The 251,318-nt window shown below is 33.4% G+C and overlaps 8 protein-coding genes and 1 long non-coding RNA gene across 77 annotated transcripts; 3 read left to right on the top strand and 6 right to left on the bottom strand.

Moving 5' to 3' along the window:
- Window positions 1–20,139: 20,139 nt before the first annotated feature.
- Ctr9 (RNA polymerase-associated protein Ctr9) lies at window positions 20,140–26,463 on the bottom strand. 2 transcript variants are annotated; one of them, XM_072890362.1, is made up of 14 exons: window positions 26,183–26,463; window positions 25,103–25,201; window positions 24,785–25,024; window positions 24,123–24,695; window positions 23,928–24,047; window positions 23,549–23,859; window positions 22,924–23,449; window positions 22,655–22,849; window positions 22,458–22,574; window positions 22,050–22,360; window positions 21,640–21,977; window positions 21,350–21,527; window positions 20,433–21,059; window positions 20,140–20,340 (listed from the first exon to the last, which is right to left on the bottom strand). In XM_072890362.1, exons 1-14 carry the CDS (start codon window positions 26,222–26,224, stop codon window positions 20,280–20,282), a joined length of 3,738 nt encoding a protein of 1,245 aa, XP_072746463.1. In that variant the 5' UTR covers window positions 26,225–26,463; the 3' UTR covers window positions 20,140–20,279. The 2 variants fall into 2 exon arrangements, with proteins under 2 accessions (XP_072746463.1, XP_072746464.1); XM_072890363.1 differs by having other exon boundaries at window positions 21,682–21,977.
- Window positions 26,464–28,605: 2,142 nt separating this feature from the next.
- On the bottom strand, window positions 28,606–34,932 carry LOC140665146 (solute carrier family 35 member F2). 2 transcript variants are annotated; one of them, XM_072890899.1, is made up of 9 exons: window positions 34,764–34,932; window positions 33,785–33,897; window positions 33,462–33,655; window positions 32,543–32,705; window positions 31,288–31,444; window positions 30,989–31,199; window positions 30,690–30,817; window positions 30,365–30,560; window positions 28,606–29,801 (listed from the first exon to the last, which is right to left on the bottom strand). In XM_072890899.1, the coding sequence occupies exons 1-9, from the start codon at window positions 34,880–34,882 to the stop codon at window positions 29,766–29,768; spliced, it is 1,317 nt and encodes a 438-aa protein (XP_072747000.1). In that variant the 5' UTR covers window positions 34,883–34,932; the 3' UTR covers window positions 28,606–29,765. The 2 variants fall into 2 exon arrangements, with proteins under 2 accessions (XP_072747000.1, XP_072746999.1); XM_072890898.1 differs by lacking the exon at window positions 34,764–34,932 and adding an exon at window positions 34,517–34,740.
- A 576-nt stretch (window positions 34,933–35,508) lies between these two features.
- On the bottom strand, window positions 35,509–76,829 carry Ryr (Ryanodine receptor). Of its 25 annotated transcripts, none has more exons than XM_072891075.1 (60): window positions 76,636–76,829; window positions 73,708–74,113; window positions 66,907–67,011; window positions 66,718–66,816; window positions 65,741–65,755; window positions 64,859–64,936; window positions 64,652–64,727; window positions 64,270–64,382; window positions 63,893–64,092; window positions 63,464–63,646; window positions 63,197–63,368; window positions 62,851–63,020; window positions 62,569–62,693; window positions 62,129–62,499; window positions 61,593–61,924; window positions 60,299–61,407; window positions 59,742–59,950; window positions 59,120–59,219; window positions 56,728–56,926; window positions 56,262–56,638; window positions 55,857–56,085; window positions 55,748–55,777; window positions 55,477–55,615; window positions 55,032–55,327; window positions 54,399–54,932; window positions 54,058–54,290; window positions 53,732–53,834; window positions 53,503–53,673; window positions 53,141–53,256; window positions 52,508–53,053; window positions 51,593–52,408; window positions 50,600–50,754; window positions 49,806–49,989; window positions 48,908–49,185; window positions 48,538–48,758; window positions 48,323–48,413; window positions 47,866–48,188; window positions 47,353–47,656; window positions 47,117–47,270; window positions 46,189–46,983; window positions 45,042–46,060; window positions 44,533–44,904; window positions 44,180–44,292; window positions 43,385–43,478; window positions 42,999–43,256; window positions 42,845–42,868; window positions 42,551–42,571; window positions 41,924–42,335; window positions 41,439–41,843; window positions 41,152–41,368; window positions 40,208–41,063; window positions 39,931–40,130; window positions 38,636–38,882; window positions 38,196–38,471; window positions 37,701–37,987; window positions 37,563–37,623; window positions 37,135–37,413; window positions 36,840–36,996; window positions 36,600–36,765; window positions 35,509–36,505 (listed from the first exon to the last, which is right to left on the bottom strand). In XM_072891075.1, exons 2-60 carry the CDS (start codon window positions 73,759–73,761, stop codon window positions 36,343–36,345), a joined length of 15,432 nt encoding a protein of 5,143 aa, XP_072747176.1. In that variant the 5' UTR covers window positions 73,762–74,113; window positions 76,636–76,829; the 3' UTR covers window positions 35,509–36,342. The 25 variants fall into 25 exon arrangements, with proteins under 25 accessions (XP_072747176.1, XP_072747178.1, XP_072747179.1 ...); XM_072891077.1 differs by lacking the exon at window positions 44,180–44,292 and adding an exon at window positions 43,727–43,836; XM_072891078.1 differs by having other exon boundaries at window positions 49,806–49,977.
- Window positions 76,830–78,454: 1,625 nt separating this feature from the next.
- Emc6 (ER membrane protein complex subunit 6) lies at window positions 78,455–79,810 on the top strand. 2 transcript variants are annotated; one of them, XM_072890428.1, is made up of 5 exons: window positions 78,455–78,601; window positions 78,927–79,087; window positions 79,148–79,240; window positions 79,325–79,344; window positions 79,450–79,810. In XM_072890428.1, the coding sequence occupies exons 1-5, from the start codon at window positions 78,562–78,564 to the stop codon at window positions 79,478–79,480; spliced, it is 345 nt and encodes a 114-aa protein (XP_072746529.1). In that variant the 5' UTR covers window positions 78,455–78,561; the 3' UTR covers window positions 79,481–79,810. The 2 variants fall into 2 exon arrangements, with proteins under 2 accessions (XP_072746529.1, XP_072746528.1); XM_072890427.1 differs by having other exon boundaries at window positions 79,148–79,259.
- LOC140664852 (excitatory amino acid transporter 2) lies at window positions 79,744–86,679 on the bottom strand. 5 transcript variants are annotated; one of them, XM_072890418.1, is made up of 10 exons: window positions 86,438–86,679; window positions 84,005–84,261; window positions 83,839–83,935; window positions 83,399–83,597; window positions 82,951–83,164; window positions 82,602–82,880; window positions 82,083–82,316; window positions 81,421–81,615; window positions 81,086–81,220; window positions 79,744–81,024 (listed from the first exon to the last, which is right to left on the bottom strand). In XM_072890418.1, the coding sequence occupies exons 2-10, from the start codon at window positions 84,082–84,084 to the stop codon at window positions 80,820–80,822; spliced, it is 1,638 nt and encodes a 545-aa protein (XP_072746519.1). In that variant the 5' UTR covers window positions 84,085–84,261; window positions 86,438–86,679; the 3' UTR covers window positions 79,744–80,819. The 5 variants fall into 5 exon arrangements, with proteins under 5 accessions (XP_072746519.1, XP_072746518.1, XP_072746523.1 ...); XM_072890417.1 differs by having other exon boundaries at window positions 86,462–86,679; XM_072890422.1 differs by having other exon boundaries at window positions 86,504–86,679.
- Window positions 86,680–88,345: 1,666 nt separating this feature from the next.
- Window positions 88,346–91,594, top strand: Nt5a (5' nucleotidase A). 2 transcript variants are annotated; one of them, XM_072890425.1, is made up of 3 exons: window positions 88,346–88,503; window positions 88,731–88,848; window positions 90,996–91,594. In XM_072890425.1, the coding sequence occupies exons 1-3, from the start codon at window positions 88,364–88,366 to the stop codon at window positions 91,176–91,178; spliced, it is 441 nt and encodes a 146-aa protein (XP_072746526.1). In that variant the 5' UTR covers window positions 88,346–88,363; the 3' UTR covers window positions 91,179–91,594. The 2 variants fall into 2 exon arrangements, with proteins under 2 accessions (XP_072746526.1, XP_072746525.1); XM_072890424.1 differs by lacking the exons at window positions 88,346–88,503; window positions 88,731–88,848 and adding an exon at window positions 88,881–90,714 and having other exon boundaries at window positions 90,996–91,167.
- Window positions 91,595–91,680: 86 nt separating this feature from the next.
- Acat2 (Acetyl-CoA acetyltransferase 2) lies at window positions 91,681–94,361 on the bottom strand. Its single transcript, XM_072890426.1, has 8 exons — window positions 93,922–94,361; window positions 93,474–93,595; window positions 93,239–93,351; window positions 92,939–93,138; window positions 92,594–92,823; window positions 92,325–92,513; window positions 92,058–92,220; window positions 91,681–91,856 (listed from the first exon to the last, which is right to left on the bottom strand). Exons 1-8 carry the CDS (start codon window positions 93,968–93,970, stop codon window positions 91,738–91,740), a joined length of 1,185 nt encoding a protein of 394 aa, XP_072746527.1. The 5' UTR covers window positions 93,971–94,361; the 3' UTR covers window positions 91,681–91,737.
- A 756-nt stretch (window positions 94,362–95,117) lies between these two features.
- On the top strand, window positions 95,118–244,650 carry LOC140664850 (uncharacterized). Of its 37 annotated transcripts, none has more exons than XM_072890387.1 (19): window positions 181,388–181,992; window positions 183,087–183,568; window positions 186,876–186,929; window positions 221,776–221,844; window positions 227,042–227,101; window positions 229,129–229,197; window positions 230,078–230,267; window positions 230,481–230,827; window positions 233,394–233,576; window positions 235,223–235,675; window positions 237,295–237,474; window positions 238,118–238,434; window positions 238,628–238,853; window positions 238,960–239,081; window positions 239,169–239,410; window positions 239,501–239,621; window positions 239,784–240,121; window positions 243,315–243,571; window positions 243,823–244,650. In XM_072890387.1, exons 2-19 carry the CDS (start codon window positions 183,415–183,417, stop codon window positions 243,834–243,836), a joined length of 3,396 nt encoding a protein of 1,131 aa, XP_072746488.1. In that variant the 5' UTR covers window positions 181,388–181,992; window positions 183,087–183,414; the 3' UTR covers window positions 243,837–244,650. The 37 variants fall into 37 exon arrangements, with proteins under 37 accessions (XP_072746498.1, XP_072746506.1, XP_072746510.1 ...); XM_072890386.1 differs by having other exon boundaries at window positions 182,689–183,568; XM_072890391.1 differs by lacking the exons at window positions 181,388–181,992; window positions 183,087–183,568 and adding an exon at window positions 95,203–95,263.
- Window positions 118,430–120,148, bottom strand: LOC140664858 (uncharacterized). The gene is made up of 3 exons (XR_012046504.1): window positions 119,950–120,148; window positions 119,370–119,608; window positions 118,430–118,864 (listed from the first exon to the last, which is right to left on the bottom strand). It is a non-coding gene; the product is annotated as an uncharacterized lncRNA (long non-coding RNA).
- Window positions 244,651–251,318: the final 6,668 nt, after the last annotated feature.

The following is a 251,318-nucleotide window of genomic DNA, read 5'->3' as shown; positions in this document are numbered from 1 at the left end:
ACGATATTTTCAGAGATCTAATATTTCCTGGTATTTTCTGATTCTAGCAACATTTCGTTGGTTTAACGAGATGCGTTACATTTGGCATAGATTCAAAGGGATAAATTAATAGCTTTCCAAGATCCGACGCACCAACGTTTTTCTGATTTTGACAAAAAGAATTATTTATTTTCCCGCACGTATTCGTGCTCTTGCACGACTGCAAATTTTATTCTTTTGGCACGGGAAATGTTTCCCTCCGTGTTTACATGCCAAAAGTTCAATCTCGGAAAAATATTTGTATATCTATATTTGTTTATGAAAAATTCTATTCAAGCTTACAAACCGAAAATGTAATGTGCTTTAAAGAAATACCTTTCACGAGTCGGATTTGCGACTGTATATTGTGTCCGAATGCCATCTTGGATTCGTCATGCGTTCCAAAGAAAAACTATACAGAGTTACAAGCGCAGAAATAACGCCGCGGATAAAAATCCTCTTATGTTGCGTAAGCTTGAATCCTCTCTCCGTACTTGCCGTCGTGAAACAATCAAATATACGTACTTAGCACCCAGAGTGCATGAAAGTATGCCATCCAAAGTTTCGTGCTCGTCGAGTTCAATCTCATTATGTGCCTTGCTTCTCACCGCGAAGAAATAGCGACACTATATCCGCTTCTATGCAGCATTAATGCGACTTGACTACTTCTACGTTACCAGCTCTCTATATTCATAAAAGAATATGTTTTACGTAACCATATTTTTTTCCGACTGCGACTGTAGTCTGTTCGTCTCTATGAAAAGAATTTTCTCGTCTTCCGTATTCTTTCGATTCTTTCGGCATATTTCTTTCTGCGTAGCTTTTGCACACAGATGCTCTAAAATTCTCACATATAAATCTACGCATTCTAAATTGATTGCACATCAAAGTTGTCGGATAATGTCGACGTTATCAGAGCGCGTTTATAGACAAATCAGTCAGCATTTGTAAAAAAAACGCTACTATTATCAAAAGGTTCTATTTAATCCTTTATTGAAACAAAAGTAAATTCTACGTTTGTTTAATATACGATACATTTTATTGATATCATATCATATGTGTTTCATTCTAGTTTTATTGTCGACACATGCGTCAATACATGCGTCATATTTTATGGACATGCAGACATTCACTCTCGATGGACAAGCGCATCGTGCATAAAATAATAAAATAATAGAAATAATAAAAATAAATAATAGAATAATAGAGAATAATAGATAACAGATTATAAAATAAAGATAGATGGAAAAAGTAGAATAATATATAAATAATAATATAATGGACAGATTAATACTAGTGTGAATGCAGATATCTTTTTTTTAACGCGAGAAAACAATACACAACTTTCGCACGCGATAATATTATCACGCACAAGGGGCGATATTTCACGTATCTTATCACGCGAGTAACACCGAGAGAGCGGATTTATAGTGCATGTGAAATGTTTAATATCGTGGAATCTATCAAATCTATCCGTAATACGCTCCTTCGGAAGATAAAAACAGGTCGAAGTAGTCGATTTGTCTGGTACTCTCTGGGTGAGATTAATAGCGACGTGATAGAAGAGGAGCTCTTAGCTCCGAGACAGCTAAAGAAAAAGAATGACCTATTCTTACCGGAAGACTTATAACATTTTGTGTAAAACGTGCTCTTGTAACGTGAGAAAATTAAAACATTAAAGAAAAGGTTGCAATGAGAAATAAAATAATCAATATGTACACATATACAGGGTGTAAAGATTGTGAAGCTGGCGTATCATTTCGTGGAAACTCACAAATAATTAAGAGTTCTGACTTTATTTTCAATAGTTCTAGAGTTCTTAATGGTTTAAACAAATAGTTCTGGCGATTAAAGCAAAAAAATGCCTTCGGACAAACTGAGATGCCAAACTTCACGCAGCATCTCACTTTGTCCCACGACATTTTCGCTATCAGTAATTGTAGAAAATTGAAAGATCTATAGTTCTAGATGAGTTCTAAAAAGAGTTCTGCCACCCAAAAGCAGAAAAATGTTAATTAAGATAAAATAAAAAACAACGAATCCCATAGATACAGATCGAGGTGAAATGCCGGTCGATTATCGATAGTTCTGCTCAATATAAAACAGTTCTCATATAGTTCTGGGCTTGTGCAATGCCTTTCCAAAGAGTTCTGCCATTTAAAATAATTAGATAATTTTTTAATTAATTATTATACCCGAAAATCGTATAATTTCATACATAAAGGTGAGATGCCGGTCGATTATCGAAAGTTCTGTTCAATATAAAACAGTTCTCATATAGTTCTGGGCTTGTACAATGCCTTTCCAAAGAGTTCTGCCATTTAAAATGTTTAGATAATTTTTTAATTAATTATTATACCCGAAAATCTCACCTTTATGTATAAAATTACACGATTTTCGAGTATAATAATTAATTAAAAAATTATCTAAACATTTTAAATGGCAGAAATCTTTGGAAAGGCATTGCACAAGCCCAGAACTATATGAGAACTGTTTTATATTGAGCAGAACTATCGATAATCGACCGGCATCTCACCTTTATGTATGAAATTACGCGTTTTTCGGGTATAATAATTAATTAAAAAATTATCTAAACATTTTAAATGGCAGAACTCTTTGGAAAGGCATTGCACAAGCCCAGAACTATATGAGAACTGTTTTATATTGAGCAGAACTATCGATAATCGACCGGCATTTCACCTCGATATGTATCTATGGGATTCGTTGTTTTTTATTTTATCTTAATTAACATTTTTTCTGCTTTTGGGTGGCAGAACTCTTTTTAGAACTCATCTAGAACTATAGATCTTTCAATTTTCTACAATTACTGATAGCGAAAATGTCGTGGCACAAAGTGAGATGCTGCGTGAAGTTGGCATCTCAGTTTGTCCAAAGGCATTTTTTTGTTTTAATCGCCAGAACTATTTGTTTGAACCTAGAACTCTAGAACTATTGAAAATAAAGTCAGAACTCTTAATTATTTGTGAGTTTCCACGAAATGATACGCCAGCTTCACACACACCGCATAGTAACCGTGTAACAGTGGGCTCTTTCTTCTCGCTGTGCTCCTAGCAACCGCGTGACAGCGGGCTGTCTTTTCGCTAATATATTGGCGCGAATTGGTCGATATTTTTAAATTAATTTCTCAATAATTATTGCAAAATGGACTTTTCTGTTCAGTTTAATGCGCTCTACCTATTCACGAACGTTGATTCAATTTTTACCGGACACCCTGTATATACAGGTATACGCAAAGAATACTTGATACTTTGAGGACGATAAATATGGACGATTTAAAAAGAGACCATTAAAAATTAATAGAGGAGAGAGAAAGAGAGAGAGAGAGAGAGAGAGAGAGAGAGAGAGAGAGAGAGAGAGAGAGAGAGCGGAAGATTAAAGAAAATAACTTTACTAGATATATTTTCTTTGACGTTATAATTAGTTGACTCTTTTCATATCTTCGCGCGCGCGCGCGCGCGCATTGCTTAAGGTCTTAATTAGCGTGAAGATACTAATTTTAATAGAGCTTACACGGTAATCTCGTTTCCCTCGTTGCTCTTTTATCAAGTCGTAGCTTATCCCTTTTCGAAAATTACGACGCGATGTCGCACTGACGAGAAACATACCTCGGAAGATCGGAAGAGACTTCCCCCACAGTTATGGCGTCCGTATTTATTGGCAAGATTAACCTTCAGGTAGGACATACGGCGCACTTTTGCGGCGACGAGATGATACTTTAAGGGAGATTTGCCTCGTCTAAAAACTGCTTCTTTTTTATCCTTATCTTCAGCGATATAGGTTAAAGTGCATCATTTCCCAGTCGACGTGACTTTAAACGGCCCCTCGTCGATTTCAAACCTTTGTTAATCCGCCAATACGATACCGAAGAAGTCTTCAACAACGTTCAAACGAAATCTACATCATTACTTTAAAATTGAAATTTTCAATTCAGTATTACAGAGTTGAAGTACGAAATCATATGTAAAGTGGATCTTGTCAAATTACAATCTTAACTTTCCATTCTTTTTCTCTTACTTTCAATTTTAAAATAAAGGACACTGTATAATGAAATAACTTTTTTTTACATTAGATTTTCACAAATTTATTTACTCAAATAAAAATACGATAAAATACGTCCTTTTTTTATTTTATTTTATTTTATTCACTCAGCGTCAGACCCTCCCACGTATAAATTTTTTCTATGTTAGACGCACACCGACGTAAGCAATTCGATCGCAGGGATCTATGTATGATCCAATTATGTGATGACTGACCAAATGATACCCAGATCCATCACTTCAGATTAGGGTCGCCCACGAGAAGATCCATATTTGACGACACATTCTTGTTGGAATTAGCTAGATTGAATCTCATCCGGAGAACGCCTAATGAAAACCATAGCTTTGATATTACGTGACATTAATCAGCAATGATTTCATCAATGTCAATTAATATTAATGAACAATTCTGACCATTTCACAAGACATGACGGAAATTGCGGAACAGAAATTTTCAATGATAAAGTGCATTTATAATTATAACGTCAACTATTTTTTGTTATATTTTTTGTGATATTCCTACATATAAAATAGATCTCATACCCATCGTATATTGCATCTTTATATGATATTATATAAATTTTAATGTAATTTTTATAAGAACGAATATACTTTTCGTATAACATTACGAAATATTGATTCTTAAACCGAATTATTTACAGGCTACGTTTTTTCATGCCTGAATGTTTTAGTTTGTATTTTACACATGTGCGCGACGCACGATATGTTCGTGCATGTTGACGGAACCATCGCGCGGAACTTATTCAGGCCATGCAAACAATCCGACTTACGTGCGTCTTTGCTATCTGCACACGAGCGACCCGATCTCGCTAGACTAAATGCCGCCTAATGATTACCTGACTTCGCGTTAATTGAAGGCGTTCACAGCTTTGTGAACTTTAACCGGAACACGTGGGAGTTAACGAGTTTACCTTCGATTATCTAGGATAATCGACGCACGATCGCCATTTAATATCTGCAAATAAAATTGACTATTTTTGTCGTTAGATCTATTTAGATCTTTCCAATGAGCGTAAATTAAAAATGATCATATTTTGAAACTTTAAAAATAGTCGAATCGTTGAAGTGATTCTCATTTTTCAATTTATTATATGAGTTATCTGCGTACAAATATTATTTTTATTATCTGGCAAAAGGCATAAAACAGACCGCGAAAGAAAAATGCAGACGAAATGCGTCTATTTATTAGGGTTATAAAGAATACGGTTGTGTCTCGTATATTTAGACACTGACAAATGAAAGTACTCGATTTCTGTTCGTACGCTTAGACTTTTTTTTTCATAATATAAAATATAAAGCAATCATCTTCTAGCAGTCATTTCTGACTTCTTAATTGAATTCGCAAGGCAGACTTTTCGATGCAAGCTTTGATTGCTCGCTTGTTCGTATCTCCGCTGCTGATATTTAATTAAAATTGAGGAATCTTTTTTTAAATAAATTTAGGAAATCAATCTGGGAATTTTTATCTGAAAAAAAAAGATATAAAAACGGTGCTAAAAACGGAATGATTTTCATGCACTGGCGATAGGGATTAACATACAGAGCCATTCAGTAACTGTATAAAAGAATATTATATTTTTTATATTAACTTTTTATAATCTCTCCATTAGATTAAGTTAATCAAAATTGTTATAAAAGTTTAATTTGAAACAATAAAGTTATATGATATAGAATAATACTATAAATAGCATATCTCAACGGTTTAACGAAATCATATTTTAATTGCCCACTGTGATATTACATTATAAGTATATTATAAATAACTAAAAAAACGTCATTAATATTGCAACTAACGTATAGCATTAAGAACATGTCACTTTAAATCAAAACTATTAAAAAATTATCATAATTTTAAAACATACAAATATATTACTAAATCGTTCGTTTTCAACATGATCAGCCATTTTCTTGACATTACTAGAAAGTCGCAATATCCTTTTAAGAGTCTTCTCCTTTCTTTATCAATTTCTGTTAAAGCAATTTTGAAAGCTTTTATTGAACGAGAACAAGTTGTCGTCACACAGCAAGAAACGTAAAGGGCAACTCTCATTGATTCTATATATCAAAACTTATCTCCGAAAGCTCTCTAAATATAACTGATACCAAACTTAGAAGCTCAATCTTCTATTTTTAGAATTCCAAGTGTATCACCCGTGAGTACATTTCCGTGTTCTTCATTATTTCAACGATTACTCAGGAAGTCGATGAATCTTGCTAAAAGCACGAGAAAAGTTGCTTTGTTCTTTATTCAAAGGTCATAGGCACAGGTCGAAGTGAACGACTTCCGTCGATCAAGCTGTCGATCTCTTTTTATACTTTCCAATGTCGCTACTTAATTCGAAGTTATATCTCTCAATCGCTAGCCGAGCTCCTTTGAATTACCATAGATATTGCTAATGTTTAATGCAGTTATCATTACGGATCAAGAAAAGGAGATTTACGGTAAATATAGAGAGTAAGAATAATTTTAATCAGTCATAGACACGGATTTTGCTTAAATCACTTTCTTCTCACCGTCTGTTCTGTTTGATTGAACTATTTCGGTGTAGAAAAGAATTCTCGACTCGGAAATGTCTAGACTCCGAAAGGAATAGAAAATAGAGGTAACATTTTTTTAAAATGTTTACACGTCGTGTATATACAAATAAAAAAGATAGAAATTCCCGCAAAGGTCTATTATTTTTTTTTTTTTTTCTTTTCTTGCCACTTTCTACTAATAATGAGACACCAAAACAACGCAACAGTTTCGTGTTGAAAGTTTAATGGTGCGACAAGCGCGAGATTAAATTTGATATAAAGCACGCGATGAGAATAGGGTAGAGAGACAGGGTAAACCGAAAAGACACGAAAGAGAAACACGGCGAGAAACATCAGCGCGATTGTAACAACACAGCGTTGTCTAAATTCCCCGTCGCTGAGATTGCTTTTCTCGGGGCACGATTATTCAACATTTGTTTTCGAGAAAATGGCACGGATCATTCTACGCGTGATGACGAAGGCTGCTGCCAGTAATATGTACACGTGAATTTCTTCTCGCGTGCTGCGTCACAACTGGCAAAATTGATGACCCCACGACGTGTAAAAAGGAGATCTCATGTGCCCTTTGTGGCAGCTGCGCGTGTATATTGCGCGGCATGCGATAACATGATTAAAAGATATCGAGTTCGACGAAGTTTGCGGAAAATCTGTTAGGGTCTTTTATTTAATTATTTTGACGTGAAAATTGCGAAACGATAAAACTGAAAGAATAAATCACTCCTATCTCTCTTTCTTTCTTTATCTGTTCTCCTTTCTCTCTCATTCGTAGACATTTTTTCGTTTTGGTTTGCCATCTGAAATTCTCAAAGAGAATTCTCGTAACGTGACTTTTGAAATTAAATTCCCGACTGAACAAGATCGTAATCGTATTACAGACTGCTTGAGGCAGATGTATCAATGACGTCATTAATACGTCTGATGGTATCGAGAACGCTCGACATGTTCTTTTTTTCATTTTCTCAGCAGAAGCTGAGGTATAGAACGAATATTGAATCTTATCGCGACACGAATAAAAGAAATCCCATTAATCGTATATTTCACTCTTATATATTTAATTTTAGAAACTTTTTAATTATCCGATATCAAAGGTGTCCCGTCGCTAAGATCATTTATCTTATAAAGTAATCTTTGAAAGATTGCAATGGAAAATTAAACGGAAAATGTAAATTGTACATTACGATTTTAAAGGTGTCGACCCGTATATCGTTTCTTTTTCATGAAAGATAAAGGCTGAATAATGCGTTAGAATTAAAAAATCGTTTTATGCAAAGTACGTTACGATTAGTGCCTCGACAAAGAGGATTCCTGGTATATGAGAATTAAATTAAGCCAATTTTACTTTACGCTTGGATGCACAGAGCTTTATTCATCAGCATTCAAGCGCTCTCCCTTCGGAGAATCTTCAACTACGTAACACAAGCTTCCGTAAGACAATCAGCTTCGAACTGTTTGCGACTGCATATTCCTGCATCGATTTCACGTAACAATCCGGGCTCCGCGGCATTATTTCGATGCATCGCCGAGACCACTTGTGGGATCGTATGTGTGTGCACTGTGCGTGTGTTGTCGATGTTGCTCTCAGAATTTTCCCGATAATCATGTCACGCGTGAATGACCCTTACTACAATATCTCGATCACGTCACGGTTCAAGTAAACTCGGAAAGAATTCCATATTGTCGCGAAAACGAGATTTCCACTCGATCATTTGAAAACTACACGTGTACAATAGTGCACAGGCAGGAGGATTTCTATAAACGCGTAAACTACAAATATTATACATGCATATAAACAATATAAATGTCGAGAAAATAGTTTTGAATAATCTACAAAAAGAACTTTTCATGTAGTTATAATGCGTTTTGCGTTTATTATGCACTTGCAGTTTTCCTCTGGTATCTTCGAATAAATCGGTTGAACAAATATTCTCCAATTTGTTTCCTTGTCAAGAGAACAAATATCGACATTATTTCGTGTATACTATCAATAAACGATACGTTAAAGCCATATCACACGTGACATAATGTAACAAGAAATATCACGACTTTGGCGAATCAATAAATATCACTTGATAGACGTGCCCGTATCGAATAAGCGTATCTTCTTCTTATAACGAGCGGCTTACACCTATCTGTTCGATATTCTACACTCGCAAGAAAATATATTCCCTTGGCATGTACACTCGATACGTACATTTTATCCGATACTTTCTTCTCACGCGCGATTGAGTCGAATCAACCAGAACGCACTTGTTTCGCGTTTTATCTCTGATTCGGTTCAAACGATTTGTTTAGAAACTTTCGGAGCGGTCTTCCGTATAAAACAGCGTATAAAAGATTGTTTTATACTGAGTGATTAACTGCAACTCACGTTTCCCGTTACACTACACAGTAATGTTACGGTAAAAATATGTCGAAACGTTTCATTAAATTTTTAACGCATCAAGTAATCGAAAGAGAACCACCTGTATTGCGGAATAATTTTCATTATCGATTTCTGAAATCAAATTAAATTCAACTAATATAGAAGAAGACTAAACTTATCATTAATTAACCGCTTATTAAAGTTATTGTTAATAAAATTTATTATTTATTATCTTAAGATTAAACCGATTAAAACTCGATTAATACGATTAAAACTAGAGGAGCAAACTATATTGAATTATTTATTATATTAGGAGACGAATACAATTTTACTTATGTATTATAAAATGTTTATGCCTTATTCTTTTTTTCATCAGAAATACAACTCTACAGTCCCATAACTTTTCTCGATTCTAATACGCTATGGTTTTTCTCTGATGTATGTACGTATATCTAGAAGTATAGCTTACTCGGTTCCTTACTTTTCAAAAGTTGAAGGCATTTACTTGGCAATCATCTCACATGAGATTTCCGAGATCTCATGCTTCAAGTATATTTTCTGATTTTTCTTCGGAATCGGCTATCGCGAGATTGACGGAAATAATTTTACGCAAACGCACGGCTCGAGGATATATTATGTCCCTTGAGTCTTTGTACGGAATAATTTCTGTAGGTTTTCTCTATCCTCGACGGTCTGCCAATTGATTTCAAAATCCACTATTTCAAGTTTCAACATCATGCGCAACGTCTCGACACGACGTTGCGTCACATTGAATATCAAAGAGCGAAGAATAAAAAGAACAAAATCAACATAAATATCAAGATTCACTGTACTCTGACGTCTCGAGAAGTCGTTACACGCGAGTTTGTTTCCTCAGTATTCCGTTCGTCTTCCTTTTGCATTTTCCGCGTGATGCTTACCTGTCCTTATTTAAAATCCTTACATTTTTGTTGCCACGAGTGAAAGAATAATCGTGAGATTTATTTTGTTTGTCTTATATATATAACACAATTGCAATTTTACATTAAAAAAATGTTTACATAATATATATAATATATTACATATATATAATAAGAAATTGCACGTGCTAAGAAATCGTGAAGGGTATTGCTACTGAAATACATATATTTCAAATTGAAATTGAAATATAGTAATAAAAGAAGAGTGAAAGATTAAGATGAAAACATTTTATACACTTTTGTGATATACGAGAACAAGCTCAAAGGGAAGGATTATCTCGCTGACGATCATAAATTTTGCGAAAGAATTCGATCGCTTTTTTGTTGCAAAAAAGATTCGCGGAAGCAGTTGAATTTCTATAGAAACGATCGATGTAAGTTGGAATGATTAATATGTCAGATAAATTTGATGAAAAGTCGGAATTTATCAGAGATTTTTGCTTATATGTATACTATAAGCAAAAATATATAATATAACGCGTATATATATTCTGTTACAGAATATTTTCTATTAAATGAGCATTGAGACTACAGGAATTTTTATTCTAATATTTTTTAGATAATTTTCTTTTATATCTATAAAAATCGAAATGTAATAATATATTGAATCTAACAATATATATAAATAAAGATTATGTAAATTATGTTATTAAATATTAAAATAATACTGATTGTGAGTTGAAGTTATCAATATTAAAGCTGACAGCTGTGTATATGCTATATACCTAACAATATAGATGTATATACAGGTTATATAGGAATACAGTTTACAATTCAAACTTCGATCGATAAAAATGAAATAGCGAACGATACACAGGGGTCTTCCTGGAAAAATATCTGTTTCGCTGGCGAAGCATGTCTCTTTTATTAACACTTGCAACCGCAAGCTAACCACCGATAAAATGAAACACTGCCAAACAGGTTTCATCTGGTACATGATATTCGCCTGTATAATATTGTATAATATCATATTATTTTACGACCTAATTTTTTTTAATTGCTTTATTATCTTTTATGAACAGATTATTTTGTCATCCGACTCCATTACATATTGTATAATTTCTCATGCATCTACATAATCTAAATATTTGCCTAAAGGTGATTATACAGTAATCATTATAGAGAAATGTAATATCAAATTCTCTGCGAGTTCAATTTATTTTACTCTACGTACGAAGAAAAGTGATTCGCCACCCATATACCGCGAGTAGAATGAAGAAAAATGTTTCTCGGATAGTCATTAAACCTCGCTGCTCCACCGGGAAAAAAAAAATGTGCACAGATATGATGTTGCGAAATGAGGTGTTTTATGAAAAAATATGCATTTAGTAAAATGGAAACATTGCAACAACTACTTTATTTCACATATTAAATAAACATTTTTACATTTTTACATTGACATTATACATCATGTCATAATTGTAAAACCGAATTAACTATTATAATTTTAAAAAGCATCGCGATAAAATATTTCACAGCGTCTGTTATTTATGAGATTTTTAAATCTTTAACATCTGTCATATTTACATTTTTATTGCGTTTTATGTGTTTTAAAATTCATGTTCAGTAAATTGAAACAAAAAATTTTGTTACATACATATGCACGCACATATATGTTATTTAAAATTATTATCACTAGAAATTATCAAAAAAATAACATATATACTTGTGTGAATTTTTTAAAAATCATAACATAGGTTTTTAATGTCAATATAAAAAAAGTTATCATCACGTGTGCGCGCGCGAAAAATGTGTTAAAGCGAGAATTACTGTATTTACGGTCATTATCGCGCAAAATAAAAATCTTGTGCAAAATCATGTAACATTTATAAAGTTCTAATTAACAGTACAGAAAAACTTTAGTAAAATTTTATAGATGAAAGGATTCCATTTGCATACAGATTTTCTTTGCTTTTATAAAAATATTTCCATGTTTCCATGTTTCACTATATCAACACATACAAATATCAGTAATCTAATAATTTATTATTCTTTTAAAATAAATATTTATTATTTTTTTTAAATAAATATTTATCACAATTACAAGTAGGAAGGATAAGATAGAATTTATACGTGAAAATAAAATGTTAAAAAAAAAAAAAGGAAGAGTATGGTCTTACCCTGAGTTTCAAGATAAACACGAATTTTCAAAGAGATTTTAGATAAACAAAATAGCTACTTAGCTGTGAAAATAACTTGTAACTATTGGTAATCTTATTTAAAATATTCTGGAGATTATCTGGTTTTTCCATAGAAAAAAATTACGTTAATTGTAAGTTTAATATACATATATTATATCATGCGAAATAGAATTAAGTTAATAGCTTGGAGTATGTACTAAGCATAGAAAAATGTAGACTTTAATTAAACTCTGCACACATACACGCGTTGTGTGTGAAAAATTTCAACTTTAATTCTAACGATAAAATTTTCGTGGAATTTTGAATCAATTTTATTTCAGGCAAATTTTTAGTATTGCAACTTTTTAATTAATATTTAACGAAAGACTAAGGGAACGGACGTGATCTGTAATCCAATATCTGTAAATCGCTTTAACCAATGGATTCGTGGCGATGAAGATCTCAGAATTGCAGATCCGTTCGCACTATTCTCACGGAAAATGTCAACGGCGATACGCAAATATTTGCTAGAGCTTCCATCTTGTTTTGCATATGATACGCATACATGAATATGTATGCCGTTTAAGAAATTGATAACGACCTTTCTGTAACCCGAGGATGCGTCTCATCCAGACCAAGAGATCTCATGCGGTAAGGAAGAATGGGGTAAAGGGGAGGTGTGCAGCAGCCGTGACATTAAAAAACTGCAGTTAGCAAAAATTGCTGTACCCAACGGGAAAACGGAATTGTCACCTTCTGAAAACCTTCTGTAATGTCGATACGCCAGATTTTCATTCGAATGCAACTGCAGCGAGAGAACAGAAGTACCGTAGTAATATCATTTTCCTCTATTTCTCAATGCGCATACTAAACATTATGTGCATCTTACAATTAGATAAGCTTCCTTTTTTTCTATTATTCTCTTTGAATAAAGAAATCTCTTTTAGTTTTATATATTTTTTTAAATATTTTACAATTTATATTTTTTATAATTTTTATAATTCTTTGACAATATAACAAAACTAAAGATAAAAACTGATGATATCGCCAGCGATGAAATAATTCAGAAGGTATATTGGTTAGCCGACCAAACTGGCAGAATTAAGCTTTTATTCATTTATTCGATGTTAAACAAGCTTCTCATGACAACGACGACGTTTTGACCTTTGGTTTAGATCCTTATCAAGTCTAGAATTTAAGAATTGAAAATTTGCGTAAGAATTTGACGTCATACAGTATTAACAAACTTAAATACTTATCGAGTTATTTGTTGTAATTAATTAAAATATAAAACGAAAGATCGTAACTGCCCATACCTTTTCAGACGATGAGCAGTAATTCTTACATAGTTGTCTATTACACATCACAAGCACACGTCAAAAATTCTTACGCAAATTATCAATTCTTAAATTCTAGACTTGATAAGGACCTAAACCAAAGGTCGAAACGTCGTCGTTGTCATGAGAAGCTTGTTTAACATCGAATAAATGAATAAAAGCTTAATTGTGCCAGTTTGATCGCCTAACAAAACTAAAGATATTCTCAGTTCGATTTAATTTGGATTCCATTGTTTATAAACTCTCTTTATTCAAATGCGATGTTAAGCATTTTCATAGTGATGCACATAATACAACTCCGCTTTAATTTAGTCGGAATTTCGTCGCGTCGCGATGAAAAGGTTCCTCGGCATTTTCTGCATTGCATATTTATTTATTTATTTTTTTTTAAAGCTAATGCGGGATTACATTTCGGATTGACTGGCCAGTCGTCGGCCGTTGCTAAACGATAAGGCGAACATCGTCGAATTGGGTCATGATAAAAGCTCGACAGTTTTGATGAGCGAAATGAGAACGAAAAAAAGCAGAAACACCGCAAAATCTCTACTTCCTCTCTGTTCCCTTTCTTCTCGGAATGAGAAGAGCAGGGAGGGTTAAGTGTTGTGGTAACCTTAGACCTTATCTGCTGAAAACATAACGATGGCCATCCTCGAACCCTTGGATCAACTTTCCCTTTTATTCTGCGAACATCAGCAGAATACGACCGCTGGGGGATTTTTGAGAACGTCTCTTTAAGTCAAGGGCGTTGGCCTGTAGCTTAAAGCTTAAACATACTGCGTCTTTATGTAAATAAATGATTGCTGTAGTAATAATACAGTAAATTTCATTCCTAGAAATTTGCATTGAGATAATATGTCCAAACTCATTTAGCAAAATTAAAATAATTATTTGATGTTAAAGTCATTTTCGGTTAAAAAAGATAATGATTCGATAACAATAATGAAACATTGGCCTATAATATTCAGCAATTAATATTACGATGGAATTTTTAAACGAAAGGATTATATATTAGCTATATAAATCTTATAGTGAAATCTAGAACGTCTCATATAAGCGATATTTTATTTGCCATCAATTTTATGTGATGTCGTGCAAGCTCTGATGGCGTCGTAATACATCCCATACTTCCATATTTTCTGATTATATATTTTGAAGAACAATATATATTTGTCGTTTAGTTGTGTTTTTACTGCTGTAGCAACATGGTTTCATCGTTTCGAATATATCGCAATAAAAGATCCTGAATATAAACCTTTCTCTCTCTTTCTCTCTCTCTCTCTCTACCTCTCTCGACGAATGGAGATAACCAGACCGTGATCGATTTCGATTAGGAATCGCCAATATAAATTTACATCAAGGTTTATATTAGGATTAGATAAATTAAAAATAGAAGAAGGTATAAGAGGGTATAAGAGTAATAAGATTTGAGGAAAAAATAAGGGAAAAAGAAGAGGATAGACTAGTTAAATTGTATTGGATAGAAAAGGAAAACATGAAGGAGAAAGAGTTATATAGTCAGGAAAGAGAAAGATATTATAATAATTTAGAGTGGGGTTTAATGGCTATAGAAAATATGAGAATTAATGGGATAAACATAGATGAAATGATTAAAGAGAGGGAAAAGGATATCCAATTGCAAATAAAAGAAATAAAGATATTATACATCCAAGGTTTATGAAAAACTGTTTCGATACACCCAGAAGATTTCGTGCCTTTTATAAAATTTACGAACTATGCCGAGACATGTGCTACGAGTCGTGTATTGCCTTGTACTTATTGTATAAAATCATAACTTGATATTATCTATAAAATATTAATATATTTAATATATTTAATTCGTTATAAATTATATATATTATAACTATTTATAATATTATATATATTATAACTAACGCAGACATAACACACTTTAGAAATACATCGGTTTTCTTTAATCTTTTTGAAAGTAAATTAATTTGTTAGAAATACAAGAAATACATTAGCTATCTATTTATTATTACTACGTGAAAATAAATTACTAAATTAATTTATTGTAGGTAATTGACATATTGAGTATTGCTCTTAATATTTCAAAAAGCCCTAGACTTAAGTGTCATTTCCTTAATCGATGAAAGGCAATAATTCGATAACGACGACGCGATAACAATTCATAATCCTCGACGTAATGAGCGTTCGACATGATGAGTAGCATAAACGATGGATAACGTCAACAATTAATGTCGTTGAAACGATTCAAACGAAAATGCTCGAGTCTCGAGTGCTAATATTCGCAATAACATTTGCAATAACATCCGCGATTTTTGCTGTCCCAAAAGACGTCTTGTAATCCCAAGTCATTAATCAGCAATTACTAGCCTTTATTAAAACGATTTTATTTGTTTCTTTCTTACGCAATCTTGTGTTTGCGAAAATTAAATTCTCAGAGAAGCGGAAACTCGATCCAAAGATCTATATTTCTTCAAATGTAATCGTTTGTATTCTCTCTCGTTCCATAAGATAATTTAAACGAATTATGAAGAATGATCGTTTCTTGCAAGAAAAATTTTATTTCTTGAATACATTGAATCTTCTTTAGTTTCACTGTAATAATATAATAGTGAATATAAAAGAAAGAAGAACGTTTTTATATATTATATAAATTAAAAACTAAATATATATTCTCTTGCTTTAGCTTCTCAATTTTTAAAAAGTACAGATTTTCTTACGAATTTTCTTACTAAAATATAATTTGAGATCTAAAAAAATTTAAGAAATTATAGAAACTGAAAAATTTAGAAAGAGCAAGTATAGAAATTGCGCGTTTGTGAAATATATTAAACTCTAATATTAAGTAAAAATATGAACAAGAATATAAAAAGAAAAAGAAAATAAAAAAGGATTTACAGTAAATTCAGAAACAATTCTGTAGACTACACGCATGCGACACAAATAATAATGAATTAGATTCTATGACTGTGCATATTTCCGTAATACTAAGTTGTAGAACTAATTAAACTCCAGTTTCTACCGAGGGTAAAGTTGGGCAGTTCACTTATTTCAATGATTGGTTTTGTGAAATTCCGTATATATAATTACTGTAGGAAACAAAAGTAGTTCAAACTGAAAATGCAACTCTAGAGCTTTTCCTTTTTAAAATAATTTACTTATTTTGTTATATATTAAAAAACAAATGTACTGGAAAAAAGTAGAAAATATACTAAAGCAGCAAAAACAAGATTACGCAAACTTGTTCCTATCATAAAGTTATTTTAGAATTTCTTACGATTTTTTGTTTTGGTAATTTATTTCAACTCAACGATAGATACCAATTAAACCCACACACAATTAATTATTATTAGATCAGACGTAATAATCTTTAACCAACAACCTCTGGCAAAGAGATATCTTGTTTCGCAGCAGCGGCGAATTAACTTAATTAGAAGGCCCGGAAGGACGGAAAAAGCAGAATAAACTGAAACAACAAACGCGCTGAAGTAAGTCGGGACCAATTCAACTGGATTGGCAAATGGTAAAAAGAGGGAGCGGACGTAGACAGAAGCGAGAAAATAAATCCCCAGTGCGCGCCGGTAGATCGAAATAGTAAATATTTGGAGCTCTTGGTATGCCCTAGTATAGGGGCTGGAGAGTCGCACCCTCTTTCCTTTAATATATCCATCCTCTTCGTCGACCTGGATCCTCTTGTATATCAGACTGAAGATTTCCCTCTAGATGTATAGAGTATATGTATACTTCAACGAAGATTGTGCTTGTGAATTTAAGCGGTCGTAACGCTAAGGAACGGAAATTCTGGCGCACGTATCTCTGGAAGGTCAAATCTACTCATTTCCCAATTATTATCATAGGATCTTTATGGTCTTTCTTATAAGATCTCATGTAATTGAGATATAAATAAAAAATTTGTGAAAAACATACAATTTATTTAATACTATACATACATGAATATATATATATGAGTGCGAGTTAAAAATCTCTGTAAAAATATAATTGTTGCATAAATATGCCAAATCTTTCAACAATATATGAAAATTTAGAATTTTCTTATGCGATATTTAAAAGATAATTACATGAATAATACTAATTTAATATTGATGCATACAACCGAATTTGTTAATTTTAATCTTTACTTTGCTAATGATTATCATATATAATTAAGACTAAGTGGAAGATAATTATCGTAAAAAACCTTCATCTAGAAATAAAGAAATTCTGGCCAAGGGACTAAACAATCGATCAAATAAAGCTCGGAAAATATAAAAAGATCATAGTAAAATTCCATTCTTAAACAGAAAAAGGTTTATAAAAAAATCAGATAGAAATAATCTTAGTTCTTTTATAAAAAAAAAATATACATGTATATATATATTTTATGGATATATGTATATATATATATATATATATATATATATATATATATATATATACATTTATAATGGTCTTTTTTAAAATTATTTCTATATGCATATATATCGAATATATCGAAATTCAAGTCATATTTTCGATCAAAAATTAAAATTTATCACTAGCTAATATTAAAAAAATATGTGGAGATTGTCTTTACGTTATCTTAAAAATGACAAGTATATTGTCGAGAGTATGTCAGAAGACGTATGATATCACCTGCACATGACAGGAAGTTATCAGACTTTATAAACACGATGGAACTAGGCTGCCTTCTATGATAAAGTTCGATCGAGTGGATGTTAGAGTTAAAGACGGGCGATAACAGGGGTAACACGATGTGGATAGGATGAATCGTTTATGAGAGAAAATCGAGGAGAATCGGAGGAACGTCTCGATAATAGGAACGACGCTGTAATTTCATCGAATACGCTCATTAATTAAAATACGATAAGGCGATTAAATGCGCGGACAACAGAAACGTACTGAAGAATACTGAACTGGAAATGCGATTACAATTAAACTATAATTATATACGAACGCTGATGCGCGCCGAAACCGGTTAATCCATTTTCTACAAAGACCATATTCGTGTGTAACATTCATAATGAAATTACCACGTGGCTGGTGTGCTTTCCCACGTGAAACTGTTGTATAGACACGATTTTGCTTTTACACCTAAAGCATACCGTTTACACGTAAAAGTCATTAACACATTAATAGAAATTTATTAAACGTCGCTTGCGAGTTTTCAACAGACGTACATATGACTTATTTATCGTTTATTTTCTCTCTCTCTCTCTCTCTCTCTCTCTCTCTCTCTCTCTCTCTCTTTCTCTCATTCAGCTTAATTAATTTATTATATAACTCACAATGTAATAGTACAATATATACAGATTTCGCTTGAATTTTGTTGTATAATTGCATATAATTATACGTGAAATTACTATATTTCTCCTTCAGAAAATAGCATCTCATAGCACGTTACGTAGCTCATTAGAACTTTCGAGAAAATACACAAGGATTGATGTAATGTAGAATGAAGCAAAACAAATATCGTATAATTGAAGGTCAGAAAATAAGATGTGAATACGAGGGAAATCGGAAATTGTCACTGACAACTTGTACGCAAAATGCCATCGCAAGTGATATGAACATGTCAGTCACCTCACGAATGGATATTAATAATTCATTTCACATAGCTTGTAAGATCGATATGTATACTACATCGTATACTCAACAATGGTCTGATCATATATTTGCATACTTACATATACATAGATTCGACTGTGGGAGTGCCTGTCCGACCAAACGGACTGTACATTTAACAATTCATATGAGTCATTAGTTATTTTGTAAAGTAGAAGAGAAAGTGGGTAGGGTGAAAGAAATAAAATTTCTATTCATCTAACAATAAGAAAAGAAAGTTATCCAAAAAGTACGATTTTATTGTTTTATTAGCATTGTTGATATTATAATATAAAACAGTTTATTTATAATTATAGAACCTTTCATTTCGTATATAACTTTTTGTTTTATATTTCGTCCATATTTTTTTCCGTCGCAACGGTATAAAATATTGACACGCAAAAAAATTTACTACATTTTATTATTACAAAAAATAGAAGAAAAATAGATGAATGAAAAGAATTGTTTATAATACATAATATAAAGAAAACCGAATAAAAGTCGATATAATGATGTATATATTATATACAGGGTGTCCCAGAATTGCTAGTTTCCAAATTTTGCTATTATATAATATATCTCTGTAACTAAGTCTTAAATAAAAATTTCAGTAAAGTTAACTCCACCTAAAATTAATTGCAGAATATAATTGCGTTAATCTTTTAATTCTACAAAGTTTGATTTGTGACAAAATCCGTCTTTTTCAATTGCTTATAACTGGAAAGTTATTAATGCCTCGACATTTTTGCTGAAGAAAAAGTTGCGTCTTTTGACACGAACAATCACGCTGTGTATTCCGTGTCCGCGAATTCTGGGGCACCCTGTATAATATTATATATTTTTAATAAATTGCGCGCAAGCCGCAATTAACTTGGAAGTATATGAATTTATCTTCCAATATTCTTATATATAGATATATATTTTAGTTAAAATATTTGAATAATTGAAAAAGAACAAATAATAGTTAAAAATATTATATTCAAAAAAAAGAATAAAAATATGCGTACAAAAAAAAATAATGATTTTTTAAAAATAATTGATTTTATAATATAAAAGACACAAAGAAAAAATCAGTTTGCAATTAGCTTACATCAGAACTTCTTAAAAATCACAAGAAAAATTAATCTAATAGGAATTGCTAATCATATTTGCATCTTTATAATAAAAGAACTTTAATAAAGTAATCTTTTTTTATAATAAAAATGTATATATATGTATACATAAACATGTACGCGTATATTTTTTTTCTTTTCTTCAGCATGGTAGCTATAGCTGCCAGTTTATTCGCTATCACTACCACCGCTACCCGATACTGATTTCCTAGATACGGGGGATGCAGACCTACGAAGAAAAATAACACGTCATCTCCAGAGAGCATTAAAAATATATAGCATATAAATTTATTAATAATGTTATGTCAAAAGAGTTTTTACCGCGCCGATCCACTCGGACTCCGGCTTCGAGAACCGCTCTTTGATCTGGAACGCGATCGCGATTTACTGTCGCTTCTCGATCTTGATTTGGATCTTGATTTGGATCTTGAAACAGACTTTGATTTAGATCGCGATCGACTCTTGCTTCTTGATTGGCGTTCCTCCGAGCCCGAGCGAGAACCGCTTTTGGATCTGGACCTTGAACGAGACGTGCCTTTCCTTGAACCATTTGGTGACCTCGACCTGGAATCGCTCTTCCTCGAACTTGACCTTGATCTTGCCTTCGATCCGCTTCTTCGCGAGCCACTATTAGACCTTGATCGTGAACCGCTTTTACGCGAGCCCGACCTCGATCTTGACCTGCTTTTAGCCGAACCTGATCTTGACCCAGATACCGAACGACTTCTTGATCTCGAAACGCTTCTAGATCTTGATCCAGAGGCAGATCGAGATCGAGAACGCGATCGTGATTGCGAACGAGAAGCGGAACGTGAACGTGAGCTGCTTCTCGAACGACTTCCTGATTTTGATCTTGAACGAGATCGTGATCGCGAAGCGCGAGAATTTTCCGAGTCAGATGCAATTCGTCTGCTGCCATGTGGTTGATTCTCATTGCCACTTTCACCTCTGTTGTAACGATAAAAATTATTCCAAATCTTAATATAAAAAACTTCTATAAGTAAATGAATTTTATATTGAAAATTTTATATTGAATTTAATATTGAAAAAACTAAATTATTATGTTTAAAAACATTCTAATTATTATCATATTCCTAAAATAATTTAAAAACGCAAAATGGAAACGACATTGCACGTGAAATTCTTAGGAAGAATCCTTAAATCTTTAAATCCGATTTTTGAAAGTTATAAAATTAAAGACAACTGTAATATTAAGATACATTATTAAATGTATTTACCCGCTAGCAATCTTAAGTCCACCAGTATCACTATCCGATTCGCTCGTCGAGATAGTTTCCTTCGATTTAATTTTACCCTTGAAAGTACTCTCGATTGCACCCTTGCGTGTAGATTTTTCTTTCCTACTCCCGGTATTCTTTTTGCCACGTTTACGTTTCGGTTGATCGCTTTCCGATCCTATAAAATAGACATTAATATCAATGATGTTAAAGTATAAAACGAAATAGTTAAAGAAAAACTCTTCAGGATGCGTCATAAAGAAAAATAAAATAAAAATGAATTTTTTTACCGCTATTGCCACTTCCAGCTTCTTTCCTACGTTTGCCTTTACCTCTGCTCTTCCTTTCTTTAATTTCACTGCTCGGTTTCCTCTTACGTCTTCTTTCTTTCGGCGCTTCTTCCCTGCCTTCGTCTCTATCAGATCCTCCGCTGTCACTGATATACTGATCAGTTCGGACTCTTTTGCCTTTTCTTCCAGGTTTTTCCGATGGCATTTCTCCGAATACCAGAGCATTTTTAGTTTTCTCCACATATTCTTGTCGCTTTTGTAACATTTCTTCTTCTTTCTGACGACGCATCTCTTCCAGTTTACGTTGTTCTTCCGTCTGACGCATTTTGAAAGCTTGCCTGTGAATTTCAGAGAAATTAGTGAAAATTAAAAAAAAAAAAAAAATTTTCTTTCCAAAGAAAGCGACGCACCTTTCTTCTTCTTGTTTTCGCCTCAACATTTTCTCTTCTTCGTCTAGTCTTCTAGCTCGAGCCACATGATATTGCGCTTGTGATAATAAATCTTGGCATCTCCTAGCTTCACCCTCAGCTAATTGTTCCATCCTGTCGCCATGTGCTGATAAATATTGGAAATATTTATGCGAAAGACCCAGTTCATGAACTGCCTGAAGTACAGTTGTCAACGTCGATTTTTCATCTTTAAGAATTTGCGTGGCCAATCGTTGGAGTACAAGGGCAATGTTATACAATAAGACGGTATCTTGTGGAGCTACTCGACGTGCCTAGAAATATATTTGTAAACTCGTATTAAATATTGAAATGTGAGATTGGAGGAGAAAGGATAATATTGGAAAAGAATTTATATATATAGTTAATTACTTTTAATAATGTCAGCTTTGCTTCTTTTAGTTTGCCAGCTTTGAAATAAGCTCTTCCAAGATATTGCAAGACTTCAACATGATGATATCTATAGAATTTACGCAAGCAATTTTCGTACTGCAATATATAAAATGTTAAATTAATTATATCAAAATTAATCAAATATTTTTGTTATATTAACTATTATTATTATTTACCATTTGAATAGCGCTAACAAATTGCTTCTGTTCCACATAAATATGTGCAATGTTCAGCCAAACATCACAAAATTCTGCTGTTGCTTCGCGCACTTGAGCAAATATATCTCTAGCTTCGTTTACACAACCCTTATGCGCAAGTACTGCACCAATGCCATTCGCAGCCCAAATGTTCTTCGGATCATTTCTCAAAACCTGACAAATTATTTTAATCAAAATCATTAATTATGAGTATTTTAATTAATTTAATCTAGATAACACTGTTTTACCTGCTTATACATGGCTAATGCACGATCTTGATGTCGTTTTTCTCTTTCTTTGTCCTTTCCACTCTGATGTAATGTTTGCAGCCAGATATTTCCTAGAGCTATCAAAGAATAAGCATCTGTACTTGTTGTTGGATTTTTCAGAATTCTCTCAAATTTCTTTTGACCAGGACCCCATTCCATCTTGGCCAAGTGCAGATTGCCCAGCAACGACCATGCATCTGGATGTTCATTATTGATTCTCAAAGCATCCTTGAACCAATCGGACGCCTCGTATATCTGTCCTTTGTCTCTGGCCATGCAACCGAGTCTTAAATAACAGTCAACATAATTTGGATGCTCCTTCAAAATGTCTTTGTATAGTTTTTCTGCTCGGTCGAATATACACAATGCCTCATTAAGACGCGCTAAATTATACGTAGTTGTCACTGCTATCGAATTGTAATATATGGAATCATGCAGAGCATCTGCTTTTGAACGCGCCAGAGATTCTTCCAAGTTTTTTCTGGCTTCTTCCAAATTACCGAGTCTAAAAGATAATAGATATACAAAATAGATATATTATATATTTAAAAATAGATATATATTTAATGAAACAAATGCAATATGTATATATATATATATGTACCTGTAATGTAATGCTCCTACATTATTCAAGATCTCTGGTGGGATATCTGCTTGAACTTTTTCCTTCAAGATTCTGGTTGCAGTTCCATAAGCATTTAAGGCTGCATTTAGATCACTTTGTTCCAATATTTGTGCTAATTCGATCCAAGCTTCGACATCATCAGGAAACTGTTCTGTTACCTTTCGCAAATGATTTTTTGCGATGTCGCGTTTTGATTGGGAACTCGAGTTAGCATAAAGTGAGCCAAGGATTTTCATAGTCTCATAATTTCCTGGTTGTGCTTTCAAAACTTTCTCGAAGCATTGAGCAGCCTTATAGTAAAATAAATAATTATTTTATGTCTTTATACGCGATTAGAGTTAGTATATTGTGTTCTTACATTTTCGGCATCGCCACGATAAACGTACATCTGTCCTAAACCAAAATGCGGTAATACAAATACAGGTGGAGCGAATTGCGTTGCCTGATAATAATATTGAAACGCTTGATCGTAATCACCCTGAAATATTTTTACTTAGTTATTAAACATAACAATGATAAAAATTCAACCACATTTTAATACTTTACGACTTACTTGAACGTGGAATGCTCTGGCTAATTGATAACAACTTTCTGCTCGCATGGCTTCATTTTCCGTATTATGAAACGCGTGTAATGCTAAATGTTGAACTTTATTGTAATCTTTCTTGAAAAAGAAGTGGTTTGCCAAGTGATTTAACACCATCGGATTTGTCGAATCGATCGTATAAGCCTTTGATAACATCTGCACACCAGTTCGTATGCTGTCGGGCTGTTGCTGATTTAATTTTAAAACTGAAAGTCCGACAAGTGCACCAACGCATTGCCCGTCCAACTGCAAAGCTCTTTCGAACGCGAGTCGCGCTTTTTCTTGATTATTCAATTTCATAAAACAATGTCCCATTCCCAATCTAACAGCGGCTGGACATTGTGGATTAGTCCTGAGAGCTTTTTTATAAAATGCTAGAGCACCTCTATAGTCTTTTTTGTTAAAAGCAATGCAGGCTTTGCCAAGTAAAGAAGGTATATTATTTTGTGACTGATTCAACACAAAATTGAATTGTGCATCTGCCTGCTCCATTTTATCACCTTCGAGCAGACAGAAATAAGCTCGGCCGAGCAAATGATTCTATAACAATAATCATAATAATAATAATAAATAACAAATATAAACACTTATGAATGTTGCTATTCTAATAGAATAGAACCAATATATACCTGGTCATACATGATGATCTTGTCAGCTGTTGTATACAATAATGTAGCTTTTGTAAAAAGATCTCTTTTTTTATCTTTATTTTTTTCTTTATTGGCTTCCTGGACATAATAGGCAGCCAACATGTCAAGGGCTCGCATCTGATCTTTTTCATAGTCACGATAGTCAATATTTGCATCAATACGAGAAGATTCAAGGATTTTAATAAAATCTTCAATTTTCTGCAGCTTATAATACTCGAGCTGAAAAGAAAAACAAACTTATTACATGGATACTATTGTACTTATTTTATTTCAATTAAAATTATCTGTTCTACATACGGCCAAATTGACCCAGATATTAAGCTGGCCATGTTCTTGCCGCAGAATCCCCAGAACTTCATCTCCATCTGGTAACTGATCTAAATAAAGTTCTATAACCTAAAAAATTTTAAAAGAAACAATTAAAATCTTTGACAAATTATGTATGCTACACAAATATTACTAGCTTGAATTTCTATCATTTTTTAATTAACATTCCTATTAATAATAAGAAATAGTAACATTGTTTATTAATATTTCTAAACTTTTTTCGACAATCAGTAGTATATTTCTTTGTAAGTTTAACCTCAATGAATTGTGAGTTTCTTGATCAAAGAAAATAATCAGAAAACTTATGTATATCTACAATAAGATTAAATATCTTACTCTATAATATTGATTTAATACATTGGCAACAAGTAATATTCTTATTAATAAACAGTTAAAAATATATTATTATATTTTATTCATAGCTTATATATTTTCATATTATTTCATTACATATATATATATATATTATTATAATGTATACACATAGTATCTAAAAAAATGTTACTATAACATATGAGAGAAATAACAAAGTAACTTTTATATTAAATTATATTTTTCCAATAGTAATTCATGAGCATAATTTATAATACGGACACACAAGATATAAATCATAAATATAATAAATATCATAAGTATGAAAATCCAAATAAGATAAAATTAAAATCAGCACAATGATTGTTGTACAAACAGTACAAATCATTTTTTAAGTACACAAATGCATAATCTTTTCAGATGAATGACAAATAAAACAATAAGTAAAATAGTTACTTTTTTTTTATAGAGATTCCATAAGAATGGTTGATTAATCCCAAATTATTGGAACAATAACATTTCGGAGCAAGATATAATGCTCTTGTATGTATATATAAATTCTCTGATTATTATGTTCAATCCAGAAACACTCTACGTTGAGGTTAAGTTTACAGTGACATTGTCGATTATCGAAAACAATTTGTGTTACGTAATTCACATTTTTATTTTTATTATTATCGGGATCTCATTACGATACTTGCACATCAACAATATTATCAATAAAAGAGGAGTACTCACCTCATCTGTATCGCGAAGTGGTATCTCTATAGAACCCGCCATTGCAACATGGTATCACGTTGGAAGTTGGAACTTTTGTATGTATAAAGGCACCGCATGCAGCAGGCACCACTACTCGACTCTCGATTCAAAGAGAATCTAACTCTCTTTGACTCGACTGATGATTAATTACTAATTCAGGAATTCAGTATAGTATATATGTACTGATATACACATACATAACTTCAAAACACATCCGCACAACGGTCTATCAACTTTAAGCTTCTCCGAACTAAAGCTGATATTACACTTGTCGTACGACAAATTTTTTTCTAGCGCGTTGATTGGCTTCAGGATAAAAAATTTCTAGAGATCCGAGAACTTTTCTATCCTGCAGCCAATCAATGCGCTCGAAAAATTTGTCGTACGACAAATTTAATATCGGCCTAACATGATCTAACATGACGAATAGTGATTGGTTCATCGGTTTTACATACTATCTAGGGATATTTAGAGACCTTCTAGGGCCCTAGGCAGATTCAGTTTACACACATCTAGATATGTATTCGTACATCATGTCTGTTATTGCTGAGTTTGAGACGTTATTAGCGCGAAATGTGTCGTTTTGTTTTTATTACTAATAATTAACAAATTGAACAAGAATGGAGCATGCTATGTAAGTAAAAGATATTCTGATCTAATTGATAACTTCGCATTTACGTAACATACGTGTATACATCAGCTTTAAAGGTAATATATAATATATATATATATATATATACTTAATTGCATACCAATATCATCGACAAAAAATAACACAAGCTGACATGTTCAAAATCATGATTATAAAAATTCTTAAAATTTTTAATCTCTTAAGATTTGATATATAAAATTTAAATTACATAATATAAAATTTTTTAAATCTACAAATATAAAATTTAACTAACGATAATTTAAATTACCAGAGACAATTTAGGAGAATAATTTCATAAATTAAATGTCCAGAAATTTAATTTCAAAAACTCCAACTTTATTATTTTTTTCTTTTGTCTACATTATGGGTAAGATTATAATAAGGGATGAGAGATATAAGTTCACTATATTGCTACAAACTCATTGTCAGTCTCAGTCTTTACAAATAATAATAATACTATATGTATAATTTACAAAGCTCATAAAATAAGAATTTTTAAAGATACCTTTTATATAATACTTTATATGTGTGTTAATATAAATTAATTAATGTGTATTTAAAAAATATATAATGTACTACAAATATTGTTTATATTTTATACATACATATATATATATATATATATATATATATATATATATATATATATATATAATCAATATCTTTAATATAAAACAATATTTTGTTATTAAAGAAATTTAAATAATTTCTATTTGCAATAATATAACGGATATAATAAACATTGTTGTAAATTCTTTGAGCATTATTTGCAATCTATTAGAATTATCTAAGGTTATAAATATATAATGAAAATGTTAGTTTAAAACTTTCCTATAGAAACAACAATAGTTAATAAGCTATTAATAATCTTAATTCCATTTTAATTTTAAAAAGATACGTTAGAAAATACTACATTAATTATTTGTCTTGTAATTGAAAAATGTTTCTGAAAAATAAGAATATACAAAAATATTTTTTAAATATACACACGCATAATCAGTTTGAGATAAATAATAAAAATAATAGCGTGCAGCGATAAGTAAAATATATGTACAAATATTAATAATAATAAGCTAACCATTAAACCTAACAAGTAAACAATACATATATATATATATATATATATATATATATATATATATATATAATAATCATACATCTATCCATTGTTTTCATTTTACAATCGATACGTTTTACATGACTTGGATGAATATAATGTCAAAACGAAATTATTGTTGCCTTGCATACATAATGATAATAGTGTTCGAAATGAGATTTTTTTTGCATAAGAGAGTATTGTATGTATAATTATAATAAGTGTGTAATTAATATCATTAATTAATTTTTCATTTCCATACCATAAAATCTATGAATAAAATATTGTGAACACATTTCATATAGTTAAAATGGACAATCAACTATATATAATATAGGAAACTTTTATTTTAAATTAGCACCTCATTTTCCGGCATTCTAATTTGTATGTTAGCTACTTATTATAAGATTGATTTATTGAATAATTGTGATAATATATGTATATGAGTAACGTGTAACAACCAGATTAGAATTTTATCGAGTTTAGATTTTCTGCTCACCCTGTGTAAATCCCTCGGGATTCATTACGATCTCAACAAAAAAGTAGATTATCGACGAGAGTATTAGTTTTTCCATCAGTAGATTTGATTATTATTATTATGAATTTTTTTTATGTTATGAATGAGATAGCGGAATTGAAATAAATATAATAGTATTTTAATTGTTATTTATATTGGTAATAATGTTCATTAAAACTGCAAATCGTACTATTGTAATGAAAGAATGTAACAGTATCGGGCACAGTTACGAAGTCGTCTTACATTGACCGTATTAATTATATTTGTATTAATTATCAAGTTATCGCATTAGATTATCTAAAATTTTCTTTCTTGATTAACCCGTGTTATTATATTGTAACTTATAAATATCTCTATATACTATAATATATCGATTGTAATAGTCGTAACAAATATCCACGAAGGAAACTCGTGTTAATATAAAAAATTCAAGTGAAAATGAGTATACATGTATGTAAAACAAATACATGTTTGCATTCACATTTTTCTAGATCTATAATCTAAGTGCTATTAGATTAGATTATTTTGATATTTGGCACCTTTCGTTTTTACAGAACTAGCTCACATTAATATATAAACAGTGCTAAGAATGTTTTTGATTAAAAGGAATATTAATATTATCTAATTGAATACATTTTAATTCTATGGCCGTTTTTTAATTTACTTTGATATTTCAATTAAATTAATAAAAGCAATTAATACAACTTCATTAATTTTAAATATTAATTAAAAATTATTTTTAATTTTTTATTTTATTTGAAATCTAACTAATGGCTTGTGTGTTATCAAATTTTAAACTATAATTATTGAGAATCTGACTAATTATTGAGATCTGACTATATAAATTTAAAATTTTTAAAAATGATTAAAAATGTTATAAAATTATTACATTATACATTAAATAATGTAGCAACTTATATATGACATATAAAATAAAAAACTCTAAATTTATTTAAATAATAGCTAATTATATACTATTGTATTAATATATACAGCTGTTAAATAATATTTATACCAAATGATGAAATAATACCATATATCAAGTATTAAATTAATGCCATTTAAAGACGGTCTTTCTTTAACTATCGTCTTGTCTGTTAAATACAATTAATATTATATAATAATTTTATATCGCTATCAAAAGAGTTTCTGGACTGTGTGCTAGCATTCGTAATCATCGTGTCGATATATAAACATGTTTTCGTTTTTTTAAGGGCCCCCTTTTTTGAGAAATGTTGCATTTTGAATGAAGGAATTGTGCGATATTCTATTCTAGGCAGTCGTTTTCTTCCACTTATTAATTACAGGCAGAATCGCTCTTCCCGTTCGCAGCCTGAAACCGTCACAGATTTCATTTACATTTCTCTAAGTTTAAATAAAGAAATCACGCTATCAGAGGCAAATAAATTACCGCGCGAGTTAAAAAATTATTTTGTGATTTACAGGACAATATAATCATCATTGCATACTATAATATGCAATCATATCAAGTTTACCACCATATATAATGACAAATATATAATGACATTTAAAAATTATATGTCTATGCTGATTTTATGTATCATTCGATTTTTTGCTGTCCTTATGCGAGTCAGTAATATTATGTAATTTCTGTATATATTCCAATACTGCTTTTAGAAAATAAACTTTCAACTTAACAATTTCTGTTATTTATTGTAAACTGTAAGGTTTTACAACATAATGTAAAATCATATTATTGAAAATGGACAGATCTCGGGAAATCGTTTAATTACGCGGATTCCATCTGCCTCGGATATCCGTGAGATCACCCGAACCTTGAACTCGTGTTAAGTTTGTTCCTGACAGATATCAGGACGAGTTTTTCGTATCGAAATACGAATTGGAGGATACGCGTGGCATCGATCTCGATGCTACCTTCAAGTTCGCCTGACTGCCATAGAAGGAGGTGAAGGCCGTGTCGGAGCTAACGCTTAAAGGTAGACTCGTTGCATCCATTGTCTCTCTTTCGCTGCCGAGGGTGGATGCTCTGATATCGAGGGTACCGCTCACTCCGGACATTCCAGAGCTCGTGGCCATTTCCACCTCGCCGACGTCGGGATGGGACATGTGTCTTAAATTATTTTAAATTATTAAAATATTTAGAATATCTAAAAATTGATGTTATCATCACTTTGATGCTCGACCATTCATTTCGAAGATATCGATAATTAATTCATGCGCTGTTTAACGCAAATCTTACCTGTAATCTGGGATAGGCGGTTCAATATGCTGCCTCCGTGAATTCGATGAAATCGGTGTTCGCTTTATTGCGTATATGTATATGCCGGTCATCGTGAGTGTGTACGAAACAAAGTATAATGCGTGAAACTAGAACAATCGATGCAAAAAATGTCAATATTTATTATGTACACTATGTATGTTAGAAAATTAATTGTGAATGTTATCTTAGACTTCCATTTTTTTTATGCATAAAGTATTGACTGAATGAGAGCACGATGGATCAAATGACGATATTTGCAATTCAAATTGATGGCCTACCTTGTAGTGGTGATTAAGCATTCCAGCTAAAATATTAAAGGAATCCGAAGTGAGTAGTGCCAGTTGCAATGCTGTAGCACCAGACTCAAACAATATTACCGGCACTAAAGAAAAGAACATGAATTGCGTGATGCAATAGAGAATCAGGATCGTTATTACCGGTGCGTTGTCCCAGTGGAAATTTTCTATCTGAAATCTCTCGAGCACGGCACTATATTGAAAGGATTTGAGAAAAAAAAAATAACGCTTATTCGAGGCATTCATTAGGGAGCTTTCAATCTCAATTATAACGTACTCACGTTTGCATGCAGCTTAATATTGTGCCAAAGAAACCTATCATGCCCAGGTATTCAATAATATCGACTGTTTTAACTGCCAGCTCTTGTAGGACTGTCGTCACCGAAAACAATACCGCGCCGCCGAGACAAAGCATATCGCCGACGAGTTGATTCTTCCCTGGTACGATAAATAATAATAGTGACAATAATTTCATTGAGAATTTCCAATAAAAATATATATAGTTATACAGAAAAAAAGCAAAAAGTATAAATAGAAACTACAGCACGTCAAATATGAAGCATTAGGTGTCTGTGAAGTTGGCACGACGTTTTATTAATTTCTAAAAAAATAATGGCAGTTCCAGTAGCACTTTTTACAGTTCTACAGTTCCTGATAAACATTAAAAAAAGTTCCGCATTTTTAATATCAAAAACATCAAAAATAAAAAATGACGTGCTAACTTCACGTTCCAGTACGGCACATCCTCCTCTAAAGTACAAGAAAACATTGAAAATCAAGATGTTCATTAAGAGTTCTCGTTAGTTCTATACCAATTCTATAATTATATATCATTTCAAGGCAAAATTCCAACAAATTACCAAAAAAATAAAAAATAAAAAATGACGCGCTAACTTCGCGAATTTAGCACGACACTCTCCTCTCTAAAGTACCAAAACGAATTGAAAATTCTTATTTTTTACAAGAGTTCCCGATAGTTCTATTAAGAGTCGCATATATATATATATATATATATATATATATATACAATTTCAGATCGATGATCTACCAATTAACTTTTAAACAATTTTTGTTTTAATTGCGTACTACGACACTTATTGTTAATATAAATGTGTCGTGTTGATGATTTTCGGCAGTTCTAACGATAGTTCTCGACAGTTCTGCAAGAGTTCTATGCATTAGAATTGGTATAGAACTAACGAGAACTCTTAATAAACATCTTGATTTTCGATGTTTTCTTGTACTTTAGAGGAAAATGTGCCGTGCTGAAACGTGAAGTTAGCACGTCATTTTTTATTTTTGATGTTTTTGATATTAAAAATGCAGAATTTTTTTTAATGTTTATCAGAAACTATAGAACTATGAAAAGTGCATTGGAACTGCCATTATTTTTTAAAAATTAAGAAAACATTGTGCCAATTTCACAGACACAAGCATTGGCAATGATGATAAAGTATGTAATAATAATTTTTCGTTGCTCTCTTCTATCATGTAGTAGCCATCTGTTTATTTCATTTCATAATCGTTAGTAATTACCGGTAGCCGTAGGATCGTTATTGTCATCTATACCGGCCCAAACCAGGCAGCCGACGCCCATCAAACAAACGGACACACCAACAATGTGTACCATTCTGTATCTGACACCCAAGACTAGAAACGAGAGCACCAAGGCAACCGGTATTGCCACGCAGTCAAGAAGCTAAAAAAAATATATAAATATATATATATATTGAAATAAAAAATATATATATATATTATTGAAAAAATATATATATATTATTGAAAAAAAATATATATATATTCTATATATGTACTATTTCTCTTATAATTTATTTATTAATAATTTTCATAATAGTAGCTATACATATATTATTTTGTAAAAAGTGCCCAATATATGTGAATAACGCAATAATAGTTCATAATGTTTGCAACGCATTTGATTAAGACTGAATGACTCGGACAAGGAGAAAACGAGCATTGTTAGGTCGAAGACCTAACGTCCTCCTTTTTACTATAGCCGCGCGACACAATACTTGTTCTGCACGCCATTCACAGCTGACGCGAGTATTACGCTCATTAGATAACGCGAGTATAAAACTACATATGTACAGATGGACAAAGTTATATGCATGAGTAGGAAATTCTATATTAAATGACAAAAGCCACATCTCAATAGAGTTTATTTTAGACATGAGTGAAAATAATCGCGAAACTAACAAATTTTCATAAATTATTCAACGTAATATAAAAATTGTAGATGTAATAAATGAAAAAAAATTATGAACGTACGGATAGATAAATATTAAAAAGAGCGATATCGATAAAAAAGTTAAATTATTCGAATTAATAATCTGTTATAAAATTTCTATAAAAAATAAGAAACGTAATTATCATATAATATTTGAATATCTATATCGTTTTTGCTCTTGAATTAAAATTTATGTATTACACATACCTGTATGCTAGCGAGGCTGGTAAATTGATGCGACGATGTAATAAGTGTGCATGCCTCAACGTCAATCAATGCTAACAGCAAGTATCTCCAGCCGCGAGCTCTTATCACGGAAATTAGGCCATTTCCCACACCTCTGCAGGACATCCACGTCGTATAAACTAAGCACATCATCACGTAATGGGGAAGATTTTGTCCTGTCTCGCAAAAATGATAATGATGATTAATAACGGAGAGAAAAGTTTTGAGCAAAGATTGATATTGCTTTCAGTGAATTCAAATTTTGACGCATAAATGCAAAATTAGTTCTTAAATAAATAAATTACCTGTTGGAAGCGAAAGCTTGTACGAGGCGGTGTTTATATGATGATTTACGAGCGTCATGAAGCATAGCACCAGCGAGAGAAATTGGCCCATTATTATCGCCCTCCATACTGCCCTATTTAATATTTTGCATTAACAAACGGTTGTTGCTTATCTCAAAGATGTAAAAATGTAAATGTGTATATATATTGTGTGTATATGTATCATAAATTATATATTATATTTATATATATTACAAATTTAAATAGGCATTGAGAAAAAGTTAATAATTTTATATGTTTTAATATAAAAATTAATATTTAAAAATTTATTTACTCTAATACAAGAAATGTATATATTTCATATGAAAAAAAATTTGCAATTAATTTTTTAAAATTGAAAATTACTTTTTATTATATCTTATCGTATTACTTTAAGTAGAGTAACATCCGGAAATGGTTAGACAAATTGAATTTTCGAGTTGACCATGCGGTAAACAAAGCACACAAGTCACACAAAAATAAACAAATTAATTTATATAATAAGAGATATTTGTAAATTTCTAAATTAAAACAGTCAAAGATTATTCGGATAAAAACGTCAATTAAAAAAAGAATACTGAAATATAGATATTTTAATAAAGGGATAGATTTCTTGAATTTATGAATTCTACACATATAAAACTACACTAACACTATATAATCTAAATTTCCGGGTTTGTATTGTCACTGTATCGATTTGTTATCAATCCTTACCATGATTAACGTTTTTAAGATATTTACAACCAACACTAACAATAAGATTATTGCAATTACATCACAATTAAACATCGTTATATCAGTCACGAGGAACTATACGATGTAGCTGAACACACCCGCCACTTTCATGCCCGGGTCGTTCGCTCCCCTCCCATCTATCCCACCATTCCAACGAAATGGTACAGGGCGGAAAACACACGTAGTAGCTTTTATGAGCGTTTGTGCCCCGCAATTACTCACGTACCATCGGCCTAGCTCGGATATGTAATTTTCAATTTTGTCGCACACCCCATTCCTGGCCTGCATCGCCGGATTTTGAACGCCGTGACGATCGCCCACCGGTCCACCCATGCCATGGTGCATTTTCACCCTGAAGGCTTCTCGCCGGCGAGCGGCTGCTGGACCGAGGCGCTTGCGCGACCTCCTTCCGCCCTCGACGCGGAGGGACCCGCCGTTACTCTTGTTGCTTTTCTCTCTTTCTCTTTCCCTTTCTCTCTCTCTCTCTCTTTCTCGTGTCCTTCGGATATGTATCGTGATGGGAAATATATGAGATTTTACTATGTCACACGGTAGACAACATCGATGCAACGCATCGTGGCGTCGTGATGTCGCGCAAAATTCTGGCCTCGGAATTACCGGAGATCGATCGTATCGATCGTGAAAACCTGATTTTTACCTCATTTCCCGATATTTAAGTTTGAAAAAATTTTAATGCAATTTTTAAGATTCAAAATCGATAGTCTTTAAAATCCTCTTTTATGAAAATCTAAAAATATATCATAAATATAAAAAAAAACATTAATATAAATTATACAAAAATGTAATAATAATTTGCGATTTGTAGATTTTAATGTATTTTTAATTTTAGTAGATAATATATAGTTTTACTTAAAGTTCTGAAATTTGATAGTACACGCAATTTATATATAAAATTAAAGAGAGATCCTATGGAATAACGAAATAAATAAGTGTCTTTATTAATTACTAGATAGTCTTGCCGTAAAGTTTTATTTACAATATATTGACATTTTTTTCGGATATATATACTGTGAGCTCAGTCATAAATAATGTCCAAAAAGTTTTCATTCTTATAGCAATCAAAGAGAGATTTGCACATTATATAAACTTTGAATATCGTCAACTTACTTATACTATATCATATACTTCAAACTTGTTATCGTTCCGATACAGCGTACCAATTATGCACAAGTATAGATCATAGATTCGACGTATGAAAAGAAGGCAATTGTAGCGCTAGGAATATGTAAATTTGTGCAGTCGGTTCCGCCGATTCAACAATAATATATGTACGTCGGTCGAAGAAAGTCGAGCTTTTGTCAACTTTCGATTGATTGATTATCTAAAAGAGAAGATGATCGGTGGTACCGCGTTCGAGTTATTTTTTATAAAGTTGAAAAAATATTTTCAATTTTATACACGCGCGATGCGACGTCAGGTGCAAAATTCTTCGTATCCAGACATTTTTATTACACACGCAGTACATAATTAATGCACTAGACTCACACGCGAGAGACTCAATCTACTAATTAGGTGTAACAATAAATTGTCAAATGGAAAACAGAGGGGAGACATAAGTTTTGTTTTACGACGTAAAATCTCTCCTTGAGCGTCGATATGAGGTAAGACGTAGAGTTTTAAAAATTTGATTTTTTTAACGGACGTCGACTTTATACTCCCGTCCGATGAGCAAAAATTGACGCTAAAAATGATCGAAGACGTTATTCGAGGAGAGAAGTCCTATTTGATTAGTAAGATCGATTGGTCGATCAATTGATCACTTCTTCTAATTAGAAATATTAATTTTATTTCTTCTTGGCCTCCTCTTCTACGGTCTCGTTCTGCTTGCGGAAGCAATCGCCCACCGGGAAGAAGTCCCAACACCTTTGTTGATACATATTCCACACATAGGTCTCCTGACCGGTATATTCGGTGTCCGGTTTGTTAATCAAGTGCATGAGGAAGAACCTGTTGATTAAAGATTATATTAAAATTATTATATTAAAGATTACATTAAGTATGAGACATTATTCTCATAAAATTAAAAATATAAAATATTTACATATAATTCGCTAAATTATGCTCCTGTTGAACGTGAGTATCAAATCCGTGCGGCACCGCGTCGAAATATTCCTTGCCTAAACCACATATGAAGCAATTGCTCTCCATATTTGTCTTCACGTTTTCGAGTTGGTCTCGAAGTTCGCCGAATGCGTCAATAATTAAACCTGGAAATCCACAGCGATATTACATCGGGCTCTCTTTCTGTTGCGAATTAAAAAAATCAATCATTCACGCTTACCTTGAATGATAGCTAATAGAATTACGATCACAAAGAAGAAGAACGTGATGTCGAACATTATACGATAAACTTCGTAATCGTCGCCGTCGGGTTCACCGATTTCATCACCTATGCCACCGCCAGCCCTTACGCCTTTGTATAAATGGAAAACAAAGCACTGCCACGAAAAAAAAATAAAAGAGTTATATCAGCTTAAAATTAAAATAACTTATGTAAAGTTTATGCAACTTGCAGAGAGACAAATATATTATAATTAGATAAAGATTTTTTTATAGAGCACATTTTTCTAACATACCGTTAACATATGGTGACACTTTTTATTCTCTTCATCATCTTCCTCTTGTATATAGAATTTTCTAAAGAAATTGAAAGCTATCACGGTATAGATATATACTATGATTGTCAGTAGCATCACTGTCAAAACCAGCTGCTTGCCGTTATGCGTTACCGACTGTAAAATCGTTCTCAGAGTTTTGAAACCGACTGCGACGTCCAATAAATGAGCGGCGAAAAAGAAATTATTGTAATTTCCGAGAATCGAAAATGTGAAGTACCACAAACTATACAAAAACGCCTAGAAATAAAATAATACGTTTAAATATATAGATATTTTTAGTATAAAAGTGTATTTTTATACCAAAGTGTATTTATTTTTAATTAATTTATAAGATTATATAAATTAATTAAAATTTTTTTCTTTAGAATTTATTTGAAAACACGTACGTTGTCTGTAATGGTAACACCGGCCTTCCAAATTTGATATCTCCAGTCGATATTTATAATGCTGCAAAACATCAGTTTTTGTATCACAAAAAAAGTCTCGTCAAAAGATATAAAATTTTATCAAGAAAATTCACTTACAAATGTATTAAACCAGATCCTTCCTCTTCCTGTTGGCTGAAAGAAGTCTTTTCCATTCCGAGCAAATTACTAATATAATCGAAATCGTATGTTTCGCTATATTTTTGCCGGACCTTCTTTTTCACAAACTTGTCCCAATAATTCACAGGGAAAGTTTTCGCTGATATTACCATTTTGTCCCAATGTGCTTTAATGTCATCTTCTTCCGGCGTCTCAGCTATATACAATCCATCGAATTCTACTCGTCGTGCAATTTCTTTCTCTCGTTTGAAGATGGCTAATGGAACCTGAAAAATACATACATACATATATATATTTCCTGATGCAAATCATGAAATGATTATCGTATTTATAAAAATATTACTAGAGGAAATATATAATATTGAAATATTAATTATAAAATTAATTATAAATATTAATTATAAATACAATACATAATTTACGTTAAATATAATTATATGTAATTATTATAAATTATTTGGGTTTTAAATATACCTTCAAGTGATAATATGCAACTAGCATGGCGAGGGAAACAAGAGAATGAAAAGCTGCAAATAGTCTCATGATGTGAGCCATGTAGTAGTAATCCACTTCCACAAATTCCTGAGCGTCTTCATCTTCTTCTTCTTCACCCTCACCATCACCGCTACCACTGCCCATTTCAACGCCGCTCCCTGCTAAACCCGATGGACCCTCGCCCGACATTTCCGCTAATATATCCGCTATTCTACCACTACCTTCTTCATCCGAGTCGCCAGCCAAAGACGTAACCTAAATTAAAATCAACATATGAAAAAAAACATGAAACACATGTTTCTTTCTCAGAACTATAAATATACGTAACATGAATTTATGAAATTTAATAAAAAGACTTTAATATTTTCTTTATAGAAATTACAAAATATGTGAGCTTCTATTACGAAACTTTCACGAACCTTGTAAAAGAGCAGCATAAAATTGATACAGAAGGCGAGAGCCAGTGCAACATATTTCAAATTGTAGAAATTCCTGGCCAAGAAAGACACCACGCGATGGCTGTACTGGGACAAATCAATACTCGATCCTGAAGAAGGTTCAGCTGTAGGTTCTTGCTTTGCTTCGGCTTCAACCGCTGCCATGGCTGCTTGTTGAGCCGCCGCTGCTTCAGCCGCTGCAGCAGCTTGGGCCCTGGCCTGTTCGCCACTATATAAATATTGTAACAAACCATTTAACTAATTGTAAGAGAAAAGAATCATACACAACAATACATTAAAAATTAATTCCATACATCATTTAAATTCTATTTGCAGCTATAAAATTTAAAAAAAAACGGATATTATATTTTTTAATGAAAAGATAATAATTCTCTCTTGTGTGTGTGATTTTGTTATTAAAAACAAAGAAATATATTATATTTTAATATAATTTAATTTCAACTGCGTGTGTGAGAAAGAAAGAGAGAAACTTCTCTCGTCGAAATATAATTTAAATATATTATTTGTTGCTTTAAAAGAAGGCGATAAATTCTTAGAACAAAATTAATTTCATTTTTATAATCAACTGAAAAGTGTCTCGCATATTTATTTAAAATAAATAATTTTGCACTTATCAAAAACGTTAATCGCTAGAGTCTCAGTTTTCAAGTGATGATACAATTTTAGTTGCTGCAAATTTTTTGTACAAAGAAAAATATAAATGATTATAAATGATTATATCAATCTATAATCTCAATCTAAAAGAATAGAATCGGTACAAAAAATAATTAATTGATAGCCGATCAGCTGATTGTAGCGTAGCAGTGTCGTATATCTCACACGCGTACACGTATGCATAATATCGCATTCATTCATATATACAGTGCGTGCGCGAATTTTCGAGATACTATAACTCGAAAAAAATTGATATAGTAACATACATCTAAAACGGTTTCTGTATTTCATTAATGTGTCTAAAGGCGTAAATTCTTATTATGATATATATATGAACGTGCGTATATAACGAAACAAAACATTTAATTATAAAATAATAATTTTATGCGCGTGAGCGTGTATGTATAATAATATAATAAGCTTAAAAATTATTATTGACAGTTGATTATAAAAATGAAATTTAATTACTACATATGAAAGAATTTATAATCTATGCTTGTTGTTTTTTATATGTCTAATTTATCTGTTTTATCATACTCTATGAACCGGATATAAAAATGCTTATGTATTGTTTTTTAGTGTGTATATTGTTGCATACTGACCCAAGCAAGTCGGCTAAAGTGACAGGTGCTTCGCTCTCTCCTCCTTCAGCTGTCGCTCCCTCTTCACCAGCCCCTTCGTCGGGTGTGCTTTCACCCGTCTCTTCGATACTAGATTGCGGCGTAGAAGTGCTCGATTCATGGGGTGCTATTTTTATTTGTCCTCCTTCCTCTTTTGTTATATCCATTCCGAAGGCTTGCACCTGCATAAATATTTGACATTTTTTTAAACGTCGTATTATATTTTTAGCATTCTTAGATTACATCGAAAAAATCTTACCTGTAGATTTGATTCATCTGGTGTAGGTGGCAAAGCGGGTAAATGTCTCGACGGTTTCTCCTCTTCTTCTTTAACAACAACAGGCTCCTCTAATCGTGGTCCTCTCATTAGCGTCAATAAAAGGCTCATGAAGTATTTGATTACACAGCCGACGCCGAAGCCGGAGTAATAGAACGCGTAGAAAATCATTTTGAAAAAGCCGATAAAGAGCTCGGGAATCGTCATCTGCTGCATCTCGGCAATCTTGTTTTTGATATTAGTTGGCGAGAACAGATAAAAGAAGTAATAGATGCCGTCTTTGAAGGCTTGTATACCTCGTCTGATCGGATCTTTATTTCTTTCCTCATCATCGTCGGTCAAGTACGTGTACGAGGACTCTCTTGCTTTACCAATACCACCGCTCTCTTCGACAGTCATTAACGCACTCGCGTGTTGCATCTCGAAAATGGCGTCCTCGCAGAAATTAATGAACGTTTCAAGCTTCTCTTTTTCACCGGCCTCGACCACTGTATTGTAGAAATAAATTCTCTTTGACTCTTTGATCTGCGGTTTTTCCCATTGTTCGATGTTCGATTCTTTGATCTCGAAGTACACACGTTCGATCTTTTTATTGCTACCGAGGATCTCGATTCTGCCTAAGAACGGTTCAAAGTAATTCAAGACGGAACCAGCAGTCTCGAGAAATCTGGCTAATCTCGGCTCGTTAGGCATATGTTCGGATAAATTGGTGAGCAATACCGCAAGATTAAAACCGATCTCTTTTGCCGGTTCATGGAAGCGATCCATAAAAGCTACGTAATCGATCTTGCCGTCGTGATTCGTCTCGCAACAGGCCAGAAGAAATTCGATCTCTTCACTGAAAATTTATTTTGAATTAAAATTTATAATCCTGTTGTTAAACAAAGTTATATGATCCGCAGAAATACTGATATTTTTAAGCATACCTTGTATAACTCTTTTGCTGCTCCATTTTCTCCTTGAAATCCTTAGGATATACCCAACCATCATTGTTAAGATCAACTTCCAAGAAACTTGGCGATGATACCAGATCTTTGAGCTTTAAGAACATGTCGAAGTATTTCAAGATTAATTCCACATTACTTGCCGATTCGACCAAGGTATCTACCATCTGTTTTCCGATTGTTCCGTTCACCACGTTGCCTTTAAATCACATGATTATTAATTACTTTATTTATTTCTTCAAATAAAATTTAAAAAAAAAGATACATACCTTCAAGCATAGAAAGCATCATGGTAATCATGTCCTTCTGTAAATTCAATAATTCCTTGAGAAGATCTACTTGACTAGAATGTTTTGACAGCTTATCCTGCATATGCGAGAATAAGAAAAGAAAACCTCCAACTGCATCCCATAATCTAGAATGCGCTAAAGCTTGTTGATTTTGCGCGCATGGACCTTGAATAACTTCTGTGAGTGTGTTGAATACTTGACTGGCGACACCAATAGCCTTGAAGAAATTTGCTTTGCCGGCAGGATCGATAAGTTCTTTGCTCGAATAATGCCAATAGAAATCCATGATTGATTCCTGTAGCCGCAGCAAGTAATCGACGGTACAAATAACTACATTCACTGTCGTTGTATTACCAGCCTGTGTTCTAAGATAGTTTTGCCAATCTATTACAGATACGATAAAATGATGAATGCCATTCGATTAAATTTATATTATTTTTTAATAATGGTAACGTAACGCTTACCGAGATTATGACCCTCGCAAGTGAGTTGGATAAACCGGAATAGGGCGCAAGTAAATTCAGCATCGTGCATATTCTTTTCGCCGGCTGCACCCTCAGAACCGACACCGAGTCCTTCAGCCTTCGTATTTCTCTCGAAAGCGTCCAAATCCAATACGCTGCAAGAATTCATTAGACCCGCAATGGACGTGAAGAAACCGACATCCTTCTTCTCTTTAAGATGATTCAGCATTCCTCGCTGAATTTCAATATTGCCGCCACGCAGAATTGAAATTCCAAGTTCCAAAGTTTTGATTACCATCTCACTGGGAATACCCTTACACGCTGATATGTGTAAAAGAACCATCTCTGCGACGCCGCGATTCGCCAGGCGGGCTTGATGAAACAGGAGCTTCTGTTTTTCCATTTCTTGTTCCTATAATTATACAGCACATAATAGATATGAATAAAATGAAATGTTTAAACTTTATAAATGTATATAATACAATGTTTAAACGAAACATATAGTAATTTATAATTTTTATACAATTTTTAATTATTTTCTATTTAAAATATTTTTTACGTGTATTATTTAATGTGTATACATACATTTTTATTTAATGTATACATAAATACAAATCAGTATCTTACCATTAGTTTATGCATGGGCCTCTTGAGAGTTACGTTAAAATAGAGAATATACAATTTAATAATATTGTTAGTAAAATAAATTTCGAAATAAAGAAAGAAAAAATATTCGCAACAGCCTACAATATTTTGCTTGCTCATGAATGATATTTTACATCGTTTGACGTTTCAATGAATAAGACAGTGTATAATCAAATGGGTTCAGATGTCGAAATGCGGAGAACATATATGATTAACACTTTGGATTGCGAGCATACATTAAGCGGATAAATTCTCGCACTAACTACTTATTCTTACCATACGTAGTTTATATGCCGGCTTCTAGTGAGTTAGAAAAAGATAGGGAATACGTTAATGCGGCAGATTCCGAGAAATTGTCAAATTGATTCGATTATTTCTCATTCAAAATTATCTATCTACAAACGAAAACTTAATAATCAAAGATACCTACATGGATAGAAGCTCCACCTTCTTCTTCGCCGCCGCCACCGCCATCGCCTCCTTCTTCTTCACCTTCTTCCTCTTCCTCTCCACACGATTTGGAAATAATGTGTGCGTAACTCATATAAAGAGGATCTTCTTGAAGTGCACCTGATCGTTCAGTCATTGCACCACGACAGAATGTTGTCACCAATTGTGTTAATGGATCTGGCTTGCCTTCGTCTTCAGACTTATCCATTTTGTTTAATTCAGCATCTTCGAATGATTGCTAAAAAAAGAAAACATAGATATGTACATATTTAAATTGTAATATAAATTATATATGTATATATGTATATACATATGTACATATGTTAAATATTATATTTTGAATGAATCAAATAATAAAATAATTACCGTAAGATCCTCGATCATTACTTCTTGACCTACATTTTCTTCTTGTAGCCACGTCTCATAATATGTTCGCACAAAAATATTTATTGCACGGTGCCTAGGAAAAAACATTTGTAAATTTATATATAATATAGATTTTATATAATTATAATTGTATGTATAAACACGTATAATTATAATTATATGTGTGTGTGTGTGTGTGTGTGTGTGTGTATTATATTTTAATTATTATATGTATTTTTTATATTTAAAAAAAAAAAACGATTTATATTTATGTGTGTCTGTTAATATAAAGAAATTGTTTTGTATTCATATATACTAGATATTAATTTTTGTTAATCATACCTTCTCAATTTATATAGAGGCTCACTACGTAAGCATGCAATCGCCGCTCTTTTTCTGGCAGCGCATAACACGCGTTTCCATCCATCTCGCGATGGCGGTGGCTTTGTCGCCTGTTAATGTGCGCACAAACAGCACAAGTGCACTCTCATTAAATTATTAATTCTCATTAACATTCTCATTAAGTTATATTTATTAATCATTGCGATCAGTATTGTATAAGATTGAACACTAAAAATTGATTAATCTTATTGTCTCATAATGTCTCTCTTTGATTAACAAACGGCAAAATATCTAATTAGTTCTACGTAAAATAATGCAAAACGTATCAACATTTGATATAACTCAAAATAAAGATGATTCTAATGATGTTAAAAAAATTCATAACGACATTGCAACTGAAAGACTAATTAAAGCAACTAAAGCAAAAACATAACCAAATAGCAAGAAGGATACCTGGGCAAGGAATGTAGGGAAGTTTGGCGGAAGCAAGCGATTACCGCTCGTTTACGTTGGATTGACACCACGGATCGGTGTTGACTCTTGCTCTGCTGTTGTGGATGATCAATCTACTCGAGAACATAAAAGCACGGAATAAACATGATGAATATTTTAATTACTTAAAGAAAAAGAAAAATGATGATGATCCTCAGGAGACATTAAAACTTTTAATTTTCTAGTGATTACAAAAATATTAATATTTAGCAAATTAAAAAAATCTCAATCTTGAAAATTATTCTAAGTATTTAAAAATCCAAAAAATCTTGAAAATTATTTCAGCATCAAATAGAAATATTCCTCTAACTAACCATATGTAAACCATATAAAACTTTCGCCATATCGGTGATTCTAGCAACGACATCCTCTAATTGTTGAGCCTTAACACATTCCGTCGCATCTTTCTTCTGACCCAATTTAGAATACAAATAATGTTGCCAGGACATCTCGTCGGCAGGATCGATTTTATCCGGCAATGTCAGTTGAGTTTTGGCGAATTCTAAGATCTCGTCATCCTGCATTTTCTTCAAGAATCTATCTTTACAATGCTGTACCAACTCTTGTTCACGACCAGCAAACAGATTTAAGCCGACAGGTAGCAATCGCTTTAGACACGCAACCATCAAAGATGCTTGCACTTCCTTGTCCTTGTCCCTCTTTTTATCACGATGTTTCTTCTTTTTCTGAAAGTCAAATATTTAATCATTTAATCTTACGTTTTCCTCGAGATAAATGCATACTAACTGACACGACTAAGTTATTATTATTAAATGTATTATTATTTATATCAAGTTATTATTACTGAATAAATTATACGAACCTTGCCTCCTCCGGAGGGCGCGCTGCCATCGGATACTGCAGCAGGTCTTCTGGTTGCAGTAGGCATGATGAGCACCATATTATCGATCTCGTTCGCAGATATAAAATTTTGTTCTTCACGCAAGAAATATTGCGACTTGGACCAGATGTTAAATATGGCTGCTACGTGATTATATAGATCCTCGGCTTCAGGAATATTGTTCCTCAACCAATGATTTCTCTGAAGATCGACGTATTTTATCAAAAGAGGATAGAATGAGTAAATATCGCGAACCAGTAACTGCCAATCCTCCTGTATTTGCGCCTCAACTTGTGATGTATCGTCAGCCGAGGATTTGATGAAACCACGAAGAGATTCTTCTTTATGAAACATAGTATCCGTTCGCTTTCTGACACGTTCGGCGAGAGGTAAGAACGGATCCTTCAGTAATTCTTCAGACGAATTGATGATAATTTGCTGTGTATAGGCGGCGATGCGTGTCATCCATGGTGCATTTTCGTTGCCGATATTCTTTTTGATTAGTTTCAATACATTCTTCAACAACTGATTCATATGGTCGCTAGTAACCATACTAACGTAGGTACCTTCGGTTGGATTCACATTGTCGGGCCCTTGAGCCCACCAGAAGGGCAAGTAGGAGCATAATAAAGGTAAAATCACGTCGACGATGTGAGGAGCGTCGTTGTAAGTCTTGTCAGATTCGACAAACTGATCCACTTCGTTGAGAATTGTTTCCAAGGTCGGCATACTTGATTCCATCTTCGTCATGATGTCTTGAGCTTCTAGAGAATGATCTGCGATTCGATTCAGGAGAGAATACTGATTGTGCTTGTTTAAGTGCGGTTCGAAGAAGGCTACCGGGAAGCAACTCGAAAAGGCACCCAAACAAGAACCTAGATTCGGTTTGTGTCGCTCGATCTCAGTTTTTAGGTACTTTCGGTCGTGTGTCAGACTAGCGTCTACTCCAAGAGTATATAGAGACGCCAACATTTTATACGACGCTACTTGAATTTCGTCGACTATTAAATAAAAATAAAATTATGATTAAATTATATATGTATATACATAATAATTTAATATATATTTTAATATATGTACAATTTAATATATATATAATTATTTTGATCGTGCAAAATTTTATACTTACGTAACAAATCGCTACCATACTCGCACGCGGCAAGATGATCGAACATTGCAGTAAGCACTGGTAGAATGACGCTATTGATGTACGATAATGATGTAGAGGTTTTCAAATGAGTACCTCTGAGATAACTATACTTCCCCTCTTGAAGATTCAGAATCGTATGACCCAAATCGTCGGCGGTGTTGTTGAAGAAAGTCAACATGGACGTTCTAATAAACTCGGGACAGTTTTTCACAAGACTCTTGGCATCTATGCCTTTCACGAGTACTTGAAGACAACGAACTGTTATCCTCACGTCCGCACCGAAGGCGGCGAGTCTCGATCTCAACAGACTAGCTAACTTGCAGAAGAGAGCAGCTACCATCTCTTTCTCTTTCAAGGACGCCGCGCCAACGTTGTTTGTAGCGGTAGCTACTGCGATGAAATAATTTCTATGCGTGCTAAAATACTTCTCCATCAGCGGAAGAACTACTTTGCTAAAGAATTTGATGTCTCTTGTGGAGGTTTTGAAACTATTTCTTCGGCTAAATGTGTCAGAGGGTCTCAGGAGCTTCATATTGATCGTTGCTTTGTCCAGATAAGCTATTAGTTTCTCCAATAGTGAATAAGCAAATCTTAATTCTACTGCAGCAGCGGCGCCAGCCACTTCGGTTTCGGTACCGCCACGATTAGGTTTATGAAGCTTGTAACCTTGATACTGCAAATATTTAAGAAATTCTTGCGATCGCTCGCGATCTTTTCGTTTCTCTTTATCAGTCAGTAGATCGTAAGGTACCAACTGAGGATGAATGCCGCCTCCTATAATTATAAAATATATTATCAGAAAATTATTCAATAAATTTAATTTGAATAAATTTTAATTTTAATTTTAATAAATTTAATTTGAATAAAATTAAAGAGTTATAATAGATATGAGTCAAAAAATTCTAACCGCAAGTATTGAGTTCTTCTTTTTTCTTCTTTGCCCAAATATCGTGAGCATTATCTGCCAAACGTTCGGCCATATTTTGCATTTCTCTGCTTAGAGTTAAATTAGTCATGTCCACCGGATGAGGATTGTAATTAAACGGATTCGCCGAATCACCCTATATATGTATATAAACATGTGAAAATATATAAACACATGTCTCTTTTCTACAAATAAATTTTATGGATAATTTTTCTTACTTGACTTTTGGAAGATCTTCTCATAGAACTGCGATTAGTCGACGGCACGTCGACCTCCGCGTGTTCTACGCTCCAACCAATCGCCAGAAGAGCTTTCAAACTCTCTCTAACAGGTTCTTTATATCGTTCTCGTTCGTAATCGCTCAACATATTATACGGTTTTAATCTTGGATGAGTTTTATTTATATCTGACCATTGCTCGCCGTAAGTCCAACCATTTTCTAATTTACGACTAGCCCAAGCATCGTGATAATGCTCGGAGAACTTTTGTACTATTTGATTAAGATCGTTATTGAGCACCACGCTAAAAAAATATATCAAAATAATAGACTTTCAAAATTTTACTTTGTAATTATTATTTTTTAATCATTAATTTTATTATTTATAATTATAAAAGAATTTTTATATAATTAAATATATACTAATTTAATATACTTAATATATTAACTATATTAATTAAAAATATTAATTTAATATAATAGAGAATTGTGATAATAACAAATTAATAATAACCTGGACGTATTAATTGGTTGCGGATTGTAAGGTCCATCAGGTGATTGAGCTGAGGCCGATTTGCTACCATACCACTCGTCGTCATAATTTTTCGACAAAGAATAATCTGGCGACAAAGCGCAACCGATAGCCGTCAAGCATGGCAAAGCTTTCCCGAAAAGTTCTGGATCGTAATCCATCTTGGATAAAGAATCGAAAATATTGCTGAAGAGAACCATAGTGAGGCGTTTTTCTTCGTCGCTTGATGTGCCATATGTGCCTTGACCGCCAGAGCCGGTGGAGCCGTAATATTTCGCGCAACGGTCATAATGTAACGTTAATAACTAAAAAAAGATAACAATACAATAGTAAAAATACTGACAGATATGACAAAGTTTTACTACTATTATTAATTTTTAATATACGAAATGAAAGAATAAATAATTCGACAAATAAAACGATGAAATAATCAACATACTCTGAGAGCAACGGTAGTATATTCCGACAAGTTTGATACGTCGACGGTCAATTTTCGCAATAATTTCAATAACATGCTCGGCTGCATTTGGCTGCAAAAGAGATTAAAGTTAATTTTTTTTAAATAAAAATAATTAATATGAAGATTTCTCTTAAAGAATAACAAAAGTATTCGATTAATTGATTTAGATAATATTCAAGAAGTTTTTCGCTTACCTAGTCAACGCAACGAGAAAGTCCGAAACAGCTTCTCTCTGTCCTTTCGTCAGCATCCGATTCTTACTGAGTCGATAGACCGTGTGCAACGTAGCATCGAGTAAACTCGCGTAGTTGTCCGCCTCATTGTAAAATTTCGAATGTTTAATCAGCAGCGGCAGAATGCTGTTTCCTATATAGCGATTCATAGCGAGTGCCATGTCGGATTCATATCCGTCATTCTATGAAAAAAATTAAATTAGTATAGATTCTTAAATAATTTTTAATTCAAAATTCTTCTTCTTACTTTTGTTATTTTAGAATAATGAATAAGTGATTGTGAGGATAATAATGAATAAATAATATATTATGTTTCAGATGGAATCCTTACTCTGTCGAGCATAGTAGCGGCGCGAAGATCTGGTAAGAAAGCTTCTTCCAATATTTTATAGAATAATTCCTGCGTTTCGATACCGTAAACACGTTCCAAGAATAATACAATACTTTGTTTGTGTCCTGGTATTAAACCAGACGGCGTATCGCTTTTCGGTCGTTCCTCGCCGGCAGCGGGGTTCAATAACGTGAATCGCAAAGACAGCACACCCTGAAGATCGTCCAAGGGTACTAACGATCTCAAAATTGCCCGTGCTCGTAAAGATTCGTTTTTTCCTGAAATAATTGCGCTATTTAAAATAAAAATACATTGTTTCGATATTAATTATATCAAAGCAAAGTTTTGTTTCATATATTACCAACTGACTTTGTCGAGACCTCTGTTGCTCATTAAGAAAAAAATAAATTGCTATTATTAAATAATTCATTGCACTTTGCATGTAATAAAAAATTTTTAATGATTTTATGAAAAATATATGCAATATGTGCAATGAAAATGCAAAATATGAATTTACTCAAAACACAATCTTAAAAAAAAATTTCTATAATTCTTATATATACACGTTATATATACACAAACATAAATATAAAGAAGCATTTTATCTGTCTATATCATGTGTGCACTTCGCAAATTAAATAAGAAAATTATAAAGAAAAATTATCTATTTTGAAATATTATGTAATCCTAATTAATTAATATTTATTTTTCTCTCTTTTTCCTTCTCTCTGTTTTATTACATATTTTACATACATTGATTATTTTAAATAACTAAAATGAGATTTAGATACTAGTTTAATATATATTTTTTAAACACAAATAAGATATAATTATTGTTTGTGATTTTGTATTAATGTGAAAATGTGAAGATTTGAACTTCTTTGGATTATAATATCACCTTGCTCTATGACAGAAGAATCTGGAGCACAGCGGCCTAATAGGTCGACGAGGGTGCAATAGAAATTTAAGATCGCCGCGCCTGTGTCTATATAATCTTCGTCGTCATCTGACTCCGGAAGTGGATGTTCAAATTGTAGTATTGCAGCTGTGCCTTCAGCTTCATCGTGTAGCTGTGCGAGATACTAAGTTGATATCGTATTAATCGAAAATCAAACACGTAAAAACGGTGTGTAAATAATTCAATCTAAGTTGCATAGTTGCATAGTCAATTTATGCTACATTTAGTTTAGTAAACTTGATTTGTCTCTTTCAAAAAAACACAATCATATGAATTGTTAATTTTGAGGAACTAAGCTCAAATTAATTTTAAAGGAGAGATTTTTATGCAATAAAACAATTATAATACGTGTAATAAAATCAATTAAACTATATGAATTTTGAGAGATAAACAGATAAAGGTAATTGTTGAAATATAAAAAATTAAATTATACAGATCTAGATACTAGATACTAGATACACAAACATATATGTATATATTCATCATACATATATAAAGGTATAAAAGTATATAAAAATTGATCAAAATTTGAAAAGTTATTTTGGGGGAATCACTTGATAAGAACATGTAAGTTTAAGAACATGTTCACAAACTTTTAGGGACACACAAAATTGAAAATACACACAGACTTTTTTAAACAGCAAAACGAAATGATTTCTTACTTACGAAATAATTTGATATCTTATAATCCTTAGTTTTGTAATAATTAACTAAGTAAAAAAACGAGATCTTACTTTTCGTCTATCGGCAATGCGTTCGGACATCTTGTTAGCATCTATGATGGCTCTTAACAGACCTTCACCTTCGCCTCGAAGAGCAGGGCCTAAACATTCTGGTCTTCTAATTAACAGACGGATTACCAAGTTTGCATTCTCCTCTACACTTTCATCTAAAATGTTAAACAAAAAAATTATATTATTAATTTATTTTTATAAATGTTTAATATAAAAGCTATCTCAACAATTTTTTAAAAACTCATATATTTTACGTATGTACTTTGAGATATAGAAACGAAATCTGTTTCAAAAATTGTCGCTCTCGTATAATCATATTTGAACACGATAATTATATATACATAATGTACGTGAGCTACCCTGTATTACATCTTTATAAATTTATAGCAGAGCACAATTTATAAAACAATTTGTTTTCTATATATGATAAGCAACAAATTTTTCTTTCTCTTTAAGTATTATTAAAGTATTACATTAAAGTAGTAATGTAATACTTTAATATAATATTTAAAGAGTACATAATGTATTACAATAGGAATATTATAATAGTTCTTACATTTGTGTTTATTGTATTTTTAGAAACATGAATAACGATTCTTGATTTTTCTCTAAAATTCTCTAATAAAAAATGCAACAATAATTTATTATAATATTATACACTTTAATATTTAAAATAAAATATTATTTGATAAGAAAATATTAAAGCTTAAAATCGTTTTTTTTTTTTTTTTTTATTAACAAATAATAATTTTGAATATTAACATTCTTTACAAATAAAAAAATTAATACGTGCAGTAAATTACGATTATATAATAATAGAATAAAAATAGTAAGAGTTTTTAGGTAGATTTAGTTTTGGCAGTTTAAAATACAAAAAGTATCCAAGTTTTAAAAAACTTGATGAGAGGACTTTTTTATATTGCACATTTATATCTTATTTTTATAAATACATTTTTTTAAAGTAAATGAATAAATATGAAATATGAAATTTACCATTAACCCATACACAGAATCTTAAGAAATCAAGGTAACGTTCACCCTCGACAGGATCCCAGCCCAAATCGGGATAACCTTTTTCCACTAATTCCGAATTAGATTGCAGGCCGCATCGTGACAAATAAATAGCGATCTTCTCTAGATAATGTTCTCTTAAAGCCAGAGCTAACTCGGTGTTTTCCATTAACGATGAATAAGCCACATCCAAAGGCGTCGATCCTCGCAGCGAAGGTCTAGCCAACAAGATATTGCTATTCTCTAGCAGAAAATCGAAGTGATCGAACATGGCTTTTTGATTCTGTCTGGATGTACGACAGAAGTAACATAAGAATCTGCAGCAGGCGACCACCATTTCGTGAGAAGTATCTTTCTCTTTCGATTGTTCTCCCTCGGTTGCTTGAGCCTGCGTTTGAGCATCGGACTGGGCCTGAGCGCGTCTTCCCAGGGTGTTCATCATAATAGCCATTACATTCTCGTGAATTCTCAGCACTCTGATGAGATCGGGATGCTGGAAGAATGTGTGATTATTCACCAACTTCCATAGTCTCTCTCGTACTAAAGCCTCCTCTTCTTGGGACATTTGCACCGGCAACAAGGCGCGAATCTGGCTCAAGCCGACCCACATTAGCGCAACATCGTCCTTAGTCTTGTTATTAACGATGTAAGTCTTCTCCAAGGCCCTGATTAATTCGCCGACTGTATCGTACTGTCTGACTAATAAGCTAAACATTTCTCGCACAAGTTTCGGCATCTCGATTTGCGATTCCTCGGCCCAGCTCACGATGGTCGATATCAACACTTTGCGAAATACCTCTGCGAATAACAAGAAAAAAATATATAATTCTTCATTAATATATTTTACAATACTTTTTTGTCAAAATCTTAGAATGTAAAATCAATCAAAGAGCTTACCTTCGGGAGTCTTTTTCTTCGGTTCAGGTTCATCTTTCGGTTCTTCCTCGAGCTCTTTGACGGCGTTGATAAAGTTGAAGAGGCGTTTCATGGCACCAGGTTTTTGAATTTCTTCGGCCGGCTCCTCGGCAGCATTAGCTGCTTCTTGAAGAGCAGTCAAAGACACGTAGGACATCAATTCACCGTGGAACTCATTCATTTTCACAATGAGATCCTCGCCGCAAGGGATATTATCCGGATCTTCCTCAAAATCTAAATTCTTAAAGCTCAAAATGGCATTCATCTGTTCACGTGGAGGACACCTATATTCTCTGGTCTTCTTGGCAGCGACAGCTGATGGTAAATCTGACTGCTTGATATCGATGTAACGTCGTAACTGATCCGCCTGCAATTCTCCGACAAAGTCATAGGCGAAGGAGATAATAGATTCGACACGATGACGCAACTGAATATCATTTAAATGATGAAGCAGGTAGCACATTTGTAGTTTTGCTCCCTCAGCCATTTTCATATGCAATAAGCCTTTCTTGTGCTCATCTTTACCTTCTACAACAGTTTAATAATGTTGTATCAAATTAGCATTTTTATCTATTAATATTTAATAATTGAACGTTACTTTTTTAATCGGCTTGCCTTTATCGAAAGTCGGGTCCCAAGTTTCAGGATTTATCATGATGAGTAGCTTGGATATATCCTCGTTCCTCAGCATGCCTACCAAGAGTAATCTATCTACCAGCTTCAGAAGAGGTCTGTAATGTCGAAATCATATCAAATAACATTTATAATTAGTAAAACGCCGTAAGCGATAAGCAGAAAATTAAAAATTCCTGTTTGAAAGAGAAGTAGATAAATTTGCATATTTTGTTTTCCATCTTAAATATTTATATCGTTGTTTTTATATCGTCGGTAATATTGACGAAGAGCATTCAGCAAGAAGAAGAGTAATAGTTGCAGCAGTTGCAGCACAGAGCGGCCAGACTTATTATCGTACATACAAAAAGAGATTTTCGTTGCTGCCTCCGATCGGATCTCGGTTGTGCACTTGATTAACTTCGACAGCCTCGTTAAGCGCCATCATCACGTAATCTCGCACGACATCGAGCGGAAAATACGGGCTGTACAGGTTCTTTATGTTCTCAATTGCTTGGTCACTAGAAGGAATATTCCTTGATGGCGATTGATTAGTAAGGGTTTCACATCTATTTAGAAGAAAGGTTAACTTACCTGATCTCTGTCATCTTCATTTGTGGTCGAATGGATTCGGTCTCTAGATATCTGAGACTATGTCTCATCTCAGAGTTCTCGTATAAATCCTTCAGTTCTTGACCTGCAATGGACAAAGAATTTATAACATAATAACAAACATAGATCTCTTGAATCAGGAATAATATAAAATTGTTTAATTAAGTTTTTAATCAACGAAGTCAAGAATACGGATGATATAAATTCTTGAAACTATAGAAATTAAAAATAAGATTACAAAGATTATTCTAAGTCGACTTTAATTTGTAACTTTATACGATTTTTTCAATTTAATAATAAGTTTTTACCAAGCGGAATTATGTATTCGTTCTTCCCCACTTCCATCGTTGTTGCGTGTGATTCGAGATGCAAAGCGATAAGTAAATCGTAAAATCCTTGTCGCAGGGGTCCAGACATATATTCGGCTCGTATCGCGTATAATAATTGTTTCTGATCGACATGTTGGCACAAAACATGGGCTGCTCGATAATTAGATTGATAGCACAGCGCTGCATACAAAGTCAATGTATGTGCGTGGAAACTATGCAAGAAAAAAAAAAAAAAAAGAGAGAAAAAATTATTTTATCCAATTAAAAAATTTAGATAAAAAGAAATTAATTATTTTCAAACTTTTCTATCAAAATTTTACCTGAGCAGTTTATCCATTTCGATAAGCTCCAGAATATCGATGCATCTATCCTCTTCGGGTATATGAAGAGCTAACATCGAAATAGCGTCCTCACACAGCATCGACCAGCCTCTGATGTCGGACAGCTTTAGGGCGTGTACTTGAAGTGATTGATTCGGCACTCTGGCCCATTGATGTGGTTTCAAACATTGCACTTTCAATCTGGGCGGGAATTGTGGTATCACGTGTCGTTCGGAATTTTGCAACACCGCGGCCGAGAGCGGAAGTGTCGTCGAGGTCCTGCCGAGCTCAATCTGCAGGATTTCTTTGCTGGTAGCCTCGACGAAGATCGCCGGAAACAGCTTCGTGTCTGGCTCCATTTTGAATTTGTGACTCGTTTCCTTGCCTTCGCAGGTGAAGGACACGTAGCCTGTGGCGGTGTCGACGAAACAGCCGACGAACATACCCTGAGATGCGCCCTTGCCAGATGCATCCTGTGTGACTTCGTTGTACAATTCGTCCGCTCGGACCATGTAACAGCTTTGTCTGTCAACTCTACCACGTTTTCAATATTATTTTTTAGCCGATATCTCTTTTAAAATTGGTTTTTTTATACATATAAAAATTATACAATAAAAAGATATTGAAACGTACTGGTCTACGAGACGGTCGTACTCATCCATGATGGCAACGGAAGCTTTTCTCACGCGAGATAGATTGAAGTCCTTTGTATGCAAATGATACTGTGAAGTAACCCAGCCAATGTAAACATGAGTCGGATCCTGACCAGGGAATATTCTAACGCCGTAAAAATACTCGTTCATTAATTTCATGCATTCAGCATCGAAAATTTCATTGCCGATCGCTTCGACACCGCTTCCGGTTAACACAGACATCGCCTTGGGAACGTTACGTTCTGGGATTTGAGGCGGCACGACTTTCAAATCCGTCTACGAAAATAGATTTTTATTACAATTCTTAATATTTTTAAAATTTATATATGTAAGTATATTCTTGACATTTTCATAAAATTTGTCTACCGTAGAAAATATTTTTAAACGTTTTTATTCACGGTTAGCTATAATAAAATAATACTCACGGTTGAAACACGAATTTGAGGAGTTTTGAGATTTTTACTTCCGACTGTTTTTGTACTTTTATCAGAGACATCCGAGCGAACTTGTGGCTCAGGCGTTTTCGATTTTGCTTCCGGAGATTTCGCTTTACGCGAGAAAAACCTGCACGTAATAAAAATCAATTATTAAACAAAAATTAATAATCCATAATTATCGAGATACTTGTAATTTTAAGTCAAATGCTATTTTCTGAATAATAATTTTATAAACGCTGAAAAAAGTATTTCAACTTACGGTACATCCTCCATCTCTTTGCTAAGCTTGCTAACAAAGTCAAGTACCGAAGTCAATTTGTCTTTTGCAACATCTCTTAAAGATATAGCCATTAATAATTCATGTTTACCGAAAAGGCGAACGACCGCGCTTCTTCTTCTCCGTGTCTTCTTTTATGTCACCGTTCATCTCGCCATATCCATTCATTTCAGCTTCGCTAACTGCGTTGTCTAAACGCGATCCATAAAGAGATCCTTTCCTAGGTGGCCTGAGAGGTTTTCCTCTTTGCATAGGAAGCGGCGATTCCTTCAGCATCTCATCCGCCTCGGCTGCATCTTCCGAATAATTTCTGTGCAAACCTATTCAACATTATACATACAATTACATATATTCTAGTTAAATTAAATAATTTTTTATACACAAATTAAATAATATTTTACCTTTTTTATTATCAACATTATTACTAACTTATCTGTCACTTATCACAAAACGTGACAAACCTTATATTTTAAATTGACATTTTTTAGATCATTACCTTTGATGTCGCTCATACTGAAGCCAGATTTCATGATTTGCTCCAAGTGAGCCGATGGCTGAGCAGCTTGTTGTCCTTGTTCGACTTGTTCGGCTAAAAGTTTATTCTGTCGCATTTTGATCTCCTGCCACCTTCGTAATTTCTCCCCCTCTGTTATGAAGTCGCATTGACAAATCACAGGCAGCGATAATCTGAGAAATTCCCAATTAGCCTTCTCCATGGTCTCGAATGTGTTGTGTGAGATTTTTAGGCATGGTGGCGTGTCAGAACCAGCTGGTATCCTAGCCACGTCAATTCGCGTATCAGCCATGTCGTCGGTGTTCTCGAAGATAGGTTGATCTTTCGTATACCAATATGTAACTAGACGATTCATGTTTCTGCGATATAAAAATGGACATATTTATTTTTTCTATTATTTTCCGTATATAATATTTTTCAAAAATAATGATAAATTAATATTACTTACACGCAGAATGGTTCGTAGCCCTCTTGTAAACCGCAGGTAGTGAAAAACTTTAAAGTATTCACATCTTGGCCAAATGTTAATCTTGCTTTTTGTCCAACGCCAAGAGTGAACGCAGGTACAAAAGAATCGCCTTGCACGTCAGCGAAAGAAGTTTCGCCGCCGAGTGCATCCATCAGCAGTTCTCCATTTAAGGAGAAGCCTGAATAATTTGCAAATTTGTACCACGATGCATTTGTATTAAGTAATAAAAAGTCGAAGCGAACGGACAAAATATATAACATAATATAGTAAAAGTACAAAAATATTTAAAATAAATTACTAACAAATAATTCTTTATAATAATTTACTTATCTTATTAAAGTATCAAAGATTCTTATTGAAATGTCATACATTCGTTTCGACTTATTGGAAAACAACATAAATTCAATCCCAAGCAACTAAATAATAAATAATCGTTATAATTATTTGTAAATATCAAATGTTATGGACATTTAAATAAAACGCAAATTTACGGTTTTGCTAAATAAAAAATTTTTAAGGACTACGAATTAGAAATTTTTATAAAATTTGTTATATACGATTATGGCAAAGCAGATGCTAAAATAGATCATATGAATGAAATTCAACAAAAATTTCTGCTTTCATATCTATTGCTTTGCGTGAAAAGATAAATACAAATATTAAAATGTTTATTTTATATTCGTATATGTTCGGAATTAAAAGATTTATCTTATTTATATTCACATGATCCATTAGCATTAATTCAGACAGAATATGCATGCAAGCGACGTTACTTGAAGGGGTGAAATGAAAACCACAAATATGTGTAATATTATTACACAGACGATGCACTATTATAAGATAATTATAAGATAATTATAAGATAAATCTCACAATTAAAAAAAGTAAAATATAAATATAGAGCCGAGATAAAAAAATAAAAATTAAAATATTCCATATAATATAACAGGGAAACATGTACCGATTTAATCAGGGATATTTTCTTCTTTTTTTGTCTTCAATACTGATTCAATGTGTGTGACATTTTGCAAACATTGTATTTATATTGCATTCGAAAATTTCTGTTTAGAATGCGTGTGATATGGTTGATATAATATTTGGGGTCACACCCTGGTGTTAGTGATTAGTAGATATGAGTTATGAAAGCACTGTTGTGTCTCGCTGACAGTATAAACACTGAGTGTAGAATACTGGATACCGAATAAGACATTGAGCTAGATATGATTTTCGATCAATCGAGAGCATAGTATTATTAATGATGATAGAAACGAGGATTATCTTTGATTCTGCGGTTAACTCCAACATGTTAAAATGACGATGTGGCGAAATGAAATAATTTCCATGCAAAAAATGCACGATCGCTCCTTTTGTTTGTTACAGTGGAGTTTTTATTTTGTGAAAGCTTAAGCGAAATTAAAGCTTTCCTTCAAAGTGCGCGACGCGAAATTTTACTTGATGTTTAATGCTAAATGTTTATGTAGATATTGAATAATTTTTAAAGTGTAATATATATATATATATATATAGTCATGTGTTCTACGTTAAATATTATTTTAATTTAATACACCATAGAAAAATTAGAGATAAAACTGTCCAGTTTATTTTTGCATTGTATGTATGTTATATTTCATACAATATTTATATCATCAGCTTCTATTTGGTCTATATTAAAAATAAAATCATTAAAAATAATTATGCAAAGAACCAGTGTTGAAAATCACAATGTCTGTATCCAGTAATCTATTACTAAATATCAAATTATATGTATATAGCTTGAAATGGCAGCTGAAGCGTTCGCTTAAAAATTCCGTCTTACTAATCGTTCGGTCAATTAGATCCAGGAAAACACCGACAACGTCTCCGACCTGCCATTGTTTGCCGAACGTTTCGGCCGTGCCCGAGTATACTTTTTCCTCCTTTAAAACAAAATGTTCACCAGTTCAACATTTCCGTTCGTAGAGATCGGGATATAGACCGGTAAACGAGATGTTCTATTTTGCGCGTGATGGGTCTGGAATACTTTGTATACATATTTGTTTTTTATCGTTTTATACTCATCTCGTTGTCGTATAAATTTGTGCGAAAAATTTCGATATTGTGCAAAATTAAAGAGAGATATCGCGAGGAAATTTCGTGGATTCCCTCGATATCAATAAAGGTCAAGCCACACTTCGCCGAATGAAATTTCACCAGCGATTAACATTCGTCTTGGGACAAGGATGCAAGATATATAAAACCAAATCAACATGAAAGAAACATATAGAGCGAGACAAAGACAATAGTAGTGACGAAAAACTCAGGAACAAAAAAGAAATATGTGTATAATGGGGCCTTTAAAGATTGGCTATAATTTGGAAGATGGGACTCTTACTGATCGTTCGGTCTGCCACGTCAATGAAACATCCGACTATGTCGCCCACTTGATATTTGTGACCAAATGACTCGTGGGTGCCAGCGTGTACTTTAGTCACCTGACATTCATGTTTTTATGGATTATTCATGTTTCATATATCACGAACAAGAACCACGTAACGCTTATATAATATTATATTCGCCTTGCAGCAGAACGCTACTCTACAGATTGCGCACAGCGCTGTTCAATATTTCCGTTTGTTAAAGAAAAGTTCAACGAATACGAGCTTTAAAATTCTCACCTTTCGTGGCTATAATAACTCAAATATTATATAAAAGATTGTCACTACAATATAATAACATAGCATATAATAAATTACTGATATATCTTTGAATTTCAGATGCAAAAATATCTTCAATAAATGTCTATATTAAATATTATCTACATCTAATTCTATGTCTAATGTTATTTATTTATTATTTATAATTCGAATTGAAGATATATTTGGTAAAAATATATAGCTAATTATATTTTGTAGCTAAATATTATTTTTAAAATTATTTTTTTAAGTTTTATAAATTATATATATAATGTCATTCTAATCGTTAAAATATAAAAAGAGAAAAAATTCAATACTTACGTTGTAACCATCAAATGCCCAAGTACTTTCGTCACTGCCGAGCATATTTCCCGGCATACAATCGGCCTTTGCCCAACCGACGCGCATCGGTCCGGCTGTGAGAACTTCGAACTCGAAATACCATTTTCCGCTGCTAACGGCATAATGCTTCTCGACTCTGTAAGTCCTGAAATATAGTTGTCGTAGTCTGCTAGCCTCCAAAAGCAATGCTATAAATACCATAAAATAAATTAGATTAATATGCGTAATTAATAGTAGAATTTAAAAAAATATATTAGGAAAAGTTAGTAAAATGATTGATTTAATTTAATATGCAACTGACTCTCTCTATAATTGAATACAAAAATTAAAGAAAATTATAAAATAATTTAATGTATATTACATTATTGTACATATAAAAATATATGATTAATTATTAGAAATAATAATTAATATCATTGTCAATAATATTTTATTAAACATCTGTTTTAAAAGTGTATAATTGAAAAGCTATAAAGTTATTTTTTTATAAAGTGCAAAAGTAAGAGCGTGCATATTTAACAAGAATTAAATCTTACCCTCATGCTGTTCTCCAGTGGGTGGATCAAGCATGTATCCATAAACTAATAAAGTCCTGACGGTTTCGCTGGCCGTATCTCGATTGGCTTTCTTAATCGCTTCATCGACCTTCTGATATGGTACTAAGTGAGGACTTCTCCTCATCTCCGAGTCTTCGTTTAATCCATACGTCCACCCTTGGCTGATTCTCTCTTTTGCCCAGAGATTATGAGTGTTCTCGGCGAGTTGGTCAACGAGCTCTTCCATCTTGGGAGTCAACGTGATCGCTGACAGATCAAGTGGTGCCGGTTTATATCCGCTACTTTGCAGAAACGGTTCGTTTGGCAGTCTCAAAGTTTTGATTCGAGACGGTGGTTTATCCATTGTGATGTAATAGCCCAAAGCCAAGATAGTCTTCAGGGTCTGTACGGCCAACTGAGTATCATAGCGTTTTTCCGCGGCTGGCAGTCGCTCGAATTGAACTATGCAGGGATGTATTTTTCTTAAGTCGTCCCTGACCTCACCATAAATCCAGCCGGCTTCGATTTTATTCATCGCCCACATCTCGTGGATATTCTCTGCGAGTTTATCTCTAATCTGCTCGACGTAGGCGGGCAAGTTCACCATGGAGGTATCGACCGGGGCCGGGACGAAGGCAGTGTCGTCTTCGACCAGCCATGGACCTGCTAGAGTCACCTTGTTCATGTTGCCGAAATAAAAGCATGGATCTAACGATAGGATCTGCTGCGGCAACAGGCTCTCTACAAGTGGCGAGAATTCTTCCATGGGCTGGAACTTTAATCGACCGTGATCGCCACCCAACAGAAACCTGCAGGAGAGTTTAGACGAGCAACTAATGGCGGGGAAGAACATGCCGTCTAAATTAAAATTACGGAAGGAGCCCATGATACGATTGCCATTGAAAGTGAATGTTATCACCGGCACTGTTAAATCTAAGGCACAACCGATTACGTCGCTTTTCCTGATGTAAGGTTCCGTAGCGTTCTGAACGATCTGTGTCTTCCTGCCACCGGTCCAGAGATAAGCGCCGTCGAATCCGAACGAGTACAAGTCATCGCCAACGCCATTTCCACCCCACTTCTCGCCGCCACCAGGGTACGGCATATAGCTATTTGAAAAAAATTATATTTATATTATTAATCTTCTCGATCTCGAAAAATTTCGTTAAAAAAATGAATGAATAATATGTTTATTAACATAGTATATTTAATATATTAATTTAATATATATTTATTAATTTTAACATTCCAAATATAAATAGATGTCTGAAGGTTGTATTCTAAATTAATTTACCCAGCGGTATTTGCCCATCCAATTCTCAAGTGCGGCATCATATGCGTCGTCTGTTCAATATGATCCACAGTTACTTCGAAATACCACTTTTGATAAAGAGCCGAACCCTCCACTCTGCCGACAAATATATTCGGTCTAACACTGGCCACATGATCCACCAATTGCGTCTGGAGAAGCAGATTTTTTCCAGGCAACAAAAAGTCACAAATATTATTCTGCGAAGAACGCACTGCAACGCCATTACCGACGCATAGTGAGCATAAAACATCCAAAACCTTGGGATCTCTTCCGTGTTTTTCTAGTAAAGAAATAATTACTTTTATGTGCTCGTCCTGAAAAAAAATATTTTTAAATCAAGATTAAAAAATTCACAAATAGAATAAACTAAATTAATTTATATAATTAATATTTACATAAAGTTATTTATATTTATACAAATTTACAAATTTAATTCATTCTATAAAATTATTTTATAGAGAAATTATTTATACTATTATTAGTCCAATAATCTACATTATAAAAAAATGACACGTTACCCTCATCATGTTCAAAGCCTCCGGCGAATCAATCAGCACACAATGAAGTACGTCTAACATTCCAGTTCCTTCGCTGGAAGCTTGTGAGCCCAGTCGACTGAACAACCAGTTGAGACGATTGCTATTAGCGAACTGAGCGCAATTGGTGTGATTACCCTTGATAATGGCCGCTAGTAATTGGTAAAGATATCCGGATATCTGATCCCAAGCTTGGCCACTCTCATCACCGGAAAGAGCGACGAGAAATCCTTGTGAAGTGATCACGTTAATTTTGTCGATAGCTTCGAGAATTAAATTCAGTATGCCTTCCTCTTGAAAGAGATCTTGACGGTTTCTAAGAGCTCGGAATTTGTTCTGTTTTTCTTCGTGTTCTGGAAAAATCTATTATTAAATTGATCTGTTTCAAAGAAATGTTTAAAGAAAAAAGTATATTTTCTTACCCATGTCATCCTCGGGTTGAGCAAAGTAATTGATCAAGTCTTCAAGACACATTACCATCTCATTCAGATTCACGTTTTGAAAAAACATGGACGCTCTTCTGTCCACTTGCAATGTTTCTAGGCCTCTAAAGCATGTTTGATATTTTTAACAAAATTTTTTTATTTTTTGATATATGGTCGATATATTATAATTTTTTGTTCATTTTAATCTAATATTATATATTTATCTCTTTTTTTTTATATCTTTAAGAATATTTTATTATATTAATTTTGAATACTCACGTGATAAATTGAGTAAACAAGCTGCTGCACTTTCTGATGACGCGGGCAGTGCGAGATTCTTCTTCTTGAGATCTAGAGAAATCTAAACCATCGTCCATTTTACCCTCTTCGTGAAGTACCGCCTGCTTTTCTTCAACTTTTCCGACTCCCTTTTTTTTCGTCTCATATGACTAAAGAAATGTCATGTAATCGTAAGAATCGTGAAAATTTGTTACTACTTTTGTTAAACTTTTAAATATATTTTACAGAAATCAGAGAAGCCATTAGCTAATTATTAATCGGAATTTGTGTGATTGTTTTAAAATTATTTATATTCTATATTGTATTTAACAATTTATTTTCTTACCTTATAAGACACCCAGAGGCACGTGGTGGCATGTTGCATAATAACAGTAGAGTCACCGTATTTAATGATCGGCATTCCGATGACTTCCAGATCTTTGTCCTCAAGAACAATCTTTTGATCATCCTTTTCCTGCCGTAGCCAGAATGTCGAAGTTTCGATCGTTGCCTCATTCCTTCAGAAAAAAATAATCGTAGATTTAGGAAACATTGTCGTAAGCCTATAAGAATTGCCATGACCCTTGAACTTTTTCTAAAAATAAGTATTAACCTATCGACCAGATAGAGCTCGTTGTTCTCCTTCACGCCGAGATAACGACCGGTCGTCAAGTGCCTGATCCTCATAGGATGTAGCCAGTTGATAAAACCACCCGCCCATTTTGTCCTGGCAAGCTCTAATCTCCATAGCGATCTCGCTTGACTCATTACGCTACCGCCTTCATAGATTACGAGACTGTAAAGTGATAAAACAATTTTATTTTCATCCTCTTTTTCATTTTTAAGTAATAATAATTATTTTAGTTTTTTACAAGTTTTACAAGACTCTATAATCATATATAAGACAATTACAATTTTATTACATTATTTAATTTTATTAATTAATTCATCAATTATATCTAATTAATTAATTAATTAATAATTAAATTGTATGCATGAATTATTATTAGTCTTATCAAGGCATATGCAATAGATATAATACTTTTGACTGGGTGCTGGACTCCAAGTCGAAGGAATTGTCAAACACTCATCACCGCCGTGAAAGAATCGCAATACATCGCCGCCAAAAACAAAACCAACATATTTCATTCTACTAATACCGGTACCATAAGGTTGTACCGACCAATGGGTTACGTGAAAAGATGCATTAACCACCGATAAATCGTTTTCTTTCGTCGTATGCTGAAACAAAAAAATGATATTTATTAAAATATATATATTTTTTTTATTCGTACAAAAAAATTATCCTCAAGATATTATTATTGCTTTTCATAATTAAAATTATATTCTTACTTTATTTTTATTTCTACTTTATTTTATTTTATTTTAATATGTATATATTAAATGTCGAACTCTTACCAAGTATCGTTCAGTAGCGACAGATACCAAAATAAGATCGTCACCCACACGCACTTTCTCACCCTCAGATCTTTGTTTAGAGGCAGGGTGTACGGTCCACCAACACGCTTCACCTGCACAAATAAAACTTGATAAAGTTCAGCAGAAAAGCAAAGTATGATGTTTAATTCATGTTCTCTGACCTACCACAAATTTGCTACAACAAGTTTGAACTTAACTTTAACTTAATTTTGTTGAAAGTTATAATTGCATTTGTAATTATTCAACCAAGCAATGAGTTATATGTACTGAAGAATAAAAAGAAATAATATTAACTACAGTAAAGTAATTAAATATTTATTAAAAATTAAATAAAAAGTTAAAACGATAGCATTGCACTAACCGTGCGAATGTTCTTGTAAACCGACATCAAAGGCTAGTTTATCATTCGATGAACTTGTAGATAGACACGCCAGATACTATAAACACAAACACAGATATTTATGTAATCATTAAAAATTAACGTGTGTATATATATATATATATATATATATATATATATATATATATATATATATGTTGTATATATATATAAGGAAAATTAATTTACCATGTCACTGTTTAGATGTCGCAACAATATTGCATTACCATATAACAAGGTCCTGTGCCCTGACCCGGTGCCCTTTCCCTGGAAACATCAAAGGATTGGTCAAAGCCCTTGCAACCCCTTTTCATACTCGATATAATATTATATTTCTCTCTACGTATATATGATACGAGATTTTAATACTTCGCAAAATGACAGAGTTTCTTAAACAATTTCTACAAGCTTATACTGATAAGAGGAGGCCATAAATGCTGATATTAACCACGATGCAAAGCTCGAGGCATATATCGAAGAGGCATAGATTGCTAAATATGATTTTAACATAGACGATTAATTATATTAGACAAATGAAAGCAAGCAATCTCTTATTAATTTCAACGTAATATTAATGTTAATTGAAGCTTTCAGAATGAATGCTTAGTCAATCGAATGAGTGAAACAACATCTTGATATATATGTATGCAATAAGAAGTTTGAAAAAAAATTAATTAAGATATTACTATATTACAATTAAATTATATTAAACAATGCCACATTTTTTACAAAGTTTTAATTAAATACAAAAATAGAATTTATTTATTTTAAAAGTGGCATATAAGTTAAATTTTGTAATTATTTATTTTTAATTTAAATTTACATTGAATACAATCTTTATGTTAGATAAATGCAATTCAGAATCATACGCTTTATGACTCTTTATAACGCTTTATTAAATGCGATGTTAAATAAAGACTATTGAATATTTCAAAAATTGACCGTTTTATGAAATAAATTATTCATATTTTCACTCATGCTCGATCGGGCGTTATGATGTTTTAACACACAAACAAATGATATTTTACCCAAGAGCGGACACGGCGCCCCGCAGATGTAAATTATACTTACTAAACTGTCTTGTTGCTGTAAAGAGAAAAAAAAACATAAGAGGCAATGAATCTCCTTGATTAATGTCGATAATGTCATTAAATGTCGATTTGGATTGATTGTAAAGAAAAAAGGGGGAATATAAAGGAAAAAAATGACAAATTAAGAAATAAAAAAAAAATGAAATAATATATGCGTATGATGTTTCATGGTCGATGACGGTGGGTCTCGATTAAATTTTCAGATGATTTGTTTTTCACAACGCTAGCATATTTCGAATGATAAAATGGAAATAAAAATGCTTTAAAAAAAACGAAATTGTAAATTCGAAATTGTTTTACACGGCTACATGGACACATGCCACAATCATACGGACACAGGGGGGTGCAGTGGCGAAGGAGGTGCGTGCTAATGCATCAAAAAGAAGCTATTCCGATGTATCAGGAACTCTTCCAAAATTATCGGCAGAAAAGTTGAGCAAGTTTCAAGATCTAAAAGACATTAAAAAAATGTCTATAAAATATCTTTATATTCTTTAGACATTTTTTAAACATCTCTTAGATCATAGTTTTTCGAGTAGTAGTTTGAGGATTACGTTCTTAACATTTTACACATAATTGCAATTAAAAGGACACGTTTTATGGCCCATTCTTATGCAGGCGTAATAAAATAAATTTATATTTAACGATTAATTTAGAATGCAATAAGTTTATAATTATGAGACAGATTAAGTTTATAATTGTGAGACAGATGATGACGCACACTATTCGCGGAATCAATGAATTACATGAATTGAATTCAATGAATTACGAGCCTTATCGTTCGATGTACTTGTACTTGTTTGAAAAGTCCTCCTTTTTAAAATAATAAATAGGGAATATTTCTTTTTTTACGGCACGCGTCAAATAGAAGCTACGAACTATTTCCTGGAATTTTACTGCCAAAGCTGAAGTCATACGAGTGTACGAGATATTAGAGAAAGAACATGTATACATTACCGTCTCGGAACCAGCAGCTGTGACTAACTCCTGTAAGGCTCTCACCGAGAGAGCCTGCTCTATCACGAACACGCATTGCGACAGATCTGGCGGTATATTCTAGAAATAAAAAAAAATTAATGATCAACAATAATGATAAAAAAAATGACATAATGAGAGCGAAGCAATAAAAATTGCAGTTATTTTTACCTTGTCCGCGATATTCTCGAGGAAGCAATGTCGATTGCCGAAACCCTCGGCTGCCAGACAGACCCTTTCTCCTGTCGCCGTACAGGACAGACATACCATATCTTCCTGTAAATTTTAAACGATGTCTTTATATATTTCCTATGTAATTTGTTTTAAAAACTCGAAAAAGCCGAATATCATCAAACTGAGAACATTAATTAAATTAATTTTTTGATATAATTTATAATCATAATATATTAGTTAATTCTTCTGTTTTGTAATATTTATATAACTTCAAAGTTTCTTGGAATTTACATTGATTCGCGCATGTAGATTGACAGCGCGGAGAACTTTCTCGAAAAAGCCTCGTCGTGTATTATATCGTACTGAGATGTTTGCTGTGCTGCAATAGTGCGCAATAGCACTAAAGATTTTGCAATCTGCTATAGTCGAAAGCAGCTACCCGCATTTAATTTTCATGGGTATGAAAACGAGCCCTGATGAAAATGCCGGTTAGAGGGAAATGCTCCTCGATCTGTCGATTGTTTTGAGAAAAAAAAAAATCTTCTCATTACAATGTTAATGACGTGCTTTGGCGAAATCGTGCGAAATATGGTACAGACTAAATGACAGAATACCGGCCAAAACTGTGCCAAAACCAATTTGGACGACCTCAAGAATGCATGAGAGCGAGCATACAAATATATGCCTCCGGCTTCGGAGGCACTTCGTAATCTTTGGACACGTCGCATCGCTGAGCGGAAAACATGCATTTCTCACAACGACATTATTAACGCACGCTCGCAATAACGTCGCGCTACAAGAAACTCATCGAGTGAGTCATTCGATTTGCGTCGCTCGATTTTAACCCTTGATGCGTGCAAATTTTTCTCTCGATCTATACCAGCTGGGTTTTCATGCACTTGATTTTTTTGTTGCAATTTAAAAAATTTTAATCTTTTATCACGCTACAGTTTTATTTTTTTTTTTAATCCACCTACACCTAGCAAGAAAAGCATTATGCTACATGTTCATATGTGCCCTTCAACTCTAAATAGAAATGTGAAAGAAAAAGAGAAAGAACAAGTGATGTCAACTACGTGCATCCTTTGAAAATTTTATGAGCAACTTAGAGAAACTAGGTCGAAAGTCACGGAAATATTGTTTATCTCTCTATTTCTATTATATCATGTAGATTAAACAATTCGTTTCTTCATTGGTATGTATCTATATATTATACATATACATATATATAATATATAAACTACATGCAATGCGAATTGCTCCGATAAGATTGTATTATATCATGATTAACATTCCCAAGCTCAGTCTTAATGGTATACAAAGAAAATTAATACAATGATTATCTAAGTATTTTTTTTAACTTTTCCTAAACGATACGATAATCTAATTAAAAATATTATATATTTTTAACTGTATTGTAAATATATATAAAAAAATTGTATGTTTCTTAGAAATAAATTCAAATCTTTTAAAACAAATAAAATAGATAATATATCTAGTATTATTCGCGCTTCAAATAATGTTTAATCGTGATGGTAATCAGCACGGTTTATTGGCGGGAATGTAACTAAGGCAATCATATAATTATAAAGTTTAATTGAAATCGATGGGATAGTCCTGGTTGCATCGTGATGAAACTGTCTATGTAAATGAAATTATTTTGCAGGATCATATTAATCGTATTTCGCCTGTGCTACTAACTATGCTAAAACCACACCTACTCTCTTTCTCTCTCTATCTCTATCTCTATCTCTATCTCTATCTCTATCTCTCTCTCTCTCTCTATCCCCTCGAGTGAAATATTACTGAGATATTGTCGATCGTTATGATATACACTTGACATTGTGCGATAGGGTGCGCAATCGTAAACGCGCACGCATATTTTTTTTGATATGTATCTGGCTGTTTGAAAAAAATTAATATGTAACGGAAAAAGATGCATAAATAATGTTTTACCTAAAGGACACATTAACATAACTTCCTATCGGATTAAATCCGAATTGAATCCATGCTGGAATGGCACGCGATTCGCCATATATGTGCTCGTATATTTGCGTCTGAGACACGCGAGACGCCGAAAGTTTCCGCTGGAAATTTGGCAAGGAGACTTAATCTTATTTATCAAGATATTAATAAAGCGTAATCTCAATCACTCTGCGCTTGGCGCGATTCACAAACTGCTAATGTGCACAATTGCTTTTTAATCAATACATTATATAGAAAATTTTCAATTATTAAAAATTTCCAGCTTGTGATTATAATTTACGAGAAATTTGCGAGAAACCAATAGAAAAGAAATTCTTATATAATTGCAAATTGTCATTAAAAGTATCAGCATCTTTTGTATGCCATTTTCATAATTATGTATTTTTTTTTAAGTATTATTTTAACGTATTAATTTTTGTTGTTCTATATATAAATTGTTTATCAATAAAAAAAATATAATATAATTATAATATAATTAATTTTATTCTGCGATGGTTTTTCGACTGAATCTGATAATCGAAATGTTAAAAACTTACGGAAACTTAATTGAACGTTTGATAGGAGAATACGTGACATGTGCATTGATAATCAACCGAATACATTGATAAACTTCCGTCATCTAGTTACGATCGAAGTTACAATATGTCAGGTATAGGTCAAGGGTACACCTTCATTTCACAAGTAAATAATCCATATAATTCTATCAAACTGGAAAATAATTATAAATCATTGTTACTTTTACACGTGTACATTACAAGTTTCAGATCTTTTATTTAGATAGAAAAACAGAAAGGTTATACAACGCGATGAATTCATTATATTCACAGTTGAAAATATATTTGACAGAATTAAAATGTGTTATAAATCATATAAATTTAATAAAAATAATTTTATAAACTTGACTTAATTGATCTATCTAACTTCTAATTCTAACAAAATTAAATTAAATTAATATTTATTCACTTCCTTCATTTAATAGAAATATCAACTATGCATCTAAAGTGATATTTAATAAATATATCGCTAAAAAAAATAAGCTTCATGACGCTTCACAGCATCATTGAGCTGGAAGAGGGTTAGAAAGGTGGGATATTGCAGCGTGATATCGTGTGTATACTATATCGTTTGTTGTTCGATACTCGGCGCATCCAACGCACGTTGCACACCGCGGTATATTAATTATAAATTCATCACTTTTCAATGCAGTAACACTAATGAAACAGCTACGTGAGACGTATTGATCAGACAGAAGCCGCTGCATCAAATTCTAAAATTAACTAAAAGCGATTAGCTTTAAATAAAAACTTTGCAAACATATTGTTTAAAGTTTTGTTAGATTTCTATACACATAACATCTATTATGTGCACATGTTATAAAATTCCATCATCGAAATTGTACAATAAATTAATCATAAACTTGTTTGAAAAATGTATCAAGCAAAATTAATTAATTCAGCATGATATTAAATTTATTTGAGAAAGGCTTTCGAGAGACATCGTTATAAGAATTTCTTTATTTCTTTATTACGTAGGTAAAAATATTGGAATGATTTATCTTTCGATTTATCATAGTCTGAAAGTTACATTGTAAATGTTCATTATTCAAGTTTTTTGTATATAAATTACTAAATCATATCCATTAGTAGGTAAAATTGACAATAATTTTTTAATTTCACTGAGAAGTAATTTCAACAATATTGGAACGTTTGTAATCACAAAGTTTTAAACATAATTTTATACAACGCAACTTTATTTCAACAACAATAAAAACTACAATCCTATTATAAATGATATCGCAACATCGATAATCGATAGGATCATCGATTATTCTCGAGCGTGCAAAATGAGAGAAGCTCGTAAAACTTCAGATGTTTTCACCGCGAGGGACATTTTTCTTTCTCTCTCTTTTTTTTGACACAAATTAAATTACCAAGTGAAAATTGCAAACGGCAGAAGATGGACGAATCTAACAATTACGAAAGCACATCCTATGAAGGCAGGTGAGCGATATTCCTCGCTTTCGATCTTCCGTCGAATTAGCTTACATAATTCATTCACAGAAAAAGTAGTCTGTCGAACGGCGCAGATATGATTTCTCACGTAAGAATGCGAACGACCCTCTTCTTGGCATCGAGCCCGGCTGATTTTATATGGCATGTTGTCGCGACGCGACTCTAGCAGAGATGTATTTCGCACGCGATTTTGCCACATTGATTTAACAAGAACACGAAAGCCGGTTTAATTCTGCGAAGACAACCACGACCGCGATCGAACGATCGGAATCGTTCTCATAGGGAATAATCAACTTTGCGTTCAATGTTCTATCATGCGTTTCATACATCCCGTTAATTACAAATTTTTTGTCGTAAATCGAGTTGAACGCTAATCAATCAATCGCGAACTTCAAAGAAGAATCAGAATTTTTGCGGAAATCCAAAATGTTCCGTTCGATTGCCGACAATAGCATATTATATTAAATACGTAGATGCATACAGCGCATTTTCTAAGAAGTTTAAATATTAATTTCATTAATTCATAGTATTTATTTATTTATAATTTATAATAAAAATTATAATAGAACATACAATGAATAAACCGGCCCTTTACAGACGCATTATTGAAAAATCAAATAAAGAGATGGGCGAACCCATGGAGAAGAACAACGATAACGAGACGGCATGCACAAACCGTCGCAGACGAAAGAATAGAAGAAAAGCGGCCGAACCTGGCGTATCATGTACCTGCCGACGAAGAAGGAACCCGAAAGTCGTCTCGCAGAATCCTTTTATTATCTTCTTTCTCGAGATGTATTTTAATAAAATGCCCGACAAACACGTGACAGAAGTCGCTCGGCAGGCTGGTAAAGAATGGTGTGCCTTACCCGAGCAAGAGAGACAGAAGTATGTACTTTTGGCAGAGAGAGAACGAAAAAGACGGCGCAAGTTAGGAATCACGCGAAGAAGGAGACGTAGATCCACTAATAACGAAACATAACTTTTGGTTATCATTAAATACGTCAGAAAAAATCCATTAATAGTACGTGAAACGAATATGAGAAATTAGAAGATAAACTGCATTTGATAAAACGATAAAGAGATATATTGTAAACTTCTACTGTCAAAATCGATAGAATACGTTTGGAATTTAGATTTTTATTTTATTTCAAGGTCTTAGCAAAAAAAAAAAAAAAAAAATATAATTTGCAACATATTATATGTATTTACAATATATATAGCTTTAAAATTTTAAAGCACTGAGTTAGCATCGTGTTTTGGGTGGGAATGTAAAAGAATGGTAAAAAATGGTAACGAACACGAAGGTCATAAAATACAGAACACGCGATTCAATTTAATTTATGAATAGTTTTATGTGATAAATTCAATATTTTTTAAACTATAATTTGTAACTAATTTTTTATTTTATATATATATATATTATTTTAATAAATATATAAATAAATATATACAATTTAAAACATATTAAAACTAAAATATGAGAATTAATAATCAATTTATATTAGAGAGGAGAATATTTACATTTCTGATTGACTAACGTTTCTGATATTTGTATGTAAATTTTATGGTACAGTAAATTGTATTATTGTAATTAATACAATATCGAATGTATAATATAAATATAACATAACAGATTAAATACACAAACGTCATACGTGATGATAAAAGGTTGTCTCTTGACTACTACAGTCAGCCCTGTAGGTCGAATGAGGTCAAGGTTGTGGCTAGAAGGAACTTCAAGTGCTTCCACATTTTGTTAAAATCTCACACAGTTCTTTCCTGCCACAACTTTTTATATAAGAAATTAAATTTATATGTAAAATGAAGCGAATTTTAGTGTCTTTAAATAATATTTAAAGCCATTTAAAGCTGTCATCAACAATTTAAATTGTCAAACACTTTTTAAATTCGTTCAATTTTTAGACTTATTAAAAATTGATTATATATTACAATTTAATTTGATTTGGAAACATAATATGATAATACATTAAGCACTAGATTTCACGATTAAATATTTTTTAAAGAAATTATATACAAAAATTTTTGAAATTTTTTCCATTATGTTTTTGAAAAAAAGCATGGATTAAAGTTATACATTATATACAATGCAATGTATGCGTAATACAACAGTTCGTGCAGAGTTTATAGTTTATTCGCTTCTTGTGTAAGCAAAGTTTCAACTCTCTATCGGCATTCATTCATTTTCACACAAACACTACTGCATCATTGAAGGCGAACCACCTCTCTGTTTCTGCGTGCTTTTCGCGAGCACGCTTGCGGATACATTTACACTCGGCTCTTTTCAAACTTATTGATAACTATTGTGCACCTTGCATATATCGTACTTATTACCTACAAAATTATCAACATCAATAGATATTTAATCTTCATCGATATTAAAGTTATTTCTCTTATTAAAATAAAAAACCATCGACACGCTAATCATACATATTAGCGATTTAAATAGGTTCATCTAATAGAAAATAAGCTGCTTTAAAGAAAACAAATTATAAGCGAACTGTCAATGAAAAATGCATGTTGCCAATGATTTCTTTTCACATAAAATCGACTATCTCTTCGCTCTCAATGACTACGAAACATTCTTTTCAGTATTTGTTAGTATAATCTTTCGAACTTTATTTCCTTTATCCATCTCAAAAAGTAGCAAGGTAACTTATATCGTCTACTGATTTATACAAACTTCCTGATCTCTCTGAGCGTTTTGCTTAAACTTTGAAGCTATTGACTTCTTTTCGTGGCGCAATCATAAGCTCGCCCATAGTAAAGTGGAACTTACCGTACGAAGGAATGATACGTCGTCCTGCTCGGAACCACCCTCGCTATCGGCCATTCCTTCGGCGCGCTTCCACGCGACGAGACTCCTCTGACTGTCTCACTTCTGCGCTCACGTATGTGCGTGCGCGTACGCGAGTGTGCGTGCTCGTAACTCGCGTGTCACTCGGTGTCCAAGGCACCCTTGTCAATGTTGAAGCGGTCGGTCATGCACGGTCTCGCATGGTCGGCATGTTTCTGTCACTACACACCGGGACTCTTGACTTCTTCGTCTCGCCGACGAAGATGATGACCACGACGATAATGGTGATGGTCGCGCTTGAACTGTCGTGAAACACCGACAATCACCCACTGCTGGTCGGAGGGCACCCAGACCGCTCGCCGACGTTCCTCGCGCACGCGCCCGACACCTTTAATCAAATTCCGCATGCTCGAGATTCCGTTAACGCAAAATCCCCCCTTTATGCGACTGTATTACACGATTTTCGCGTTATGTAGCTGTCTATTTTATCATGAAATATTGTTGCGATATAATTGTATTTCTTTAGGAAGATAAATTATTTTAATGATGATGCGATAGACAGGAAAGTTGATGTCGAGAATTTCAAGGATGAAGACATTGCCAATATATTGTGCGATAATAAATCAAATTGATTGAGCTTTGTATAGATTGAAATGGTCTTTTAAATAAATGTCTAGGGGAGATTCATATTTTTAGATTTTCTTATGGTATATATTTATTATTTCTGACATATATTTTATTTTTAAAAGATCCGAAAGAGAGAAAGATATGTATTATTTCACTTATATTATACTGAAAGCTCGAGATAGTAGACCATATATATAGGGAACTTTGATATACTATAACAAAGTTACTCTCACTCCCGTTAAGTTCAGGGCCGAGAAGGTATCGTTTTGCACGACAATTACTCGTAAAACTTGCATGTTCTTTTTACGCCATCGGGAGAGAATGCAACTCTGTACATTGCCATGTAGTTGGGTCATTACCCCTACTCTTGTTACCTGGGGGATGGCTTAGCGCAGGGATGCAATATACTCTTTTGCGGTATACTGTTATTTAATCTATATAGCATTTGTAAATCTCTAAACTTTATCAATTTTCATGTGTGTTAATTATAATTTTGGATTAAGTTGCAAAAAAATATTTTTCAGCATGAGGTTGGAAAGTATAAAAAAATATATAATATCTTAAAAGCACCTATAATTCGTGATTAATATAATTCATTAATACTGTAAGCAAAAAAGATACAAATTTACTAACTTGATATTTTTACTTCTATGTACGATGGCTGAAGAAAAATATCATTATCGATTGAAAATTACCAATATTGAACGCGAACGTGATGAATAGACTGTGAAGTGTTATGACACAAAGTTAAATCATACTGAACACAAAGCTGAATTAATACAGTTATCATGGCTTTAAATCTATACCTTAATCCAAGGTAATGTAGCATTTATTTAACATGTGACATTGCAATGATAATGCAATTCAAACAATGCGAACAAGAAACGTTGGAAAATACAAAGAGAAATTACATATTTCACAATACATATCTTATATCTTATCTGTCGAGAGTGCATATGAAATCTGTTGAAATCTTTTCAGTAGGTATACAGTAAAATTATATATTTACAATTTAATATTGTGATTTATCGACACAGAAATGCGCCTGGTTGAATTTACCTTGTCTGAGAATCTATTTCCAACAACGAGGCAAAAATAGATGCATCCGTGATGACTTACCGAAATATCCATACGCTTATCGAGAGACTAAACTCTCAATTACCGCTTAATGCGTTAATCGAAGGTTAAGGATAGTTGTCCTCGAAAAGCGTGATCTATTTTTGTAAGAAATTTTCAAATAAATTTTCAGTTGTAGGAATATATTATTTACATCGCATTAAAATCAATAAAATTATTTCTTGATGAATTAAATAAAAATTTCATAGAACGTCAATAAAATCTCTCGATACATGTTCTAAAAATATTTCTTGTATCTTTATCCTTTGTCGTGATATTGAACGTATTATATTATGGTCGATTCACTGTTACTTCTACAAGTATTTTTTAATCATGATATACATATCAACTCCACCGAAATAAAATAATAATAAAATTATAATTTTCATTTATGTAAATAATGAAACATTTTATACTAGAGACGACGATATTACTGTTACTTTTACATTTTTTAGCTATAGTGTCAAATATGCATCAAGATTAAATAATCTAAATAAATAAGATAAATTTTCATGGGATAAAAAAAATGTAACAATAAGTAATTGATCGAAATAATTCAATTTTAAATTAATTTTAAATGAGAATTTCAATCACAATCAGAATATTAAAATGTCATCTAGACATTTTTACGATGAGTTTTCGTCGTCTGGCAAAGCTACTCCAGAGAGCGATATTGCATAAGAATACAAAAGCAAATTTCTAATTTTAGGATAAGAATAATACACAGTTGTCTACTGGATTGAGAACCACGTGAAGATTTAATTCGAAATGTGAGATGTATTAAGCATTTTTAACAATTAATTCATTTAATTAAGCTTGTCTTTAAAATTAATGATAGCGTGCATTAAAGTTATACTATCATACATGCATGGTATATTTTCAATGATATTACAAGTACACTAAATAACAGTGTACATGATTTATATATCCATGACGACATCCCCAGGGATTTGCTTTACAAAATTAGCTAATTAGTTAAAAAAGGAAAATTATATTACGCGAGAAAAGACCACAATTTTCCCTCACTATTCAAAGCATCACACACGCACATATACGCATACACACATATTTCACGGAACATACGCGAATTTTCGAGGCCGTAATCCATAAGCGCATGTCTAAGAAAAGAAAGAAATTAATCACGACATTCACTCTGAGAAGACTCACCTCAAAATAACACTTATTCACTTCGTCACTTTTCTTAATTCGCGAGCTTGTCTCACAATCTCGCGAAAGAATTCGCACTTCGAAACAATCGATCGTTCGCGTTTGGCCGAAAGCCCCTTTAGGGTGCCGAGCTTCTCGTTTTTCTAACCACAGGAGATCGGGCCCCCGCGACGAAATTTCTGTCGAAGCTCGAGGAGCTATGTCGAGCTGAGCGAAGCGGGGCGGAGCGAAAACGAGCGGTTCTCCGACGGTTATTTTCAGCCTCGAGCCGAGCGAGCCGCGCGCTTTGCGTCGTACTTGAAAGAAATCGCGACAGCGATGTCGAAGTTCACCTAAGTCAATTGTCAGTGTCTATAATAAATAAATAATGAATTGTAACCCATCTACTGAAAAGTCTCTTTTGTAACGTAAAGAATTTATATTATTTAGAACTTAATCTTTAGTCCATACTGTTAGTTTTACCACTCTCAAACCGTACATGTGGGTTAATATGTTTTCGACGCATTTCGACGTATTTATCAATAGGTAGCAATGTTTAAAAAATCTGGAAAAATTTATAGACTTTCTTTGATCTTTTTAAATAAAGACTAGAATAATAAATTTGAAAAATAATTTAGTTAGGTATATTATTATTCTACAACATTCGTTTCATTACTTGTTTCGTTAGTCGATCATTTGTTCAGTATTATTTCGAAGAATTGATACTGTTCAAAATTGCACAGACCAAAAATGATCTACCAGTACGAAAATAAGGGCTATAATATTATATATTTATCTGTTATTTCTTGAGCTGAAACTTATTACTGTGCATGTTTGTGTCCCAAGTCTCAAAAAACTTTCAAAGATTAACCCTTACTCCGTATTGTTATTTTTGGCACCTTCTAACTGTACAGGTGGGTCAGCGTATTTTTGATAAGTTTTTTAATATGTTAAAAGTTTATTAATATTTTAAAAGTGGTTTAAAAAATCTGAAAAAATGTATATACCTTCTTTGAACATTCTAAATAAATATTAAAATAATAAACTTGAAAAATAATTTACTTAAATAATTATTTTATAATTATTTGTTTTCGAGAAATTGACGTTGTTAGAAAAATCACGGACAAAAATGATCCACCAATACGGAATAAGGATTAACTTAGATGCTGACACAACATTCTCAATAATCATAAATCTGCAAAAATCTGTTAATATAGCTAATTATTCTGTTACGAATTTATATTGATAATTTTAATAAATTTGCAATATCAGCAATGGCTTTCGAATTTAATTTTGCTATTTTGATTTAATATATTTAAATTATTTATAGATTTGCTTAAATTATCGATAAATTTTTAATAGATTATTAACTAAACTCGATATTATGTCAAACAATCTATTTGCGATGGGATCGTCAATAAATCGTTTAACAATAGCGAGTTCATAACATTCTCAAATTACAGCAAATAACTATTATAATCTTGTGGCCCGCTTTTGTTGCCACTAATCTTTGCCAAGATTTTCAACATGAAACAGGGAATAAATTCTTCGAGAAATAAATAAAGTGTCCCCTATATATTATTATCTCTCTTTATCTTTTTGATGCGATAATATTAATAATTACTGATTTAAATTTGCATATATCACAGTGATAGTAATATAATTGACAGATATAATTGGTATTAACGATTAATAGACAATTTATAACTACAAGTTTTTAACAATATCACCGACGAGATATTCTTCATCGGTAACAGTATGTATTTTATTTAAATTTGGCGCCTCATATCAGTTCTTTAAAATGCGCAGAAGCTGACGTGTCTTGACAGTAGCACTAGTAGCAGCTGATCACAGCAGACGCAACTATTGTGCATATCATTCGTATTCCGTATACTTATTCATTTATTTTCGCTCTCTTAGGTTAACGTTTCTATAAGTCACAAAGTAATGTTGGGAAAAATAAAAACAAAGCAGGAGAAAAGTGGCGGTAAGTAAGAAAATTATCTTAAAAATAAACTCAAGTAGTAAACGATAGAAAGTTAAGAAATATTACAGACTCTTCTAAGAGGTTATGTTCGTTATTTATTTGATATTTAGGAACATTGAATATGAATAAAAATTAATAGATGGTAAATAAATTAGTTATTCAATAACAATTGATAAGCAATATGAATGAGCAGTTTAAATTAAAGATATGATACATAAATTATATCATAAGTTAAATTTCATATTGCCAAACAAATCCATATTCAAGCAAATACTGCTATATACTATGAAATATGAACTACAAGAGGTTCTAAATATGATTGCAGAGATCATTGCGTATAGTGAAGCAGCAGTTGTAAACAATGCTGCGGTTGTAGAATATTGTAAAATATCAATGGCAGCTTTATCAGGTGGTACAGCTGGCTTACTAGGATTGACCGGGTTATATGGATTTGGATTTTATATCTTTGCAGTTTTCGGGCTATGGGTAAGATTACTTTAATAGCATTAACAATAACTATGTGTAATGTTGCACACATCTTTATAGGCAATGCTATTAATGAAAGCTGGTGGCCAATGGAAAAAGTATTTTATTAGCAGAAGGCATTTATTAACGAGTGGTTTCTTTGGGGGACTTTGTGTATCCTTTGAAACAATAGGTAAAAATAAATTTTATTTTCAGACATTTATTTTCCTCAACAGCTGATTATAAAACTTTCTGCAGACATACGTATTATTCTGGACGTATCCTTTCTTACACAAATATATATACTTAACATAATGCAATATACACTTCTGCACATACATGTCTAAAATCGATATGCCATAATTTTCTTAATAATGAATTAGATTTTTATATGGAATGGTCCACGTTTATTAAAAACAACACCGACGTTTCCCAACGTTTATGATAACACAATTATAAATATATAAGTATCATAAAGTTGCATACTTAGATATAAGCCAGTCATAAGAATTGTATTTTTTTTCACTTAAGTATTTTGAATATTGAGCAAATAATAATAAAACATGTGAGGTTGTATAATGTTCATATGTACATATTATATGATAAAACGATCACGGCATTTATCCAATATTTAAATATAAGGATAGAAAGATATATAAAAGCCAATACAATAGAAATATGAGTAGCTATTCTTTATTGAATGTATAATATATTTGCATAATAAATTATTAATCACTGTCTTAATTAATTAAGATTACCGATAACCTTATCTATATTTATACATGCAACACTTATGAACACATTTGTATAAATAATCGATCACTATTATCTTTAAAGTTCTTGGGTTTATATTGAATTACGACATTTAGAATGAAGAAATTACGTAAATTTTTTTCTTGCAGCGCGCACTATATTTTAAAATAAATTAATCAAATTTTTATGTGAAATTGTTTACACGTGTCTTTTGAAGAAAAGGACAACGAATAAAACGCAGCGATTATGATAATGCAATTATACGTAATATGACGCAATTGTGTAATATATAAGTTATTCATTAATATAGACTTGACTCAGGTATCCGTGTTCATTAAAAATTGCTTTCACGTGTTAAGAAGACATTTGTAATTATTATGTGCAATGCAAGGAAAATATTTACATAATTTTTTGTTTTTAATGTCAATCACTGTCATAGCTAATCATTATCATTAAAAAAATGGTTAAATTATATATTCACATTATATAATATTTCTTTTTTAATTACTGGTTGATGAATATTTAAAGCGCTTTAAGAATTATTTGCTTACGTTGATGATTGCTAATAATTTACTATATCTTATATTTCTATTTTACTGTACATTTTATTATGCTGATATATTAATATTCTTTAATATTCCAAAGTAGAAGAGTTTTCACACACTAGAAAAAAGAAATAATAAATACATTTTTTGTTAATTTTGTACTTAACATGCTCACATTTTCTATTTCAACATTTAACACTTTTAATTCATTCGCTCTCTACTGTTAACTGTCAGCACTTGCTAAAAAACAAAGTCATATTAATATATATTAATAGATAAGATTCATACCTATAATATTATTCTTAATAATCATATTTTAAATAATACAATTATATTCTGAAATATGTTAATTTAATTTAATTTATGGGAAAAACTCGATTTCGGCAGTGAAAATCAATCGTATTAGCATAGTACCACAAAATAGCATCGTGACTTCGCTGAAGAAGTTCAAGGGTTCAAATTTTCGTCTCGGAAATTTGTTCGTGTGCTGTCTCTTCTCGTTGACGACTTTCGGTGGCAATTTCGAGGGGACTTCCGATTTGCAAGCCTTCTAATCTTCGTTCCTCGTCCATCTTATCTAGCTCTGCTTTGCTTAAGTGATAAACAATTCCAGCCCCATAACCATCGCCCAGAACGTTGATCGAAGTCCTGATCCGATCACTTGAAACGAAACGTTTGCTGTAGTTTATAGAGAAACGATAAAAATGTGTGCATAACTTACAGCATCCAGTCGATAGCGAACAATAGAGAAACATCATTCGTAGGAAGACCCAAGGCGGTTAGCACCAAGAGCATAGTGACCAATGCAGCGCTGGGGATGCTTGCAGCCCCGACGCTTGCCAGGGTAGCTGTAAGGCTATAAAAAATCAAGGCTATAAATCTTTGACACACACACACACACACACACACAGAAATAAATTTTTTTTAATTTAGATATAAATTACTAAACAGATATATTGAAATCCTTTTATAAATAATAATTTTAAATTAATTAGCGTAAAACATATTAATATAATAAAAAAACTTATCCTTAATACTGTTACAAATTATGTATACCTGACCGTAATAACTTCAACGAATCCTAGTGAGATTCCATTTAATTGCGCGATAAAGATCGCAGCCACAGCTTCGTAAAGAGCCGTGCCGTCCATATTCACGGTAGCACCAACCGCCACGACGAAACGTGTTACTCGTGGATCAATCTTGTTGTTTTCTTCCAGACAACGAAAAGTTAAAGGCAAAGTTGCTGCACTATAATCATAAATTTATAACATTCGAACCAACATCTTACTTCATTACCTTAGAAAATAAAACTTGAAATTATTCAGTCATAAAGAGATAAGATAAAAGATTAAAAAATTTCTAAAATCTAACAGGTTGCCTCAAAATCAGTATAGACGGTTTGCTTGTGGCTTACAAAGCTGTAAATCTGTATTTATATTATTCAGTTATGCTAAATTTCTATATTTAATATAATCAACATGACACACACACACACACACACACACATATATATATATATATATATATATATATATACATATATATATATATATATATGAATGTTATGTCATAATATTTAAATTAACTCTAAAGTTATCTTTCAACAGACTTGAGAATTAATCTTGAAATAATAAAGTAGAGAATTAAATCTGATTAAATATGTCTTGAAAATATTGATATTATAATATGCATGTATAAAATAAATCAACTATTACCTTGAAGCTGTACCCAACGCAGTCACCCAGGCTTGCATCATGCCTCTAAAGAATACAGCTGGATTCTTTCGAGTCATAAACCAGTAAATTAACGGCAATGTGATGATCGCGTGAATCATCAAGCCCAATATAACTGTCACCATGTATAAACCTAACATTTGAGCAGTTGCCGCCAGATTTGTAATAGACATAATTTTTCCAGCTATCAGACACATGATTCCGAATGGAGAATACCTGCAGCATTGTTGATTATATTGTCCATTGGAAAACAATTAAAAGCCAAGAGAAAAGAAGTCGTTAGTCATATTCTAAATTAAAGTAACAAATACAAAATTAACTTTTGTATTTTTGTCATTAAAATTTATATAATATTTTTTCTTCTTCTACTTTCTTAAAAAAAAGTTAAAAATATAAAAATAAAATTATTTATAAATGAATAATATAATAGGTTATACATATTTCTTGATCGTGATATCTGTTCGTGATGAAAATATAAGTTATTTTAATATTATTTCATACCAGACCACGACGATCGTGACGAGTTTCATAATAATCTCGTTTAGCACCACAAAAAAATCCACCATTAGTTTGCCACGAGGTCCTATCTGGCCCGCAAGCACGCCAAAGATAATACAGAACACAATCATGCCCATCACGTTCGTGCCATCTTTATAAACCAAGGTCGGCTCTAGTATATATTCGCTCTGATTTGAGCCGATTACAACCACCTTCTTTTTCACATAGGAAGTCTGAACCTGCTGGAAACATGCTTGTACCAGGTTCTCCGGCACCATGTTTCTGAGAACAAAAGATTGCGAGTTTTGGACATGAATTGCGATCGTGAAATTAACAAGTTATTTTCCCATACCGAATTATATCGAGGATCGCGTCTACAGTGGAGACTTTTGTCTCTTCAGCTTTCACCACCGCCGCGACCGTAGTTTTGATCTGTGGATCACCTGGATGGATCATCAGTACCATCGCGATACCCACTATGGCGGCGAGAATGGTTGTTATCGAGTAGTATGTTAATGCTCTGACTCCTATCCTTCCTGATCTTTGAACGTCTAATTGTGCCATTCCTGAAATTAATATATTGCTCGAGTATCAAGTTCCAACGGAAACAAGGAAATAGAGAAGATTTAAAAATAAACTTCAAGTATATAATATTTCTGCTACATCGATATAAAATTTTAATGTTTGAAATAAAATTCTTTGTTTTTAATATTTATATACATAATTATATATTCATGAAATTAAATTTTGTTTCTCTTTTTCATTGATCATTTCTTCAAAATGAAATGGATTATAATTACCCGAAATTAACGACGAGATAATAAGTGGCAAGATAAACATTTTCAGCATCCGCATAAGAATCTCTCCCGGAAAACTAACGAGAGTTATAGATTCCGGTGTGAGATCGGCCAATCGCCCCAGAAACCCGAGAGCTATACCTACCAAAACTCCAGCGATGGTCAATGTCAGAAGCAAGTTAATTTTCATCCATTCCATCATCTATATTCACACAGTAAAATTTAATAAATTTTTTTCTCCTCCTCGGATACTCATTTTTCTTTCTGTATTTTACAGATTCCAAGAAAATAATTTTAATCTGTTCTTTTCATAAAACGATATGTGTACTCTTTCATTTCCATCGCAAAAACAATCAAATTAAATGGAATAAAATTGAAGAATAGCATCATAAAATACTATGCATAAGCATTAAATACTATGTACGTGATTTTAAAAACCTTACCATCTGTAATCTGTCGAGCGCCATTACTTTACGCTGCGCTTTTGCCTCGACCTCTTCTTCGGATGTCATTTTTTCGATATCCTCCTCCGTACTCGACCTAGAAGACATCTCAAGTGAGAAGCAGTGCGGATAAAAATTTCCGATAAAAATATAAGAAATCTTTTACGTGTGGCCACTCTCCTTGGTCTCTGTCGAGACTCCGCGGAGAACCGCAACAGCACCAGAAATACGTTGTCCTAAAGACATCCTTCAAGTTTCAAAAGCACGTAGCTTCGAGATTTCGTGAGATGTCTTCCTCCGTAATGTAACGGATATCGGGATAGATCTTGCGAATCTTCATCCCGCGGTCTTGATGGCTGTGTTGCATCTTTCCATGATTTGAATCATCTTGATTTATTCAGATATGAACGACGTCCAATTTTTCTGCATTATCGAGTATGAAAGAAATATGTGTTTATCTTTCTCGAATATATATAAAATTATTAAAAAATAAAGTTACTTTTATCATTCTCTTTAATTCAATTATATCTATAATACTTAAAGCTCTAAAGCATTAAATAAATAATTTCTATGCATTCTTTAATTTTATAGCAGCAAAAGAAAATGAAGATAATCGCACTCGCAAAATTTTAATTTGAAAAATTTACACCGCGTCGTAAGAGTGAGCATAAAAATCCTTGATCCTCCACTTTTATTATTTTCTGCTTTGCTTCCTTTTGTTTACGTTCTCCGGAATTAAATCGACACTTCTCGCGGACGATTATCGAAGCACGTGCAAACCGTTTGATAGCGCATCGCGACACACGACAATGCTTTCGCGCGGACTATCGGGAACTATCACGAGTGCGCGAGAGCCAACACTGGTTCCGAGGATACGATGACGGGGTAAGACCCCAAACGAGGTCACACCCGATCTGTTACATTCAGGATCATTGCACCGTTACGTCGATTGCGGGCGCAAGTGACATCCGCAAGGCTTTTCGCGCGTATGATCGGCTGCCGAGATCGAATAGATATGTCGGTGGGCTTTAGGTATCGCCGCGGATCTGCCTGCAATCAGGCAGATAATGTGCCCCATCCAGGAAGTTGATTAGCTGTACGCGTCGAGGTAGGCCGGGGAGGGTGCGGGAAGTAAAAGGCGCATACCGAAAGGGGGAAAAGGGGGCAGATGGACAGAGATGCGCGATCGGGGAGAAAGAGACCGGTAGATCACAGGAAGAAGGCACTCATCGCGGTGGGTCGCACGGCACCGAATAATAAACTCCGAAGGGAGAAAAATGCGGCTGCTTTATAGTGAATTTTGTAGAAATTATCGATTTCTTTAAAAAAGAATCGTTGCTTTTGATGTTGGTGAACGTAAGATTCGTTTGAAACCAAAAAGGAGGAGAAAGCAAAACGAAAGTGAAATAGATCTTGAACAATGACGTCCGAGCGTAAAGAGTGTTGAATGTTATCTCGTAATTTATAAGAGAGCCTGTATTAAATCTGGAAGATGAGACATAAAATTACAGAGTATTATACATATACATTCGTACGCGAACACTGAGAGACGAAATAAATAATAATATTATGTATAATGAATAATAAGATTAGATATTATTGATATAAATAATTAGAAATTTACAGAGATTTTCTTATGACGTAACAACACTGATCACACGTAAGTTTTTTTACCGAAATTATTTTATTTTTTTTAAAGCATATTTCGGTTAAATGTGATTATTATACAATTATTATAATTAAATTTTATTACAGCTAAACTTTCGATTAAATAAAATATATATTGCATTATACAATTAATATTATTCAGCTAAACTTTCAGAACAATATTTTCAAATTAACTGTCAAAAATGTTAATTTTTAATTTTTTTAATGACAACTGTTTGTGAAGAAAAGAGACAGGTATGCGGAAATACTTGTACATAATTATTTTAGATGCGTAGGATACAACCATTTATAAGACCCTTTTGTATATCCGTTGGGAAGTAACCTAATTCCTCTAGCAATGACTCTATGAGTGACTATATATAGATTAACATCGGGTTCACGGTGATAGTATAATACGAGGACAAATCAAATCTCCCCACGATAACGCATTTAACATCTTGTAATTTCCGAAAGAGCGAGCCTCGAGATTAATTAATGATGCGTTTAAAGCAAAATCAAGTTACAATTGTCGTCGCTCATGTATTTTATTTATATAAATTGTATTTCATTTATCTATATTATATATTTCGCTATGCTTTCTGTCAAAAAGACAAAAGTAGCTTCTCTTCTGTTTAAATCTATCTCTTAAAGTAAACAAGTAAAGTAAATTAATTGCAATTATTATTTCATATAAAGTTGTATATTTAATTTAATTATTAAAATTATATAAAGAGCTCCGATTAATAAATAAGTAAATAATAAAGAGGCAATAGGAGCGAGGAGATGTGAATATAAAATTGTAAGTTTGTTATATATAGATGTTATGTCGCACTTGTATTGACAATAAGTACATTAGTAACATTCTATAGAATGACGGAAATTACAATAAAAATTTGAACGTTTGAAGATTGAGGGGTTAAGTCTGTGTTAATAAAATGAGTATAATAAATACCTGTTTGTAATAAAGTAATTTTACCGTTAGTTTGTGTATAATGGTGGTGACTCAGAAAATGCTTACAGGATATGCACTCCGTTTGTGTGTTGTTGAATCTATAGTATATATGTCGCGACAACTGATGTTTAACGTGTGGTTATGCCGATGGTACAGACGGTAATGAGCTCAAGGGCGAAAAATACATTTAAGATGGAAAGAGTTAGATAGGTGACATTAGATCTTAGGCAGTTTGTTTATTATATTATCGTAAATAGCTAGCAAACATTCTATATCTGTTTGTAGATTTATGCTATTTTTTTGTCGTTTAATGTATAACATTTCAGATATCAGTCTTTTTATGTAATAGGGCTCGTATAGTAAACAAACTGCCTAAGATCTAATGTCACCTATCTAACTCTTTCCATCTTAAATGTATTTTTCGCCCTTGAGCTCATTACCGTCTGTACCATCGGCATAACCACACGTTAAACATCAGTTGTCGCGACATATATACTATAGATTCAACAACACACAAACGGAGTGCATATTCTGTAAGCATTTTCTGAGTCACCACCATTATACACAAACTAACGGTAAAATTACTTTATTACAAACAGGTATTTATTATACTCATTTTATGCGACATATCATCTATATATAACAAACTTACAATTTTATATTCACATCTCCTCGCTCCTATTGCCTCTTTATTATTTACTAATTTAATTATATTGTTTTGATTTATTCGAGAGATATAAAATTTAAATATCTAAATATTTAATAATTATGTAAAACTAAATAACTTCCTTTACCACACAAGACACACACACACACACACACAGAGTTAGTGTTATTTAACGCTAGATATAGAAAGATATATAAATATGCTCTATTATAAATTATAATTATACTTGATGTAAACAAATATATTCTTTTTCTATTCCTATTTGAAGATAGCTTTAACAAATTTCCAGTTGAATCATCTCAATAAATATAATTATAATTCATAATTACAGTAAACAATAACATCTATAAAATATGTACATGACATTTAAACATTCTTACAAATAAAATTAATTTAATCTAATAAAATTAATTTATCACAGATTGAATTGTTTTATATATTATATAGCTATAATTATATATTTTTGTATTATATAGATAATTTTTATAATAATCTACAATTGTTTATGATATAATAATACATCTATCATCAAAGACATATAATAAAATTAACTAGAAATTAATAGCGCTTTTGAGTAAAGCATGTTGATCGCTTTAAAAGCGAATAAATCTAAATATTTGTCATGATGATGATATGTTTGACCGAAATGGTTTTGAATTTGATTAATATAAATAATACATTAATAATATAAATAAAGCATCTCGTTTGGCGCTATTTTGACTTTACTAGGTTTTGTCTCTGATTAATCAATCAAACACTTATTCAAACAAAATATTTTATTAATTAGAGATTAATTAATAAAATACTGTGAATAAGCGTTTGATTGATTAATTATTGATTTATATTATTAATGTATTATTTACATTAACAATCCAAAATACCACTAGTAACTCAAAACGGAATTTGACATCCTTAATCGTTTTCAGAGCGATTAAATTTGCTTCACTCGAAAATATACGCTATAAATGTAAAAGGCAAAAGGCATTAAACATTTTTTCATAACATTACAATGTGCGTTATACATATATATTTCTTACATTTATAGCATATGTATAAACGTACGTTTCAATATATATAAATATATGTACATATAAATATATTTACGTTGATTCGAGATTTACGCGCAAACTCCGCGCGTAACGGTCACGTGATCTCCCACGTGCGTTTCATCACTGCGTTCAGTCCAGTCCGATCTTGTCAGTCGACCGGCGTGTTGCGTGTTTTTCTCACGCCCACTTCATGTTCGTTGATGGTTCGCAATGGCCGTATATTCGCAACGTGAGAAACATTTTCTTTACAACAGTTTGTCAATTCTGTTGAAAGCTGTAGAGAAGCAGCGAACGACAATAGATTTGCGAAACGAAGCGTCGATTTTCGGTATCGTCGAACAGGCTGACGCGTGCGTACTTTCAATTATTTACTCTCGCTATGACATGTGACATGAAGGTTTTCATAAAAAATATTATTATTGAATTTATATAAATTGAATCTTTGTCAATAATAATATGTATGCAACTGTTGTAGTGAATAGAACGTTTCGTAAATAACGTACGTCAAAATTAATCAACAATGTCTTATAGAGTAAAGAATCGATTCTATATTACATCTATTTTTTTCTTTTTGCAGATACATGAACGTTGTAATGAGAGACTGTGTGTTTACGGATCCGCGTGGGGACTCTTTCAAGTTCGACATGTTCTTCGTGCAGGCAAGAAACATCCGCTGTGTTCATATCCCGCCAAATGTGAGTACACTGAAAACCATAATCTCTCACCGATCTTGTCTGGTGATTTTTTTTTTTTTCAATGATAATCTGGAGACAATAATTAACGCATTGCGTTTAGGTTGTAAAATGTTCATAAAAGTTCTCTTCAATTTCCATGAGCAGGTAGATAGGTAAGAAAGCATCTCGAGACTGAATTTAGAGAGAATCTCTGTCAAATAAGGTTCAGGTATTTTTAGCTTCTTAAGGTTGCTCAGTCTGATTTTTTGTGCCGGTATAACCGACACATATTGTATTTATAAAGTTGCGGAAAATTATCTGAATAATATTCAGTGAATATAATACTAACATATTTGTTCACAAAGAACATTATTGATAAAAATATTTGAATATAGATATGCTTAGGGGCTTGAGTCCTTATCACAGTGTTATTAAAGTATATGTATGTAGGTACATCTTTGCATATAAACGTGTAATTAGTAGAACAGGAACATTATTCAGTGCGGTAGTGCGTATAAACTCTTGTCAATACAGTTCCAAAGCATTTAATAAATTTGAAGGATCTGTTAAATCTAGTAAAGGTAACATGGATGTATTCAAATTCACTGACTACGGTTGCATTGGTTTTGACTTGGATAACACTCTGCTGCGTTACAATATTACAAATTTGATTCATAGAGAGTATGAGATATTAGCTAATTTCTTAGTGAATGAACGGAAATACAGTACAAAGCATCTGTTAAAGCCATTGACAGATAATGATTTAGATTTCATGCAAAAGGGATTATTGTTAGATACCGAAAGAGGAAACATACTCAGAGTGAGTCCGGATGGTGTTATTCGTAGAGCGTGTCATGGATCACATCTCTTAAGTACAGATCAAATAAGGGAAATATATCCTGAACAAAAATGGGAAGTTACAGACACTTTCTGTAGCGATTTGCTGGCAACCTGGAATGGTCCTTTGTCTGAGAAAATAAGGACTCTTCTAGATTATTTTGATATTCCAGCAAGTGTGGTGTTTGCACGGGCTGTAGATATGCTCGATGAAGAATATGGAACCTCTTTGGATAAATACAATGTTTGGCCTGACATATTGGATGCATTGATATACATGTTTGCTGAAGACAATTTTCATTTAGGCAAAGGCATTACTGGTGACATTAAGAAACATCCAGAGAAATATTTGCATAAATGTAGCCCAGATACAATTTCATGGTTGAAAGAAGTAAAGAAAAAATCTGCTACCTTTCTTCTTACTTCATCATATGTAGATTTTGCAAGCTTTACTGCAAGTTATGCACTTGGAAAGGATTGGCAATCTCTTTTCGATATTGTAATATGTCATGCAAGAAAACCTGGTTTCTTTGTTAAAAATCGACCGTTTTTTACTATCATAAACAACCATGAAACTTGTTGTTGTGTTACAAGTAAGGATTTAAAACGAGGTGAAATATATGGTCAAGGAAATTGGAATGAACTATCAGAATTTCTTAGTGTTATAACAGGAAAAACTGATCAACGGTGCTTATATGTTGGTGATAATCTTATACAAGACATTTACGTACCAAATGTAGTTGCGCATTGTGATACACTAGCTGTAATCGAGGAACAAATGTCAGAAGGAATGCTTTATCATGGATTGACTCATCCAGATGAGAATATGTTGAATTCAAAACTTTGGGGCTCTTACTTTTGTTTAAAAGATTCAACAGTTAATGTAGATTCTTTGTTTGGGCATATAATAAAAAAACATGCTAAACTCTGTATACCAAAAATCGATTTGGTTACACAGAGACCATTAGAAGAATCTATTCCTTGTTTTAATAAAGATGGGAAGTTTTACTATGGATATTATCCTGCCATCCCACTTAGTATATCGGCAATGTAAAATATAAATAACAATTATGTTATATAAATTGTAGTAATCAGATTCTTTCTTTATATAGGGAATTTCATCAATTTTTATAGAACTTGAAGTAATACTTTTTTATAATATAATTTTTTTAGATGATATAATTTAAGATATAATTGCAGTTATATAAAAACATTTTATTTAATGTTATGTCTATAATATAACAATCTTTGATAAAAATATTCAGAAGTAAAGACTAATTATTGTGTTTTATTTTATATTAAATTCTAATGAAATTATATTATAATTTAAGATACGGATTATACCAGCTATCAAGGAACAGTTAAAGCAATTAAGTGGTCCATCAAAGGAAATGAAGAATGTAAGATATACTTTTAAGGAGAAACGCACTCAGCAGAGGCAACAAGAAGGCCTTGCAGCTGTAAAACAAATTTTAGAAAATAGAGATAAAACAAAAAGTCAATCCACAAAGTAAATGATATTTGTGATAAGATTGATTTAATGGATTTAAATTATTATTCTTTGGAATCGAACGCTATTACTCACAAAATACATGTTTATTTACATAATTTGATTATATGTTATATAATTTAGGATTGATGTGGGTATAATCTAAGATTCTGAATTTATTTCTTTATCTTTCTTTTATTGAATGTTTTATACTTCAAGTTAAGTTAGGTAAAAAGATTAGCATGTGCTAATATTTTATATGATTTACATCTAGATATTCTTACATTATGTATAAAAATATCGTGAAATATATATATTATTATGTCCCTGCTGTCATAATGCTATAAAAATATTAAATTACATTATTCTACTAAACAAGAACTGGATAATAAAATACTAGTTGCATGTTTAAATAAACAGGCAACTTGAACACTGTAAATTTCTTTATACAATTTCATAATAAATGTTTGATTATTATTCGACGTATAAATTATAGGTTAAGAGGAATGTTATTATCAAGAAAAATATTTCAATAAAAATATGATAAACTTCATATTTATATATAAATAGAGAGAAGACATATGTTATTTTCTTTCAACAGCCATGGCAATGCCCATTCCCCCTCCAATGCATAACGTTGCGACACCCTTTTTCTTTCCAGTTCTTTCTAATGTATGTAAGAGGGTGACCAATATTCTTGTTCCTGAAACGTAAAATTTTATTTTTAAATAAAAAAATTGTTTAAAGAAGTTTCAATATGAATTAATATTAATATAATTCAGTCTTAATATAGTTTTATTTTATTATAAAATGAATATTTTGTTGCAGAAAATTTCAATATTAATTCAATATTAGTTCAGTATTAATATAGTTTCAATATTAATATAATATTAATTCAGCATACCAGACATGCCGATAGGATGACCTAAAGCGATAGCACCGCCATTTACATTAACTTTCTCAGGATCTAGTCCGAGTTCTTGAATACATACAATTGCTTGTGCTGCAAAGGCCTCATTTAACTCATAAAAATCCACTTCCTCTTTTGACCAATTTGCTTTTTTTAACTAGAATAAATAATTCCAATTACTTATACATAATCGTCTCCACATATTGTGTTAGTATAATGTATTCAAAAATTAATTCAAAGACAAGTATATCATATACTAACGACTAATTTAACAGCTTCAATAGGGCCAATACCCATAATTTGAGGCTCAACTCCAACTTGTGCTACTGCAACAATTTTGGCTAATGGTGAAATTCCTTTACTTTCAGCAATTTCTTGAGACATTAGAACTACTGCAGCTGCACCATCATTTATACCAGATGCATTACCAGCAGTAATTGTGCCATTATTCTAAATAAAATATGATAATATTAAAAGTTGAATTTCTTTTATAAATTTATATGATGCTATAAAAAATAATATTTACATACTGGTCTAAACGCTGGTCTTAATTTTGCAAGTTTCTCAACAGTTGTTCCAAATTTCGGGAATTCATCCTTAGATACAATGATAGATTCTTTTTTACTTGCAATGGTTACTGGAATAATTTCTTTATCGAAATGTCCAGCATTAGTAGCTATCTCTGTCTTCTCCTGAGATTTACTCGCATAGTAGTCCTGTGCCTCTCTACTTATTGCATACTTTTCAGCCATATTCTCCGCTATTAAATATGTAAATAATAAAACGATATGATAATACTCGTATAAAATTTAAATTTTTATAATAGAAATTATATCCAATATAATTATATCTAATATGTAATATTTTTGTTTTACCTGTGATTGCCATGTGAATATTATAGAAGGCATCTGTTAAACCATCATCTAACAATGTATCAACTAAATTACAATTTCCAAATTTTATACCATTCCTGAGATAAGTGGCATGTGGTGCTCTACTCATATTTTCTTGACCACCAGCCACAATTATATCACTTTCTCCTGATTTAATGGAAGCGTAACCACTTATCACAGACCTGCAGCATATTTACATAATATAGTTTTATATTATTCAATATAAATTACTGCATTGTTGAGAATGCATATATTATACAATGTATTATAGATTGTGCATACTTTAGACCGGAACCACATAACATGTTTACTTGATAAGCAGGAACATGAATAGGTATGCCAGCATTGACCGCTGCTTGTCTTGCAGGGTTTTGACCTTCTCCTGCAGTAAGTATCTAAAAGTATGTGATAAAAATATGTATTAACAAACATATGTTTATTTCAGATATATATAAATTTAAATACATTTGAAAATATGTGTATTCTATTATTTCCAATGAAAATCTATGCAAATTACCTGTCCCATGATAACTTCAGAAATTTCTGCTCCTTTTAATCCAGCTCTTATCAGACTTTCTTTAATAACAATACTTCCCATTTCTGATGCTTTCAAGGAAGCTAAGGCCCCACAGAATGACCCTACAGAATAGAAATTTTGGATTATTATAAAATTTTATATTTAAATTTTATTACATTATCACAAAAATATTTTTGATAAATATTCAAATAAGCTAAATTTATTTTTTTATGCATCAAATATATATATATATATATATTATATATAACCTAAATGAATTTGCAAGATATCCTCAAATTTCTATTATATAGCATAACATATTTTTAAAATTTTATTTAGGCGGTTTAAATTTCACAATAATTTGTAGACCTCGACAATTTAGATCGACAAATTGTTATATTTAATTTTAACTAACAAGTATTATTACATATCATTTTTTGCTTATTACCTATGGGTGTTCTAACAGCTGAAACAATTACGACGGTACGATCACTCATTTTTACGAGCTGCGAAGGAACACCAAACTATACGAAGAATCAACGAAGACTGCTATCTTTAGCCGCCTAACGGGAATATATTAACGCTGGCGACGTATGCCAGGAGCGGGTCGTGAAAGTGTGTCACATTGAACGTACATGCATACTTGCGCAAAGAGAATTAAAAGAGGGGAGCATTGATAACTGTTTCTAAGAAATTATTTTGTAGTTCTCAGAAGTTTCCAACAAAAGCTGTTGGTATGACGTATACTTTATAAATGTTTAATATAATGTACGCAATGAGGAAAAGATTAATATATATAATGCATGTTGAATTACATGACATAAGCATACGACGTATATTACGATGATTTAGAAGGAATATACGATTACATTAGCTTAATTTCCACGAAGTACATATGTGTATTGAATGAAATTTATGATTATTTAATTTCTAGTTCTATAGAACAAATATATTTCATATAAGAAATACACGTAAAAATACAGAACAAAAAGTTGAATTTTCTCACACGTTTATAAAATAATGTAAATTATTATATAATAATGTAAATTTCATCTATAAATTATTTATAAAATTATTTATAAAAAGATCATTTTATATAATAATAAAAGAACACTAAATTTTTTTATTAATGCAATAACTTTTTTTTCATAAAAAAAGAGGAACAAGGTATATTATGTATCTGTTACAATTAAGTTAAAAATATATATTTATTCAGTTATTAGAATTGACAATTTAAAATTTTTTAAATAGGAAAGAAAAAATATATATAAACAGGAATATTGTCAATGCTCGTTTAATACTTTTTGAATACGGAAACTATTTAAAATAACAATGAGTCTAGCACAAATCAAGAGTCAGACATAATGTGATAACCGCGGTAGATATACAAAATTTTTGAACAATATGCTTGTGTTACACGTGCGTATGTTAAAGAATAGAGGTAAGTTCAAGGCATCAAAGAAGATTGACGATCAAAAAAAAGGATAAGATCAGACAAATAGCAACAAAAAAGTTATTGAAAAACCGCGTCATTGTACATACATGCATCGTAAAATAAATATCAGGCGATGTCAGGTAGTCACGATCCTGCGCAACTGACAGACGTCTGACAGCTGACACATGCTTCCGTCACGACTCTGCAGGTGGCAGCAGTCGTTGACGCAGCGTACCGAAGCGCCGCGGCGCGGCGATGGCGCGTTTGTTTTTACCCAGCGTGCATTGTGAGACAGTGACTGGTGCTAAGATGGCCGACAACAGGGAGGAGATTTCGGAGCTCGTCGAAAAACGAGGTATTTGTGGGTGCATTACGCCTTTTAATAGTCGTTGTTCCGTCACGATGCGACGATCCGACATCGTCGAGCCGCGGGTGTTGCCGCGGCGACACGTTGCCCCTCCTCCCCCCCGCTCAATTGCCACGAGACACGCGGCGCGCATCGTTGCAGCTGCACGTCGTCCGCGAACGAAAGGCGCGTGTGGCCCGAACATGCCGATGGATCATCCGCGAGGAAACTGCACTCGCGAACCCGAGGAACATGCGAGAATCGTCATATACGGTCGTTCAGAAAGTTATCGCGAGACTCGCGACACCTCGGTAACGTCGCGCCATCCATCCGCGAGGGCTGTCATTGCCGTCATTCGTTCGCCCTCGTCGTCGCCGTCGCCGTCGCTTATCAGACGTGTCCAAACACGCGTTTGACAGTGCGCGATTTCGCGATCAGCCGAGTACACGGTCGGGATAAAATAGGAATAATCGTCGAGTCCGAAGTCGAAACTGCCAGACTGATTACTCATTAAGGTCACACATCGACTTTGTAATTTGCGTCATCGCGATGACTGATCCTACCGCGACGACTTTTCAAAGATTACCGTTATCTGTCTCCGTCTGTCTTTCCTTCTCGCCTCGCGATCTCGCTATCGCGACCCTCGCGCCTCGTCTTATTCTGACGAATTTAATACCGGCTGATTCGTATTACGCCTACATTCTTAGATGTGCGTGGATCGGTTCAACGTCGCGGCCTCTCACGCGGCCTCGCACGTCAGCTGCGCAACGTGCTCTCGCCGGTTTCTCGTCGTGCATTTATACAGTCTATAGTCTATAATCTATACCCTGTTAATATGTTGAATACCGTGTCGATTTTGTAAAAATTCCCTGCCAATTTTGTAAACATTTAAAAAACAATTTGTGTGTGTATTGCGTCACATGGTAAATGACTAATAATCATTTTAAACGTACGTCATGTTGTTTGGTTTTGACATTGGTAATTTACGTAATTCTATAAATATTGTAGATATTGTCTTGTACGAATGTGTCAAAACACGGCATTTAACGTGTTAACGATAATCAGGAAGTTTTTTTTTTACTTTTGTAATTAGTTTTAACGATTTTGTAATTTGTTTTAACGAAGCTTTAACAATAATTAAAAATCTAGGAGAATCAGTTATAAAATAATTTAACACCAGGTGAAAAATAATGATAAATTAACATCTCTAAACAAATTTTTGCTAAAAAAAAGTTTACTACACGTACACACACACACACACACACACACACATAGAATTGAAAAATATAGCTAAAAAGGATAATAATTTTGGGATACTGTGTACATATATATATTGAAATAAATGAAATATTGAGATATCAGATTTCTTGAAAAAATATTCATATAAAAGTTCTTAAATATTGATTGATATTAAATTTATTTTGTATGATTGTAGTAAGCCATCAATTGATTATTTTAGCTATCATAGTTAATTATTTTTACATTATTTTCCACATTGAAAAAAATAATGTTGAATAAATAACATTATTGTAATTAAAATTTATTTTATTAATTCAGTAACATTATTAATCAAATTGTCATGTATTGATTTGATTAATAATGTTATTGAATTAATAAAATAAATTAACTACGATGATGTTGATTCCATATTTTTTTTCTGTGCGGGAATGATACTGAGATAAGACGGAATTTTTGTCATTACGTATTTATATTGTTTTGAATTTTAAGATAAACTTTATATCATACAGACATGTTGAAAGCAAAATCTTTTTAATTTTAGATATAAACTACATATGCATTTAAATATATTTTCTCGTAAAAAAGAAATATCTGAATATTTCCAAATATTGCGTCAATTATATTATTTTAATTTCTGCAGAAAGCTATAAATCAAGATAGATATTTAATTAGTATCTAATACAATTAATAAGCAATTGAGTTAAATATTTAAAGCTGTAATTTAAATAATATTTACGATCAGGATAATATTGACAGTGTCGTATATCATCTTGCTTACAAATAATATTAAATTATAGGACTTAAATCAAACAGAGAACTAGGTTAAAAAATGATTGCAAGCACCTAACATATTAAATAAGACAAGCACAAGTTTTAATTGATAAGTTAAATGCAACATCGCGAGATGATTACTTGATGTTTTTAATATACTCTGTTATTCTAACAAGATTAACTGTAATATAAATGTCTAACGATGCATATCAGTTCGATACATTGTACACAATTTATACTCTTGTAGCTTCTAAAGCGAATAACTATATTTTACACTATCTGTCCAGTCTTGGTATATCTAAATTAAACGCAAATTTTAACGCTATTCAATTTATTGCGCCAGTTTTCAGGTGCATCGAAAATATTCACGGATAAAATTTTGATATTAGTTTGCATACGTAGCATGTCAGAAGTAATATTTTAAATGTAAACGGATACGTGTACGGCAAGGCTTTTAATAGCACGACGATTAACCTCGGTGAATTCGCTGAACGGTGGATATTGGCTTCACTCAATCGACCGTACATAAATCATAAAGTAAAATTGTACAAGGAATGGCACACGTCTTTGCTTCACGTGATCGTGACTTTAATTCTCTTATCGCACTGATATCCGCGCGATTTCTAGTATCGATTATATATTATATATACGATTCAAGTTTGGTTCTGTTACAGTATTGCAGGGTATTAATCAATTCGCGATAATATACAATTTAATGATGAATCTGATATTTGCCGGTCAAAAGAACTTTGTTTTAATAAGATGTAACATTTAATGCAAGATTTCTTTTTAAAATAACATTATCAGTTTACATTGAAAATAAAATTACGTATGGATAAAATTTAAGGTACATGTATATAGTTAATGTTCATTAATACTACATCTAAAACGTACAAGGAAAATTTAATTTTTCTCTATAAAAATTTGCTTTATATGTAAATGTAGTTTCTATACACGGAGAAAATTTTATATTAAAATTACTATAGTATGTATAGTAACTGTGACAATTAGGAATCATTCTAAGTTAAAGTGCTATGTAAAACTGTAAAAATTGCGTAAATTGACGTAATTTTTATAATTTTACTTTTAAAATGATTCCTAATGATCCACAGTTACTACATATCATAGTAATTTTTAATATAAAATTTTCTCCGTGTATATAGAATTGTATATAAAATTGTATTCTCTCTTTTCCTCCTCCTCTCCTTTTTCTTTGTTAATCATTTTTGCTTTAAAATTAATACGGGTCACATTACATTGAAAATTATTTGTACATATAACAATAAAGGCTTTTAGCAATGATCTTATATAGAGCGCATTTAGTGATAATTACAATTTTGATATTATACGTATATAAGTATCATAACTTACAATAAATAGTAGCGAAATTAATTGGCATATTTATCGTCATAATTCAGGAATATTTTTATACACCGTGTCGTTTGTGTGGTTGGGAGACATTACAAAATTTATTTATTAATGGCTTCACGTATATACGTGCGGTTTCCATGTTGTAAGTTGCATTGGTCGCTTACGTAGCCCGCGCCAGATGGTTTTACGTATACCGACATGGTTCAGCGAGTTTCTAACGGAAGGAAGTCGGCCGATTATGCACGTCTGTGCAGACACGGCCTCCCAAAATACATAAATTCAATAATTTCATCGATGTACTTTTATTATTTTTATATTTACAATGTCAAAATGATCCTGAACTTGGCAATGCATTCGTAATATTATAATGAAAGTCGACGTTACATTTGTGAGTAAAGTTTCACAATCAGTTTCAACATTTTAATCATTTTTTTCCGGAAATACATATTCATATATTTTTATGTAAAATAAAGTATTATACCGTTATCTAAGAATTTATTTTCGTTGTCTAATATTTTATTCCTATTTGAAAGTTATTATCAGTTAATTTTTATTATATATTGTCTTGAAAATATATGCACATCTCATTGTATTGCTAATTATAATATTGACATAAGTTTATCGCTTGCAAATCCTGCAACATCTTAATATTAGTCATAAATATTAGATAATATCAATGTCAACTTTGCATATTGAACTTTATTTCAATGCAAAGTTCTTACAAAAACATATCGTCGAAATGTTGAACGTGCATTTTGTTAAACCGCTGCGTAAAACATGACAAAAAAATAAGCACAATGTTTGAATAATTTTCATATCATTACTTTGAATTTCTCTACGAATATCTAAACTTATTTTAAACAATTTAATGTGCGACAAAAATTTATTTATAATTTTATGTTATACAGTAATACAAGGAAAGTATTCTAAAAGAAGTAAAATGTATAATATATGCATACATTAGAATACACATGTATTAAGATATGCTCTACATACAATTATAGATAGATCATCTTGCATTTCTTGTTAAGAATTAATTATAGATCGTGTTTAAAAAAGCTTTAAACATTATTAAAGCTTTTAACAAAATTAATATTTGTGCAATTAGTTAAGGATAATTAGTGCAGGATAATTGTAGTGAAATCAACGAGATAATATATTTCAACGATTAAAGATTAGTTTATGAATCATCCATTCATAACGATGAACTTTGATCGAGAGCAGTTTACGGTTCGTTATATCGGGTAGCCGGTTTCATCTCTTTCATCGGGACAGTACAAGTCTGTTGAGTTGATCATTCGAGGCATCGCGTTTCGTGTCCGTGTTTCAGATTGATAGAAGCTCTTTGACATACGAGTAGCGCACTGTGTAACGAAGGCGCATAAGTAGGTTGCAGTTATTTATTGTTGTAACACCTATATGACTGCCTTCCCGGTAACGGTATGGTATTGTTATTCGCCTCGATTTACGAAGTCAGGTTTCAAAATCTGATCATTTATTTCTGACTTTGATAATTTCATCGTGCGCGCCGCTTTCCATTGCTAATTCTTCAATGTCGAATTCCCGTGTCATGTAGTGTTCAAAAGGCAATTTATAATAATAGTTACATATATATATACATGTCTGCGTACAATGTATTGGTTTTATTCTAATCCACTTTATTCTGTATCGCTTATACCTCCCTCTTTTTTCCTTCTTGCTTGTATCTTCATTTAAATCGAGAGATTGATTCTCGGTTTTAAAGGAGAACTGGAACCGTTACATCAAAAATTAATAAATCTAATACATTTTAAGATTCATAAATTTGATATTGTACAAAATATATTTAGCCTTTTAAAATATAAATTTAATATAAACTTAATAATTAATATATGAGTTGAAGTAAAGATTTGCCCTGTAGAATTAAAATTTTCATAAATTTTTCTGAAACTTAAAATCACAAATTAATTATTAATTTTATATTTTAAAAGGCTAAAAGTGTTTTGTCAAATTCATCAATCTCTGTATTAGATTTATTAACTTTTGACATAACTGATCCATCCAGGTCCTCTTTAAGCACCTCAAGAGTTCTACAAGATATTCTAGTGACAAAATTATTTATTTTTAATCGTTTTAAAATTGAATGAACAGGTTTAAAAAGGCGTTAAGAGCTATAAAAAAATATGAATTTAAATTGTAAACATCTATATGTAACCTTTCATGTTATTCTTAATTATTTTTAATTATTAAATTCATATTTTTTATAGCTTTTAACGTCTTTTTAAACCTGTTCATTTTATTGAATTAGAGAGAGCTTTTTTACTTGATTAATTATTACACGTTTTAAAATTATCGCCGATTTAGACATTCCATTTTGTGAAGTTAGCATCCCTAAAATTCATCGATCGATTTTTTAGCTTAAATCATCGGAACTATTTTTAAAATTACTAATTGTAAGAACTCTTCGGGGTGCATTCAGAACTAAAGAAAAAAAATTAGTTTTTTAAAAGATGAAGTGTCAACTTCGCAGACGTTCTTTAAGCCATATCAAAATAATGACATAGTATTTTTTGTAACCCTATCTCAGCGTTATATATTACTTCATTCAAGGCGTAAAGGATATTACGTGTATATATATATATATATATATATATATATATATATATATATATACACACAAGATATGTGAACATATACATCTGCACAAGTAATGGTTTATGTGATTCTCTTATTATTAAACAGAGACTAGTGACAAATTATTCATCCAATTTTCACGAAATAAAAGAGGTTAATTTATACATAACGAGCGCGCGAATTTGCATGATATTTTCCGAGTCAGGGTCACGTAGTCATTGATCGCGCCGACATTAGGGACGTGTAATAAACAGGAAACGATGTGGAACGCTTTAAATTGGTCGACATTTGCCGACTACGAGCCGAATCGGCAACGGGAAGTGCTCGTGGTCGGCTCGTAATGAATTGTCCGTCTCGTGTCTCTTCATCGTCCTCGTCTTGTGTCTCCTTGTCGTCCTCGTCCCGTGTAGTAGATACAAGTCTCTAGAATATATGCTCACATGCGGATTCCTCAATGTAGGTGAATCGATATTGTACATGATGACTCACTACTCGAATCTCGTCGCCTTGGATATGCTACTAATGTATATATATGTATATTTTTTTTTAACATGGTTTTGCTCGGATATAATCGTGTCATGGAAATTTCCAACCTATTACCTATCCATCTTCAATTTTGTCATTATTTTCTCATCTCTCGACATCGTATATATCGCATAATCCCTTTGCTTCTTTGCTAAATAGTTGATTGAATAGTAGATAATTGAATAATTGATTTGTAAAGAAAGATAATTTTTATAAGATATTTTGTTGTACCATCATTTATGTTTAACTTGCTTTTTCGTTTATATTAATAAGAAGTTTATATTATATTAATAAGAAATTTCATCACGTTAATGCGGAATAAATTAAGATTTATCAAATGAGAAAATGTCAAACCGCGGCCAGATCGAAGTAATAAATTAACGAGAGGATACATAACGAGAAAATTTACATTTCGTATACCCAACGTCCAGTACTGTATCGCATGCCTCCATCGTAGTCGTATTCTCGCTTGTCGACGTGCAGACTCTACCAATTACGGCCGCGCGCAACGCTACGTAATACGCACTAATTATTTTAACACCGTTACGTAATCATCAACCGGACGGTAGTTTTCGGTCAGCGTTTCCCGCCGAGAAGTTGTTGCTCCTCAAGCACGACGAGTAATCGAATAGTCAAAAGAAAGATAAACGATCACATCTAGAGATATATTTTAGCTTGGCTTATGTAATTATGCATAATTCAATTGATAAGACCGCGATCGATCGCGCGATCGATTGATCCATCTTCTTCTTTGATTTCTTCTCGATTCAACGTTTATTTATAGACTCGGATATGTGTTATTTTTATTACATACGAGAATGTATCACGAATATTGTTTAATCCACGGTTTTGCGCGCGCATTATATTGCATACCCGCTTACTATATAAAATTTCAGTTTTTTTCTATTTTTCCTGCTTTTTTTCTCCTTTTATATAACTCCTTTCAAATTTCATATTGCCTTCCGGAACAATTTCGAATATTTATTAGGCATCTGAAATTTTTTCTTATTCTCGTTCTTGCTTCAAATTTTTTAAATAAAAATTTAATTGATAATTTGCATAAATAATAGATCTCACACCTCATACTATGATTATATTTCTATCTGCACATATATATGTTCCGATTTTTATTTTGCGTTTACCGTTTTGTTTTTACATGACGTATCACAACGATGTCTTTAATAAATGCTTGATTTATTTTAATATATCGTTTTCATTTTCTTTTTCTTTTCTTTAAGCGATTTCAAATTTGTATTTTCGTAATCGTCTTTATCTCGCAATAACTCTTTTCGACTGACATATTGTTACATGATAAACTTTTTACAAAATTCTCTGATCCTTTTTTCATTTTAACATTAGCGTAAATTATTTGATTTATTAAATCTTTTGATAAATAAAGCCATTTCATGCGATAGCATTACTTTACATTCTATATATTATCAGCATAAGTTTCTTTATTTTTTAACGTCTAAAATAATTTAATCTAATGTCCCTAACAATAAGTAAAGTTTCGAATCATACGAATCTAAATAACGTAAATGCCATTTTCCAATACATATCGCGTTATGCATTTGTGTCACAGATTGACACTTATTCGCCAAAAAATTCTTGTGAAACTTGCGACTGACAGTTCCGAAGCATAAGTTTCTTTTTTGATCCAACTTTTCATACTCGATTTACTTGGAAATATAGCAAGGAAGTTTCGCGATGCGTCACTATGCAAAGTGGGAGCAACGATCTCTCGTGTCGCCATCGTTTATATATGCATCCGACGTTAGAAATCGCCTCGGAGGAAAGTCTGTCTCTCTCTCTCTCTCTCTCTCTTACTTTGATGCTAACGCGAGAAATCTCTCGTGATCACGTTTTCACACGTCCGTGTGTTAAACGCGCCGCGCGATCGCACGACGTATTCGACCAACCCTCATTCGTCCGATTTCTATGCACATGCCAGGCACCATCGGTCATTTGTTGTTCGCTCCGTCAAGCAATCCCGTCTGTGAAAGTCTACATCGTTCTCTTGCTTGCGCGGCATGTGGTACGCTTGTGTACGGCGTGCGGTTTGAGATCGTGAGTTATGCTTGTGAGCATGGTAATTACGCGCGAATTTTTACTTTCTTTTCTGATACCACACAGACAGGACATTCCTGTTTTTATCGCGATAGCTTCGCGTGGCTAAAGCACGCTTTCCGTTCGTTCGCTTCGATATAAAAGGATAGATGAATCATGAACCATCCTGATATGTGTACTGCTCACGAATAGTAATAATATTTTTTGTGTAAATTCTTTGAGTCGATTTAAATTTGATCTTTTTTCCCGTAGAGATAGTAAAATGTCTTGGCGACTATAAAATATTACAAATTTAAATTATATAAAATTAAAAGTTTGACTTGAATTTAAATAAGAAATAAATTTTATTATCAATTAGCGCATTTGAATGAAGAATATTGCAAGAAGCTCTGTTTTCAATTAGGTTGAAATTATATGTATTATAAACTTTTGGCAATTTAAATATTCGAGATATGCTTGTGTCTTTGCTGAATTGACTCATTCAGCTTGAAATCTCATGTAGAATATTCTAGTTGATTCTATCAGGTGTGTGACTACATACAGCAGAAATAGAAGTAAGATTCATCAAGTGTTAACACATATAGATCTTGCACACGTTCTTGATTTAGTCATTGGCAGATTGCCTATTTAATGTCATCACGCGCCGTTTCGAATTTTTACTAATTAAAAAAAAAAATCTCTAATCATGAGTAGAATGCAATCCGTCTATCTTTTATCATCTTCTTTATTTCCTTGCTTTTTTTTTCGACATAACATTGTTTGCTACTTTCTGAACGCTAGGTGCGTGCGAGTTACGTATGTTGCATTTTCTCTAAGAATTACCATAAATTGATTCGCTCAAATTAATTCTACTCTGCATTTCTTTCTTCTTCCTAATTATCTTTCAATATCTTTCATTCTAGTTTTTCATTATAAATCGCATTTAAATGTATGTATTTAAATAACAGACCTATAGCAGATCACATAATCAACAAATCAAAAATATTTTTCAAATTAAAATATATTTAAAAAAAGCTCGATTATATGTATATACATATATATTTATTGAGGATGAAATTATTTTAATATATCGCAATTAATTTGTTGTATCTTTTATAATTGAACTATGCGACTGAAAATAGATTGTCGATGTCATGAACCTTTCCAAGAATTGTCTCGACAGTTGTCATCGCGACATCCGTAATGCTATTTTTCCTTCGCGAGGGCGGAGAAAGAGATGCAACGGAAAAGGGATCGAGGAGGGGATGAGGAAGCCGCGGTGCGTCGACTCGAGAGGAAAGAAAAGGGGGGCTTGATTCATCGCACTCGGAGGCCTGCACTCGGCTTCACGCAGCCGTAGAACGAATCTCGGTCCCGTTCCGATACTGAATTCGAGTGCGCGAGCCAGTTACGCGTCTTCCACGCGAAAGTCAAGGACACGCGGACGAGGGTCTAGAGGTTTTCTCCACCTTCGCGAGCGCGCGCGCATACACGATAATCAAACTCTTATCGTGTGATTCGCCGGTCAGTGCGCATTTTGAGACAAATATTTCGCGATTGTTTATTCGTTGAGTTTTTTCGGGTGTTCGTTCTCTCAATTCTTTTTTTTTCCAGTGAAGTATCTGGCAACTTTGTTTAGTTTTTTGTATCATATTTATTACGGAAGAAATAAGAAATTTGTTGGTCTCGGTTATCATAGTAAAATATCATAGTAAAATATTTCAGAAAATTTGATAAAAAGAGTTATACATTGGAAAATGAAATTCATTATATCCTTGCATCAATCACTAAATTCGCAAGCTGCTGAAGTAAAATATTCTATTATAGTAACTGATATTATTTTTGCCAGAATTTTGTAATATCCGGAAAATTTTGTTTATTATATATTTTAATATATTTTATTTACACGTGTTATGACAGAAAATAAAATATCACAAAAGTGAACTCTTTTTGTAGGCTTGTATAAAACACGACGACATAAATTACGCTCGACCTGTTCATAACGAAGGCGGTACGTGCCTACACAGTGTCCTAAATTGGTGATTCACCGCGTATATCGAGGGCTGGTAACACTCGGAATTGTCTCGTTCCGTTAACCTTTTTTGGCTTCTCGATATCGTATAATATCGAGATTCTTCGATTTTGTTACTTTCACAAAAATTTTTAGTCACATTCGTTGACTGTCACTTTCGGTGGTTAATGTGAACGATTCCGAATCGAGTAGGAGAGGCTCCATAATGGTAGTCGCAATGCTCGCAAAATATGAACAGTCTGATCTAGGTACGTCTAATATCATTATTTGTTTATAATAGGAAGATATTGTATTACAGCTGATCAAATGAGAGATTAATGCTTAAGCTCTCGTAAACACATACACATAAATTACTTTTATATTTTTGAATTTTGAAAAAATGGAACATATTTTTTTTAATTTTTAATTATATATATATATATATATATATATATATATATATGAGCACAATATTTACATATTTAACGTGCACTGTTAGAATTAAGAAAGATTAACATCTAGATAAGTATACATCGGTGTGTTGAACCGAATCACACAATTATTATATAATGATATTTCGCGTTTATATGTTGGTAATGTGTATGATAAAACATACAGAGAGCGATTTATCTTGGCGGAGGAAACGAAGGATTTGTTCTAATGAATCGTATGCCACTAAATAAACTCGAGCGAATGACCTATAATTACTTGCAATACTATGCTGTAACGTGCCGGCAAGATGAAAATGTCTGATGAAACATGGCCTTAATATTCTGATCGATTATTACTTTCGAATAACGAAGTGCTTATCAAATTTGTAAAAAACTTACAAATTATTATTCTTAAATTTCGGAGATGATTGCGATATAATTTAATAATGTCTACTTACTTATCTAATAAATATTTATATTATCGTATAGTAAGATTTATATTATTACAAATATTAGTATTTTTTAATCTCGCATAATTTTTATTTTTATTCACATTGGTTTCTAATCAACGAGCTGTAAACTTTATCGCAATTATTTACGCATGAACTAAGTTCACGGACACATCCTAAGTATTACTATATTACTTTACTATATTATATTAAATCGATGGTACACCAGTATAAAAAATCGAGATAACGATTTAAATATAAACCAGGTTTCATAGTAGTACGACATAATATCACCTTCATCCACACTTATCATCCAATCAGTATAGTACTTTTACGATTCGGAGCACGGAATTGTAATTTTCGCGATAATTTTGCTATTCGTAGCACGTTTGCTACGTCTAGCGCGGGTTGCTTTATTTGCAGTCGAGTTGCCATAATTGCAAAGAGTATATGTTTGGCGAAAAGTACTAAAGTCTCCAGAGGTCGGTTAGTGCCATTTACGTGTGGTTGAAAGTCTTCTACCATCGATCGTTCCAGGGAACTCGATCATGTTGCGCGATACGTAATCTCTTGGCAGTTGAAAAACTGTGTATGAAAGAAAGAGAGAGAGAGAGAGAGATAAAGAAAAAGAAGAAAGAAAAATGACTGTACGGTGTCGTGTAGACGAAGACTTAATGGCATTCCGTTGGTTTGATGCTCCATAAGATTTTCGTACACCGGACGGAAGGCGTGGCAGATCAAAATTCGTCTCGACGAATTTTGATCTGCCACGATCACCTTGTCTACCATCTCGCGTAAAATCGCGTCATTAACCTCTTAGTATCTCTGCAATGTTTTGCTCTTAATACGATACACAAACCAGAAACCAGTTCGTATAAAATTCCGCGTAATTCTATACAATATATTTTCGTTGCGAAAAAAGTGAACACTATAAAACATTAAGTCCTAGCTAATAGAAGAAGCCGGGCCGAGGATAATTTTATAGAAGTTAACTTTAGGTCATTCAACCGGATGTTATATTTTTCTTTTTCAAGAGAGTTATTTCTTTATTTTATAAATAGTCACATTTGTTTTTGTTATACGGTTTCTTAAACTTTAAGCTACCGTGGCAATACATATTTAAGTTGATACTCTTTCCTTTTTTTAATTATAATTAACAATGCGACTGACCGCATTATGGTATATTTATAGCGATAAAGCTGCATGATGCGAAATATCATCTCGCTCAACTTCTTCTAATTAAGCGTGCGCTATTCTCGGTGATTAGCCATAGGCGTTCTTAACTATGCCGGGTGCAGAACATTTTAAACTGAAGGAAACGTTTTCTCGCATATTACCTAACTAACACGCTTTTCACAATAGAACATTGTTCAGGCTGCTTATCAGTATTTTTCAACGAGAAACTGTGCGCCCGAGATACTTTCATTAGATCTCAGCGCGAGAGAAGCGTCTCACGGAGATGTAACAAAATTGTGAGAATTTACGGAAAGCTAAAGATGGCGAACGCACTTTAATAATATCCAGGATTTTAAAGTGTAAGAAATATCTCATTTCTCTTTTTTCAAAATATATACAAATTTATATATAACCCGATTTTGTAAAAATATTTCTTATTATTTGCCGGTGATTTTTTTTCTCGATAAACGATAACGAAGAATTTCTCCATGCGGAACACTGAGTGAATTTATGACCGTTCATTATAACGTGTTTGTTGCCCGTTTCGCTGATGCCAGTGTATAACCCATGGCCTAGGTCAACGTGCGTTTCGCATTGGCAGAATACGAACGATGTGTTTGCTCTCGCCTCTCTCTCTCCTTCCGGCCACGTGCACGAAAGGAGAGATCTCCGATGCATTTGCATCGTGCATTCGTTGCATTGTTCTCGGATTGCTTTTTACGGATCATTGGAAAAATACAGCTGGCTTTCCCTTTCAGATCGGATAAAGCTCAATTCATTCATTTATTTGTCGTAATTAAGAAATAATTTATTATTCAAGTATCATATTTGTGTATTTCGTCGATCACATTTAAATCAAACATAAACTTAAAATGTCTTCCAGCATGATGCTAAATCGCGAAGCAGTTAATTATGATTGTTTGCATTGCAAAACACATAATTACACAAGCAATTATGTTAGCATCACTGCTATAATTAATATCCAAAATATGTAATTCTGTGATGTAGAATATATATATAATATTATAATAATGTATTGAAACATTCTATTTAGAAATTGCTTTTGTTATATTTCCTGCACATACATATAACGAGACAAGAGTATGCTTTCCGTAATTCTCGGCCTTTCGTGCAATAAAATATTATCTACTAGTAACAGCTAGAAAATATTTCGAAGAAGTTACAAGTATCGATGTGATATTTCGTGTTCTTACTCATGAAACGAAAAATTGAGCCACTAATTATTTCTTTTAATAATCATCTGAATCTTAGGATTCTGACTATTATTCATACCGATAATTGATGGATCTGAAATATTTATGTATTGAGAGAAATTAAAATTTTTTTAAATTGTATTTTTAATCGATCGGAAAGAAAATGAAATTTCGAACGTATATATATTTATAGATATTTATCTTAGCTTATAAAACCTGTAGAATCTTTTTAATCTCTATTTCTTTTGAAACCTTAATGTATTCATATTTGTGCAAAGATATAATTCAGTTATTTTAATTTATTAATGCGATTTTAAGAAGAGGAAATTTGCCGTGCGAGAAGCATGAATCTAAAACAACGTGCGTGATGCATTTAACGCGATTTTTCAGCGTAACGAGTGTAACATGACCGTTAAATGCTGAGTATTCATGACGGATGCAAAATGTAGGGTAGATAGCGAGACGATTCTCGCGCGAAGGAGCTTGAACGTTTCTTCTATCATTCGCGATCTTCACCGTAAAGTCTAACATATAACGAAGTGCGCGCGCGATCGCCCCCGTGAATTCTATTTTGCGGCTTGCGTGCTCACGCGATATATGTATTATAGCGTGCATAATAGGAAGAGTCGCTAGGATAATCGTTGGTTCGAGGTAGCTTTGTGGTAACTTTGGAATTTATCTTCCGCCGCTACGAGGTCGCGGATATCACAGATCGATATCTCGTCCACCATCAATTGCGGTGGAAGCATTAATCGCGCGAGTTTCGCGACGATGCTTCATTATTAACGCATGCTTCCTGCAATAATTGTTTTTAATATTGGAGAATTATAATGCAAAAGGAAAGAACGATATATAATAGCACGATTATTTAGAAATATATTTCCGCTATAAAATTAATAGATATAATTAAATTAATGGATATAATTTTTTTGTTTCAGGTGAGTGCCGCATTTGATTAATATTTGTGATACATATATTTGGTCATAGTTATTTTCACGAAAAGGTGAGTTTATATTCCTTCCATGACTAATTAATACATCTTTCTATCGCAATATAAAAACAGCGCGAAACTATCGATTAATTAATTAAACGTCGATCGCATGAACGATCTATTGCGAGCCTGAATTGCAAGTTATGCGCGAGTTATATAATTATAACAGATTTCTATTGATATATGGCTGATTTGAGAGATTAATATAATGTCTAGCGAATTGCGATAAAATTGATAAAGATCTTTTTTTTAGAAGATCTGCACAAGTTAAACTTTCGAAATGTATCGATTTCTTTCGCAACTTAATTGTTATCGCTGACGAAATATACGTCATTACAGTAATAATCATTATCAATGTAACCATTCGGGATAAGCAAAAATTCGAAGTAAGTTTCCATTGAAACGAATGAACGCTGTTGAAACGTGTTGCAGGGAAATGCAAATTGATATAACAACCACGCTTTTTTTACGCAAAGCGAATTATTTAGCATTCAATGCTTAATGAATAGACGTCTGATTCATTCAGTCGATATGAGAAACTTGCAGCGAGAGAGCGGGTTAAAAAATATCAGCAGCAGCTGTATATACTTGCTTGGTTCTCGCATTCAGACCTTCGACACGCGGATTAACGGTGTGCGTACGAACCAGTGGGAGACGGGTTCGAGTCGCGTGATAGATTCCCACGATAGGTGGGTCGATGAAGGTGCATTGCACATTTCACGTTTCGTTTTGGATCGAGGAATCCGTGCCAGGAATTCATTCCATAAAAATCGGTTCCGCGCAGAAAGTCCTTGCTATCGTGAACTATCATTTCTAGCGGATATTTATGCGAATATGTACGTACAAATCATTCATGTTGTTACAAATCTCATATCTCTTTCACAGATCTACTTACACATTATTCTCTTCATAATTTCATATATTTATACTACTTTTGACAGCTTAAGAGAAAGTTGAACGCAATATATTAGAAACATTATTTTATTTTCTCAACGTGATACGTTCTCGATATCTTTTCTTAAAACGATCAATGATACATTCTTGATATCTTTTTCTAAAAGTTACATTTAAATATTTAACTTGTTTATTTGAATAAATTTTAATGTAATGTAGTATTTCATATTAACGTCCTCACTTTTTCCGGCATTTTGCAAATTTACAATTAGCATTTGGAAGGATTGAACGTGAGATTCTCGCGAAAGCGCCCTTAATAGACACATCTTCCGGAAAATATAATAACAGTTATTCGCGCGTTACCGTTAATTTTCTTTACCTGCCCGCGATCAACGGTCACGTCGTCGACCCGGTGAAATCGAAATTCACCTTTCCCGCCGTATATTAGCCGCACGATCGAACCGGTCGCCCGCATGGCGTGCGAATTCGCTACGCGAAGAAGCAAGTAGTAGATAGGCAGAATCGATGGCGGTAATTGCAAAAGATGGCTTTGTTATAAATGCATCTTGCGGCGCGACCGAGAATTTCCTGACGGTGAGATATGCGCATTAATGCGTGCAGCAAACCGCGTCTCGCCGGCTCTTCATTAGTATCTGCAAATCGGACGCTGTTAATTATTTCCATTATCCCGTGCCATTCATAATTCAACGGTGTATAATTCGACGCGTGCGAGGCCGCACGCGCTAACACGCGTTTCAGTACGATTAGCGGAAGGAAGTTACAGTCGTTTTTAAACGTTTATGTTATAGACATGCGAAAAATATCTTCTTATCTCTTTTATAATATAATATGATATAATTATAAAATATAATTTCAAACATGTAATACACGATATTACAACATTGATTGCATTGATTGTTTCTCTACTTTTTGTTTAGTCACAACGATTTCTTTATACGCCGTCGTCATCGTTTATATTCGTGAATCAAACGTTTAATTGTCTAATGACTCCCATCTCTCGCGCGCAGTCAATAAATTCAACAGCGTTCGCCGTATATAAGTGCATGTAACGCGAGCGAAATGATTCTATGAGAAGAGAGAACGCCGTGGCGAATTCTTCGATTTCGTGGCAGGAAAAAATTAAGACTTCGCGGAAACGATGAGCTTCCTTGAGCATGTCCGACTAATTTTCTGAACGGCAACACCGGATAACGATAAGAGGTTCGTTAAATTTCCTTTAATTGCATTCTAAGTTTATTCGCGGTTGCCTCGCGAAGTTTTTAATCGTTTTCGCTTCGACTGTGATACTCTACGTACATGATAGTCGAAGTATGTTTGTTTTTTCGATTAGAATTAGTAGAAACTAAAAACCAAAGAGTGCTTATATTTTCAGCAAGAACAGCTAAGTTGCAAGCGACTGAAAATTAATGATTTTTTTCGATTATAATCAAGCTTTCAACTAAAAATAGATTGTGCAAATTTTACAAATATTCTATAAATACGGATAATATGAGCTAAAAATATATTTAACGATTCATTTTAAATTTAGCAATGTCTTCGAGAAAGTGTGATATTTCTCGCCTGTTCGCTTTTCGTGATAGATCAGCATTTTTATCGGACGATAATGTACATATGTAGCACAGTTTCATTTCCTTATTGGGCGCGGCATAATTTCAAGAAAGTGGATTTCGCGTATAGTAGCCCGACGTTCCAATGGAAGCTGATGTACATAGGCTTGGTCGACAGATTTCTTAACGGTGTGATAAACGATCGTAGAATGTGTTCGCGGTAATTTGTTTCTAGAGAGATGCTGGTTATAGATAAATCGTCGGTCATATAACTCTAATTGCAGCGAGATAATTCTGAGGAGCATACATTCGGTATATGTACACACTTATTACAGCTTACGCTAGTGCAGCTCTATTACACACAAATCATTATTTATAAAATTTTATTTATAAATAAAAAATATTTACTTTTATTGAGATAAAAATATTTCGAGAGGAAACTCTTAGTGAATGACAATTGCTTCTTCTTTTTTATGTATTGATAATAATATTATCAGTAACAATCAATAGAAAATAAAGATTTGATGGAATGATAAAAGATTAGAAAATTGTTTTTCCCGTAGAGGAAGTTGACACACGCTTGCTCGTTACACGTTGCGACAGAGGAACCTTCTTCTTTCGCTCGAAAACCACCTACGTACTTTCTGTCTCGCTTTGAGGCTTTCTCCTTGTACTGGACCCTTGTGCAATTGTCACAGTGAATCAAACACTGACAAATGAGGAAATCGCCCGAAACGTTTTATACACGAGCGTGGATTGTCCGCTACGGCCGTTCACCCTCGTCGACTTTCGTTGCGCTTCGTGATTGTTCGCTTCGTGATCCATTGTCTATCGGGATTAAGACGAAAGGCTTGACCATTGAGTACGAGAACTATACGTAGAATTTTATTTGAGCTAACATTCGAATTTAATCAATTTTTATTTGAGATTTAACTACAGAGATGTATGAAAAGTTTATAGTACAATGGTGCTTATGATTAATATTAAAGGTTTATTTGAAATGAACTTTTATTTAAATTTTATATAGAATCAATTTTTATTCTAAATTGATTTTAAATTATCTCTAAAAACGTATAGACAAAAGAAACTTGAAAAAATATTGATTTTAAGATTCGTATAAAGTTTCTATCACAAGGATTTTTCTTTCATTTCCTCAGTAGATTCTTCCAAGTTTGCTTCAGGAAATGAAGAAGAACGAAATAATCGACCTCGCCCACGTCTCATTATGCGATTACATAAACATGACAGACATACGCATGCACAGTACGGCTGGAACGAACAAGTTATCCGGCACGGCCAACGTGTTGACGTGCAGAGGCCAGTGATGTTAAACGCGAAGGTCCACTTAACGTCACTTTAGTCAGTTGGGTGTGACTGCTTTCGCGGTACTTCTGGTCTCTACATCTCACCTCATTGCGAATTGTGAAAATTGATCGTTGCGTGTTCGAACGAGATCAATTAATGGAGAATGTTAGGTCTTCAAAACAGATGTCATTTTCGAAACAAATTTTTGAGATAAATTTTTCCGGCAAAATGTTGTTAAAAAAATAAAGTTTAATGCGAAAATATAATTTCGAGCGAATCTAGAGAGATATTTAGAATATTATTGCCAGAAAGATAATATTACCGATTATGTCACAAAACGTAAAGATCTCTGACATAAAGATGCCGTTCGGACACGTAGACGTAAAGGATAATATTGCAGTGCGTCACCGGGTTCAGCGTAGTTGCACTTGTGCGTCGTGGGAAGATACATACAATAGTGAGAAAAGATACAAATCAAAATACAATTTACCATAGAAAGGCGCGATGCGTCACGTCGTTCCTTCTACAATTCGGTTCGGTCGTTATTAGCGAGAACACGTGCTCAGCGTTTTGATCATATCACCTGAAAACAATAGAGACGCGAGTCGGCTTTACTTGTTGTCAACAGAGGTTTTCGCTAAATAAATCATTCTAATCGTGAGATTTAATCTTTTTAAAAGCGTTGTAGAAAATTCGAGTTATTGTAGATTACTAAAATATAATTAATTATTTTTTAAAGATATATTTGTTATTTTTTTAAAGAGAGTTTCATACTAGAGAGAAAAAAATAATATCTTTTTATCTTATATTCTTTAGAACTATGTGGCAATTTTTTATACTTTTGAATTGCAATGAATAATAATAAACATTGTTGTACACGGTAAATTGATGAAAATTACGAACTATTACTTGTAAAATCCTTGTGTGAATCAGGTCACGTATCTCGATAAACGATTTGCTCGCATACTTAATTATCGCACTAAATTTAATTAGGTTCCCTTTTGACTTGGTTGTCTAGTTTGCTTCACGGATGGTCTTTTCCTATAGTGACAAAGTCGTACTATAAAATGAATAAAATTATGCCATTAAGCTCGAATTTTCGGAAATAAAACGCACACAGCACAAAAAAAAAGACACGTGCTTAGAAAGTGTGACGACTATTTGCACGATCGCTTTAGTAAAGATCAATTTAATAGAGATTGCTCGCTAACCTATGAATCATCCTTCTGATTAATGTTCGTTAGAAATTGGCTCATCTTATGGCTATCTTTTTCTGCATCATGTAATTAATGTTATTGATGACTGAGTAATTGGATATAGTCAAGAAAAAAGGTATCATTCTTAAAATATCGACTGCAATTATTTTAGACGAGATAAAATATGAAATTATATATTTTACATACACATTATAGTTTTAAATATATTTATTTAGGGAGAAAAAAGAGAGATTATATGTTGCATGTATTTGATGTAATTTTTTACATCAAATATATGCAACATATATAGAGAAAAAATATATATAATTCTATTATTGGAAAATTTGATTTTTCAAATGCAAGTAGAAGAAAAGCATTTCTAGTCGAAGCGATATATAATACCAAAGTAAATTATACGAATGAGGTAGCGTGCCTAATATCATTTCGCATTGACGTGTCACGGCATCAGACGAACGGATGAAACGATGGCAAGACCATAGTATTAACGATACGTATGTGACGTGTCTGTAAGAAAACGTTCGGGCTTACATAAGCGTGGAAATCACGCATTATACTTACCTTGGACCGGGCGGACTGCTCACGCTGTTGAAAGGATACCGTTCGACTGTCTGGTTCACCTTTGCTAGAACGGTCGGTGCTCTTCAAGGTCGAGGTGAAGGCCTTTCGTGAACTCGTCGCTCCAGCCAGTCGGTCTAGGTCGGCGGGCCGAATGGACAAATCATAGTTTTGTCTCAACTTCTGCACAGCTATATTCTCAATATTTTCAATATTTTAGTGTTGTATGTGAATGTGTAGAAAGTTAAACGAGATTTTTTTTAATTTTGAGAAAAATTAGAAAATTACTTTTGTATCAAAATTAGAGACATACTTTGATTTTTTGGAAATAAAAATGCGATATTCAAAAATAGAAATTTGAGATGATAAGATAACGAATGTAACAAAAAAAAATTTATTTTAGAAAAAATTGTATTAAAAAATCTTGAAAATATTCTTCTTACTTGGAGTTTTGAAAAAATATCTGGAAAATCAAAGAATTTTCAGCGAATTTTTTTTACAAGATTTGAGTAGACACTCTGCTTGAAATTTGTCAAATTAATAATTATAACGAATATTTAGCATTTATAAATTATCATATTGCGCGCAGAGAAAAATTTTCTATTTAATGAGATTTATTTCGCAATCGTATAAAGTTGTTTGAATGTTTCTTCAGAAGATGTACAAAGTAGAAGCGCGAGCATCTCAACAGCAATCTTGGTTCGATACGATCTACGACATTAATCTTGCACCGTTATTACTTCGCGGACGTCAATCTTTATTGTCTCCGAAACTTTATGTTCAACCTTCGCACTTCCGTGATTTGGTTAGGTATTTTATCAAACTGTCATTTGGCGCAACTCGCTTATGAGCTTTCAGCAATAAAGCTTATTCGAATCTAAGAAGATTAAGAATTGTACTTGCGATACAAAGTACATACTTAATTTGTAGGATTCCACGCACTTTACGGTTACAGTTATTATATGCAATAATGGAGGAAGAATGGTGACATTGAAATATCCCCGTCTTTGTGGTAAATCGCGGTTTCTAATAGTGATATCTCGCATTTAAACGGAAAATTAAACCGCTAGTAAGTTGCACGTACCTTTTGGATCATGTTTTATTTCATGAAACAGAATAATCACGTTAATGTTATTTGATTTGAAGTCCCGTAAACCGTTTTAAATATAACATTTAAAAACTTTTTAATGGATTTAATATAACACTTGATAAACTTTGCGGAATTTTGTTCTATTACATTGACGAAATTTACCGATATGTTACGCTTAAATACTTCCGATTAAGGATATCTGCTTGAAAATTAATCATGATAAAGAAACATTTCTATAAAACTTGAGTAGCGTGAAATTTATCGGACGTACGCGTCGTCATTAAATAAAGATTTTTACCTAGAAAATATATTAATAAGATAATCGTCAATTTTGTTAGGCATATTGTATACCTATCATAATTATCGATTTTCCATGGTTAACAGATATCTGTCATTTTTAATATTTCATACATATATTTAATACTTACTTGACGAAGGCGAAGTTTCTCTTTCTTAATAGATTATATAGATAAATTCGAAACTGAAATGTCTCTTTTCGCGACTTCAGCGTGCACACATATTGTGTTGTATAATTATTAATTTATCAAACTCACGCCACTATCTACTCATATCAACTCATCGCGATTCGAAAAAGTCCGTGACATTAAAGTGCGTTTTATTATCAAGTTTATTGGGTGACTTGCATCTAATTATCAATTTTTCACGCCTGAAGTACATCTATTTCCGTTGTTGCATTTCGCGCAAGAATGCCAGAATAAAGGTCATAGAGTATCTCTATTAATTTTATCGAACAGTCTCGCATAATTATCGATTTTCCTCGCTCGATCCACCGATTATTAAGAAGATATACGTTCAGTCTTCCACCGCAGGTATCTATTCGTTCCCTGAGATCGATAGAAACTTGCAATAAGCCGGCGACATAGAAATGACTCATTTATCAACTCGGAAAATCTCGACGACACCTGGTTAGCTTCACAGCTTTTACGAGCAGAAGCTCGAAATAATTCACCGCCACCGTACCATGATAAACTATAATTTTCTCGGGCAAATGAATTCATTTGGGACTGTACTTGCCCGTTATATTACTATACCTTCGATCGTTCTTTCTCGTTGCACTGTGCAATCTTCGTTGCTATGCCTCGCGTGCAGTTTCCTGCTTCTAATTCGTAATTGTTGCGTATCGTGCGATTTTAGCGTTGTTTTGTAATTGTAATATTCAGTCATAAACTAATACTTGGGAAACTGTTGTTTTGCATGAAATTAATTGAATCTTCAAGTGTACAAATATTATTTTATTATTAATTTGTCTGTACATTTCTTGATCAATTTACAGTCAATTTTGCCTTAATAATTTGAAAATATAATTTCTTTGTTTCTTGTTTCTTAATTTATTTAAATCTAATTTACATCTTATAAACTCTTGAAATTTTTGCAGAGGCGAAATGTGCATGCGAAATTTAATCTCTTGGTATCGCCCATCTCTTTTGGTATTTAAAATTAAAATCAATTAATATCAAGTCTCATGGAATTCTTAGTTCGACGGCAAAATAAAACCTCTTGCCTTACGTGACCTTTTCAAAACGCATATCCATATAGTATATCGTATGGTTATCGCCTCTCGACTAATATTAAAAGATCATGAGATGCAGCCTCAGAGGCCAATATATTGTATAAAGTAAAAGCATTCCTGTTTTTAATGCAAATTATTAAGCATATCAATACACTATTTCAATTGTAAAAATAAATTTGTCGAGAGTTTTTAATATTTTGTAGGTGCTTGATAACTTATTGTTATAACATTCTAAACTTAAAGCTCTGATATCTCTCGCGTTATTTCTAATTTTTCTGTCAATTTTGACAAGGCATTTAAAACACGAATTTATTCTTTTGATATTACATAAGTTTTGCATACAACTTTATACTTTTTTCTTTAGATAATATACTTTCATGGTTTCAATTTAAATATTGATATTGAATTCTGTCTATCTCGTGCTAGAACATACAAATGTTCTTCACATTATTGATTGATATCAAACTCGAAATTACACTGAACTATAATTATTCTAATATGATAAAGTGTATTCGATTTGTTCGCTCCTCTTTTCTCAAGTTCTTCGTTTCTGGCAGCCATCAACGTAGTTCCGTTTTTGTAACTCGCCTTGAACTTATACTTCTTATGAGACCTTTAAATATACAAGTATACAGTTCAATGTCACCCTTGAAGTTAGTACATTTCCAACTCAGAGTTTTACGAAAATTTGGGAACATTTGATTAGAGAAAAGTTCACTATCCTTTTCATGATTATGTAACACGTTTCTTGAAATAAAAAAAATTTTGGATCGAAATATATTTATACTAAATTTATACAACATTTTTAAAAATATATTTTATATCATCATATTTTATCACGCGTGTTTACACAAAAAATGTGAGAGTATTAAAATTTATTGTATCTACATTAATACGTATTAACATAATGAAATATCACAAGAAGAGTCGAGTACAAAAATTAAAAAAAAAAGGATACATGAAATTGTACACTGTGTGACAGAGAATAATGTTCACGTAAATATTATTATAAATTAAAAATATTGTATTCTAATTGATATAGTTTGGATATTTAAAGGTTTAAAATACCAGATAGTATAATGACGCGCTATTATTGTTCAAAAAAATATTAAACATACCGTAATACGTATGAACGAGCGGAATGCAGTTGTGGCAGTCTGCTGGGTGCACTTTGGGAAGCCCAGGCGCAAAAATAGCCAAGTCCAACGTACGCGTGTGCGACACGTTGTGCTTTTCCACAGGGTTCGTTCCCGACATACGTCTCGAGCCGATAGTAGTCCGGAGCCACGTGTGTCATTCTCGCTTTTGTTCTATTTCAAGACGTACAAGGAATCCAATTTTTCTTTCGTATTACATTCTAATAAAATTGATAAGATAACAAAGGATTAAAAAAGTTTTTATAAAAGCGTGAGCTTTCTAATACGTAGCTCTCACACACATTAATAATTTTATATACTTAATAAATTTTCTGAAAATTATAGATCTAAAGCAGATTTTATTGTAAAAATTATAAGAGAAAAAATTATATAATATAAAAATATATGTAGAACCTTTATAAAGAACTTGTGAAAAGATAAAGATTGTAGTATTTTAGTCATGCATTTAAATAAATTATATATAAATTCACTTTCTTATACATATTTGAACACATTTACATAAAATATTTAGAAACTAATAAAATCGATTTCTAAAACGTACATAAACATCAATTTGTTGAAAATCTCGCTCATTAACGTCAACAACCGACATTACATTATTAATCGTGGCAAAAATAAATCTACCATATTTTCTGTCATCGTGCGAGTATTTTGCACACTGTGTCCGACATATTAAGTTGTAAAAATTCCTTTTCAGAGCGATTTGTTTTCCATCTTGATTGCGACAAGCAACTTTACGACTAGCCTTACACGGCAAATCTCGTGTTTACTCTGTCGTCTATGTGAAATCGAGAGGAGTTGCCATATCTCGTGATAAATCATAAATAATGGCCGTGATCGAGATATGATTTTATCGCGAAAGTGTGCGCGGCGATCAGAAAAACTCAGTATAGCGAAACCAGTAGCGGGTCCGCGAGCGTGATGACGATTTACAAGCGATAATGATCTTGCCAAACGACTTCTTCGCTAGAAACCAACTGCTATTCTCGATAGATCGATCTGTCTGGCAACCAGCAGCGAACTCGTCGCTGTTATTGTCCAAGGTACTTTTCGATCGACGGAATATTAATGACGAGTGATTTTCTACGTACATATTAAACTTATTACATATTAAATAGAGAACGAGAGAGAGAGAGAGAGAGAGAGAGAGAGAGAGAGAGAGAGAGAGAGAGAGAGAGAGAGAGAGAGAGAGAGAGAGAGAGAGAAGGAGATAAAAATAATCTTTAAAAAGATAGTCATATATATATGCATATATCTTTGTATAATATAAGTATTTTCTGGGTAAATATATTTATTCATCTATATATTTAAAATGTTACAATTTTTCTAGACACTGCTATCTTAATTCTATATCTTTTAATAAATAAAAATAGTTTCGAAATATTCGTACGAAAAATATAACAAAAATATAAATACATAAAGAACTCAAAATATATATGTTTATAATTTATAAACGTATTCGATTCGTAGCAATTATTTTGTATTCATTAAAATGAGAAGTCATATTTACTTTTAACATTCTAACACATGTGATGACTTGTACATTGTTGAATTTGACGTCTAATATAACTCTTTCAAGTTGTACACAAGTACATAGGTAACGGCATAATCAACTGTTCGGTCGACGAAATGCGTATCGAAGCGCGGTCGCGTTGGTTTTCTAAAAACCGGTACGGAGTCCTAGAAAGAAACTATGAATGCAATTTCAAGAATACACTTATCGGTCAAGGGTTAACAGTGGTTAACGGGCAGGTCTCTTCATTCTAGAAATAGCGACGCGTTCTCATGTTTCTTCGTCACTTGAATGTACTCGGTAGATGCTACCGGTTCCGTCATACCTGACAGGGGTTCTCAAACTTATTAAGACAATCGAATATATACCTAAAAATCTGATTATATTAGTAATAAAAATTTTCGCCGATGATAAATAGAATTAATGAGACATTTGCACATTTATATTTATATCAAAGATTTTTTTTTATTAGATTAACATTTATTTAAAAAAAATTAAATTTTTTTTTTACCGTTTCTTTTCAGATATGAAAAATATGTTAACAAATTATTTTTCAATAATGTTTTAACATTATTTCTTGAAAAGTCGGTCTGTAAAAGAGTCGATTTTTTTTTCTGTTTCTGTTTCCCTGATCTCGATCACGGAATGTATCTGATTTGGAAACCCCTTCGTACAACAACATATGTCAGAAGTACTGGCGTTCCTAATTCGCACGTTAATGCGCGAACCCCGCGTGCTTCCGCATTTGATGTCCGGCTAATCCGTACGCAATCTCACACGGATAAGCGGATATACTATAGGGGGAATTTGGATTATCTTGGTGTTTTTCTCGGCCACGAGATTTGCGCGCAGAAACTATGTGTCCCGAGTATATTTAGCTTTCACGGAATGCGGCGTGTCCATCTTTTGTAAGACGGACGGGCTTCCGAGGATGAGAAATTCACAAGTCTCTCTGAATATTATCGGATACTTAAATTTCGCAGAAACTATCGTAATTACATAATTATCTATAGCTCAGTTGAACGATATTCGTGTATGAAAATCCTGTTTTTATGTGGAAAAATATATTCGGCGTTATTTTCAAAATATTTATATAAATCGATTAATCATGAGAATATATCCAGAATACTTTTGTCGAATTTTTTCGGTTATCAAAAAAATAATTTCATCACTGAGAAGATAAGAACTAGGAACGGTTGGAACTTATTTCAAGAAATTTATCCACCATCGTCTTGCACTGTATGTTCTGATCCGTGTTCGGGGACACGCGTTCGAGGATTGCAGTACGGGGATAATTACACCGGGGGTCCTGAGGATGCAATAAATTCGGTGGTGCCCCACGTCCGCATATAACCTGTGGAATTCGCTGGGAGACGTCTTGTCCTCCGCTTTCTTTATTTTCGCCCTGCGAGCCTCCTCTTCTCTCTAATCTCTTTTTTTTTCTTCTCTCTTCTCATCCTCCTCCTCCCGACATCTGCAAACCCGTAATTTGCCCGTTTAATCCCGCCGCGATTCCAACGAGCCCAACCAGCTCCTTCGTGCTCCGCTAGTGCCTGTCTGCTTTCGTGTCAAACATCGGATTCACCCTTTGGGAATGCTAGCTGATTTCCTAGAATCCTAATCTGCGGTTTAACTTCAACAGAATAAAAGGATAAATACTTTGAAACAATCTCGTGACCGACAGCGCGTGTTTAAATACAGAATAGATTCAGGAAATTTTAGTTTCTTATAGTTAATCGTATTTATACATATATTGAAATATATAATTCATGAGTTATGTCACGAAATTATTTCCCATAAAATAGGATATATGTTTAACATATAAATTATTCAGATATTAGTCATAAGAAAGTAAATAATTCTATTTTTGCAATCATTTAATCACTAATTTATTTAATAATACAGAAATTTATACACACACACACACATACACACATATATATATATATATATATATATTTGTCAATACCTTTATTTTTTGATTATCTGTAGAGAACAGAATCTCAATGTCGACATGATATCGTTTTGAGGGTAAAATACAGGTTTCGCAATACAGGTTTTATAATTTAACGAAATTAGTAGGCTGTATGTACATAATTTGCGAACCACGAAGACATGTTATTAAGTCGTTATAGTTCGCAGCTTTCGGCAGTGAGCGAGAATGCTGATTTTACTTTATGTGAGATATCTCAAGTTTATGTGGTATTGTTCGCTTCTTCGCTATAACTCGCGCGGTTTCGCTCGAGTGGGTCTGCGAATTGAAAAAGTCTTCGTTGATTAGATTTTGTCAGAGGTTGTCGACGAGATTAGAGAGAGAGAAAGAGAGAGAGAGAGAGAGAGAAAGAAATTAAGGTTGAGCTGTAACGCTTCGCTTGCGTTATCGCCCGTGGTTGTGGGATGGGAATCAGAGAGAAATGCACGTAAATCGACGATGGTTTCGCTTCACCATCATGTGAGAAGGCATCCGCCTCTGCGAGGCGCTAGGTCGAATCTATAAATCGATTAATCGAAGCTTCGGCCAATCTTTGTAATCCCGCGAGGATAGTTTCTCAAGATTACAATACGCTGGCGAGCCATCTGGAACATCGAATCGCATTTAATTGCTCTTTGAATCTTTAACTGAGATCTTAACGGGCTATTGCGAGAGTTTTACTTTGAATGTAAGTTTCACTCTGCTAAGATTGAAACTTAGAATAGTGTGTGTGTGTTCCGTTAGATTTCATTATAGCTGATTACATAATTGAAATTATTCAAGCATAAATCTGTAATACCTAAATCTGTTATAAGAATGCAATGAGTGTCTTATTTCAAGTTTTAAGAATAACATTTCTTAATAACGTTTCAAAAATATAATTTTTTTATATAAATTGATCACAACGTTTACATATATATTTTGTATATATTTAATTATATTTAATTTAATTTGATGCTCCACGATTTATATATCTTTTCTAAATATATCCCAGTTTTTTTTTAGTTATTGCATAATTTGCTATTTAATTTTTATTATTATTATTATTATTTAATACACTTCAGCAACATGGGGCTTTTTTGGTATTAATTTCTTGATAATTCGGGCTCGATTTAAATTTGATTATGCTCCATATATATCTGGCTCCAAAACAAAGTGTACTCTGCGGTCGGTAACTACGATGTCAGAGAAATCGATGTCCTTCCCGCGGCGAGCTCGCGCCAACGTCATCGTCGACGTTGCGGCGCTCGATGTAGCGTCTCAAGGTCCTCGCGGGGCCGCCCTCGTTGCTCTCAACAACACCATCTTCTGGTTTGCCCCGCCAACTGCAATAGTGCGGCATGTGAAAACCGGGGAAAACCACCCGACGCGTCTCATCTATCGACCGCGTACCGTCGGCGCCGCGCAGCGTCGCGACGCCAGCCAGCTAGCCAGGCAGCCAGCCTGCCTGGGGTTCACTGCGCTCCACCTTTCGAGCAAGAACAGAGTTCGTGTGTTCGGAGGAAAAAATTCTCGATCGTCGTCTGGAGGTTTTTCTTCTTCGGTCGACGGATCCTTCATCGATATCGATAATCCTCGTGTTGTCTTTCGGCGATATGTGGTGTTGTAAGCGACTAGATGCTTCCGATTGGCCAGTCACGACCATCGTTCGAGGTAACGTTTCCTGTCTGCACGTTGTGCTGCTGCTGCCTCTCTTACGTTCGAGATGCCAGCCGAGGTTGTTCTCGAGGTTTCTTCTTGTTTCTCCCTCTCTCTTTCCTTCCGTCACGAACGCTTCTTCAGCTTTCTTCAGCCGTTCCGCTCCTTCGCTGCTTCTTTACCGCACCGTGAGAGAACTCGACGAGAGAAAGAGAAAGAGAGAAAGAGAGAGAGAATTCCGTATACTTGTGCAAACGGATGGAAGAAGATGAAGGTCGGATAGTGTTCACGCGAAACGGGTCGCCAGGCCGTAGACCCTGCTCGAATTTTGGCGAGATGTTGGGTCGTTTGTGATGAGCGCCAAGATTCCTTTCAAAGTATTTTCTTTTTTGGATGACCTGATTTTACCAACCTTCCTTGAATTCACGTTAGTGATCGTTATAGGTCGTTGATCTATAAATATCTGACAAACGAAATAACTCGTTGGTGGAAGAAATAATATCGTTTCTAACTTATCCTTTAAAGGATGTGATCTTGAAAGTGGTTGATAAAATTATTTATAAATATTTTTCTGCTAAATATAATAGGTGGATATTTTGAGCTAATTAACATTTATATCAGTGACATAAATTCTCACGTTTGCACGTTATTCAAAAGAAAATCAATATTTTTAGCTTTTCCGCTGAACACTCGTTCGGTATCGCATTGCTGCTTTTTCTGCGTGTCAAGGTCGAAATGGATTCGTCCCAGAAATTAGCTTGTTGAATAGCTGACTGAGATCTTCAGAAATTGACAGTGATATTATTCCTGATCATTATCTTTAGACAGAGTCTAACTATATTATACGCTTGAGTTTAGCTACACGCTTTTGGCTTTCTATGTATTTTATCGCACCCTCTTTTGTGATGAAATAAAAAAAAAATTATAATTATGAGATTCATTGATTATAAGATTGCTTAAAAAATATTGGTACTATAAATAGCAGATTTTTTTTATGAATATAGTAACGAGAATGGAGTATTGATTATCTTTTATCACCTCAAGGTTTTTTGATTGCCATAACAGGCGTGCTAAATTTAACGATCTCACCACCACGTAATCGTTTATGAAAACAAATCGTCCATAACGAGCTCGCGATATAATACGACTTTGTTCGATCCGTTCTGAAGCCGTATATTGGTAATCGTTTCCTTAATCGCGTTCAAGTTTGCACTCGGCTTATTAAATTTGATTCCACTTGTGACACAACGTACAACGATTATCTCTGCTGCTATTATCATTGCTGTTACATGGATAACGTGTATGGGATAGTTGAGATGTACAGCAGAGTTTTTTTCTGAAAATAGCAATCTAACAATAGTTAGAAAATCGGCAATTGTCGATTACTGTTCATTGAAGCTGATGCAGAGATTAAGACTAATTACAGAGATTAAAAATCAAATGATAGATTTGATATATTTCACATATTTATGCTTTCATTAGTTCTGATAATCTGTCGGATTAAAAAAATATGAATTTTTTTTAATATGAAGAAAGAATATAAATCAATTTTTATAGCTTTCAATCAATCCTTATGAGTACCTTGATTTAATTATCTAATCTACGATTTCTTTAATTATTTTAAAGGCCAAGTTTATTTATTGTATAAAATTGTATTTTAAACTAATCCCTTGTGTAACTTTTTAAAAACAATTAAAAAATTTATATTAAAGAATTAAATATATTTTTTCCATATATAATTTTTATAAATTTTATAAATAATAGCTATAATAACTATATATATATATATATATATATATATATATATATATATATATATATATAATTTTTAATCGATGTGTTGGTTAGGTCTCTCCGTCTTTAACGAATATTTATAAAGAATTAGCAACGCGTAATTAAGAAGTATAATTATATTAATTAACATCGGATGTTGTTAAACCAACGTTAACTACAATCATCGGATTTGAATCCGCGAAACATCTAGGTCACATTTTTTCTGTGGAGAAACACAAACAAAGTTTCGCACACATGGAACTCTGGTCTTGTTGCGCGATACCTATATTAAGCATAAAGCTGAATAAATTCGAATGTGCAACACATGTTTGTTCTGCACACGCAGCATTCGATGCAGTATTGTACACATTACAAGATGTTGAAAAAAAAATGTCATTTTTTTCTTAAAACTTTTTTATAATCTTTTGAAATTACAATTTGAATCTAGAGGATTATTTTTTCGTATATTAAGAATTATATTTTTTTCATAATATTAAGAAAATAATATAAAGTAATATTGTTATTTAATTTTCATTGACGCATTGCACGGTACGTGATCGATGACACGATTAGCGTGAATAAATCCTCTCATTGATTCGTACGAAAGGGAGACAAGCGGTAAAAATAACGACTTCCGTTCTGCGTCGGTAAAAGTATTTGGCACGGGCATGACGTCACGTCCGCCGTCTAAAAGGCGTCGAGTTTTGAGTTATTTCTGTCACGTTGACAGGACTCTTTATTTGTTCAAAGAACGACATTTTATAGCATAATGTATCAGAATTATAGTACAGCATAATTTGTAAAGAAAGTAAAATATTACATATATTTTTCTGTCTTTTTTCTGAAATTATTCTATGAAATTATTATATGATATGATGTTTTCTGTCTATATATCTTTTTAATAAATCAATAATGGAATGTAAGAAATTTATTTTTATTAAATTTATTTCATAATATTTTAATACTATATTTTATTATTTTAATATATTAATATATTAATATTTTTTAAAATTTATTTTTAGTTTTGTTTTTATTTATATTTTTCTTATATTATTTTTTATATTATTACATATTCAGTTTTTAGATATTTTTATAAATTCTATTCCTCTCACAGAGAGAAATTATTTAAATACATTGATTATATTTTTCACATTCAATAATTAAAGTTTAAACAAATCGTGTTAAAACTCGCGTTACCAGATCGAAATCGTGATATGGACGTTTCGTGGGATTTCATTGAAGAATCGTGACTTGCGGAACGCTACCGCTCGCAAATGTTGCAGCGAAACGCCGTCACTGTGCTTACGTGATCTATGGCGAAATCGCTATCGCGTACTAGATATCATTGCCTACGTGTACCATTAATAGGTCTTCGATCGAGTCGAGCAAGAAAGAGATCCTTATTCAGATACACATTCGTGTCTACAATGCGTTTCGATTTACACTTATTGTGTAATTAAAATAAAAGGTCAATTGAGGAATCGTCATAGATAATTATTCGAAAATTAATTCGGATGGAAAAGATTGGATATCAACTCGATTTTTTGATATTTGTACATTATAATAATATTTCAATATTTTCGATTTCAGTATATACATATATTTTTTTTACATATCGTTTAGAAAATGTTTTAATATTTGTATAATATTCTTGTTTGTGTCATGGAGTAAGTTGTTTGATTATACCTATTAGTCATGGAAACCGAAGGAGTAATTTCTGGGAGATGTGAATATAAGAAGCCAAGAAAGCTTGTAATTAATCGTAATTACTGTTAATCTGATAGCGCATTATTAGCAAGTTTGATTTTTTTCGTCGCTCCGAAACTTTCAAAAGTCAAGTATCTCATTTGATTGCACCGCGGTGAAAACCACCTACGCGACGGGGATGAAAACCTGCTATTCAGGATAATTCTGTTCGTTTATTATACGTTCCCGGATTAAACGCAGCCATTAAGCATCGCTCGAGTATCTAGATTTCTCTCGCTCTTATATCCGTCAACCTGCAGCAAAATTAATGTGACGCTTCGAGCGATCTAGAACGAATTCTGCCGTTATATTACCTCCTTGGTGGTTTCATTCAGCAAAACGAAATCGAAAAAGTCGTTTTTGTATATTTTCTTATTCCATATAGGCTCAAAGCAGACTTTCTACAGTTGCATTTGTAAATGTACGATTGTGTTCCGTATATGAAAACGGTTCAATTGACCTTCTTTTAAAATCCTATAATTAATTTCAGCCAGAGACTATTATGGGTCCGCTTAATTACTTGACAAGAACTCTCTGAAACTCTTAATTCGTTTTTACCACAATTTGACAAATTACTCGACATGGATTTAAATCAGCTTGATGAAATCTACCAGATTTTTTCGCGGACAATGCCTTAAAACTGCTCTTAACATCAGGATATTTTATGACAATTACAAATTGCCGCCATTGTTTTCGCTGTAGAAAAATTGATTTAAAATTTGCCAAAAATTAAAAAGAAAATAAAATTATAGAAGTAGGACACGTATAATTCTGATGTGAAAGCCTTGAGCGACATAATAATAGCATGAGAGTAATAATCGTACAAGACGTAGATAGATTGTGACGGCATTTCTCGTGGACCATCGTGAGCATCGAGGAACCATCGATTATCGAGCAGCTTCGGGCCTGTCACATGATCGAGAGATTGATAGCACTCAGAAGTTATCGTTTACTATCGTTTAATGCGATCGGATTCGAGACGATGATCGCTAATCGGCGCATCGCGAATCGACTTACCCGACAGAAAACACAGCCTGTCTCGCGGTAGCGAGTTCCGTAATCTCGCGCGGTGGATTCTCAGAGTACAGTAATTATAGTACTTAACAGGCAATCTATCAAGTCACCACTTATCGACACCGGGTACCAATGAACACTCGTCTATTAGTCTCTTTCTCTGAAACGCGTATCGGATTGTCTTGGAGTAAAATATTTGCGAGAAAAAAATCATTTCAAACAGTACATGGGACGTTTGACAAACAATATATCAAAATATTTAGAACATATTTACGTAATATAACATAAAAAAATTAAATATTCTTACACGAATTAGTTTATTTTACTGTGCCACTCTAGCAGCACAGAAATATTTTAATTCTTTATGACAATCGGAAGATTAATTGTTCCTTTAAAATTTAATACTAACATTTAATCCTATAAAATTTTTAACTCGTGAAAAGTCAGAGAAAATCGCGTTGACGCGATTGTGTAAGATTGAAGAAAAAAAAATAGAAACGAGAAACGTCAATAGTTTGCCATACGATCATCAATCACAATCACTAGATCAATAATTAATAAATAATGCATTATAGTTTTCGTTATAATGATGAGATTCGTTTCTATCATGTTTATAATGGAATTATCATTTATCGATGTAAAGTACTGCGCTATAATGATCAACGATAATTATTACGAAGTCATAATAATCGAATGTCATCGTAAATCTAAACAGCGAAAAACTGCATTAAAAATCATAAAACCATCACTATTGCAGCGATTTGAAATATTCTTTTCGCAAATTTCAAGTTGATTTCCTTTTGAATGCTCTAATTAACAGTTGTGTTTATTTCAGACTCACGATTAGACATAAAAACGAATGTTGCGAGACAAAATTAAAGACCCCGTCTCCATTACACATAATTGCATCGTTAATTGAGGATAAGTCTTGACCGGTTCATAATTAGAAAAGTAATGATCGATCGCTTCCTTCAATGGCTCTCATCAATGTAATCGAATCTTTTTCCTTATTCTTTTCCTTACTTTTTCCAGTTGTCGTATCAGCTTACGTATTATTGATAAAAAAAATGTCAAAGTATACGATATTAATCCGCAATATCAAGAGAATTTGAAATCATTTTCTATGTAATTCAATGTATCATATGTGTAATTTGATACATGTATTAAAGCTTCCGAAAAAGAATATAAAATATGAAGTTATCGATAGGAGAAATTCGGAGAAATTATTTTAAAAACAATGGTTATTATATATTTAGCATATTTCAATATTATTCATTATTAGCATTTTTAATCGCGTCTTTGATCGAAATTCTAAGGTTTTTGATACGATACTCGAAGGATAAACGATTTTTATAGATAAACTTGGCAGTTGCATTATGTAATCGCGAATTAAGTGTAACAAAATGCTGTGAAAAAATTTCTGAAATGATCAAGGATGAACTATGCGCACTTATGCGCGAATTACGCCGATGTATCAATCGCAGATCGATTTGTTATTCACGAAGGGAGTCGATCGGTAATTATATTATGTAAATAGGGCAAACTGAAAAAATCAATTTAGTGCATTCGTTAAAGGCGAGTCGCTTGTTCCGCATAATCAGTTTTATAATGTGGGAACGGTATTGCAATTAATTAGCTGATAACAAGAAATGGCATAATGATACGGTGTCACAATTCTGAAAATAGTGGAAGAAAATCATTCTAAAGAGTATTGCAAAATGACTTCGACAAGAAAAGCTGAATTTTAGTTCCCCAATACTCCTTTAAGGTAATAAATAAAATTCTAGGAGCCTAATTAAATTTCAATCATATTTACTAACTAAAATCTGAAATATTTAAGCTTCTAATGGTTGTTAAAACATTACAGAAATTCGATATGATGTATCTCTAGTCTTTGATTTCGCAATTCGCGATTTGTTTGTCAACTTTTCTAGAGAAAAGGTCATTTCGTGGTCGATTAGAATCGCGTTCTGCTCGTGCAAAGCGGCTTTTATAACCATTAATTACTCGCTTTGCATTCGCTATTTATTTGCATTTTGCATTACCTTTCTCATAATTGGGCTTCTAAATTGAGCTGCAATCATTAAATTATTCGCTTAAGGTTACTAATATAGAAGTTGGGTAACCGGAGATTCGTAACAATTTATCCTAATGTCGATAATACTGATAATTTTAAGTAATTATCATCTTCAGCATGATTAGTTTATCTCCGCGCAACGCTCTCATAATTGTCTCACTACATAACCGCAATATAATTTTCCAAGACGTTATTGTTTGACTTCTTACAATCGCTTGCATCTAGTCAAAATCAAACTCACACTAATTAGCGTATACCTCGGCTTGTATTTTGAACTTATATTTGAAATTTTAAAACCTGTTTACCAATTGTTACGAATTTTGTGCTCTATTGATACATCGAATTTACAGACACAAAGGCCTGAGCTCATATTTATCGTTAAATGCGTTTTTATACATATCTTTGTTACAAGTATAATTATATATTTATCGCTAAACGCATTTAATGATAAATATGAGCTCAGACGTTTGTGTCTATAAATTCGATGTATCAATAAAGCACAAAATTCATAACAATTCATAACAATTGATAAACAGGTTTTAAAATTTCAAATAAAACTAATTAATAGATTAAGATATCACATTACAGACATATATACATATAACTGGTCAATTTATAAATATAAGTTAAAATTAACTTAAAAATTAATTTAATTAGTACAAATAAATTTCTGTGCAACATTCCGAATATTTCTTATACACATATTGTTTCTAATCGAGGAACATTAATTATAAAATTACTAGTGTTACTGACACAAGATCGATAATTTCAAACGTGCCAATGTGTGTGTTAATTATATTATAGTAAACGAAAACAAAACGACAGTTCCAAGTAATCCAAGGTACTCGAACTCGCGAATCTACAGAATGTTGTACGCCAATTGCATCTCTGCCAGGTCGAAAGTTCCAATTTTGTACACAAGTTGCTAATTATAGAACGGATTAAGTACAACATATCCGATGAAATTATATTTGTTACGTATAGTATAATTGTTAACATCGATTTTCCATCTTTTATATACATTTGATTAATCTAATTTATTTAAATTTGTAACTTAGATCCACAATTATAATGATTACTAATTATTGCTGCGTATGTGGTATTCACTATTTATTTGTTATAGTATGATTTCGTGCATATCGCATGGTCGTAGGATTAGAATAATAAACGATAAGAATGTGAATCTCGCGGTGGGCATGTAGAAGTTCTAATTTTACAAACGAGGTGGGTCGATTCAGCGATATAGGAGGTAGCGCTCTAAATGCGTCTTTTGGAGACTCGCGCGCACCGTATTTTTCGAACGCGTCTCTCTCACCTCAAGTCATTACCACCGAAGGCAACACACTTACGATTTCTCGACCACGACGTCTAGCGAGAGAGACTCGAAAACTGATTCTCGACGTCGACCACCGAGGTTACAGATTCCTGCAGTCGTCAGCGAATGCAGCGCATTCTGTTCCGGAAAGCGAATTCCGGAGGCAATGGATGTTTGACAATACCATGGCTCGTTAAAAAAATATAATAAATTTAATAAATATAATTTATAATTTTCTTAAATCAATATTCATTGATTTTATGAAGTGGTGTTTAGTTTGAATGAAAATTTTGCTTTACAATAATTTTAAAATAAATAATAAAATTTTATTATTAGTTTGTTTTTTGATTTATCAATAATAGTACATATTTTAAAAATATTAAAGATTTATTTTATTAAAAATTTAAAGTAATAATACAAAATATTACAAATACAAATTACACAAAATACCGTAAAAGTTATAAGTAAAATCTATAAAACAAATAATTTTTTTTAACTCAGCAAAGGATACATTAAAAAAGTTTGCTGTGCTTATACAGTAATATAATATGTATAACATTTGTTTTGCTTGTAATATAAAATTTTCTATAAAAAATATATGATTATATATGTATATAATTATTATATATATAATCAATATAAGATTTTTTATAAAAAATATATGCTAAAAATAAAATAAAAAGTACTAGTCAAACTTGTGTGTGTGTGTGTGTGTGTGTGTACATACAATAAAAAAATTTAAAAAAATAGATTAAATTCAAAAACAGATATAAGATAAATGAAATCAATTATTTAACCATTGTTAATTATGTATTATCAATTCAGATGATTAATAAGAATTTTTTTGCCTTTTAACTAGCAGTATTTATCGACACGGTGTTTTGTATATCTAAAGATTTCTTAAATCAAGATTGAGCATATTTTATGACCATAAACGGCACGTTGTTTTCATTGATAAAAAATAGCGAACGGCATATTCTGCGTTTGATCAATTTTTTTACGCTTTTTCAATCGCCTCGCTATCGACGCGTGTCGGCAAATGTTCAATTAAGTTTCCCTAACGGAATGTAATTGAGCGTTGACTACTGTTTATTACTGTGTTATCGGAAATGTGCATTCCTCATGTGCAATGTCCCCTCCCTTTCTGTTTTTTCGTCATATTCCAATGGTTCTACTACAACTTTGCAAACAACTTTCGAACGAGTGAAAAATCGACTTGAAGAAAATCTGAAATATAGTCCTCGAAAGTCTCAAGACTCAAGAGACAAGAAAACAAAAAGTTGTCTATATGGAAACACTTAGGATTATAGAAATTATTAAATTTTGATTATATTTTTCTCATAATAAATAGTAGAGGATAAACATTTCAGTTTCTTATAATAGATTAACATTAATTAAAACTCATCGCATACATGTATTACAGCGAATTTTATTGGATATACGTAAACGCGGTTTTTGGCTTTTTCGACTATGAAGAAGCCTTTATGTTTATTTTATTTAAAAAATACTTGTGCGTTTAATCATCTTTTTCTTACAAATTTGTAATTTTCTGTTACAGGTGAGTGACAGATTGCTTTGTAAAACTGCGCTTACAACAGCGTTTCGAATTTGAGAAATTTCATTTTCTACCTTGGAACTGTTTATGTATCGCGTGGAAAATGGCTAATCGAAATCCAGGTAAACTTAGCATTTTTTGGTAGCGCGAGAGAAAGAAAAAGAGAGAGAATCGGGTAGATTTTTATCTTGTAACATAAATGAGATATTGAAATTAAAAAAAAATAACTTCTCAGATGATTTTCTTAAATATTATTTCAACGTTACAAGCATCGCTAGATTTTTCAATTTTTGTAACAGAGGAAGCATTCTAGGATATTTGTGATTAATTTCTTTGCTTGTCAATTAGCATTTAGATGATACAGTCTGAATCATTTTTCATTTAGCGAAAGGTCGCAATTGGCAAAAGCTCTGACTGTGAGAAGAACGAATAACGATTGAATTCTGAAAATAGATTTGGCCCGATTCTCTCACAAAATCGGCACGACGCGATCGTCTTTTCGCAGTTTCGTCACGTTCTTTTTATCTAATATATGCACAGAAAATTAGGAAGAATGTATGATTTATTTAAAAATTGCGAACACAAAAGTAAAAAAATTTTCGAGAACAAGTGTTCTTTTTAATTATTCTTTCTTTTTTTTGGGTTTTGAATTTGATGCAAAAATATTTTAAGCAATTTGTAAAAAAATTTCAATTTTTTGTGGAGAAAATCTTTTAACTCTGTTAATGATTTTTACTTTACGCTTGTAAAAATATACAGTCAATTATCGCACATATTATTTATCAGTCGCGGTTTTATTGCGAAAATAAATTAAAATTAACACGATGACAGTGATGTATTTGCACTTTCATGCTGAAAGAAAGTTTTAAAGTAGTATATTAAGGCACGCTGTGCCATACTCTAATCTTTAAATGTATCCTGTTGCCAGTTGGCAACGATTGCATCGATGTTCCAATTCGAGGTCTAAGATGATGCCGGTTGATAGTAACGCTCCATTTTTTTGGAGTGAAACGAGAAAGAGTTTTATTTTATAAATAAAGTAAATTTTTTTAAAAATTAAGATATGAAATATACACGAAATATTTATTTTGTTCAAATTCAAATATAAATTGAATATTGAAATGATAAATTTAACATGCATAAATACAATATTAATGGAATGTTATTATAATGAATAATAAAATTGTTCAAATATACAAATACTTACGCGTTATATAAGAAATTGCGACGCAACGTGAATTAATTTCTGTCAGAAATTAATTAAGTTAGTAAAATTAAGCGGATATTGTCGTATGATGTAATTGGACAGAAGCAACGGATATCGGCGAAACAAGCATTCAATTAATATCAGAGTCCGAGTGAGAAATGTACCAATAGTCGAACTGTTAATTGTCTTCATTCTCGCTGAATTAGGAGCAATTAAGGTCGGTTCGCGAAATAATCGCGTATATTCTTCTAAAAGTAAAAATACTTAATTGTGTGTCATGACCACACATTTCTTCCACGTTACTTACTTATTTTTTGAAAAATTACTGCAGAGTTTTAATCTTGTGGTATATTTATTTTATTAATATTTTTAATTGTCTTTGAAAAATATACTGTTGTATTGGATATTTTTACCTGCGAAGTACATATTGCTCTGTGACTTAATGATCTGTTAAATGAGACTAAATAGTAAAAATAAAGAATTAAGTCTCATAAATATATTTTCGGGCTTTCACGAAATGGCATTACTTTTAACGTTTCCATGAAGCTTTACAATAATAACTGCGTGTTATTATTGCGCAGAAACAACTCGCATTTTTTATTGCAAAATTGTGGTTAATCTTGTGAGAAAGGAAAAAAGAGGTCAATTTATCCACTAGAAGGAAGTCGTCGTTGGTACCGTTAAAATAACATAGACTTTCCTTATACGTATCTATCCGTCCGCTACTGTCATGTTTGCTAGCTATTTGTACTTGCCGCATGTAATTGGAGACTTTTTTAATGCATACTTCGTACATGATCTATTACAGCCTACAAGGCCAGAGTTTTAAGTGACACGTGATTCTTCCTCTGTTTCTTTGCACGCATTCAACAATTATATTAGTTTTTAAAACAAATATTTTAATTTTTTTTCTGGAATTCCTGTAACACACACACGATAATAACAATCTGTAATAAATTTTAATTAACACATGTTTCTAGAAAACGCGGAACTAAATGCTAAGCTTATTTAAAAAATTTTTTCATTATAATTTCTCTCACATTTTAATTATGAAATTTCTATTAGTACTATCTAATATCTATACTTGTTAACATTTAGCAGAATCACTAGAAAGCGTATAAAAAATATTCAATACGTGTACGATTAATTGTTGAATTGAACCCCCCGCGGACGAACAAGTTTCCGGCCGTTAAATCGCGAGAAAGCGAATTATTTTCCTAAACCACTGTCCTCGATTTGTATATTATCTTTTGTCCAAACGGCCGGCGGTCATTCGTACTTCGGATTAAGCGAATTCAATACTATCTGCATCTGGGGTGTGTCTATCATTATGGTAGAAATCATTCATGAAGAATTCAATTCGAAACGTGATTTGCAATAACGCGAACGAGCTACGACAATATTGTTCTCACGTTCTTTCTTTCTCTCTTTTTTAACGGAACTTTAGATATTTTCCTTAGCTTTCTGTTTATCTTAGAAAGCTTTACTGTGTGAAGAAAATGGTGTCACATTGCCGAGTTAATAAATGAATACTCGATATCCTAGAAATCATTTTTATTTTCAGAGGTTAACTCGTGCAAAAGTCGTTGAGCGCTTTGATTATTGGCGAATTTCGCGAATATATTTCTATAATTCGCACTGATTGTAAAACTCTTTTCGCGAACATGACGATAAAAGATGCAAGTATACGTCGAATCGTACGATCGAAGACCGGATAAATGTGTAGATACGCATGAAGGGAAATCAAGCACAATGTCGATTGCGTTTAAGTGCGAGCAGCCAGACGAAACGACCGACACGTCAGTCGGAGAAGTCTGCTCGCTGGCAAAGACCGTTATGCGAGAGTGATCTATCGTTTAACGTCCCGTCATAAATTAAGTTCGGGTTAGGGCAACCGCGCATAAAGTGTGACAAAAGATCGATTTGATGTGCGCGTGCGCGCAAAGTTTCTCCCTCGTAGCAAGGCGCGTTCAAGCTCGTAAATCACGGTGGAGATCGTAATCGATCGATGCCGAGACTTTAAAATGGAACGAATTGACCTGCTTTTGCCGATCGTCCTGTTTTGACGGCGGTCGAGAAAACGAGGGAAGCTTTGAGATTTTTTTCGAAGGCGCTCGCATGCGAAACGCACATGTAAATGAAAATGATCGCAGAAAGCGCGGCTCTCGAGAGATTTTCGGTTTTATCAGCATTATTTCTATTACTCGGAATGGGAAGACATATTGAGATCGGTTTCCCGCGAGAAATCAAGAGCGTTATACACGTCTATGTAGTATCGATCCATTACTCAATTCGTTTCTCTTTTTATCACTCGGGATGTTGACGATGCGATAATTAGCCTCTCAGGCTATGCAATTAAACCTTGCTGCAACATTTCGCGCTTAAGTTAATTACGTGGGGATGCAATAAAAGGAATCGAACACGGCGATCTCATTGTCGAAAGGTCTCTATTCCTGTTACAGGGTGACTTGTTCAAATTATGTTATCGTTGACCTAAAAGTCGAGTAATAATAACGACGATCGCTGAGTAAATCGTCATAATGAACGTCCCACATATTCGGTCATATATATTGTGCCGTATGACAAAGCATAGAATCAGGTCGATTCTCCACATGAAGATAGATTATCATTACAAATAAGCAACAAATGAAATAAAACCATGCCATGGTTATGATTTGTATAATCATTCATATAATGTGCACGTAATCAATAGATAGACATTAGAATTTTATGAAAATTTATTAAAATGTTTCAATATGCTAAACGCACAAAATATCTATAAAATATGCAAATTTTTTTCATTTCATATTCATATCTAATTAATTCCAAGATTTCTATTATTGGCGTAATTTAATAATGATAACAGTGTCTTTTAGGTAAAAATAGGATTCATTGATCTCTTTTACGTCATCATCTCGTTTAATTGTACAGACTACGGTGTAGCTAATGGTATTATTAATGCTTGCGGTTAATTAACTCTACAAATGCCATGCGAGAGGTTAAAGCAAGGTGTAACATGTGCGTAAAGACTTGTTAGTGCTGTTCCGTAGCAGGTTTGCTGCTCGCGATCACCTGAGGTAGGTCATAGTTTTATTCGCAATATTACAGTTATCACTTGTCTCGTGCATGCTTACTTCTGAATCACGGCAGGTTTCTCCTTAGAGGTTGCCCACGCAAATCGCGATCGACGGACCGCGGCTGTTTCTTTACGTTTCGCAATCGCGCTCGTTCGAGCGATGATGACGAGCTCGATGCGACCGCGCCGATGCGTCTAGCGTGAAAACGGAAATGTAACGAGAAAGCAAACATCGAGATTTTACATTGCAATAATTGTAGTATGTTTGCAGTAGCAGTAATTACACACAATTTTTTACGCTAATATTTCTCAATCGTTTTCTGGTGAGAATTTTATTTGATTTTGCAACTTTCTACCAATTAAAGTATATTACTTAAAAAAATAGTTGAAGGGATTTATTTGGAAACTAATTTAATATTGCAACTATATATTTATGTATAAACTTAATTTTTTTTAGTAAATCTAGATTTTATAGATTTGAGCGAAAAAGGTATTGAGAAATTCATTCATTAATATCGTCACGTATCAGTTTGAAACTTTGTTGAAGACAAAGTTTCTTGCCAAAAGTGCTATTAAAACAATGCTTTCTTATTTCCTGAAATATTATGAAGTTTCACCAAGAGTAAACGTAAGGTCTGAAAGTAAAACAAAATTTCCGTCGGGCAAAATTTCATTACATTTTGTTAGTATACTTTTTGGCTTCTTTTTAAAACTGTAAATTCTATCAATTAAATGCCATTTAAAATAATTGTAATTCTTCTAGAGAAATTCGTGTGTTTAATTTTTTTAAAATTTTATGGAAATTTTAGGAAATATTTTATAATTGATGCACGATCCGATCTAAATATTTTTTATTTTTAATTACTATTGTACAAATATATGTAAGAATTTTTTTGAATATTACCGTATGCTATTAATGGAACGTAGATCTTCTCCAACAATTACATCTATTAATATCGTGGCAAAACAGCTGAATGAAACACTGTCACGTCAGACTCTGCGGTAACTTTCGAAAGTGTCTAATTAGTTACACTTTCAGACGGCACTTTAACTGGGCCAGCGTAGCGTGGTTGGTAGCCATTAATCAAAGCAACTTATACTTTGCTCCAATAAAGGAATAGATACGTAAAATTAACAGAAAATAAACATTGCATTTTATCTATTTTTGTGAAAAAAAGTTCAGTATTTGTTAAATAATATTGTAATCTAAATAAATGTAAATTTTTTGTTATAATATGTTACGAAGTTTAATTTGTTACTTGTTAATTTAAAAATATTTCCGCCTTATTTATTTATATTAAAAATGTATTTTTTTTGTCTGGAATTAAATATGTAGGTTGAGAAATTTGTATTTGATTTCGCAAGAACATTCGCAAATTCTGCTTTATTTTTCATTATAAATTTACATTCCGCGTGTAACAAGTAATGCGTCGGGTCTTCTTCCTTGCTTTTCTTATTGTGACACTCGGAATCGTAATTCGTTCGTAAGATGGTCTGACCACACACTACCGTGATCACTTGCACGGCCGCTTACAAACATCGATCACGATTCGCAAACACGTTACACACGTTGGTGCAGATTCTGACGTAAACATCAGACGCTTCTGTTTGATTATGTTTGCCGTGATGCAATCGGCAATCGGAATGCATTGAAACCAAACTGACATTGAATATATTGCGGTTCACATATCTGCACGAGCGATCGAATAGCATTTATTCATTTATAGCACTAATAATTTTTAAGACGAGAAATTGAAAGATTTTTATTATAGAGATAGAGTATAAGATTATTTTATATTAAATTACGCTTTTTTGTATATATCATGAATTGTATCTGTTCGCCATGAAAAAATATCTTACCATCATTCCTACTCATGTATTTTGCGAACAAGTTCAGTTTAATTATTGAGAGAAAATTTCTGATGAATAATAACAGGTTATATTTAAGATGTTTTTATAGCATAGATGAGATATATTTTATATAAGAGAGAGAGAGAGAGAGAGAGAGAGAGAGAGAGAGAGAGAGAGAGAGAGAGAGAGAGAGAGAGAGTGTGTGTGTTTGCAAATTCGCACCATAATGGCTGGCTGTTGATGTTTTATATCAAACTGATTGTTTAGCACAAATGAACACTTTTTCATGCTTATGAAGTATTTTTCTTTACTTTGAGAAATTGCAAGATGCGTATTCATAATCACAAAAAAGAATTGAGCCGTTCGCGAGATATTCACGTCGTAAAATTTAACGAACCGTAGCGTGATATACTCGTAAATATTGGCGGGATTTGTGTTGCTCATCATACCTTGCATCTCGATGCATCTTTCTAGTACATAAAAAAAAATCTAGTATATAAGAAACTAAATAATAATTAAGGAATTAATATTAAAAAATTATTGTAATATTATATGTCAGAATTGAAAAAAATAACATCACAATCACAATGTTTTTTCGGAGTTCTATTAATAAGAATCTAACTTTAGTTATATTAGTTTGAATTGATATTGTTGAAAAAAATTTTGATTGCAAAGAACAATCGAAATCGTTATTTTTTTTTTTACGCGTCGATGAAAACGTGGAAATAATGTGAACTATAATGTTTCTCACAAGGATTTTTAACGCATCAAACGTATTTGTACGATGATAATTACAATGGTGAACAGCGCGAGATACGATTCGATGATGCCTGGCGAGAAATCAGTTGATTATTTTCATACTTCCATGAAGTCGTAACAATGCCCTCGCTTTTCCTTCCTTTGTTGGGCGCGTAGTTGCGGGTTACTGGGACACGTGTACGGTACTCGGCGAATCGTAAATTTTGAAACTCTTGTCTCAGTGAAATAACGGCGTTGCCATTCGACCATCAGAATCGCACTCGACGAGGTCCGTTTACTCGAGAAATGAACATATGAATGTGAACGTGCCACGCATATTATCTTTATCGTCTCTAACATGATCGCATTATGAAGTTAGCGTACAATCTTTGCGTATAGCTGTAAACTACGTTTTATTTCTTTTATAGTTGTATCCTTTTAAAAAAATAGCTTTAAACACAATAAGCTCTGTATAATTCTCACAATTACAGGCATGATTCCTTTGATATATATATATTAGGAGCATAATTTCGGAGACAAGTCATACTTGCATAGCATTTATAATAATAGCGAAATTATTTCAAGTCAATGATAATGGAACTTACTCAGCAGCGATATAAGTGGGTTTCAAAATTTCTCATAATATTTAAAAAATGAGTGGTGCAATTTTTATATTATTATCTTGTTGTCTCTTTGTTAAACTTATTAGTTTCGTAAGCAAATCATATGGTACTTTTATCGCGTATTAATGAAGGATATTTCTTTTACTGTTATTGAATACGGAATCGAAAACGGAATTACGTCTAAGATACGCGATGTCTTATTTAACATTTAAAAATTGTATTTATATTAAATAGCTTCATATTCTCTTTTTCGAGAACTATAACAAAGATAACGAATGAGATAATCTTTGAGACACGAAGAACGAATTGGTGACGTCGGTGTCGTAGTATCGACCCTTAGTCGAGCGCCGGCAGGCCGTCACCCTGGCAACCTCGCCCATTCCTTTTGCATAGGAGAGGTATAGTGGCTAGACGGCTGGAGCATCCTCTTCGTATACTCTTCATTAGTGCCACGGTCAACGGATAGTTGAGTACACTCGAAAGATAGAGAAAAATAAAGATAAAAAGCGCACGAAAGAGAGAAGACAGTTTTTACCTCATCTTCTACTGACATTCAGGAAAATTGGATCAGCTGGTTTGGACAATCTTATCTATTAATAAAACTTCTTCTGTGATGATGATTTTAAGAAATTATGAAAAGGCGACGTGCTGAAATATTGAGGAATAGAATTGACAGTTAAAGTCGAATATAAAAAAGAAAATAAAACTAATAATAAGTTGATGCTTATAAAATTATAACAATAAATTCATTCTTAAAAAATAAGCCGCTTTGATCATTTAATCGAATAGATCCGTAGATGATATTTCTGTATACTTCAAAACTACATTTATTATATTGCTATTCTAATAACTCAATATGAGATGAAGACTATAGCAATTCTAAATCGGTGTCTTAATCAACAAGGGTATTTTACGTTTTATTTTATGTCAGATGATACGTTTCCTTTGAAATTAACTCCGTTTTCCAAACGACTAAAAAGGGATTATTTGAGAGGATAATTATTAGCGCACTAGATGATTGATTAAGATTAAGAGCGTATATCGTGCGTGGTGTGGCGTCGATTATTAATCGGCGGCGATAAGAGAAAATAACTGTTCTTAATCCGTCGATCGATTTCCTGTTAGAGCCGTCCGGTGCATTGTGATGCCGCTGGTCCGATTGACAATGAATAATCAGGATTATGCGTAACGAGTAGATAAATTACGCTGGTAATAGTGACATGCTATAATCGCGATGATGCTCCTTAATTAAGTCGGTATTGGATCGATCTTTTTCTCTCTTCTCTTCTCTATTCATATCTATGAATGTATCGTGCGCGTTTTATCCGCTATTTATCATCACCGCACGCGGGGTAACAGGAAACGTCGGTCGAGGCTTTGCGAGGAAGCAATACATTGGCTTTGATATATTATTCACGATATTGCGTGTATATTTGTAGCTGATGCATCTCGAGAAGAAAGAAGAATGCATACGAATGACGCAATATTGCGCTAAAGCCAGCTGTCGATTGCAAAAGGTGATGAATCATTAACGAGGTTCAGTATTCTTCTTCAACTGCAGCCTTTGAACTTTATCTTTAATCTGCGAATATTCGCACTATGATCCGCACTTTAATATACAGTTACCTTTTTTGCATTGCGATTTTGTAGATGGTCATTTTGTTAGTTTAATTCATCTTTGTTTTTTATTCTCTAGAGTATAAAAATTTTTTGAACAATTATAAATAAATATAAGGCTCTTTCTTTTTCACTCTGCTTTCCTCTTTTATTGGAAAACCATGAAAGGGGAATATATTTCTGTGCTGCGTAATATTATTTATTACATCAGAATATTACGACATATCAACACTCTCGAAATCCACTGCATTCTCTTCTCGTTTTGCAATTCAATAGTTGAGATATCAAGTAGGCAATTTAGTAAATGAGACGATAATGGTATTCGGCTGGTGCATCCCGAAGACGGCAACGCTATTACGTAGTTAAGGTGAGAGTTGATGCACACAGGTGCAGCAGGAAGTCGATAAAGTGGCGCTAAACTTATATACAGTGTGTCAAGCATAGCCTGCATTTTGCTTCGATTGAAGAGATTTCATGTTCGAATTCAGAGATTATAAATATTTCTTGTAGCTTTGTTTAATATCTTTTTCGAAGAATGTGCTCCACAAAATTACAGATAGAGAAGTTAGAATACGTATTTTATATATATATATATATTTTTTTTTTTTTTTTAATTTATTTATTTAGCGCCATGTATAGAAACGATTATACTGAAATTATCTTGTTTGACCTATAAAACCGATGCTTGTCTTGGCTAACATGAAGGCATATATGTATGCCCGAGTACACACTGTTGGAAATTACGTTACCCGGGAAAGCTATCGGCTTTTCTTTGCGTGGATGCTGAAACATTAAGATACTTGAGAAGGGAGCGTAAAACCGATAAGGATCAGAGTATAATCAGAAACCTTACTTGCGTATATACGTGCTATGCACAAACATGTTGGAATTCATTATCGTAATTAAGTTTTTACGATCGACCAATACAGAAAATGTAACGATACGTCAGTTACAATCGTACGATATTAGTTACGGTATCATTTATAGGATAGAAAGTTGATCGATTGTGAATGTTCTGGAAATTCGATAATCCTGCGCATTCGCGATTTGACGTACGCGATTAACCAAGTTCGAAATATGTGATGAAATATTCTCGCTTGTAAAAACGCAGTAATCCAAATTTTTATTTTCCAGCTTTATAATAGAATGAAAGGTACATTTAAAGAAACTTTATTTTTATTAAATCTTTAATAGCGATATAAATTCAAACATAATTAGAGTTTAAAATGTAGATTTCTACCGAGAAATTTATGCGTATGTAGTTAAGCCTTTCAAATTTCTTTTTCTTTTTTCTTTCTTAATTGATAGTTATTTGAGGACAAAATAAAATGTACATTATCATTATATTTAATCACAAGGTAATCGGCAGAAAGAAAGATTACCGCAACCGCGCCTCCATTTGCGGGTATAAAGTATTTACAAGCGGTTGCTTCCTGGTTTGAACGGAAACTTGGATGCATGTACCTATGCATTATCTATATAAGTTGGCACACATAGTTGTACGCATACATACACACATACACACACACACACACACAAGAAGACATACCACTTTTAGCAAAAGGGAAGATACGGCGTCTTTCCCTTTATAGCTCGAGATGCACTTCTAATCTGACGAGAGACAGGTGGATGCTACAAATTCCCTCGTGTAAGATTCATAATACAAGCCAAAATACGGAATCGACTAACTATCTGCAATCTATGTTGTCTCGTGTCAACTTTAATCAGAACAAATCCTTTCTGTTTGAATTGTGAAGCTGATTGCCGAGGGACGTCTTCTCAGGAAGTCCTTGTTTCTCGTAGCCACGACATTGTGTATATACATGACGAGATATAATTAGTAAGCTGTAACTTTACGTACATATTTGTACAATTAATGCAGATCAATTGATTGAAACGAAACATTTATACATTTATATCATTTGCTTTATTGATTTTTTAAATTGATATTGAAAGAAATATTTATTATAATTCTTTCAATGTTTCACTTTTATCGGAACATTTTCTTTATTTTAATTTCACGCAATTAATACTTGTTCTTCTCATTATGCTATTCTTATTTTTTCATACTCTTCTTGGAATTGTTATTACATTAAAAAAGCGTTCCGGCTATTCTTCGTATCTGAGCAATTTAATTCGTTCAAGTTAATTTACTTTATATAATAGAAATCACTTTTCTTCAAAATCTTAGCATGCTGCAAAAGTAATTTCAAAATCCGTTCAGTAAAGACAGGCGTGAATTTTTGTATCTCTGGTGAACCAGGATTCGTGACGCTGATTAAAAGATCGGTCCTGGAACACAGGAGTGACTTCATGCTCGGTGATGCGTGTAATCTTCTCTTGTTGGAGCAATATCGATCTCCCGACCAACATTCCCGGGTTGAGCGAAGTAATGACGAGCGTGCCTTTTCTTTCTTAAGTCGTACTCGTATTACGTAGAGATCGTTAAAAACGACCCCAAAAGATGTCATTCATCGATCGAACTTTTCATCTGGGTCAAATTTATATTTGGGTACATGTATTTCTTATATTGTGCATTATTGTTACGTTCTATAAGATTAATTTGGATATAATTGATAAATATATATTAATTACGCGTAATGCGGTTAAATTTAGCATTCGTTTAAATAATAACGTAACCTGTGTTTATATTTACATCATATTTTAATTATTTGATTTAAACAGTAATTAAAGAGAGAAAGAGAAAGAGAGAGAGAGAGAGAGAGAGAGAGAGATTGATGAGAAATCATGTGTAATGTATATCCCAAAGTTTATCACAAAGTAATTGTGAAGGAAATGTCAAAACACAGTTTAAGCGCAGAAATCTTTGTGGTCGCGAAACGCCAACCGCAAGAGTTCACGGCGATTTAATCGAGACGATGGAACTAATAGAAATTATGGCGCCCCCGTCCGATCCTATAATTTTCTCTTCAATGTACAAACGACTAGACAGCCCGGAACGCTGTCTTTGCCCGGAATTGCGCGGTTAGCATTTTCGTGCGTCTCGTGCCGAGTCTAGAATTAAGGCGGACTCGAACGATCGATCTTGAGCATTCTTGTTTGACTGGTATCTCAATTTCGTGATGAACTTTATTCTTCAAAAGTCTTCAACCTATAACATCAACCTTGCACTTGAATGCATAAATCAATATTGTCATAATCTATCTATTTATATAAGTGTATTTCTAGTCACACGTTATAATTATTGTGTAAATTGAAATGTCAATTAAAACATCTTGCTGTTATTTAGTTATTTCATTCAATTATGGCACTATGTTTCGTGAAAATGTCATATATCATTCTTCGTTTTATTATAAAGGGAAACAATGATTATTATTAATTAGTATAGATGTATGTAATATTTTTTTTTGGATGAATTATCATTAGTATACACTGATTCAGCTTTCAACAGAAAGATATACCAGATAGAGAGCACGCACAAAGCGCAAACACGATACTCCGATTTAATTTCTCCTGATTAAAGATTAGACTCTGAAACGATCGTCCAGCACATTCGAAGGTCTCTAAGACTTTCGAGTCTCCAAGAAGGAAAGGATTTAGCATTACGTTTAGCATACTTGCGTGTAGAAATTTAATGAGTTTATCGAACTCAAGTTAAATTACATTCGCGAACTTACAAACGGTTGCATTTCTATTCTTTTAAAAGTTTGTTTAGGATAATTTACAGGAAATCCTAAAATCTGCATGAATAGATTATTTCTTACAAAAAGATAAGCGATGCTATTCATAGAAATTTCTAAAAAATGAAAGAATTTGCGGAAGCAGGTAGAAGTATCCTTTTAAAATCTTCACGATAGCTTTTTTACCCTTGCGTTTTCTTCCGGATAGCATTTTCTTTGTGAACAATGTTTCTTTTCACAGCTTTTTCCGCTCGCTCAGTTCCACTTTCGCCGGCTGTGCTCGTTCATTTAATTTCTGACGGCAAGAAACGAATCTTCAAAGAGACGCGGAACGAGGTTCGACAAGAAGATTCACAGGAAATATTTATTACCGTTGCTAAAGAATTATCGGTCGTCATTCTGTTCCGTTGTGCGATCCGTTGAAAACGATCTTCGGTACGAAATTATTGGCGTCTCTTTGCGCGTCTTCTGAGAAACAGTCGGGCGATCTTATTTCCTCCGTTAAACTCGCAGCGTGATTCTTGCGGCGAATAAAGGATCGAAGATCTTTGTACCAATTACAGCGATCCGTTAGGTTTCGAGAGAACGAGGTGTACAAAAGCTGGAAAGTTACATGGAATCAGGAATCGATTTATGATAAAAAAAAAATCAATACAGTTGGAATTAACTTTTAATTGACATTGAAAATATATTGATTATAAAATAGATTATGTAATAGAATTTTAGTTTCACGGATCCATGGATTTTACAAATCTTTATTTCAGTGAATTTCCGAAACACATATATTTCTTTATATTTTTAATTTCAAAGATCTTTTTTAAACCTCTTGTCTTAACAATAACATAAACAAAGAAGATAATGAGTGAGTCATAGAGTACATTTAGTAACACTTGGAAGCGACATGTACTCGGTTTGTCTCGCTTATAAAGCTCGCTTTTGTCGACTGTTGCAAATTTTAAAAGCAGAGATGCGTCGCCTTGATGCCTCTAAACGCTCAATTCGATAGCGTAATCTTCGCAACGCAACAGCTAGGTGTGTTTCGCATTTGAAATAATCATAACCACACCCGCAACCATTCGCACGTCGTATTTACTCGTGACAGGAGCGCGAATGTATCGCACATGTTGCACGGATTGTCAACCTTCATAATACGCACGTGATAAATATGTTCGGAATGTAGACCGCTGTGGAAAAAGAGAATTTTGAACGAATATAAATGAGTATATGCTGTGTAAACGAATGATTACGTAATAGAATTTGTTAATTGACTTTTGCAATCGGTCGGAATCCGATCGCGCGTTTCACGCAAATTAAATAATTCTGAATTTGTGACTACGGTGTGTCTTGGTCGAAACTATGTGTAATTACATCGAGTCTCTACGTGATTTCTCAGATCATTTCAAACTTTCTCTCTTTCATTTTCTCTTTCTCTCTTTCTCTCTCCTTCTCTCTATCGAGTGCATGATGTAAACGTACAACTCCGTTTCGCGACGTAGTTAAAACCTCGTCAGAGAAGTTGCGTTGCAAAATTCGTGGAGTTAGGAGTTACACGTCATAGCAGAAAACAACAGGTCGTTTAGTCGCTGGTATAGCTATTAGAACGTGCATATTACGGCGACATTGAAACGTGTGCTTACTGTCTTGTTAGATATATACAATATTGTTCATGAGAGAAAGCATAAAAGCGATGCAATTTTTGTAACACGTTGGTTCGACTATCCGTCGCGCCACTAAAGGATTATCTTTCACGGGAAACTGATCCTAACAAGCTGTATTTGTAGTATGGCATTTAGCAAGACGCTTTTACAGCTTGTATTTTAAGTTCTTAATGCACATCCATTAGGTTGTTAGGTTAGTTACAGTCATCTATAACGTTTTTCCAGAAAAATCTTAAGAGTCACTTTACTTACACAAGATTAGTTTAACAATAAGTTTAAAATAATATAACGCGAATTATATTCACATAAATGAAGAATAATAATAATAAACAATTTTCTTTATGATGTATATTATTTAATAGTCTTATTTTTTATGACGTATATAATTTATAATATATGTCTTTTTTTTTTATTTTATAATTAATAATGTTTAAGTAATGATTGTGTGTATAAATTGCCGGAGTAAATAACGTTATAATTTAATGAAGAACTAATCTTCTTACATTGTTATAATTATTTTTTTTATTTTAGAACTTATTATTTTTTCTGTAATATATGTTACTGAATATACATTATGTTACTAATTATCTTAATGAAACATTAATATTTTACTAATATAATTCATGAAAATAATTATTTCATTATTTTGGACATTAATAATTAATTTTGTGCATTAATTTTATTATCAATAATAAATTCAGTGAATAATAGCGTGTTATATATATAAATTCTTCGGTTAGACATGCTATTTTTACGCTCTCTATTGAAGAATCCAGGAATGTTTTCGAGCACGAGGTGAACTTATAATTAGTGTAAGCAGTGCTAATTGTATTTTTGGATTAGCTTATCAGGAATTATCGTCACGTCCTAGTAAATTTTTCTTCTTCCACCTCACGTTATGAATTATAAAAAGGTTTCGAAGTTAAAATATTCGGAAATAACGGTTTGAAAATTAGTTTCCTTCAAAATTTTATTGATATCAAACTTCTGTCTTTTTATTATATTATAAACTGTATTACATAAAATATATGAAAACTACAATTTTTTTGTGTTTTCATATATTTTATATAATACAGTTTAATGTAACGAGAATATTTTTATATACCTCTATGCAATTCCTTAAAAAATTTAAATTATGTATATTTTTCGTTGGAGTAAAAAAAATTTTTATATTGAAAAATTGTTTACATTTAATCTTCGCGTGGCTTTTGTTGGCGCTGCGAACTCTTTCTCATGAAACAGATACGCGCACGTGTGATAATCGATGTGACATGAAACTCTCACGAGTAACGAGTGATAATCTCTGTCCATCAATGCCTGCCCTTGGTACTCGACGGTGCGATACCGCTTGTATCTAGCAGAGTCAGCCTGGCATATTAGTCTCCATAAAGGGACATCGATCGTCGTTCGAGTGACTTCGTGTACGAAGCACGCACGCGGAAGATCAAGTCACAAGAAGCGCATTGCTACGTTTTCCGAGTAATAATGAGTGATACTGATGTGAATCATAGAAACTCTCCGAACAAAATTCCTCGAGATTTTATATTTATCATTTGACAGGGAGATTCTTCATATTGAATTAACGATTTAATACCAAGCTAAGACAAAAAAATAAAAAAAGTAGTAAGTTAAAACATTTATTTTATTTCATTTTTTTTATATGTCATAGTAATTTAAGAATATTTAGATATTCAAATTTAAAACCATTTTGAGAAGAATAGCTTCGCATCTTGCAAAAGCAGAAAAAGATTTATAATGAGAAAATCAATTTTTACGTTCTTAATTTGATGCATTATAAAATTAACAGGAGTTATAAGAGAAACGCAATAATTCAAAAAATATAATAGATATGATCACAAAATATGTCGCAACTATAAATTAAATACTACACTGCATTGTACTTTCCAGTGAATTTAATAATTATTAGCTTCTGGTGACTTTATGACAGTTTAAAAGAAACTTTTAAGTTTATAATGATTATTGATTTTATCACACATTAGGGAAATATTGTGGTATGATATTCTGTCTAGTCGGCGACCCTGAGCTATTCTGTAAAACATTGCGTAGATAAAATTCAATGGCTTCGTTTATTCGCAAACGGACGCCGCTGTGTCGGGACGATGCTCGTCTTCGACGCATAGCGCGTGCACTGCAACAGGAAAAAGTGACCTAATAAACCAACAGAGACGTCTGGACTAACATAGAGCAACCGTTAGGTGTAACGACTATTATTTTCCAGCAGCTTTGCGATACGATCATGTTGTCTCAGGGACACTTTTTTCCGGCTTTTACTCTTACAATAGCGAATCTTAAAGTTCATCATGAATCAGCAATCTTTAATACAAAGACTGTTGCAAATATATATGCTACAGGAATCGCAATGTAAAAATAAATATCGCGTAGAGAAAGTATAAGCGCATACACATACGTACACACAACGTCGACTTGTTTGTATAAATAATTTTATTTATTTTTTAATAAGTTATAATTATGTATATAGTTTATATATATTTCGTTAATATATAAAAAAACTACAAATTTTGCATATCTTAAAACATGTAAAATATTCATCTTTTAAGTTGTCATTTTGGTATTAAAATTATGAATTGATTTAAAATTATGAACTTGAATTTATTTAACTGATTGTGAGAAATATTTCATTTCATTTTCTTGAAAAGCTTATGTCTCATCAAAATTTTATAATTAAATAAATCACATATAATATAATAAATCATAGTAATATATAAAATAATATACTAAATTATAATATATAATTATCAATTTATTTCTTAATAATGTATTATTAAATTTTTTTCAATTTCCCTTTTTGAGAAGTCGACTTAAAAATTTAATGTAATTTATGATTAACGATTGATGGTACAAGTAGACATCTTATAATATAATGAGCTACAAAAGACAAACATAAACTGCAGCAAAACGTTCTGGGAAACGATTTGCTGTATAGTCGACAATTTCGACGCACCTTCGTGAAGCATTTTCCAGTGATAAAAACGGTCTTACCGCAAATTGCTATAACAGCAACAGAAGACGGTTCTTCCGTGTAACCGCGATATTTTTACAATACGATTCTGCATTTGCCTACGTACCACCTACGTTCTTTTCCAATTTGCACAGTCTTCTATCTATCTGTTGCGAAAAAGGATCACAGGTAATGCGTGATTATTTTATTTCGAAGAGAAGAGTCTCTTATGCAATATTAAAATCTTTTTGCTGTAGTCTAGAAATAATTAAATAAATATAATTATAAAACAGTGACAGCGACAAACAATAATTAAATTTACATTACAAAAGATAGAATATACATAATTTACAGAATAGCCCTGTTAGACTTCATAGAAAAGATAATATAAATGATAGAAGAATCGACCTTTAAATGTCTGCAAATGATTGTGAATACTAGTCCATTTCCGCGATTAAATTTATACTTTCCATTTATAAACCGTTTAATTGTGTGGATTATGACCTAGAAAATGGTTGTAGCCAAAGTTATTTTAATAGTCGAAAGGTATCTATTCATAATACGTGCAACCGAAAGCTATTATATGAAATAATGCACTTTTAAAATAATGTTTATGTTGAATAAAATATGTTCGGGCAATATTTCTTCGAACTGGAATATTGAAAAAATATTACACTTCGTACTGCTAGTAATAAAATATTTAATTCATTATCTATCGTAAAACTGTAATCAATACTAAGCGCATCGGTGCAGCTTCTGTAGCAAAAGGATGCTGTGATACATCCTTACTTTTTTCTCCGAGATAGAATCCAGTCACAGCGAATCAATGTTAGCTCGTAATAAACACATGCGTAAATTGTATTGAGCTTTTCTGCGCGTACGTGGATTCTGCTTGAAAAATGCTATCTCTCTCTTTCCGACGCGGAAAATGCGTCTCTCCACCCGCGTTGCGTCTCCGCGCCTTCTCGGCCATTTCCGGCGTCTGTCGGCGTCGCTCGTGAACGCGCCGAGACAGACCCACTCAGTCGAACGCTGACCATCGTGTACGTGAGACCGCTCGTGAGAGAACTCCTTGCTAGTCACGCAGTCACGAGTTCCGGCTGTCGCGGGTCCAGCTGTTAGAGCAGCCGTCAAATTGCGACGACCTGTCGTCGGGAAGATACATCTTGTGAAAATCCCTTGTGATATTTTATCGAGACGACGAGAGCTGATCGTCTATGCTCAATATCTGGTCGATTAAGCTGTCGTAAGATCTATCGACTGCCATTCGAAGAAACTCGAGAATCGCCGGAATAACCGCGTGTCATCGAAAGCGGGGGTGGAATCAATTAATATCTCACGCGCTGCGTAAATAGGTCGTTCTGCGCGTCGAGGACAGTAACGATAAGTTTACTCGGTAGCGAGCAAATATTACACAGCTGGCAGCCGGTCGGAGCCGCTGTATCTGTTATCTGTATCTGTCACGAACTGTCATCTAAAATTGGAGCTGAGCCGAGCGTCTTTCGTTAAAGACGGGCACTTTAAATTTTTAGAATTTTTTTCTTTGGAACGTCAGGTCCTCGCGAAGGACGGTCTTACGAAGGTTTGCCGCCTCTTAAAAGAATTCAACGAGCGAGTCTGTTTGGTCAATTTGTGCCACTTCACGCGACGATCGGCTTGCTTAGTGTTCCCTCTCTCTTTCTTTCCTCTGTCATCGACGTCGAAAGTTGACTGACCGACGTGACTCACGAGATCACCAGTCATTCTTGAGTTGTGGTGATTGTCGCGCCGTGTGATCGTAGGTGCGTTCTTCGCAATCTTATTGCGGTATCATCGAGAAAACATCTTCGATATCTTATTATTAATACATCACCGATCATATCTTATGGCATATAATTGGAATTAAATTACGAAAAAAAAACTTACCCTTGACTTTGACGCATTTGCCATCAATAACGTGAGTCAATCGAATCAAGATTAATCGAAGTCGGAAAAAGGAATCAAAATAAGCGAAGCTTTCCCAGGAGAAGCTGTACCTTCACGTTTTAATTGAGCGTTGATTACACAAATCTTACAAGAGGAATTTTCCATGATGAAAGAACACAGAGATTCTCTAAAGCTACTGTGTTAAATCACTCTTACAATCGTAATTTATATCATAATCGAATCATAATCAATCATCGAAATCGAATTTTTTCTTCTTTGATCCTTCCTCGAGGACATCAAGCGATCTCGTCACGTGCCAACTTTACATTTTCGACGTCAGTATTAAGTGCCCGAGGACGGGGGCTGTTAAGAGAGACGGTCACGTGCCACCTGTTACAAGCCGATCCGCAGTGCGGAAGGGTCGCGAGTCCCCGTCGCGGATCAGCGTGTCGGGCTGTAGGCAGTCGCAGAATGCGACTCCACGCGACGACGCGATCCTGGCTGATCCTGGCGATAGAATGTTGACGGCCCGATCGGGGCCTCTCGGGCTCGGCGTACCGCGAACCCTGGGGCCCGCAGAAGGGAGCGATCATCTCTTCCTGCTGCCAGAACGTGCGCTCGTCATGGACAGTACTCACCTGCGACAGGACCTGGCCGGTCTCGACTTTAATCTGCACCTGAATCTTCTGCACACCGCGCCCCGCGGAAACGTTTGGCTATGTGAGTTGTTGACCACTACTAATTTATATGAAAGAGTTATAGCTCTCAAAATACATTCGATTTTGATTTGATTTGATTTGCTGGTCTGATTTTGACTCGTTTATTTTTACGATAAGAAGATAGTTGTGTCTGCTTTCAAAGTATTTGAGGGAATGTCAAAAGCAAGTAGAAAATAAAATTGCATTTTTTGATATTGATCTTTAATTAAACTTTAGTATTAAATAGAAAGATAATATCTAATTCTGTCCACATACAACATTTGGATTAAATAGTCTTTATTACATTTAAAATTTACGGATAGCAGGATTCTCAATTATTTCAAGTATTATATTTAGAATACTAATATCAAGGGACTAAAGTTCTCGAAATTGCAGGTAATTATTCAAAATTATAGATATACATCCGGTCATACGTCCATCTCCCTTATATGTCCATTACTAAAATAAAATAGCATACTTAATATTTATACAAATACTTTTAGCACATTCATTAGTTTATCTAGATGAATAAAATACCTTAAACGCTTTAGCACCGCTCTTTACGATAATTCTTACATTATTTTTTCCGAATCCTCAATATTCGACTTAACTTTCGAGATAAATCTAGGTAGAGATTTTGTATCTAAATATTTGATAGCGACAATCCGTATCTGTGTCATAAAATCTTTTTCTGAAAATTTTGACAAGACTCTGAGATCGAACATAAGATAGAAAAGGATGCGGTTACTGTACTAAAATATTATCTGAGATGCGTAAACCACACCTTTGTGTCATCTTTTCGACGGTTTCTATTCGGCGTGGAAACAAATCGCTTAAAGGAAGTTTTACATCGGCGATAAAATACGCATGAGGATTTGTGTTTTCGCACTGTATTTCTTAGTACTCCATTATCTGCCGAAGGTGTGTATTTCTATAACACAGGATGTCAAAACGAGACGCGTTGTAAACCGAGCTACTTCTCTTTCGCCTGGGGCACCTCTGTAGATGGGTCTTTTGCGAAGAGCAGAATATATATTGATACTGAATCACTGATCATCACATATGATTTTCATTGGTACCTCATGGGATGAAATTGCGAGCGGTGAAAAATTCAGAAAGATTATACAATAACAACCAGCCACTCGGATCTCTTCCGTCGCGAAAAGTAACGGGAAAGAAAATAAAATGAATAATAAATGAACAGAGTTTCATTCGTAACTAGTAGAAAGAACTCAGCTCCGAAGCTCTAGAAAAAAATAAGAAAATATACAGAGAGAGCTAACTAGCGCGAAATTATCGCTGTGATATCGCCAATTAAATGCTTTTTTGCGCCAATAGAAACGTAGAAGTCGTTCTTTATAAGAGAATGCCGCGCGATTATGATGCCCCGTCATCGCGTTTCTATTCATGATCGTACCGGCCGTTAATTTGGTAGACGGAAATTTAATTAACACAAATTGGTGCATTTGTTATAATCATTCCACGAAATCGTGAAACTGATTCCTTTTCGTATTAGATGCGAATGTGTCATTAAATTTCCATCTATTAAATTTATGACGTCCGACAATATTATTGCAACATGTTATTTCTTTTTTTTGTAACTAAGCGATAATTATAACGGGATAATAGATGTAATTAACATGATAAATAAATGTCAAATGAGAATGTTCTCTGAATTTTCTTGGAAACGCTTGCAAAGTTATTTTAAGTTTATTTTCAATTAACGAAAAAATTATACTAATTCTAATCACGCGAAATGTTTTTCGTGAAGAAAAATATCTTTGACACTGTACATTATATTGAAGAACTTCACATTTTTTTAAGGAATTGTTTACTTTGAATTGTTATTTTATTATTTATCAAGTGTAAGGGAGTTGTTTTTAGCTTGTGACAAATGTGTTTGTCAAGTGCCAAATGGACTTCTCGAGTTGTGTAAATGTAATGGTGATAAATGGAAAATCGCAAATTGAGTAATTCAGGGTATAAGTAACCATGGTAATGGACAGTTTCACTAAAAATTTATTTTCTTTAGTTTTTGTAATTAAGATATAAATCTTTATATTGAGTATCGAAATGTTCTCTTAAGATTCTGTGAAAGTACAGTAAATCCTCGTTTTTGTTGCAAGCGTATTAAACTATGAGTGCAATTCAAATAAATTTCTGATACTATTCTTGATCTTTTTATCTTTAGGATGCAGATGAAAGTACAAATATAACAAGTAATAAAAATGAATGTTCTGTTAGAAAGTTTTCACACAAAGTGCTTAATTTTTTTTTCAGATTGTATAAATAACATCTCAGATTTTTTTCATGTAAAATTAAGAAATGTTAATCAAATTTTTTTTCTATATAACATCATTGCTTTTACATAATAAATAATTATTATAGAATAAATAAGGATACATTACGTAAAAATTTTATTAAGAAATCATGGTCTGCACTGTATATATATGTATATATATATATATATATATATATATATATATATGTGTGTGTGTGTCCCACATTATATATTAACGGTTTTATTCCTTATTTGATACTCTTAATCATGTCGAGCGTGAAATGACGCGTGACGCGTGTAATGCTCAGAAATTTGTGCAAAATATCAACTGGACGATCGCGTGGAAGTCGCTGTATCCTTGATCGGACGTTAATAGAAGGTGTATTAAGCTAGGGGAAGCGTTATGGCATCCTTTCCAGCGCCGCGCGCGATTACGGAAAGTCCGTAAAAAGATCATTACGATTTATATTTATCAGCGGGCGGTATACCGTGTTATTAAGGTTTTTGCAACGGCGGTTAATTCGCGGTGTTATGTTGCCCGTATTTGCGGAGCTTGTAATTGGACAGGACAGACGAATGCTCTTAAGATATGTGCGGTGTGGCACATATCTCTCTTTTACTCTTTTTTTAATTACATCCACCTGTCCCCACACGTGCTCCACAGCATCGCGAAGATTTATGAAATCATCCGGGATGCGTTCTTTTCAAGCGTACCGCGGCGCACTTGAATTACTCGGGTGGTAGACCATATCCGATTTGATATACAGGAGTGCTACATATTTGCGTATTTTCTAGTTCTTACCTCGTTAAAATATATGAACCATGCAAGAGACGCAGCGTCGACCGACAGCTCGAATGAGATCAGAGATATCTAGGAAAGTTGAATGCTTGAAAATAAATAAAAATCTAAAAGTTTTCGTATATCTTTCGGAAAAGCAAGAATCTTTATTCGCTTTTTAAGGATTCAAAATAGAATAAAGATAAAAATCTAATAATTCAAAATTTCAAATCTTAAAAACAGTTAAAAACCTATAGGTTTTTTTAAATTAAGAATTAATATCCTAAAAATATAATAACAAATTTTTTTTAAATTTCAACAAAATGTAATTTATTGCATTAAATGATATTTCATATTGTAATAAACTACAGTCTCGACAATTTATGTTTATGGCTTTCGCATGAGTCTAAAAGGCAAATGGTTGTTGGAGTGAATACTCGCATAATGTGTCACATACTATAATGATTTGCATATTTGGTAGAGGAAATATATATTATTGTATTCTTATGTTGGTACACACACACACACACACATTCGTGCCAATAAAACTTTCAAACCAGCACTTTACTAAGCAAACTATCGCCGCCACTGCAGGACGAATAATTCGCATGGAAAATACAGATTCTATTTTAAATCAGAATCGGCGTAAAACACTCTTACGAAACTGCGAAACGCAATTTTTTATCGACGCCACTTAGAAATTCTTAGCGGTTATTTTTTTGCGAAATATGCAACGTAATCTAATTAGAGTGCTAATAGAATTAATTAGTTCTACGTGCAGAGATGCATGATTAATGAAATAACTTCTAAAACATCGCTGTTGATATAATGAATGTGTCTTCGAAATATTGCTAATATAGTATTCATAGCGTGCAGTACAATCGCGATGCTAATGCGTTATGGATATTGCAATTCTGCTAAATCGATGCTATTTTAATAACTACTTCTTTTATAAATTCTTTTCTAAGTGTTATGGCAGGACTAACGACGAAATGACAGCTATTTACGTGGTTCTATCAAGGCTAATCGAAGAGATTGCTTTTCGAGTTGTATGCGTGGTCACGTTATGATGATTTGCAACACATCTACCTGTTACACCATTGGCTCATACGAAACGCGATGACTATCTATAGAAAGTTAAGGTCGCGATAGAGAAGCGCGAGGTATTGTTTAATCGAATAAGACATATTTAAGTACAAATCGCACATACATATGATTGCTATACGACGTACACATATTACTGACAAGCAATCGATCTTTTCCAAGATAAATTTCTTTTATGTAAATAAAGGATTTTTGAATAATTTAATACGAGAGATAATTTACGAAAAGCTATAGCTTTGTAGACGAAATTAGGTTACTCGGTTTTTCTGCGTCGATGTATTTAATTAACAAGATTGATATTTTTTGTTCCATCATTAATCGTACTAATGTAAGCTCTACTTTTCAGCTAGATTGCGGGAAACATATATATATTCAAGTAATTTAATGAAACCTTGTCTTGCTATATTATTACACATGAGCGCACATGAAAGATCGTTTGCATCATCGTGATTACTTCACGCCATGGTCGTATATTCCTGCATATTTTGTGACAGAATCGTTTGTAAAGATTATAAACTTTGGTATTTTAATTGTATTTTTTTCACGAAAATTTTTAAAGAGTGTCTACTTGTAATTTTTTATTGCAGTTATTATTTCTCAGTATATTTATTTGGATTAAATACTAAAATTTAAAATTTTATTTCACCAGCAATAACTTAATGATTGTCGCTTCAAAAGTTATAGTAATTCTATAGATTTTTGAAGATATTAATGCCGATATTTTTGCAAAACTTTCAAGAACAATTTAAAAGATTCTCCATAAGAAAATAGCCGCTAATAATATTGTTCGATTTTATTCTTTCGATGAATAAAATTAATAAAAGAACTGATCTTAAGTGGATCTCGAAAATACTGCCATTTAAAACGTTGCTAAAGTTAGGATGGCTTTCTTTGTCTCTGATCGTTTATTCCAGTCGATTGGATGTTCGGGCCAAGATTAGCCAACTTAATATATAATCCGATTAGTTTAATTACTATCCTGAAAAAGCGACTGGCTGCAAATTCGACGAAAATGTGCGCATCTTGTCACCTTTCACCAAGTTGGAAATTAATGTTATATTAATAAACGGTACAAAATAATAAAACCCCGTTTAATTCGCCTTTTTTCGACGATGTTGCCGCCGTGATACGTGCAAAAGCATATATGCTAACGATATATTTTTCTCTCCGAGTTACTTCCGCGATCAAGACTAATGGATTGTGACTTGGACGCTGTTTGCGATAAGCAGCGAATACCGTACGCAAGTGTGTCACGGTTATTAAAAGCTTTCGTGGCAAGGCTTGGCCAACCAGAGCGCTTCGAGCATACTGGAGCCAGTTTGACATGGCATCGTGCAGTTTCCTGTTTTCCTCACCCACGCGATTTAAAGATGTTAAAGCTTTTTGTTTTTATTTTTGCACTACACTTTTGTTAATCAGGTTTTTGAAGCGAAAACTCTTCATCGATTCGATCATTCGACAGAATGCAATTAAAAGTTTTTTTTACAACGGACACATTGAGAAAGATATAAGTTTAAGATACATTCTGGCGTATAATTTATAAAAACATTCGCAAGAGAAGAAAATTTGGAAAGCAAATATTGCGTATATCTTCCTATACATTTAGCTTCACTCCACTTCGCAAATATTTAAAGTGACGACAGTTGTTAAATATTTAAATTCGATAACATGTATTTCCTGTTCATATTTATAAAGCCAAACATCATTGTCGCGCTAATATGACGTTTGTACAGGGAGTCACGCTTTGAATAATTACGTGGAGCATTCCCACGTTACATGGAATTAGCAACTGTGCTGCGCGAGAGGACGTAATTCGAACTGAATTTCGTAGCTAATGAAGTGAATCGATGTAACGCATAGGCTTGTAACCACGCCCTCTGTAACAAGGTCTTTGTAATTATGCTCGGGGAAATGTACGATTTGACCGTTCTCAAAGCCCGGAAACACGTATCTCGAAACACATAATCGACGTATGTGTAACAAGGTGAATTCGCGCTGAGTTCGTCTTGTTACACAATCGTGTTGTGCGCGTCTGTAGCTTTTGTCGTAGCAACATAACAACGATTTGCCATTTACGCGAGCTATCAATTGTTGTTACGAAAATTCGATTACTCGAAACGTACAAGTGATTAATTTGCATCGTAAATGTAATATTGTCCCTATAAAGTTTCTCTAGCGCTTAATTTAAAGTTTGCGAAAAATATTAATCAAACAAGGCTCTGTAAAATTTTACTCCGTAATATTTTAAAAATATACTCCATTGCCATTAAATATTAAATATTCAAAAAATCCAATGTTATAATTTATCTCCGTCCAGAAATAATAGTTGAAATATTGACAGAGTTAACTTTGAATGAAATTGAATTTACCTCGTCACTGTGTAAATAACGCTGCGTTGTGTTTTGACAACGACATTTTATGGGGATCATCAAGTTGCGAACCGCCGGTATGAATCGCCGCTTTAAACGCGCAGTCTCTCGCAGTAAAGTTTGCCTTTCAGCCGAGGCTTACACGATGACTCGATGATAGAATTACGAAGATATTAAAGCAGTTGATAACCATTTTAAATGGAGACGGTGACATTAGATTTCTCTCGGTGAACGTAAGAGAGGATTCTCGAGGGAGTATTGAAAGGCACTGTTTATTCTTTAAGAGGCAACCTATCGATCGAAAGATACACACTAATGCGCGAAGTATGCATGTAAAAGCGTGTGTTCGTGCGGCTGTAAAAAAATAGTATATTATAATTAACGTTTAAATTGCCGATGACTAGATTTTTTCCTAATACTTTTATGACTATAACAACGTCTTGTCACGGATGAATAGACCACATACAATATTTGATCGTACTACTCGTCATAATCATCGGATGAACTTTAAAATCGATATAAGCTTAAAATAGCAGTTGTGGCACACTTCCTTCACCCGCGTCAAACTTAATTATGGATTTACACCGATTGTCATATAACGAGCAAATCAGTAATGAGAAAAAATTAATTTCCTACAAATTTTTATATGGTTAAAACTTATATTTGTATATTTTTTTACTGTAAATATAATTTTTTATTATTAAAAATTTATAATTAGTTTTTCGTTTCTATAATTATGAAATTAATAAAAAATGTTTTTATTGAGGTAGTTAGATAATAATTGTTTTCATCATTTTTTAGGGAATAGAAATAGCGCCTTTTGCAATCGACATTATATATACAATAATCTCTCGATAAGAACGAGTTTTCAGTGAACAGAAAAATGTGCTGATCTATTCGTCATTATAGAATTTTGTAGAAGAAACATAGCGCTATTATAATACCACCCACGTTTTACGGAACGATTTATAGTCTAATAAAACGAATGAGAGCATGGAACGAAGAATATTCATATCTCGGAAAAGCAGTTTCGTAAAAACGTCGACGTCGTCTTTCGTTTCGAAGTTTTTCACTATAATTTGTAAAGCGTCTCGCTTCTCATCCATGTCATTTCTTTTCGCGTCGAGCAATCTCGAAATTACTTATAAATATGCCAGTGTAGACTTGCGATCGTGGAATTTACACAAATGCGTATAATTGATAAAGTCGATTATTGGCCAGCCAAGTTCCATAATCAATACCATTAACTCCTCGGTCCTCGTATACGAAGCTGACAATGAATCTCGTCTTCTTTTGCCGTTGTAATGTTAACCTAACAAAAACTGAATTTTTTTGATAATTTTATTTTCTTGAAAGTTTTTATGTTTTGAAAAATTATATATTTTTAATTATATATATTTTATACGTAATTTTCATAATTTGTAATATTAATAATTTTTTATACAAATGAAATCAATGAGAAAGTTTTTAGCAATTTTAATAAAACTTAGGGAGATATTACAAAGGTACATAAGAATCGAGAGAAATCTCGAATTTGAAGATTTACATGCGAGTACGCGTTCAGGTTACATGATTTTTAGAATTCATTGTTTGCCAAGCAAACGGCAGACTTTTATACATACGTTAATCATGATGTAAGCTGACTTTAACACATCCGGGTCTCGATCTACGACTACAAAAGTCCATTATCTATGAGATTGTATTCACTGACTAGTTTTTGAATGGATTGATGATTTGATTAAATATATCACATGTCACCATTTACTTGACAATCACTTATTTTATTTTGACATTCACTGGACTCTGTTATTATGTTTTGTGATATTTCTCTCATTTTTGCATTTTAAATAATTAAATATACAAATTCTTTATTTGAAGAGTCAATTAGTTTTTTGATCTTGAATATAAACGTATTTTTCCTTAACTCTTCTAACAATTTTTAACATATTTCTTGACATTTGACAAAAATTTTACTTAAATAATTATAAATATATAACTCTCATCATACAAAATCCTAAAGGTTTAATTATAAAAATAAAATTGTACATTTCATAAATAAAATAGATACTAACACTAACATACTAATAATTTAGACAAATAAAAATGAGAACGAACAGAGAGAAGCATGAAAGAAATTACGGAATAAACGCGAAGATAATTTCACACTATCCTGCTCGATAGTTAGTTTAAATAGGTATAGATATTGATCGCGCGTGATCAAACGAATGAGTAATACCAATCCTGCTTTTATTATCAAGGACACGTAACAATAATGGCTACACAATTACACATTTGTGCTCACATCTTTAACGCAGCGCGCTATTTTTTTCTTTGACTTTGCAGTATCGAATTCAATTTTAATCACATCTGCCGAATGCGTTGCATGTTAATATCTGGCACTTTGAAAATTTGTGCTTGCTGATCGAAATTTTAACTACGCATATGTTTACTACAAAGCAGTACCGCACACAAAGAATTAACATTAAAATTATGTATTTATTTTTCTTTCATGAATACTTTAATTATACAACATTCGCAATTTATTTTACTTTGTTTTATTGTAAAATTATAAGGATTTCTTGTAAAAATTATAAGAAATATTCTTTTTTAAAGAGCTTCACAGTTGTTCTAATATAAATTAGCATCTACAGTATTTTATGACGCTATTAGCTCGGGCACGTGTATCTGCAGAATATCCAAGAAAATATTATTTTCTTGAAAGATGACATTTACGACATGCGGCGAGCTTTTAATTGAAATGTCGCTATCACAGTGTTTCAAGTCCCGCAGATAGCGAACTTCATGGAACCCAAGTATTTCTTCGGCGGGATGACTCGGCACGAAGATCAAGTTCGCGAACCTGTTTTTCGTGATGCAGGTTTGTCGGCAAATTCGATAGGCGTATCCGGAAGTTCGTCACTCCGTGTGCATCGACTTGCGATCAAATCATTGATCTTTATCACGGTTTATTGTCGCAGGGTAAAGAGGAGGTCACGAGCGGCGATTTATCTACGAGATTATCTCGACTCCGCCCGTTATATATCAGCTACCGTATAATCGACTGTTCCACTACACTAACGAAAAGAAAATCGAGGAGAACCTACCCAACAACGCGAATTTTGTCATGTCATGCTACCTCATTCGCGCGATAGAAACTTCGCTACCGCGTTGTACTTCCTGGAAATTGTCGTGTTTTTGTATTCTTGATGAGAAGGGGTTGCACCATTACTTGAATTTTTATTAATCTTTAAGTACCAAGAATGAGTACACATATATGGAATATGGATGTTATTAAAAGGTGTTTAATTAAAGAACACATGTCAATAAGTTTTAATAATGTTGAAAGATAATTTTTTCACTTCTGTTAATTAATAAAATAGAGATATTTTTCTTTGAAATTAATTATTTTTTCAACTTAATATGACACATGTCTTGACGATCAATGAAAAGAAAAGCTATACTTTTTCGAAAAAGAAATTTTTTTTATAAATTATATGAATTCACGCGCAGTTCCTGTCTTATTCCAACTTAATATATATTTAATTTGTTTTAGAATATCAAATATTTTATAGATATAATCGCACTAATTAATTCTGTTGCGTGCCTTTATTTTTTTTTTATTATTTTCTAAAAATATTAACACTTTCGGAAATACATCTTTGCTTGCTTTTATTTTTTTTTAAATTAATATTATTCGTACGAGCACTTTGAATACATTGTTAATTAACTACATAAATACAAAATATCCTTCTCTCAGGCTAATGTCTTCTTAGGCATTCACTTTACAAATTTTAGACAAAATTTGGAAGCAAACAGCTATATTTACCGTTGAAAATGCTGGAGGCAAGTTCCGGTCCAATTAACCAAAAATTCTTTGCAGAATTCACAAATCGTCTTGTTAGCAGTTTGCTAATTAAGCAAAAGAGTTGTTGGTAATTTACATATAAGCAAATGAAAGACATATCGTTTGAATCTGTTTAAGAATCAAATATTTTAATTTTATGTAATTAATTTTTGGCATACGGTTTTAATTAGAACAAATACTTTATATATATAAATATAATTAATTAATTACATAAAATTAAAATATTTGATTCTTAAACAGATTCAAACGATATGTCTTTCATGTATATATATATATATATATATATATATATATATATATATATATATATATTTTATTAACATTTTGTGATCTAGTGACCGTTTCAAATTAGTTGGCTGAGAGAAGCGTGCAATTTTCGAATCCGCAGCGCTACTTTGCTTTAACGCGCGAAAGAATCTTTATAAAGAAGTTGAAAAAGCACGTAGTAAGTGCACCCTATTAGGAAAATCCACTTTAGATCGGCATCCCGCCGGGCTGCCTCGTCTTCCTTATGTCGGCGCCACGTCGCTCTTGAGAGAAAGTACGTCAAGCTCAAAACTTCCCAATGCGTGACTAACATCGAACCGCGAGTTGTGTGAAGTTCGATCGATCGTGCAAGAGAGATTGGCCAATGATATTTTCAGCCCCGGATCCATGAGCCTCGATTACTATACTGTGCGATTTATAATATATGTATTATATTTTCTTATTTTCTCAACGCACTTTTGCGTGGATCTATGTCCCAAATATTACACTTAAATAAGAGACAGTATCGCACAGATTCTTCGATAAAGCGACTACGCTCTAATTAGCATGGCTGGCAATAAATCAGAATAGAACGGAAGAACAGAATTGGTCGAAAGACGCGGATCCAAATCAAGGCAGAGGTCAAATCTCATCTGTACCTAATATTCTTTTAAGGCAGGTAAAATAAGTTTTTTCTTGCGCAATTCGCGCGAGTATAAAGAACGAGAATGTCGTTTGTCTCTGATAATTTAGATGGAATCGCCATTGCACTTAAATCGTCCGACGCGATATTTGATATATTCGAAGCTTTCGTGGTATTTTCTGATGGAATTCGATTCGCTGATGTTCGCTTTGTTGCCCGACAATTGAAGACCGTGGAATGTTTGTTCTTTCGTCTTAAAAGGGAACTAAGAGACAATGTTCTCGAACACGTTCTAAGCAATTTGAGAGTGACTTGGAACTTACACAGGAATTCTTTAAGCTCTTTGTGCAATCCTGATGCGAACCGCTATTTTTTTTTCTTGGAAAAATAAACTTTAGTTTTATTACAGAATTTAAATTATAATTAAAGACACGCATATACATTGTATTGTAGATAATTTTCATATAAAATTTTATTACTTTATAAAAGGCTATATATATATATATATATATATATATATATATATATATATATATATATATAAAATTTTAATATCAAGATTGACATGATAATTATTAGAAAGGAAGAAGAAAATCTTATTTTAAGCAGGCATATTTAGTATTCATCCTTTCACTTCTTCGCTTTCAACGCTTAATTAAATATCATACAAAATAGTGACGTTGTTGCCCCTTATAATGATATACGAAATGTGTAATTTAAGAGATGCACGACTAGAAACGAGCATACCTGTACAAGAGATGCACGACTAGAAACGAGCATATCCGTACAAGGGATGGATGAGGTATTGTCGAGAATTCTTTTAGGCTGTAATTAGATCCTGCTTGGCACATCGTGAGTGGAAAACTTTCATCTCGATGCCGCAGCTTATTATAGCGCAATGATTTATGAATAGCATACTATAGTGCGTCGCGCACGACATAATTTACAATGGAATCAAATTTATCTTCGTATAGTTATAATCTCGTAACACAATTGGATTGCGAGAGATTCTTTGACCGTTAATTAGTGTGTAACAAAGAATTCTCTTTTGAGGGAACGTATTTCAAAGTTCTAGCGTGTAAATTCTGAAAAGATTTAGCTTCCGCGAAGATTGACAAACATCGGATATTAAAAACTCGACTTCCAAGCTTCTGTTATTATTGGCTGAGAAATAAAACTTCCACATTATGTAGCTTCTTGCTTGTATGGCTTTTCACTGCTGTTAATTAAATTTTCGACTCTAAGAATACTCTACAAATCATGCTTAACAACTAATAAAAAAAGAGAGAGAGAGAGAAAAATAAAATTAGAAGAAAATTTTATATACATACTATATATATGCATAATATTATATGTATAATATTCAGACATTAGAAGATTAGATAAAAAAATAGGATGTACGTATAAAATATCTCTGTATATATATATATATATATATATATATATATATATATATATATATATATATATATTGTTTGTATAAAGAATGAGACAAATTTTTTTATATACAGAGATATTTTATACGTACATCCTATTTTTTTATCTAATCTTCTAATGCCTGAATATTATACATATAAATTATTTGTGTAACCGCGTTACATAATTTTTTTTACAATATATCCAAAAGAATTTCTTTTAAAATTCAAGGAATTCTGTTACCTCAGAAAGGAAAGATTTCTTTTGGCACGATAATACCTCGAAATCGATTGTTAAGGTCACTATGAACCGATAAAAAGGCTGCTCGGTCGACGATTGTGAGAGAACCGGTTTCTCTCGACGGTCGAGCACGTGCTCGATGATGGGGCATCGTCGTTACAAGAAAGCGAGACATCTTTTCTCAATTTATATCTTTCTTCGTCTAGCTGATCCTTTCACACCCACGACGCCAAATTTTTATTGAGAACAAACGTTGCGTTTGTTAGACTTTTGGCAAATTTGTCTTATTTATGACACTGTGCTCGATAATGTTACAACTTGTAAGAATATCTCTTTCGTATAATCATATCTCCTTATATATTTAGAAATATGAATATTTGTTTATTTTTTTTCATTAGTTTATAATAACTATTAATTTTATGATGCAAAAATTATTTTAAATTGTTTGATTTTTATTTAATTATAAAATTAATTACTATTTGATATTATAATCTCATATATATATAAAACTTATATATAATATTTTAAATAAAATCTCGAATAAAAATTCACGATTGGTTTTAATCTCTACAAAAGCATCGTCTTTGTGTAATTAAAAAATTTAAATAATTATTGAATTATTCCATAACAAATTAATCTCATGGCAAAATATGCTAAATGTAGGATAACTATAAATGTATTTCTATTCGGTTCATTCGACTTTATATCTACTTATATCTACTCGATACAAGGAAAATTACTGTGAAGTGTAGAAAACAGGACGGAACAAGATGATCATGAAGAGCGCAGTTAAAAAAGATGATCGGTCGACTCGTCTTTCAGATGTATTGTTTGAATTGCGGGGGCGAAACATCCGCCCACATCATTGCGAACCAGTCGCCGTTTCGTTCAGCATTCGCGTTTTCCTACCCTTCATGATCAACAAGAGTCTCGCGAAACATCAATGGCTATAATGTAACAGCTATTGTCAATATCATTTGTACCAATTGTACACTCGAAAAAATCAATAATCATCTACACTCGTCTTCGATGTAGAGAATTATAATACAAGCTGTCTTTGTGAATAGCACTCTTCTTGACAAAAGATACCATAATTATTATTTCTTTCTTATAAGGTACTTATACTACTTTATAATGTTAAGTAGTTAAAAAAAACCTAAATTTATTTTTTGTCATAGAGAATTGTAAAGCATTAATTTATTTAAAGAATGCATTATTTTTTTCTGGAATGTTTTTTCAACTAGATGAAAAATTATTTGTCAGATGTTATTACAGAAAATAATTTATTTATCACATTAATTATTTATGCTTTGTTTAAGAATGTTATACCTACTGAAATGTATTTTATTGTTAGACTAATATATCGTTGGTAAAGATTGTAATACAGGTTCTTGACTTACTGCAGATGGTACGGCAGAAATTCTAAAGCTGTACGAACGAACGAACGAACGAACGAACGAACGGTAGTTACCCGATCGATGATACTGTGGTAGCTGTTGGTAACTCGGGCTGTCGCGTTCTTGCTTTACTATCTACGGATATATGCTCTCTAGATATTTATACAATTATCAAGTAATATTTCAAAATCAAAATATTATTAATCTATTATTGATGAAATATAAAAGCATTTTATTATACCGTACAATCTCATTTAAACAATATTATTTTCAGCATCCATCATAATCAATCAATTAATAACTTGGTAGCACGTTCAATTGTTTATTATATTTTCTTTACTTTGTGTTTGTTAATAAAGTACGTATTTGCTCTCTCATACATCATGATTTGTCATTGCAGTTTTCTATGTCCACTGTAATTAATTAACAATATTATGCGGAAGTGATATTGCAATATCAAAGAAAGATAACAATACGCATGGGAATATATAACGTTCGTGGAAGTGCATCACATTGAACGTTGTGTAATTCCTCCCACTAATAATTAAGCATAATCTACAGCATCGAGCAATTTAAAGCTCAATGTCTAAAAAGTCTTGCGTTTCTTTTACGAGTCGAGAATTCACTTTGAAGGTTCAACTCTTTGCTCTTGCGCTTTAATTTCGTTTTTATCAGTTTTGTTTTTACCAAATGTGTTTTAAAAAATTAGAATAATTATTTTAAAAAATTAATTCCTATCGCTTTTTGCTTTTAATTTCATCTCATTAACAGATTGCTCAAGTGCCATACATATATTTAAACCTTAATGATGTTAAAATTATATATGTGTCAAAGTAAGCTTTACCACGCGAACTTTTTTCTCGTTAAATTTTTCTGGTACTACTGATATTGTTAGGTACCTGATATTTTAATGATGATTTTTTTATTATTTAATTACATAATTAAAGTTGGATTTATATATAGAGAGAGCATATATTTTGTAATTATTAATTATATAGTAAGATCATGTAACATATATATATATAGATAATTTTTTTTCCAAAATTTTATCGATTCGATCTCTTGTTGATTCTTCGCCGCTATTATATAAGAGAACTTGCATTGTTATATAAATAAGCAACAACGCGGTACAACATTGACGGTCAAGCGACAACGAAATAAAAATAACCATTGTTTTATAATGCATACAACATTGTTCATTTTCTCTGAAAGGCAACGGAGCGAAAAACAAAAGGTTGATCGCGACCAAGATTTTTCTGATTTGAGCCGCACGCACGGACGAGAGGCTCTGACCTACATTTCAACTGAGGTATTACTCGAGCTCCATCACCTGGTGGCCCCTACGTCACTTCTTGCGCCAGCAACTGCATCGCGCTCGTTGCAAGGGTTTGTACAGGAGGTCAAAGGATTTGTCCCTTATAGAAATAGCAGAGTCAGAATATTACGATGTTAGGATCTGCAATCGGAGAGCGGTAATAAAGAAAAGAGAGGATGAATCAATTATATTGTCAGACACAGCGCTTAGCTGTTATCACGCGTGGAAGGCAAGGTTATTCTTCTGAAGTTGGCCTAGTTCTTGAGCGAATCGACTAACTTATGTCGAAATATCATTTCCTCTTCTCTCAGACTCAATTTGCGACGGAGAATTTCCTCGTGAAACTCATCAAAGCTCAACAAGCTTCGGTAATTATTGTAACGATCTCGTTTGTGACTCGACGAGACACAATCTGTACGCATGTGTAACGACATCTTGCAAATTCAGAGTTAATCGACTCATTTTAAATTCTTCCTTTCCGTTGTCTTCGTCATCGTCATCATTGATATTCCACAATATGAAAGTAATTTCATTTCAAATATCGATATCGATAAGAAGGCAACGCTATCTCGCTGCGCATCTGATGAATTGCCTCGAAAATATAAATTCCATTCTGATTTTCCGATCTCGTCCCTCCACTTCTCTTTCTCTATCGTTATTTCGGTCGTTATTCCGGTCGGCGGAATGCAAAGAAACGTCGATCGATTATGCATACGAGCACGAAAGAAGATATTACGGAACGCTGCGAAGACTTTTTTGTTTCTTGAATTATACCTAGAGGCTTGAATCGACTATTTTCCGCAATATTATTATCATAGTTTTCGTTGATTATTAAAATTCTTCTGAAATTGTCTGTATAAATAGAATGATTTTGAAACGGTTCGTCAATTTTTGTAAAAAAAACCATTCTAACCATTCTCATGCAATTTAAAGTCGAATTTACCTTAGATATTCAAATTAAATATTAAAGAAAGTAGGAAGCTGCAGAGGCGAAAGAATCTTTATTATTCCAAGGGCTTTTGGCAAAGGTACGATTCCATTACAGATACGCCAAATGATCTTGATCTAACTGATATACCTACATATAAAATATGTGTATGGGTGCAGATACATTCTACAATACGGATGCAATTGTGACAATTTCTGAACGATACAAGCAAACGATTTCTCACGTGATAATTTGCTTGCGAACTCTGAAAAAGATATAAGGAAAATCAGAAGAATGCTGCATTATATCCTAAACGTCTATGAGAACGTTCTGCTATGAACGGATGCTTTTTGTGTGGTGTTATCGATTGTTAAACTAATTAATGGCGCAGATGCGATATCGCAAGAGAGATCCCGAATAATTCAATTTTCTTCTTCCGCGTTTTCAGAATTCGGCAGAATTTAATATTATTTAATATGGTGATTTTTACAGGTGATTTTATTTTTCAAATTCTTTCTCTCTTTATAATTTGAAGAATCGCTGAAAACTCTAATTAAAGCGTAAGTTTGCTAATTTGCTTTTAGTTAGCGGACGAGAGCGTGCAACGCTAAAAACGTTCAACTGCACTTTTCGCCGGCCAGCTGATCGATCGATGCCTTTGGCGAGTTAGAGATAAATGGATGACGTGAAAAAGGGACGCGTAACTGTGCGCGCGTTACAACGAACGAACGCGTTACGGCCGTTAACGAGGCTTTTTATCTCTTGCAGCACAAATGTCCACGAGCAACACCTCGTGACGGTGTCTCGTAACTTCCACAATAATTTCCACGGTTCTGCTCGCGGTACGCCAACTTTAAAATCCTATCCAGACATTGCGCGATTCTTAACGAGACAGCTCGGATCGACGGAAATATATGACGCAACAGTATGTGCCTAACCTGTCTCTACGTAAATTATTAGTATATGTAAAATAATAACTCAGATTATATATATATATATATATAAAAGAAAAAAAATAGAAAATAATATTATAATCTAAAATTAATATAGAACGTTAAAAAAAATCCATTGCTGTCACGAGTGTATTATTATTATAAAAAAAATCGTGTTACCCTCACATAAAGTTCGACTATAATTTACGAGACTGATAGCATCTACGAAAGCCTCTCATAATATATCCGGGGAGTCATGCCGCCTTTTATATGGCAAAAATCATAAATTTGCACAACTATAAGATTTCCGTCGTTTAAGCGTCCGTATAATGCTTATCAATTTTAAGCATAAAATTTTAGCATCAATTTGCTATTATTTTTATTTTATCCTATTTTCTTAGATTCCTTATAAGATATTCAAAGTCTAATGATCATAATTTTAAAAAAATGTCTATGAAAAATTCATGCGATTTTTGTTCGAACGATGCAATAAATTGCGGGATAAGTGTTCTTAGTTCAAGCAAAATACATTTCTCGTGCAGCTGCATCGACTATTATTCCTAGGTAAGCTTATTACGGACCAAGCCCACACCGATAGTTACGAAACAAATAATAAACCTTATTTCGTCTTAATAAAGATCTATATTCCTCGACGCACTTACTTGTATGAGACGTGCTTTTAATTTCTGGAATTTATGCAGTAAATTCATGCGCGTTTCATTGAAGAAATAATTCATTTACCAGCTGTACATGAGAATTAATTTCCGCAAGAACATTTACGTGTATTGCCTTTATATCATGCAATATATAAATACTTTTCTTTTAGTTATGTCATCGTATACTTTTCTCTCATCGCTCGTCGCAATTCTAACAAATATCGACAACGAAATGGAAACAATACAATTTCTTCAAAGACGTAACATATATTTTATTTATTTATTTGTTTTCGACGTTTATTTTTGAAAATATTTGTTTACTTCTATTAATTCTATTATAGACTAAAAATTTGTAACTTTACGTAAATTAAATATTTACAAAAAATTATAGTCTTACGATAAATGAAAGTTATGATTCTTGGGATAAATTAATATATGAGATTTAACAATGGAAATATATACTTATATTACATACATATAGATAGAATATATGCATATATTCGGAGATATGATATTGACTACATTTTTTTTACTCCGAATGTGACATTAATTAAAAATTGCAATTTTTCGAGTTATGTCATTACTGGAAGTTGTGTTGCTTACAACACGTGTCTTACTTTTTAAGTAATTAAATTTTTCAAGTTTCGTAACTGCTCTCCTTTAAGTTTTCGAAAATCCGGTTTGCTCGATTCGTGATCTCTGAGAGGAAATTAGATTGTCATGCCTTAGAAAGAAACAGGCACCTAGATAGATACGGAATGTGGATAATAATAATCAGCGCGAATTACACAGATGTCGAACAGCCTACGTCGAAGAGAACCTGACCCCCTTTACAATGTTTACATCGCTGCGCGTCGATCAAGTCTTACGTGTTTTATTTCATCGTGCGCAGGCGACCATTTCGTCATCGATCGACTCGAAAGCGGGAGGGATTATTAATGAATTTTCAATAAACGAAGCAGGTTTCGGAGAAAGTTACCTTACATGTCGATACGACTACATTAAGAACATTTCAGGACACGTTTCATTAATCTAGTATTAATTAATAGGATTCAATTTACATTCTCGTTAATCCTCTTGTATCTTGGACTTCTCGAATCTTGAGTTATATTTTTTCTTTATCTGAACTATTCACAGAGATTCAGCTTTTTGTTTTTTCACATTTATTACATCGCATCGACTGATGCAGAGTTCGAAATTAGCTTCCTGCTGTATCCTTTATTGTCTCGATGGTTTCCATCGTGTGGGCGGCGAGTTCCATGTTTCTCACCCACGGTATCTCGAACGTTTCCAGTCGTCGGTTTGTTCGCTCTGTATTTCTCTGCGGTCGCCATGCACCGGTTCGTGCAAACCGTGTGGACGGCCTTGCCCGGAGACATGTGTTCGCTACGTTTCCCCGCCTCTTTAAGGCCCATTTTCACAAAAAAGACCCGTCCACAAAACGTGCAATTGTTGTGTCACGTTTATCGGACTCTATCTCTAATGTTTCTGAAATAACGTATTGTATTTTATAATGTATTTTCATTTATAATTATTTTATAACGCGCATTAAAGTAAGATTCTCTAATAATTGGAGTTTAATTAATTAATGTTTAAATTAAAGAATTACATTTGTTTTTGTATGTATTGTGCACAAATAAATTCGGATTCGGTAATTTTTTCTCCCTCCAATTCTTTTTAATGAGATAAAATTTAAAATCAATAATGATGTCTTCTTGTGCTTATTGTTAGTCTGTAGTATCATTGTATAATCAGTGTATGGTGTATGGACTCTAATGTCAAAATGTACAAGTGTAATCAACTATGCAAAATTTTTATATGAAAACCAGTTTTTGGTTTCAGTATCGAGCTACTGAGATCATTGACGTATAAACGTGAGAACCCGTGACTCGACGCCTCTTACTTTTCAGCCGTTAATCTGATATCTTTCGAATTCGCAATCTTTTTCTCATCCGTATTATACGAGCTGTACTGTACGCTTTGCCGGATAGTGTGTTTTATGAAAGACGAACGGTTGGATTGATTCCAGCTACGTGGGATTTCTCGCGAATTAGGATCATGTGAATGGTTGCGGTTTAGTGCTTTCTCGAGTGTTCGAATAACGAAAGTATCAGACTTTTTACGCAGTTAAAGATGAAATTTTTATATTAACTTATCAGAAAATTACTAAAATAATTGTTTTACGTGAAATAAACATTTTATTATTGATAAATTTATATTTTTTATTTTATTTGTAAGATTGTGACAGAATATTGTAAAATTATATTTTTTTCTCTCATGCTAAAGTTACTTAAAAAAAAAAAAAAAAAAAAAAAAAAAAGTTGCATTTATAAATGAAATATTTTTAGCAAATAAAAGAATTTTAAATTTTTTATTTGCTAAATATTTTCATTCCGAATGATTGTTGAAAAAGTCGACGGAATGAATTTCTATCAGTTGCAGATTGACAGATCGTAATCGAGTTGCTTTATTGGATTTTTACCGTGGATTGAATGTAGTATTTATACTGATTTAAAAAAATTTATAATTATACACCCGTGGCATAGTTACCGATAAATATTGGCGCGTTTGCGATACGCGGTGACTGACGGCGAGTCACTTTTTCCACGTTATTGCCGAATTACCAGCTATATATCAGTCTTTAGTTGATATAATGCATTTCGTAGAATACATTTTTCGACGATTTAAGAACTGGTCGCTCAATTTTTACGGTCAATAACGGCAATGCAAAAGGCACGGAGGAATCAAACGGAACGAGTTTACATTCGCATAAAATTGCATTACTGGTAGAAAGTATATTTGAACATGTAACATTATAATGCGAATGCAATCGTCGACCGTAATAATGAGATGCCGGGATTTGAGAAAAAGGATGATATACAGATGACGTACAAGAGATCAATTCTGTTCGAAAACTTGAGATAAGTACTTGAGATTAGAAAGAAATTTTTAGAGAAAGAATTTCTTTTTATTTGATATCATTCGAAAACATGAAGAAGTTTTTTAATGAAATATTCACATGTGGTACTTACGACTTTTTTCATGTGAATTATTTTTTCCTAAATTAGTTACAGTATTTTCATCCTGTTCTTTGTGTAAAAGTGAGAAATAGATGTTTTTATCGCGGATATTTTCATAGTACTTGAAACGGCACGCTCGTTGGAAACCGATAAAAGAAACGAGGGGGCACTTTATCGGTCTTTCAGTCATGTAAAACACTTTACCGTTTTCGCTGTTTGAGGACCGTAACGTCCGACGCACTGCTCCGAGATGCAATTGCATATGTGCCGTTGCATCCTCGATGCATGACGCGTACAACCCAACATCATCGAGTTCTGTTAAATTGAATGCTTGCGCACCGATCTTGATTGTTATGTTTCCACTTATGCTTTCTGTTTCTTTTACGTGAATTTCCTGTTGCGTCTTTATCTTCTCGAAAGAGATAGCCTTAGATAACCGATCTATAACTGCTGACAGATCGCTACTTTGATTTCGTAATCTTTGTCTGCCATTCTTATCACGTTCTTATCATTTTATCATTTAGAAAGTAGAAAAATGACTATATAAACTCTCATAAAAGTATGATTCATATAACTGACATTTTAAGAAATGTTCTCGTAAAATGTTTTCGTCATTAATAAACAAAAAAAATTATGATTGCTCGAATATCGTCACGTATTTCACAGCACGTATTAAAAGCGTCCCTCCTGTTCTGTTTCACATTCAGCGATTGTACATGACTTATTGAAAAATCTTTAGAAACATCTTAGAAGCGCACGTGTTCGCCTTGCGACTTGTACTTGACGTGCAAAAACTTCCATTTATTTTTATTATTTCATTACTTACCAATCTCGATTTAAGTACTGGATTTTTATAATACCACCTTTTAATCAGAACGTTCTAGTCACCTTTTCTCTTAAGATAAACTTGTTTTATAATTAAATTTTAATCAACCTATGCTACATGCAATTTACTTTTTATTAAGAAAAACGCGCGTTCTGAATATTTCATGTAAAAAAGACTTTGTGGTCTCTCTTTCTCTTAAACACCTTTTTAATATATTTTATGATTAATAGTATTCCTCTTTTTAAGCAGTATTTCTTGCAAAGGTTTAATAATTTCGTAGTTTCATACTGCTGAAGGAGAACTTTAAACTTATATAAATTGAAAAACAGGATTGCACGGAAGATACTTAATTCTTAAATGGATTAGTTTCCTAGTTGCATACTGTAGGCTTAAACTCTCTCTTTCTCTCTTTCAAAGAAGTAAATTTTAAAACAAAATGTTCATAATAAATAAGCATTTTTTTATTTTTGAGATAGAAATTATGTATTAATATTTTTTTTATATAATATAATGTTTTATATGAAAATTTAGATATATTCGAAGGATTATATTGTACATATCTGCTTTAAAACGCGCTCGTTTAAAAGTTAATAAGTAGTTAAAAGGATATTTCCTCGCATTATTGCGCCATAATTTCGTCCAGAGGAACAAAGGAATGAATTTTAAGAGAAAAAGGACAATCTTGTTCTTTTCTCGCGTTTTAAAACGATCTGTTCTCCAGTTTGCGAGATAAAAACAGCCTCGAATTAGAATTTAAAATGCATTCTTCTATATATAAGCTATGAAAACGAGAAGGATTAAAGATTTGCCATCAAAGTTTCGCGTCGGAACAGGAAACTTCCTAATGGCTGTTCTACGGATTTGCTAGGCGCTGATAGATTTCGCAAAGTTCACACCCAGCCTGGATGTAAACCGTTATTTTCCGCGGCATCGCTGCTAATTACTCGGATGATTTTACACCGTCTATACCCTTGGAAGTCTATCAGGCCAATTATTAAGCCGCGGCATCAAGATATGCATCTACTTTAGAAATCGGCACATACCCCATAATGAATTGTACGAACTCAATTTATGTTCTATATACGGTTCCGATTTAAATTCAGTTCGCGACTTGTGCCGTCGGATTCAGTCTTAACGCGATTAGTGTTGCAACTGATCCGATTATTTAAGATTTTAAATTCATGACTTTACTAATAATCCATATATATACATCTTATGTGCACGCAAAGAGATTATAGTTCAAGAAAAATAGAATTATTTCGACATATTAACATATAAAAATAATGATTTTATATATTTTATATAAATTAGTTAATTTTAATATTTTACTGAATATATTTTATATATTTTAATTTTTATTTTACATTTATGAATAAATGGAGATCAACTTTTATAGAACAAATTTTTATAAAAGTATAATAAATTTATTTTATATATACTCATAAAAAGTAAATTGTTTTCTTTTTCTTATATCTCGCTCATGAAAAAGTTTCACACATTTTATAATACACATGTTGAATTAAAAAATATATTTTTTAAATGTAATTCTAAAAATGAAATAAAAATATTATATAATAAATATAGCATAATTTTTTTACATACGCGATCTATAATTCTTTTGCATCGTAAAAATTGTCAGACAATTTCCGTAAATTCATCTTTGATATTTTCCGCAACGTTTCATCCAATTTTCTGTATGTACTCTACTCATATATTTACTATAATAAAAATATTTTACATACTAGCATTTTTGAGATTTTCACAATGTTGTTAAATTATAAAAATGGCTTTAAACCACGTTATGTCATGACAATTAGTAAAGTCTTTCTAGATTGTACTAAAATATTCTGTTGTCATTAGTGACAGCAATTAAGTCTGATATTCAGGCGAGTAGCGACGTCGCTTTAATGTCCGTGACGCTATGCACGTTGGTTGCATCGCGCTACGGCATTGCAAGGTCGCCCAGCCGAGAAAGACCGCCGCGTCGCGATGAGAATACCGGCGTTGCATGACGCATAAATCGCGCGGCGCGAGATGGTGTCAAGCCGAGACAAATCTCTTGCGTAAGCAAGCTGCCTGCTCTATCGTTGGCGCGCAATCTACGATGTAAATCAGTCAGCCGACACCTTGATAGCTCGCATTACAATGTTGATACGTAATCGTGAGGTTATGCTTGATCGATACAAGTCGCAGAGAACAACGACAAATTGTGCATGGCATCGATGATGCGCAAAAGAAAAAAAAAAGGAAAGAAAAAAAAACGCGGCAGTAGAACGCGAATACACCAAATTACATTTACTCTTTCCGCTTCGCGCACCACGTTCGGAATCTTATATGAAGCTCGGACTACTCATTGTCAGCATTTGATTTACTCGCGTAAATCTTTGATGCTTGGCACCTACAACACACCATGTCGAATTTAGAACGGCATGCCGGATTTAGCTTACAAACCGAGTCTTCCTGGCGTGCTCGAAAGAAGGTTGATCAAATTTTCCATTCATCGAACGGCCATTCACGCGAACGCAAACAGTTTCTTCTTCCTTTCCGCACAATACTCCTATTCTTGTCGCGACAAAACTTACTGAGTCACCGTCTTGCGGTTTTCCAGCAATTGTGCAAAACGCTCGCGGAATACGAAGGCGGACGAGGAAGTCGCGGCGCGAGATTGGTCGAAGAAGAAATCGCAAGCTATTTTAGAGACGGCTCTCTCTCTCTTTCTCTTTCTCTCTCGCTCTTGCGAGTTTTTTAAACTTCGCGAAAGATTACGGGCACACTTCCTCGCTTTCTCCGGGCACAACTGTTCACGGTTGTTACCGTCGCAGCATGCAAGTGTGTTGCATTATCGATGCAGATTTGTTCGCCAAGCGTATATTAGATGCACGCGTCGCACACGAATCATATAATAATTTCCTTGAAATGCAATGGAGAAATGCGTGCTTTCTTACATTGATACATGTAAATCTCTGAATTATATATCTTTATCGTACACAAATATAAGAATGTGTTTTTTTATTTTAATAAATTACAAGCCGAGCGATATTATATCCTTAAAGTATAATTTATATATAATATGAAAAGAGAATAAACTAAATGTATTCTGCTGGCGACATAAGATTTGAGAATATGGCCAAGTGGTTCTCCACGTATTTTGCGGACACGACATAGCCAGGAGTTCGTGATCAGGGTCGTTACTTACAGTCGATTCGACTTTATGGATGATTTACGACTGCTACGCTCCGACGCCTCTCCCAAGAAGAGTTACTGTGAAGAAAGAAATATTATTGTTGCCTTATTTCTATACCGTAAAGTATACAGTTGATTCGATAAAAACATTTCTTCCTATTGACAAATTGTCGAACGCACTCCACATTGATCCGTGTTTAATTTTCGAATCGTTATCGCACAAAATGTTCATACAAACAATGCGTACATGTTCGAGACAATCTATCACAGACAAATTTGATTTTATCTCTTTCGTTCGTATAGCAATTCGTACAATGTTTACTTTCCCACAGATCAGTTTCACAGTATGTGTATTGTAGCCATGTCTAAAAACAAATATGTCTGTAGTAAACAAAATATGAATAAAAATAAAACAATCAATAATTTTATGAAGTAGTAAAAATTTTGTAAAATAACTTAATCAAATTTTTTAGATGAAAATAAATTTGTTGTCTTGTGTATGTTTATTTATTAGAAAAGTTTGCGACGATTTATATATGAAATTAACTCATAAATTTTTATTAGATCAATTATGAACAGCTATTGGTTTGAGGATGAATTTAGAGACGCCGTTTTTCAATTGCGATTACAAAGATCTCAGCATGTTGCAAAATCGAAATGTTGTTTTAAATAAATACAGTTCCTTAATTTTTTAATAACTGATATTACCTTTGGAAATATATCTAAGATTTTTCTGCAATTAAAAAAATTAATAGATCCTTATTTAATCAAAAAAGTGTTTGTGAACAAACATGCATTTAAATAATTTATTGGAATAGAAAACCAATTAAAGATTATAATTTCTCTCTGTAAAAGGATAGAATTAATCGAAACAAATTGAGAATGATTAGTTATAATGCATAGGAAATCTCACAATAAATTAAAATAATTTATTTATCACGTTAACGCTCGTAATGGTTGAAGAAAACGTCTGTTAGTGTCGCCTTTTAAGGCTGTTTTCGTCATTCTCGATTGCCGTTTATATACTCCGTATATGCTTGTATGTGCTTGTCCGTGAGTGAAACTCCGACATAGCCATAAGCGGGCAGTCGACGAACTGTCAGTTGATTCTTAATCAATCTTCATTGTGTGATTTTCAATACAAAATTTTTAATTTAATAAGTATTAATGCAATAATTTATAAATATTTTCAGAGAGCTCATTAAAAATCTGATTATTATAATCCTTATTAATAGAGCCCGGTGAAAGTGAAGGATCGTTTATAGTTGCATTATATTCTTAAGCGAATCCAAATTAGGTGTGAAAGTCTTTTCGCTACCGTTTCTTATGATTTTATTATTATTACTATTAAAAAATAGTTAATAATAGAAGTTTCTCTCTTACATATACCATCAATATAAATCATCAATTTCTATTCTCAAATATTACTCTATTAGTTTAATTCGTATTTATTACGTTTATTATGAATTTTTAGTTGTATTTTCAATATTATACGGACACTAGAAGCCCTGTATACCACAATAATATTGGGTAAAGATACAGATAATATATATCTATACTTCTTTCACATTATACCTAAAAATAACTGATAAATAGCCACAGTATTTACATAAAGACTCTACTTGTGTGTGTGTTAGCTTATCTACATGAGTAGAGAAAGTTCCTTTTCCAGACGCATCGTACTTTACAATAATTCTATGAGATTATGCTTTATTATATTGATTTATTTATTTATTTTTTTTTTCAAATGAAATATTCCTAAGTAATATCTTTAGTTATTACAAAATAAATCGTATATCCAGATAATAACCGAGACACTTTGATATTCTTTAACAGAGAAAATAGAATAATATTTAAATAAAATTCAAGACGCTATTTCATATTTTATCTCAGTTGTTATGCGATTTGCTTCGTGACTGTTCCTCGTTGCATGACACTTATTCCGTAAGATGTGCATCGGCCAGTATAAAAGATACAGGTGTTTTCTGTCCCCACTCTTGGCCGACGGCGAGTCGAGCGACAAACGGCAGTGCCGAACCACCTTACCGAAGGTAATACACCTATCCGCGTGGTACCTGTCGAGTGAGAAACATCGCGAGTGGGAAAGAAAAGGAGTGCGAGAGCGGAAAGAGAGAAAGAGACCGAAAGACCATACTCGCGCTAAGGAGAGACCTGTGGCTCTTCCAACGAGTCAGTCACATACTCGAGCACGTTGGACGGAGACGTTCACGCTTGTTAGCTAATACGCAGTAACGTAACGAATACGATGTATGTACATATTTCGTAAAATATGTGCAAATTCGTGACTGAATCACACGGTACGTCCTTGAATCCGAGATAAATAAGAAAAAAAAAAGCGAAAATTAATTTTTCACAAAATACTTGGAAAGAAAAGACTGCAAGATCCAGCTCTTCGAGTCTTATACTAATGTGACGCGCGCAATTTCGCGGTGAAATCGCCAGAATCTTGAGTGTGCCAAGTGAGAGTGCGCGCGTGCTTTGTTATATCGAGTGCATCGTATGCATGCAGCTTGGAATGCAACCGCGTGCCGCGGTGTATTGCGTGCCACCGCGGAGTGCGCGATCACTGGCGGAAAAGGGAAAAGTGTACTGTGGGGATTTCTAAATATGCGAGGTCGCGCCTCGCGGAAAACGAGTGTTTGGACTGTTTAAAACCAACACGATCCGATGGTTTTTTTTAAAGCGTAGTGTTAATTAAATTTTTCTAACCGGTTAACCTGAACTGATTGGGCTCTGCAATCATCGCCTACAGCACACGCAATCGAGAGTTCGTTATTACGTAATTACATAAAAATGTCATGCGGAGAAATAACATAACTCGCGAATTCAGGTTGCACGCAAGAAATCCTCCAGAAAAAAGTTAGTTTTTCACTACAATTTTTAATCTGCATGCAAATCGAATGGAGATTCTATTCACGGAGAGATAGTGACTGGGATATTGACAAAATATCTCGACAAGTTTATCTTTGTGCAGTGACATTTAATCCAAGCGTAAATTGAAAAAGAACTGATTAACAATGTGCATTCAAAACATTTTTAGTATCTTGAAGTAAAATAAAAATTATAAATCTAAAATGCTAACAAAATTATATTTCCTCTTTGATATCTGATCCGAATATTAATGAAAAGAATTATCGATAATTTGTATTCAGAAATCTCGCATCAGAATTCAAATTGAAATATCGAATATCTTGAATAAAATAATTTTTACACTTTTGAATTCTTTTGAATATTTCTAGGAACTATTTAAACGAATTTGTTATGGATCTTTCCTGGATATATTTGTTCATTAACTAAATAAATATCGTAAATCGTACGTATTTATGCATAATAAAGGAATATTCATTGTTGTGAAGTTTATGCATCATCAGATTGGAATTTATCGATTTTAATTGTCGTGCAAACTGAATTCGACGCGAGTATCGGCCTTCGTCGATAATCCCGACCTTTAAACATATTTCAGAGCAGGTTATCTTCCACTGAACGCCAGATTAAATTCAACCGTTGACGTAATACATGATCGCACTTAATCGCGAAACAGGCCGCTCTAAAAAAATGGTAGTCACGGTCTCGATACGTCATGTGTCGCATTATTTTTTTTCTCGGTCGATTGAAATATCGTGTCACGGCGACGACACGTGACACACTACAATAATGGTCGATCGCTACATTGCTAACAGAAAACTCGATTTGTGTACTGAAAGCGTATTAAAAAAATTCCATCAATATTTAAAAATAATTATCTCAATTAAAATTCTATCTGTACAAAGACGTTAGAGCGGACAAAAAACTAAATTGAAGGAAAAGGACAGTAGGCAATTACGCGAACATTAGTTAAATCTTTTTACATATTTTATTTAGGTGAGATATTCATATTTCGACGATATATTCGCAACACAGACTAAGTTTTTTTACTTACAATTAGTCGTTCGTGTTCTAATTATCGGCCGTAAATAAAAACGTATAATAACTTTGAACAATTGATGGATTTTGTGGCAGCCAGATAGAACTGGATACGCGTTTCGTTGAAGTAACTCTCGTGTCTTTCCCGAGACAATCAAGTTTACGTTCCTGAATGCGAATAGTGTCGTTAGAATGTAACGCCATAAACATCATGCCAGACGAGGATTGCTCGTCGTCTCCATCTGGATCACAAGTACATGTGTTGATGGCGTAAGGCCCTGATGATATGGGAGCCGGCAAAATGAATAGAGAAATTCCCAGCAGCACCCTCGCGACCTTGAGGGGAATCCTGGTGAGCTCATTGTCGAGGGAGAACCTCGGCCCTCACGACCTCCCCGTTCACGAGCATCGACCGCCCAGAAAAGTACACTTTTACGAAGGTAAACTGGAAATATGACGATACTCTCTCTTTTTTTTTTTTTTTTTTCTTAACGACGGGGAAACATATTTTTGTGACTAAATGTGCGCTATTTTTATACAGGATAATACACACTTGATCTTCCATTTATAGATTTTAGGAATCAAACATGCATAGACGAATGTTATATTTAAAAATATATATTTTTCACTCAAGATTCTGAAGCAACAGGCAATTTATATTCCAAACGATTTAAAGTTGTGCAAGTCAGGATTTGATTACGCGAGATTACGTATTAAGTTCCCAACAATAAATGCATCTTCAAGTTGCATTCTCCCTCATCATAATCACGTGATAATTTAAATATAATCGGAGGAAGTGGCACGCCCAACGACCGACGACAATGTTGATCGATTACATCGATCCCCATGCGTATTATGTGCAGCATAATCGTTTATAGGATGAATATAACCAGTAGATTTAATCGAATCCCACGGTATCAATTCGCGCGGATTTAAATAATTATGCCAGTAGCAATTTGACCAGTTAAGTTTGCACAATCTATGGGCGCGGAGCATCGATTTATTCTGTTAATAAACAATTTTAGTTCGCTTGAAATGATGAAACTCTTGAATTTTTATCAGATGACTCTCGCTGAAACGAATATAAAATTATCACGATGCTTGAGGCTTGAGCTGAAAACTAATTTCGTTCTACGCTCGTGGGATACTTCTGATTCAAATTCACATTAAAATCTCGACGATTGACTATGCATCGAGCGTGAAGTGGCGACTCGCCTTCGCCGCACGCTTCAAGGATATCTTCCAGTTTTGCTCATTTCGTTTACGAGTGACACTGCGCTCATAACGTTCTTACTTAAGTAGAGCAGCCGACAAGACGCGACAACGGCGATTTTCTCAGACATAATTGATCCGCCCTAATGAATAGCAGCGCGACATAATGAGATCCTGAAAGCATTTCGCGACACAGATTTTGTCCGATTCACGAGCGGATCTGTTAATTGCACAGAAATATCTATGACTCTCGGTGGCGAGTCTTTGTTCTCTCATATAGGAATGTCAGCTTGACGAAGAGCTCATTATTTAAATTATCTGAGTTTACATCAACAGGTAATTTTAAATATGTGTAATTCAGAAAATGTATTTTCTTCGGCGTCTAATATTGTGATATAGATATTAATTTAATACCTTTTTTATAATTCAAAATATATATATTTTATATATTTATATAGTTTAAACATCATGATATTTGAAGTTTTCGTAAAAAATTTCAAAGATTATGGAAAGAGACACTCGACGTACGTCAACAAATTTTCTCATGGACGGAAACGCACATATTGAAATATATAGGAGTAATGCAACTTTCTTACGAGGAATAAGCATAAACTCGCGCGGTTTAGGCTACATAAAGGCGGCAATGTCACGACAAGAATCTCGCGACACGTTTCTCGTTAAGCGCATTAAGTGCATTTCTTAGGAAGTATATAGCATTAGGCACTGCCACTTCATAGCCGTTCTGGGAACGATCATTTCCTCGCCGGCAGATCCCAGACAATTAACCGCGCACGCCTGCTCCGTGACTAATAGAATCCGTTGATGTCACGCGCTGAAAAGTATACGTTCTCAAACAGCGGACGTCGCGCAAAACGTCGCGACGACGTCTGCGAGTCTTTGGACTCGAGTACCGAACAATGTTCGATCGAGAACCGATGCGATATAATTGGAGTGTTGTCACGTACTATTGAAACGATTCGCACGTAAAGCGCGCTCAATGATGAGGAAACGTGAGATGCATCTCCGGAGACACGTGACGGCACGCATCGATAAGACAACGAGTGACGATTCAGAGATAAGAAAACGGCGGGATTCTTGAATCCTTCATTCATCGAGTCAGCGAAATTTTCCATTGCAATTTTCCATTGCAATTTTTACGAGTAACGAGTAGTTACGCTTGCGTTATCACTTGTGAGCTACTAACATATTAGAAGCGAGCTCGTGTGAGCAGGAAGCGCCGCGAGGATGGAAAAGGGAATGCGGACTTCGTTGGTTGTTAATTACGAGATAAACCAATCCACTTCCCAATTAATCGATTTCACGTTGTCGTGTTCACGTTGTCCTTCATCCGCGTCATCTTGGTTAATTTGCACACGTTCCACATGCAATGAAAATCCCTTCCGAAATGGTACTTGCATGGTAGGGAGAGTTTTCATTTCCGATTTTCATTTCCCGAAAAGACTCACCTAGAGGCTGATTTTTTTCTCGTTAACATTTCTATGTAAATTACATAACATAATAATAATATTATTATATTTAATAATATAATTTATATTTATTATTATTTATTATATTTAATAATATAACTTGTTCATTTATATAACCAATTATGAAAATAATTTCTACTAATAATATTTATAATAATATTAATATAATTATTAATATAATTATTAATATTATTATAAATATTATTAATAGAAATTACTTTTATAATTGGTTATATAAATGAACAAATATATGCTAAATCCAATTATATTGTTTTTTTTTTTAAATTATACAAGACATTTATGTATATATATATATATAATGTTATATTTAATTTCTTTTTAATGTATGCACCGATTGCAAGTATTGTTTGATAATATTGAATAGCCAGATAATGGAGGAATAAAAGGATGGAAAATATTGACGCGTAGGGATTTCGCTTAAATCAATATTTAACATGTAGTAACAAAATTTAGTAGATTATATACGATTATGTATACGGTGTGTCTACGTCGGATAAAGGTCAATATAGTTTCTATTATGGATCACTTATTGTGATCCCATAGCTCATACATCAATATATCAATAACTTGAAACTAGAACAACCAATGGCAATCCGTTCTTTGGAGATAAAAACAGATATAATAGTTATAGTACGCTATGTTATGCTTTTTATGTTACGTACAAGTTATAGAGAAGATGTAAGTTGTATTCAAACTTGAACATCTTAATATCTCATAATATCTGTTGAGAAAATGTCGTAATATTCTCAAGAAATTGGTATATTACACTGGCGGTAACTATATTTTAGGAAAGAATTACTACTTTTACAGTTTACGCTTTTTTCATGCTCCGTTTTACGAGAAGCGTTTCACACTCTAGTGAAAATTCGCACATTCAAAGACTATGCTATATAGTTCTTCAAGAATATCTTTATCCGCATTGCGCCAAAACTTAGGACGTTTGCTATCGCGCGACATCGCATAAAGTCTTATCGTTCGATAATTATTATGTAATGGATCTCTCATGTTCTCTCTTCTTCTGTTTCAGGTGAGTACCCCATCATAAAGAGCTGCTATATGCCGCATCATCCAGATAATCGCGGTATGTAGACTCGTCGTGCGGAGAACGAATAAAACTATGACACTATTATGTGTTTGGTTACTCTCTTGAATTCATTTTCTGCAATGATTTAACAGAAAACATAAACACAAAACACAAACCTATACATTGTCCGGCAGAGATCGTAGAATTTTTGACTTCAATAATATAAAATTCGAATATGGTATTTTAAAGATTCTTTTTTATTTTTATTACATGAAATATAAACAATTTTCGTGCCTATAGTATATCACAATTATTTCATTTTTAATAAAGTTGGATCGCTGTGTGAGTTTGTATAATGGTTAAAATAAATTCACGTTGTACGTTAACTCGCCAACGCAGAAATGGCTGAATAGCCTTTTAAAGACAAGATGAAATAAATTACGGTCGTAAATTAATACCCGAGATTAGAAGGGAATTTACATATCGAGGCCCTCTGTGGGAAAGCCGTGACGGTCACGCGATATTGCACTTCAACGCGCCTGCATTTTACCTGTATTTCAAACGTTCGCGGGATATAAAGCGAGAATGATTGGTGTGCCATATTTTAAAGTCGCTTTATCGGCGAAGTCACCTTTTACGATGTCGTTATCACTGCAAGCTACAAAGAGAGAGAAAAAGAAAGTCTTTTTGAGTCGCTCTTCGAGAATACATACATGCTCAAAAGAGCTTAATCCGCGTTCAAAGCCGCAAATTACCCAGCCGAAACATCGGCGCATCTTATGCACTCGTATCTTATTGAATTTTTCTTTCCTTCTGCAATGTGTCGAACAGCATTCAGGTAGTGCAAGAATGCCATTAAGAAGGTCCTTTTCTAGACACTTTTGGCCAATACCTTGCCTCGAAAGAGTGGCGTACGTGACGAGTAATTAATTCTAGACCCTTCGAATTTTCAGTCGAGAGTTTACGAGAAAGTTCGTCGTATGTTGTCAATAGTTTCGGGTCTTTCTTAATGAAGTCTTGAATGGCAAAGAGAGCTAAAGAGGTTGTATGACTGCTAGTTAATGTTTAACATCCTATCCATTTCTTACAGAAATTAAAATGATAGGAATATAATATAATTTTGAACCGTTAATTTAAAACAAAATAAATTTAAAAAAAAATTAAATCTGTTTAGCAAATCGATAAATCGAGACATGAAATGGTGTCATTGACGAATGTGTCGATAAATATTGACTTTAAAAATCAGGAGTATGGTTAACGATTATTTTGAATGTGGTAGTGGATAAATATGAATACGAATGATGTCAACGTGTTTTAACTTAATAATCGATTGTAAGTAGTTTATTTTTGCACATAGAATAGAATCAAAAAAGATTGATTATTTATGTATATTAGTTTTTAAATTAATTATCACAGAATATTAAAGCTGTTAGTATTTATTTTAAACTATTGTTTCAATGAGTTCTACTCATTTCGTTTAAAATAATTTTGATTTACCTACTGATAAGACTCTGATTAATCAAGTACACGTGTTTCCTTGTGATATTCCAATTTTCAATTAAGTCTTTGATAACGCGCATGCAATTATCGTTTTCTAGGTAACGCGCCAGCTCATATTTTACGCGTTAAAATTTATGACGCCTGCGAGAGTAAATAGTGAGATTTAGATACTCTTATCGCGCCGTCACAAATCGCGACATTCCGTACTATATATCTATGATACGTTGGAACAAATATAATTTCTAACTGGTTTAGTTTTATAAAATAAATAATATTAACAATAACTTTGTTGCATTTATCCCAATTCCTCTCGTTCTATTATAAATATATATATAAAGTAATCGTAATGTTTGAAGATTGCAACTTCCATGTTTAATCGGTTTTTGATGTTTCACTCCCACCTTTATTTGATTGAGTTGATCGATCGTTCAATATAACGATTGACATACTGATTGGCGTCTATAAGAGAACCGTCTGCAAACTAGCTTCAGACGTAAACGTTATCGACATTCGGATAGAATAGACTGTGGTATCTCATCTGTTTCCGCTGTGAATCTCATCTCTCGACTCTGACGAGAAGATTTGGGTAAGACAATATGAGGATTCAACTAGCTGGTTTTACGAAATACCATGTACTATAAACGTGCTGCGAGAATATTTCATTTCATTAAATCAGTATTATTTAAGCGAAAATATATATGATTTAGTAAGTTTCGAGAAATGCAATAAAATTATTGCGAGAAGGTTCACAATGCTATTCTTAGCAGAACACTTTTGTTCTCACGCGATTCGTGCATGTATATAAGCGGCGAAGTGCAGCTTTTTAATGCAGAGGTATTAACTATAACTAACACACACAGAAACTTTTCCCGCGGAAAAAAACGTTTAATCCTTCTCTGGTGTAGATTACAGAGAAATATATTTTTCAAGAGCTTTCTCTGGAACAGACGAACATGACAGCTAAAAGTTACTGATTAAACGCATTATGTCGTGAATAAAATACATTGATGATTTTTCCATTGATGATTTTTTATTTATTTATTTATTTTGTTTTTTTTTTTTTTTTTTTGTTAATTGCTGGTTTATTCTTTTCTTATTTTTTTTAGAATATGCATTAGTCATTGCATAATTTTAATACATTGGTTTAAAAGTTTATTTATTTAAAACTTAATGTTTGAGGTCAAAATATAATGTATTCAACTTGAATAATAATAAGAAATTCTGTTGTGAAACTAATGACGCAATGGAATATACGAATCGACTAATCATATTTGGCACAGCGTTAACGGTGTCAAGACTAGATAAACGCGTCCAATAAAGGAATCTGGGATCAGTCCTGAACAATTCGTTCGATCCGTTTGTATTGCTCGTTTGTATTGTAGCTTTCGATTCAATACTGACAGTTTCAAACGGTATTGTGTTTTCGTTTATGATTCACGAATTCTATGGATGGACTGAATAACAAGATTAAGATGCGCAAACGAAAACCTCTTTCATTCAGAGCGCATTTACGTTTCTTCTTTGCGCTCTACGATTATGTGTCGCGATTGGAATAGTGATTGAAATAAACGTATTCAAAATAACGCGACAGAAACAAACATGATTGTAGTTATATCAATTAGAAATTATTCACCGAAACAATTAGACCTCAAGTCGACAAGTTTGATATGAGGTGATTCAGAACTGGTTTAAGTTTGTAATACAATTTGATTGTCAAAGTTATTTGACTTCTAGTTATATTCCTAGAATAATATTGACATGCATTTGTGTCGTAACGTTATTCTAAACTGGACTATATGTTTACAATGAACAATCAACTCTGAACAGAATAAGATTTTGCCATAAATTGTTAACATTTTCTACCCGAGGTCTTGACTTATCGTGACGAAAACAATCTAAATATAAATCTAATATTCAATTCACTAATTCTAAAAATCTTCTATTCTAAAAATATTATTTTGCGGCGTATACTTTTTTATTATTAAAAACAACGACAAACATTCCAATTTTGTGAAAGACGAATTTTGCAGATAGACAAAAATAAAGTGTCTCCGTATTTTTTTTTCTGGGATCGATACGTAGCGAAAACAATTCTTCCCAAGAACAAAAGGGCTGCCCCAGATGTAAGAATTGTAATCATGCACGTGTCGAAAAAATATCTTGAACCATGAGATGAAAATCCATGAGATCTGTTACTATTTTCTTCTTGATTATTTCCTATTGTTCAAGACTAAAAATACATTCTATGTGTATAAAATACATCGATATTTTTGTACTAATTAATGTTATTTTTATAATGAACTAATTTTTCTATTAACACGAAGGATTACCATAATTAAAGGCGGAAATTAATGTTCGTATAAATGGCAATGTGAATAATTTCTCATTTTCGTGTAGCCTACAGCTATTATAATTGAATTCTCGGTTCTATTTTCTGCTAAATTTATGTCTGTTACACTTGTCAATGCTATCGGTAGTGAGTCACCATTTGTAATTCCGTTCATTGAAAAGACAAAAAAAAAATTCAATTAAAAAAGTTACATGCATTATCCAAGTAGAAAAAGAAAGAAACAAAGAGAAAATGTGATAATTATATAATAAACAGAATATCTTTAAAAAATGTTGCTTTTAATACTTTCTAATAATAATAATAATAATATATATATATATATAATATTAAAATTAAAATTATAAATATTTCAATATAATAAAAAAGACTCATCTAATCAATATTTATAGTTTCTAAAATTATGTGAATATATTGGACGACACATTGTTCGTCCTTTGGCATCGAAACACATACCGTATACCTTTGTAGTTCGAAAACACTCGATAACTCCGTCAAGATGGTCTACCGAAACCGACCACAATGATGGAACAAAGAAAGCTGTAGCATCGACAATATCTCGGTCGAATAAAAACGCCCGAATAAAAATGTCTCTCGATACACTTGACATAAATCTCAAACGCGATAAAAGGGTTACAGTAACGAGCGATACCGAGCCGATCGTTAATGCTGTACACGAAACGCGCCATCAATTTCACGAAAAAGTATTTCGATGGAATTTTTACCCCACTTCCGGTGATTGAAATCTTACAGCCGATATCCTGAAAATTCGATCGAAAACGAAGGGGTATTACTTTTATTATGCTTCTTCCTTTAAAATAATATTTTTAAAGAGAATTTATCACAACGTGTGCTAACAATTCTGTTATTTTATATTTTTATGTAAAGTTAGAAATTATATTAAATATTACTGAACATTTTTATAACGTAATATTATCTCAAAAATATTTTCTACGTTATGTATCTTCCGTTATATGAAATACGTTAAGAAATATAATGAAACCTGTGTTTATTTGAATTTTAATATCGTGTTAGATAAATATAATAAATTTTACAGGCATCTTATATAAAAATTCCGAAACGCGATATCACATTATTGACAATAATATATTACTGATATCGTGGCGTGCTTGTTCTGGTTCAAGTTTTTGAATAATTTCTTTTTTGTGCTATAAGTATATATGAATATGTGTGGCGATATACCTCGCGGAGATCATCGTCGAGTTTGCCTTATCCACGGCAAAGTTTGCTGAAACTTCTGTCAAAAGTAATCCTCAGTTTTGATAAAGCGATCCTCTTTCGCTAACACGATACGCTCTGCGGATTCTTACGTTTAAAATCGACCAGTCCGAAGTCGGAAAAGTGATCAGAAATTCAATCACTTTTTTCTCTTTCTAAGCACGCACGCGTGCGCCATAATTTTGGTAACTTTAGCATCAGCGGACGGGCATGCTGTCCATCCTCCAAATCGCCTTACCTTAGCGAAAAAGAATTTCCTCTCCACGGAAGAGCTCGTATCTCGCGCTATAGCATCTGTGACGCGAGGAATCGTTTATTATTTACGCAGTCGGGGAGAACATTCGTCCTACTTCAGTGTGACAGCAACTGCAACTGCGTAGTATTCAGGCAATTTCTATTTGGCACTTCTCCCCTCAGTCCTATTTCTTTTACATTGCTTTTCATCTGTTCTCTCCGTTCGCGTCATGAGAGATGTCAATTATTCTGCGGCATATTTTGAAAAAATGAATAAATGTGAAAAAAATATCATTACTGTTATTTTTGTATCTTGAGCTGAAATGTTTAAAGGATACTTGATTTTAAATCCGTTAATTTCAAAACTGCTTTATGCAATTAATTCCCCTTTATCTACCAAAAATTTATCTATGAATCATTCGTGCTTTCACACATTTCTTAAATGTTTCGATAGTGAATATATGATCGCGCATTCACTTGGAACTGAATAATATATGGGAATAAAGTCTTTTCGGGGAATCAGCAAGTCGATCCATCGATCTACGTTTGAACTTCGAGTCCCGGTAGAAATCAAACAGCCTCGACAAAGACTCTCGAACTCTTGGGAATCTATAATTTAAACTGAAGGAGATCTGCCATTAAACTTTTTCAAAGGAGTCATCGTGTCGTGAAACAGTTGTTTCAGATGACAGTAACTCAGGATGAAAAAAAGAAAGAGCCTGAAATAAACCAGATAATTCACACAAAATGAGATATTAAATATATAAGATATTAAATAGTTCAATTTCATTCTATTATACTCGTCATTTGAATGTCCAAGAATCGGCCGACGAAATCGCAACTTTACTCCAATGAAATGCAGGTTGATACGTGCGTAGCTAATAGTCGAGAATCCGACATCAGTCGATTCGCACGACTGCAAAAGCAACAGTGCATGTCGCCCTTCGGCAACCGTGTGAAAGATCGTATGCGAGCAGTAGAAACAGAACGCGAAAAAGGGGAGAACTTGCTTCTGCGGAAGCTTGATATGGCGAGAATTGGCGAACGAGGGTGACGTGAGGGCGCGGTGACGTGGATTGGGCAGGATGGATACAACGCCCCGTTTAATTGATTTTCATTTAGTGAAAGAATGTGATTTGAGCGGCGGCCAGTGGAATTTAGTGAAATTGACGGGGAGAGAAATCGTGTTTTTAATTCGTTTAGCCGTTAGCCGGAAAAATTAGTAAGAGTATGTGAAATATTTCTGTGCGCGTTTGACCGAGAAAATGTAAAAAGATTAAAGATTGAAGCGGTGAGAATGATATAGATTTAAATTTATGGACAGAATAATATAACAATATTATTAATAATAATAGTTTTATTAGATACCGTTGTCGTATTATTTTTATCCTTATGTAATGGCGATAAGGAAATGAATATTATCATCGAAAAAGCAACTTTACGAGAGCAAAATGGGTTGAGAAACACGAAAGTACTTTAAGTGCTGGAAAGTGCTCCTTATTTTCCGAGCTTTCTTCATGGTGATAACGAGAAATTCGAGATAAATCGCATTCCCTGCCGATAGACATTTCCCCGGCGTTGAAATTAATCCTCGATAATTAACTTACTTTACTCCTGAACACTCGTCTCCGATTCGACAATCATGAAACTCCGATAAGAACTTCAAACTTCTTAGAAGACTCGGCGACTAATTCACCGATGATTGATGATTATATCACAAAAGATTGCATAATTCTCTTTTTTAATTCCAGTGCTTTTTCTATTGATATGGAAAAACTTTTCTAATTAAATAATATTTATAGCGTCCAATGACGCAAGGATTACTAGAAATTGTTGATTAAATGATATCAATTTTTTCTTTAAAAACTGAAAAACTTTTTGCCATTAATTAAAATGTCATTAATTATTAGAACATTGAATAACATTATGATATTTTTCCCTCTTTCAACAATAATTACTACAGGAATCTATTTTATTATATTTTTTACTCGCGGAGGGGAGGGGGGGGGGCTAATAAAATATGTCAACATTTTGTAAGAAAAAGCTAGATTAAATTTCCTTATAATGTATGTATATAATATACGTGTGTGTATTATATACACATGTATATACATATGTATATATATATATATATATATATATATATATATATATATATATAAACAATGTTTAATAAATCTTCATTCATTCAAGAGAGAGAGAGAGAGAGAGAGAATGTAATTTGTACAATTTTGAGATAAGCATTAAAGCGACAAATTATAGCAATGTCTTAACAAATTACGACACAAGAATATTACAGATGGTTTGGCATTTAACTAAGAAATATTCTCGTTCCAAAATTACGAAATATTTAACCTCAAACATTCCCAGTTTGCCAAAGCGTTTGGAATAAAACTAATTGCCCTGAGCGCAAATCGTCATTGTATTATATCCGGTTGGGATGTTATTTTCCGGGCTGGAGCAGAGAAAGCTCGAGAGTAAAGTCATGTAATCGCCCTGGGGATTCCTCCGAGATGAGTAACAAAACGGGAAAAGAGTAGCGACACCGTCGGGATGTGTTTCTCGCGCGGAAACATAGAAACGGCTCCATATGGTGCAAGAGATTCCGATTAGTCTGGTTTCTCGAATTGGCCGTCTTCCCATGTCACCAGACGCGCCTGGAATTTCGGGGAAACACGTACGCAGAACCGCGCCACGTCGCTCACGTCAACAATGTCGATGAATTCGGGGGTTGATGTTCGGAAACACATCGCTCGGATAGACACGGTAGAGTTATGAAAAAAACACAATTCTGAAATTCGGAAAGTGAAACAACGCTATAGAAGCATATGGGTTTTTCCGAAACTTTCCATACATGTGGTAATATTAAAAAAAAATTTTTTTTTTTAACAATATTGTTTCTGGAGACGTTATATTTTTACATTTCATAACGTTTTGCTTCCATTCATTTTCACACTTATTGCTTTAAAACTTTAAGTATAATTTTCATGTAATCCGTCATTATTTGTCTTACTGAATTTATGTTTTAGCTATCATAAAATAAAAAGCAGCTCGTAAATCTTTTATTTCTACGACGTTACATTGACGTTTCGTTTAAGTGTCGTAAAAGCTAGAGTAACGATTTAAAGGTGAATTTTATCAGGACGAATTCACCGTAATATTATATGAAAATAACGTGATTTCACCGTCGGTGAAATTTCCTAAAAGAGAGACGAATGAATATGTTTTCGTAAAGCCGCATCGTGACATTCGCCATAATCCGTCAGGGAAATTGTAGAGGAGCTCCCAAGCACGTTGCTACGGCGTCTTTTCAAGGTTATCGATCTTTAAGACCCACGTCGTGGACCGTAAGAACATCCACGAGAATTGTCAGCCTTTTTCTATCCTAAATCTCCACTTTGAGATCCCTTGAGAATTGACCCTCAAAGATCCTTGCGTTTTGTGTCCGACGTTCTGTAATGTCTTATGTCAGAGTTTTATACCTTCAAACTATTTCCAACTCTTCTAAAGGACCAAGCATGTACGAATACCTGACATGACCTGACATGACTTCACAAAACTCTTATATAGGATTTAAATTCATACGATCCAAGTGTTGAGGCCCGAAATATCAATTCGAAGCCGTCGAACGATCGAGGTCACCTAATTCTCCGTCGAATCGCGATGATCGTCGGCGCGATACGAAATGCTGGTTCACGCGAAAATGATCGCTGACGGGGCGAAAACTCAAACGGCAAAATAATAAATCAAGTCCACGGTCGATTGGTGGCGAGTCAAGCCGAGGAGCTGGATGAGAGGGATGATGATGATAGCCAAAGGGAAGAAGACAGAGGTCGAAGATCACGATGGAATTAGGCGGCACAGTCGAGGTGACGAGAACGCGCGCCGTTCTACGATACAGAGGGTTGACCATTTCGGGAGAGGGTTGCAGATGGTGGCGGCGGCTGATCGATGCAACAGCAGCGCCATCACCGCCATTTCCTCTCCCGTTTTCCCGTCGCCGTTTATATCCCACGATTCCTCTTCCTTCCCGCCTTATCTCATGGTCACTCTTCCGGCTTCCTTGCTTCCTCCCTCTTTTACCCTCCCTGTCTGTTCTCTCCCTCCAAGTCTTTTCTCGATATACCATGTACGCATCGAGTGAACGTATCGTCCCTTTATCCCTCCTTTATCATTTGCCCTTCCTCTTTTCCATCCTTCGCATTCTCTCCAACGACTTCTTTCCAACCCCTCTCGTATCCTCGCAACGATGTACTACGCACGTACTAACCGAGCAACGTACATCGGACCTCCACGGGGAGTCGGTACAACCCTCTTCCGCGCGCGCCACCCTCTCCAGATGGGGTCGTTCCGGCATAAGCACCTCGCGCTGCTCTCTCCGCTATCTCGCAAGCTCAGTTCTCGCCTGGAGACCGTCCAGTGCGCAGGTGATCCGGGAACTATCCATCTCGAACACCCGGGTTCGCTTGTCGCGATGGCGCGTCGGTTCACCACGAGGTGGACGGCAAGACTCACGCGTCCATATTAAGGTGCTTCCCTTCCGTTCCTTTCGTCCTACTCCGTTCCTGTTACGATCCGCTGTGACTGGCTCGTTTTAATGCGGATAAGGCTTCATTATATCAACTCGCGATGGCGATAACTTCCGTTGTCTTCTTTGTTCGTTTCCGTTTTAAACGTAATAACTTGATGAAGTTGAGAGCAGAACTAGTGTGATAAAAATGGTGCAATTTATATTTTGGAGATAGATGCTTGTGAATCTAATAAAACTAGGTTTTATATATAAGAAGAGTATGCGTATTCGGTAGGTTTATTGTTTTATTTATGAAAGACAATGCGCCAATGTTAATTTTAAATATGTATTATTTTTTGTAATAACTTTTGTTAAGTTACTCAACTCGATTTGAGTTCTTTTTTTTTTACTGTGTTTGTTTGTTTTTTTTTTACTGTGAAATTTCTGAAAATTTCATTTTATTAATCCAAGCAAGTATTAAAACGTTTTAAGTAAAGTATAATTTTTACAGAATTGTCACGTGACTCCTGTCTTGCGTCTCTCTTAATTTTATTCATTAAATTTATATATAAAATTTCCAAAGTAGCTTTATAAAACTCTACGATTACGTGATAAATGAAAATATGGTTATTGCTAATTTTTTCAGTCATTTTACTTATCATCACAAAGAAACGATTAATATATTTATGAGCTGCATTTCTCTCTCTCTCTCTCTCTCTCTCTCTCTCTCTCTCTCTCTCTCTCTCTCTCTCTCTTCATTCTTTGTGAAAAAAATCTTTTTTTATTGAATGGCCATATATCAGAAATTTAATTACATTAAAAAATTGTTGTGTATGAAGGTACGTGCGATAATTTACCTCATAAGAATTTCGCATTTAAAGAGATGGAATATTACAAACAGCATGTTGTGATCGAAATTATCTAGATCGATACAATTTCGAACATCAACAGGGACCTAATCTTAATCAAGGATTAAACGAAGATCAGATGATTCCGATGGCTGATTGGTTAATTTCACAATTAATCCGATTGAACTTTGACCTTTCTCTCAAACCTCTATATACGATCGACACATCGATGTCTTGTCACATGTGTCGTTCATTAAACAGATTTTGAATCGCGCGCAAAGGTATATCAATTAATAATTCAAATCTTATCCATTAGACTTATAACTTTTCATATTTTAATTTATTTTTTTTTAGTTTTTAATGTTACATATCTTAAGACTCTGCCATTTGATCGCCGGCAAAATACTGCAATAGCATAGAAAGGATAAAGATTATATCCTCCTTCAACGGCATCATAGCGTCATCTTTTTCGGGAAACTTTTTGTTTCCACCCTCGCAGTCTCTCTCCGTAGCAGACGATCGAACATGTTTTGGCAGGCTCGATTTTCCGGAAAGCAACCGGATACCCGGGGCGTTCCAAATAGAGTTCGTAATCAAAGTTTCGAGTTAAGCCATTAAAATCGATTTCTGTCGACTTTCGCGCGTTAATCTATTCAAAAGAACTTATTTAAAATTAAATTGGTGAAGGAGATTGGAATGTCAAGGATTGCAAAACGAAGACAACTTTCGCGCTAAAATTTGTTTCAATTAGAACAATTGAATGAAAATTATAGCTGCTAATTCGTATCACTGATTCTGAAATTCTGGGGAAGCTTGTCAAATAATTAGAATATAATATCAAGAAATATTCATCTTCCATATTAAAACACGATATTTCATAAAATATTTCATAAAATAAATAAGAGTCACATAACTTTATGATTAAGAAATGAAAATATCGATTACTCATATGAAGTAAATAATAAATAATAAGTAATGAATGTGCAGTGTACGGTTCTTGCTTAAAATTTAAAATATATTTAGAAACAATTTAGAATTATATGTGTATATATATATATATATATATATATATTGGATATTTTCGATCTAATATTTGTTTTTAATATGTTCAATCTTTTTTGTATTTGAATCTCTTCGATATATATCTAACAATATAGTGGGAATGTAATTATTAAAATCTATTCACATCCATTATACTGATTCGCAATTTAATGCAAAAGCCATATCCGATCTAGGAAATAAAATTAATTTCGCTGCCTTTGTTTCATTATTCAGTTCAGCTTATGTCCTCGCCTCAGGGATGGCAATTAACATAATGAATTTCGGTTCTATCACATATACCTTGACATTTATCTTTTACGTACATTTAGAGCCCTAAGCACAAATTATTAAACGAATGGCGATTCTCATGAAGATCGCCGAATAAATTAAATTACAGCCGCTCATAGTGCTATGTTTGTGATAACAGCTTTTGTCGGAGAGTATCCTTGCTATCCATTTGTTTCCGTCGAATGTATCGTACCTCGCACAGAATGCCCTTTCACTTTCATCGTTCTAATTGTTCATTTTATTCATGTCTGGAATGCGTTTTTCCAAAATCCTTTCGCGGTTTTATTTCGTTCATCTAGCTATATTATTTGTACGTCGCGTAAATAACTTATCTAGACAGTACTGTCACTTTTCTGTCGTATTTACAGGCAGTTCTCTTGCCGATGTAAAAAATGAAACGTATACATTATGAATCCGTTGTGACACATATGTATATGTAAGTGAAAATGAGACTGTCTTTCCACATGCCGGGAGAACGACGTGCCATTGTGCCCACGCACGTCTGACTCTGACAGAAGCTCGATGGTGCGTTTGCCGATCGGCAAGGCCGTTGGCGATTGCTTTCACGCGTAAATGTGAATCACTTTAGCTAACAAACATAGTTGCTCGTCGCGACAAAGTCGGCTTCTGATTTTCTCGCGCCCTACGAAAGATCATAAATGTCAAGAGAAAATATTTAATATTTTTTATTAACGACTTGTCTCACGAAGCTTGCATCGAGTTTTTTTGGAAGCTCTTGTAGTTGAACTGAATCTGAGTTTAAAGATTCAGGTGATCATCAAAATCATTAAAATGTTCAAAAGAAAATGTCTGAAAATAAGCAATATTTCTGCAGAATAAAGCATTAATTATTGCAATAAATATCCTTTTTACGTTTTCTCGTGACTTTATTTCTTGAAGACGGACATGATGAATAGTGTAGAGATATTTTGCTTCTTTTTAATATTTATAAATGTAATAGAATTCTCTTCAGCACGATTGGAAAGTCATCGTATTTGGGCATTCTCATCCATCCTGTTTTCTTCTTAATGGCCGATGCAGTTGGCGATGATACAATTCAACGGATATTTGACGAAATTATGTGCATGCTAAGTGTGCGCATACCGAAAAGGTTTTTGCGCGCAATACATCGCGTGCAACGATAAATCATAAAGTCCTTCTGGCAGGAACATAGACTATTTTTCCTCCGCGTTTCCCTCTTAAAATTTCTAATTCATTCTCTCATGAGTACATATTGAAAATTTGTGCTAATCGCGTGATAGCGTAATGCGAAGTTCATTGCAAAAATATCGGTCATCCGTGCGATGTTTATCCGCGTTAAACACAGCCGTACAGATAGCACGAGGGAAACAGATGATCCTGCATTTCTCATGATTCTCTCATTAACGCATGCATTGACATTTCGAATAATCGAACGATTGTGTGCTGAGCGAGTAGATAAACACGCAATTCTGAACGCGCGATTAATGTTTGATCATCCAACTTAATAATCGAATACAATCTTTGCGGTATTGATTGAATTAGATATTAATATAAGACTATATTTACAGTATAATATTGACGGAGCCTATTGACGTGAACTGATTATTTCCTATTATTCGCTATCAATCGAACTTAATCAAGATATAAATATAGTCTTGTAGGAATAAAAATATACAAAGTTTAAAAAAAAAGTGTGTGTGTGTGTGTGTGTGTGTGTGTGTGTGTGTGTGTGTGTGTGTGTGTGTGTGTGTGTGTGTGTGTGTGTGTGTGTGTGTGTGTGTGTGTGTGTGTGTGTGTGTGTGTGTGTGTGTGTGTGTGTGTGTGTGTGTGTGTGTGTGTGTACTATTGAATACAACTCCGTTTTTTCTAAAATCTTTATTGATGATTCTATCGATTTATTTAATTTATATAATCATATTTTATATACATACATATATATATATAACATATTTTAAAAATTATATTTTATTATCATTAAATTTACATATATATCTAAGCGGTTGATTTATATCGAGTCTAACGCTAATTATTTGACCTCGCATTATTAGCTATTATTCGATCATACATTGTTATCGTGCTTCCGCGAATCATCAATTTAACGAGAACACACGAACGCGAAGTCGTTAAATCCTCTTTGATAATTTTCAATACGCGACAGACACGGGGGCAGTATACGCGGCATAAATCGTATAACGGGTCCGACGCATATTCATGTTCGCGTTTGCGGTGGAAATACCATGAATGCCCACGCGGTGAACTAAATTAACAGCATGCGGCGTAATTTTAGCGTAATGCAAATCGATAGCTCCGCGGTGCCTCCTCCCTCCCTGGCGCTCGGAACGTCACGAAATCTCACTTTATACAGGTCTACGCGACATTTCACGTTGCCGGAACTATCGCGGCCTCGGCTGTAAATTTGCAAACTGCTGGCGACCGGCCAGACATTTTTATTACGGTTCGTGCCGTACACCCTACGCTAACTAACACGGCTGTGCACTATCGAATGCATCTATGCATCTGTCTCATCTGTCCACAGCGGCGTGCTTACCACACTTTGTGGTGTTCGCCATAAGTTTTCGATCACCGTTTTGTCATCTTGCTCACGTTTATATTAGAATTATGTGTTCCAACGACTTTGGAGGAATCCAGGATTAGCTTTTCCTTCTTGTGCCACATAAACTGATAAATGTATATAAAAATGTGATAAATTATAGTAGATCTCCGTATAACGTGAAAAATATGTTGTACGTTATACGATACTCACAGGTTGTACAAAAGTCAAAAATATGTTATTTATCATGAAAGAAACACAAAATGTGAAATTTATCTACCGTGTTATGTCAGGGTAATTTACCACATGGTACGAGACCTGCCGCAATTTTTTTATCACGTATACGAATCTTTGTAGAAGTATTGCGTTATACGGAAGTTACTTATAAAGAAAGCAAGAATACGGTAGAATAAAGTAGATAGAAACATGATGGAAAATTTGAAATATTCAGAAGTAATTTTGGTTTATCAGAGACCGCACCGTAGAAAACAGGGGAAAACTTGAAAGTTTTGTATGATGATTTTTAAGAAATTCAGGATTAACTTCCGTCAATGTTCTCTTCTTTTGTAGATTTTATCACATAAAATAATAAATTATATAATTATAATATTAAATGAAGAGGTGGAAATATATAATATAATATTAAGAATATGATAGGAAACTTTAGATAATCAGAAATAATTTTGATTTATCAAAGAATAAATCGTACCGTATAAAATTTATGAAGATTTCAAACGTCATCTTTCTCATTTTCTTATAATCTGTTTCCTTTTTTTAATATTAATAGTAAATACGATAACTATGAAACACGAGCCAGTCTCAGCCGGTGAACTGATATCTTAGATGTAATCTTAGCAATCACTTCTTCTCAGATGCTCGTCTAAACCGCGAGTTGTCCATCCGTCAGCCGGATCTAGATAGGCTGGTCCTTCTGATCGGTTCCCCGCGTAGTGGCGCGATAGTGTCAGTTAGCGTGATAAAGCCGTCGTGCTAAGAAAAGAAAAGAACGATGAACGGCGAGCGAAACTCATAAACTGTTTCGACTCCAAGAAGAGGACCGCGAAGAGCAGCCGAAAGAAAGAAGAAACGGGCCGGTGGTGGGCCCCGGCCATGGGGGAGACAGTATGTTCTCCGAGCTGTGCAGGGAGACCTTGCGGAAGGCAGCAGTGTGCTACAGTTCTGCTCGTGCAGGAAGTCCATCACCATCGCCACCAACGTCTCCGCCGCCATCACCCGCCAAGGAGGCAAAGACTGCTGCCAACACTGACCTGGCAAATGTCCGTGATGCCGGCCACGAGGGAGTCAGAGACCACCATCATCCAGGGACCACCACCGGAAGACGAACGCCGTCAACCGGAAATGCCACCGCCGAGTCCAAAGAGTCGGCCGCAGAGAGATCGACTGATCGTTCAAACGACTTCAGGGAGTACGTTTACGTTCGGTGCGAGACTGACATTAGTTCATTACTCTCAATACTCTTTGGGGACCGGTCGAGCATCGACCATCGATCCTTTCGTCGACTCGGGAAACTCGCGTGGTTCGAAATTAACTTGACGAACAAAAAGAGTTCACAGTTTTTATTACGAAGAAAATAGTCCTCTGGAGTAGACAGTTCATTTATTAGCTCGCACCTGACCAGTCGTCTGAATTTATAGTTTAAACTCTGCTGTCTGTGAGTTTTTATTACGAATAGAGCTAGTTGAGTGTTGAATTACAAAATTACTTGGATTACAAAAAGCTATGATTTTTATAATTAATGATTTAGTTAACGAGCTATAATATTTCATACAGCTAACGCTTGAAAATTGTGAAGTTACATGGTTATTATGTTTTTTTTTTTTTTTTCGGGATAGCAATCATTCTTCTTTGCGGTCGACATTTTCTGATTAATTAATGAAAACACGACAAGCAGAAAATTACATGGTAATTTTCGTTAAATAATAATAACGTCGATAGACATTTTCGCGTCTCGATGGTCGATACTCTATGTAATGGATCTATCGATCCGTTATTGTGGTTTTGACGTTATCGTCCGAGGAAATTGATCGATCACACGCGTCATTCCGAATGAAATCCAATGTGCAGTTCACCTCGTCGCTCATTCCTGTTTCATCGGATACTCGAGATTAGCCTAAACGCGCCGTCGTCGGATAAAATCAACAACGCGAATGTAACATCACGATTTTAAATGGAATTCGATCTGACGTCAGAAACGCTTCGAAGTGCAAATACGTAACGCGATTCGATATGCGATAAATATTTAATCATGGAAATGGAAACAGTTTATCGAGATTCGCGTTAAAATGCGCTGATTGAAGCATTTTGTATCCACTGTCACGATTATCATCACCGACAGTCTACTTTGCATAGACACATTTATTTGGACACGCGAAGTAACTAATTTATTATATTAATTAAAAATATTATTCGCATACGATACGATGAACAAATTAGCTTTATTAATTCAAAACGAACATCATAACATATCGCGACACGTGTTTGTTCTCGAAGAATGAATTTTATACGATTGACAAGCAAGAAAACAGGGGAAAATTTTATTTTGGTGCATAAAAATGGAGGACGTAAAATCGTAAACGTACTCCTAGAAAGCGACCAGCGATGCCCACCGACTTCAGCAAACGATTACCCGGACTCGAGGCGAGAGAGGGACGACGAGGCCGCACATGCGGTGCCGCTGAGAGCAAAGAGTCCCGGTCGGTGTCCCCCGAGAAGGGAGCACGGCAGCAACATGAGAATAACCGAAGAGGAGGAGGAGCAGGAAACGCTGGCAGCGAATGTGGCCGATCGGACGCGAAATTCGGCCGACGATCTCCAGGGTCGTCGCCCGAACCCGAGGACAACTCCTCAACTTCTGGCGACGAAGGTACCCTCTTCTTCACGCATGCACACGCGCAAGCGTATTATTTTGTTTGCGCTGAAATTTTCACGACCAGTCCTTCTCTTCGATCGGGCTTGCTATCCCACGGGATCAAAGGACGCTCGCGTGTCTTTCGCACGTTTCAGCATTTAATCATACAATTTGTTGGATTTTCTAAAACCACAAGGCTGGTTTCTAATTTTTTCTAATAATAATAATAATAATAATAATAATAATAACACAATTATATACATACAAGTACACACGTATATGTATATATACAACTATATACATATGTACATACTTACAAATGGTAGTGATAGTATGCAAGAGACTTTAATGATGTTTAGATGAGAGTTAATGGAAAGTAATTATCCGCGTAATGAGTTGTGTTACAAAGTAGACTTCCATGAAGCTTCTGAGAATGTACAAAAATGTGTGAAATGCATACATTATTAAATACATCAAAAGAAGTTGCCTATAATTAAAATTAATTAAGTTAAAGTTGGAATAAATTTTATAGTTTTAATTTAAATTTTATATATATGGTTTTAAATTATTCTCAACAGCTAATTATCAAAAAAAGATTCTTATATATTTTATTGAAACATATAAGATTATTGTCGTTTTTAAGTGGAGATGTCTGCTACGAAGAAAAATTATGGAAAAACGAATTCTTCTAAAACCAGACTTATTCTTAGCGAAAGAGAGATTGAGATTAGATAGCGATGAGAAGAGATTCTTTGTTACCGTATCAAAACATTCGATCATAATCTCCTGCGAGTACTCAGCGAGGAATAGAGGAAGTTCGATGGAATTTTCACATTGGAAAAGCACTCCTGGGGTTTCGCGCGAGTTGTTGATCGTGGCTCTTTGAGGAATCGAGTTCACAAAGTTGCGGGGAATACCTCGATGACTGGAGGTCGACTGGGAAATCCTAGATAGCTCGAAAGCGGAGACAGTGTCGGTCGCGTGGCAGAGGAAACGTAAATAGCCACATTTGATCGACTCTCATACCTCTGCCTTATTTATACATTTATCACGACGTAAATATGTCATTTAATTTAAAAATGGATACGAGTCATTAATTTCTCTCCTTAATGAATTTAGCACAGAATATTAAAAATGATTATAAGTAATTCGCGAATTTTTTTTCAAATCAGAAAAATATGTGAGAAATTACAGAAATGTAATATTTGAATTTATTAATTTTCTTAGCTTTATTATTTATTTATTATTTTAGGTAAATCTGGACATCTTTTTGGAGAGGCAATACATAATTTTATAGGAATTTAGATCAACAATTATTTGTTTATTATCCTTTTCTTCAAATTCTTAACATAGTAGAAAAAAATCATTATTATTGTGTATTATTTTTTAATACTGTTTTTTTTGTTTAATACTTATTTAATAATGTAATATAGTTTCATCTCTATTTTAAAAATTCGGCGATAGATCGATCGAGGAATGATTTCATGCTGAATCCTGATTTCTGAAAATGCGTTTTTTATCTTGGGAATTGCGGAAAAAGCAAAACTTGAAAGAGAAGAGAGATTCTGAAAATCTTTTCGATGATGATACCATCTCCGCGTTTCCTTGTGAATCTTTATGCTCGGTGCACTCGACTTGTTTACCTCTTCACTGTGTAACGTTTCACGCTTCACAAAAAAAAAAAAAAAAAAAAAAAATGAAAATTCAAGTTCAAACAACTAACAAGAGCAGAACCGCGCTGCTTTATTCCTAGATAAATAATCGACAATCGATACGGTTTCTTTCTTCATACATTTTTCTATTTAGTTGTTTTTCCTGTTCAATCGTTTTTGTAGTAGACACAAATATTCTTTCCTTTGAGATATTTTTATATCCACTTATTTACCCTTATGAAATATGCAACATGTCCCACTATTTCTCTCATATTAATATTTAACAGCAGGTTTTTAAGAAAATTACAATTGATCTTTTTTTTTTTAATAAAAGAATTTAATACTTAACATTGTATGACTGTTAAATTTCAAGAATTTAAACTATATTTTAAATAGTTTTCTCAATTATTGAATTGGTCTATATAAAAATATATTAAACGATTTGATACACTAATAAGATCTGATAATAATATAATAATAAGAAAGGTCAAACAGTCGTGCAATGATGTTTACGTCTCAATTGTTTTTATCATATCACGATATAAAAATGATTCGCCGCATATGTAGATCCAGTTTGTATATAAAATGTATAAATTATTGACGTGGACATTTCGATCTTGGCTGATCGTTCTCGTTAAGATCGCATCTATGAGAAGAAATTGATGAGAAACAATACATTAATATTCTCAGTAATGCTTGAATCGTTGAGCTGGCAACTCGATGTGGCATTTTCTCTTGTGATGCGATCGAGGATTCTTTCTCGAGACTTTTGCGACTACATCGATTGCACTCGAGGCCTAAAAGCACCGAAGCTATCTCACAATGTTCGAGAATATCTATCGAGTTTGCTTGCGATATCAAGTTTCTTTCCACTTGTCGCAATCCCTGTCGTTATTTTCAGCGAATAGGCATATTGTCTTGATAAATAAAGATATAATTTTTATTTTGCAGATTGTCTTCTCAAATTTTGCAAAAAGAGCATTCGTGTTTTATTATTAAATCTGAATCAACTTAAGTTGCGCGCTTAAATTAAATCCATATAAGATAAAGTTATTATTCACGAGAAAAGCGAGAGTAAAATAAAAGCTTTTCACACGAAAAAAGGTTTTTTAAAAAAGAGACGATTTAATTATACAAATTATCTCTAAATGTGTAATATTATTAGTTAATTTAAACAAAATTTCTAATGTCATATTTTCTGTCTTTTTTCAGGTGAGTATTCGATGAAGTTAATAGAGGTATCTTGCAATTTTTCTGTGGCGCCAGGTATTTATAACTCATTTAGGAATAATCGAGTCTTATATAATTCGATATCTAATATTTTCTGAAAAAAAAAAGGAAAGCAATTTTTGTCCGAAAGGATATTTAATTGCAACCTTAATCTTCGAAAAAGAAATTTCCTTCTAACCACTATCGCGGAAATCGTATTCATTGATTTCCGGCTTTTACCTCTGCCCTTTTTGCCGCCTGGTACTGTTTCAACAAGAAAAAGCTCGGGACTCGTAAACTAAGTAAATGCACGCTATCGCTATTGTTCCGATTATAAGAAGGCGCAATTATTTTCAAAGAACTTAACCCCTTAATGAGGGCACCATTTGATTTAACTTCAATCGGTTGTTTTTCACCTCGGTGTTTTTTTTTTTTTGTAGCGTCACTTGGCCAACACAAAAGTCTGCTCGTTGTTCAGAAAACGTACTTTGAAACTCTCTCGCAAAGTTGGAAACGTTTTCTCGTGTTCCCTTCGACGGAGAAAAACATTGTATCGATAACTTCAACTAACATTCTTCTGAGACTAGCGTCGTTCTAATTGCGCCGAAAGCCCTGAGGCTATCAATCAAGCTCACTGCATAATATTGCTGCTTGCGTTCCTCATAAATGTCGACGTTGAAGTTCGGCAGCGAGTCGCTTCTCGCTCATTAATTCGATTACAACATTTACTGACGCAGCCAATCGTGAATAAATTATAACGATCGTTACTGCTCGAAATTTACGTTAGCATAAATTTATATATTCTAAGATATAGGACAAAAATTACCGATTATATAATTATTTACTGTCTGCGATCTTTTTATATTATAAATTACTTCTTCCTTTTTTTTACATATAAATAATATCTTTATTTATAAGATTGATTTAGAATTTTATAAATCAATTATAGACATTTTGGAATTAATATGAGGAATCTATAATATATTTATTATAATTTATTTAATATGGCAATGTGTTTTTAATCTTCAGGTGTAAATTTGATATTCCAAATTATCAGATCCGTTTAATCACTATTTCCAGACTAACAAGAGAGTTAATTGTATATTTGTAAGCATAAAGTTAGTTTCAGACACATTAGACACGCTCTCCTCTCCTCTCTATCTCTCTCTTATACCTCCATTCTGAGTATGCTCGAAGATATTGGTTGCAAAGAAGATATATACCACTAATAACTTCCATCGCTAATGTCGGTAGTACTCGAGTATGTAGAACGCGCATTTAGATCGAAAATCTTCGAGTTTCCAACAAAACTTAAACTTTCGGCATGCCTCGTCTCGCATATTTGCTAAGCTGCACTTATTTACATTCACTTCGTAGGAAAAATAAATTTACGTAATTTCTTTTACGGCCAGGAAAGAGGTCGGGCATTTCATTTCATGCGACGAGAGAATTTACTCAACTCGACACATCGTTACGTCAACAAAACAAAAGTCTACGTGGATAAAAAAAATGCTTGTCTTATACGAAAGACTGCTAGATTGTTTGTTTTCGACTAACAATAAAAACTGTCTATTACTCTGGTAGTCTAATTTTATTTTGAATCAAAGTTTGAAGAACGAGAAATTTTAATTAATAGCAACATCGTAGTATAATGTCGAGATTCCACCGCGAATTAGCTTCAAATTTCATTAAGTTCACGAGTCTCGACTAAGTTTTCGTAGCTGCCGACGTCGTGTGTCTGAAACATAATGTCAACCGAGAGATTGTAACTTAAGCGTTGTTCTCATCCGCCGTCGTTTTAATTAAATCCGACTGGAAAATATCGAAGAATCGCTCAGTCAACAGGGTTGATGGTGATAGTTTGTGTCGCCTGTTTCGTGTGTCGATACACGTTGCCCGAATTATTTTGTCAGAATAATTAGACGTCAGCGAGAAGTCTTTGTCGATTCAATGGCGTGTAGGATGCACTCAGAAACACTTATTGTCAGCAGGCAAATATTAAAGTTTCTTCTTCTAAAAGTTATCCAGTCTGTCTATTCGTTTCATTCCTAGATTTTTTGTTATACTCTTTCAAACATTTTTCTTGTAAGTCTTTCTTAGTTAGTCTTTCGCTCCATGAATCAAGTCTTTGAAACGTTCATCGTGATTTTCGATTATGTTTCCTCTGATTATAATAAGAATGTCGCTTTTAAATATATAAGATTTTAACGTACGCAAATTATGTGTACCGTATATATAAATTTTTAACCTCATTATAAATAAAAGAAAAATAGCGTATCAAATTATATTGTAATGAGTATGATTTTAGTCATTAAGAGAGAAAATTATGATATCTTGCTGGGTATTAAGCATTTTAATGGAAAATATTCCGAGGAAAAAATTACCTTTTGTATAGTAGCAGATTTAACGCGGTCCACAATGTTGCATCGCCGTTCTCTATAAATCATTCGAGCCCGCGCGGGTTTCGTTGTATAACCGGAAACGGTGATCGGTTATCTCACAGCTGGATGCGGTTCCGTTTCGCACGATACTCGGCTGTAATAATTACATTTGCCGACGTTAATGGACGATTAATTATTTTCTCGCAAGCTAGCGCGATCATCGAACTCTTCCGCGAATAAACCGACCTGTCAAGTAATTAATTATAGGGTATTGTTTACGATTCTTCTGCGTGACGTGCGAGGTAAAAGTACGCAATGTTACGACAGCAGTTTCGAATTGCCGACCTGCTGTTTTCTCGTTATAGCGGCTGAATCCGTCGTTAAAAGCTACTCCTCGTTAACGAGTTTCTTGCGCATCTCTGGCTCTAACACCGATAAATCGTCCAATTTAGAACGACGAGCCGCGCGCTTAAGTCCAAGCTGTAAATTCGCGTTTATTTGGCCCAAGCGATGAAGCCGAGAGGCTTTTTCGAAGAGAAACTTTTACGAAAAGAAAATCCTTGTTTCGTGTATTTTAGAAAACAGTAGGCAAACAACGGTCGAGATATGTCATATTTAAAAAATGAAAATTTTTATCATGTTTTCATTATTTGAGAAATTAGTGATTGCAATATGTAAATGGACTGCAATTTAGTTCTATAGTTTCGAGCCTGAGGGAAAATTTCCCGATGAGCGGAATAGAGAAATTTTTGTTGTCTGTAACAAACTTGCCAAAATCTCCGGCTGGATATTGGTAGCTTGGCAGCAGCGTATAATAACAGCGTCATAAATCAATGTCGGCTGCAGATCCTTGCTCACTTTAATTCCACCTTTCTTTGCCGACCTTTCGGAAGGATCGGGAATGCATCCTAGTCTTATCTAGTATTATGACCGCAATTATTATAGGAAAGGCGTTCGGAAGAAATACATTCAGTTTCTCTTATTCTCAGAACTTCAGACGACCCAGAAATATCCTCTTTCTTTGTTACAAACCATATTAGGAGATATTGAGCTTAAAGGCAACTATTATGTAGCAACTATTATGACGAAAATACTAACATTTGTCGTCTCAAGTGTATCGAACGTATCCATTTATTTAAAGCGTGATTCTAATTTCGTAATTTAACGGAGAAAAAGGCGAAGTACAATTAGACCTAAATGTCAAACCGGTAAAGTAAAAAACATTTTGTTTCAATAACGCATTCAACCATCATCGTTTTCAACCCACGAGAAATGTCATCGTAATGTCACGCACAGATCACAATATGACAATCGATAATATCATTATAAATGTTCTCAATGTCAATATGGGAAAAGAGCCGAGATGATTGAATTGTTTTCTCATCGAATATCAATAATTTGTAAGCGTGGATTTTCCTGAAGGAAAACTAAAAAGGAATGTATTTGGCGACCGATTTCGATCATTAATCATATGCTGCGGATAGCAGGCGACATCGCGAATGAAATGGTAAGGAAAGTGCTGGGCGCGCTAAATCTTACCTCATTCGAGAATCAATCGCGAATGCTAATGACCCGACAAATTTTCCGATTGTTCGCCGGCGACCAATATATTTCTTCCTACGTGATAAACGATCGCGACGGATCAAGGTCTGGCGCGAAAAAGTCAGCGAGGACTTCCAATATTCTTTTCCGTTGGCGGTGATATGTTCGGAAGCATGACGAAAATAAATTTTTCACATCTTAGTGACGATTGGATAATGGTTTGTAGCATAACGCTTTTTCCACGATGGATATGAATATTAATCAAAACGATAGTTCGAGATTATTTATCTTTTTATGAGATATAAATACGATAATAAATAGTTAAATTATATTCAATAATAATAATGTTTTAAATACGACTTTTTTTTAGAAATGTTTTTTTATTGAACAATATAATCTTCAATCTTTAATGTGTTTACTCGGACAGGTATTCAACCTATCTCTCTATGTAATATTTCTATTTTTATTGTCTTTCCTTTTATAATTCTCAATACTATCAACTGTAGAGAGTAACTGTAGAGAGTTATTTAGGAGTGAATAACTGCATAATTAGCTGCATTCTTTCCTACAAATGTATATAGCTGCTAACACATCGGTTCAAAGAAATCAAACTGCTTTTTATTCTTTTTTTTTTTTCGAATGACCTAATTTATCCCTGCTCTGTCCCTTCTTACTTTCGGTGACATCGCCGGAAGAAAGAAGAAGTCTCTTGCGACAGCCAATTGAAATCCGCAACAAAAGAGGGCAAAATGAAATCTTTCCTCTGAGAAAACCGGTGGAAGAGGAGACGAACTTATTTCTGTGGGTCGGGATGCGAATGACGGACTTCATTGAACATTCTTTTTTCTCTTTAAGATTCATCTGAGAATAGAGACTATTGCGACTATTATCTCCTTCGAAACCACCGCATCAAGTATTCGACAATTCGACAAGATGAGCCATCTAGCGTGAAAGAGATTCAATCGTTTCAATATTGTAGCCTATTTTCAATCGAAGAAGAGTTTTAATTAAAGTAAAAAATAAGTAAAAGTTACTGAAATATTCTAATTGAGAATAGAAAAAATTGGTTTTTTTTTTTTTTCGAAAAAAGGAAACTAGAAATTTTGTCAACTTATTTATTATCTTTTTCTCTCTTTTTCCTTATCATCTCTCTCTCTCTCTCTCTCTCATTTCTATGCTTGGTTGTATGCTACATTTTTTTCACTAAATCTATTAGTCTTCTTTCTTTCTATGACATCGCATTTTCGCATTTTTAAATTTATCCTTCCTCTCAAAGTTAAACTTCCGAAATTCGCTTATTATGCTATTCAGTGGTCGGCTAAAATACAGCTGGTAACGTTATGCATATACTTGTTATACTGTGCTTACATATGAGAGTTTATCTCTGTGGCACTTAGTAGCTGATGCATACACATGGTCCAGAATATGCAGTTTCCAGGTGCGCGAGAGGCTTTTTTGCATCTGGAACTTTACTTTTCCTACCCCCGATTTCTCGCCGAAAGGTTCGTTTCGTTTAAAGAAATGTTTCAGCGATATTACCACGCACGTGGTGCACGGTGACAGAAAATGGTTTCTTCATGCTAGAATATGGACTATATATCTGCTTACGTAAATGCCATTCCAGAATTGGATTTGGCAAAACGACTAAGGAACACATGGCTATGCAGTGTAGGAACAGATATTTATTCTTATTGCGACATTCAGAGACAGAAAGCATAAAATATACTTAAAAATAAACTCTCTGCTACAGTATATTCTGTATTCTTAAAATAATAAACAAATAAGTTTAATCAAAAGCAACAAATAATAACGGAAAAAGATGAAATAAAATTCTCTTACTGACAGATGCCAAATATTTAAATCGTCTGGAGAACGCAGATAAATTTTGCGGAAATAAAATTGAAAGTATTTGAAAATTATATATATATATATATACAATATAAAACTAGTACACGCGACTTATGAGTCACGTGTACTAGTATATGCTCCGTAAAATTCGGAATGTAATACTCAATGGAATAATCTTAATTTTTCTTATTAAATTTCTCTGTCACAAAGTTGCCTTTACCTTGTGCCGATAAATATAAAACAATAACTATTTCCTCGAAACTCCTATTAGTTTCCCGGCATTTTATATTTTCGGACATAACGAACTTACATATATATACGCAATAACCAATTTCCTGCATCGAATAGCGCGAAATAGGAAATGAAGCACAAGCACAAAGGTCTAAATTGTCGGCGCGAGTAAGCCTGCTTTTGTTTTGGAATATATGCATTTAATACGATATACGCACATATTTTTTTCGCGATTTTTTTCTCTCTCGCTGAGCTTTCGTCGCGCTTTACGCGGTTCCTGCATGCGAAAAATCGTGTTCTCAGTGCAATAGATATCACGGCTCGGTGCCTGCAAGAGATTTTACCTTTGCCTGCACCGAACATGCATCGGCTGTATCAGATTTATCGATTATATATTTCGAGATATAGCGTGTACATTTTTTGTGATTTTTCAAATCTCTCTAAAGCATCTGCTGAATTTTAATTCATTCGTCGAGTTTTTTTTTTCCGTACATGTATATTTGCATACATATAGGGCTACTGGACACATGTGCTAATTTCGCAACCATTCAGTCAACATACAGCTGCATAACTATGTTGAATAGAGAAAGAGAGAAAGAGAGAGAGAGAGAGAGAGAGAGAGAGAGAGAGCACGCGTCATCTCGTGAGGTGGTCTCTCTCAGATGCAAATGAATCAGCATCAAACGTTGAGGCGCGGGTTCTGCAATCAAATCAGCCGTGCCCTCCGTAGAATGCCGACGTACGTCAGCGAGCGACCGGCAAATTAAGACGATTCAGCACAGATGGCTTCTGACGCGCATTGAATTAGTCTGTCGTAATTGCGTTCTGCGGACATCAAGACAATTAATTTGTCATGCAAATAATTGCGAAGGCGTCTCTTTGTACTTCGGAGGCTTTGATCGATTAGAGAATACCTGTGTCCGTCTAATAATGCTTATTCGTCTTGCATTTCCGTTTGTCGGGCAAATCTCATTTCCGGAATACAATACGGTCACGATACACGTCAACATCATTTGAGCTCAGTAAGAGAGAAATAAAAATAAACTTTATTCAATGATATATAGTACAACATATATATTATTATTCATTTTTCTCGCCATTATACCGTTTGTGACATATACTCTATTCAACTTGGGTGTGGTTTAATACAATTAAAAGCCTGACGTTCGCACTGACATAATTTTATTTAGGACGCGTTAACGTCTAAAACCTAACGTCAGACTACACGCGTATTCGCGATTCGTTTATAATTTGTGAATAGTGTAAATGAAAGATTCATGAAATATATTTCTTCATATTATTCACGAATCACGAATCACGCATCATGCATCGCCAACATATGCATAGTCTGGTGCTGGCTTTGTCTCCGATATTATTCCAATGTGCGCACACAACACGCAATACGCAGATTTTTTTCTTCATTTTTTATCTACCTGCTTCCAATATTCGACCGATTCCCCGCGGAGCATATTTTATTAGGGGAAGTAACATTTCTTTATACGCTTCGGAAATTTCGCAGAAAGCGATTCTGCATCGAATTCCGGTAAAATATTCGTACATACATATACTGTGATAAACGAGATATACATTTTTATATTTTATTGCAATATTTCAAATCACGACACGGTGCAAAAGGGTACTAACAATAATTAAACTCAAATATGGGCACAACTCTACCAATATTTTCCTCTTCAACTTTACATTTCGTGCTTACAGTATTTATATATTATATTTTACTTTCTCGCAACAAACATGAATTTTTTTATGCTTCTTCTATATTTACTGAGAAGTTTAAATATAATGATATTGTTTTATTTTACACATTTTACGCCTTTTCAAGTCAAGTAATTTCGATGACGAATAGTTTGCACTGGCGCTCAATATTGTGAAAGCGACAATGAACCAACAAAGTTACTGCGTGGATACAGTTGAACTTGTCGAAAATGCGCTGAGAGGAAAATTAGCGTAGCATCGGACAATGAGGAAAGAAACGTAGCCAGAAAATTAGCGCTGGAAATTGCGTCTTGTTGTAACCTCATCTGACCACGTGGACTATTTATCACCGCAGACATTTGTCTTTGACATTTTCAACATAGATAAATGTCAGCTCGCTCGACACTTTTTGTCTTTTTTTTTCGATGCTACTGTTGGAAACTTTAACATTACGAATTAAACAATAATTTTCGAGAAATGAATTAAATAACCAATTACAATGCATTAACGAAATAAATATTTTAATATAAGTTTTGAAGAATTGTTATGAATTTTTAATGTACAAACAAAGAAAAAGCAGCTCAATTTAAATGTGAATTTCCACTTGAAGGAATATAAAATATAAACGCCACACGTAAATTGCAGTGAAGTTTAGGTCTAAAGCAGGTCGAGAAAGCGCAGACCAGATTTTTTTGTCACCAGTATATAAAAAAAAAATGCGTCCGACGTGTAGTTTTTTAAAATATAGCGTATTTTTCTCTTATATATTTGTCATGAACAATAGCTGGCGTACATATACATTACAGATAAAATATTCGCGACATCCATGCTGAACAACAGATAATTCCCTTTATCATACTCGCGACCGATGTTATTGTGACGTGCAACGATCTGACTATAAACGAGGTCGATCATAAAGCTGAGGGGAAATCCACGTTTATGCTCATCGTCGCCATAAACGCGAACCAACTATTGTTGAAACACGCATTCTTCACAGTATTACGATCACGATACCAACGAGAGCTTATTCGAAATCATTTGTCTATGTTTAAAACAATTCTATGTTTAAAGCATTTATTTATCCATAATTTTAATTTTATTCGAAAACTACTCTATTTGAAATTAATTATTAATTGATATTAATATAAATTATTAATCAAAATATTATCGGAATATAATCGTAAGATATTTGATTAATTTTTGATTTCATGATTCTATCATATATATAATAACTAATTCGAGTATATATTCTTGCGTAAATTGTATTATTTAAAACAAAACAATTCTTATTGCCATCGAAACATTATCGGAGGTGTGTCTAGTGCAATTGATTAAATTTCCGATTTTGAAAGTTTATTTTCTTCCCGCACATCCAAAAAAGTCGACCTATTCTTCCCTCAGACCACCCGACCGTTAAATTAATATACCGTCTGATGGTAGCTGTCGCCCTTTCTCGTTCATTGCTGTTTTCTGTGGCATCCTCTTTTAAGGTTTGCCTTGACGTTGTCTTGATGAGGGTGGAAAATGAACGACGTCGGTTCACTTCTTCATTGATTGCTCGCAAATGCATCGTTTCTAATACAATCTCTTATATTTAGAAACCGTGCATTTAGTGTATATTTACAATGATTTACTCCTTTATAAAAAGAAGCAACGTTCTTACACTCAAAAAAATGATCTTGCAACTTCAATAAAAATTTTCTAGGTGTAAAAAATTAATTGAAATTATTAGTAAATACTGTGAGATACTGCATATATTTTGCATTTAATCAATTTAAATGACAGAGACAGAATTTATATCTGTACTATTAATGTAATTTAGACAGAAAATTTTTCTGTGATGCCTATCTTTAAGGCCTATTGTCAAGGACAATTATAATTTGTAATTAATATTTGGCAATGGAATCTAAATTTTCTAGAGGTATTGCTAGAATATTGCTGCTATAAATTCTATACGTAACAAACAATATTCTATATATACAGATACAAAAAGTAGCAATAAATTTTAATTGAAACATCTAGAAATCTATCTACATTAGCAAAATATTTTTTTGAGTGTATAAATATAACGCGAGATTAGATCTGATAAAAACTATTTCCGTCCGAAAATATCAATATTAGTATAAATCAACGTAATCAGTTGCATGGAATTCAATTTTAATACTTTTATTTCATAAATATATAATATTATAAATAATAAGAAAAATTATAGACATTTTAGATTAAAAACTGCAAAATTTAGTAGCGCTCCGGAACAAATATGTACATGAGTGATTACAAAAGATTAAAACTTTTAATTGTAAGCTTTTTACAAATATGTTGTTTTATTAATGCATTGTTTTAAATTAATATCTCTGGATTATTTTATCGATTCTCACTAGCTCGATTCTAACTTATCGAGAACAAAAAAAATGTTTATCGCAACACTCAAGCGTTTGCGACAGGTCCAACAGACTACTGGGATATCGCAATTAGCGACTCAAATGGTTGACGATTTAATTGCGACGCAAGGCGAGCCCTCATTGTCAGATCGAGATACGTAGTTCTCTCAGGGATTGCGCTATCGGCAATTTAAGTGCCTTTTCAAAGTCTGCAGGAGAGGCAGAGAGAATTGACTACGAGCATTGTGTCGCCGGTAATTAACCAGCACACGTTGGGATGCTTCAGAGAGTGAGCACCTGCTATTTCTTTATCGGCGTCTGACGGTAATTAACTCTCTTCGGTGTACCGATAAATCGTTCAATACAAATTCATTATATCGATTCGCGAGACTTCCGATTACATGGACGTAATCAGCTGTTAATGCTATTGAAGAGAAAAATTAAAGTTAAGCGAGCCTGTCCATAATTTACGCTGTTTAAAAATCTAGTTATATAAAAATTATTATCAATATTTCATCCATAAAATTATGAATTTTGTGTGAAAATGGAATTACAAATCTTGTAGTATGTTGAATAAATAGAACACTTTTACAGAATCTAAATATGATAATAGGAGATTTATATATAAATCTGTTACATTTACTCAAGAATCGTTGGATGTTTTGTAGAAGAATTATTCTCATTTCTTACATGTTTTTCGTGGCTGTCGAGACAATAACAGACTACTTTACTCTTGTAATAAATTATCAAATGTTAAAACCGGTCTGAGAGCATCTGATTCGCGTTTTGGCCACGTTATATATGCCTATAGTGTGAGTATGCACAATGACCGAAACATGCTAAACGCGTTAGCGCATATTTGCCAACTAGTTAAACGGCCGATGACGTTTGCTCTCGGGACCTTGAAGTGCATTCGAACATACGCAACACGAGGTAATCACCTGTCTCTGTAACAATCTGCAAATGACTCTGACTACTACTATCATGCAACTTCAGGAAGCAAAGTGAAAAATTAATTTGCATTATACATAACTCGAGATTCTCGCACGCTCTGATTGGTAATTTATTAATAATACAGTCTTCGCCATTTATGCAAATCTTGCCGTTTGCGCGGAAACTTCTTACATAACGCAAGAAACGGAGTTTCCTATCGCTATTCACGTAACACTGCTAGAAATAACAGACTTTTTGTTCCTATATTTATGTATATTTTTTCCATCTGCACAGTTTTTTCTTTTGCGCGATCCAGACTTTACCTAGTTTTACGTAGAAAAAAATTTGAAATCAACAAAATTATTTAAAAATTTTGAAACTTTATTCCATAGTAAAATATAATGCATGTCCTAAATTTTGTCGCGTACGTATATATCACTTTTAACCTTTTCAGATTATTTTGCATGAAAATGTTTGAAAATTTATGAGCGCTGGAAATACTCTCGTTTTTTCTTTAAGTAGCAATGTAGAGAGGGTGTAACTCTGGACTGTCGAGATGCGATAAGAATTGTTACACGCTCCGAAAGAACCTCGAGGCAAGCTCTCAGTTCGCGTAGGAACACAAAAGACTCCATTTAAAAATTGAAATGCCGCCTGATATACGCCACTAGCTTTTGTGTGTCTAAAAGTTCCCAATTTTGCATAAAAAGTGGGTTACTTTTCCTAAAAGCGAATAGAAAGAGTAACTAATTTATCGCAACCGCACTGAGTTTATTATGAAAAACAAACTAAATTATCTTTCAATATGTCTTTATAAATGACATTAAGAATTATTTGAATATTAACTAAGCAGCAATATTTAGAATAAAAAATAAATTTTATAAATTTAAAATAGAGCCTTTTTGCGTGTATGTACGCATCTTCATCCTGCTCTTTAAATTTGAATAGATCCTTAAATCTTCACCGCTGCCGTTGCAGAGTTTCTCGCCGGCAAACGTTTGCACATAGTATCCTTGTACAAACAGATGCAGTCAGGTAGCAACGACGTGATCACATTCGCGATTCTCTCTCGTAATCGTGAGATTACGTAGTGTCACGTGGTACAACTCGTTATGTAGATGCAAGAGCTCATGTATGTTTAGTTTCGCGCTGCCATTTTCTTCTATCCCAGTATGTATTCTCTGTTTTCTCGAAGTGTATGTACGTCTAAATTCACATGAGACGCTGTTCGCACTCTCGGTGACATGGTAAATGCGATTTCGATTCCCTTGCCTCTCGTGATTCAATCCTTCAAGAGATAACAGTTTGGAAATGTGTGGAAATGTTTAGAGATTTCGTGCGAGGCTTTCTAAAGATTTGACAGTGACGTTAATGCCTTTAGATCTGCAGGTGCTACATTCTAAGAGAATAGTTTAAATAATTTCTAATGTTCGTTTTAGGATATGCTTTCAAGTGAAATTTATGAATTATGAAACTACTCTGTTCTATTCTATGTCTAAACATTTCATACATTGTATACAACTTTGTTTCATTTGGTATTCATCCTCGAAAATCAAGACTTATCTAAATTAATGAGAAATTACTTTTACTTATTACATAACTCACTGATAAAATTAACAGTAGCGTAAATTTCTATTCATCTTCAAAGTGTAAACGAACGTAAAACCAACAATTACTTAACAACACACTAACAAGAAAGTCGTTAAATGCCGCCTTTGAGTCCATCGGACTTTCCTTTTAACGCAGCTTCTCTTTCAATCCTGACAAATTGCTCTGACATTTTCCAAAGTATCTCCGACACATTCGTGTTTTTAATCCACAAGAGTCTCTCCAGTTTATCATTTGGTATCTCGCTTTTTCTTTCGCGATGCACGTCGGTGCGAAGATTATGTCTCGACAACGTTTCTTAATCACTCTCCTGATCGGCGTTTTGCCTTATCCGTTCTCATTATCGCTAGACGACGATAATGTCTTAATAGCGCAAATTTTATTCGAGAGCTGCTCTCGTAAAAGCGCTATAGATGGCGAATAACGACGATACACGATAAAATGCTTTTTCTTCTCCATAAGCGTCTCGCCTTATCATCGTTAGCGTTCTCATCTGACGTTGTTCCGCGTCATTATCCACCGCCCGATATTTTCAACTACGGCACATCCGCTAAGGAAGGAAAATTCACCGCCGACTCGAATTATCCTCTTCCCATTCTCTCACTCAAAATCTTATCTATCGCAGTTGAAACTTGGGACTAGAACCTAAGTACTCTCTTTCCGTCATTTTTTATGCAGATATGAGGAAATAGTTTTACTTTTTTCCAAAATCATTAGAGTAAATTAAAAATGTAATTCTTATTAACTTGAAAAAATTAGTCTTTATTATTTTAAAATACTTAAATTTGAATATATGTTAATTTTAATATTTTAAAAAGAAAAGTAACGATACATGTATATAGTTCCTTAAATTACTTGTAAATGTTGACATCTCTGCACATCTCATTATTCTTGTCCTCTAATTACTACATTTATGTGTTTATATTTGTATAATATTGTTAATATATGCCTTCGTTTATAATAAAATATCAAATAAAAAAAAAATATATATATATATATATATAGAGTCGAGCTATCTGCATAAGCTGATTTCGATCTGAGAATAAGTTATTTTTCAATACAAACGAGCAATATATATATATAACTTTTTCCCAGATTGAAATCAACTTATGCAGATAGCTCAACTCTTTTGTAAAATATTTCTCTACTCCATTTACTTTTCGATTGTAATGATAGTTGAAATTAGGTAGCAATAAAAATCCCCGGAATTTGCACAAATAAGAACGAGATCCATTGGAGTCTCAAAGTGAATTACATTCAAGATGTATGCTTCATTCAGAGGACACGCGCCTGCATATAGAATCTTTTCACTAACTCGAATACGTGCCCGAGTTCCACCCAATTGAATCGGTGAATGTCTCTAAGTAAAGCAAGAATCCCTCTCCGGGCGAGAAATGTCAAAGTTCAACCACCGTATACACGTGCGCGCGTGGTGCACCAAGTATGCAACCCTATATCGCTCGATACTCGTCAGTGTAATGTAATTTCTTCATGTCATGTATGAATGTCTCGCCGTCATTTTGAATTTGTTTGTGATTAAAAGTGACACGCGAAATTTTCTCGCGTTCAACAACAGAGTTCGAAAGTTTATCTTTCATTTTCTTTTACGTTATCGCGATATTTTATTTTCAGAAATTAAAATGTATCAAAATTAGATTACGAATTATTCGTATTTAATCAATTATTATTGCAAAAATTAATCGATAATTATATATTAAATTCAAAATTTAATCACGATAATTTTAAACAGTAACTCTGATTAAATTTTCTGCCTTCTATGCCTTCCACGGCATAACACCAGTTGTTACCATTGCAAGGGAGATTGATGAGGGTGTACTGGAATACTAATCGTCAGCACAAGATATTCAAAGCGTTTGAAACCATATGTCCCTTTTAATTAAGTTTCCATACACTGCAATAACGTACATTCGCATCTTTAATTAAACTGAGGCATATCAATGGAAGTTGTTTTATATAAAAAAAATTTCTTTTATAGCTGGAGCCGCTCCTGAGGAAACTAACCAAAGGTCCAGTTCTGCACACAATCGCCACTCTCTCACGAAGGGTAAGTTAGTGGACGCAATAAATGTCGTTTAGGACACTTTTCTTTGCTACAATTAAGCATTAAATTATATCGAGCAGAAAAGATCACTGCGTTGTATCTCGAACAAATCAATATTTATTTTTAACAATAAGTTAATAAAAGTGTGAATCTAATTTATGAAACAATTGACAATTATGAATCAATCTTGAAATATATTGCAATGTTTTATAAAGAGATGCACGAAATATCATTTCCACAATCAATATCTTTATTATAGAATTGATACAACTCAGTACGCTCGTTAAATTAATGCTCTATTTAATTTGTCTAATTGTAATATTATTGCTCTTTTTCTTTCTCTCTTTCAATTATTTCTATGTATTCTGGCTGGCTTGTGTCGACATCCTAAAGTATCTAAACTTTTCATTACTTCATATCGAGTATGACGTTCGGTGGTATCTTTCATGGTGGCATTTGCACGGCGGATTTGAGCACGATATACTTTTTTAATATCACGTTCTGTGTCCACTGATGTTTCTGTGGCGTTTGAGAGCACAGCTTGAACATTTATTTGTGGCACAAATAGTGACTCAGTCATATACAAGCTAGTTTTTATTCGAAAGATCTGAAAAACATTTGACATTTCCAGCACATTGTATTTTTAAGGTACAGAAAAATAATAACACTTATTGAGTGAGGGATGATATAGTATGATGTGACATTATGGTATCGTTATATATATTAATATTTATTATCACACAGATTATAATTACGGATATGTTCGAAGTATGAAAAATGAAAACGATTAATAACGAATTAATAACGAATTAATAACGACCTAATTAGCTTTAAACAGATATGTTTATATCACTTTATATTCCTTTCTGTATCCGATTCTATCGATATATAAACGCTAACTGTTTAGCATATATTATGTTAATTATTTTGAATTTGTAAAATTTGTAAAATTATTATAAAATTATAAAATCTATCTACAACTTAATAAGAATCAGAAAATAATGAGAATCATTTTATGAAATTGCGCGAGACTAACCAATTGTCAAAGCATTTCGGATAAATTCAAAGTTTTCGATGAATCTTTGCAGAAACATTCGTAGATTGCTATGTCACCAATATTCCATAATCGATAACGATATTAATCTCGCGTGGAAAACCACTTTCCAATCCGTGGTGGTATCGAATCGCGATAACTCCAAAGTATGACTTCTGGGTCGCGATAGATAACGAATGCAATTCTCCCAGTTCAATTGGTAAAACGACGAAATAGATTTAATAATATCTAAATTACACTGCGCGCTTTTGTAAGACAACCCATTAGTTTAATCAATTGATCAATGAAAAATAGTCGCCAAATTATTAAGGAATTTTTCATTTGACGTTCATGGCAATGCGTCAAAAATTCAATTCGAATAAAGAAAAGGACACGTAATTTTTATTACACGATATATAATTTGATACGTTTCATTGACTAACGTAATTAAATCTAGATTAAAGAGATCAATGCGTTGAACAAGTATTTACATGTAATCGGATAATATATTAAATATGATATTGGTTTACATGTACATACAAAATTATATATACTTGAAAATGTAATGAGATCCATAACATTTTAAAAGCGAATGTTATCGAGGAAAAATGCGAGAGAGAAAGAGGGAGAGAAAAAAATGGAAAAATATCACTTTCAGAAGAAATATTCGTATGTATGTATATCTTTCCTCCGGGGCCGCTTGTTTGAAAACTAGCGAGATACTTGTAAAATGTTTAAAGCACCTTTATTTAACTATAAAGAGAATTGTTGTGTGAAACTTTAAATTCGAAATGTAAATGACGTTCAAGAAGCACGTTTGCTCGTTAAATATTAGTAAAATACTAGCACCCTTTTAGAAGAGAGAAACGAAAGTAATTTTAAATCCATCCACTTTGTTTAGACTCTATTAAAATCACGTACACACAATTTCTATGATCTAATAAAATATTAAGTCAGAACATTAGTGCTTCGTAAATGCAATATAATTAATAAATAAAAAAATTAACGAGCCTTACAAAAAATCTAAAAAATCAAATGTATAAAATGTTAAAAAAATTAATTCTATAATATTAAGTAAAAATATAAAAATAAGAAAAATAAGTAGAACAAAAAAATTTTACTAAAATTATCTTTATCTATCTAAAAATAGAAAATGTAGATTTATAGCGACATACTTTTTTCGTCTCTAAATATGTACTCTATAAGAGAGTATTATCGCATCAACCTACGCAATAATTATCGTTTCAACAAATGAAAGAGACAATCTTTGAAGAGAACCCATAGTATAGTAAATAGATTGCCTGGTTCAGCTACAAAATTAAACGAATATTAGAAAGAGAAAGATGTTTTGAGCACTAGTGCTCTCTTCGTCTAGCAATACTGCAATGAGGGTAGAAATGAAGATAGAAAATTTAGTATGATCCCGGTTGGTAGTTGTTAGACGAAGATGGATATACTCACATCTTTCTCTTTCAATTTTTCTTCATTTTTTAAAGCTGAAAACATAGACGCAATCTATTTATTATATGTTTACGACTTTGTTATTCGAGTTGCACATCAACACTTATAGATCATTCACGTACCTTAAAACTTGCGCGTATCTATTTGCATTCTATATCACCACTCGAGCAAGGTTGACGAGATAGAATAGTCGAACGGATGAATGGTGGATTTGAGAGGAAAAGCCGGAGGTGGGGAAAGAAGGGCAAGAGGGAAAGGCGTAGGAGGAGGAAGATGGAAAGACACACAATCTTCGTGGCGAAGGCGGCAAGAGATGGGAGAGACGGATCCCATTGTTTCCCGACCCACTTCCACATGAAGAGAGATTAACAGAGCTGTGTGTATCCATCCTCTGACGGATTTTCCGGCGTTTGAGCCTCCAAGATGGAGGCCGCGACTGCAGCTGCATGATAGATACACCAGCTTGCACAAGTGCATCCCTTTGGGCGACGGCGTGCAACATACTTGTGCTCATTCGTTAAATTGTCTTTGTTACCTTATTGTCTACCCTCATCTCAAAATTGAGGATGCTGTAAACATCACTGTGGGAGCATGTTTTAATGAATACCAGCTTAAAATAATATCGCGCGCTCTGCAGAAAGTTATTTATGTATTCAGAAATTCTTTTATGCGATCGCATTCATTAACGAGCAGTTTTTTAAAATTTGTTAAATCTAAATAATTCTGTAAATTACATCTTCTGTTTTCATTCTCTAAGCTTATCAATTAAAATATATTTTTCTATTATGAAAGTTTGTGAATGTATTAAATTAATATCGCTATACAAGCTTTTTTAAATGTTAATTACTTCGCAATCCATTTCTAGCATTTTAATTTCTTATTAAACTCAAATTTTCACGTACTGTATTTAATGCGACCGCACACGCTGTTTTTCATTTGCTATTCTGTCCCATTCGTCAAAACGGGAGAATTAACGGCGATACGTGCGGAGGACAGGTCGCAGAGCGATGAATATAGCAGGCCGCATTGTACATCAATGCATTTTCGAATGACAGAAGATTAACTGCTTTAGGAAACTGCATACAATACTGGATGATGCATTTTGCACGATTACATCCTCCGACGAAATGATGATATATCTATGCTCCGATATCTTTCAAAGTTCCTTACTCTTTACAATTGGCGAACGAAATCTTTCTGATCACCTTAATGAGTAAAAGAGAAAAGAATCGAAACACGAGTTTTTCTTTCCTCATTTTAATCTGTAAAGAATGATTGATAGTAAAATTACGTACGAGATGCACATAGTCTTTTGTATCGTATTAATTTAATGTTGATTATGTTAATTGCAAAATATCAATTTAAAATTGATTATAGGAGTCTTATAAATTGTTCCAATCATTTTTAATCAATATAATCTTTAAGAAATAAATTATTGATAAAAGTACGATGCAATGGTACACAGGTGCGAACGATAAAATGTTTCTGCTTCCATAATCCATGATTTTACAAAGTTGGTTGGAATATTAGGTATTTGACACTTTTCCTATAAATGATTAAGTGAGCAGATACAGTATACATATTGAACCATGCGATTTGCAATATTATGCATTTCTCGATTTTTAGTTTTTAATTTTAAAACACTACACACTCGGAACAACAATCACTTACTATTTCATTGAATATCGAGTTTTCTCGAGTGACTCGATACACGAATCCATCTTCTAAATTACATTTACATACACGTAAATCTTCCTAACTTTCTTCTTCGATAAAAGGAAAGAGATTCTATCACATATGTACTATTTGAAACATTCTGCGCTGCTTTCATCGAGAATTCTCTTTTTTTATATCATTTTATATTTATAGTTTCATTGAAATATTTTATGTCACACTCTCATCTTGCGTTTTCTCTTTGTCGCTTCCCTTCGATTCTGCGTCTGCATTATTAATGTTCAATTATTAGCGATAGACCCACCGTCTCTATTTTCGCACTCTTTTCCATCTACCTGATATTTGAAGTCAGCAATCGGAAACCACATTGGCAGCTCGGTAATCATATCCGTTGACGCTCGTCGAAAACGGATCGTCGGCGAAGGACGAAAATAAGCCAGCCGTATTGCAACGAATGCAAAAGAGAGAGTAAGGCTCCTGTCGGATTGAAAACGATATCGGGTACATGAACGACTTCGTTGGTATCGGTTGTGTATGCGTGAGATAACGAGCTGCCGATCGATACTTCATCACTCGACGAAAATTTAATTTCGAACGTAGAAATTTATTAATGAGTTTGTGCCGTTGCAGAGAAAGAGAGAGGCGGATAGATTTATTCGTAGTGCAATTTAATTATCATTAAATCAGCTTCAAAGAGAACGTACGGATGGTCGGATATTTAATTTTAAACAATTTTCAGCACCGAAATAATAATATCATCAAATAAGTAAGGTGTATAGCGGTCAAATAAATCATATAGTATCAAGTAATATACGCGCACGATAATCGTCGTATTTTTAAATAAATAATGTTAACTAGAATCAGTCGATTCACTATTAACAATAATATATTTTGATATCTCGTCGTTCTTTATTAATTCCATAATCGTGCATCTTTTATCAATACAAGGATAATATTTATCGCGCAACCAGCTGAGCTTTATCTGCGCGATAATCCAAAGAATATGTATACTTTTGAATTTATCTTCCGCAGAACAAACAATGCACTGGTTCGCGCAAATCGGTGGTGACGAAGATTCCCTCGCTTTGTCAGGTATGCCGTCGGTTTGAGCAACGTGTTCTAATAACGTTTGTGTGAATATGTGGTTTGAAGTTCTCTATTTTTCTCTCTTCTTTTATAATATAAAAAGAATTCGATCGTATTCGATTGTCCATTAAGGTTCAATCACATCCCGATTCGTTGCATAACGCATTCATACGTAGAGATACATTTAATCTTTCAAAGTATTTGAATTTAATCTTTCAAACTTATGAAATAAAAGGTATAAATATCGTGATTTTATTTTTTCGTTATCAAAAATAAAATATATATTCTACACATATAGCAATAAAATAATACATATATCAAAGATTAATATATGCTCTCTCTTAAATGATAACATCTGCAATTTAAAGTTAAAATATTGATACAATTAGAAGGACTAATGCTGTCTGAATATATTTGCCCGTATTAACATTATTTAGCGGAAAACGTGACAATTCTTGGTGTGGAATTTTATTTGCACGAGGATCGGATTTAACTAGCTGTAAATACGGCATGGAGATCGAATAATCACGTATGAGTATTAAATGTATAAATGTAGATAATGACATATGATATATTTGTTTTTCTAACTGCTAACCACAGAATGATGTTGCAGTTTTCAGTAATTGCGTACGTACACATAGGTCTGTTAAACTGTTGTAACCGGGTTATTTAATATAGTGCTGATTTCAAACTTTTTTATTGATTTTTCGGTCAGCACGCGCCATTGGCCAAGGCCGAAAGTCATGAAAAATGAATACATTGTACAAAAGCTCGTGTAACAAAGCTAACGAGTCGTATAATTTGGCAATTGTTTAATGGAATAAATGTTTGACATAATTGTTAACATTTTCCCAGTTTTAATGCTAAATCCTTTGATGCGTTTGTAAATCTAACAAACGATGTTAAAGACTTGCAATATATTACGAAATACTGTCACATATATATATATATATATATATATATATATCTACGCATAACGTGTATGTTATGCATTCTGCTTAAAGTGGTAAGGTTTTCCACACTATTGTAAAAAGACTCCTTCCTTATGAAAATCTAAAAATATTAATGGTTTATTTCACGTAATGAAATATATTTTCCTGACACGTTTCTTGCATTTTTCCTGTCAGGATTTTTTTTCTGATCCTGTCAGAGATAATACTGAATATGAAACTTTCTGTGCAGTGTTAGCCCTTAATCCATGTAATAAGGTCTATCTAAATGCGACGTGCGATTTTTTTGTTATTATGTAGTTCTCATTCGCCTTGAGAAAAAGAAGCTTCTACGCAACTAATTTTTTAATATCGCATTCAGCGGAAAGGATTTCGTTATATCGTGGGTAACGCTAACTTCGTTTTCTATCCTGCTTATAAAATAAACGCCGTCTGCGAGCTTTCAGATGGCTCACTGCAATCTTTTCCTGCAGTTTGATTATCTTTTTAGAAGAAATGAAAAGGTAAATGAAAATAACACGATGGCATCGCCGTTTAAAAAATGAGATTTCTCATTTTATATAAAACAGAAATAAGATCAAAAGACTATTCTTTAGATAAGATTAAGATATAAGTAGAGAAACTCACTTCAAGCACAATGCACTTTGCACATTAATATTGTAACAATAAATAATCACAATTGACGTCTATAGAATTATTTGATCCTTTTTCTTTTTCACTTTGCTTTTAATTAATTTTCATTATTTTATTAATGAAACTTTGTATTTATATGTTGCAGAAGAATTAATAAGACTTTCTGACAGTAAATAACTATTGACACCAAAATTAAATCACGACATATTTCATTATTTGTCTTATTTGTCCTCAATCTTTCATTAATTCCATCAACTATACGTCACATGCCAACTACTTTAACTGTGTATAATACGATACACGCATATATACCTGCCAATATCCATGTCATTATCCATTCATCACCCAGTCATTAAATTCATTCATTCATTCATTCATTCAGTCATACGTGCTGCAATCTTCTAATCTCGAATCTTACGTGCACACGCACTCTCACTTTCTTCTCGGCAGATGTGAAGCGCCGGCGAAGTCTCTACGACGAGGATTCCCTCGACGGCGATCGTCCTTATGAGAATGAAGGTATCAACGTTTTCAAGGGCACTGTACAGACCATTTTCCTTTTCTCCTCACTAGACCCCTCTTATTTCGATAACGCTAACGAATCACCGATTTTTAACACTTTCAACATTTGTATCAGTTTTAACAAATAATAGTGATTGTTATTATTCATTTTGTATATATCTAGTCATTAAGCTGTAGCTTTATTCATGCTAGATGTACTTTTAAAACATCATATATATTATGTTTTGAACTAAACTATTTTTATTTTGGATTGTAAATACATTTTGTAAATAGTTATATTTTTTATCTTGATGGATAAACTCTTTTTTTCTAGTGAGTAGTGAGATAAGGTCAGCACATTTCCCTAATTATTTTATTCCTCTGTACTCCTTTGTTTTATTATATAAATTATTTTTAATAGTTAATTGTTCATGGAATAGCATTTAAATGTTGATAAATTTGTTTGTTAGTGTTAAATTTTATTTGATAATTAGTTATTTATTTTTTAATCTCTTTATCTCAGCTAATGTATATAGCGCAATTTTTTCAATATAGTTACATTACTGTGCAATATATGCTGTGCAATATAAACTTAGTTAAAATAAATTGAAATTGTTCAAATTTTTCAATCTTTTATCCATGATTTAGAATCATCTTTTCGATAGATATAAATTCTAGAAACTTATTTAGATTTATTTAACTTGAGATTTCTCAATCTATCAATATACTATCAAATAAAGATATGACAATAAAAATGTTACATAACACTTGAAAAGAAAATGCATTTATCTCTAACTAAATTTTCTTATTCATGGAAAACAACTAGTGCAAACTAACGAGTAACTAGTTTAAAACAACGTACATATTGGATACATTCTTTTGACGTGACTGTTCACAGGACGGGAGTCGACGGGAAGCTCGAAGGAGTTGGACAGGGCGAAGCTCGTCCGCGAGAGGCAGAACGAGGAGCGGCAGCGGAAGTTGGAGGAACTCAGGCAGCAGGCCCTCGCCGCGCAACGCTTCCGCGAGCAACGTGAGGAGGAACGACGAAGACGCATCGATGAGCTCAGATCGCGTGACAACGACAGGTTGGTTGATGCCGAATTTAAGAATATTTTACTCATGATTTTTTAAATATGAAGGATTCAATACCAATTCAAATTCTTCGAAAAAAAAATCAAATATATGTAGCTTGAATTGTTTTTATTAAAATCATATTACGTCGCGCGAGAAGATAATGAAATTTAGAGAAAAAAATGTTGAATAATTATAGGGGATTCGTTATGTTTTTCTTTACGCAGACGAAATCAAGTGGAAGAGAGAAAACGGCTGATATACGAGGCGGAAAGAGAGAGACGTGAAGCGATTCTTCGCAAGAATCAGGAAAGGGAGGCGCGCATCGAGGCGAAGAAGAAGAATGAAAGATCGCACATCGTCTTCGCGTTCGGCAGCTCCACACCGCGAATGCTGGAACCCGCTGATACCGGCGGCGCCACTTTCTGGGGCACCCGCAGGGCCACTTCTACCACGAATGTCATGATGTTCTCCGCGGCACAACCTCTTACCAGGAGGTCCTCCGAGCGGGAGCTTGATGGCAGCAAAAAACGGGCTACTTCCGCCGGCGGACTCGATCGGAAGCCCGGCGAAGGTCAGTCGATTTATAGTTCTCTGTATATCCAAATCGAATTCACACCAAGGTTCACCAAAGAGCAACCGAGAACGATCGTTGATGAGCATGTAACTGTACACATCGCACATGGAAATTCGATTAACCCTTTCAGCGCGTGATGTTAGACTTGCTGCATGCCGCTTGAGCGTTCTATTTTACGAGAACGATCGAGAGAGAAACATTACGGTAGATTCTAACAGAATCTGGATTATTTCTGATTTATCTTCGTATTCTATATTTTGATTTTTATCTATTTCAATCAATGTTGACGTAATAATTTTATTCTCTAGATTTCTGTTATCACGAACGTCAATATATTTTGATTTCAATTTTTAATTAATTTCCTGCCCCTTTTTTAGAGAGGGATTGTAAAATTTTACAATCTCGTACTATTCGTATCGAAATGCTTACAGTTGACCATGTAATGTGACGCACACTATACTTGATTTATCATAGAGAGATTGAATTGCAATGTATGTATAAAGAATATCTCATAAAATATGTGCGCTATATATACGTAATATGAAATAGTTGGGCAGCAGCGCTGAAAGCGTTAAAGGCTTTCCCGTATTTCGCACATGAAGTGTGAATAATACACGCGTTGGTATTGCACCGTGCACCGGTGGAATGCAAATTAATGTTTACCGTAAATTCAGTCGAATCAACAACGGTCTTTGATGCGAACACGCACGATGAACGGCTCGGAAGCGGATTTGGTGTACTTCAATGTGAGTATAAATATGAATCGAAGCACGTAAAGTATGTTGTGTATCCTAAAACGGGAAAGATTAATAGAGAAAAATCAGCTGATTAACATTGGTCAAACCATTTTTGTAAAAGATATTAACTATTTTTAAATGAAATATATTTTACAGCGATTTTTTTCGTAACTTAATCTTTTTCGCGGATTATATGTATATTATTTGTAAATTATTTTTATAAATATCAAAGTATACATTGACAGACGAAGTAAATAAACACATCGTGCATTAAATTCTAAGATAATTAAATATCGAAGGTAAAGATTATTATATGTAAATTGTAAAGTAGGATAAATTTCGATTCCAAAGGGATCAATCGTGCCAGCGAATCAGTTTGTTCTCTTCTGCTTGCTCCACTCTATTTGTTCGAGTATTCGACATATGTATGTATTGATGATTAATGTTTATTGTTTGAATTTACAATCGTTCTTTCGGTCGCGGATTCACATGGGATGATGTCATTGCTCAATCGCATCATGGAGAATATTTCTACGTCACTTATTCTAATGCTCACAGACATCGAGTTATCCGGATAAACAGCACAAGGAAGCGACTCGCATCTTGTTGTATCCTATACTTTACGCACGATCACTTCTGATACCTTTAGCAATATATTTTTCTTATGTTAGTGGTAATCGATACCCGTGCATAAAGTAGAGAAAAACTTTATCGCGGCAGATGCACATGATAAACAAAATTTCCACAGCGTACTTATTGTGTAAAAACGCAGCCTGTATTTCTTGCTATATTATTATCATAATATGGAAAGTAATGTGGAAAGTGATTTAAAATAATTGATTATGTCATGTTTAATAAACATGTGTTAACAGCTATTATGATTACTGAAATTAGCATAAAATGAATAATTAAATTATTTCGCTACAAGAAAAAATTGGCCGATTAATTAAATCACGCGTCGTAAGTGTAAGACTCTAAAATAGTTAGTGTGTAATAGCTTTAAAAGAGTCTTGTTGTAAATCGTATAGAACCGTCATTATATAAAGTTTCTCTACACGATTATTCACAGTGAAATCGACACCACGAAGCATGAAAGAACGATTGTCCAGCACTGTTGGAACCTGTAACGTACCTTCTCTACAGCGTAAATTTTATTTCTTTAGTTTTTTATTTTCAGGTTTATATTTCATAGGCTATCCTGTGCATATTCTTGTGACAGTGTCCCTTTAAACGATAACTGAATCTTTGTATATATGTTTCTCAGCTTGAGATTGATTATACAGCGAATCTTGAAATCGTTTTGAATCCCGCAATATAAGTTGCAAGTTTTGCTTTTTAACGCGACATATTTTTTATTTTTTTCTTGTTTACACTACACACAGATTACTTGATCATTTACCAATATATCCCGAAAACGCTGCATCTTCATTCATTCTTATCAATGCACAAACACGTTTTTTTACTTTTTGTTTTAAAAAGAAATATTTTTTAGATATTACTAGAAAAAAAAGAAGATTAGAGAAAAAGAAAGAACGTAAAATATATTTAAAGAAAACAGTAATTTTTAACTACGGGAATTACATTTCCTCTCTCTCTCTCTCTCTCTATACATCTTCTCTTTGTTATCACCTCTGTAATTATCGGTGGTGGTTTTGTAAAACGAATATTATATATATTTGTGAGATAAGAAAATCCGCAAACTATATTTAACTTATGCTAATGTAATCATGCTTTCCATTCTACTTTTCTCGTCCAGTCGCCCGATCTTATAGATTTTTCGCGGAACACCTAATATATTTGCGTTGCGTTGAATGGTTTGTTTACAGATATGAGAATGTCCTCGTCCATGTACGAGGTGTTCAATTGGAATTCTAGCCCCGATCCCCCCTTAACTCCTGCCAAGCTTAAGAGAGCCAGCCTCTCTCTGCCCCCCACAACCGACATCTTTGCCGTCGATGATAAGTCTGATAGCGACGCTAGGCGTCCCATGATTCAACGGGCTGCCAGTGGTGAGTCCTGATGTCTCAGAAGCCTGCAAAAAAGCTGGAAGAGATCCATTCTATTCGTTTCAAGAATGAATATTATCGACCCTTTGTCTCTCGTTTTATTTAGCATACACTTTCATCTCAAACTCTCTCCCTTTCTCTCTCTGTCTCTCTCTGTCTCTCTCTCTCTCTCTCTTTCTCTCTTTCATTCTACATCATTATGTTTTTCTTTTACTTCACTGCATACTCTACCGGCGCATGTCACGTTCATTTAATATCGTAAGAACATACTCCCGCGCACTTTCTCTCATTAATTGTCTTGCAGTTTCCTTGCCGTAGTAGGTTGTATGGTATTGGTCAAATGAATTTCTCGAGAGACCATCGTAGCTATTTGTGAATAAGACGTGGCAGCCAATATCACGCAACAATGTGTGTCGTTAATTTGTCCCATCCTTTGTGATTCCTGTTAATCTACGTATTATTAACGCAGATAGATCTAAACACTATTAACGTTTAGTTGCAAGTAAACTCCTAGCTGAGGTCTTGTTTTAATATGTAGTTTAATTTACTTATTAATGAATTTTGCTAAATGAATTTGAAATGTGACTCGATGTGAGGCGATAAATTTATAATATCGAGAAAGAAATTTAGAAATTAGAGTGTACCAATTAGAAATTATGGTATATCTTTAAATCTCATTGCAAATGAATCTAATAGGATGATTGTCATTTTTAATATTTTATTTTCATTGTCTATTTCATATATTTCATATACACATCTCGGTATAACGTTAAATTATTAGTAGATGCAGAACTTTTTTGAAATTATATGTACATTATAATTATTAGTTGTATATATAGAGAAAAGTAAAAATATATTTAATTTTAATAAAGAATATATTTAATTTGTAGTTTAACAATAAAAAAATAAGATAATATTTTTACGCATTATAGCGGAATAACTGAATAACCTGAGAATTTTATTCGATTAATTATGTCATTGATTTGATATAGATAATTATAATTGTTGTGAATAATATAAAGTTTATTGCTTGCATGGATTGATTTTTTGTCGTATTTTTAGGAATTATTTGATTGAATTTAAATGTTACTTCGCTTTTCTAATACTACTCGTATAAGATTAATCGTGTTATTTCTGTCTACGTATAAAATATACACAGTACGTACATCACACATACACACACACACAAAATTTCGATACCTTAGTAATCTTACATCACTTTAACACATAACGATTACACTGAGAGACGCAAATATTTTTCATTAAATACATTTCTTTTAAAAAATATATATATTTTGCGATCTTTCCTTTTCTTATTCATCAAAGAAATGCACTAACTTTTTATCTACATCTTCATAAATTTGAAGCGAAGAAGCCAATACATTTACACAATTGTGAGCAAAATATCTCTCAGTGTTCTTTCGCATTATCCTTCTACACGTTACAGCATGAAAAGCAAAGCAGCACAAATTACGCAAAGGAAATGAGAAAAAAAAATAAAAATCTGGCAACGCCAAAGTGTTGATGCGTGGTGGAGAAACTCTTTACTCAAGTGTGTCTCCATCGAGCAAGCCGTGTAATCGCTGCGCGGATCGACGGACGTCGCTTCGCAATACACACAAGGCAACCCTAAGCGAGATTATTTGCAGGTGAGGATAGCGACGGCGGCACACCCAGCACTCCGACCTCGGTTTACCTGCGAGTGAACAGGCGACGTACCGACCTCATGCCGACGATACCGTCCCCGCGCGACGGCCCGCCGTCGACGGCACGCAGTTTCAGCGCCAAGGCCTTCACACGCTCGCCAGGTAGGACTTACTCCATGTCCAGGCTGGACCAGCTAGCGCAGCCTAGGAAACGCGCGACCGAGCAGCAACTCGGCACGCTCGCGGAACAGCGGCAGCAGAGCCAGCCTCTGCAGAGCGCTTCTAGCATGAGCCGCAGCATGTCGCACTTGGCCGCGCCCGGAAGCACCAAGAGCCTCAAGCGCTCCGATAATTCGCGTAGCATGGGCACGCTGCCGGGCGCGGCGCCAATGCCCAGACCTACCCGCGCCGAGAGACTGCGTCGCAAGGCCCGCGAGCACCAGCAGGCCCAGCAAGGTAAGTGCGTGTGACCGTGCACTCAACTCGACGCCCTCCGCTGAATTTCCCACTGTAAATCGAGCTTCTGTATAAATAGCGAAACCTTTCACGATTTCTTATTATTATAAACTACCGCGCGCCGAATTCTTTTTTTTTTTTTTTTTTTTTTTTTTTACTTACCTAAAAAATGTAATAAAGATTTTTATTAATTTTGATGCTGCAGATAATATATAGACATAGTAGTTAAATAATAGCTCGATAGTAGATTGTATTTTTTTTTTTTTTTTTTTTTTTTTTTTTTTTCATGTATATTACAGTTTCGTAAATTTTTTTATCCCGTAAAAATGTAGAGTCGATTTTTGCCGTTGAGCCTTTTTCAGATTTAATTAATCACTTGTTTCGCTTTATATTAATTTTTTAGTTAACTTTTCTCGCTGTATAAAGTCGGATTCATTAATAATAAGCTTTGTAAGCTAGATTCGTATTAAGATCTTCGAAATAGGAGCGTGATCTCACAAGAAAAAGTTAAATAAAAAATAATATATATATGAATGCACTCGTTGTATCTAAGAAAAGAATTTCAACGTGATCTGAGTTGAGTGCACATTTGCATGAATGAAAAAGAATCTTTGTGAATCAATTAGGACGGCCAATATTCCAGAGCGTGAAAATAGAAAGAAAAGTGTCTTTTAATTTTAGTTTCTTTTCTTCTAATTTCAACACAGAACATTAATTATTTAGGTTCAATATATTAATGTGCTTTTGCATCTATTACACTTTTTCATGATGACTAACTTATCGATATTTTTTCGAAAATTTTGATATTTTTTAATATTATGTTACTAGTAACAGACTTTCTTGTTATTTTTAACATTAAGAACCAGTTGCATCAAGGAAAAGCTAATTTTATTAGTTGAGAAACAATTAATTGTGTTTAGCAATTATTTACATAAATCTAATGCGATAGAGGAGAGATTAATTAAGCTAATTAATTGTCAATTTAAATCGATTTTAATGCAACCGGTTCTTTGATCTCCAAATTGATTAACAAAAACAAACGCTCCTACTAAGGAAGATCTCTCACAGCGGCTTTTCGGTACCAAGGGTAAAGGTATGAGTTAACGTTTTGGTAAGCTGCACGTTTTCTTATTACTATTATTGTTCTACACATAACTTATCTCGCAATTTACTTATTGTTAGTATTGTATTCGTATTTAGTGTGCAATTTATTCCTACATAATCCACTTAATTATGCAATTCTTTCTCTCTCATTTTGTGCAATTAAAACTTGATTTCTTTCTTATTTTTAATTTGGCTTACTCTTTTGTTTGGTTTATTTTTTTTACTCACCGACAACATTCAACACCGGTGGCGGTGCTTGCGTTTCAATTCCTTGCGATGTTCGCCTGCTGCACTTTGCGTTCGTCACAATACAAGCAAGCATAATACGATACGATCTCGATATAAAGTGTCAAATAAAAAAAAAAAAAAAAAAAAAAAAGAAGAAGAAAAGAAAAATACAAACGAGAATTTATTCACAGCGTCGATACTTTTCTGTCGTGAGATAGAATCGCGCGATCGCGTTCAATCAACAGAACAGATCAACAGATATACTTACCTTGGGTGGGTGCGCTTAGGTATCCGCAGCGGCGAAGTGACACCCAACAGCCCGTCCCGACCGCACAGCTCCATGAGTCAGCAGAGCGCCAGCAGCGTGGGCAGCAGTAACGTCAATCTGCGTACCCGCACGGCCGCGTCGCGTCGACCGCGGCCCGCTTCTATCGCCGGTACTGGTGTCTCGATCACAGAGAAACACAGTGAGCATGCTCATTTTACTTCTCCATCCACTGACCCTTTCAGGTCCCCGAAGATTAGGCGGAAATCTAAAAAAAAAAGAAAAAAGAAAAACGACTCATATTCTCGAAATTAACGAAAACGAATATTAGAGTAAATTGAGGAAAAGGAGATGATACAAATGATGAATGAATGTGTATGTCGCTAATCTAAATTATATATATTGTTACACATTATCGAATATCGACTAGACAAACAACAATATATACATACATATATATATATATATATATATATATATATATATATATATATATATATATATATATATCCTGAAAGGGTTCGATATGCACACAGTATCATGTACATATCTGAGAAGGTGCGACGAAGAGAGACTGTATTAAAACGTTTCAATTTTAATTATAAAATTTTTTTTATATATCTCTCTTGTTCTCTCTTGGCTAATTTGTATTTTTGTAAACTTACAATTTTATTTATTTTTTTTACGATTTTTATTATTTTTTTTTTTTTTTTATTTGTATTCCCAACTTCTTGTACATACCATTTCTAATAACGACTATTACAATTGCACATGTAAATACTGTATATAAAAATCAATATGCACCTACAGAAAAGAAAGTATTCCATTCATTCCTGTTATCGCAGATTTAGTGGGCGACGTGAAACTAACGAAGGATTCAAAGCCACCACTGCCAAAGGTCCATAGCACTCCAAAGAAACCTTCTACACCCAAAGCAACGGAGGTGAAAAAACCGACGGAAAAATTAATCAAGAACGCCAAGTCATCACCGCGAATAACTCCGAAAGCGACACCTCTGCAAAGTCCCGGAGTTGAGCACGCACCGCTCATCCGCGAAACAACTGCGGAGATAATAAAACAAAATGAGGACAAGGAGGTGCAAGATGTGAAATTGGAGGACAAGAACGAGGAGAAGAAAGATCAGGGTACCGAGAAAATGCAGGTAAATTTTGTTTCAAATATATCGATTCCTTGGAATAATAAACAATTTTATTCTGTATTCTCAAACGAAATAAATATTATTTTCTCACTTTTCCTAGTTTCCTTTTTCATATAGATAATTATTGTTGATGATTATGATATGTTGATGATGACATGTAATAAAATTTACTCATCTATTTCATCTTTAATAATAGGAAACGAACATTGCTGAACCCACTAACGATACGAAGGTAGTGATGGAACCAACAAGCAAACAGGTCAAAGATGAGACTAATTTAATGCAAGAAAATCTGTCAGGCGTTATTATGGAAGAATCATCGAAAATCATTAAAAAAGAGGAAAATAAGCAGGAGAAAAAATCGACCGAAATGACTGAAATCAAGCCCGAAGGCGAAATGGATGAACAAGTTGATATGTCAGGTATGATTAATTAAAACTTTATTAAAATTGAATAATCATTTGTCACAAGTTTTTAACAATTACTATTAATAGTACTTATCTATTATATTGATGATTCGCTCTACAGCTTCGATGATCGCGAAAATTAGGATTACTACCGAAGAGGAAGCTAAAGCAGCTTTGGCAGAACGTAGGAGATTAGCTAGAGAACAAGCGGAACGAGAGGCGGAATTAGAACGTCAACGACAGGTATCATCTATATAAAATCTATATAAATCAATTTAATATTAAACTGCTTTTGGCCTGTATATATCTTACCACTAATAATTATTGTAGGAAGAAGAAGCGCGTTTGGAAGCTGAAAGATTGCGTGCAGAGGAGGAAGAGCAACGTCGTCTAGAAGAAGAAACTATACGCTTAGCTAATGAAGCTCGAGAGGCAGAAGAACAACGATTGCAAATGGCAATCGAAGAAGCTAAGCGTCGTGAAGAGGAAGATAGACGAAAAAGAGAAGAGGAAGCTCGTCAAAAACAAGAAAAAGAAGAAGCGGAGCGTAAAGCGAGAGAAGAGGCAGAAAAGTTAGTTTAAAAATCCTTTTTCTCTTCTATTTGTTTTAAAAATGCTAGATTATATAGTAAATAATATATCTACATATATTTAAATTACAGACAACGAATTGAGATGGCTGAGAGGCTTAAAAAGGAGGAAGAGGAGCGCAACGCCAGACGCAAACGAGTTGAGGCGATTATGCTTAGAACGAGAGGTAGAAATCAATCCAACACACCTAAGGTAATGTTAATACTATTAATATCTATATTATTCTTGTAACATATATACAATTATTTAAATTAATCGTATTTACAATAGATTTGTCTAAACTATAAGCTAAATTTTTTACTTAACATAAATTGATGAGATTGAAAAATAATTTGTTATGACACAAATACACAGGGAGAAGGTGGTGATGGTGATAAATTGAAGGAAGACAGTCCTAACGACGAAAGCAAACCGGTGCTAGGCGGCAAAGGTGACGACGTCATGACAGCTAGTTTAATTTCCGAGGCGACTCAGCAATTTATCAGTGGCGAACAACGCGCGCATCATACAGAAAACAATCTACCTGCGCCAGACATAGTGCACAATGGCACGACACATAGCAACGGCATTAACGAAAATAAAGTTGTATTGGATAATAATCAGGGTAACGTTGAAGGAGAGTTGAATGGTCATCATACGAATCACGGAAACGATATCAACAGTCAATCGATTACGCTGGACAATGCTACTGTGTAAGTATACCAATTCTAAATCACGGATTCGTAAACGCGCTATTATCGTCATTGACTGAGAGCCGAGCAAATCGTACGTCTCTTCTTGCTAGATCGATGGACAATAATATCCCATAGTAATCGCGAAGCTTGCTTCAATAACGCATATTTTAATTGGGCATTGAAACATGTGATCTGCGATGCGATTCACTCAAGCTAGATCACTTCAAATTTAAATGCGACATATGGCTGCTAATATCCGGTTATTATCCGCGATCGAAAAGCGTATGTTAAAATATATATTGAAGAGAGGAGTAATATCAACGGAATTAATTTTTGTGTAATTGTTAAAATACCTTATATATATATATAATAAGATGAATTTATTCCAAGCAACCTTCTATTATATTTAATTAATCAGGAAAAATAATTAACAAAATAGATAGATAAATAAATAGATAGATTTAGTGCCGATTACTTAAAATTAATGTTTTTACAGGACATAAGTAATTGCACAATACTAGCCAATGTACTATTCATCTAAAAATGGACTGATTATTGGTATAAACAAAAACGATGTCGGTTACATAGCTCGATCACGAAAAGAATTACAACGTACATATATATCATAATATATAAGACAGCTAACTAAAATTTGAGATAAGAGTAATCATTTTCAAAAAAAATGTTGCATGTAAAACTTTTAAACACACATATTTACACATTATAGAAAGAAATCACGCATTATAGAAAATCAATAAAATCAAATATTATTATGGAATTTTCCAAAAATGTTTTTTAAATGCTTTTTGAGAATTCTTTCGAGAATAGAAAAATTTCTTGGATGTGCTTCATATAATTTAAAACCACAAAAAGCGTGCCATACATTAAACATATTAAACATATTGTATGATTTTATTTGTAAATAGGCGTGATGAAGGTTTTAAATCGCAGTGAACAAATAATTGCACCATGAATAGATTGATTATTTTGAATTTTAGATTTGTACATGTTAGAGTTTAAAATGGCAATTATTCTGAAACTTTATTTATAGTTAAATGTAAAATTGTATTCTTTAAGGCCTTTTTATCAAAGGCAATCTGTATATATAATGAATTATGTTATTCAAAATGTGTCTTCTAATGTCAACTAATTATACTAAAGTGAATTAATTAAGTTTCAAAGTTATATATATATATGTATACATATGTACACATTATATATATATATATATACATATAAATAGTTATCTAGTAAAAAGTTTACTGCGCTTTCCTGAAACTCCCTATGAAGGAACTGCCTATTGATATTAATTTCACCGAATGTTTATCGCTTTATAATATAAATACTATGAATGACCAGGCATATTGTACATTGCAAAAGTAGCCAGAGCAACGGTTGACGAGTATAATAAGCACGCCATTGCGAATCACCGTTTTCAATACGGATTGGCTGCACTATTATCAACGTATTAATTATATTATAATATACGCGACTAACATTATTAGTGCTAATGAAATTGCAAGTATGAGAATGTATATTATGTGTATCATCTATTATCTATTGTAATAATTACATATATTTTATAATTTATATTCAGCTGTGTATTAACGACAAACATACTATTTTTTAGCTAAGATTATCAAAGATATCGGGAATTAGTCGCGTACGTACATTAATAATTATTTTTAGGTATTTTGTCAGCGAGTTGGAAGAACGTCATATAATATTGTACATGAAGCATGAAATTGCTAAGAGAGTCATCAACAACACTACACAGTTAACATTAAATCACACAACAAATAAAAGTGTACATAATGTAAAAAGAGACAAGCAGTATAAATCTAATGACTCATTGAAACGTTTCGTTTTGTGATTTCACAACACATTTGCCAGCTCAGCAAGGATGAAATCGTATTAACATGACTTTTACAAGAAGCAAATTAACAACAATATATCGCAGTTACGAGAAAGGCAATAAAAACAATTCATATTTTTATTTCATAATATTTAATAATACACATGATAAATATATCATCTTTGCTGAGTAATTTTCTCTAATTTTTTCCTCCAATTAGATATTAAAAAGTGTTCTTCCATTTACTGACCCATTGTGTATACCGTAAGTGCGATTAATTTTCGCAACGAACTCTAATTACTAATGCATGTTACCAATTAACATTGATATGGTGTGGCTTGTTCTTTTCCTTGCACAATAATTGTCTGCGTCCCTCGTATGCTTGTGTATTGAATACCATCGAGTGATATATGTCAACTTACTGCCTACTTTTGCTATGTACTATTTACTTCCACATGTTTTCCGATATAATATTTTTCCGTGAGAAAATGTCTCTTTATACACATCCACACTTTCACATTCACGCATCCTACACAAAAGTACAGATACCGAAAAAAAAGAAAAAGAAATAAAACGCGGCATGAATTTTTTTCTCTCGTGTACTTTAACTCGACAAGTGATCAAATGTGACTCAATTTTGTATGTAATTAAATTCATATTTGCTGTTTTGTTGTAATATGTTCTAGTAAGTTATAGTTATTATAAAGTTGACGTGTATTTCATTAATCAACTGATTATCCTAGTATCTTATTTAAACGAACACCTGTTGCGATCCATCGATGAAACATTTTGTAATATATCAGTTGTATTCCAACAATTTTTTACTCGGCCATATACAGATTTATGTCCACCACAAAGGACCGCAAAAGGTTGTGGACTACTTCGGTTAGTACTGCTACACAAAAATAATTTCTATTAGATTTAATCGCTTATGCGATAGTTGTTTTGATAGTTATATCAAAACAGTAGCCTTTTGTGGCATTTAAAAATCACAATTTGAAAAGCAGTCATATGATATATGACATAGAAAAACGATGCATATATAATAAGCGCTTTATATTTATATACCATGTTATTTAGTTATCTTATATAGCTTTATATCGTTCAGTTCAATGAAACATTTTTAGATATATCTAGAACCGTGGCTATGTTCCTATTCGACAAAATTAAAATTAATTTCGTTTTAGTAATTCAACTATCTGATGTTGACGAATCCTTCGCAATCGGCTTAGCTAATTTAGCGGCAGCGATTTCGTGTTAGTGATCGTGGATAGTCGCTTAAGTCGTAGTCTCTAGTCGATTTGTTTGGCTGTTAATTTAGTCTCTGTATTTTTTTTCCTTTGACTGGTTTTGTAGCAAGCAAAACAACGTGACCAACAACCTGTTAGACCTGTCGAGCTTCGATACTCTGAGTAATAACAGTAGCGGCTACGATACCGGGTCAATACTCGAACTGACACCCAATCTGGCAAACGAAGATACCCTCAACTCCAACCTGAATCCGGCAGCGATGCCCTTTACCCCAATGAGTTTTGTATCCGCCACCACTAACGCCAATGTCAATCCGTTCCAAGATAATTTCATCAACAAGCCACAGGACAACCAAGTACCAGGTATATAAACCATACTTGATTTAGCAATATACAGAATGTCTCAGGTTTACTGAAATATTTTTTATTGAATTCTTTTTTTTTAAATAAAAAATGGAGTTGTGAATTGGATGTTTTTGATCTCTACTGTACTTATAATTATTATTAAAATTATATCTAAACTATATATATATGTATAAGACTATATTATTTTAATCAAAAAGATATTTTTGAAAAATGGACTAAGCTGTCTGCTTCTCTCTTTTTGTCTACAGATCTACTATCATAAAGTGTCTCTTAAACGTTCCCGGACAAATGAAGGAGAATCAGTTGGTTAACAGATAGCCAAATTGCTCGTGGCGATATACACGGAACGAGATATCGTTTCTAATAGTGTAAATAACCGCTGTCGCGCGCGATGTATCGTGTGTGGAAAGGATATATATCTAAATGGAACGAGAAAGGGCGTCGCATCGGACAAAGACCATCCCCGGGCTTCACGTATCGAGTTTTGAGCGTCCTCTAATCAGGAAAAGTGTAAAATAATACATAATATTAATTAATTATTATATTATGCAACAGCGTAAGTGTGGACACTCAATCTGTGTCGTATAATACGCTATTAGATGAACATAACTTTTGGAAGGACCTTTGGAAGGAGTTGAGGCCTATTTGTAACACATTATTTTCGAATAGACATATTACACGGTAATAATTGACAAAAAATTAATTTTTGTTCTCACATACACATATGATTTCATCCTTACACACGTATACGTATGTAAATTACAAGTAAACTGTTCAAGATACTAATCGATAGAGACGAAAGAATTTTAAGTCGCGCGAAGAGAATACAACTGACGAATAAATATAGCACAAGAAAAAAAAAAGAAATATTGAAGTCGGATTAAACGCTGAGAACGTATCTGCCAAAACGACAGATTAGAGAATGTCCCTAAGATAAGAGATAGCATAGCGAGGTACTGTTCTGTAACAATTTCATGATAGACGAGTGGATCTAAGCCCATTATTGCATCTGATGCGAGAGATATTCTATGGATACGACATGGAAGTAAGTAACCATAGGCAGAGAGAAAGAAAAATACTTTCCTTCCATATCAGATTTCGGGGCGTGCGCTCACTAGTCAGCAATCTTATTACTTTTTTTCTTCTCTTTCTTTTTTTATCTTTCTTTATGTATTTCATTTAGAAGGCCTACATACCATTGGTATACTCTAGGTTTCCGCTAGACTTCGCTATTGTTACATTTCTTCGTGGATCGAGCATAAATTCTCTAGCTGTGATGATGATGATGATGATATAAGAATGATAACAATGACGATGAGTTGAGTGCTTTGTGAGATAGCCACTGCATAAGTTAATAAAGTGACGATCTAGTAACGTTAATTATAAGAATTGTTACGCGAAAAATATTGCGGATGGATTTAATTGTGCTTTATTCGACGAAGAAAAATACAATTGATATTGCAATAATAATGCGTAATGTGGCATCAAATATCGCTGCAATATTATAAACATCCGAGACATGCGAATTATTTATCATTACTTGCACTATAAAAATATTATGACGATGGTATCGGTACAACATGTTTTATATTTTGTGCTCACCCTATTGCAAATCGTGCAATATCGCACATAGGATTCGACGACAGATTATTTATAACGAGGATAGAGAGAAACAGTTCTGTCATCCCGTTTTTATTCGGACAGCATGGTTGAGAGAGACGATTGTCGACACTAGAGAAAAAGATAAAATTATATGTACGGACTTTACGTACTGTTTGTTATTCAATTTTCCTCGTACATTTGCGCGCGAGATGTATTTTCTTTCCCTTTTCTCCCGTTCCTTTTTTATGTGCATTTTATTATAACTGACATAGAGAGCTCATCAAATTATATAAATTTAATTTTTTTTATCACTATAGTTTCAGTTTAAATTTAAGTTTTTCCTTTGTTCGCATTTTTGCGTAATGTCACCTGTTTCGGGGAGAGATTCTCTTGTCCACGAATGATCGATACATTTTCTTATAAACAATTAATATGTATTTTTATCGACAGTTATTGATTGTTTTAGATTGTATTATTGAGTGTGTTTATAGAGACGCATGTTGCATCGCGAGTCACACTGTTCACACGCCGAGAATGTCTCGAAGCAAGAAAAGCATTATACAGCTTGAAATGACAGATTTATTGATATGTTTTATCGCTCGTTTTCACACGAGAAATTACCTGTGCGTTTGTCCTGTAGAAATTTCTGTAACGAGCCGCAATCGCCGCGCATTCGTTACGATTTATTGTATCAAGTTATTTATAGTCACTCCTTCTTTTTCGAGAAATATATTTATTAACCGTTTGGACACCGTATATTATCCCAGCGTCTCGTGTACACATATACTATTTTTATTAGATTTGGTTGAGAGTCTATTAAATTTATTCTATAAGAGAATACATAATAATAATGATAATTAAATAGAGTACGAGAGAATATTTCTAAATATACAATAACGAAAAGAAATGCTAAATATCATCAGTCATGTTTAAAAAAAAAGAAACAAATACTTCATATTGTAAAAAATGCTTGTATGTAATAAATACTTAATACCAGAACATGTGCTAATTTCGTACGTTATTTCTCCTTTAATTCCCCCTGATATTTGTGCATAATTATTCCGTCTAATATTAACATTAATTGCTTCACACTGGGAAACATCGGCGACTCCGCCGATTAGTATCAACTGCAGTTGCTGTAGTCGTTTGTAACGACATTCGTGTGCGAGCACTCGTATATTTCTCACCGCTCTACAGACTTACCGAAACAAACAGATCCTCCCTTGGTAATGTAAACTCGCAAACCTCACGCGGTGAAATATGGCGCACGAAGATGCATCGCGAATGCAACTCGTTCCTCGAGCCTCGCACTCGCAAAAACTAATGCTCCTATTCTCACGCTTCTCGTGAATCCGCTCCGATGTGTTGCTTATTCTATCTTTCCACGAGGAGAAAATAGTTCTCCTTGTAGTAAACATCTCCTAGCGTCCCTCTGTTCAGAGTTTCTCTTCCCTCTCAATTATTCATAATTACCTCGGGAATCGTGTCCAGAGGTACATTAAAAACAATTCTTTTGTCGTTTTCTTTATTTTGTCGACCTTACGAATTTTTATCACAAGTGCAGTAAAATCATTTTAATTATTTAATAATAACAGCAATTTCTTTTATAAAAAAACTAACATCTCTACAACTAAACAAAAGACGATGAAGAATAAAAAGGTTTTTATTCCATTTTTAATGTCTTTTATAAAAATTGAAAAATCACTATCACAGTGTATTAAGATAAAATTAATATTAATTTTTATGTTATTTATAAATTAATGTAATAAAATAAATTTAGATATTTTTTCTCGTGACTTCTAGATAATATCTTAATATCATAATTTAGAAAATGGAAACATTTAAAGAAAAATAATTATATAAATTTTACACAATTTTCCAACAATGAAGATATACTATTTCGAGAGAAACTATATCTTCGTGTGAAATGCAGCACGTTGTTTAGCAAATTTACACGATGCAATTACCTGCTTGGCTGCATAACCGTTGTCCTGGTTAATGTTAATGCCATTAGGTGTATAACGGCAGCTGGAAAAGCGGACGGAATCGTTTGTTTACTTCGTTTCTTCATAAGAGAAGCAAGATAGTAGGAAAGGTTGTAGCCCTCGGGTTCGTATAATCTGGCGTTCTACCGGCGTAAATTAATTAATCAAACGTAATACGCAGACTCCTTTTCCCGCGTTATTACGGGCCGAGAAAGCGAAAAGGATCACCCTGGGGCGAAATGAGGATTTTGGATACGCGTGTAGCATCCTATGTTAGTTCAGTGTTTCAGAAAATTAAACCGCAGTGCAAAATTAAATCTTTGCATACAGTATCGTACCGTTTATCGTTTACAGCGATAACATTTATAATTTTTTTTTTGCAAATATATAATGTAAAAATAAAAATAATAGTAGATATAATATGTGCTTATATATATATTTTATAAAATATACATTTATGTATTACATGTATGTATGTGATATATACATTTTAAAAGATTATTCTTTTTAAATTACGAATATTGATCAATTTATCTAAGTGATAATAAAATGTCGGTTTTGATGCCTATACAAAAAAATTTTGCAAGAGATAAAATTTCTAAAAAGATTGTTTATTAAAAATATTTTATCTTCCATATTGTCAGCGTTGAGAAGAGTTGATATAAAATACGTTAACTGATTATATCCCAGTTGCGTTAATTTAAAAGCAAAAGAGTAGGGATGAAAACTTATGGATCGGCCTCCCAATGCGAATAATATTGTTCGCGCAATTAAAGCAGATGCGCGACACGCAGTAATTCTTCGTTTAACCAAATCCGCGGTATTAATTCCGTAAATGAATTTCGTGCAGCCTCCACGCAACGAAAAACGCGCATTCGCTTAACGACGAGGGTGGTCCACGAATATTGTAATTTATGAACGAAAGAAATACTCCCCTGTGTGTTGCGACGTTTACTTTCCCTATGAGATTACATATTTTTATCTTTGCTTCCAGCATTCAAATTTTTGTTTGCTCAAACATTGACTTATCCATTTGTGTCAATCTTTATCGTAGTTAAAGTATTACAATCCTTTATAATTACGATATTTATAATTTATAAACATTTTCTTATATTATTTAGTACATTTTTTGGAGATATATGTAAAACTATATTTTAAAACTTAAAGAAAAATAGACATTAAGTTAATAGATAAATTTATTATTTATATACATATCTCCATGATTTCTCATAAATCATTTCCCCAAAGTACCTATTATATAAATGTCTTAGATCGTTTACGCTAATGACGGTTAATATGTCCTATTTGAGAAATGTCAACCAGCTTCACGTTCTACACGTTCGAGGAATACGACGAAAGGGTGGTTGGAGGCTTTCGCAGTCAAGCGATATAATCCACCGGTCTTGAACCGGCAAATTTGCGTTGTAGCAGTCGGAGGAACGAGCGAATGGAGGTGGCAAACGGAGGCGCGTAATTTGCGGGTTGTAATACCGCGCTCGTCGTTTGTAACCTGTTCGGGACACGTAAGTACAGCCAAGAGAACAGCACCGGGGGGGAGAGAAGTAACTACGTAACCGCATCGTCTCATTGAGGGGGATGTTTTCCCGGTTTCGAAACGGATGTAACTACTCTACACGCCCGTCTACGTGGCACCTCTGGAAAACGCATAGGGGTACTCGATCACCGCTTCTTGCGGTGCCTTGTGGCTTCAGGATCTTGTCTAAATAATATATTACAAACGGCCGTTTAACATTACATGCCACCTGGTCCTGCTGGTAGAGACTGCTCGCAATCACAATCCGTCTCTATTTAATTGCCTCTTCAACGACTTTTAGCTTTTGTCTCAAAAATAATTAATAAAAGAGAGAAAGATATATATATATATATATAGACAGAGAGAGAGAGAGAGAAAAGATATGGACTTATAAAATTAGATAAAGTATGTTAATTAATAATGTATATAATGTATATAATGTTGTATGTTAATTAATAAATAATTAATTGAAAATTTATTCTCCTCAACCGAGAAAATGATTGACCGGGAAGGTAACTATTCTTTGATGATTAAAATAATTATACGATGTTATGGAAATTATTTTAATTCGTCGAATAACAGATTCATACGAATACATTTAAATATCTCTCTTTCATTTTATTAATATATTAAATTGCAGTAAATATAAATATAAATAAGAGATCAAACAGTTTAATTTAAAATTCATTATCAACTCTATTCGCTCACTGCTATTTCAGCTTCAGAAATAACAATATCTGAGAAAGATATTCATATCTCACGCAATGCTTGTGCTTTAGAAAGCTGAATTTAGGAAGCTGCGTCGAAATATGTTCTCATTATTTTATCTCGAGTCGAAGGAAATAAAAGACAGGTAGGAAAAGAGAGTTCGTGGGGTGTTTGGGATGGGTTTACCGAAAGATTCCAGTGAAATTTCCGCGCCTCGGTTTACGGGCATGCTCGATTTAGCGGATGGCTCGACAGAAAAGACGAAAAGGATGCAACTCAGTTCGGGAGGGAGGGAGGGAGAGGGAATACATTCATTTTGCACGGATCATAAGGCCTTCTCTTGCGCGCGATGCAGTCGAAAGAGAGAGAGAGAGAGAGAGAGAGAGAAGGGCTCGAGACTCTTCCGCCGAGGTTACTGCACTTCAGGGACGAGTTATACTTCCCATCAGCCACCAGAAATTCTCACTCGAGCGTTCTCCGGTGAATTCTCGAGGAAACGCGAGCTCCTTTCCCAAGGAACGCAGCTGCGAGATAACACTCCATGGTGATTTAAATTTCCGAATGCACTGTGTTTGCACGCGTATAAACGCGAACTTGTAAATAAATTATTAAAGATGTTGCTCTGTGTGAATCGAATAGAAATACACTAACGATTAATCATTTTTAGATTGATATTTTTATAACGAAATTTCTTTTTAATTCGGAAAGAATATATTAAATATATTAAACATGCTCTCTTTACATTTAGATATCTTTTTCTTTGCCAACAACTATTAGTTTTAAAATGAATACTCTCGTAAGTTGCTGTTAGGCAACACAGCTGTTCTTTAGATACTATACCATAATTAGGAAGGAAAAAAAAAATTAACTCTTTCACAGGAAAAAAATTCAAGAAAAACGAGGCCGAAGAATCTACCGTCGCATCGAGGAGAGTGCTTGAAAGCGAAATGACGGCCGGAAGAAGGGCGAGGTGAGAGAAGGTACAACCGAACAAAAGCGAAGGCACCAAAGGGGAAGAAAGAATTGGATTCGCGGACGAAAGCGTAAAAAGAAAAGCGTCGCTTTATGAAAGCATCTTTCTGCCTTCCCACGCGGACAACACTTGTCCCGCTATACTAGAAAAATGTACCTGTCTTCTACGGGGAGAGAAACTTCTGCGATTGCAGAAGGATTGACCATGAATAGTTCTGGTAGTGATATCGGAACAAAACGTTTCGATCCTTTCGTTCTGCTGGCTACTTTTTAATCGTGCCACGTCTAAGGATGTCTTTTTCTATCATGCCTCTCTTTTTTTTTGGTGTAATAAAGACTCAATGTGCCTTGACTCTATAATCTTTGGCAAGCGGAAAATTATTGTTTTGGACTTCATACGAAAATTACGCTATCAATATATGATAGGATTTTCTATATAATTATAAATCAATTAATTAATAATTAATTCGATATAACACACAATGGCAGAAAATTCAATAAAATACTTAGAATAAAAGATTTCTCTTTGTTATGATCGAAATATTTCAGTATATCGTAATATCTCAATTCTCTTTTGCATCATATTCTATTCCGAATAAATGGATCATTTTATATGGTAAGGAAGTTCACGAAATTCATGTTGCTTTTTACAAAAATTTTCCGAAGTTGTTGACGTAGTAAAACACAATCTTTTAAAAGATTTGACAATCGAAAAAAGACATACTGAGTTTTAAGCAGATGATTATGGCAAATTGGCTCTGATAGACATGATACATTTATATCATTCCAAATCGTGATTATTTTTCCATCGCACATGACATGTCAAAATATTTTTTCAATGTGTGAATTCATTTGCCCTAATTATTGTATTTATCGGCATTCCGGCATATAGCCGACGCAGCAATAACATATATGTAAAAGCTGAGAAAGTTTCATTACTTTC

Source organism: Anoplolepis gracilipes, chromosome 4 (genome assembly GCF_047496725.1).
Source record: "Anoplolepis gracilipes chromosome 4, ASM4749672v1, whole genome shotgun sequence".
Lineage (NCBI taxonomy): Eukaryota > Metazoa > Arthropoda > Insecta > Hymenoptera > Formicidae > Anoplolepis > Anoplolepis gracilipes.
Note: the sequence above shows the minus strand (reverse complement) of the source record. Positions and strands in the feature narration are given on the sequence as shown.

Coding starts and splice junctions, on each gene's coding strand:
- Ctr9 (XM_072890362.1), bottom strand. CDS start 26,224: ATGGCGGGTTCTATAGAGATACCACTTCGCGATACAGATGAG. Junction 25,025..25,102: donor ATATCTGGGTCAATTTGGCC/GTATGTAGAACA, acceptor TTTTCTTTTCAG/CTCGAGTATTATAAGCTGCA. Junction 23,860..23,927: donor ATCGTGGCGATGCCGAAAAT/GTAAGAACACAA, acceptor TTTTACTATAAG/GCTGCTCAATGCTTCGAGAA.
- LOC140665146 (XM_072890899.1), bottom strand. CDS start 34,882: ATGCACCATGGCATGGGTGGACCGGTGGGCGATCGTCACGGCGTTCAA. Junction 31,200..31,287: donor ATATTAAGCTGCATGCAAAC/GTGAGTACGTTA, acceptor CTTTCAATATAG/TGCCGTGCTCGAGAGATTTC. Junction 30,561..30,689: donor CCGCCTATCCCAGATTACAG/GTAAGATTTGCG, acceptor AAATAATTTAAG/ACACATGTCCCATCCCGACG.
- Ryr (XM_072891075.1), bottom strand. CDS start 73,761: ATGGCCGATAGCGAGGGTGGTTCCGAGCAGGACGACGTATCATTCCTT. Junction 61,408..61,592: donor GGATGGGCAAATACCGCTGG/GTAAATTAATTT, acceptor TTTTTCAAATAG/CTATATGCCGTACCCTGGTG. Junction 53,054..53,140: donor GGACCCGACTTTCGATAAAG/GCAAGCCGATTA, acceptor AAACTGTTGTAG/AAGGTAAAGATGAGCACAAG.
- Emc6 (XM_072890427.1), top strand. CDS start 78,562: ATGTTGGGAAAAATAAAAACAAAGCAGGAGAAAAGTGGCG. Junction 78,602..78,926: donor AAAGCAGGAGAAAAGTGGCG/GTAAGTAAGAAA, acceptor ATATGATTGCAG/AGATCATTGCGTATAGTGAA. Junction 79,345..79,449: donor ACATACGTATTATTCTGGAC/GTATCCTTTCTT, acceptor ATAATGAATTAG/ATTTTTATATGGAATGGTCC.
- LOC140664852 (XM_072890418.1), bottom strand. CDS start 84,084: ATGTCTTTAGGACAACGTATTTCTGGTGCTGTTGCGGTTCTCCGCGGA. Junction 82,317..82,601: donor GTCACGATCGTCGTGGTCTG/GTATGAAATAAT, acceptor ACAATGCTGCAG/GTATTCTCCATTCGGAATCA. Junction 81,616..82,082: donor GCGTTGGGTACAGCTTCAAG/GTAATAGTTGAT, acceptor TTATGATTATAG/TGCAGCAACTTTGCCTTTAA.
- Nt5a (XM_072890424.1), top strand. CDS start 89,225: ATGCTTAGGGGCTTGAGTCCTTATCACAGTGTTATTAAAGTATATGTA. Junction 90,715..90,995: donor CCACTTAGTATATCGGCAAT/GTAAAATATAAA, acceptor TTATAATTTAAG/ATACGGATTATACCAGCTAT.
- Acat2 (XM_072890426.1), bottom strand. CDS start 93,970: ATGAGTGATCGTACCGTCGTAATTGTTTCAGCTGTTAGAACACCCATA. Junction 92,514..92,593: donor TAAGACCAGCGTTTAGACCA/GTATGTAAATAT, acceptor TATTTTATTTAG/AATAATGGCACAATTACTGC. Junction 92,221..92,324: donor TTGAAGCTGTTAAATTAGTC/GTTAGTATATGA, acceptor TATTTATTCTAG/TTAAAAAAAGCAAATTGGTC.
- LOC140664850 (XM_072890377.1), top strand. CDS start 202,537: ATGTTCTCCGAGCTGTGCAGGGAGACCTTGCGGAAGGCAGCAGTGTGC. Junction 237,475..238,117: donor CTCGATCACAGAGAAACACA/GTGAGCATGCTC, acceptor CTGTTATCGCAG/ATTTAGTGGGCGACGTGAAA. Junction 238,435..238,627: donor AGGGTACCGAGAAAATGCAG/GTAAATTTTGTT, acceptor CTTTAATAATAG/GAAACGAACATTGCTGAACC.